This window comes from Peromyscus californicus, unplaced genomic scaffold (genome assembly GCF_007827085.1).
Source record: "Peromyscus californicus insignis strain IS unplaced genomic scaffold, ASM782708v3 Scaffold_8__1_contigs__length_139910024, whole genome shotgun sequence".
NCBI classification, from domain to species: domain Eukaryota; kingdom Metazoa; phylum Chordata; class Mammalia; order Rodentia; family Cricetidae; genus Peromyscus; species Peromyscus californicus.
Genome location: NW_026294606.1, coordinates 106,604,487 through 106,876,092, shown reverse-complemented (window position 1 = coordinate 106,876,092; position 271,606 = coordinate 106,604,487). Strand labels below are relative to the sequence as shown.

At 43.3% G+C, this 271,606-nt stretch overlaps 5 protein-coding genes and 4 pseudogenes across 14 annotated transcripts; 3 read left to right on the top strand and 6 right to left on the bottom strand.

The window, feature by feature from the left end:
• Nucleotides 1–17,812: 17,812 nt before the first annotated feature.
• Nucleotides 17,813–25,707, bottom strand: LOC128103648 (liver carboxylesterase-like). Of its 4 annotated transcripts, none has more exons than XM_052728222.1 (12): nucleotides 25,632–25,707; nucleotides 24,888–25,092; nucleotides 22,827–22,965; nucleotides 22,041–22,174; nucleotides 21,701–21,959; nucleotides 20,434–20,532; nucleotides 20,006–20,167; nucleotides 19,828–19,902; nucleotides 19,449–19,593; nucleotides 18,917–19,054; nucleotides 18,421–18,493; nucleotides 17,813–17,999 (listed from the first exon to the last, which is right to left on the bottom strand). In XM_052728222.1, the coding sequence occupies exons 1-12, from the start codon at nucleotides 25,705–25,707 to the stop codon at nucleotides 17,813–17,815; spliced, it is 1,692 nt and encodes a 563-aa protein (XP_052584182.1). The 4 variants fall into 4 exon arrangements, with proteins under 4 accessions (XP_052584182.1, XP_052584185.1, XP_052584184.1 ...); XM_052728225.1 differs by having other exon boundaries at nucleotides 19,828–19,881; XM_052728224.1 differs by having other exon boundaries at nucleotides 19,828–19,908; nucleotides 20,027–20,167.
• A 15,180-nt stretch (nucleotides 25,708–40,887) lies between these two features.
• LOC128104186 (acylcarnitine hydrolase-like) lies at nucleotides 40,888–185,911 on the top strand. Of its 3 annotated transcripts, none has more exons than XM_052728981.1 (12): nucleotides 40,888–40,963; nucleotides 179,549–179,759; nucleotides 180,869–181,010; nucleotides 181,685–181,818; nucleotides 181,899–182,157; nucleotides 183,309–183,407; nucleotides 183,630–183,770; nucleotides 183,881–183,961; nucleotides 184,198–184,342; nucleotides 184,702–184,839; nucleotides 185,221–185,293; nucleotides 185,725–185,911. In XM_052728981.1, exons 1-12 carry the CDS (start codon nucleotides 40,888–40,890, stop codon nucleotides 185,909–185,911), a joined length of 1,686 nt encoding a protein of 561 aa, XP_052584941.1. The 3 variants fall into 3 exon arrangements, with proteins under 3 accessions (XP_052584941.1, XP_052584940.1, XP_052584942.1); XM_052728980.1 differs by lacking the exon at nucleotides 40,888–40,963 and adding an exon at nucleotides 178,853–178,928; XM_052728982.1 differs by lacking the exons at nucleotides 40,888–40,963; nucleotides 181,685–181,818; nucleotides 181,899–182,157 and adding an exon at nucleotides 178,853–178,928.
• On the bottom strand, nucleotides 44,755–45,707 carry LOC128104190 (pre-mRNA-splicing factor 38A-like). Its single transcript, XM_052728986.1, has one exon. The coding sequence runs from the start codon at nucleotides 45,705–45,707 to the stop codon at nucleotides 44,769–44,771; it is 939 nt and encodes a 312-aa protein (XP_052584946.1). The 3' UTR covers nucleotides 44,755–44,768.
• LOC128104189 (liver carboxylesterase-like) lies at nucleotides 63,513–71,474 on the bottom strand (annotated as a pseudogene).
• Nucleotides 81,673–85,918, bottom strand: LOC128103669 (pyrethroid hydrolase Ces2e-like; annotated as a pseudogene).
• Nucleotides 111,915–119,450, bottom strand: LOC128104187 (acylcarnitine hydrolase-like). Of its 3 annotated transcripts, XM_052728983.1 has the most exons (12): nucleotides 119,378–119,450; nucleotides 118,241–118,451; nucleotides 116,979–117,120; nucleotides 116,189–116,322; nucleotides 115,850–116,108; nucleotides 114,444–114,542; nucleotides 114,063–114,203; nucleotides 113,872–113,952; nucleotides 113,492–113,636; nucleotides 112,995–113,132; nucleotides 112,543–112,615; nucleotides 111,915–112,101 (listed from the first exon to the last, which is right to left on the bottom strand). In XM_052728983.1, the coding sequence occupies exons 1-12, from the start codon at nucleotides 119,448–119,450 to the stop codon at nucleotides 111,915–111,917; spliced, it is 1,683 nt and encodes a 560-aa protein (XP_052584943.1). The 3 variants fall into 3 exon arrangements, with proteins under 3 accessions (XP_052584943.1, XP_052584944.1, XP_052584945.1); XM_052728984.1 differs by lacking the exon at nucleotides 114,444–114,542; XM_052728985.1 differs by lacking the exons at nucleotides 115,850–116,108; nucleotides 116,189–116,322.
• A 36,745-nt stretch (nucleotides 185,912–222,656) lies between the features above and the next one.
• LOC128103747 (acylcarnitine hydrolase-like) lies at nucleotides 222,657–229,300 on the top strand (annotated as a pseudogene).
• A 29,330-nt stretch (nucleotides 229,301–258,630) lies between these two features.
• Nucleotides 258,631–259,066, bottom strand: LOC128104570 (methionine-R-sulfoxide reductase B1-like; annotated as a pseudogene).
• Nucleotides 259,067–263,270: 4,204 nt separating this feature from the next.
• Nucleotides 263,271–270,285, top strand: LOC128103461 (acylcarnitine hydrolase-like). Of its 3 annotated transcripts, none has more exons than XM_052727876.1 (12): nucleotides 263,271–263,346; nucleotides 263,947–264,157; nucleotides 265,301–265,442; nucleotides 266,108–266,241; nucleotides 266,323–266,581; nucleotides 267,344–267,442; nucleotides 267,666–267,806; nucleotides 267,926–268,006; nucleotides 268,611–268,755; nucleotides 269,107–269,244; nucleotides 269,592–269,664; nucleotides 270,099–270,285. In XM_052727876.1, the coding sequence occupies exons 1-12, from the start codon at nucleotides 263,271–263,273 to the stop codon at nucleotides 270,283–270,285; spliced, it is 1,686 nt and encodes a 561-aa protein (XP_052583836.1). The 3 variants fall into 3 exon arrangements, with proteins under 3 accessions (XP_052583836.1, XP_052583837.1, XP_052583838.1); XM_052727877.1 differs by having other exon boundaries at nucleotides 266,323–266,585; nucleotides 267,348–267,442; XM_052727878.1 differs by lacking the exons at nucleotides 266,108–266,241; nucleotides 266,323–266,581.
• The last annotated feature ends 1,321 nt before the right edge of the window (nucleotides 270,286–271,606 follow it).

The window sequence follows — 271,606 nt, the reverse complement described above, 5'->3', positions numbered from 1 at the left end:
ACTTTCTATTCCTGCTGGGGCTGGCATGTGCTGGCTGGCTGTGGTGTGACTGGTGGACCCGGGAGGGGTCTAGCTCAGACATTGGAGCGCTGTGGAGCAGCTCCCCGAGTGCCTGGACTGGAAGCGGTGGAAAGCGCGGGGAATCCGCCAGCCCTGGCAATCTTCAGCATGGTGAGGGCGGCTCCAGGCCCGCTGGGCTTCTCCACAGACTCAGGGATTTCCGTGTTCCACACACATGCACCCAGAGCCTGTTCAGTGGCGGGCACTCCCTCCTTAGTTCTTTTGTGTTTTTCCTAGCATGACACAGCCATGCCTTTCCCAGCCTCCTCTAATAATTAAAACTTCCTACTGTTACGCTGTAGCAGCTCCAATGCATTCCTGCCCAGTCTGTTATCCCAGCCATTAATGGCAGCTGTTCTCCCTACTCTCAGTGGTTTCTCCATGTATCCTGGGCTTCCTGTTGCTTCTTCTTTTTTTTTTTTTTTTTTTTTTTTAATATTTTTTTTTAAAGATTTTTTTTTTTTTATTATGTATACAGTTTTCCATCTGCACATATCCCTGCAGGCCAGAAGAGGGCACCAGATCTCATTACAGATGGTTGTGAGCCACCATGTGGTTGCTGGGAATTGAACTCAGGACCTTTGGAAGAGCAAGCAGTGCTCTTAACCTCTGAGCCATCTCTCCAGCCCCGTTGTTGCTTCTTCTTGATATAAGACTTTTTTCACAGCTCAGCTGGTGTGCTGGTTAGAATGTGAATGACCCCTATAGACTCATATATTTGAGTGTTTGGTTCCTGGTTGGTGGACTGTTTAGGAGGCATGGTCTTTTTGGAGAAGGTATTTCAATGGGGATGGGGTTTAAGGTTTCAAAAACCCATGCCAGGCCCAGTCTAACTCTCTGGCTCCAGCTGGTGGATCAGGGTGCAATCTCTCAGCTGCAGCAAGAGGCCACAGCACCATGCCTGCCTGCTGCCATGCTGCTCACCAGGATCGTGGCACATGGACTCATCCTTTGAAAACTGTAAGGAAGCTTCCAATTAAATGATTTCTACTACAAGATGTCTTGGTCATGGTTTCTCTTCACAGCACTAGAATAATAACTAAGAGAGCTGGGGGAGGGGTGGAAACCATGTGCTTTGTTATTCACTGCACCTTCATTCAGAGACCCTCTGCTGGTAATTTCCAAGGCCATAGCAGATATGTGAAATAAAGATGCTGAGGTGCATTTCTATGGGATGAGGTATGGAGTGAACAGGAGCAAGTGGAAGCAGGGAACAGAGGCTCAATTTTCATTGAAACATCAGTGAGACGCTCCTTCACACCCATTCAATACAATCAGCCTTAGGAGCCATAATGCCAAGTGGTCGAAAAGATATGAAGACACTGGCACCCTCACATTTGTCTGGAGGAGATGCAAAATGACAGTCATAGAAGACAGTTTGGCATCTGCATTAAAAGTTAAACATGCATATGTTAAAAGATTCAGCAGTTCTTCGCTGATGTCTTTAGCCCATTGAAAAGAAAATACTGCTCTCAAAAACCTATGTTTGAGATGTTCACAAGGACTTGATAGAGAGTAGTTAAATTAGATCACTCAGGTGGTCCTGAACTGGGTAGTGGGTAAAATGTGTTGCCTGTATATAAGGAATGACACTGTAAAACAAGAGACAACAGGCTTGAATAGCTTGTACCTAGTAGTAGGATGAGATACAAATGATTCCCTTTCTGTGATAGGAGGACCAGGGCTCTGATGTTTTTAAATTCTGTGGAGTTTCCAAACTGTTCCATCAAAAAGTAGTCAAGTAGTTGTAGGGAGCAGAGACCAGAGACATAAAGGATCAAAAGCTGAATTTTCCAATGAAATAATTATTCTCATCCTTGAAGTGGCTTGTTGATTATCTCTTATCCTTATGCAAATTAACCAAGTTATGATGTTAAAAGAATATTTAACTGACAACAAATTTTCCAATGGTAAGGGCTACTAAGAGTATAAAACCTCCTTGGTGAAGTGTCCTGTTCATCCTCAGAAATGCATACCTCCACAGAAGTGTGTTTATAGCAGGAGCTCAGTAATGCCTTCAGGCTCCCCTGGAAGTAAGTGTCACATCTCATCTTTACTCCTAGGAAGGGCTCTTCTCTCTACCAAGCCAGAAAGCCTGGCTAAAAATCCTCATGTCTCTCCTGCCCCCTGGTGTTTGAAAAGGGCACTGCAGGAATCATCACTGATGATGGTTGATTGGTTTAAAACAGCAATGAAAGGACTGGGAGGGTCCTTGTTTTCCTGGGTCAGGGAGTAGTTGCACACCCTTTTAATCTCAGGCCTAGGTAGAAGGACTGGGTGATGTTTCAGGCCATGCTGGTTGTGAAGTGAACTTTAGGACAATCAGTATAATATAGTGCAACCTTTCTCAAATTAGATAAATAAATAAATAAATAAATAAATAAATAAATAAATAAATAAATAAATAATAACATAAAGCATGCTCTTCTGCCTGGATACTTGTTACTGTGCTCACATGGGGATGGGTACAGAAGGAGGGAGCACAGGCTGGTGTGGAAGGAGCTTGAGTTCTAATCCCACAGTAGGGTTTGAACTGCAACATCCAGACATGTTTAACAGCAACAGTACAAGAACTAGGCAGGGAGGCACTGGCTCATTCTTCCAGTAAGAGAACAGAAGATTTCAACATCCTCAATGAGTGTGTGCACCCTGAAAATCTTGTAGTGTTCACTGCGTGACCAGTATGAAACTGTTCCCACTTCCCCATGCTGAAAAGTGACAGCCAGAGGAGCCAACCCATCTCCTCACATGATTTTACAGGCAATGGGAACCATTAGGTACAATTTGTGGCCAAAGAGAACATTAACCTATGTGAGGCAGAGGTGTATGAATTGTGTCCATTGAGAACCTCAGTAGTTCCCAGGAACAAGGCACTTTCCCGTGCCTTCTTATCCTCACACTGCTGGAGTTCACAAGGTGAAGAGAATCAGCAGCTCAGGACAGGGTGAGAGGTCACTCACTGTGCAGACAGTTTCAGGGAAGATGGAGATGAGAATGGGCATCTGATGCTTCCCACACTCCCTTATGTCACAGTGGAAGAGTCTTCGAGACACAGGCGATGTGACATGTCAAGCACACTTGTGGCACAGGCAAATAATTCCATTTCTGTGATAGCATACACAGAGTTTTAAAATGTCTAAATTGTGGTCCTTTTCTTACCCCAGAACCAGAAAGCAGCTGGGTGGTTGCCAGGAAACATGGTTCAGGACAATAGCCAGTGTAAAGGGGTGAGAGGGAACTGTTTTGAGTGACAGAAACATCCTCACACTTCAATTGGACATGGTTACAATGTCTCATACATTTGCTCAAAACGACAAAGGTATTCATATAAATGGCTGGATTTGATCATCTATGGATCATTTTATAATGAAGCTCTTCAAAAATAATATGACTATTGAAATTCTAAAGTGTCCTGTGAGCCCCCTAAACACACACAGGGGTATTTGCAAAAGGAGCTCCATAATGCCTTCAGACTGCAGTGGAAGCATCAGGCAGCCATCCTCCTGCACTCAGAGGAATTGCTCTTCCCTCACCCAGCACCTCAGTCAGGCTGTGCTGTATCCTGTCTACCCCATGGAGTCCAGGGTAGAACATGCAAGAATCACCATTTTCGTCTAATGACCCTAATAAACCTAGGCTGTGCAAGTTCTGATTTGAGTGAGGGTGGATGATGGACTGAGGAATCTGCTAACTATTCTCTGTCTCAGACTGGGATTGCCTTGGATGCTATGCACTCTTTAGACAGCTGTGGTGGTATTGTATTCTCCAAAATATTGTGCACCCTAATAAATTTATCTAGGGTCAGAGAACAGACAGCCACTAGATACAGAGGCCAGAAAATAGTAGTACTCACCGCCTTTAATCCAAGCATTCCAGAGGGAGAAATCCATCTGGGATCTCTGTGAGTTCAAGGCCACATTGGAAACAGCCAGGCGTGGTAAGACACACCTTTAATCCCAAGAAGTGAGTCTTTAATCCCAGAGAGTGATGGCAAAAACAGAAAGATATGTAAGGCATGGAGACCAGAAACTAGAAGCATTTGACTGGTTAAGCATTTGGCTGGTTAAGCGTTCAGGCTTTCAAGAAGCACAGTTCAGCTGAGAGCCATTGGGATGAGGACACAGAGGCTAACAGTCTGAGGAGACAAGACCAGCTGAGGATCCTGCGAGGTGAGATAGCTGTGACTTGTTCTGTCTCTCTGATCTACCAGCATTGACCCCAATAACTGGCCTCGGGTTTGATTTTATTAATAAGAACTTTTAAGATTCATGCTACAGACAGCCTTGATTCTTTCCATGACCAAAGGTGCAGGGTAGTGTCCAGCTAAGGCCTTCTGGCTCTTCTGGGTTTGTCATGTCCACAAACTCCCATCTCCCTGGCACCTCACCTCACAAAGCATCCTGTTTGGACACTGTAGAATCTGACAGACCTAAGTTTCAAATCAGCATGGTGTTTCTGAGAGTTCTTCCCCCATCTGATCCACATGGGTAAGCACCTTTGTGACAACTGATGTGAAAAAGGCAAGAGCAGCGCCATATACATGCATCAGAGGATTTTGCCTACATCTTTCCAAGGTCAAAAGCTCAACCCTCTATCCTCAGTGAATTACTGCCTGCATGACACACCTTGACATATGGATTCTCAGAATATGAAGCTCACTGAATCCACCATTGATGTCTGGCACTGTTACAGCTTTAGATAAAACTTGAAGATATGGCCCTACTTGGGGCATGGCACAATCATGACAATTCATTCACAAAGAGCAGCTGTCTCTGAAATGATTTTAGTGGAATGGTGTCCTTTCAGTCTGAGGGTGGATAAGCCCAGCCCAAGAAGGGGTTAGATTGTGACCAATATGTGAAAACCAAAGATTTGTGCACACATTTATCCTCTTTTTGATTTTTTTAGTTTTTTTTTTGAAGCAGAGCTGGCAATCTTTTTCATTTCCTGGGTGACCAATGAGTTTATTGGGGTGTGGTGTGAGGGTAACAGATGTTGCTTACAGCAGCATGGAAATCCCAAAGTCAACCCAACCTGAGTAATGACTCAGAAGAGCTGAATCCCAAGAGATGTATGTGTGGTTTTCACACAGCTCAATAGATCCAAGAGTCTCCTCTTCCCAGCAGTCCACTTTCAGATTTGGCATTTGAAAGAACAGATGTTTGCAGCACAGTGTTAAAGAGAGGCACCCAAGGAGAGGACAAGACACACTCAAGCAAGGAGTCTTCCCTTTACAGTTGCCATGCATCTGGTTTTGGAGGCATCTGGAGTTACATGCTAAGAACCCCTTCTCTGTTGGTGAATGGGATCACGTGTGGTTGCTGATGTGCACTGGATAGAAGTCCACCAGGAATGTAAACAAGGTTCACTGTCTTCCTAGTGGGGTTCCTAGAGCCTTGTATTATTACACCTGGCAGAGGAATAAAGCTGAGTATGCTTAGGCCTGCAGCACAATGGAAGATCTTATAATACTCCCTTTTAAAAAAATCTCTCTACAACAATAATGTTGTCTTGATGTAGATAATCTGCAATGACATTATTGTGTTGGAATTCTTTTTTTCTCTAAGTTTTCTCTTAGTATATACTAATGATCCATAATAATGGGTTTCATTATGACATTTTCAAACATGTGAATGAGGTTTTAGTTCCTTTTCATTCCTCTACTACTCTTACTGTTCATCTTCTCCTTTTGGCTCTCAACTGGTCACTCTTCTACTTTATTGTCTTTTAAATAGTTGTTGATCATCCAATCAGTTTGATTAGAGTAACTAATTGGATGAGGGTTTATTTACAGGAGTATGGGTGGTTTGCCAGTAGCAACATCACTAAAGGAAATGTCTCTTTCCTCCCCAGTATCCATCACCCACCCAGAGATGCTGAGGAAGGGATGGACTTCCTGAGCCTATTGCCCCCGCAACACTTCATTGCCTGAATATCCTCAGGATTTTGTTGCATGAACAGATTCTTGCCGGATTGCCAGACTTCAGTTGGAGAGTCTCCTATTTCTTCTGCCTCAACATGAGTGCTGGATTATCAGACTTGTTCCACTACACCCTGCTCACACCTATCTTTTAAAGTAATCCTAGGGAGCATGTGTAAGAAAGACACTGTCACCTTGATGTCCCTGTGGATGAGCCAGATCTGGGTGTGATAGAAGAGGGTGTGATACAACTCTGTGTCTTCTTACAGTTGTCTGTGGTTCAGAGTCCAGGTACCTGAACCAAAACTGTTCAGAAGAGCAATCATGAATGAGTGCACTAGATCTTGTTGACTATAATGCCAAGTGACTCTTAGAACCCAGGAATCTACAGGTATGGGTCTCAGGCTGAGGCAAGTATGGCTTCCTTAGAGTGTCTCTGACTAGGCAGGGGATGTGGCAGGAATTTGTGAGTTCACAGTAGAATATCTAGGAAGAAGAGGCAAGAAGGTTTGCTCACACACTCTGCCCTGGTACTCTCTTGGCTCAGTTTCTGGAAGGGCCTGAAGACTATGCTACAGGCTCAGACCACATACTCTTTGCCTTAGAAGCCAAGTTGCATCTTTGCCCAAGGTCAGACACATTGACGGGCCTCTGGACCTCTCGTTTCAGCACTGTGCTGTGAGACTGGAGAGCTCTAGTTCTGTTTTGGGACAGGAAATTTTTCAGAATCCTTTTGAGGGCACCAGGGTAATTCTCTGACCAATGTGATAAGTCATAAGATCCTAATGATGTCTTAAAGGTGTTAATAATTTCATTGTTATCCAAGGGTTCTCAGCACCAACCACCACAGTCTAACCACAACCACACATAGAGAAGGGAAAAGTCCCATTGGTTCCTCTGTTCCTGACCATCTGCCTTGTCTATCTGACCTCCAGGCCCAGCATTCATCAGAGTCCCTCACACTGTTCTACTCCTCGATGCTGAGTGTCCTTGGGCATCACTGACCTGTGTGTGCTGCAGGACCACCTGTGGGCTTTAGTTGAGGTATTATCCCTCACAGCTGTCTGTCATTACTCATATGCTCCTCCCTCCCTGATTCATTGCCTCCTGCCCTCTCAGTCTCTGACTCTGCAAAGGTTTGCAGCTCTGACCCTGTTCCCATCTTCCCCTTTCAGAGTCTCACACTGAACACACAGGAGGAGAAGCAGAAACCCACAGGCTACGGCCTTCAGGAAGCCAGGAAGTTAATTCAGTGGCGTGATCAGTTAGCTCAGTGGTTCTCACCCTTCCTAATGCTGTGACCCTTTGAGGCAGTTGTGGTGACCCCCAACCACAAAATTATTGTGTTGCTGACAAGCAGAGAGCTTTCATGGGACTGACCTAGGCTCTCTACATATATGTTACAGTTGTGTGACTTGGTCTTCCTGTGGGACTCCTAGCAGTGAGAGCAAGGGGTGTTTGACTCTGTTGCCTGCATTGAAGACCCATTCCTCCTGCAGGAATGCTTTATCTAAGGTTGGGGGAGGAGGGGATTCCAGTCTCACTGCAGTATGATATACCAGGGCTGACTGAAATCCATGGGATGCCAGCTGGTGTTTGAAGAGAAAAGGTGGAGGAATGCATGGAGTGGAGGGTAGAGTAGGTGGGGAGGAACAGGGAAGAGGGGAGGGAGGGGAAGTTTTGGTTAGGATTTAAAAAACAAAAATTATTGTAGTGTGCTGTGGGATATTCTGTATGGCAAATGTGTTGCTCTGATTGGTCAATAAATAAAACACTGATTGGCCATTGGCTAGGCAGGAAGTGTAGGCGGGACAAGGAGGAGAATAAAGCTGGGAAGTGGAAGGCTGAGTCAGAGAGACACTGCCAGCCGCCACGATGAGAAACAGCATGTGAAGATGCCGGTAAGCCACGAGCCATGTGACAAGGTATAGATTAATGGAAATGGATTAATTTAAGCGGTAAGAACAGTTAGCAAGAAGCCTGCCATGGCCATACAGTTTGCAACTAATATAAGTCTCTGTGTTTACTTGGTCAGGTTTGAGCGGCTGTGGGACTGGCAGGTGAGAGAGATTTGTCCTGACTGTGGGCCAGGCAGGAAAACTCTAGATACAGTAGTGCTATTTTATAAATGTAATTTTTCTACTGATATGAGTTGTAATGTACATATCTGATGTGTGGGTTATGAGATATGGGACCCATGTGCAAGGATCACATGACCTTCCCCACCACAAAGGGTCAGTTTGAGAAAGGCTCAGCTAGCTCCTTAGCCAGATGTTTCCCAACAGGAAGCAGTTGTGAACCTCATCCAGGTAGGAATTTGTACACAAAAGGTGTAGATGGGAGCTCTATGGGGCCATGGAAGATAATGTCACAGGAGACCTGCAGTGACCAGAGAGAGGTGAGAAGAGCCTTTGCTTATCAGGCTGATAAAGCCACCTATCATTTTGCTTTTTTATTGCTCCCCCCCCACAAGGCACAGCATGGACTCTGAAGTCATTCTGAATATCAGTAACCCTCAGCCCAAGCCTCACCCCTTATCATGGTAACTCCCTTGTCACAGATCCAGCATGGGTGAAGGAGTGGGAAGCAGGAATCAAAGGGCTACACTGGAGATTCTGGATCTCTAAGCAGGTGTGTGCAGAGGATCCCACAGATGGAGAAAACACAGATGGAGAAGGGCATCGACATTTGAAATTTATACCCTGGGACTTAGGCCTGCAAATGCCCACCCCATGGCCTGTTATACCTCCCTTGGGATTTTGACTGATGTCTTTTGCTTTTCATTTGTTTCCTTTTCAATTTAATTTCATTCTTAAAATTTTTTATTTGGATCTGAGGATCGAACCCAGGGCTTTGTGCTTTCTAGGCAAGCACTCTACCACTGAGCTAAATCCCCAACCACTCATTCTTATAATTTTACCTGTCCTTTTTTACTTTTTCAATGACGCATTCATCATTAAAAAGTTTATTGTTCAATCTCCGTGAGACTGTGTGTATTCTATACTCTCTTTTGCTCTGGGTAGGAAATTTTATTCCATTGTAATAAAATAGGACAAATTATTTCAGTTTTCTATATTTGTCAAAATACGCTTCGTATCCTAATATATGACCTATTTTGTAGAAACTCCCAGGAGCTGCTGAAAAGAATGTGTATTCTGTAGTGTTTGGATGGAATTTTATGTAAGTCTCTGTTAAGTCCATTTGTTCTATGATATCATTTTCATCATATTTTTCTGTTTATTTTTGTGTTGTTTCCTTAAGTGCCCATTTCCTATTCATCCCTCTTTCATTCTGTACCCACACTAGTGGCAAGCTCCCACTGAGATCAAATTTGGAGACATTTAGAGACATGTATATCCACCTGACAAACATTTTCAGGCCCTGTTTTTTCCAACACTGGGACTCTCTGGGCTCTCAGAGCCGATGATAAAGCTGAGATACTGGCCCATGAATGGGAGTTTCAGAATCCTAGGGAACCCTACCTGAATACAGAAATAGTACAGGGCAAAGGTTCTGAAGCAGCTCACTATGAATTCCTGGATGAGGTAGTAAGCAACCTTAGACCTTAAGGACACCTGAGGACTAGCCAAACTTGGCTCCTTCTGTCTAGCCCTCAAGTCTAGTGCACACACAGCCCCAAACAGTAGACTTTTCTTTTTAGTGGTTTGCAGTGTTCCCACTGATATGGTACAGCAATGGTTTCACATGCTTCCTCCAATCAATAAAGAATTCTACAGATTCAGTGTCTCCAACCAGTACCCTCTCTGTTCCAGACAGTATTTTTATTTTTGTGTTTTTAGCCCCTTCTAGGAAAAGATGTACTCTCTTCTCTCTTCTCTCTCTCTCTCTCTCTCTCTCTCTCTCTCTCTCTCTCTCTCTCTCTCTCTCCCTCTTTCTCTTTCTCACCAAAGGAATTACTGGGCTGTGTATGATCCCTCAAGTTTAAAAATTATAGAAGCAGTATATTTATGTTACCTGGAAACCTTGGTGTGTCCTCTTAATCCTGGGAAGCTGTGTAGCATGACTTGAGGGAAGGTTCCCATGTGTTACCCAGTGAGGCATCACTCAGAAGCCTTTTGTGGATGATGATGGAGACCATAGTAAATATGAAGAATGAAAAAGAGTCTCAAATCTGTGTATATTGGACAGTTGTATGTACATATTCATAAGAGAGAGAGAGAGAGAGAGAGAGAGAGAGAGAGAGAGAGAGAGAGACAGACAGACAGACAGACAGACAGACAGACAGACTAAAAGTTCACAGATAAGGTCTAGACATCGAAGCAGGTAGTCTCACTGCAGAACCTCACCTCTCCCTCTTCTCCTGCAAATCCAGGCTCCTCAGCCTTATCCCCAGGTCTGCACTAGAACACCCGCTGCAGCCTCTCTTCCTCCCCCTGCACCCATCTCCAGGGGGTCCCACAGATCTTCCCTTCTTTATGTCCCTTCCTCCACCTATTGCTTTGTTTCTGGCCCCAAATGCAGCAGGCACTCTCTGGGAACCCACAGGCAACTTAGACCAGGGAAGTAAGTAAGGTTATTGCAGATCTTCACCCCTCCCTCAGTTCTTCCAAGTTCAGTCCCACAGTGTGATCCTCAGCACTGGAGTAGATCTGCTGTGGCCTCATCCCATTCACTGTCCCCATTCCTGGAGGACTAACTAAAAAACACTGCTTTCCTCACTCTTTGTAACCCTTCAGATGTTCCCCCACCTCGAGTCTATCTCAATTCCTAATTTTCAGCTCCCAAGGCATACAAACACATTTTACCTCAAACCCCAGTGGCCAAACCTATTGAGTCTCAAAAGAATTTCCTGTGGCAACACACAGCTAACACACTCTCCTATGAATCAGAGAAGGCAACAGAAACCAAGGAACAAAATGTCCACCCAACAGAGAAAAGACAAGATAACAATATTAAGAACTACAATTTTCCCAAACCCAGATGCCTAAATGCCAGTGTAAACACAGAATCAACAACAGGCAGGATAAGATGTCTCCACCAGAGCCTAGCAACCGTACCACAGCAGGCTTTGAATATTTCAACATAGCTGAAGTACATGAAAAATAGTCTGCAATTAATATGATAGATCCTTAAAGTAGAAATGAATAGATTCCTTAAAGAAATGTATGGAAACACAAATAAACAGTGGAAAGAAATGAATAAAAGATGTCAAGACATGAAAGTGGAAAGAAAATCAATAAAGAAACACAAACTGAGACAGACGTGGAAATGAAAAATTAGGAATTGAACATAATCCATAGTCAAACTTCACCAACAGAATACAAGAGATGGAAGAGGGAATCTCATGCATTGAAGACACAATAGAAGAAATGGATAGATGATTAAAGGAAAGATTAAATCTAAAGAACTCCTGGCACAGAACTTGTATGAAATCTGGGACACTATAGAAAGAAAAAATCTAAGTGTAATAGAATCAGAGGAAGAAGAAGATACCCAGGACAAAGGCACAGAAAATGTATTCACCAAAATCATAGAAAGAAATTTCCATAACCTAAAGAAGATGATGCCTATCAAGGTCCAAGAGGCATACAAACCAAAAAATAGACTGCATCAGAAAAGAACATCCCCTCAGAACATAGTAATAAAAAAAACAGAGCATATTAAAAGACAAAAAGGCAAAAGGCCAAGTAATATATCAGGGTAGACCTATTAGAAATAAACTTGACTTCTCAATGGAGGCTCTAAAAACCAGAAGGACCAGGGGAGATGTGCTGTAGTCTGAGACCACAGATGCCAACCATATTATTATACCTAGAAAAACTTTCTATCACCGTAGATGGAGAAAATGAGACATGCCATGATAAAACCAAATTTAAACAGTATCTATCTACAAAGTCAGAACTAAGGATGGTGCTAGAAGGAAAACTCCAACCTAAAGAGGATAACTACATTCAAGAAAATACAGGGATTAAGTAATCCAGGCAACAAATAGACCAGGAAAGTAAAAAAAAGAATCTCTCTCTCTCTCTCTCTCTCCCCTCTCTCCCTCCCTCCTTCCCTCCCTCCTTCCCTCCCTCCGTCTCTCTCTCTCTCTCTCTCTCTCTCTCTCTCTCTCTCTCTCTCTCTCTCTCTCTCTCTCTCTCTCTCACACACACACACACACACACACATCATTATCACCAACAGCACTACCACTGCCATCAACACCAACACCAACAGCAACATCAGCAAAATAACAGAAATCAAAAATCATTGGTCATTGCTGTCTCTCAACATCAGTAGTTTCGATTCCCCCCTAAAAAGAAACAGATGAACAGAATGAATGCGAAAACAAGATCCATTCTTCTGCAGCATGCAAAAAAATACACCCTAACCTCAAGGCTAGATATCACCTCCAGGTAAAATGTTGGAAAAAAGATTTTCCAAGCAAATAGATCTAAGAAGCAAGCTGGTGTGACCATTTTAATAACTGAAAAAACAGAGTTCAAATCAAAATGAATCAGAAGAAACAGGGAAGGAAACTACACACTCATCAAAGGAAAACTTCACCAGGAGAACATTTCAATTCTTAGCATCTATGCCAGAAATACCAGGACACACAAGGTCGAAAAAGAAACACTAATAGAGCTGAAATCGCATATTGACCCTCACACACTGATAGTGGGAGACTTCAAAACCCATTCTGGAAAATGGACAGACCATACAGACAAAACTAAACAGAGAAATGTGGAAGCTAAATGATGTTATAAACCAAATAGTCCTAACAGATATTTACAGAACATTTCCCCTAAACACAAAGAATATCCCTTCTTCTCAGCACCTCATGACTTTCTCCATAATTGACCACATACTTGGACACAAAGCAAGTCTCAACAAATAGAAAAAAAATTGAAATAATGCCCTGAATCCTATTTGACCACCATGGATTAAACCAGGATATTAATAACAACAGAAACATATGGAAACCAAACAATTCTCTACTGAATGAAAAAAGTGTCAAGACAGAATTCGGAAAGAAATTCTGAACTTATGGGACACAATGAAAGCAACTTCATGGCACTAAGTACCTACATACAATAACTGGAGCATCTCACACTAGTAACTCAGCAGAACACTTGAAAGTTCTAGAACAAAAAGAAGTCACATCATAAGGAGTAGATGGCAAGAAGTAATCTAACAATATAGGGATGAAATCAATAATATAGAAACACAATACAAAGAATCAATGAAACAAAGAATTAATTCTTGAGACAATCAACAAAATTGACATGCCAGGCGGTGGTGATGCACGCCTTTAATCCCAGCACTGGGGAGGCAGAGGCAGGCAGATCTCTGTGAGTTCGAGGCCAGCCTGGTCTCCAAAGCGAGTTCCCGGAAAGGCGCAAAGCTACACAGAAACCCTGTCTTGAAAAACAAACAAACAAAAAAAGATTGACAAACTTTTATCCAAAAAACCAAAAGGGGGCTAGACAAGATCCATATTGACAAAATTAGAAATAAGAGCAATAGTCAGGCGGTGGTGGTGCACGCCTTTAATTCCAGCACTCGGGAGGCAGAGCCAGGCAGATCTCTGTGAGTTCGAGGCCAGCCTGGGCTACCAAGTGAGTTCCAGGAAAGGCACAAAGTGCCACAGAGAAACCCTGTCTCAAAAAACCAAAAAAAAAAAAAAAAAGAAAAAAAGAAAGAAATAAAGAAAAGGGATATAACAACAGACACAAAAGAAATCTAGAGAATCATAAGAACATACTTTAAAAACCTACGCTTCACCAAACTGGAAATTCTAAAGGACATGGATAATTTTCTCCATACATACCACTTACAAAAGTTGTATCAAGATCAGATAAGCAATTTATATAGACCTATAACCCCTAGTGAAATAAAAGTAGTCATTGAAAGCCTCCCAATCAAAAGCAGCCCAGGGATAGATGGTTTGAGTGTAAAACACTACCAGACTTTCAAAGAATGGTTCATGTCAATACTCACCAAATTATTTCACAAAATAGAAACAAAAGGAACACTGTCAAATTCATTTTTAAAAGCTGCAATTACTCTGATACCCAAACTGCAATTTATTCTCAAAAACATAGATGCAAAAATACTCAATAAAATATTTACAAACTGAATCCAAGAACCCATCAAAAAGATCATCCACCATGATTAAGTAGGCTCCATCCCAGAGATGCAGGAATGGTTCAACATAGGTAAATTGATAAATATAGTCCACCATAAAAATGAACTGAAAGAAAAATCACATGATCATTTCATTAGATGCAGAAAAGGCCTTTAATATCCAATACTCCTTCATGTTAAAAGTCTTGAAGTGATTAGATACATACCTCAACATAATGAAGGCCATAGCCAACACCAACCTAAATGGAGAGAAATTCAAAGCAATTCCACTAAAATCAGGAGCAGGACAAGATTTTTCACTCTCTCCATATCTATTCAATATAGTATTGGAATTCTAAGCCAGAACAATAAGTTAAGTGAAAGAGATCAAAGGGATACAAATTGGAGAGGAAGAAGTCAAAGTATCTTTATTTGCAGATGATATGATAGTATGCATAAGTGACCCGAAAAATTCCACTAGGAAATTCCTCTAGTTGATAAACATTTTCATCAAAGTAGCTGGATACAAAATTAACTCACAAAAAACTATATTCAAAAGACAAATGGACTGAGAAAGAAATCAGAGAAATATCTTTCATAATAGCCTCAGATAATATAAAATCACTTGAGGTAACTCTAAGCAAGTGAAAGGTTTTTATGATAAAAAGTTCAAGTCATTGAAGAAAAAATTGAAGACCATATCAGAAGAGGAAAAAATCTCCCATGATCATGGATCAGTAAGATTAACATATTAAAAATGATCATCATCCAAATACGATTCTACAGATCGGTGCAAAATTCCAACATAATACTTCACAAGTTCTAGCTTCATATGGAAGCACCAAAAACCCAGGATAGCTAAGATAATCTTGAATAATACAAGAAAAGCTGAAGGTATCATCATTCCATATTTCAAGTAGTACTACAAAACTATAATAATAAAACAGCATGGTATTGGCACAAAAACAAACACATTGATCAATGGAATCAAATAGAAGACCTAGATATAAGTGTATACACCTATGGACACCTTTTTTCTGATAAAGAGGCCAGAAGTGCACACTGGGAAGAAGACAGCATCTTCAGCAAATGGTGCTGGTCAAGCTGGAGGGCTGCATGGAGAAGAATGTAAACAGATTCATACTGAACAAAACTCAACTCCAAGGGCATCAAAGATCTCAACCTAAAACCAGATACACTGTTTCTGATAGAAGTATAAGTGGGGGAATAGCCTTGAACTAATTAGCACAGGAAAAGACTTTCTGACAGAACACCTTTAGCTCAGGCACTAAGATCAACAAGTAATAAATGGGGCCTCATGAAACTGAGAAATCTCTGCACAGCAAAGGACACTGTCAGTCAGACAAAGAGGCAGTCAACAGAATGGGATCAAATTTTGCCACCTAAGAGGGTTATTATCCAAAATATATAAAGAACTCAAGAAACTAGATGTCAAGAAACAAATATCTTGGTTAAAAAATCGGGTACAGATCTAAACCGAATTCTCAATAGAGGAAACTCAAATGACTGAGAAACACTTAAAGAAATGTTTAACATCCTTAGCCATCAGGGAAAAGAAATTCAATACTACTTTGAGATTTCACCTTACACATGTCAGAATGACTAAGATCAAGAAGTGACAGCTCATGCTGGCAAGGATGTGAAGAAAGAGGAACACTCTTTCATTCCTGGTGGGAGTGTAAACTTGTACAACTGCTATGGAAATCAGCATGACAATTTCTGGGGAAGATGGGAATTGATCTCCCTCAAGATCCAGCTATGCCACTCCTGGGCATATACCCAAAGACTGACAACTGCTTTAAATGCTTACTACATATGTCATGACTTAGCAAATTTGTTCTAGATTGTAAATCCCAAATCTGAATACATGTGATCACATGAAATCATGTATGAGAATATCCGTAAAGCTTTATTTAAAAACCAAATCTAGAGCACCCCTTTAATCCCAGCACTCCAGATGCAAAGGCAGGTGGATCTCTGTGAGTTCGAAGCCAGCCTGGGCTACAGAGTGAGTTCCAGGAAAGGTGCAAAGCTACACAGAGAAACCCTGTCTAAAAAAAAAATACCACCTAGCATGGGAAAAACAAAAAACCAAACCTAGGATGGAAGGCCCATACCTATAATGCAACCTCTCAGGAAACAAAGGCAGTGAGGTCATGAGTTCAGGGCTAGCGTGGGCTACAAAGAGACCTTGTCCCCCAAAAGAAGAGTAAATAAACAAGTGAAATAGTTGTGCATAGATTGAGTAAGTGGATAGAACATGTGTTGTGCATGCTTGCTTGGCATTCCACAATAAAACAAAACAAAAACATTATGTAAAGTGACACAGCCAGTCACAGAACATTCTACTTATGTTGCATTGGAGACAAGCCCCAATATAGCAAGATAAAGTAATGTCTTACTGCTTTGATGCAGGGTCAAAGGTAGTGAATAATAGCAAAGGGGCCCAAGGAGAGCCTTTGGTGGGGGAGTGAGGTCTGTTCTATAACTGATGTGGTGGCAGTTGCATGCCTTGAAATTTTCTCAGACTTACTAAACCATACACCTAAAATAGATTAATTTAATTGCATTTAAACAATCCACAGTAGTCAGAGGGTATAGTTCACAGGTAGCCCACTTGCCTAACATGCACAAGCCTTAATTAAGATCAATCCCTAGCCCCATAAAAACAATCTACATTCAAGCTTCTAAAAATGAGATAATTATTAAGAGTTGAAAACACATTCTGACTTCCTGTTGGAAGCATAGTGTGTATGTACAGAACTGAAAAGCAGAGGCAAGCTAGCAATAGGAACATCAATAAATGCTCTACATATAGAATGGAAGCAACCGGCATGGTCAGTCTCACTAACAGGAAAATCTTCCCTGCCCCTAGTTCAGGTCAGCAAGGACCTAATGTTGTCCTTGGGATGCCATTGTTTACACATTCTAACAGGAAAGGGCACAAGATATAATCCTTGAGACCTCCAGCTAGACACCTGTTTCTTACCACACAGCAAATCTGCGGCTATCTGATCCCTGAAATTCTCAATCTACAAAATTATAATTTGTTACTGTTTGTAACTTACTGAGGTTATGTTTTTTGTTTTGTTTCTGAGATGTGGATCTTGTTATCTTGCCCTGGGCTTATGTAATCCTCCTGCCACAGTCTCCAAACAACTGAGGCCACAGACACTAAGATCCCAGTTGGTGGTTTATTATCTATTGGGAACAGCATTGTGACTTACGAAGGCAATGGGGCTTGGGGAAATCAGGTTTTCTATTGGCAACTGACAAATATGGAAAAACATGAACTTGAAAAGAAAGGACATGGGATTTCCTGTAGTCCACAGTGTCTGAAACTTCTGCTTCATTTGAAGAGTATCTGAGGCTTGGAAAAAAGGAGAGAGGATGGGGAGAGGATGATGGGAGGGAGGAAGCAAGGAAGGAGTAAAGGAAGAAAGAATGGAAGGAAGAAAGGAAGGAAGAGGCCTAATCACAGTGAAGTGTTAAATAAGATGAAGGAACTTTCAAGCTCACACATCCATATGGTTATGAATGTATTTATTGAGTCTAATAAAATGTGTCCAGAAGGATATGGAGAAAGACACAGAGGATTTGTCATACTTGACTGAAAGTGCAAATGCTGAGGTTAGAAATGCTTATGTTAGTGTTGAAGCAAATACAGATAAATCAATGGACTTTGTAACCTCAGGATGACCCCATCTTCATTCCAGACACCTTCATTCCTGTCACAGGACACTAAAGCTCTGCATGCTTGACCTGAGCCCCCCTTATCTCCTGGATCTTCTGGGGCAGAGTCTCGGTCCAGAACTGCAGCTTTCTGGCCTTCAGGGCTCGGCCCACAGCAGGCTGAATGTCCAGCTGCAGGTACTGCTCATCATGGGCCAACTCTGGCCAGTATGGTAGATCCACACTGTTTGGGTTGCTGTGGATAGGCCACCAATAGGGAAGGATAAGGTCACTCTCATCCAAGACTTTGTCCCTTGATTTGGGTCAGATCAGTGGATGAGTAGGCTAAGGGTCAGAGGGTAAAGAAAAACTGGCTACTGATAGAGAATACAAGTGTCACCCATTAGTGTATGATCCATGTGAAATAAGGTAAGCTGTCTAGTTTTGTCTCTCCCTCTCAGAGGGAAAATATAAAGAACAGTACCACAATACAATACCACTAGGTTTCTATGGGATGAGCAGTAACTAAAGCTAGAAGGTGTCTGTCTATGTGTGCCCCGGGCTGGAGAAGACTATGGTAGAATTAAGGACCTACACATGCTAATGATTCACACCCACATGGGAGCCCTGGATGGAGACCCAGACAAAGGGAGTTTGAGGGAAGGGTATGTTCTCACCCATGTCTTGCAAAGTTGGCCCAGTACTTCATCATCCTCCTGTTCAGCAGCTCCTCCTCCTCAGTGAGGTCAACTGCAGACAGAAGGAGACAAGGGTCCAAGTCCTAGCTACCTCATGCAGGTGCCAACTCATGCCCTGCTATAGCAACCATAGCCCGAATCTGAATACTAGGCCTGGTTTAAACTCTTCCCATGCCAGTCAGATTCTAGGATCCATCCAAGCCTCTACTTGAATTCTCTCAGGATCTCTCCAAACCACAGTGTGTTCTCATTGCTTCTTGCACAGGGTAGACTAGGAAGGTTCCTATTATAATCCTGGTAGAGTTTTTGGTTCTTTCTTTGTTTTTTGTCTTATGTTTTTCAGATCAGCAATGTTGAACACTTGATCCCTTTCTCTCCCACAGCCTCAGTTTCCTCAGCTAGACTGAGAGCTCTGTAATCTCTCAGGAACTCATCTGGGACTCCATTCAGCTCAAGGAAGATTAGGAAGACTCACCTTTCATGCCACAAAGCTGGGAGCCAAAGACAAAGGCTAGGTGATCACCATGGTCAGCCCTCACATGGGAAGGCCTGAAAAGCTTGATGAAACTTGGTTGGTGCTGGAATTCATAGAAGTAGACAGGAGCATGGGAACCTGGAAGTGAAGACACATGTTGCCATGATGATTTCTCACATGGAGTTTTTTGCCCAACTTTTGGTGATTAGAAACCTTCCTGTAAGGTTATCTGGGACCACAGATTAGTGGTGAGCTCCGGCTGGAGAACTGATTATGGGAAACCTTTTGCTAAAGAGTGACCCTGGCATTCTAGATGAGTAGTTGTGATAAGACACCAAGTGTAACTAACATGTTTCCTCCTCTGGACCTGGATAAGAAACCATTCATTTACTCTAGACATAAGGATTTACTGAGGTAAGTGTATTCAGGTGCCTGGTGTCAGAGACCTGGGGAAGACATGGGTCAGGCCTGACACTACAGAACCAACAGTTCTGAGCTCCCCCTGTCCTTGATCTTGTTAAAATGTACTCACGCTGAAAATGTGCTACTTGGAGTGCAGGTATCACAAACATGAAGTCCTCCATCAACTCCCTGAACTGTGCTTGGAGGGTCTGGGGGTCCTGAACGTCCCCCATGTACTCTTCCATTAGCAGGTTACTACATTCAGGAGGCAGCATCTGCACCATGAGGAATCAGGAAGAGTGATGTAGGGTGGGCCCCTGGATAGGTAGGCAGCAACCACCTTGTAAAGAATGTGACCAGGGACAAGACAGGGTATAGAGGGAAAGGTATGAGCTTTGGGTGAGCCCACACAGAAACACCCACATACACTAACATTTATTTCTGAGCTTGCCATCCTAGAAGAATATATGGGAACCCTCTCTGTTAGGACAGGATTCAACATTGCTCACCATCTGTGCTGCTGTGCTCTTCAGAATAGCTGGCAGGGTATCTCTGGTTATGTTCTTTATGACATGATCAAGGCCCTTCAACTAGGAGGTAGAGGAGAGTCTTAAGTATAGGGTGGGTTGGATCTAGATCAGAGTATCTCTGAGGTCCCACACCCGCCACTTGAGTTTAGGTTCCCACAGGCTTAGAACGAGGTCTTACCAAGGGGATTCCCCAGCCACACTCATCACTGTCGATACCAATGATGCTAGGGACAGGCTGAAAATCCACAGAGGCCAACAGCTCCCGAGGGTGCCTAGGTAGGAACATCCCATCCACCACTCCAGGAATCATATTGAAGACCTATGGAGCATTACAAGTCAGTGCTGAAGATCAACCACGTAAATATTCTGATGCCCACTGAATATCCACACTATTTCCCTATTTCCTATCTCATCGCAGGGTGCTATGGTCACTGCAGAAGAAATAGGACATAAAAATTAGTCTATCTTGTTCTTTTTGCACACAGTACTAAAGGACATCTAATCATAGAGACAAGTTAACTGGTTTGAGTAGTAAATATTGACAATCCCACATCCAGATCCTCCAAGCTACACAATTCTCCCAACCTGGTTGATAGCCAGAATCTCTGCTTCACTCATGTCTCGTAGGCAGTGTACCAGGGCCTCTGAGTCCTTGGTCTCACATCCAGACAGGTTGGCAACCATCTGAAAAAAGCACAGATAATGATTATCTCATCGGTCTCAGAATGGAGCAGAGTTGCCTTGATTCCAGTAGATGTCATTGCCCCAAATTCCACATCCTACTGTTTATCGTGTGTGAAGGACTTAAATGGAAATGTTCACATTTTCAATTGCCTAGAGGTGACAGCTGGAAAAGAGACCGTTCTACGTCCATATTTGTTTTGTTGTTGTTTTGTTTATTTTTGTGCATGGTGGTCATGTGTGACAATGGGTATGATGTGTCATGTTTTGCCTGTGGAGGACAGAGTACACCCTCAGGTGGCACTTGTCATCTTACCCCTTGTTTGCATTTGTCTACACTGACTAGCTGAACTATGAATTTCCATGGATTCTACTGTCTCTACTTCCCATCTGTCTATAGGAGCACTGGGTTTACTAACACATATTACTACCCCTAGACTTTTGTGGGCTTTGGGGATTTGAACTTAGGATCTCATACTTGCATAGCAAGTATTAATACCAGCTGACTATTTTCCTCAATCTATGTGTCCCGGTTAGATTTTTTTTTCAAGTTGACACAAGCCAGGGACAACTGGAAAAATGAACTTCAACTGCCAAAATGCCTCTATCAGATTGGTCCATAGGTGAATCCTGGCTTTTACCTTAAAAGTGACTGATACAGGAGGGCCCATACCATTGTGGACAGTGCCACTCATGGGCAGGTGTGCTGGGCTGTATAAGAAAGCAAACTGAGGAAGTCATGGGTAACAAGGCACTAAAGAGTGTTCCTCCCTGGCATCTGCTTGAGTTCTCACTTCCAGGTACTTTCGTGAAGGTCTACTCTTACTTCCATTCAAGTTGGACTATAAACTGTAAGCTGAAATAAATCTTTTTCTTACCACACAGCTATTGACCATGGTCTTTAAAATCACAGCAATAAAAAGCAAACTTGGAAACCATGCACATGTATTTTTGCCAATGATGGCAGCCACTGTGCATAGCTTTTCTGTTGTATATCACACTCAGCATGCATAAACCAGAGAGGGATGGATTGTAAATTTTATGCATTTTAGAAATTAATGGAATGAAGCTATTTCCCATGATCCTTGTTCCCCAATTAACAGAATACCAGAGTACTACAGGCAAGGGCTGAGGTAGCAAAGTAAGGGCTGGTAGTACAGAGTGCACTCACTGTGTAGACCACTTCAGATGTGTCAGAGATAAGGTCAGGCAGCAGGGCCACTCCACTCTGCATAATGGCTCCATGGAAGAGTCCTTTGGACATTGGGGACACAACAAGTGAAGACACACTTGTTCCCCCTGCTGACCCACCAAAAATAGTGACCCGGCCAGGGTTGCCTCCAAAGTAGGCGATATTCTGCTGGACCCAGCGTAGGGCAGCCACTTGGTCGAGGTAGCCCCAGTTGCCTCTGGCATGCTGGTCTCCAGTGCTGAGAAGTTGCAGGAACAGGAATCACAGGTCTGTCCTTATTCTACTCAGTCCCCATTGTCCAACCCAGTTCCAGAATTACCTGAAGAAGCCAAGGATACCCAAGCGATACTGGATAGCAACCATTACTATTTCTTCGGTAGCTGCCAGTTTGGATCCATCAGTCATGGAAGCCATGCCCACAACAAATGCACCCCCATGGATCCACACCATCACCTGGAGATAGCAACACAGATCTCAGGAGCACCACATCCAGCCCAGCTGCCTATTAGATTAGAAATGTCTTTGCATTTGTGCAGGTTGATTTACACACAGATCTCCTCAGGATTTCAGGACATGCTCCACAGATGATTACTCTAGGCCTATAAGCACATTTCCATTCCCACTTCCCCAAACAGAAAATCTCAGCGTGAATTAGTGGATCTAGATCACAAGTAATGTGATCATCACTCTTAGACCCATCAAAGTAGAGCAAACAGGAGTATCTTGAAGAGTGACTTTCTTGATTGCTATTCAGAAGAGTCGTCAGATCTCATTGACACAACAAATAACCTGTAGCTAGAAATTTCAGTGGTGTCAATATGCAGTCCTTGAGCACTTTCTAGAGTGGGTCTGCCAGGTTCAAGTTGGTAGAAAATTCCTGTTTTAATCAAAGACCTAGAGCATCTTATCTTCAGATTCCCAGTGCTCTATGTCACACACCCAGGTTTAAGCAGTTCACCATGGCTGGGGTGACCTTCTTGAACCCAATAAGATAAGACTATTAATCAGGGTCTAAATTATAGTGTTCAGAATTACTTTGTCCCTTCCAATCTTCCTGAGAAAGAAACTTCCTCTTCCCAAGCTAACCACAGTTCAAGACCCTCACAGGTAAGTTAGATCCTTCATGGGCATGAGCTGGTGTGTAGATGTTGAGATACAGGCAGTCCTCGGACATAGAAGTGGGAGGCATCTTCAGATTCAGCATCTTTTCGACCTCATTAGTCATCATATCAGTCTGCAGACACCTGGTGAAAATGGAAGACAGTTCAGGATATGTGATAATCAAACCTAAGTCTTAGTTTGGACATTCTCTCAGCCACCTTCAACTACTGCTTTCCATGATGCCCTGATAACATATGATTCCTCTCTAAAGTCCCTTCCCATCAATGTAGAGTCCACCAACTCTGTGGAAACGCTAATAGATCAGGACTTTCAGGGAGGCCTCTGGTCAGATAGTAATATCCTGAGGGCTAGTTGATGGAGACTGCTGTCAGTATCTATGAAATTGATTGCCTTCCTGTACTATCATTCATTACTTCTATACTATTTAAATCCTGGTGTGGCAATTAGTTTTGACTGTGGACTTGACACAATGTAGAATCTACTGGGAAAGTAATCTTAATGAGGGATTGTCTAGATCAGTGAATCACAACTTTACAAATTCTTTGACACTTTAACACAGTTCCTCATGTTGTGGAGACCTCCACTGAACTATTTTGTTGCTACTTCATAACTTTCATTTTGCCACTGTTATGAATAGTAATGTAAATATATGATATACAGAATGTCTGATATTTGACCTCTGTGGGATAGCACCCACAGGTTGAGTACCACTGGCTTAGATCCTGTTGGTCTCTAAGCATGTCTGTGGCCAATTATCTTGATTATGTAAATTGAGATAGAAACACTTGTCTATTGTAGGAGGTACTATTCCCTAGGAAGTGGCTTCTGAACTGTATAAGAATGGAGAGAGTAAGTGAAGCATTAGCAGGAATGCTTATGTCTTTAGTGATATGTAAGTAAAGCCTTTATGTCCAGCTTCAAGTGAAATGCACAGTAAAGCCTTTGTGTCTGAATTTGAGAGAACTGTTTCAGCAAAGCCATTGCTATGTTTGAGTTAATCAGTAGAGGCTCAGAAATTGTTTTGGGACTGTTTAAGCCTTGAAGAAATGTTGTTTCTCTGGAGAGTCTGTGCTTGGTGCTATTTGAGAACTTGGAGCTTGGAACTACACTGACCTTGGTCCTAAGACAATCCTTGCAGACCTGGCATTTTTACTTTTGATTACAGCTTGCAATAATCAGAAGGGACTGAGATGTGTGTGGGTTGTCCGCTCTCACGAGCAGCAAGAGGAAGATGACATTGGTAGTTGGAACCTTTCCCAGTCCCAATTAACATTTTTTATGCTTGAATAAAATAATTGGAGTTAGGTAAATGCGTGTCAGTCTTTTACAAAAACAATGTACCGCTCTGCTCCTTCAGAATATGAAGGCTTGGTATCTTAGTGAGTTTCTCTTGCTATTGCAGCACCTATGACCCAACATCAAACAATATGTTTCATTGAGGCTCTGTTTTCATTGGGGATGTGATGTGATCATCTCCCTTGAACTTCTGCCCCTGTGGTTTCCCACCTATGGTGATTATAACCTGGGATTGTGACCCAGAGTAAAATCTTTCTTCACCACATTGTTTTTGTCATGGTACTTTATCACAGCAACAGGAAAAAAACTAAGACACTCCAGTACTGGGATTCTGTGCCCACATGGGAACTACAGGGATGAGTGGGCAATACCATAGGGGAGTGAGACATTCTTCATCTTACTCCAGACTCTCAAGGTACCTCCTTCTTCCACATAGTCTCCAGTTGAAAGCATGTGTAACTTTTCCTTAGTCAACGACACCTGGGAAATGGATGGTCACAGTGACTGTGAAGAATGGCCTTAGTCTCTCTTCTCACTACAGTACCTGCAGCTAAATCCCTACAGGTGTTGAGCTCTGACCCAGGATCCTGGCACAGTTGTTCTTCTCTAATCCTTAGCTCATTCATCAGAAACAAGCCTGGGAGACAGCCCTCAGCACAGACGGAAAGCTGCTATAGAGCTGAGATGGAGAGGCACTGCAGTGTGGCCTAGAGCTCAGGCCGGAAGTTCCCTGAGCCCCAGAACTTACATGGCTGGATGGGAGGTTCCATCTCTCACACCACTCCATGGCTCAGGGGGCTCAGGAGGTGCAAAGCGCAGTGGTCCTACAGGTGACTTGGCAAAGGGAATTCCCAGGAAGCTATAGACACCAACTTCACTGTCTTTCACATGGACAAGGCTTCCTCTCACCTGTCCTGTGTGTGTGTTCCTGATGGGGCTGGATGAGTCCTGGCCTGTAAGTGGAGACATGCCATTAGCTGTGATTCTTGGGAATTCCTACATCATTGTCACTGTGGTACATGGGGAATATAAGCCAAGTCCTCCCAGTTCAGCTGTGGGATGTGCCGATTAGGTCTTCTGGATTACCTAGAACTTTTAACCTTGTCCATTGGCCCTCTTAAAAATTGACAGGGCACTTCCTTAGTCAACAAAATGACAGGCTCAGAGCATCTTTGAATTATTAAGGACATGTTGCCATTATCCAAAGTCAGAAGGAGCTCTAGCCACAACCACACATGGAGAGGGACATGTCCCTTCTGCTCTTCTGTCCCTACTGGCTTCTCAGTACATGGCTTACACAGCTCTGACCATACATGTACCACAGGGTCTATCATGTGGTCTTTGGTGGAGGCATTAGGGGGTGCACAAACTCACACTTTCATCGTCATCTCCACCAGCTCCTCCCTCCCTGCCTGCTGCTTCCCTCCCTCAGGATCAGCCTTTGACTGCAGAACTGGGACTGCTCTGACCCTGGTTCCCTCTGCTCACTCACCATGCACGTGGAGGAGGAGAAGCAGGAGCCCACAGGCCACAGCATACAGCCAGGCAGAAAGTCTATCGAGTGGCATGTTGAATCCTAGGCCTAAGTCTGTGCTGCTACAAGATGACACTCTAATAACAACAGAAAACAGAGCAGGTAGGCCTTGCCCAGGCAGGAATTTGTACCTTTCAGATGTAGGTGTGGAAATTTGGTTGGTGGGGCAAAGTTCTTATTGCAGGAGAACTGATTGATAAGGCAGAAGCCAAAGAGAGCCAATAGTAAGCAGGGAGAGCAAAGCCACCTCTACAGTTTCTGTCCCTTCCCTGGTCTCTGGGATAGACACAGCATGGCAGCTGAATGTCTTCTGGAATGCCAAGATCCCTGTCCTTGAACATGGAGTCACCATAGTGCAAGGGCAGGTGCTCTAAGTGTGATCATCCTCCTCAAGACTCCTCTGTGCTGTAAGGACTCATAGAGTACTGAATCTGCTCTCAGGAATCCTTGTTCCTTATGGTGATCTTAAGATCTGCAGGGCCCCTCCCTGTCAGGTCATGCTGGTTTCTCTGAAAGACACTGAAATTCTGGCTCCTCTGCCTGTGTGTGCAGCAGTTCAATAACACATTCAGGCCCTAGTACAGTGGTTCTCAACCTCCATAATGCTGTGACCCTTTAGTACAGTTTCGAATGTTGTGGTGACCCCCAAAGATAAATTTTTTTTACTACTTCATTACTGTACTTTTGCTACTGTTATGAATCATAATATAAATATCTGGTATTCAGGATATCTGATATGTGACCCCAAAAGTGGCCATGACCCACAAGGTTGAGAAGCTCACCCCTAGTGGGCATCAGCAAGAATCATGATTTTGGTGAAATCCTATGGTTGGCCTTCAAGACAATGAATGAAACCTGTAAAAGGTAGTATCCTGGGATGGCACAGGGGTGTTGATATGTAGGGGAACTGGGATCATCAGGATTTAGAAGATGGGGGATAGAGCCCTTTAATGACAGAGAGAAAATGCTTTAGAGAAACAGAGAGACATATTGAGCACCATTCGTCACCTTTGTATAATGGAATATATTATGAGAGAATATTTTTAACAGAGGGCCTAGAAAAACTTTAGGGACAACGATAAATTCAGAATAATTTAATAATCCAAGAGATGAAGGAGAGTGATTGTATCACAAGGACCCAAAGCGTTTATGGGGATCTGTGAGAGTTAGAAATAACCTTCCTTATTGGACAGGTACTCGGGAGACAGGGTTAGGATGCTCTTCTCCTGGACATTTCTGGACCTTCTGATGCCCCCATCCCACTTCCGGGACACACCTCACAGTCATATTCACAAACATGTTCACAGATGTCCAGAGGATGTGAACATGAACCTGATAGTGTGTAGAGGCTCTACAGGGAAGGTGGGGAGAAACTTCAACCAACTCCAACAACACACACACACACACACACACTCACACACACACACACACTCATACACAGACACACAGACAAATACACGCACAAAAGCACACAGAGGCACACGTGCGCACACACACACATACACACACACAGAGGCACACACACACAGAGGCACACACACAGAAACACACACAGGCACACACTCACACACAGACATACACACACACACACAGAGGCACACACACAGAGGCACACACACAGAAACACACACAGGCACACACTCACACACAGACATACACACACACACACACACGCACACACAGAGGCACACACACACAGAGGCACACACACACACACACACTCACACACTCACACACTCACACACACACACACACACACACACACACAGACACTCACAAACTCACACACACCATTGTCTTTGCCAGCACTGACGTGAGAGCTGCTGAGAGAAGCACAGATGTGACCTGCACACAAAATGGCGGCTGCTGTGGTGGGATCAGGAAACGAGGAGATGACACAAAGTCTCCCACTGACCTAGACAACCTCCGTGCTCTAAGTGTGGACATTGGGTGAAGATAAGGATTTGGACTCCATGGGTATGTTAACTCTTCTTTACCTCAGAAAATGTCCTGACTGGATGCTGTGCAGTCTTAAGCAGTCCTGATCCTCTCTGTCTGAGAGTGCAGGGAGGTGTCCAGTGAGACCCTCCTCCTGCTGTGTGTCATCTCTACCAGCTCCCACCTCCCGGCACCTCCCCTCCCACAGCACCACGTTCTCACACTGCAGAATTAGGCAGACATGATGAGTTACAACAAGAGAAGTTAAAAGCCCCAAATCAGCCTAGTGACTCTTCTGTTGCAGCCCTCCCCATCTGACCCACATGAATCAGCATCGTTGGCGCCACCTTTGTGGATGAGGACAGGAAATCAGCCACTCACAGCCACCCAAGAGCAACTTGTCAACATCTTTCTGAGTCAGGTGCTCACTCTGTCCCCTGTGACTTGCTGCCTACACACAATGGCTTACCAGACAGCATCTTTGTCCATGTGTCTCACTTACGGCTCCTGCCTGTGATGCCTGACAGTTATTCCAACAAACAAAACCTGTGGAAATGGTCCTGCTTAGAGCCTGCCTATACCCACAGTGCTTTATCTTCAAAGAAAACCTCACAAAGAAACCCTGTGTAATCGAGCAACATTTTCTTCTGGCTGGAAGTTAAAAAGCCATATTCCAGAGCAGGAGTCATTGGTGAAAACCACATTAGATGAACGTATGTTTTCTTTTTCTTCTTTTTATTTTTGTTTTGTTTTGTTTTGTTTTGTTTTAGACAGAGCACTGTATGTAGTCCAGACTGGCCTGCAATCTCAGCCTCTCAGGTTCTGGGTTTATAGGTGTGGCACAAAATATGCAGCTATTATATTCCTTCTAAATAATCCTGGGCATTCTCTCTAAGCCTCCACCACTCTGATGTTCCCTTGGATGACACAGGTCAAGATTAGACAGAATTAGTCAGAATACACTCCCTCCTTCTTACAGCTGTCACTGACTCTGAGCCCAATATCCATAGAAGGGATATTCCACACAGTAGCCACAAATGAGTCAGGCAGATCTTTATGCATGGAGATCCCTCCTGACCTCCCTGAGCCTGGTGCCCCAAATCAGGGGCCACGAGTGAGGTGAGTTCAGTGGATCTGACTAGGGAGGCTCAGGGAGAGGTCACAAAGTTGACACTGTCAAATGGCAGAGGCCCAGGAGGAGGTCAACAGAGAGTGTAAGTGCTGCACACACACCCTGGGCATGAAGCCACTCTGGCTCAACTTCTAATGAGGACCTGAGACTTGCTAATAGGCCCAGAGCACCCATGCCTTTTGCTCTAGAATCCAGCCTGCCCTTGACCCAGCGTAGGTGCATGATGAAGGGAAACCCAGGGACCACTAAAGTCTACTGAGGAATGTGGGACACCAGGAATTTCTGTATGTTCCAATAACTTTATACCTTTTGATGACTGCCCGTCCACTGTTCTGTCCTTGGGGCTGACACACTCACAGATCTCTGACAGCATGAATGTATTATATCATTATCGTCCACAAGTCCAATAGCAGTCACAGCTACAAAAGCACTGAGGGAAAAGATCCATCTGCTCCTTTATCCCCTGACCTGCTGGTCCAGCACAACTCAGATCCCCTACTACTGAGCTGGTTCCTCACTATGGGTGACCTCCTCTTGCATAGTGATGCTTTGCTTGGGAGAAGGCTACTCTGTGGGCTTTGGTCTGGGCATTTGGAGTCAGTTCTCTCCTTCCACAATGTGGGTTCTGGGGTTGAACTCTGGCCACCAGCTCAGAGGCAGGCACCTTTAGCTGCTGAGTCATTTCACAGGCCCTGGTAAGGGAATTTGAGGACACACATTTCCTACAATTTCTTCTGACAAGTCTATGAGTTACTCCCTCTCTGTAATCTCAGCCTCTTACTCTGCATTACTTACCAGTTTAATCTAAGGTTCCCTATGTCACCCGAAGAGCTCCCCTGAATGAGAAAAAGGCCCATAGGCCACAGCATTTATGCAGTTAGGAAGTTTGTCAAGTGACATGATGGACTCCTATGCCTGAGTCTATGCTACAGTGGAGTGCACTGTGTGTCATTAACAGGAAACAGAATATAGGGATTTTGCTCAGACAGGAATTTGGATCCAAAGTGGAGTAGGTGGAGAGTTCACTGGGGCAGCGCAAGGTCATTGAACTGAACTGACAAGGTAGAGGTTAAAAGAGCCAGTAGGCAGCAGATAGGGCCAAGCCACGTACTCAATTCCTGTTTCACCTTTAGTCTCTGTGGAAGGCACAGCAGAGCTCCCAAGGTCCTTCTAGGAAACCAACAACCCTCCCTTCAACCTGGAGTCACTGTGTTCACAGTCCTTTCAGTAGCAAGCCCACGGCAGGTGTTGGGGTGAAGAGAAGGCTGCAGAAAGTTGTAACTGGAAATATCAGGAGGGATTCTCCCTTAGATGCATGCTCAGGATGCCACCGGTGAGGAATGGGATGCAAATCTGAGAAAGGTGACATGGAAAAAAGAGACCTGCATTGCATGCCCACCACCCTGAAAACTGTTCCATACTTTCAGGACTTACAATTTCCTAAATCCACTTTCCGGGGCTCTGATGATGTTTTTTTTTTTTTTTTTTGCAGTCATGATTTTAAGTAAACACATCACCCTCCCTGCTCAAACATAGCTGTTTCCTTTAAACACACTGAAAAACTAGCACTTCTGAAGTACCTATCCCCTATCCACTCCATCTCCATACTTCCTTATTCTCATGGCCAGTTCCTACACAGTTCAAATCCACCTTTTAATGGGGACATTATGGTTCTGGTGTTTGGGACTAGCTAGGCTTTCAGAGCCTATAATACAGGTTAATGAGTAGGAGGAGCTTCAGAATCACAAAGAATCCTGGCAGGTACATCAAAGAGTACAGGATTAGGAGTCGCTCCCACCTAACCCAGCCTCACTTTCTGGAGGGTGTGGTGTGGGGAATCAGTTCAGACAGCCTAAAGTTCTGTCTTAGTTAGGGATTTTGTTGCCGTGAAGAGAGACCATGACCATGGCCACTCTTATAAACTAAAACATTTAATTGGGTTTGCTTATAATGTCAGGGTTTCAGTCCATTAACATCATGATAGAGAGCACGTCAGAATACAAACAGATGTGGTGTTGGCTACATCTTGACCAGAAGGCAGCAGGAAGTTGACTGACTCACTGGGCAGTATCCTTAGCATAGGAAACCTCAAAGCCTTCCCACACAGTGCCAAACCTCTTCCAACAAAGCTACACCTCCTAATAATGCCACTGCCTATGAGATTATGGGGGGCAATTACATTCAAAGTCCCACAAGTGCCAGCTGAGCACTGGTCTTGCCTCCATCTTTCCAGTCCCCAACAGTCTTGGGCATCCACAGCCTGGCACAGCAGAAATTCCTCCTTTCTCCTAGCAGGGCACAGCCATGGCTTCTCCTGCCTCCTCCAGTCAGCAAGGTTTGCTGTCAATTCACTGTAGACCCTCCAATGCCCTCTTATCCAGTTTGTGGTCCCAGACCTTCAAGACAGATGTTCTCTCTACTCTGAATTTTCTGATCCAGGGAATTGGTGGGTTGTGGGGCTGAGAGATACCCTGAGAGATGTTCCCATCTCTGGGTGAAGGCATCAGCTCCTTCAGAATCTTTCAAAGCTAGACTCTGGTGTCATGTTGAGGGGAAATGTCTTCTGCCTCTTACAGAACATCATTCAAAGGACATGCCTTGATGATTTTTTAAGATAAAATGCCCTTGGTGCATTTCTGTGTGTATGGAGTGGTTGTGGAAATTTCCACATCATAAATAATCAGTAGACAACAATACAAAATAGTTCTGCTACCCCAGCCCACCTCACCTCTTGAAAAGCTAATTGACATGCCCAGAATTGTTTCTCATTTTCAGACACTACTTTGAAACAGAAATAGATGAACTGATAAATTGTTTTGAATGTCAATCTTAGATAACATTTAATTTACAAATGTAGTGAATAGAGACATTTTCAGTTGTTGGCAACTTTGGTAGATGATATGAAAACTTTAGGTCCTTGTTCTGAAAACTTCTATGCCTCATATTTATATATTGAATCCCAGTGTCCAATGTGATGGTATTAAGAGTTTGGACCTTTAGTCAGTGGCCATGTCATGATCACAATTATCTCTTATGACTAGGGACCTCACATCAGCAACGTTTGAGCCAGAGAATTAGTCCTCACCACAGAGTAAATATGATGGCTTCATAACCAAGAACTACATGGTCATCAACCTTGGGGGCAAATTTCTGTTTATAGGTCACACAGCTTATGGTTCATACTCACATGTATATGTATTGTATTCATGTATATTTAGATACACCGTCCATATGGAATAAATTTACTCTTGAGTTCATGAAATCTCCCCCTGTCAGGCTCCCTAGTATTTGGGACTACATCCACCACAGCACTCAGATTGCAACTAATGATGACTTGGTTATGGTATTTGAATTTTACTAAGACACTGGGGCTATGGTTAATGAGTGGGTGTTCTGTAAGCCACTTATGGATATGAGAAAAAGGGGACTTGCTGAGAGATGGACAGAGGAGTATGACACACACACACACCTCTGGTATAGTCAATATTCAATAAAGCTTCTGATTCACGTGATGAGGCTGAGACTTGGAGAAAAGAAGAAAGAGAATGTGGAGGAGATGAGGTAAAGAAGTGAGGAAGAGATGCAGGTACATTGGGGTATGAAGAAATCTTGGCATCCGTTGATGCTCACACAAACATATTGTCATGAGAGGATTCATGGAAAAGAGATATGACCCTTGCAGTCTTGGTAACAAGTGCCACGTGTAAGTGTTGGCTGAACAGATAGACGAGGAATGGACATATGTATACATGAAAGATACACTTGGCCCTGTGTCTTCAAAGTCTGTGCAAATCAGGCTGAACCCATTTGCACTCGTGTTACTGGACAACAAATATTCTTTAACATGCTACAGGCTCATTCGTTTCTCCTCAGTTCAGTCACGCTCAGAGATCTTCTGAGACCACCTTCCTGAAGTGCAGCCTTCCAGCCTTCAGGACATTTCTCATGGCAAACTAGATGACCAACCGCAGGTAATGTTCATTCTAGTTCAACACTGAGAAATGTTCCTGGCTCTTCTTGAGATTCCTATGGGTGGGATTATCAAAGATTTTCCCTAACTCCCAGGAAGGAGGTCACTCTGAAGCCTGCTGTCCCCAGGCCTTTTCCCTGGTTTAGGACAATATGACAGGTGAAGAAGCCCAGGGTCATGGAGACAAATAGGACTGGTGTCCTGACCTGTGCAAGCAAACAGCTCCCACTAGTGTCTGCTCCTTATGGGGCAGCAATAGCTGCACTGTTTTTTCCTTCCTCCCCGTGGCAGGCTCACATACACAAAACCAGTGAGGGATTTTGCACTTTGGACACCCCACCCATGAGCACTAGAAGATGACTAGTGAATGATACCCCCAAAGAACCTCTGTCTGAATGTGATCTGCCTTGAAGAGTGTGCTATCATGTGACTAAGGATATATGTATATGAGGTATGTCTATGAGGCTACCACAGACCACCAAGCCAGGGGGAAGTTAAGGGAATCATGTCTGTTCTCTCATGTCATGCATAGCTGACCCAGTACTTCATCACCATCCTGTTCAGAAGTTGCTCTTGTTCAGTGAGGTTCAGAAACAAATAGATGTAAAACAAGGGTCCATGCTCTTCCCCTCTCATGCTCTACACTCACCATACAGAAGCTGTAACTGATTGTGGGGCCCAATTCTGGTTACAACTAATGCCATCGTCCAGGATCTAGGCTTTCCCCTTACCCATTCTACCTTTTCCCATCCCAGCCTGTAATTGAATCATTCCCCAGGCTTAGTTTTAACCCGGGGGCACCTTCTTCACCCCCTCTGACATAGTGAAGCCATTTAGGAAAATACAAAGCCTACGAACCGAGGCTCTCTGATCCTGGGCCTGACAGCACTGTCATGGTGGGGCAGGAAAGTGGAACACACTGTGGACGGCATCTTGAGAGGGTTTCTGGAACCTCTCTGATCCACTTCATAGTCTCACACGGGGCTAGAAAGTTGTAATCCACTGTTTCTGAGAATCACATTCTCTAGATACAAAGGGTAACACCCTTCAGTCCCCCTTTCACGTTCTCATTTAAGTTACAGGACAGTGGGCTTCCATACAGCTTCTTTGTGTTCCCTTCATCCAGCTAACCTCCTCCCTTCCCAAACTCTCATCTCCTCAATCCTCCCACCTCCCTCCCTGCTTTAGCCTTACCACCCATGACATCCCCCTCTTTCCTTTTACCTTTGTTGTTAGATCACTCCACCCTTAAGATACTCCTCCATGTCCACTCCGGGTTTTTCTGACTTCCAGATGTATTCCATGATAAATAATAGAATTAAGGAGTCAAAGAATTGACATATCAGAGAGAAATATGGTGTTTGTCTTTCTGAACCTTGGTTACCTCATTCATTATAATTCTTTTCTGCTTCAATATATCTACCTACAAATCTCATAATTGCAGTTATCTTTACAGCTGAATAAAATTCTATAGTGCAGGCCAGGTGGTGTTGGTGCATGGCTTTAATCTTTTTTATTATTACTAAGAGATTTTCCATTCATTTTACATACCAACCACAGATAACCCTGTCTTCCCTCCTCCTCCCCCCAGGCCTCCCCCACAACCCACCCCCCATTCCCACCTCCTCCAAGGCAAGGTCTCCCATGGGGATTTAGCAGAGCCTGGTACATTCAGTTGAGGCAGGTCCAGGCCCCTCCTCCCTGCACCAAAGCTGCACAAAGTGTCTCACCATGGGCACCAGGCTCCAAAAAGCCGGCTCATGCACTAGGGACGGGTTATGATCCCACTGCCTGGGGCCCCCCTAAACAGTTTAAGCTAAACAACTGGCTCGCTTGTCCAGAGGACATAGTCCATAGAATGGGGGCTCCTCAGCCATTCGTCTACAGTATATGCATTTCTACTAGTTTGGCTAGTTGTCTCTGTACTTTTTCCCATCAGGGTCTCAATGTCCCTTGCTCATAGAATCCCTCCTCTCTCTCATTGATTGGACTCCTGGAGCTCAGCTTAGCATCCAGCCGTAGACCTCTGCATCTGCTTCCATCAGTCACTGAATGAGGGCTCCATGATGACAGTTAGGGTACTCATCCATCTGAACATCAGAGTAGGCCAGATGAGACACCCTTTTGACTATTGCCAGTAGTCCATGGTAGGGTCTTCCTTGTGGATTCCTGGAAACTTCCCTAGCACTCTGTTTCTCCCTATTCCCCTGATGTCTTCATTTATCATGGTATCTCTTTCCTTGCTCTCACACTCTCTCCCTGTTCCAGCTCGAAACTCCCATTCCCCTATGTTCTCATTCCCCATCCCTTGCCTTCCATTACCCCTGAATCCCCAGTTTGCTAATATAGCTGTCATCTATTTCTCCTTCACTGGGTGATCCATGTGTCCTTCCTAGGGTCCTTCTTACTAGCTAGCCTCCCTGGAGCTGTGGGTTGCAGTCTGGTTATCCTTTGCTTTACATCCAATGTCCACTAATGGATGAGCACATACCATGTTTGTCCTGGGTCTGGGTTACCTTATTCAGTAAGATATTTTCTAGTTCCATCCATTTGCCTGCAAATTTCAGGATGTCATTGTTTTTCTCTGCTGAGTAGTACTCCATTGTATATATATACCACATTTTCTTTATCCATTCTTCAGTTGAGGGTCATATAGGTTGTTTCCAGGTTCTGGATATTATGAATAATGCTGCTATGAACATAATTAAGCATGTGTTCTTGTGGTATGATTGAGCATTCCTTGGGTATATGCCCAAGAGTGGTACAGCTGAGTCTTGAGGTAGATTGATTCCCAATTTTCTGAGAAACTGCCATACTGATTTCCAAAGTGGATGTACAAGTTTGCATTCCCACCAACAGTGTAGGAGTGTTCCCCTTGCTCCACATCCTCTCCAACATAAGCTGTCTTCAGTGTTTTTGATCTTAGCCATGCTGACAGGTGTAAGATGGTATCTCAGAGTTGTTTTGATTTGCATTTACCTGATGACTAAGGATGTTGAGCAATTGCTTAATGTCTTTCAGACATTTGAGAGTCTTCTTTTGGGAATTCTCTGTTTAGCTCTGTAGCCCATTTTTTAATTGGATTACTGGGTATTTTTTAATAATCTTTTTATTTTATAATTTAATTTAATTTTATATATCAGCCACAGATTCCCTTGTCCTCCTCCCTCCCACCCACCTCCAGCCTTCTCCCCAGCCCAGCCCCCATTCCCATCCCCTCCAGGGCAAAGACTCCCCTGGGGATTGAGTCCAATCTGGTAGATTCAGTCCAGGCAGGTCCAGTCCCCTCCTCCCAGGCTGAGTGAAGTGTCCCTGCATAAGCCCCAGGTTCCAAACAGCCAGCTCATGCACTGAGAACAGGTCCCAGTCCCACTGCCTGGATGCCTCCCAAACAGTTCAAGCTAATCAACTGTCTCACTTATCCAGAGGGCCTATTCCAGTTGGGGGCTCCTCAGCTATTGGTTCATAGTTCATGTGTTTCCATTCATTTGGCTATTTGTCCCTGTGCTTTTTCCAATCTTGGTCTCAACAATTCTTGCTCAAACAAACCCTCCTCATTCTCGCCAACTGGACTCCTGGAGCTCCACCTGGGGCCTGGCCATGGATCTCTGCATCTGGTTCCCTCAGTAATTGGATGAGATTTCCTGCACGACAATTAGGGCATTTGGCCATCCTATCTCCAGAGTAGGTCAGTTCAGGCTTTCTCTCAACCATTGCCAGTAGTCTACTGTGGAGGTATCTTTGTGGATTTCTGTGGACCTCTCTAGAACTTTGCTTCTTCCTATTCTCATATGGTCTTCATTTATCATGGTCTCTTATTTCTTGTTCTCCCTCTCTGTTCTTGATCTCCCTTAAGCTCTCTTTCCCTCGAAACTTGCCCTGCATTACCCCCACTCATGTCCAGGTTGTTCATATAGATCTCATCCATTTCTCTGTCATTGGGTGATCCTTGTGTCTTTCTTAGTCTTCTGTTTTCTAGGTAGCCTCCCTGGAGTTTCATTGAATTCCAAAACATCTTTAATTTCTTCCTTTATTTCCTCCTTGACCATTGGTGATTCATTCTGTCAGCCTGTGTCTTTTTATTGGCAAATTGAGACCATTGATATTAATGGATATTAATGAACAGTGATTGTTAATTCCTGTTATTTTTTGGTGGTAGTGTTGTGTGTTTCTCTTCTTTGGTATTTGTTGGTATGGGATTATCTATTGCCTGTGTTTTCATAGGTGCATCTAACTTCCTTAGGTTGGATTTTTTCTTCTACTGCTTTCTGTATGGCTGGATTTGTGGATAGGTATTATTTAAATCTGGTTTTATCATGGAATATTTTGTTTACTCCATCTATGGCAATTGAGAGTTTTGCTGGATATAATAGTCTGAGTTGGCATCCATGGTCTCTTAGTGTCTGCATAATGTCTATCCAGGATCTTCTGGCTTTCAGAGTCTCCACTGAGAAGCCAGGTGTTATTCTGATGGGTCTGCCTTTATATGTTACTTGGCCTTTTTCTTTTGCAGCTCTTAATATTCTTTCTTTGTTCTGTATGTTTAGTGGTTTGATTACTATGTGGCAATAATTTTGGATCCAGTCTATTTGGTGTTCTGTAAGCTTCTTTTACCTTCATAGGCATTTCCTTCTTTATGTTGGGAAAGTTTTCTTCTATGATTCTGTTGAATATATTTTCTGCTCCTTTGAGTTGGTATTCTTCTCCTTCTTCTATCCCTATTATTCTTAGGTTTGGTCTTTACATGGTGTCCCAAATTTCCTGGATGTTTTGTGTTATGACTTTTTTGGCTTTAGTGTTTTCTTTGATTGATAAATCTATTTCCTCTATTGTATCTTCAACACCAGAGATCCACTCTTCTATCTCTTGCATTCTGTTGGTTATGCTTGCATCTGTAGTTTCTGTTTGTTTACTCAGATTTTTCCACTTCCAGCATTCCCTCAGTTTGTGACTTCTTTATTGCCTCTATTTCAGTTTTCAAATCTTGAACTGTTACATTCACTGGTTTAATTGCTTTTTCTTGGCTTTCTTTAAGGGATTTATTGATTTCTTCTAATATTTATTTGTCTTTTTTTCAAATTCTTTAAGGGAAGATTTTATTTCCTCTTTAAAGGCCTCTATCAGCTTCTTAAAGTCATTTTTAGGGTCTATTTTTTCTGCTTCTTCTTCTTTGGGATGTTCAGGTCTTGCTGATGTAGCACCATTAGGTTCTGATGGTGCCATATTGGTCTTTATGATGTTGACTGTATTTTTGCACTGGCATCTACACATCTCTTCCTCCACTCCATGCAAGTGATATCTGTGTCTGAGGGAGCCTCTTTTGGTCTAATTGATATTCTTGGTCTAATGGGAGCTCTTGTTGTAATCTGGGCTCTTGGTCCAATCAGTGCAAGTGGATTCTGTATATCAGGGAACAGATCTTAGTCCAATGGGCATCAGTGAGCTCTGTCTCAGGGAAGAGCTATTCCTAATTGATGTAGCATGGGACCTGTTTTCTTGGGAAAAGAATGGGGGAAGAGGCAGCTGTCGGGTCCCTGGGCCTTCAAGGCTTTGGGGAAGAAGCACAGAATGTACTCCTGGGACTAGGGACTAGGGACCTAGTCTACCCAGTTCAGAGATGGGTCTTATCTGTTCCCAACTGGTGCAGTGTGGACTTATGACTCTGGTTTTCACTGGTGTCACAGGGGGCCGTTTTCTTGATGAGGGGGTGGGGGAAGGGGCAGTTGGCTGGTTCCTAGGGCTCCAATGGCTTGGATGAGGGGCACAAAATGTGCCCCTGTGGTTTAGGCCCTCTATTAAGAACTTTATCTCATACTTTACTCCATTATACAAAGGTGACAAACGGTACTCAGTTTGTTCCTGTGTTCCCCTAAAGCATTCTAACTCTGTTGTTAAAGTGCTCTGTCCCTGATCCTTTAGATCTTATTGCTGCCAAACCCCCTGAATATGACAAACCTGTGCCAACCTAGGATACTAGCTTTTACAGTTTCATTCATTGCCTCAGAGACCAACCATGGGAATTTAACAAAGTGATGATTTTGTAACGCCAATCTTCAGCACCAGGATGCAGAGAGAGTTGAGGATGGGCTTCAGCTGGACTCAGGAGCTGGACAGAGATGAAAAGCTCTTCCTTTAAGTGAAGGAGGGCTGATGCCTGGTGTTTCCACTAGGGCAATGGTTCTCAACCTATGGGTCATGACCACTTTTGGGGTCACATATCAGATATTCTCCATGACAGATATTTACATTATGATTCTTAACAGTATCAAAAGTATGGTTATGAAGTAGAAACAAAGTAATTTTATGTTTTGGAACTGTATTAAAGGGTCGCAGCATTTGGGAGGTTGAGAACCACTGCACTAAGGCCTGGAGATGTTATTGAACTCCTGTACACCCAAAAAGAGGAGCCAGAATTTCAATGTCTTCCAATGAAACTGCCATGACCTGACATGAAGGGCACCTGCAGGTCCTAAGATTACCATAAGGACAAGGGACTCTGAGGGTGGACTCATTGCTCTATGAGTCCTGACAGCATAGAGGAGTCTTGAGGATGAAGGTCACAGTCAAAGCTCCTGCCCTTGCACTATGGTGACTCCATGTTCAAAGACAGGGATCCTAGCATAACAGAAGGACTTCAGAAGCCATGCTATGTCTATCCCAGAGGCCAGGGAAGGAGCAGAACCTGCAGAGGTGGCTTTGCTCCGCCTGCTGACTCTTGGCTCCCTTTGGCTTCTGCCTTATCAGTTCTCCTGCAATAAGAACTTTGCCAAATTCAAATAAATTTCCACACCTACATCCCCAGAGGTACAAATTCCTGTCTGGTCAAGGCCCACCTGTTTCTGTTTCCTGTTATTAGAGTGTTGCTGGGAGCCATCCCTGGTGGTAGATGGGTCCTGCAGAGGGTGTAAGGTGTCAACGGGAGAAGGAAGTGAGCCAGGCCATGGTGGTCAGGAGAATCTTGCAGCAGTCAGAGTGTTTATTTACACAGATTTTAGTAAGCATGGATACATCCTTAATGTTCCAAAACAGAGATCATATCATTTTTTGTTTTGGATATGTGTTTCACTTCCTTTTGCTCATCTTTTAGTAATCATTAATAAATTATGACAGAACAGAGTTACAATTTCCAGTCATTTTCCTCCAAGTTTTGACATCATTAATAAATAGTTATCATTCTTACTCATTAACCCCATGACCCAATTTTTGAGAATCTAGAGGCATATGACAGTCTGTGCTCAGGCTGGTTGCTTTGGTTACTTCAAGGACACTATACCAAAACAAAATCTTGAACCACACTGGGCATTTTGCCATGTCTCAAGCAGTGTATTATTAAATCTTAATGGTCAGAGTACCCAGGAAAAATCCTCAGTCTAAAGCTGCTGCAGTTATTCAAATTCTGGCATAATACAATCAATGTTCACATTTACATCTTTATAGAATTTATCTATATGTCTAATCCTGGCATTCTGTTGTTCCTTGGTCATATGACATTATAGTGGCTCTACATTAGCTAACTTCTAAGAGAGGGAGGTCCTAACACCTCATACTTTTTATCATCTTTCCACTCCATACTTTGCTTATCAATATGTCTCTATGTAGGGCAGTAGGGCAGAGTTGTATGCCACGTAATTGTCTGAGTGCACAGTGGGAAGAGCCTTGTAATCTAAACTGTGGCCAACTCCTCTAGCCCACTGGATCTTATTGACCTTTTTGAATTTACTTTGTTTTGAAAATCTTGTTCCACTGTAAGTACAGAGACAGATGTTTCAAGAATGTCTCATAGCCTCATAAAGAGACCTCTGGTTTCTTTATGTGTCACAACCTCCAAGGCGTAAGGAAGACCTTCAAGTAGATAAGGATATCTCCCTAAAAGTGGGGGAGAATACAATGTTCAGGACTTTCTTCAGTAAGCTTAGAAGCAGCATTCCTGGAGAAGGCATAAATGATTCATAAGGAATTTTCCATCAATCCAATATCCTCAAATTGTACAAATATTAAAAGGGCCCCAAGTATGTAACAAGTGGAAATGAAAACCAAAGGTGACATGGCAGCCATCATGTGGTTCAGCTTTGCTGGATCTTTGTCAAACAGCTGTGCTGGCTTTATGACTTCTGCCATTCCATTCAGATATGGCTGTGCCAGAGAGTCATCTCGACTTAGGCCTGAGATTCGACATGCCACTTGGTAGACTTCCTGACTGGCTGTATGCTGTGACCTGTGACCTCCTGCTTCTCCTTCTCCATGTGCATGGTGACACTGTCTAAGTGAGCAGAAGGAACTAGGGTCAGAGTTACTCAGTTCTGCAGAGTCAGAGGCTGAGCTTGTGGGAGAGACACATCAGGGAGGAGCTGGTGGAGATGACGATGAAATTGGGGGAAATGTGAGTCTCCTGATGCACACACCAAACCCACAGGATGGGCCCTGTGGTATATGGAGGGTCAGAGATGTGTAAGGGTACTATGTACTGAGGAGACTGCAGGCACAGAAGAATAGGAGGGACATGACCCTCCTCTGTGTGTGGTTGTGGCTACAGCTCCTAGTGAATGTGGATAATGACAATAATTCCTACATAATGCCTAATGGTTCTGAGCCTGTCACCTTGTTGACTAGAGAAGTGTCCTGTCAATATTCAAGAGAGCCAATGGACAAGATTTAAAGCCCTAGGAAATCCAGAAGGCTTCATCTCCACATTCAAGATCTGAACTGAGAGAACCCAGGTTATATTTCCCATGTACCACAGTGACAATGAGGTAGGAATTCCCAAAGGTCAACTGATGGCATCTCTCCACCTATAGGCCAGGACACAGCCAGTCCCATAAGGATAACACACACACACACACACACACACACACACACACAGGGCAGATGGGAGGAAGCCCTGTCCGTGTGAAAGACAATGATGTTGGTGTCCATATATTCTTGGGAATTCTCTTTGCCAAGCCACCTGTAGGACTCCCTGAGCTCCCTGAACCATGGGGTGGTGTGAGAGATGGGACCTCCTATCCGACCATGTAAGTTTTGGGGCCCAGGGGACTTCAGGCCTGAACTCTAGGCCACAATGCAATGCTTTCTCTATCTCAGCTCTATAGCAGCATTCTTTCCATGCTGAGGGCAGCCCCCCAGGCATTTTTCTGATGAATGTGCTAAGTATTAGAGAAAAACAACTGTGCCAGTCTCCTGGGTCACAGCTTGACATCTGTGAGGATTTAGCTACAGGTACTTCAGTAAGGAGCAGAGACTAAGGCCATTCTTCACAGTCACTGTGACCATCCATTGTCCAGGTGTCATTGACTAAGGAACAAGTACACATGCTTTCATCTGGAGACTATGTGGAAGAAGGAGGTACCTTGAGAGTCTGGAGTGAGATGAAGAATGTCTCACTCCCCTGTGGTATTGTCCATTCATTACTGTAGCTCCTATGTGGGCACAGAACCCCAATACCCATAGTATCCATAGTTCCCTACAAAAGCAACGTAGTGAAGTAAGATTTTACTCTGGGTCACAATCCCAGGTTATAATCACCATAGGTGGGAAACCACAGGGGCCGAAGTTCAAGGGAGCTGATCACATCACATCCCCAATGAGGAACAGAGCCTAAAGGAAACATATTGTTTGATGTTGGGTCATAGGTGCTGCAGTAGCAAGAGAAACTCACTAAGATGCCAAGCCTTCATTTTCTGAAGAAGCAGAGGGGTACAGTGTTTTTGGAAAAGACTAACACTCCACTAGCTCATTCCAGTTGCTTTATTCAAACACATGCAAGGTTAATTATGGCTTGGTTAAATATGGCAAGGTTAATTATGGCAAGGTTAAATCTGGCCCAAATGGATCAGGTCTTGGATGAGAGTGACCCTTTTCTGTTGGTGACATATCCACAGGAACCCCAACAGCAAGGGTGTACCCTACTGGCCTGAGTTGGTCCATAAGGAGCAGCACCTGCAACTGAACATTCAGCTTGCTGTGGACTGAGCCCTGAAGGCCAGAAAGCTGCAGTTCTAGATGAATACTCTGTCCCAGAAAATCTAGGAGCTAAAGGGGACTCAGGTCAAGCACACAGAGGTTTTTTTTTTTTTTGATAAAAACTGCTTTTAATATTGCTTCAACAGTCCCTCACACAACAGCAAACAATAGAAATGTTTATTCTAGGACCAGATATTACTTCCTGAGAAGCTGGTTCCTATAAGGCAGCTGGTCTTTACAATTCTTCTTAGGATTAGAGTTACAAGAAGTCAATCATTTCTACCCCCTTAAAAGAGGAAAGGTAAGTACAGGCAAAAGGAACTGTTTTAGCTAAGTTTGTAATACTCTCTAGTGTCAGAGCCTATGGACCATAGTAAAGCTTTTACTTTGCTTTTATATCTTCAGACCCTTCGGTATCCTTGACTTACTGATTCTTCTACCTTTGTGAACGGCTCATTCCAGTATTTACTAGGTGACCTGTATTACTAGTCCCAAATGTGGGCATTGCCTGTGGTGCTTCTGTTTGACCTTAAATCTATTCATACTCCCTTGGGCCTCTAAACATCTTTGACAATTCTTAGTTCTGGCCTAGATCACTCTGCTGAGCCCCACTACTCCCTATTTCCATCCATGTAGAAATACCCTCGGATGTCTTCAACTTACTAAACTGAGTGTGTTGTTTTCATTACCACAGCCCTCTCACTCCCATCCCCTCTAAAGCAGTCTCTAATGTTATCTAGCAACTTAGGTCAAAACTACAAACTGTATTCTGCTTCAGCCTGTGTTGAGATTACAGGTGTGAACCACCATACCTGGCTTGTACAAAGGATGTTAAGTGCAATCATGTTGAATTGTTTAATGAAACTGAATTAAAAAGAAATTCAGAAAAACCTGTAGATGTAACCAACCATCTTATTAAATAAGAAACACAGAGCCGATTCAAAGAAAGCCAAGAGGTCAGAACTATGAGCCTTACCCTTCCTACTTCAGCCAAGAGAGCTCTCCGAAAGGGAACTACTTCCTGTGTGTTTGTCTTTATAAAGACTGTCGGTTCTGCCTTCTCATTGGTTGTAAACCCATGGCTCATCACTGCCTGTCTGTAAAGACTTCCAGGTCTTCTATAGTTGGGATTGAGATTAAAGGCATGTGTCTCCAATGCTGGCTGTATCTTTTTACACACAGAGATCTACCTAGCTCTGTCGACCAAGTGCTGGGATTAAAGGCTTGCACCACCACCGCCACGCTCTTGCTATGGCTCTAATAGCACTGACCCCGGGCAAATTTATTTATTAACATACAATTAAAATCACATTTCAGTACAGTAAAATACCACCATAAAAACCTTTACGTTTGAACGTATCTTGTTCTTACAAAACTGCTAACTGGTAACTTTGCATGTTTAATATACTACTGCTGTCTGTAGTTCATGAGAAGTTAGGAATTACTATGCTTTACTAACTGGGTCGCCGCAGTATCAACCACAGAACTCTCAGGTTTTCATAGAGAAAGCAGAAAATAAAGAAAAATGACAACTGTGTCCAGTTTAATTACAAATAAGAAAAGGATCACCACGTGGCTACATCTCTTCATTCTCATGAATCTCCCCAACTCCCAGATCCTCTTGACCCTTTTTAAGTATAAATAACCATAGTTGGTTAGGTCAAAACCTGACCTTGATTTGGTCAAAAACATCCTTCAAAGATGTTGATTATAATTCAAAGAGAAAAGCCGGGCGGTGGTGGCCCACGCCTTTAATCCCAGCACTCGGGAGGCAGAGCCAGGCGAATCTCTGTGAGTTCGAGGCCAGCCTGGGCTACCAAGTGAGTTCCAGGAAAGGCGCAAAGCTACACAGAGAAACCCTGTCTCGAAAAACCAAAAAAAATAATAATAATAATAATAATTCAAAGAGATACAAAACTTAGCACCACCTCTGTAATATTAAAATAAAAACAAAACAAAAACCAACCAAACGACTTGATTTTTTAAAAACTCAAAATACGCATAGCTGCCTGAGGAGGAGATCTTGATCCTTTCACTAAACATATTCTTCTCCTATCCACAGGAGGACATCTGAACAGAAGTCAAAATGAATCCATTACTCATTTCCTCTCCGGCTCTTCTTGTGTCTTTTCTTAGAACTTTCAGGAGACTTGGAGTGACTCCTATGTCTGTGACTGCGGTGGTGACCTGGGGATTTAGAGCGGGATCTGTGTCGTCTGTCTCGGGACCTGCTTCGATGGCGTCGTGGACTCTTGCTCCTATGCCTTTCTCGGCGTGGAGAAGGGCTTCTTCTTTTGGGGGATCTACTTCGCCTCCTGGGAGACCGACTCCGACTCCTCCTGTAGCACAGTGCAGGAGAACGTCGTAGCTCCTCCAGGACTCTGTAGCTTCTTCGTCGATGACCAGGTGATGGTACTCTTTCCAGCTTCTCATCTTCTTCTTCCTCCTCTTCACTGGAGTCCACATCATCCATGTCCTCTTCTAGAGCACTAACTCGGGCCTCCAGTTGTTCAGCTAACTCCAGCACATAGCGTTTCTGTAGCCGGGGCAAAATGATATCACACACTCTCTCACTGTGCAGAAGTTCATCAATGAACTCATCTACGTGCATCAGTTCAAACTCCCCATTCCGGTTCTGGCTCTTGATTTTTCGATAGTCATTGTACAAAGGCTCCAAGTACTTGTAGCAATCCATTGCAGTTCCTGTCAGCCTCATGTAAAGTGCCCCCAACATCCGGACATACTTGAAATCTTCATTTTTTATGAACTCAACAATGATATCCTTCTCAGGTTGAATCTGAAGCATCTTCAAGGTTAAACACAGAAAAGGAGTTGGCTTTATGTTTCCACCGTAGACACCACCCACAAACTTCAACTCCATGGCTTTGTCAACTACAAGTTCAGCCGTAAGTCCAAAGCACTCTTCTTTCCAGTACTTTGATTCATAGATCCGTGTGCGAATGATCTTCTCCACCAGATACTGAGGGTTGGTGCCATGGATGCTGTGGGCATCCTTGAGCGTACGGTTCGCCATCTTAAAACGCTTTCGATTCTATTTCCCTCGGCTTCTTCAATACAAATCGTCACATCCAGGTTTTAAAAAAAGACATCCACAGGCGGAGGAAACCCTTTTAAGACCTGAAGGCCACCAGCTTGGAAACGGAAATTGCCGCTCTGAACCCTTTCTGGGGACTACCCAAGACTGGTCTCAGAGATGGCTGAGCACGTCAGGAGCCCTCGGTGGGCGTGGCGAGGCAGTTGAGAAAGCCAATGGGAACCAAGCTGTGGGCGGGGTCACGGCTGGTGGTGGGAAAAGTTTTCTCTGACTTCTATTCCTGCTGGGGCCTGTGCATGTGCTGGCGGGCTGTGGTGTGGCTGGGGCACCCGGGAGGGGTCTAGCTCAGACACTGGAGCGCTGTGGAGCAGCTCCCCGGACTGGAAGCAGTGGGAAGCACGGGGAATCCTCCAGCACTGGCAATCTTCAGCATGGTGAGTGCGGCTCCAGGCCCGCTGGGCGTTCTCCACTGACTCAGGGATTTCCATGTTCCACACACATGCACCCAGAGCCTGTTCAGTGGCGGGCACTCCCTCCTTAGTTCTTTTGTGTTTTTCCTAGCATGACACAGCCATGCCTTTCCCAGCCTCCTCTAATAATTAAAACTTCCTACTGTTACGCTGTAGCAGCTCCAATGCATTCCTGCCCAGTCTGTTATCCCAGCCATTAATGGCAGCTGTTCTCCCTACTCTCAGTGGTTTCTCCATGTATCCTGGGCTTCCTGTTGCTTCTTCTTGATATAAGACTTTTTTCACAGCTCAGCTGGTGTGCTGGTTAGAATGTGAATGACCCCTATAGACTCATATATTTGAGTGTTTGGTTCCTGGTTGGTGGACTGTTTAGGAGGCATGGTCTTTTTGGAGAAGGTATTTCAATGGGGATGGGGTTTAAGGTTTCAAAAACCCATGCCAGGCCCAGTTTAACTCTCTGGCTCCTGCTGGTGGATCAGGGTGCAATCTCTCAGCTGCAGCAAGAGGCCACAGCACCATGCCTGCCTGCTGCCATGCTGCTCACCAGGATCGTGGCACATGGACTCATCCTTTGAAAACTGTAAGGAAGCTCCCAATTAAATGATTTCTACTACAAGATGTCTTGGTCATGGTTTCTCTTCACAGCACTAGAACAATAACTGAGAGAGCTGGGGGAGGGGTGGAAACCATGTGCTTTGTTATTCACTGCACCTTCATTCAGAGACCCTCTGCTGGTAATTTCCAAGGCCATAGCAGATATGTGAAATAAAGATGCTGAGGTGCATTTCTATGGAAGGAGGTATGGAGTGAACAGGAGCAAGTGGAAGCGGGGAACAGAGGCTCAATTTTCATTGAAACATCTGCAATGAGACGTTCCTTCACACCCATTAATACAATCAGCCTTAGGAGCCATAATGCCAAGTGGTCGAAAAGATATGAAGACACTGGCACCCTCACATTTGTCTGGAGAAGATGCAAAATGACAGTCATGGAAGACAGTTTGGCATCTGCATTAAAAGTTAAACATGCATATGTTAAAAGATCAGCAGTTCTTCGCTGACGTCTTTAGCCCATTGAAAAGAAAATACTGCTCTCAAATACCTGTGTTTGAGATGTTCACAAGGACTTGATAGAGAGTAGTAGTTAAATTAGATCACTCAGGTGGTCCTGAACTGGGTAGTGGGTAAAATGTGTTGCCTGCATATAAGGAATGACACTGTAAAACAAGAGACAACAAGCTTGAATAGCTTGTACCTAATAGTAAGATGAGATACAAATGATTCCTTTTCAATCAGTATAATATAGTGCATCCCACCTCCTCACATGATTTTACAGACAATGGGAACCATTAGGTACAATTTGTGGCCAAAGAGAACGTTAACCTATGTGAGGCAGAGGTGTATGAATTGTGTCCCTTGAGAACCTCTGCAGTTCCCAGGAAAAAGGCACTTTCCCATGCCTTCTTATCCTCACACTGCTGGAGTTCACAAGGTGAACAGAGAGTCAGCAGGTCAGGACAGGGTGAGAGGGCACTCACTGTGCAGACAGTTTCAGGGAAGATGGAGATGAAAATGGGCATCTGATGCTTCCCACACTACCTTATGTCACAGTGGAAGAGTCTTCGAGACACAGGCGACGTGACATGTCAAGCACACTTGTGGCACAGACAAATAATTCCATTTCTGTGATAGCATACACAGAGATTTAAAATGTCTAAATTGTGGTCCTTTTCTTACCCCAGAACTAGAAAGCAGCTAGGTTGTTGCCAGGAAACATGGTTCAGACAATAGCCAGTGTAAAGGGGTGAGAAGGAACTGTTTTGAGTGACAGAAACCTCCTCACACTTCAATTGGACATGGTTACAATGTCTCATACATTTGCTCAAAACGACAAAGGTATTCATATAAATGGCTGGATTTGATCATCTATGGATCATTTTATAATGAAGCTCTTCAAAAATAATATGGCTACTGAAATTCTAAAGTGTCCTATGAGCCCCCTAAGCTCACACAGGGGTATTTGCAAATGGAGCTCAATAATGCCTTCAGACTGCAGTGGAAGCATCAGGCAGCCATCCTCCTGCACTCAGAGGAATTGCTCTTCCCTCTCCCAGCACCAAAGTCAGGCTGTGCTGTATCCTGTCTACCCCATGGAGTCCAGGGTAGAATATGCAAGAATCACCATTTTCATCTAATGACCCTAATAAACCTAGGCTGTGCAAGTTCTGATTTGAGTGAGGGTGGATGATGGACTTGAGGAATCATGTAACTATTCTCTGTCTCAGACTGGGATTGCCTTGGATGCTATGCACTCTTTAGACAGCTGTGGTGGTATTGTATTCTCCAAAATATTGTGCACCCTAATAAAGTTATCTGGGGTCAGAGAACAGACAGCCACTAGATACAGAGGCCAGAAAATAGTAGCACTCACCGCCTTTAATCCAAGCATTCCAGAGGGAGAAATCCATCTGGGATCTCTGTGAGTTCAAGGCCACATTGGAAACAGCCAGGCGTGGTGACACACGCCTTTAATCCCAAGAAGTGAGTCTTTAATCCCAGGGAGTGATGGCAAAAACAGAAAGATATATAAGGGGTGGAGACCAGAAACTAGAAGCATTTGGCTGGTTAAGCATTTGGCTGTTTAAGCGTTCAGGCTTTTGAGAAGCACAGTTCAGCTGAGAGCCATTGGGATGAGGACACAGAGGCTTCCAGTCTGAGGAGACAAGACCAGCTGAGGATCCTGCGAGGTGATATAGCTGTGACTTGTTCTGTCTCTCTGATCTACCAGCACTGACCCCAATAACTGGCCTCGGTTTTGATTTTATTAATAAGACCTTTTAAGATTCATGCTACAGACAGCCCTGATTCTTTCCACGACCAAAGGTGCAGGGAAGTGTCCAGCTAAGCCCTTCTGGCTCTTCTGGGTTTGTCATGTCCACAAGCTCCCATCTCCCTGGCACCTCACCTCACAGAGCATCATGTTTGGACACTGTAGAATCTGACAGACCTAAGTTTCAAATCAGCCTGGTGTTTCTGAGAGTTCTTCCCCCATCTGATCCACGTGGGTAAGCACCTTTTGTGACAACTGATGTGAAAAAGACCAGAGCAGCGCCATATACATGCATCAGAGGATTTTGCCTACATCTTTCCAAGGTCAAAAACTCAACCCTCTATCCTCAGTGAATTACTGCCTACATGACACACCTTGACATATGGATTCTCAGAATATGAAGCTCACTGAATCCACCATTGATGTCTGGCACTGTTACAGCTTTAGATAAAACTTGAAGATATGGCCCTACTTGAGGCATGGCACAATCATGACAATTCATTCACAAAGAGCAGCTGTCTCTGAAATGATTTTAGTGGAATGGTGTCCTTTCAGTCTGAGGGTGGATAAGCCTAGCCCAAGAAGGGGTTAGATTGTGACCAATACGTGAAAACCAAAGATTTGTGCACACATTTATCCTCTTTTTGATTTTTTTAGTTTTTTTTGAAGCAGAGCTGGCAATCTTTTTCATTTCCTGGGTGACCAATGAGTTTATTGGGGTGTGGTGTGAGGGTAACAGATGTTGCTTACAGCAGCATGGAAATCCCAAAGTCAACCCCAACCTGAGTGATGACTCAGAAGAGCTGAATCCCAAGAGATGTATGTGTGGTTTTCACATAGCTCAATAGATCCAAGAGTCTCCTCTTCCCAACAGTCCATTTTCAGATTTGGTATTTGAAAGAACAGATGTTTGCAGCACAGTGTTAAAGAGAGGCCCCCAAGGAGAGGACAAGACACACTCAAGCAAAGAGTCTTCCCTTTACAGTTGCCATGCATCTGGTTTTGGAGGCATCTGGAGTTACAAGCTAAGAACCCCTTCTCTGTTGGTGAATGGGATCACGTGTGGTTGCTGATGTGCACTGGATAGAAGTCCACCAGGAATGTAAACAAGGTTCACTGTCTTCCTAGTGGGGTTCCTAGAGCCTTGTATTATTACACCTGGCAGAGGAATAAAGCTGAATATGCTTAGGCCTGCAGCACAATGGAAGATCTTATAATACTCCCTTTTAAAAACATCTCTCTACAACAATAATGTTGTCTTGATGTAGATAATCTGCAAAGACATTAGTGTGTTGGAATTCTTTTTTTCCTCTAAGTTTTCTCTTAGTATATACTAATGATCCATAATAATGGGTTTCATTATGACATTTTCAAACATGTGAATGAGGTTTTAGTTCCTTTTCATTCCTCTACTACTCTTACTGTTCATCTTCTCCTTTTGGCTGTCAGCTGGTCACTCTTCTACTTTATTGTCTTTTAAATAGTTGTTGATCATCCAATCAGTTTGATTAGAGTAACTAATTGGATGAGGGTTTATTTACAGGAGTATGGGTGGTTTGCCAGTAGCAACATCACTAAAGGAAATGTCTCTTTCCTCCACAGTATCCATCACCCACTCAGAGATGCTGAGGAAGGGATGGACTTCCTGAGCCTATTGCCCCAGCAACCCTTCATTGCCTGAACATCCTCAGGATATTGTTGTATGAATAGATTCTTGCCAGATTTCCAGACTTCAGTTGGAGAGTCTCCTATTTCTTCTGCCTCAACATGAGTGCTGGATTATCAGACTTGTTCCACTATACCCTGCTCACACCTATCTTTTAAAGTAATCCTAGGGAGCATGTGTAAGAAAGACACTGTCACCTTGATGTCCCTGTGGATGAGTCAGATCTGGGTGTGATAGAAGAGGATGTGATACAACTCTGTGTCTTCTTACAGTTGTCTGTGGTTCAGAGTCCAGGTACCTGAACCAAAACTGTTCAGAAGAGCAATCATGAATGAGTGCACTAGATCTTGTTGACTATAATGCCAAGTGACTATTAGAACCCAGGAATCTACAGGTAAGGGTCTCAGGCTGAGGGAAGTACGGCTTCCTTAGAGTGTCTCTGACTAGGCAGGGGATGTGGCAGGAATTTGTGAGTTCAGAGTAGAATATCTAGGAAGAAGAGGCATGAAGGTTTGCTCACACACTCTGCCCTGGTACTCTCTTGGCTCAGTTTCTGGAAGGGCCTGAAGACTATGCTACAGGCTCAGACCACATACTCTTTGCCTTAGAAGCCAAGTTGCATCTTTGCCCAAGGTCAGACACATTGACGGGACTCTGGGCCTCTCCTTTCAGCACTGTGCTGTGAGACTGGAGAGCTCTAGTTCTGTTTTGGGACAGGAAACTTTCAGAATCCTTTTGAGGGCACCCGGGTAATTCTCTGACCAATGTGATAAGTCATAAGATCCTAATGATGTCTTAAAGGTGTTAGTAATTTCATTGTTATCCAAGGGTTCTCAGCACCAACCACCACAGTCTAACCACAGCCACACATAGAGAAGGGAAATGCCCCATTGGTCCCTCTGTTCCTGACCATCTGCCTTGTCTATCTGACCTCCAGGCCCAGCATTCATCAGAGTCCCTCACACTGTTCTACTCCTCGATGCTGAGTGTCCTTGAGCATCACTGACCTGTGTGTGCTGCAGGACCACCTGTGGGCTTTAGTTGCGGTATTATCCCTCACAGCTGTCTGTCATTACTCATATGCTCCTCCCTCCCTGATCCATTGCCTCCTGCCCTCTCAGTCTCTGACTCTGCAAAGGTTTGCAGCTCTGACCCTGTTCCCATCTTCCCCTTTCAGAGTCTCACACTGAACACACAAGATGAGAAGCAGAAACCAACAGGCTACATCCTTCAAAAAGTCAGGAAGTTAATCCAGTGGCATGATCAGTTAGCTCAGTGGTTCTCACCCTTTCTAATGCTGTGACCCTTTGAGGCAGTTGTGGTGACCCCCAACCATAAAATTATTGTGTTGCTGACAAGCAGAGAGCTTTCATGGGACTGACCTAGGCTCTCTCCATATATGTTACAGTTGTGTGACTTGGTCTTCCTGTGGGACTCCTAGCAGTGAGAGCAGGGGGTGTCTGACTCTGTTGCCTGCATTGAAGACCCATTCCTCCTGCAGGAATGCTTCATCTAAGCTTGGTGGAGGAGGGGATTCCCGGTCTCACTGCAGTATGATATACCAGGGCTGACTGAAATCCATGGGATGCCAGCTGGTGTTTGAAGAGAAAAGGTGGAGGAATGCATGGAGTGGAGGGTAGAGTAGGTGGGGAGGAATAGGGAAGAGAGGAGGGAGGGGAAGTTTTGGTTAGGATTTAAAAAACAAAAATTATTGTAATGCTACTTTATAAATGTAATTTTTCTACTGACATGAGTTGTAATGTACATATCTGATGTGTGGGATATGAGATACGGGACCCATGTGCAAGGATCATTTGACCCCCCTCCCCACAGAGGGGTCAGATTGAGAATGGCTCAGCTAGCTCCCTAGCCTGAGTTTGTGCTGCTGTGGGATGCATTGTGTTTCCCAATGGGAAGCAGTTGTGGGCCTCATCCAGGTAGGAATTTGTACTCAAAAGGTGTAGCTGGTAGCTTTATGGGGCCGAGGAAGATATTGTCACAGGAGACCTGCTCTAACCAGGCAGAGGTGAGAGAGTCTGTGCTTATCAGGCTCATAAAGCCACCTATCATTTTGCTTTTTTATTGCTCTCCCCTCTGGAAGGCACAGCATGGACTCTGAAGTCATTCTGAATATCAGTCACCCTCACCCCAAACCTCACCCCAAATCATGGTAACTCCCTTGTCACAGATCCAGCATGGGTGAAGGAGTGGGAAGCAGGAAGCAGAGGGCTACACTGGAGATTCTGGATCTCTAAGCAGGTGTGTGCAGAGGATCCCACAGATAGAGAAAACACAGATGGAGAAGGGCTTGGACATTTGAAATTTATACCCTGGGACTTAGGCCTGCAGATGCCCACCCCATGGACTGCTAATCTCCCTTGGGATTTTGTCTGCTATCTTTTGCTTTTCATTTGTTTCCTTTTAAGTTTCATTTCATTCATATAATTTTAACTTTCCTTTTTTGTTTCTCCAATGACACAATCATCTTTCAAATGTTTATTATTCAATCTCAATGAGACTGTGTGTGTGTGTTCTATAGCTTCTTTTGCTCTGGGTAGGAAATTTTATTCCATTGCAATAAAATAGTACAAATTATTTCAATTTTCTATATTTTTCAAACCCTGCTTTGTATCCTAATATATGACCTATATTGTAGAAACTCCCAGGACCTGCTGAAAAGAATGTGTATTCTGTAGTGTTTGGATGGAATTTTATATAGGTGTCTGTTAAGTCCATTTGTTCTATAATATCATTTTCATCATATTTTTTCTATGAATTTTTGTGTAATTACCTTAAGTGCCCATCTCCTATTCATCCCTCTTCCATTCTGTACCCACACTAGTGGCAAGCTCCCACTGAGATCAAATTTGGAGACATTTCCACCTGACAAACATTTTCAGGCCCTGTTTTTTCCAACACTGGAACTCTCCGGGCTCTCAGAACCGATGATAAAGCTGAGATACTGGCCCATGAACAGGAGTTTCAGAATCCTAGGGGACCCTGCCTGGATACAGAAAGAGTACAGGGTAAAGATTCTGAAGCAGCTCACTATGAATTCCTGGATGAGGCAGTAAGCAACCTCAGACTTTAGGGACGCCTGAGGACTGGCTAATCTTGCCTCCTTCTGTCTAGCCCTGAAGTCTAGTGCACCCACAGCCCCAAACAGTAGACTTTTCTCTTTAGTGGTTTGCAGTGTTCCCATTGGCAAGGTACAGCAATGGTTTCACTTGCCTCCTCTAATCAGTAAAGAACTCTATATTCAGTGTCTCCATCTATTCTCTCTCTGTTCCAGACAGAATTTTTGTGTTTTTAGCCCCTACTAGGAAAAGATGTTCTCTCTCTCTCTCTCTCTCTCTCTCTCTCTCTCTCTCTCTCTCTCTCTCTCTCTCCCTCTCTTTGTCTCTCCAACCTAAGGAATAACTGGGCTATGTAAGATTCCCTCAAGTTTAAAATTACAGAAGCAGTTTATTTATGTTACCTGGAAAACCTGGTGTGTTCTCTTAATCCTGGGAAGCTGTGTAGCATGACTTGGGGGAAGGTCCCCATGTGCTCTGTTACCCAGTGAGGCATCACTCAGAAGCCTTTTGTGGATGATGATGGAGACCATAGTAAATATGAAGAATGAAAAAGAGTCTCAAATCTGTGTATATTGGACAGTTGTATGTACATATTCATACGAGAGAGAGAGAAAGAGAGAGAGAGAGAGAAAGAGAGAGAGAGAGAGAGAGAGAGAGAGAGAGAGAGAGAGAGAGAGAGAGAGAGAGAGAGAGAGAGAGAGAAACTAAAAGTTCACAGATATGGTCTAGACATAGAAGCAGGTAGTCTCTCTGCAGATCTTCACCTCTCCCTTTTCTCCTCCAAATCCTGTCTCCTCAGCCTCATCCCCAGGTCTGCACTGGAACACCCGCTGCAGCCTCCCTTCCTCCCCCTGCACCCATCTCCAGGGGGTCCCACAGATCTTCCCTTATTAATGTCCCTATGCCCACATATTGCTTTGTTTCTGGACCCAAATGCAGCAGGCACTCTCTGGGAACCCACTCACAACTTAGACCAGGGAAGTAAGTAAGGTTATTGCAGATCTTCACCCCTCCCTCCATTCCTCCAAGTCCAATCCCACAGTGTAATCCTCAGCACTGAAGGAGATCTGCTGTGGCCTCATCCCATTCACTGTCCCCATTCCTGGAGGACTAACTAAAAACACTGCTTTCCTCACTCTTTGAACCCCTTCAGATGTACCCCCACCTCGAGTTCATCTCAATTCCTAATTTTCAGCTCCCAATCCTCACAAATACATTTTGCCTCAAACTCCCAGTGGCCAAACCTATTGAGTCCCAAAAGAATTTCCTGTGGCAACACACAGCTAACACACTCTCCTATGAATCAGAGAAGGCAACAGAAACCAAGGAATAAAATGTCCACCCAACAGAGAAAAGACAAGATAACAATACTAAGAACTACAATTTTCCCAAACCCAGATGCCTAGATGCCAGTGTAAACACAGAATCAACAACAGGCAGGATAAGATGTCTCCACCAGAGCCTAGCAACACTACAACAGCAGGCTCTAAATATTTCAACATAGCTGAAGCACATGAAAAATAGTCTGCAATTAATATGATAGATCCTTAAAGTAGAAATGAATAGATTCCTTAAAGAAATGTTAGGAAACACAAATAAACAGTGGAAAGAAATGAATAAAAGATGTCAAAACATGAAAGTGGAAAGAAAATCAATAAAGAAACACAAACTGAGAAAGATGTGGAAATGAAAAATTAGGAACTGAACATAATCCACAATCAAGCTTCACCAACAGAATACAAGAGATGGAAGAGAGAATCTCACACATGAAGACACAATAGAAGAAATGGATACATGATTAAAGGAAAGATTACATCTAAAAATCTCCTGGAACAAAACTTGTAGGAAATCTGGGACACTGGAAAGACCAAATCTAAGAATAATAGGATTAGAAGAAGAAGATACCCAGGACAAAGGCACAGAGAATGTATTCAACAAAACCATAGAAGGAAATTTCCATAACCTAAAGAAGATGATGTCTATCAAGGTCCAAGAGGCATACAAACCACCAAATAGACTGGATCAGAAAAGAAGTTCCCCTCAGCACATAGTAATAAAAACACTGAATGTACAGATCAAAGATGGAATACTAAAAGCCAAACAGGCAAAAGACCAAGTAATATATCAAGGTAGACCTATTAGAAATACACTTGACTTCTTAATGGAGACTCTAAAATCCAGAAGGGCCTAGGCAGATGTGCTGTAGAGAGTCTGAGACCACAGAGGCCAACCCATATTATTATACCTAGAAAAAGTTTCTATCACCAGAGATGGAGAAAATGAGACATGCCATGATAAAACCAAATTTAAACAATATCTATCTACAAATCCAGCCGTAAGGACAGTGTTAGAAGCAAAACTCCAACCTAAAGAGGAAAAGTACATTCAAGAAAATACAGGGATTAAGTAATCCAGGCAACAAATAGAACAGGAAAGTCAAAAGAAGAGAAACACACACACACACACACACACACACACACACACACACACACACACACTCACATACAGCATTACCACCAACAGCACTACCACCAATACCAACACCACCAACAGCAACAGCAACAGCAACAAAATAACAGGAATCAACAATCGTTGATCATTGCTGTCTCTCAACCTTAGTAGTTTCAATTCCCCAACAAAAAGACACAGATGAACAGAATGAATGGGAAAACAGGATTCATTCTTCTGCTGCATCCAAAAAAATACACCCTAACATCAAGGCTAGATATCACCTCCAGGTAAAATGTTGGAAAAAAGATTTTCCAAGCAAATAGAGCTAAGAAGCAAGCTAGTGTGGCCATTTTAATTACCGACAAAGCAAAGTTCAAATCTGCACACCTATGAACATATAATTTTTGACAAAGAAGCCAAAACTGTACAATGGAAAAAAGAAAGCATCTTCAACAAATGGTGCTGGCATACCTGGATGTCAACATGTAGAAGGCTGCAAATAGATCCATATCTGTCACTGTGCACAAAACTTAAGTCCAAGTGGATCAAAGACCTCAACATAAATCCAGCTACTCTGAATCTGCTAGAAGAGAAAGTAGGAAGTAGTCTTGAATGCATTGGCATAGGAGATCAACTTCCTAAATATAACACCAGTAGCACAGACACTGAGAGAATCAATCAATGGGACCTCTTGAAACTGAGAAGCTTTTGTAGAGCAAAGGATACGGTCAACAAGACAAAGCAACAGCCTACAGAATGGGAAAAGATCTTCACCAACCCCACATCTGAGAGAGGGCTGATATCCAGAATATATAAAGAACTCAAGAAATTAGACATCAAAATGCCCAACAGTCCAATTAAGAAATGGGCTATAGAGCTAAACAGAGAATTCTCAACAGAGGAAGCTCAAATGGCTGAAAGATATTTAAGGAATTGCTCAACATCCCTAATCATCATGGAAATGCAAATCAAAATGACTCTGAGATATCACCTTACATCTGTCAGAATGGCTAAGATCAAAAACACTGAAGACAGCTTATGCTGGAGAGGATGTGGAGCAAGGAGAACTCTTCTCAACATGTTGGTGGGAATGCAAGCTTGTACAGCCACTTTGGAAATCAATATGGCACTTTCTTAGAAAATTGAGAATCAATCTCCCCCAAGACCCAGCTATACCACTCTTGGGCATATTCCCAAGGAATGCCCAATCATACCGCAAGGACACATGCTCAGCTATGTTCATAGCAGCATTATTTGAAATAGCCAGAACCTGGAAACAACCTAGATGACCTTCGACTGAAGAATGGATAAAGAAAATGTGGTAATATATACAATGGAGTACTACTCAGCAGAGAAAAACAATGACATCATGAGGTTTGCAGACAAATAGATGGATCTAGAAAAAATCATCCTGAGTGAAATAACCCAGACTCAGAAAGACAAACATGGTATGTACTCACTCATAGGAGGATACTAGATGTAAGACAAAGGATGACTAGACTGCTACTCACAACTCCAGGGAGGCTACCTACAAAACAGGACCCTAAGAAAGACACAGGGATCGCCCAATGACAGAGAAATGGATGAGATCTAAATGAGCAAACTGGACGTGAAGGCGGTGGTAATGAAGGGCAAGGGTCGAGGGAAAGAGAGCTTAGGGGAGCGGGAGATCCCAGCTGGATGAAGAACAGAGAGGGAAAACAAGGAAAAGGAGACCATGATAAATGAAGACCCCATGGGAATAGGAAGAAGCAAAGTGCTAGAGAGGTCCCCAGAAATCCACAAAGATACCTCTACAATAGACACTGGCAGTGGTTGAGAGAAAGCCCGAAGTGATCTACTATGGTGATCGGATGGCCAAACACCCTAACTGTCATTCTAGAACTCTCATCCAATGACTGATGGAAGCAGATGCAGAGATCCACGGCCATGCCCCAGGTGGAGCTCTGGGAGTCCAATCAGCAAGAAAGAGGAGGAATTGTATGAGCGAGAATTGTTGAGACCATGATTGGAAAAAGCACAGGAACAAATAGCCAAACCAGTGGAAACACATGAACTATGAATCGATAGCTGAGGAGCCCCCAACTGGAATAGGCCCTCTGGATAAGTGAGACAGTTGATTAGCTTGAACGGTTTGGGAGGCCCCCAGGCAATGGGACCAGGACCTGTCCTTAGTGCATGAGCTGGCTGTTTGGAACCTGAAGCCTATGCAGGGACACTTTGCTCAGCCTGGGTGAAGGGAGGAGGGGACTGGACCTGCGTCGATTGAATCTGCCAGACTCAGCTGAATCCCCAGGGGAGTTCTTGCCCTGGAAGAGATGAGATTGGGGGGGTTGGCATTGGAGGAGGGAGGACATGGGAATCTGTGGTTGATATGTAAAATTAAATTAAATTGTAAAATATTTTTTTAAAAAATGAATCAGAAGAAATAGGGAAGGAAACTTCACACTCATCAAAGGAAAAATTCACCAGGAGAGCATTTCAATTCTTAGCATCTATGCCACAAACACCAGGACACACAAGTTTGGAAAAGAAACACTAATATAGCTGAAATCACATATTGACCCTCACACACTGATAGTGGGAGACTTCAAAACCCATTCTGGAAAATGGACAGACCATACAGACAAAACTAAACAGAGAAATGTGGAAGCTAAACAAGTTATAAACCAAATAGACCTAACAGATATTTACAGAACATTTCCCCTAAACACAAAGAATATACCTTCTTCTCAGCATCTCTTGACTTTCTCCAAAGTTGACCACATTTGGACACAAAGCAAGTCACAACAAATAGAAAAAAAAAGAAAGAAAGAATGCCCTGAATCCTATCTGACCACCATGGATTAAAGCTGGATATTAACAACAACAGAAACATAAAGAAACCAAACAACTCTCTACTGAATGAAAAAAGGGTCAAGACAGAATTCGGAAAGAAAATCTGAACTTATGGGACACAGTGAAGACAACTTCATGGCACTAAGTACCTACACACAAAAACTGGAACATCTTACACTAGTAACTCAGCAGAACATTTTAAAGCTCTAAAACAAAAAGTAGTGACATCAAAAGGAGTAGATGGCAAGAAGTAATCTAACAATATAGGGATAAAATCAATAATATAGAAAAACAACACAAAGAATCATTGAAACAAAGAATTTATTCTTGAGACAATCAATAAGATTTATCAAAACTTTTATTCAAAAGTCTAAAAGGGGGCTATAGAAGATCCATATTAACAAAATTAGAAATAAAAAGAGGGATATCACAACAAACATCAAAGAAATACAGAGAATCATAAAAACATACTTTAAAAACATGCACTTCATCAAACTAGAAATTCTGAAGGAAATGGATAATTTTTTCCATACATGCCACTTACAAGAGTTATATCAAGATCAGATAAGCAATTTATATAGCTCTATAACCCCTATTGAAATAAAAGTAGTCATTAGATGCCTCCCAATCAAAAGAAGCCCAGGGCTAGATGGTTTTAGTGGAGAATACTACCAGACTTTCAAAGAATAGTTAATATCAATATTCACCAAATTATTTCACAAAATAGAAACAAAAGGAACATTGTTAAATTCATTTTTAAAAGCTGCAATTACCCTGATACCCAAACCACAATTTTTTCTTTCTTAAAAACATAGATGCAAAAATACTCAATTAAATATTTACAAACTGAATCCAAGATCCATCAAAAATATCATCCACCATGATTAAGTAGGCTTCATCCCAGAGATGCAGGAATGGTTCAACATAGGTAAATTGATAAATATAATCCACCATATAAATGAACTGAAAGAAAAAATGCGTGATCACCTCATTAGATGCAGAAAAGGCCTTCAATAAAATCCAATACTCCTTCATGTTAAAAGTCTTGAAGAGATTAGATACATACCTCAACATAATAAAGACAATTTACAGCAAATCCATAGCCAACTTAGAGAGAGAAATTAAAAGCAATTCCACTAAAATCAGGAACAGGACAAGGTTGTCCACTCTCTCCATATCTATTCAATATTGTATTGGAATTCTAAGCTAGCACAATAAGACAACTGAAAGAGGTCAAAGGGATACAAATTGGAAAGAAAGAAGTCAAAGTATCTTTATGTGCAGATAATATGACAGTATGCATAAGTGACCTAAAAATTCCACTAGGAAATTCCTATAGCTGATAAACATTTTTATCAAAGTAGCTGGATACAAAATTAACTCACAAAAATCAGTTGCCCTCCTATATATACAAAAGACAAATGGACTGAGAAATCAGGGAAATATCTTTCACAACCGCCTCAAATAATATAAAATCACTTGAGGAATCTCTAAGCAAGTGAAAGATTTTTATGATAAAAACTTGAAGTCATTGAAGAAAAAATTGAAGACCATATCAGAAGATGGGAAGATCTTCCATGATCGTGGGTCAGTAAAATTGACATAGTAAAAATGACCATCCTCCAAATAGAACTCTACAGATCAATGCAACTCCCTCTAAAATTCCAACATAATACTTCACAATTTCTAACTTCATATGGAAGCACAAAACACCCAGGATAGCTAAGACAATCTTGAATAATAAAAGAAATGCTAGCGTTATCACCCTTCCAGATTTCAAGTAGTTCTGCAAAACTGTAATAAAAATAGCATGGTATTGGCATGAAAACAAGACACATTGATCAATGGAACCAAATTGAAGAGCAAGACATAAGTCCACACATCTATGGACACCTGATTTCTGACAAAGAGGCCAGAAGTACGCACTGGGAAGAAGACAGCATCTTTAATAAATGGTGCTGGTCAAACTGGAGGGCTGCATACAGAAGAATGCAGACAGACCCATACTGACTTCCTGAAGTAAACCCAACTCCCAACACATCATAAACCTCAACCTAAAAGGAGATATACTGAACATGATAGAAAGGAAAGTGGGGAATGACCTTGAATGAATTGGCAGAGGAAAGGATTTTCTGAACAGAACACCTTTAGCACAGGCACTAAGATCAACAAGTAATAAATAGGACCTCATGAAACTAAGAAGCTTCTGCACAGCAAAAGACACTGTCAGTCAGACAAAGAGGCAGCCAACAGAATGGGATCAAATTTTGCCAACTATACATCTGGGAGAGGGTTAATATCCAAAATATATAAAGAACTCAAGAAACTAGATATCAAGAAACAAATATCTTGATTAAAAATCAGGTACAGATCTAAATAGAATTCTTAATAGAGGAAACTCAAATGACTGAGAAACACCTAAAGAAATATTTAAAATCCTTAGCCATCAGGGAAATGCAAATCAATACATTTCACCTTACACGTGTCAGAATGACTAAGATCAAGAAGTGACAGCTCATGCTGGCAAGGATGTGAAAAAAGAGGAACCCTCCTCTATTGCTGGTGGGAGAGTAAACTTGTAAAACCGCTATGGAAATCAGTGTTGCAATTTCTGGGAAAATGGGAATTGATCTTCCTCGAGATCCAGCTCTGCCACTCCTGGGCATATACCCAAAGACTGACAATTTCTTTAAATGTTTACTACATGTGTCATGACTTAGCACATTTGTTCTAAATTATAAATCCAAAATCTGAATACATGTGATCACATGAAATCATGTGTGAGAATAACGGTACAACTTTATTAAAACCAAACCTAGGATGGAAGGCCCATAACTATAATGCAACCTCTCAGGAAACAAAGGCAGTGAGGTCATGAGTTCAGGGCTAAATGGCTACATTGAGACCTTGTCCCCCAAAAGAAGATTAAATAAACAAGTGAAATGGTGGTGATTAGATTAAATGGATAGAACATGTTGTGTGCACACTTGGATGGCATTCCACAATAACACAAAACAAAAACATTATGTAAAGTGACATAGCCAGTCACAGAATATTCTAGCCACAATGTATCAAGATAAAGTAATGTCTTATTGCTTTGAAGCAGGGTCAAAAGTAGTGAATGATAGCAAAGGGGCCCAAGGAGAGCCTTTGGTGGGGGAGTGAGGTCTGTTCTATAACTGATGTGGTGGCAGTTGCATGCTTTGAAATTTTCTCAGACTTACTAAACCATACACCTAAAATAGATTAATTTAACTGCATTTAAACAATCCACAGTAGTCAGAGGGTATAGTTCACGGGTAGAGCACTTGCCTAACATGCACAAGCCTTAATTAAGATCAATCCCTAGCCCCACCCCATAAAAAAATCCACATTCAAGCTACTAAAAATAAGATAATTATTAAAACTCGAAAACACATTGTGACTCCCTGTTGGAAGTTTAGTGTGTATGTACAGAACTGAAATCAGAGGCAAGCTAGCAATAGGAACATCAATAATTGCTCTACATATAGAATGGAAAAAACCTGCATGGTCAGTCTCACTAACAGGAAAATCTTCCCTGCCCCCAGTTCAGGTCATCAGGGACCTAATGTTGTTCTTGGGATGCCATTGTTTACACATTCTACCAGGAGACAGCACAAGTTGTAATCCTTGTGATCTCCAGCCAGAGACCTGTTTCTTATCACACAGCAAATCTGTGGCTAGTTGGACCCTGAAATTATCAATCTACAAAACTATAATTTGTTACTGTTTGTAACTTACTGAGGTTATGCTTTTTGTTTTGTTTCTGAGATGTGGATCTTGTTATCTTGCCCTGGGCTTATGTAATCCTCCTGCCTCAGTCTCCAAACATCTGAGGCTGCAGTCACTAAGAGTCCAGTTGGTGGTTTATTATCTATTGGGAACAGCATTGTGACTTACAAAGGCAATGGGGCTTAGGGAAATCAGGTTTTCTATTGGCAACAGACAAATATGAAAAAACATGAACTTGTTGAGAGAGGACATAGGATTTCCCACAGTTAATAGTGCCTGAAGCTTCTGCCTAATTTGAAGAATGTCTGAGGCTTGGAAAAAAAGGAGAGAGGATGGGGGAAAGGATGATGGGAGGGAGAAAGCAAGGAAGAAAGCAAGGAAGCAGTAAAGGAAGAAAGAATGGAAGGAAGAAAGGAAGGAAGAAGCCTAATCACAGTGAAGTGTTAAATAAGATGGGGGAACTTTCAGACTCACACATCTATATGGTTACAAGAGTATTTATTGAGTCTAATAAAATGTGTCCAGAAGGATAAGGAGAAAGACACAGAGGATTTGCCATATGTGGCTGAAAGTGCAAATGCTGAGGTTAGAAATGCTTATGTTAGTGTTGAAACAAATACAGATAAATCAATGGACTTTGTAACCTCAGGATGACCCCATCTTCATTCCAGACACCTTTCCTATCACAGGACACTAAAGACTAAAGCTCTGCATGCTTGACCTGAGTCCCCTTTATCTCCTGGATCTTCTGGGGCAGAGTCTTGATCCAAAACTTCAGCTTTCTGGCCTTCAGGGCTCGGCCCACAGCAGGATGGATGTCCAGCTGCAGGTACTGCTCATCATGGGCCAACTCAGGCCAGTACGGTAGATCCACACTGTTTGGGTTGCTGTGGATAGGCCACCAATAGGGAAGGATAAGGTCACTCTTATCTAAGACTTTGTCCCTTGATTTGGGTCAGAGCAGTGGATAAGTAGGCTAAGGGTCAGAGGGTAAAGAAAAACTGGCTACTGATAGAGAATACAAGTGTCACCCATTAGTGTATGATCCATGTGAAATAAGGTAAGCTGTCTAGTTTTGTCTCTCCCTCTCAGAGGGAAAATATAAAGAACAGTACCACAATACAATGACTCACCCACTAGGTTTCTGTGGGATGAGCAGTAACTACAGCTAGAAGGTGTCTGCCTATGTGTGCCCCAGGCTGGAGAAGACTATTGTAGAATTAAGGACCTGCACATGCTAATGAGACACACCCACATGGGAGCCCTGGATGGAGACCCAGACAAAAGGAGTGTGAGGGAAGGGCATACTCTCACCCATGTCTTGCAAAGTTGGCCCAGTACTTCATCATCCTCCTGTTCAGCAGCTTCTCCTCCTCAGTGAGGTCAACTGCAGACAGAAGGAGACAAGGGTCCAAGTCCTAGCTACCTCATGCAGGTGCCAACTTATGCTCTACTATGGCAACCATACCCCGAACCTGAACACTAGGCCTGGTTTAAACTCTTCCATCAGTACTCAGAATCTAGGATCCATTCAAGCCTCTACTTGAATTCTCTCAGGATAACTCCAACCACAGTGTGCTCTCATTGCTTCTTGCACAAGGTAGACTAGGAAGGTCCCTATTCTAACCCTGGTAGAGTTTTTTTTTTCAGCTCAGAAATGTTGAAGACATGCTCCTATTCTCTCCCACAGCCTCAGTTTCCTCAGCTGGACTGAGAACTCAGAAATCCCTCAAGAACTCATCTGGGGCTCCATTCAGCTCAAGGAAAACAAGGAAGACTCACCTTTCGTGCCCCAGAAGTAGGAGCCAAAGACAAAGGCTAGGTGATCACCATGGTCAGCCCTCACGTGGGATGGCCTGACATGCTTGATGAAGTTGGGCTGATGCTGGAACTCATAAAAGTAGACAGGAGCATGGGAACCTGGGAGTGAGACACAGGTTGACATAATAATTTCTCACATGGAGCTTTTTGCCTGCCCAAACTTTGGTTATAAGTAACCTTCCTGTAAGGTTATCTGGAACCACAGATTAGTGGTGAGCTCCAGCTGGAGAACTGACTATGGGAAACCTTTTGTTAAAGAGTGACCCTGGCATTACCAAATGAGTAGTCGTGATAAGACACCAAGTGTAACTAACATGTTTCCTCCTCTGGATCTGGATAAGAGGCCATTCATTTACTCTAGTCATAAGAATTTACTGTGGTAAGTGTATTCAGGTGCCTGGAATCAGAGATCTGGTAAAGACATGGGTCAGACCTGACACTACAGAGCTCATCTAGGACCAACAGTTCTGAACTCCCCCTGCCCTTGGTCTTGTTAAAGATGTACTCACGCTGAAAATGTGCTACTTGGAGTGCAGGGATCACAAACATGAAGTCCTCCATCAATTCCGAGAACTGTGCTTGGAGGGTCTGGGGGTCCTGAACGTCCCCCATGTACTCTTCCATTAGCAGTTCAGTACATTCAGGAGGCAGCATCTACACCATGAAGAATCAGGAAGAATGATGCAGGGTGGGCCCCTGGATAGGTAGGCAGCAACCTCCTTGTAAAGAACGTGGTCAGAGATAAGACAAGGTATAGAGGGAAAGGTATGAGCTTTGGGTGAGCCCACACAGAAGCACACACATACAATATCACTTATTTCTGAGCCTGCCATCCTAGAAGAATATATGGGAATCCTCTCTGTTAGAACAGGATTCAACATTGCTCACCATTTGTGCTGCTGTGTTCTTCAGAATAGCTGGCAGGGTATCTCTGGTTATGTTCTTTATGACAGGATCAAGGCCCTTCAACTAGGAGGTAGAGGAGAGTCTTAAGTAAAGGATGGGTTGGATCTAGATCAAAGTATCTCTGAGGCCCCACCATCCACCATTTGAGTTTAGGTTCCCAGGAGATTAGAACTAGGGCTTACCAAGGGGATTCCCCAGCCACACTCATCACTGTCAACACCAATGATGCTGGGGACAGGGTGAAAATCCACAGAGGCCAACAGCTCCTGAGGGTGCCTAGGTAGGAACATCCATCCCATCTACCACACCAGGGATCATAACAAAGACCTATGGGGAATTAAGGGTCAGTGTTGAAGATCAACCACATAAATATTCTGATGCCCACTGAATATCCAACATATTTCCCTACTTTCTATCTCATCTCTGGGTGCTATGCTCACTGCAGAAGAAATAGGACATCAAAATTAGTCTATCTTGTTCTTTTTGCACACAGTACTAAAGGATATCTAACCATAGAACAAAGTTAACTGGTTGGAGTAGTAAATACTGGCAATCCCACATCCTGGTGACCAGGTCCTCCAAGCTACACAATTCTCCCAACCTGGTTGATAGCCAGAATTTCTGCTTCACTCTTGTCTCGTAGGCAGTGTACCAGGGCCTCTGAGTCCTTGGCCTCACATCCAGACAGGTTGGCCACCGTCTGTAAAAAGCACAGGTAACAGTTGTCTCATCCCTCTCAGAATGGGGCAGAGTTTCCTTGATTCCAGTAGATGTCATTTCCCCAAATACCACATCCTACGGTTTGTTGTGTATGAAAGACTTAAATGGAATTGTTCACATTTTCAATTGCCTAGAGGTGACAGCTGGGAAAGGGACCGTTCTACCTGCATATTGTTTTGTTGTTTTGTTTATTTTTGTGCATGATGTTCATGTGTGACAATAGGTATGGTGTGTCATGTTTTGCCTGTGAAGGACCGAGAACACCCTCAAGTGGCACTTGTCACCTTAACCCTTGTTTGCATTTGTCTATACTGACTTAGCTGCACTATGACCTTCCAGGGAGTCTACTGTCTCTACTTCCCATCTGTCCATAGGAGCACTGGGTTTACTGACACATATTACCACCTCTAGCCTTATGTGGGCTCTGGGGATTTGAACTTAGGACCTCATATTTGCACAGCAAGTATTAATACCAGCTGACTATTTCCCTCAATCCATGTGTCCCGGAAAGATTTATTTATTTATCTATCTATCTATCTATCTATCTATCTATCTATCTATCTATCTATTTATTTATTGTCAAGTTGACACAAACCAGGAACAACTGGAAAAAGGAACTTCAACTGCGAAAATGCCTCTATCAGATTGGTCCATAGGTGAGTCCAGGATTTTCCTTAAAAGTGACTGATGCAGGAGGGCCCATACCATTGTGGACAGTGCCACTCATAGGCAGGTGTCCTGGGCTATATAAGAAAGCAAACTGAGGAAATCATGGGTAACAAGGCAGTAAGCAGTTTTTCTCTCTGGCATCTGCTTGAGTTCTTGTCTCCAGGTACTGTCGTGAGGGCCTACTCTGACTTCCATTCAAGTTGGACTATAAACTGTAAGCTGAAATAAACCTTTTTCTTACCACACAGCTATTGACCATGGCCTTTACCACAGCAATAAAAAGCAAACTTGGAAACCATGCACATGTGTTTTTGCCAATGATGGCAGCCACTGTGCATAGCGTTTCTATTGTATATCACACTCAGCATACATAAACCAGAGAGGGATGGATTCTAAATCTTATGCATTTTAGAAATTAATGGAATGAAGCTATTTCCCATGATCCTTGTTCCCCAATTAACAGAATACCAGAGTACTACAGGCAAGGACTGAAGCAGCAAAGTAAGGGCTGGTAGTATAGAGTGCACTTACAGTGTAGACCACCTCAGATGTGTCAGAGATAAAGTCAGGCAGCAGGGCCACTCCACTCTGCATAATGGCTCCATGGAAAAGTCCTTTGGACATGGGGGACACAACATGTGAAGACACACTTATGCCACCTGCTGATGCACCAAATATAGTGACCCGGCCAGGGTTGCCTCCAAAGTAGGCGATATTCTGCTGGACCCAGTGTAGGGCAGCCACTTGGTCCAGGTAGCCCCAGTTGCCTCTGGCATGCTGGTCTCCAGTGCTGAGAAGTAGCAGGAACAGGAATCATAGATCTGTCCATGTTCCATTGAGACCCCATTATCCAGCTCAGTCCCCAAATTACCTGAAAAAACCAAGGATACCCAAACGATACTGGATAGCAACCATTACTATTTCTTCGGTAGCTGCCAGTTTGGATACATCATGCATGGAAGCCGTTCCCATAACAAGTGCACCACCATGGATCCATACCATCACCTGGAGATATCAACACAGATCTCAGAAGCACCACACCCAGCCCAGCTGCCTATTAGATTTTAAAAGTTTTTGCATTTGTTCAGGTTGACTTACACACAGATCTCCTCGGGATTTCAGGACATGCTCCACAGATGATTACTCTAGGCCTATAAGCACATTTCGATAACCACTTCCCCAAACAGAAATTCTTAGCATGAATTAGTGGATCTAGATCACAAATAATGCGATCATCACTCTTAGACCCATCAAAGTAGAGCAAATAGGAGTGTCTTGAAGAGTGTCTTTCTTGATTGCTATTCAGGAGAGTCATCGGATCCCATTGGCAAAACATATAACCTGCAGCTAGAATTTTTGGTGATGTCAATATGCAGCCCTTAAGTACTTTCTAGAGTGGTTCTGTCAAGTTCAAGTTGGCAGAAGAATTTCTGATTTAATCAAAGACCCAGAGCCTCTTACCTTTAGATTCCCAGTGCTCTGTGTCACACACCCAGGTTTAAGCAGTTCACCATGGCTGAGGTGACCTTCTTGAACCCAATAAGGTAAGACTATTAATCATGGTGTAAACTACAGTATTCAGAATTACTTTGTCCCTTCCAAGCATCCTGAGAAAGAAACATCCTCTTCCCAAGCTAACCACAGTCCAAGACACTCACAGGTAAGTTAGATCCTTCATGGGCATGAGCTGGTGTATAGATGTTGAGATACAGGCAGTCCTCGGACATAGAAGTGGGAGGCATGGTCAGACTCATCTTCTTTGCCATCTCAATATCCATTAAATCAGTCTGCAGACACCTGTTTTAAAATGGAAGACAGTTAGTTCAGGATATGTAATAATCAAACCTAAGTCTTTGTTTGCACATTCTCTCAGCCACCTTCAGCTACTGCTTTCCATGATGTCCTGATAACATATGATTCCTCTCTAAAGTCTCTTCCCACCAAGGTAGAGTCCTCAGGCTCTGTTGAAACACAAATAGAGCAGGACTTTCAGGGAGACCTCTGGTCAGATAGTAATATCCTGAGGGCTAGTTGTTGGAGACTGCTGGCAGTCTCTATGAAAATGATTGCCTTCCTGTACTATCATTCATCACTTCTATACTATTTAAATCCTGGTGTGGCAATCAGTTTTGACTGTTGACTTGACACAATGTAGAATCTACTGGGAAAGTAATCTTAGTGAGGGATTGTCTAGATCAGTGGATCACAACTTTACAAATTCTTTGACACTTTAACACAGTTCCTCATGTTGTGGAGACCTCCACTGAACTATTTTGTTGCTACTTTATAACTTTAACTTTGCCACTGTTATGAATAGTAATGTAAATATATGATATACAGGATATCTGATATTCGACCTCTGTGGGATAGCACCCCCAGGTTGAGTACCACTGACCTAGATCCTGTTGGGCTCTAAGCATGTCTGTGGCCAATTATCTTGATTATGTTCATTGAGATAGGAACACTTGTCTGTTGTAGGAGGTTCCATTCCCTAGGAAGTGGCTTCAAAATTGTGTAAGAATGGAGAGTAAGTGAAGCATTAGCAGGAATGCTTATGTCTGTAGTGATATGTAAGTAAAGCCTTTATGTCCAGCTTCAAGTGAAATGCCTTTGTGTCTGAATTTGAGAGAACTGTTTCAGTAAAGCCTTTGCTATGTTTGAGTTAATCAGTAGAGGCTCAGAAATTGTTTTGGGACTGTTTAAGCCTTGAAGAAATGTTTCTCTGGAGAGTCTGTGCTTGGTGCTACTTGAGAACTTGGAGCTACACTGACCTTGGTCCTAAGGCAATCCTGGCAGACCTGGCATTCTTACTTTTGATTACAGCTTGCTATAATCAAAAGGGACTGAGATGTGTGTGGGTTGTCTGCTCTTGTGAGCAGCAAGAGGAAGATGACTTTGGTAGTAGAACATTTCCCAGTCCCAATTATCATTTTGTATTGTTGTATAAAATAACTGGAGTGAGGTAAATGAGTGTCAGTCTTTTCCAAAAACACTGTATCCCTCTGCTCCTTCAGAAAATGAAGGCTTGGCATCTTAGTGAGCTTCTCCCCATACTGCAGCTCCTATGACCCAACATCAAACAATATGCTTTCTTTAGGTTTTCTTCCTCATTGGGGATGTGATGTGATCTTCTCCCTTGAATTTCTGTCCCTGTGGTTTCCCACCTATGGTTGATTATATCCTGGAATTGTGACCCATAGCAAAATCTTTCTTCACTACGTTGCTTTTGCCAGGGTATTCCATCACTGCAACAGAAACCAAACTAAGACACTTGGGTATTGGGATGTTGTGCCCACATAGGAACTACAGGAATGAATGGGCAATACCACAGGGTAGTGAGACATTCTCCATCTTACTTCCAGACTCTCAAGGTACCTCTTCCCTCTTTGACATAGTCTCCGGATGAAAAAGCATGTGTACTTGTTTCTTTTCAACGACACATGGACAATGGATGCTCACAGTGACGGTGAAGAATGAATGGCCTTAGTCTCTCTCCTCACTGCAGTACCTGCAGCTAAATTCCTGCAGATGTCAAGCTCTCACCCAGGAGCCTGGCACAGCTGTTCTTCTCTAATCCTTAGCTCATTCATCAGAAACAAGCCTGGGAGACTGCCCTCAGCACAGACGGAAAGCTGCTACAGAGCTGAGATGGAGGAGGCACTGCAGTGTGGCCTAGAGCTCAGGCCGGAAGTCCCCTGGGCCCCAGAACTTACATGGCTGGATGGGAGGTTCCATCTCTCACACCACTCCATGGCTCAGGGGCCTCAGGGGGAGCAAAGCGCAGTGGTCCTACAGGTGGCTTGGCAAAGGGAATTCCCAGGAAGCTATAGACACCAACTTCACTGTCTTTCACATGGACAAGGCTTCCTCTCACCTGCCCTGTGTGTGTGTTCCTGATGGGACTGGATGAGTCCTGGCCTGTAAGTGGAGACATGCCATCAGTTGGGACACTTAGGAATTCCTACCTCATTGTCCCGGTGGTACATGGGGAATATTAGCTCAGTCCTCAAGGTTAAGTTGTGAGATGTGGAGATGAGGTCATCTGGATTACCTAGAGCTTTAAACCTTGTCCATTGGCCCTCTTAAAAATTGACAGGGCACTTCCATAGTCAACAAAATGACAGGCTCAGAGCTACTTGGAATTTTGAAGGAAATATTGTCATTATCCAAGGTCAGAAGGCGCTCTAGCCACAACTACACACAGAGGTGGAACATATTCCCGATACTCTTCTGTCTCCATTGGCTCCTCAGTACATGGTAACCTTACAAAGCTCTGATCATGCACGTACCACAGGGTCTATCATGTGGTCTTTGGTGGAGGCATTAGGGGGTGCACAAACCCACACTTTCATCGTCATCTCCACCAGCTCCTCCCTCCTTGGTGCTTCCCTCCCACAAGCTCAGCCTCTGACTCTGCAGAACTGGGACCACTCTGACCCTGGTTCTCTCTGCTCACTTAGACAGACTCACCATGCACGTAGAGGAGGAGAACCAGGAGCCCACAGGCCACAGCATACAGCCAGTCAGGAAGTCTATCAAGTAGCATGTTTAATTCCAGTCCTAAGTCTGTGCTGCTACAAGATGACACTCTAATAACAACAGGAAACAGAGCAGGTAGGCCTTGCCCAGGCAGGAATTTGTACCTTTCAGGTGTAGGTGTGGAAATTATTTGAGTTGGACAAAGTTCTTATTGCAGGAGAACTGGTAAGGCAGAAACTAAAGGGAGTCAATTGTCAGCAGGCAGGGCAAAGCCACCTCTGCTGTTTCTGCTTCTTCCAAGGCCTCTGAGATAGATACAGCATGGCAGCTGAATGCCTTCTGGAATGTCAGGATCCCTGTCCTTGAACATGGAGTCACCATAGTGCAAGGACAGAAGCTCTAAGTGTGATCATCATCCTCAAGACTCTGTGCTGTCGGGACTTATAGAGTAGCAAATCTACCCTTAGGGTCCCTAGTCCTTATGGTGAGCTTAGGATCTGCTGGTCACCTCCCTGATAGGTCATGCTGGTTTCTTTGAAAGACACTGAAATTCCGGCTCCTCTTCCTGTGTGCGCAGCAGTTCAATAACCCCTTCAGGCCCTAGTACAGTGGTTCTCAAACTCTCTAATGCTGTGACTCTTTAGTACAGTTTTGCATGTTGTGGTGACAAGGATAAAGTCAGAATAATTTAATAATCCAAGAGATGAAGGAGAGTGATTATATCACAAGGATCTAAAGCATTTATGGGGCTCTGTGAGAGTTAGAAATAACCTTCCATACACGGACAGGTACTCGGGAGACAGGGTTAGGATACTCCACTCCTGGACATTTCTGGACCTTCTGATGCTCCCATCTCACTTCCAGGACATACCTCACAGTCAAACATATTCATAGATGTCAGGAAAATGTAGACATGAACCTCATAGTATCTCAAGGCTCTACAGGGGAGGTGGGAAGAAACTTCAACCAATTCCAACAGCACACACAGACACACACACACTCACACACAGAGGCACACACACACTCACACACAGACACACACACACTCACACACACACACACTCACACACACACACACACTCACACACACACACACAGACACACACACTCACACACACACACTCACACACACACACACTCACACACACACAGAAACACACAGGCACACACACACACACACTCACACACTCACACACTCACACACACACACACACAGACACTCACACACTCACACACACACAGAAACACACAGGCACACACACACACTCACACACTCACACACACACACACACAGACACACACACACTCACACACACACACTCACACACTCACACACTCACACACCATTGTCTGTGCCAGCACTGACGTGAGAGCTGCTGAGAGAAGCACAGATGTGACCTGCACACAAAATGGCGGCTGCTGTGGTGGGATCAGGAAATGAGGAGATGACACAAAGTCTCCCACTGACCTAGACAACCTCCGTGCTCTAAGTGTGGACATTGGGTGAAGATAAGTGTTTGGACACCATGGGGTTGTTAACTCTTCTTTACCTCAGAAAATGTCCTGACTGGATGCTGTGCAGTCTTAAGCAGTCCTGATCCTCTCTGCCTGAGAGTGCAGGGAGGTGTCCAGCGAGACCCTCCTTCTGCTGTGTGTCATCTCTACCAGCTCCCACCTCCCGGCACCTCCCCTCCCACAGCACCACGTTCTCACACTGCAGAATTAGGCAGACATGATGAGTTACAACAAGAGAAGTTAAAAGCCCCAAATCAGCCTAGTGACTCTTCTGTTGCAGCCCTCCCCATCTGACCCACATGAATCAGCATCTTTGGTGCCACCTTTGTGGATGAGGACAGGGCAGGAGCCACTCACAGCAACTTGTCAACATCTTTCTGAGTCAGGTGCTCACCCTGTCCCTGTGACTTGCTGCCTACACACAAGACTTACCACACAGCATCTTTGTCCATGTGTCTCACTGAAGGCACCTGTCTGTGATGCCTGACAGTTATTGCAACAGACAAAACCTACAGAAATTGTCCTGCTTAGAGCCTACCTACACCCACAATGCTTTATCTTCTGTCTGTGAAACCCTGTGTAATCGGGCAAAATGTCCTTCTGACTGGAAGCTAAAAGGCAATATTCCAGACCAGGAGTCATTGGTGAAAATCACATTAGGTGAACATATTTCTTCTTTTTCTGCCTTTTGTTTTTGTTTTTATTTTTGAGACACAGTATTGTATGGAGTCGAGATGGCCTGCTATCTCAGCTTCTCAGATTCTGGGTTTATATGTGTATCACAAAATACGCACCCAATACATTCCTTCTAAGTAATCCTTGGCTTTGTTTGTAAGCCTCTGCAATTCTGATGTTCCCATGGATGACACAGGCCATGATGAGACAGAAGAGAATAGGATCCACGCCATCCTTCTTGTCACTTGTCACTGACCCTGAGCCCAGAAATCCAAACAAAGAATAATTTACACAGTAGCCATGAGTGAGTCAGGCAGATCTTCATACATGGAGAAGCCTGGTGATCTCCCAGACCCTGGTGACCCACAGCAGGGTTCATGAGTTAGGTTTATTGGTCAACAAACATTTCACTATCAAATTGCAGAGGTCCTCAAGAAGATCAATGAGGTTTACACTAGGAGAGTGTAAGTGCTGCACATACACCCTAGTCCTTTTGGCTCAACTTCTGATAACGGCCTGAGAGTTGCTGATAGGCCCAGAGCACACATGCCCTTTGCTCTGGAATCCAACCTGCTCTTGCATGACTGTGCATAATGAAGGGAACCCAGGGAGATATGTGTGGTACCAGGAACTTCTGTATGCCTAATACCTCTGTACTTTTAAAGAATGCCAGGCCACTTTTCTGTCCTTGGGGCTGACACAGTCAGAGATCTCTGGCAGCATGAATTATTATATCATTATTTTCAAAAAGTCCAGGAGCAGCTACAGCTACAAAAGCACTGAAGGAAAAGATGCATCTGCTTGTTTATCTCCTGACCTGCAGGTGCAGCGCAACTCAGATCCCCTACTACTGGGCTGGCTTCTCAGTATGGGTGACCTCCTCCTGTATAGTGATGCTTTGCTTGGGAGAAGGTTACTCTGTGGGCTTTGGTCTGGGCATTTGGAGTCAGTTCTCTCCTTCCACAATATGGCCTCTGGGGCTGAACTCTGGCCACCAGCTCAGAGGCAGGCACCTTTACCTGCTGAGTCATTTCACAGGCCCTGGTAAGGGAATTTGAGGACACATATTTCCTACAATTTCTTCTGACATGTCTATAAGTTACTCCCTCTCTGTAGTCTCAGCCTCTGACTCTGCAGAACCTACCAGTTTAATCTAAGGTTCCCTATGTCCCCTTAAAAGTCTCCTCTGAATGAGAAGAAGGAGAAGCAAGAGTACATAAGACAGCATTTAACCAGTTAGGAAGTTAATCCAGTGGCATAATGGACTCCTAGGTCTGACTGTGTTACAGTGGAGTGCACTGTGTGTTGTTGACAGGAAACAGAATATAGGGACCTTGCTCAGACAGGAATTTGGATTCAAAGTAGAATAGGTGGAGAGTTTGTTGAGACAGGGTAAAGTCATTGAACTGAACTGGCAAGGCAGAGGTTACAAGAGCCAGTGGGCAGCAGATAGGGCCAAGCCAAGTCCACCATTCCTGCTTTGCCTTTGGTGTCTGTGGAAGGCACAGCAAGGCTCCCAAGGTCCTTCTAGAATGCCAGAAATTCTCTCTTTAACCTGGAGTCACCTTATTCACAGTCCTTTCAGTAACAAGCCCAAGGCAGGTATGGGGGTGGAGAGGAGGCTGCAGAAAGCTGTAGCTGGAAATATCAGGAGGCTTCTCTAGTAGATGCATGCTCAGGATGTCACAGGTGGAGAATGGGATGCAGCTCTGAGAAAGGTGACATGTATTGAAGAGAACTGCATGTGCATGCCCACCACCCTGAAAACTGCTCCCTGCTTCCAGAACTTACAGTTTCCTGAATTCACCTTCAGGTCCCTCATCCATTGCAGTTATGATTTTGAGTCTACACATCACTCTCTCTGTTCAATCACAGCTATTTCATTGAAACACACTGAAAACCTGGCACCTCTGAAGTACCTATCCCTTATCAACTCCATCTCCATACTGCCTTACTCTCATGCCAGCTCCTACACAGATCAAGTTCACAGTCCTTTATCTACTTAACAAATGTTTAATGGGGACATTCTGTTTCTAGTCCCTGGGATTAGCTAGGCTATCAGACCCTTTCATACAGTTCTCTAAATAGGAGCTTCAGAATCACGAAGAACCTTGGCAGGTTACATCAAAGAATACAGGATCAGGAGCAGCTCCAACCTAGCTGAGCCTGACTTCTGGAGGGTGTGATGTGGAGATCAGTTCAGACAACCTGAAGTTCTGTCTTAGGGTTTTTATTGCTGAGAGACACCATGACCATGGCAACTCTTATAAAGTAAAGCATTTAATTGTAGTGACTTGTTTACAGTTTCAGAGGTTCAGTCCTATCATCATGATAGAGAGTGTAGTGGATACAGACAGACGTGGTGCTGGCTACATCTAGAAAAAAAGGAGCTGGAAGTTGACTGATTCACTGGGTGGTATCAAAGCCCTCCCACACAATGAGAAAGTTCCTCCAGCAAAGCCATATCCACTCCAGCAAAGCCACACCTCCTAATAGTGTCACTCTCTATGAGATTATGGGAGCCAAATATATTCAAAGTACCACAAGTGCCAGCTGAGCATTGGTTTTTTCTCCATCTTTCCAGTCCCCAACAGTCTTGGGAACCTGCAGCCTGGCACAGCAGAACTTCCTCCTTTCTCCTAGCATAGCACAGCCATGGCTTCTCCTGCCTCCTCCAGTCAGCAAGGTTTGCTGTCATTCCACTGTAGCCCCTTCAATGTCCTCTTATCCAGTTTGTGGTCCCAGACCTTTAAGACAGATGTTCTCTTTATTCTGAATTTTCTGACCCAGGGAATTGGTGGGCTGTGGTGCTGAGAGATGCCCTGAGAGATGCTCCCATCTCTGGGTGAAGGCACCAGTTCCTCCATTTTCTGTGTATCCTGGTGCTTCATTCAAGGCTGGACTCCAACATCATGTCAAGGGGAAATGTCTTCTGCCTCTTACAGAACACCATTCAAAGGACATGCATTGATGCTTTTCCAAGATAAAATGCTTCTTGGTGCATTTCTATGTGTATGGAGTGGCTATGGAAATTTCCATATACATAAATACTCAGCAGACAACAACAACAAAAAAATAGTTCTTCTGTAGCTTCACCTCACCACTTGAAGTGCTAATGGACATGCCTAGACCTGTTTCTCATTTTAAGAAACCAACTTTGGAAGAGAAATAGATGACTTGATGAACTGTTTTGAATGCCAATTATAGATAATATTTAATTTACAGTTGTAGTGGGTGGAGACATTTTCAGTTGTTGGCTGCTTTGGTAGTTAGTATGGGACCTTTAGGTGCTTGTTCTAAAAACTTTTATGCCTCGTATTTATATATTGAAGCCTAATGTCCAGCATGATGATATTATTGATTGGGACCTTTAGTTAGTGGCCATGTCATGAGCACAATTGTCTCTTCTGATTAGGGACCAAATATCAGCAATGTTTGACCCAGAGAGTTAGCCCTCACCACACAGTAAATAGGCTGACATCATGACCATGAACTTCATGGTCACCAACCTTGGGGGTAAATTTCTGTTTATAGGCCACACAGCTCATGATTCATACTCTCATGTATATGTATTGCACTCATGTGTATTTAGATACACATCCTTATGGAACAGATTTACTCTTGAGCTCATGAAATCTTCTTCCCTCAGTCTCCCTTGTATATGGGATTATATCTACCACAGCACTCAGATTACAGCTAATCATGACTTGTTTATATTTGAAATTTAGTAAGATACTGGGGCTGTGGTTAATTAGGTAGGTGTTCCATAAGCTACTTATAGATGTAAGAAATGGAAGACTTGCTGAGAGATGGGCAGAGGAGTTTGACACCACCCCACCTCCATTGTAGTCAATATTCCATAAAGCTTCTGATTCACATGAGGAGATTTGGAACTTGGAGAAAAGGAGAAAGAGGATGAGGAGGAGCTGAGGTAAAGAAGGGAGTAAGAGATGCAGGTACAGTGGGGGATGAAGGAAGCTTGACATCCATTGCTGCTCACACAAATACATTGTCATGAGGGAATTCATTTCAGGTGCCCACATGGTCTTCCTTGTGAGACCGTACTCAAGGGCAGAGAATCTGAGCTTGCTTTACCCAGCAGGGCTGCATAAGGAGATGATTTGACCACAGGCGTGTTTACCAGGTGTTTGGAAGGGTCTACACTTGGCTGTGCACTGTGCTTTGATCTTGCAAGGAGAAAGTCTTTTGCCTCTCCCCTTAGCATATTATAAAAAGCCCATTTGAATAAAGGACTGGGCAAATGGGTATTGACCCAGGGCCCTCCCTTAGCTATCCTGTGTCTCTGTCTTTTCTCTCCATCTATATTTCTATCTTTCTACCTAATATTTCCTTATCCCTCTCTCCTCCACCTAAGAACCCATCAAAAGATGGGGAAAGGTGGGAGCTGGTCTCCCATGGGCTCCCATATGGCAACTGAATGTGAAGATTGGGTATGGAGGATAAAGAGAAGGAACACCACAGGATAAGTGCGCATGCTCGAATAATTATTGGGGTGCAGTGATTTTCTTTACTTTGGGAGTAAAATTGTAAATATAGAACAGGGTAATAATAGGTTGCAGCAAATATATATATATAGTTAGATGTAAAGTTATATATAAGTAAGTCATAAAAGTTTTTGTAAAGTTTGAGAAATATAGGCTTTAGGTAAAGGAATATTGTGAAGGTTTAATAGAACTTAGAGTAGAGTAGGTTTTGCCCAGCATGGGGCCTGAGATGCAGAAATCAGAGTCCAGGACCAAGCAGCTACTGCAGACTTGGCAGTCTGAGAGCGGCTTCAGGAGCCCCTACTGTAAGCAGCAGCAACAAGAGCAGCAGCTGACCTAGCATCAGTATTACTGAGACTCACGAGGCATCATCAAGTTACAAGCAGCAGATGCTGAGAGAGCCAGCACAACTAGTGAGGGTCTGTGTGCTTTCTGCCATGGAAGAGCCACAGTGAGGACAGCACGGTCAGCTAGGGTGTTTGTGAGGACTGACATGGCTGGAAGCTATGCTCTGCAACCTTGATGAGTCCAGCAGAAATGCCCTGGGAGAGCATGCATGGAGAGCCAAGTGGGCAGCTGGAGGGTGAGTGAGCAGGGCACCTTGGCCGCTGCATGAGAGACAAAGCTTCTTGGGAAAAATGTCCATGGGGAGCACACCAGGAGGACCGGGGAGCACACCAGGAGGACCAGGGAGCAGGTGCCTCCAAGTCTGAGTGTGTTCCGGGGACACCAGGGTCCCTGTGAAGATGAGTGTGAAACAGTGGTGGAGATAGTGCTGTGAACCCGAGGGGAACTGCTGGCTGACAGAACACCCAGATGAGATGTGCCCAGGCATGGAGAGTACAGTGGAGGTTTTGAAATCCTCCCTGCAATGGAGAGCAGAGGGTCTGAGTCCCTGGCAGCAGTGACTGCAGAGCAGGAACTGCTAAGTGAGGCAGAGCCATGCTCCACGCTGAACCTCTGAGAAGCACTGAAAGCCAGGCCAACCAGGAGCTCCCAGCGGTAGGGTGAGGCAGAGCCATGGAGCTGCCCTGAGGGCGCCATTGGGCTGTGCAAACAAGGCAGTACACAAAGGATGCAAGGCCACAGACAGGGCAAGTAACTGAACTGGGATGCAGCAGCCTCTACTGGACGAAGCAGGGATTCCTCTGGGACCCAGGGTACTGTTTGAGCCATAGCTCCTAGTAACAGGGAGGCACCTTGAGCCCCTGCAGTGCGGGGCTATTGAGAGTCCTTGAGCCTCAGGACACCTGGGTCTCTAGGCTGGCTGGCCCGAGACAGGAGGCACAGACAGATTAGGACTGTAAAAACACCAAATGGAGAAGGAGTCAGCAGTGAAAGTTTTGCAGCTTCTGTTTGCTGGTGGTGAACAAATGCATGGTTCCTTCCTGCTTCATGCTGGGTACATGGAGATGTCTTTCAAGAAGTCTGCAGCAGCTCAGGTGCAGAGTGATGCCATCTTTGCCCCAGAGCAAATTTCCTAGATGAAAGTTCCCAGTCTGAAAGTGCCACTATAGCTGAGAGTGAAGTTTCAGAGACGTGTTTGAACTGGGTTGTTGCATTCAAGGGAACTGCAACAAATTTTTGGTTGTGAGTTGCTTTATATTGGGAGTTTTTCACTTCACATTCATTATGACTTGGACAGCTATACAAAGACTTCAGGGCAGCTGAAGAGCCAGGTCCTGATCTTGAGCTTTCATTGGAATGTTAAGACTGGTATCAGAACTGGCTTATTGAACTTTTCAGACTTAAGAAATAGGATGAACAGGAGTGGTTCCATTGCAATGCAACTGTTTTGTGTATGCATATATGCTTTGTTAACTGTGGTGACTCATGAACTGGTTTGTGTAAGAAAGGAAATGTTTAGAAATGGAACTGTTTTGTGTAGAAATGGAGAAGTTTCAGTTTTTTTTCTATCCAGGCTCAAGATGAAGCTTCAAAAAATATATAATAAGGGGGAGTTTTTATACTCCACAGTCTCTTTAATTTAAAAAAAATGGAACTGATGAGTAGGGTTGGGATAAAGATTTTGCTGCTGGAATGGAGCAGCTCAAATGCAAAAAAAAACATTTTCTTGTTCTTTGTATGGATAATGTTAGCCTGTATTAATGTACCCCATGTTTTGTTAGCAAGAAATACAAAAGGTTCTATTAAGAAATTGCTTTCGGATGTTTGCTAAAGTTAATGAAGTGTAGATAGTTCTATTATGAGTTGGCTTTTGGATGTAAATTTGTGAGAATTTTAATTGTGTATAGTAATATTCATACTAGAATTATGATGTTAACCTGTTAATGTTAATGAACCATGGTATGGTGATGCTAAGGACTCCTTAGATTTGATGTGGTTGCATCAGAAGTTTATCAACTTAAAAAAGTGATGCAGCCAAAACTAAAAAGGCCATTCCATCTTGACCATCCTTTAATCCTTTATTAGGAGGTATTGCAGCAATGGGAGCATATGTCTTGCTATGATTATTTGTAACATGAGTCTTAATAGGTCTTATTAATAAAATCAAACCTGAAGCCAGGTATTGGGGTGAATGCTAGAACATCAGAGAAGCAGAACAAGCCACAGCTTCCTCACCTTGCCAATGCCTCAGCTGATCCTGTTTCCTCAGACTGGAAACTTCTGTGTCCTCATCCAAATGGATCTCAGCTGAACTGCTTCTAAAAGCCTAAAAGCTTAACCAGCTCTAGTTTCTGGTTTTCACGCCTTATATACCTTTCTGCTTCCTGCCATCACTTCCTGGGATTAAAGGCGTGTGTCACCATGCCTGGCTTTGAACTCACAGAGATCCAGATCATCTCTGCCTTCGGAATGCTAGGATTAAAGGGTGTGTGTGTGTGTGTGTGTGTGTGTGTGTGTGTGTGTGTGTGTGTGCCACCATTTTCTGGCCTCTGTATCTAGTGGCTGTTCTGTTCTCTGACCCCAGATAAGTTTATTAGGGTGCACAGTATTTTGGGGAACACAGTATCACCACAATTATTCAAGGCATTTTTTTATATTATTAAGAAGGGGGAATTTGTGGGGGCCCACAGAGGCTCCCTAGTAAGACCTTACTCAAGGACAGAGAATCTGAGCTCACTTTACCCAGCAGGGCTGCATAGTAGGATGATTTAATCACGGGCTTGATTATCAGGTGTTTTGAAGAGTCTACACTTGGCTGTACATTGTGCTTTAATCTTGAAAGGGGAAGATCTTTTGCCTCTCCACTTGGCAGTGTATAAAAAGCCTATTAGAATAAATCTCAAGGTGGCTGAGTATTGACCCAGGGCCCTCCCCAAAGCTATCCAATGTCTCTGTCTTTCTTGTTATCTCCACCCATATTTCTATCTAATACTGCTTCATTGCTCTCTCCTCCCGCCAAGAACCCTTTGACAGGTGGAAGCTGATCTCATGGACTCCCATGCTTGTGAACACAATGGGAGCTACTAAGTACAACTTTTTTGGGGCAGAGAAAATACTCAGCTAATGTGAGGCAGTGTTGTATGCATTCTGGTCCTTGAAGCCTTCAGCAAAAAAAGAGTAAAAAAGAAATTCCTAAGTATTTCTATGATGTTTATTGCATTCCTAGAGCAGACAAAACAGGAGCTCTGAGAGTGAGGGCTGGAGTAGAGGACCAGGATGGGGAGAATAGAGGAAACTCACTGCATAGACCACCACAGACTGGGAGAAGAGACTAGGCATCATGGCCACTACACTCTATATAATGGCACAATGGTAAAGTCCTTGGGACATAGGAGACCCAACAAGTGAAGACACCCTTGTGCCACCTGTAGACTCACCAAAAATAGTGACCCAGTCAGGGTTGCCTCCAAAGTGGGTGATGTTCTGCTAGACCCAGCATAGGGTGGCCACTTGGTCCAGGTAGCCCCAATTGACTCTAGCATGCTTATCTCTAGTGCTGAGAAGTGGCAGGGATAGAAATCATAGGGCTTTCCTGTTTCTGCTTAGCTCCCATTTCCCTGCCCAGCCCTGGGCTCACCTGAAGTAACCCAGGACACCCAGGCAGTACTGGATGGTGACCACTACAATGTCCTCAATGGCTGCTAGCTTTGATCCATCATACAGAGAAGCCATGCCCAGAACCAGTGCACCACCATTGATCCATACCATCACCTGGTAAAAATAAAATAAGAGATCACTCCTCTTACCCAGCCCAAGTGCCACCTATTGTCTAGAATATTCATTGCTGTCTCCAAAGAAGGCATTCATGGACATAGTATCAGGGTCTGTACTGAAGCAAAGCCCAGACTGATCTTAGCCTTTCTATATTCCTTCAGATGAAATATCCTTCCACCCCTAGTTGGCCATGGCCTGACACACACAGGCAGGTTGGAGCCCTCAGAGGCATGAGCAGGTGAGTAGATGCTGAGGTACAGGCAGTCTTCAGACATAGAAAGAAGAGGTGGGATGCTTTTGAACAGGGTCTCAGCTAATGCACTCATTTCAGTGATACTCTGTAGACACCTTTTGACAATAATAACCAATTAACTATTACAAGGACTGAGTATTAGTTAGAGCCAGAACCTGGGTAGATTTGCTCCTAGAAAACTCTCTGCTGGAAATATGAGGTTACTTTCTAAAGTCCCTCTTGTGGCTGGAGCGATAGCTCAGTGGTTAAGAGCACTGACTGCTCTTCCATTGGACCCAGATTAGATCCCCAGCACCCACATAACCACGTAACGGCTCACAACACTTGTAACTCAAGTCTCAGGGGATCTGAGGGCACTGAATGCACATGGAGCACAGGCATACATGCATTAAAACACCCAAATACACAAAATAAATAAATAAAGTCACTCCTCCACAGATAAAGTCCAGAGGCTCTGGAGAAGCTGGGATGGAGCCCAGAGCTCCAGCTAGATACTTCAGTGATCTTATATCCTACTTATTGGAAAGTTAGGAAGTTAAGGGCCCTGTGAGTCTCCATGGCAGCCTTTGACCATGGGTTTTAACATTTTTATCACTTTTCTCAGTCTCCATTAGGCTTGAACCAGGTGAGTTGCTCCTACAGTGCAATTGTATAAATAGGTATGAGTTAGTTTCCCACAAGGTAGTAAGACCTTATTCAACTAAAGTCTCCATTTTCAGGGTTCCTCATCTCTCCCACAGGCCTCCTCATTGTCAGCACATGCACTTGTTCTTATCAAATGACATCTGGTCATACGGGTTGGCACAGTGACTGTGGAGGGTACAGTCCTTTGGGGACCACTGCTTCACTATTTAGGATTCTTCTTCTCTGCTATAAAACTCAGGAGTTCTTCTGGTTAAGTGATGGAGTCTGATCTCCTCCCAGAGATATTTCCCCTAGTGTCAGAGACTTATGACATAACCTGACTCTCAAGAAAAAATGTGTCTGTGCTCCCATCTGCAGTACTCAAGACTAGCTCCTTGTGTGTGCCAAGCACTGAACCTTGAGCCTGGCACAGGTTGTTCCATTCAGAATCTCAGCAGGTCCTTGGGAAAATGCAAGTGGGAATCCCCTGCTCCATGAAGAAGGGGAACTGGATGTGGGATTGAGAAGTAGGAACCACTGCAGTCTGGGCCATGATCAGATCACTAGCCCACTCCCGGGCCTGAAGTCTACTGGATCCCAGAAGAGCTTACATGGCAGGATGGGAAGTTCCATCCTTCACACCATTCCATGGTCCAGGGGGCTCAGGAGGAGCAAACCGCAGAGGTCCTACAGGTTGCTTGGCAAAGGGAATTCCCAGGAAGGTGTGGACTCCCATGTTGATATCCTCCAAGTGGACAAGGCTACCTTGCACCTGTCCAGTGTATGTGCTCCTGTTGGGGCTGCATGACTCCTGGCCTGTAAATAAAGAGGTGACAAATGGATTAATCTGCCCAATCAGCCACTTTGGTTGCTCTGTTCTTTCTACCCTCTTCTCGGCCTCATCAAAAGACCCTGGTCTGAAAATATAGCCTTTGCATGTTTCCTGCCTTACACTCTTCACTGAGGTACCTCCAGGTCTAGTCCATTTAACAGACTCAACTAGGAACCATGGGACTCAAGGACATCATTCAGTCCTATGAGCTTCCTGCCCTGGGCCACATATGTGGCAATGACCCAGTCTCCTTTCCATCAACTCTATGTGAGCCAGTATAGGGACTATATGGTCACTCTGAATTTATCCCATGTAGGCTAGCTACATGTGCGATGTTTCATCCTCACAGAAAAGCTCTCTATAAAGTTCACGTGAAATCTGGTAAACTGATTTTTATGAGGCTTTAAGCTATAACCCAGAACAGGGACAGAGTTTATGACCAACAGGTAAAATCAAACACAGCTGAAGAAATTTCATTTTCTGCTTTCCATTGTTTGTTTGTTTGTCCTTTATTTTCTTGACAAAAGGTCTTGCTAGGTATCCCAGACTGGTCTTACAGTTGGAGATCCTCCTGTCTCAACCTCCTAGGTGCTAAATTTGTAGCTGTGTAGCTATACCCAGGTCACACTTCTCTTCTTGAGTAATCCTGGGCACTATAAATCAGACTCTGTCATTTGCTGTCCCTGTGGATGAGACAAGCCTGGGAGGTACAGAGGGGATGGGACATGAATCTTTTTCCTCTTATAATTGTCTATGATTCTGAATCCAGACATTCAAACAAACAACATTTAACATAACAGCCATGAGTGAATCTTGCAGAACTTCTTTCTAGAAAGTGCTGGTGACCTCCCAGACCTCTGGCAAAAACTGAGAAGAGTCTCAGGCTGAGGTGAGTGCAGTCTCTTTAGTGAGGATGCCTGTCTAGAGGTCACCAGAGTTCACACTAGGAGGATTTGTGGTAAGGGGCACCTAGGTTTGCACACACACACTGAGCACAGTGCCCTCCTGACTCAGCTCTGACAAGGACCTGAAAATTGTTGACACACCCAAAGGACATGCTAGTTGCCTCAGTAACTAATCCCCAGGTAAGGAACATGGAGAAGGGAACCCAGAGTTTCTAGGTACAACTGTAGGTTGTAGGACTGGGACCATCTGCATACCTTAGTGGCAGCCAGTACCTTGTGCAGGGCCTTTTGAAGAGTGTCATGGCACTTCTCCATTCTGAGAGTGACACATGAGGACTCCTCAGCAGCATGAAGTTATGCTGTTATTATCCAAGTCAGTAGTGGCTACAGTTTCAGTCACAGAGAGAAAATGTCCCCTCTGTTCCTCTGTCCCTTGACCTTTAGATCCAATGCAACTGAGAACCCATCTACTGGGATAGTTCCTCAGCATTGGAGGTCCTCTGCCTTCCAGACCCCTTGTTTGGTAGAGAGGCTAGACTGTGAGCTTTTGTAGGGCATTAGGGAACAAACATTTCCCACACTGCCATCTCCACCCACCGGCTCTTCCTCCCTGGTACTTTCACCACTGCAATCTCAGCCAACAACTCTTATCAAGTTTTGGCAGCTTGGACATGGGTCCCCCATTCCTCCCTAGGTAGTCTCACCCTGCACTGAGAAGAGAAGCAGAAGCCCACAGGTCAGAGAATTCAACCATCTAGGAAGTCTGTTTGAAGGCATGCTTAGAACCCAGACCTGAGTCTGTGCTGCTGTATAGGATCGACTTTGTGTTAATGTCACAAATATATGAACCTTGCCTAGGCAGGAACTTGGAACCAAAGGAGAGGAGGCAGAGTAGGAACAATGGAGTAGGACAGGCCAAGGACCTTGAACTTTCCCACAAGCCCAGCCTCTGACATGCAGCTCTGACTCTAGTCATTCCCCATTGCCAGCTTAGTGAGCCTCACCCTGCACATGGAGGAGGAGAAGCAGAAGCCTAAAGACCACGGCATTCAGCCAGCTATGAAGTTGTTTCAGTGGCATGACAGCTCTCAGACTGGAGTCTGTGTTTCTACATAGGATGTCCACGTTACACAAACAGGAAGCACAATCTGTGGGCCTTGTCTAAGCAAGATTAAATCCAAAGGATGTAGGTGGGAATTTGGTGTGGTGTGGCAAAGTCCTCATTGTAGGAGAACTGTTTAGTCAAAATGACAGAAGTAATGGCCAGGAGGCAAGGCAAGTCACCTATGCTATTTCTGTTCTCTCTTTGGCCTCCTGGAAAGGCACACCATGGATTCTGAGGCTCTTCTGGGATACTAGGAACCCTGTCCTCACTCCTGGGCAAAGAGCTGTAACAGGAGAAGTCAGAGGGCTTCGGTGAGTAAGTACTCACTCAAGACATCACAGGAGAGACAGGAAAATGCAGGAGCTCTGACTGTGACCTTTATCCTCAAGACTCCTCTGTGCTTTGAGACTCAGTTTACTGAGCCTGCTTCCAGACTCCCTAGTCCCTACAATTAACTTAGGACCTACTTGGACACCTCCCTGTTAAATCACAGTTGTTTGACCAAAACACACTACTATTCTGTTTCTTTTAAAGTCCATAGCTCCTATTCATCCCACCCTCATGATGTGTCTCCTCTAGTAGCCAGTTCCTACCAAGATCAACTTCATAGTCATTTATCCATTTAACAAATATTTTTAATTGTTTGTGTTTAGTTAGTTAGTTAGTTAGTTATTGTGCTCATATACATATATAAGTGTGGATTCTCCCAGACCATTGCTCACATATGGAAGTGAAGGGACAATTTGTGGAAGTCGATATTCTAATTCCACCATATGGAGCCCAAAGTGGAAGTTACATCATCAGGATTGGAGGAAAGTTCCCTTACCACCCCTTGATAAATATCATACATAACCATATGACAAGAACTTAAGGGGAATTACTGGCTCCAACACTGGAGTCAATCTGAAGTCTTAGAACCTATGAAAAATCTGAGATAAAAGTCTATAAACATGGCCAGGCGGTGGTGGCGCACGCCTTTAATCCCAGCACTCGGGAGGCAGAGCCAGGCGGATCTCTGTGAGTTCGAGGCCAGCCTGGTCTACAGAGCGAGATCCAGGAAAGGTGCAAAGCTACACAGAGAAACCCTGTCTCAAAAAAAAAAGTCTATAAACAGAAGTTTCAGAATCACAATAAAATGCTGACATGATGTATCAAAGGATGCGGGATCAGAAGTCCATATTCAGTCCAGACTGACTTCCTAGAGGAAGTGGTGTGGGGATCAGTGTCTGTCGCCTTTACTGCCAGCTGAGAATTGACCTTGACTCCAAATTATCTTCATTATAATCTAAATAATAGTCTATAGCCTAACAACATGGCACTGTAGGACCTTTTCTTTGGTGTCTCTCTGCATGTTTACCTGGCACAGCATAGCTCAGCTTTTCCTGTGTCCTCCAATCAACAGGGGTTCCTTTGATTCAGTGTCACCCCACCAATGCACTGTTGTCCTTTCTGTGGTCTTAGCCTTTCTTGGTAGGTGTTCTTTCTACTCCAAGGTTCCAACCAAAGGAAGAGCTGGGCCATGAGAGCTGAGAAGTTGCCAGTTCCTCCAATCTTGTGATGAAGTAACTAGATTCTCAATGGACCTTGGGAATCTCTGTGCTTCTTAATTCCAGACATGTTTGTAGCTCAGCTAGGAAAATCCCTGTGTGCTCTGCTACTCACTGCACCATCATTCAGGTCCCTATATTGAAGATGGCCATGGCCACAGAAAAAATGTGAATGAAGAATATACTTAGCTTCCATTCTGTGGAGGGAGGCAGGGAGTGAGTAGGGAGAGCATGATAGAAAAAGATATGAGATAGATAGATAGATAGATAGATAGATAGATAGATAGATAGGGAAAGAAGAATGTAAAGACTCAAGGCCATGAAAATTCCTTCAATGAGATACTACTATATTCCTCTTTAATATAACTAGATTTAAGACCTATAAAACCAAGTGTTGGCAAAGACATGGAGCTACTGGCACTATCATACATCACTGGAGGAGATATAAAATGATATGGTCATTATAGACATCAGTTAGACAGTTCTTTTAAAAGCTAAACACATTTATCCTGTGATTGAGTAGTTCTACTCCCAGGTCTTTAGTTCAAGGAATTGAAAACACCAATTACAGAAACTCATACTTCCAAAGTTCATAAGAGCTTCAATAAAAGTAGTCAAAATGAGGTCACTCAGGTGTGCATCAACTAGGGATTAGGTAAAATATGTTGTGTGAATATATGGAATGACACTGTTAACCAAATACAGCGCACTTGAATCTTCAAGACCTCTTACTCAGTAACAGGACTAGTCACATAGGAATCGCTTTCTGAGATAGGATAGCTAGGACGCTGATGCTTCTAAATTACATGCTGTTTCCAAACTGAACCATCAGAGAGTGGTTGCCCTGGAGCAGAGACCAGGCAATGACTGACAGAGAGGAGCTCAAGGGAACTTCTTCAGTGACAGTAGGGGACTCACACTTAGGTGAAAGTGATTGCTTAGATCATAGTTTTAGGCAAAATTTACCAGTCTATGCTAGAAAGTAATTGCATAGATATCATTTGATATCTAAGTTTTTTTAAAAAAATGACAAAGCTACTGAAATTCTAAAGACCATTTGTTGATGTGTCCTGTATTCAGCAGAAATGGAGACCTCACAGATGCATGGGTGCAGAAGGAGCTCAAGTCCCCAGTAAAAGTATCTGGCAACTGTCCTCCTAGACTCAAAGGAAGGGATCTTCTATGACCATTTACTGATCCAAGGCTAAAAGATAGACTTGTCTTTCATCTGCTCCCTGGTGTTTGCAATGTGGAATATAGAAATCATCCCATCCATAAATGCAATAGATTTAGTGTCTCCCCTCCACACTCTCTGTGCGTTCATGCCGTGTCTATGCAGATATTCTCTTTGTCCTCAACTCCCTTTCTGGTGAACATCTGGACTTTGGAAACTGAAAGGAACACTCCACCTGGTTATTCTAAGCCCAAAAGACATGGAAGTAGCTTCTTTATGTAACCAGAAAAGCCTGGTGTATCCTCTTAATCCTCAGCTATTGTGTAGCATGATGTGGGGTAACATCCCTATGTGCTCTGTCACCCAGTGCACCATCATTCAGAGGCTCTTCGTTGATGATGGTGGAGACCATAGTAAACATGTAGAATGAAGAAGACTCTCAAATACTGTGTGTGTGGTGGAAGGGGTGGTCTGGAACCTTTCATTTGTAGGCAGGAAGAAGGAGGTGGAGTAAAGTCTACAGAGTCCTCTTTATGGAGATACTACTAGATATGCACATACTCAGTGTAGTGGGTAGCCATTCCAGCTTTGATCTGGAAGTTCCAACCCCCATTGAGACTTCGGCAACTGTCACGCCTACAAGGCGGGGCCAAGGGAGGCGCGGGGGGGGACCCGAGATCTGGATCGGCGGGCGCTCTCTCTGTTGCGGGACCCTGGACTGGAGAGGTGGACTGAGCAGAGCTCCAGAGAACACCGCTGGACTGTGATACACCTTCCCCAGACTCCGCGACCTACCTATCCCTTAATTTGTAAGTTACGCCATTAAATAAATCTCCTTTTAACTACGTGGAGTGGCCTTAATAATTTCACCAATATCTGGCGCCCAACGTGGGGCAAGTTCCAAAGGCCTGGGTGGCTCCCGCCCTCAGCCTTCTCCCCGGCTGGCGGGTACCTAAACCCACCTGCAGAGTTCCATAGAACCAGGGAACGCCTACACGGTTCCATTCCCGAAAAAGGGAGCAGCTAGTCCGGTCTCAGCTCCCTAGCTTTGCAACGCAACGCACACGCAGTTTTATCCGGTAAAGCGAATGATTAGAGGTCTTGGGGCTAAGCTAGGGAGCTGAGACCGGACTAGCTGCTCCCTTTTTCGGGAATGGAACCGTGTAGGCGTTCCCTGGTTCTATGGAACTCTGCAGGCGGGTTTAGGTACCCGCCAGCCGGGGAGAAGGCTGAGGGCGGGAGCCACCCAGGCCTTTGGAACTTGCCCCACGTTGGGCGCCAGATATTGGTGAAATTATTAAGGCCACTCCACGTAGTTAAAAGGAGATTTATTTAATGGCGTAACTTACAAATTAAGGGATAGGTAGGTCGCGGAGTCTGGGGAAGGTGTATCACAGTCCAGCGGTGTTCTCTGGAGCTCTGCTCAGTCCACCTCTCCAGTCCAGGGTCCCGCAACAGAGAGAGCGCCCGCCGATCCAGATCTCGGGTCCCCCCCGCGCCTCCCTTGGCCCCGCCTTGTAGGCGTGACAGTTGCCGAAGTCTCAATGGGGGTTGGAACTTCCAGATCAAAGCTGGAATGGCTACCCACTACACTCAGTGGTGGCAAAGACAGGGAGCCACTGGCATGCTCACACCATGCATGCCCTGAGGAGACGCAAAATGGTATAGTCCTGTTGAAACAGGCTGACGTATTCTTCAAAGGTTACACACAGTTGTGCTGGGACTCAGCAAATCTACTCCTGTTGATATAGCCTACCTGAATTACTAGCATGCCTTTTCCATTCTCTATCTGACCTTGTCCTCTGCCTCTGTGGCATCTATTATCAGGTCAGCTCAAACATGAACTCTACAATGAGGATATTAAGAGTCTGGCCACGAGGAAGCTCCCATCATGGGCATCATTCTTTGTTCCATCAGCTCAGTGTAACCAAAAAGAACAATCTTTGGATGAGAAAACTAGCCCTCAATATATAGCATATCTGATGGTACCTTAATTTTGGAATTCATCGTCTTCAAAATTGTGAACAAATTCCCATAGGTTATAAGCCACATAGGTTATGATATATACAAACTCATGTATGTATGTTACATGTATCAATCTATGCATATAAGCAATTGTGATGCAATGTGTCTGTATGTTACAGGCTGACTTTAATTCTTGAGTTCATATATTCCACCTGCCTTGATCTTCCAAGTAGCCAGGCCATGTGTGTCTGCCATAGACCTGAGCTTGCAGCTTATCATGATTTTTGTTAAGGTCACATAAACTTTCTAAGACACTAAGGCTGTGGCAATTCAAATGTTTTACAAGCTACTTATATAGATGAGAATACTTAGAGCTTATTAACAGATGGACATGATATTTTGACATCCAATCACCTCTGATGTGTCAATTTTCCCAAACATCTGAAGTAGAGACAGGATATTGAATCCAGGGACTTATACGTATGAGACAAGTGCTCTGTTTCTCAACTATTTATCCAGGACATGTATTTTAATCTTTGATAATTTCATATACAGATCAACATATTTAAATCATGTTTACTCTGCTTTCTAGACAAATTCCTCACAAATTCCCATCCAATTCATGCTCGCTCTCTCTCTCTCTCTCTCTCTCTCTCTCTCTCTCTCTCTCTCTCTCTCTCTCACACACACACACACACACACACACACACACACACACACACACACACACACATATTAAAACACACCTAAACTCACTGCATCCAATTAGGTATTTAAAAAACATTTCATATCCCACATATACTAGCAGGCCCAGAATCCAGAGTCCTATGAGCATTAACAATCTTGCTTTTCACGAAAATAGATCAAGCAGAGCTCAAAGGCCATGTGGATTGGTTTCTGTATTTCTTTACGTTAAGACAATGTCTTGAAATATAGTCACTAACACTATAACACTTCTGGCTCAGCCTCTGAATGGTGAGATAAAACATGTACACACTAAACATTTTGAATGAAACTAAATTTTTAATTAAATGCTGATGCCTAACTACAAGCATAACTTTGTGTGACCACACGCTTCGGATACCTCTGAATGAAAGTGAAAGCAATGAACTGAGGAGTGTGTGACAAGCCTGTGATTGTTTAACTTAGAAAGACTGTGCTAACCTGTCTTCAAAAAACCAGCATAATTTCTTACCCCCTCTATCCTTGTGTGCAAGTGCTTCCCATCCTCACCTGTACTGGGACTTACCGATCTTCAGTATGGTTGCATTGGGTGGCCATCTGCTTGTGGAGGAAGATGGTAAGGATAACTTCAGCCTAGGCTACATAATGAGTCAAGAAGCATGACTTCTCCCCACCAAAGAAGAGTCTTAACATGGAAGTGACTCAGGCTGCAACTGCTGAGGGGTAAATGGAGCTGAGACTCTGCAATGACAGGAGGGAATCTCAAGGACATTACGCTGGATGGCAGCTAGTCTCCAGTGGTTCCTCTTACAGGACATGGCAGGAAGAGATACAGTGTTCCTAAACCATAGGCAGGTGCAAACTGTAGCAACAGAAAGCAGTGCAGGAGGGCCTGGAGGGATCTTGAGATGGGGGATGGTATCCATGAGCTCAGCTGCTGAGCCTCTGCTTAGCATTCCCCTCATCTGTGCCCTGGTGTCCAGGACAGACAACACAGGAGTCTCTACTTTCATGCATAGGTCATGGTGCCTTATGGCTGGTGTTCACTGAAGTGATTGAAAGTGGTGAACGAAGAGGAAAAGTCAGTCAGAGATAGAAGCAGCCTGAGACCCCAGGGTCTAAAGAACACAGTATGTGCCCTCTTTAATAACAGAGAAAATGATTTGGGGAAACAAAAGGCATATTGAAGACATTTTGGCCTCGTTGACAATGACAAACTAAAAGACAGGTTGAATTGGTGGGCATGAGAAGTTTAAGCACACACACTAACAAAGAGAAGTCCAAGATTTGAAATTAAATGAAAATTCATCACATGCAATGTAGAGAAGAGTTACTTTGTTCATGAGGAGTTGTGGAAAACAGGAAGATACTTCTATACCTGCAGAAGCCATCAGTCATGGTACCAGGGGCAAGGATGTCTTCTGCTAGACACACGTGTGCATTCCTCCCTCTCCCACCTCACATCCTTGACACACACCATAGCGAAAGATCTTTAGACTCCCTACAGGTACTGATCTCTGATGCAGGAGACTGGCAAAGTTGTTCTGTTAGAAGCTTTAACTGTTTATCAAAAATGTGTGGCAGACTACACATCACAGACAGACTTGTGAGGCCAGGCATGTATCAGGAGAGGCCATTTCATGAACTTGTGAAGTTGAAGCCTGGATTGCCTGGAGATTCCAATATGTTGGATGTGCCAGAGATAGAGGATACCTGCATAGAAAGCTGCTAACAGGGAATGGAACCAGCCCACGAGGAGGAAGTGTGTTGCAATCAACAAAACTGTGTGGAATTAGAGACCTGGAGAGCACCAGAAATCAGACATGGCGATACAGATTTTACAGTTTGCCCAGCTGGTTTTTCCATGTTGCTTTCTTCCAGTATTTTCTCAGTGTGCTCCCTTCCCTATGTTTTTGAATGGTAATACATATCCTGTTCCATTATATGTTGGAAGTTTGTGATTTTTTTATTTTATTTTATAGGGGATTACAATTAAAAGATTGAATGATTCTCAGAAGACACTTTGAATGTTGGACTTTAAAACATTGTTAAAACTGATAGACTGTGTGGACTTTTGAAGTTAGACTGAATACATTTTTGCATTATGATATGACCACAAGCCTTTGGGGGCCAAGGAGTGGAATGTGGTGGTTTGAACAAAATAGCCCTCAAAGGGAGTGGCAATATTAGGAGGTGTGACCTTATTGGAGTAGGTGTGACCCTGTTGAAGGAAGTGTGTCATTGTGGAGGCAGGCTATGAGGTCTCACGTAAACTCAAATCACACTCAGTGTTACAGTCTACTTCCTGTTCTACTTCTGATCAAGATGTAGCAATGATCAAGATGTAGCAATCACCATTTCTGTCTGTATACTGCTCTGCTCCCTGCTTTGATGATAATGGACTGAACTTCTGAACTGTACATGAGCTACCACAATTAAATGCTTTCCTTTATAAGAGTTGCCATGGTCATGGTGACTCTTCGCAGCAATAGAAACCCTAACTAAGATAGATGGCCAGGGCCCCCATGTTTTAAAAATCTACGGAGTTTCCAAACTGTTCCACCAGAAAGCAGTCAACAGTTTACAGGGAGCAGAGACCAGGCAATGGTTAACATAAAGAACCATGAGCTAAATTTTTCCAGTGAAAGAATTATTCTCATACTTCAAGTGCATGTTGTTGCTTATCTCATCTTATTCTGACAACTTACCAAGTTTTCTGGTAAAAGGCAAATTTGATTGAATAGAAATCATCTGACAATAAAGCTTTCCAATGTCCAGAGAGCTACTTAGCATCCAAAGCCCCTCAGAGATCCGTCCTGTGCATCAGCAGAAGTGCATACCTCACAGAGGTGTTTATACAGCAGGAGCTCAGTAATGCCTTCAGGCTCCTGTGGAACTTTCAGGCACAGCTCATCTGTACCAAAATTAAGAGCTCTTCTCTCTGACAAGCTGCAGAGTCCAGGCTAAAGGGTATTCTCCTTTCTCTCCTGCCCCCTCGTGTTCAGAGTGGGTACTGCAAAAATCGTCACTGGTGATGATGTTTTATTGGTTTAAAGCAGCAAATGAAAGGACTTGGTACCAGTTTTCCGGGTCAGAGAGTAGTTGCACACCCCTTTAATATCAGGCCCCTAGGCAGAAGGACTGTGTTTGGTTTCAGGTCATGCTGGTTTTGAAGTTCATTTTAGAACAGCCTGTCCAGCATAGTGAGACCCTGTCTCAAATTAATCAATCAATCAATCAGTTAATCAATATATGAATAAATAATAAACAGTAAATAGGTTGACAGAGAGATGAACAAAGAAGTAACATAAGACATAGCTCTCTGCACCTATGCCTGGTGCTGTGCTCACTTGGGGTGGGTAGAGGAGGGAGCACAGGCTGCGGTGGAAGGACTTGAACTCTAACCCCACAGTAGCTTGGAGCTGTAAAACAGTGCACACCTGATCCCGTCCTTCCTGATCCCGTCCTTCCTGATCCTGTCCTTCCTGATCCTGTCCTTCCTGGAGACTCTCTCCACACATGCACATATGCTTCTTGCAGGGCAGGGATCAGAAATGTGAATTCTTCCATGGTCTCTTAGAACTCTAGTTGGAGGGTCAGGGGTCTGCAGTGCCTCATGGCCTCCTCCATCAGCAGGTCACCAAACTCAGGGATGACCTTGAAGACCTGAGGCCATTCAAAGTCAGGGAATAAAATCAGGTCCCAGACCTAACTTTGGGTTTTCCTATATCTAAAAAGTTAATTTTCCCCCAATTTATTAATTCATCCCTTGATTCTCATATCCATCTCAAGAGATTTCACACTAGTGTAGCTCATTTTGATTCCAAATTTTGTTTTCAAGACTTTAATGTTAAAAGGTCATGGAGATGAGGTAAATGGTTCAGTAAGACCTCTTTACTCCATACCCATTGATCCCCTTTCCTGACAAAACCATTATTCAATAAAAGACAGAATCTCCTCTTCTCTCTTGCCTCCCAGGCAGTAACCAGAGAGTCTGAGTCCAGCTGCTCATATTGAGACTTGTTGGACAGCAACTGTACCGGAATCATGCAGGGAGGGACTGGATCATTCTTCCAGTAAATGAAAATAAATTTTCCAAATTCGTAACTGAGTGTGTGCTTCTAACAAATCACATAGTGTACACTATGAGTATTGTGACCGACCAGTATGAAATTGTTCCTACTACCCCACGATGAAAAGTGAAAGACAGAAGATCCATCCTACCTCCTCACATGATTCTAAACACAATGGGGACCATGAGATACAATTTTGTTGGCCAAAGAGAACACTCAACTTCTGTGAGGCAGAAGTATATTGGTGTGTCTCCTGAGACCCTCAGCAGTTCCCTGGAACATGGCACTTCCCCAGGCACCTCTGTGTTCCTTCTTATCCTCATACTGCAGGCAGAGCAGGAGCTCACAAGATGAACAAAGAGTCAGCAGGTCAGGACAGGGTGAGAGGGCACTCACTGTGCAGACAATCTCAGGGAAGGTGGAGATGAAAATGGGCATCAGAATCTCCCCACTCTACCTTATATCACAGTGGAAGAGTCCATGAAATAGGTCAACCACCCTTGTGCCTCAGACAAATAATTCCATTTCAATGATAGTATACACAGACCTTTACAATTTCTAAGTTATGGTCCTTTTACAAACCTCAGCACCAGAAAGCAGTTAGTTGGCTTCCAGAAAGTATGGCTCAGGATAATAGTCAATGTAAAGAGGTGAGATAGAAATGTTTTGAGTGACAGAAACATCTTCACACTTGAGATGGACATGGTTACAATGTCTCATGCATTTGCTCAAAATAACAAAAGTATGAAGATAAATGAATGGATTTGATTATATATGTGCCATTTAATAATGAAGCTCTTTAAAATAATATGGCTATTGAAATTCTAAAGTGTGCTGTAAGCCCCCTAAGCACACAGGGGTTATTTGCAGGAGGAGTTCAATAATGCCTTCAGACCTCAGTGGAAGCATCAGGCAGCCATCCTCCTGCACTCAGAGGAACTTCTCTTCCCTCTCCCAGCACCTCAGTCAGGCTGTGCTGTATCCTTGTCTACCCCATGGTGTCCAGGGTGGAACATGCAAGAATCACAATTTTCATCTAATGACCCTAATAAACCTAGGCTGTGCCTGTTCTGATTTGTATGAAGTTCATCATGGACATAGTCTCTGTCATAGACTGGAACATTACTTACATACTATGTATTCCTTAGGGAGCCCTGATTCTTTCTGTGCCCTAAGGTTCAGGGAGGTGTCCAGTAAAGACCTTCTTGCCCTTCTGGGTTTATCATCTTTTCAAGCTCCCACCTCCATGCCACTTCACCTCATAGAGCATCTTGTTTGGACACTGTATAATTAGGCAAGACCTAAGCTTCAAATCAGTGTGGTGTTTCTGAGATGTCTTCCCCTCTCTGATCCTCATGGCTGAACATCTTTTGTGTCAACTGATGTGGATTAGGCCAGAGCAGCAGTATATACAGGCATCAGAGGCTTTTGCCTATATCTTCCCAAGGTCAAAAGCTCACCCCCTGTCCTCAGTGACTTGCTGCCTACATGGGATGCCTTGCTGGTAGGCATTTCTGACCATGAAGCTCACTGAATCCACCGCTGATGCCTAACATTGTTACAGCAACAGACAAAACATGGTAAAGCGGTCCTACTTGGAGTCTGGCACAACCATGATGCTTGATCCTCCAAAAACAGCTTTCCCTGACATGGCATTTAGTGGAATGATGTCCTTTCAGTCTGAGGGTGGATGAGACCAGCTCATGAAGGGGTTAGATTGTGACCAATATGTGAAAACCAAATATATGTGCACACATTTAGCCTCTTTATGCTTTTGTTTATTTCTATGAAGCACAGTTGGCATTCTTTTTTATTTCTTGGGTGACCAGTGAGTTTATCATGGTGTGGTGTCTGGGTGAGAGGTTGTTTACAAGAGCATGAATAACCCAAAGGTCACCCCAGTCTGAATGATGACTCAGGAGAGCTGCATCCGTAGAGATCGATGTGTGATTTTCACACAGCTCAACAGATTCAAGAGTGTCTCCTCTCTTTAGCAGTTTACTTCCTTCAGAGTTGGCATTTGAAAGAACAGATGTTTGCATGTTTGCACCATACGGTTAAAGAGGGACACCCAAGAAGAGGACAAGACAAACTCAAGCAAGGGTGTTGTCTTCTCAAGAGAGCCTCCCCTTTCCAGAAGCCATACATCTGACTTTGGAGGCTTCTGGAGTTACATGCTTAGAAACCTCTTCTGTGTTGGTGAATGGGATCATGTATGGATGCAGATGTGCACTGGATAGAAGTTCACCAGGGATCTGGTACTGTAAACAAGGTTCACTGTCTCCTTTTGAGGTTCCTAGAGCCTTGTAGCTTGCAGAGGAATAAAGCTGAGATACTTAGGAATGCATCATGCTGAAATCTATTATACTACTCCTTTTTTAAAACATCTCTCTATAAAAGGAATGTTGCCTTGATGTAGATAATCTTCACAGCCAACATTATTGTGTTGGAGTTCTTTTTTCTCTTAAGTTTTCTCTCAGTGTGTTCTAATGACACATAATAATGGTTTTCATGATGACGTTTTCATACATGTGATGAGACTGAATGAGGCGTTTGCTCATGTCCATTCCTCTATTACTCTCACTTGTCCTCTTCTCCGTTCTCCTCTCAACTAGTCCCTCTTCTCCTTTATTATCTTTTTAATTGTTGTTGATCATCCAGTAAGTTTGGTTAGAGTAACTAATTGGTTGAGGGTTTATTTATAGGAGTATGGGTGGTTTACTGGTAGCTATATCACTAAAGGAAATGTCTCTTCCCTCTCCAGTATCCATTACTCATCTAGAGATGCTGAGAAAGGGATGGGCCCTCATGAGCCAACATGCTCTAGCAACACTTCATTGTCTGAACATCCTCAGGATTTTATTGTGTGATCAGGTTCTTGCCAGATTGCCAGACTTCAGTTGGAGAGCCTCCTATTTCCTTTACCTCAACAAGAGTGCTGGATTGTCAGACATGTTCCATCACACCCTGCTCACACCTAACTTTTTAAGTAATCCTGGGGATTATGTATAAGATACTGTCACCTTGATGTCCCTGATGATGAGCCAGCACTAGGTGCCATAGAAGAGGATGTGATAAAACTCTGTGCCTTCTTATATTTGTTTGTGGTTCAGAATCCAGGTACCTGAACCAAGACTGTTCAGAAGAGCAGCCATGCAGGAGCAGGTTAGAGCTTCTTGACTATAATGCTGAGTAACCATTAGAATTGCCAATTGCAGACCAGGGTCACATGCTGAGGTAAGTGTGGCCTCCTTAGAGTGACTCTAACTGGTGGTGTGGCAAAAATTCACCAGAGTTCACAGTAGAATATCTAGGAATAAGAGGCATCAAGGTCAGTATACCCATCCTGCCCTGGTACTCTCTTGGCTCAGCTTCTGATAAAGGCCTGAAGACTTTGTTGCAGGCCCAAACAACATTCTCTTTGCCCTAGAAGCCAAGTTGTACCTTGGTCCAAGGTCAGACACATTGGGAAGAGAACCTGGGCCTCTCATTTCAACCAAATAGACTGGAACAGAAAAGAAGTTCCCCTCAGCACATAATAATAAAAACACTGAATGTACAGATTAAAGAAAGAATACTTAAAACTGAAAGGGAAAAAGACCAAGTAACATATCAAGGTAGACCTATTAGAAATACACTTGACTTCTCAATGGAAGAGTCAGAAGGGCCTGGGAAGTTGTGCTGTAGAGTCTAAGAGACCATAGGTACCAGCTCATACTATTATACCTAGAAGAACTTTCAATCATCATAGGTGGAGGAAATGAGACATGCCACATAAGACCTGTGGTGGCATTTCTGCTGAGCTACTCCTGGCCTGGCTCCAGAGAGTAGCACCTAGCCCTAATCCATTCTTTTTTTTTAACTGACACTTTTTGTTTCTCTTATTGCCCTATGTGATTCTTGTCTGAGAGTCTCCCAAGGATCAAAGGCCTGTGCAAACTTGGTTCAGGAAACCCAGAAAACCATGGTACCCAAGAAATTGAGGAATTTGCACTTGGCATTGTATTTTTGGGAGCTCCTTTCAGATTGTTTTGAGCATATGGAAATCAACTGGCTAAACTGTAAATATAGAGAAAAATAAAAATGCCCTGGGTGAAGGGAAATTGCTTCAGTCCTCAAGACTGGACGCCCCCTGCAGCCAAAAAGGATAGATTCATTCTCAAGGTAACTCTGAATTTTCTTTCAACGGATCCATGTAAACGCACACATCTGTGCACCGACAATCTGTGACAAAAACCAATTTTAACAATGTTTATCTACAAATCCAACCCTAAAAAAGGTGCTAGAAGAAAAACACCAACCTAAATAGAACAAGTGTGTTCAAGAAAACACAAGTATTAAATAATCTTTGCAATAAATAGACCAGCGAATTCAAAAGAAGAGACACACAGACATACACACACACACACACACACACACACACACACACACACACACACACACACACTCATTCACCACCACCACTGCCACCAACAGCACCAACCACAACAAAATGATAAGAGTCAATAACCATTGGCCATTGCTATCTCTCAGCATCAGTAGTCTCAAATCCATTATAAAAAGACACAGACTAATGGAATGAATTGGAAAAGAGGATCCATTCTTCTCTTGCATCCTCCAAATACAGCCTAACATCAAGGCTAGGGATCATGTCTGGTAAAGGGTTGGAAAAAGATCTTCTAAGCAAATAGACCTAAGAAGGAAGCTGGAATAGCCATTTTTTTTTTTTTTTTTTTTTTGGTTTTTTGAGACAGGGTTTCTCTGTGTAGCTTTGCGCCTTTCCTGGGACTCACTTGGTAGCCCAGGCTGGCCTCGAACTCACAGAGATCCGCCTGGCTCTGCCTCCCGAGTGCTGGGATTAAAGGCGTGCGCCACCACCGCCTGGCTGGAATAGCCATTTTAATATCTGACAAAATAGACTTCAAATATAAAAGAATCAGAAGAAATAGGGAAGGACATTGCACACTCATCAAATGAAAAACTCCTTGTAAATTTTTTGTAATTGGGTTGTTTGGTATTTTGATGTCTAGTTTCTTGAGTTCTTTATATATTTTGGAAATCAAGCCTCTGTCAGATGTGGGGTTGGTGAAGATCTTTTCCCATTCTGTAGGCTGCTGTTTTGTCTTACTGACTATGTCCTTTGCCTTACAGAAGCTTCTCAGTTTCAGGAGGTCCCATTTACTAATTGTTGCTCTCAGTGTCTGTGCTACTGGTGTTATATTTAGGAAGTGGTCTCCTGTGCCAGTGTGTTCAAGGCTACTTCCCACTTTTTCTTCTTTCAGATTCAGCGTGACTGAATTTATGTTGAGGTCTTTGATCTTGGACTTGAATTTTGTGTATGGAGATAGATAAGGATCTATTTGCATTTTTCTACTTGTCAATATCCAGTTATGCCAGTAACACTTGCAGATGTTTCTTTCCATTGTACAATTTTGGCTTCTTTGTCAAAAATCAGGTGATCATAGGTGTGTAGATGAATGTCAGGGTCTTCAATTCAATTCCATTGGTCCACATGTTGATTTTTATGCCAATACCAAGCTGTTTTTATTACTATAGCTCTATAGTAGAGCTTGAAGGCAGGGATGATGACGCCTCTAGAGAGTCCTTTATTATACAAAATTGTTTTGGCTACCCTGGGTTTTTTGTTTTTCCATATGAAGTTGAGCATTGTTCTTTTGAGGTTTGTGAAGAATTGTATTGGGATTTTGATGCAGATTGCATTGAATCTGTAGATTGCTTTTGGTAAGATTGCCATTTTTACTATGTTGATCCTACCTACTATCCAAGAGATTGGGAGATCTTTCCATTTTCTGATATCTTCTTCAATTTCTGTCTTCAAACTTAAAGTTTTTGTTATATAGGTCTTTCATATGTTTGGTTAGAATTACTCCGAGATATATTATGTTACTTGTGGCTACTGTAAAGAGTGATGTTTCCTTGATTTCTTTCTCAGCTCTTATATCATTTGTATACAGGAGGGCTATTGGTTTTTGTTTTTGTTTTTTTAAGTTAATCTTGTATCCTGTCACATTACTGAAGGTGTTTATCAGCTGTAGGAGTTCCTTGGTCAAATTTTTGGGGTCACTTATGTATACTATCATATCATCTGCAAATAGCAAAAGTTTGACTTCTTCCTTTCCAATTTGTATCCACTTGATCTCCTTTTGTTGTCTTATTGCTCTAGCTAGAACTTCGAGTACTATACTGAAGAGTTACAGAGAGAGTGGACAGCCTTGTCTTATTCCTGATTTTAGTGGAATCACTTTGAGTTTCTCTCCATTTACTTTGATGTTGGCTGTTGGTTTGCTGTATATGGCCTTTATTATGTTTAGGTATGTTCCTTGTATTTCTGATCTCTCCAAGACCTTTATCATGAAGTGGTGTTGGATTTTTTCAAAGGCTTTTTCAGTGTTTAATGAAATGATCATGTGGGTTTTTTCTTTCAGTTTGTTTATATGGTGTATTATATTGACAAATTTTTGTATGTTAAACTATCCCTGCATCTCTGAGATCTACATGATCACAGTGGATGATTTTTTTTTTTGATGTGTTCTTGGATTTGGATTGTCAGAAATTTTTGAATATTTTTGCATCAATGTTGATGAGGATGATTGGTCTGTAATTCTCTTTCTTTGTTGTGTCTTTATGTGATTTGGGTATCAGTATGACTGTAGCCTCATAAAAAGTTTGGCAATGTTCTTTCTTCTTCTGTTGTGAGAACAATTTGCGGAGTATTGTTATTAATTCTTCTTTCAAATTCTGGTAGAATTCTGTACTGAAAACATCTGTCCCTGGGCTTTTTTTTGTTTGGGAGACTTAATGACTGCTTCTATTTCTTTATGGGTTGTAGGTCTATTTAAGTTTGTTTAGTCTGGTCTTGATTTATTTTTGGTAAGTTGTACTTATCTAGAAAATGGTCCATTTCTTTTAGATTTTCCAATTTTCTGGAGTACACGTTTTTGAAGTATGACCTAATGATTTTCTGGATTGCCTCAGTGTCTGTTGTTATGTCCCCCTTTTCATTTCTGAGTTTGTTAATTTGGATATTTTCTCTCTGCCCTTTGGTTGGTTTAGATAAGAGTTTGCCTATCTTGTTGATTTTCTCAAAGAACCAACTCTTTGTTTCATTGATTCATTGTATTGTTCTCTTTGTTTCTATTTTATTGATTTGAGCCCTTAGTTTGATTATTCCCTGTCATCTACTCTTCCTGGTTGAGTTTACTTGTTTTTGTTCTAGAGCTTTCAAGTGTGCTGTTAAATCACTAGTGTGTGGTTTCTCCAATTTCCTTATGAAGGTACTTAGTGCTATGAACTTTCCTTTTAGCACTACTTTCATAGTGTCCCATAAGTTTAGGCATGTTGTACATTCATTTTCAATGAATTCTGGGTAGTCTTTAATTTCTTTCTTTATTTCTTCCTTGACTCAGTGGTGATTCAGTTGAGCATTGTTCAGTTTCCATGAGATTGTAGGCTTTCTGTAATTTGTGTTGTTGTTGAATTCTAACTTTAAAACATGGTTATGCAATAAGATACAGGGGGTTATTTTAATTTTTTTGTATCTGTCATGATTTGCTCTGTGACCAACTATGTGGTCAATTTTAGAGGAGGTTCCATGAGGTGCTGAGAAGAAGGTATATTCTTTTGTGTTTCAGTTGAATGTTCTATAGATGTGTGTTAAGTCCATTTGAGTCATAACATTTGTCAGTTCCCTTATTTCCCTCTGAAGTTTCTGGCTGACACACCTGTCCATTGGTGAGAGTGGGGTGTTGAAGTCTCCCACTATTAGTGTGTGGGGTTTCTTACGTGATTCAAGTTTAAGTAATGTTTCTTTTACAAATGTGGTTGCCCTTGTATTTGAGGCATATATGTTCAGAATTGAGACTTCATCTTGCTGGATGAATATGAATTTTTCTTATCCATTTCTTTTGATTAATTTTCATTTGAAATCTATTTTCTTTTTTTTTTTTTTTTTTTTTTCCCTGCGATGAGTCTCTGGATAATTTTTTTTTTAATTTATTTTAATTTATTTTGCAATACAATTCAGTTCTACATATCGGTCACGGATTCCCTTGTTCTCCCCCCTCCCGTCCCCCTCACCTTCCCCCCAACGCCCCCCCCCCATTCCCATCTCCTCCAGGGCAAAGCCTTCCCCACAGACTGAGGTCAACCTGGTAGACTCAGTCCAGGTAGGTCTAGTCCCCTCCTCCCAGGCCAAGCCAAACAATCCTGCATAGGCCCCAGGTTTCAAACAGCCAACTCATGCAATGAGCACAAGATCTGGTCCCACTGCCTGGATGCCTCCCAAACAGATCAAGCCAATCAACTGTCTCACCCATTCAGAGGGCCTGATCCAGTGTGGACCCCTCAGCCATTGGTTCATAGTTCATGGGTTTCCATTCATTTGGCTATTTGTCCCTGTGCTTTATCCAACCTTGGTCTCAACAATTCTCGCTCATATAAACCCTCCTCATTCTCGTTAATTGGACTCCCAGAGATCCACCCAGGGCCTAGTCATGGATCTCTGCATCCTATTTTCTTGGATATTAGGATAGATACTAATATCTGACTTCCATTTGATTGGAAAAATCTTTTCCCAGCCCTTTACTCTGAGGTAATGTCTTTGAAGTTGGGGTATGTTTCTCATATGCAGCAGAAGGATAGATCCTGTTTTCATACCCATTCTGTTAGCCTGTGTCTTTGTTATGGGTGAATTAAGTCCATTGATATTTATAAATATTAATGACTAGTGATTATTAATTATTGTTATTTTTGGGTTTTGCTGGTGGTGGTATTGGTAGTGTGTGTGTGTGTTTCCCTTCTTTGGGATTTGCTGGTGTGAAATTATCTATTACCTGTGCTGTTGTGGGTACAGCTAACTTCCTTGAGTTGGAGTTTTCCTTCTAGTACTTTTTGTAGGGCTAGATTTTTGGAGAGGTATTGTTTAAATCTAGTTTTATCATGGAATATCTTGTTTTCTCTATCTATGATAATTGAACATTTTGATGGGTTTAGTAGTCTGGGCTAGCATCTGTGGTCTCTTTGTGTCTGCAAAATGTCTGTCCAAGACCTTCTGGCTTTCTGGGTCTCCACTGAGAATTCAGGTGTAATTCTGATACATCTGTCTTTGTATGTTACTTTATTTTGCCTTTTTCCTTTGTAGCTCTTTTTATTTATTTTTTTTATTAAGAGATTTTTTTTATATTCATTTTACATTTCAACCACTGATTCCCCTGTCCTCCCTTCTCCCATTCCCTAGTCGTACCCCCTCAACCCACTCCCCATTCCCACCTCCTCCTCCAAGGCAAGGTCTTCCCTGGGGAGTCAGCAGAGCCTCCTATATTCAGATGAGGCAGGTCCAAGCCCCTCCTCCCTACACCAAGGCTGAGCAAAGTGTCTCAGCGTAGGCACAGCATAGGTTCCAAAAACCAGCTCATGCACTCAGGACAGGATCTGGTCTCACTGCCTGGGGACCCCCTAAACAGTTCAAGCTAAACAACTGTCTCACTTATCCAGAGGGCCTAGCCCAGTACCATGGGGGATCCTCAGCTATTGGTTCACAGTTCATATGTTTCCACTAGTTTGGCTAGTTGTCTGTGTACTTTTTTCAATCAATCATGGTCTCGATATCTCTTGCTCATAGAATCCCTCCTCTCTCTCGTAGATTGGACTCCTGGAGCTCTGCCTGGGGCTTTGCCATGGATCTCTGCATCTGCTTCAATCAGTCACTGCATGAGGGTTCTATCATGACAGTTAGGGTGTTTGGCCATCATCAGAGTAGGTCAGCTCAGACACCCTCTTGACCATTGCCAGCAGTCTATAGTGGAGTCATCTTTATGGATTCCTGGGGACCTCCTTAGCACTCTGCTTCTTCCTATTCCCATGATGTCTTCATTTATCATGGTATCTCTTTCCTTGTTCTCCCACTCTGTTCCTAATCTAGCTGGGACCTTCCGCTCCCCTAAGCTCTCTTTCCCCCAACCCTTGCTCTCCATTAGCCCTCCTCACCCCCAGTTTGCTCATGTAGATCTCATCCATTTCTACATTGCTGTGCGATCCCTGTGTCTTTCATACAGCTCTTTATGTTGCTGAATGTATTCTTACACTGCCATTTACCCACCTGTGTTTGGGATAATTATAGGAACAGGTGTTGATTCTTGTGATGTCTTTGTTGCATGGGCCTTTTGTTCCTTCATTGTCTGTTTCCTTTATTGTCTTTTGTCCTGAATGGCCAAGGGTTCCTGTGATTGGCTGGTTGTCAAGTCATGTAGGGTTGTCTCACCTGAGGTTGTGGGGGGTTGAGTACCTAGATATAGTGTATTGTCCAGTTCTTCTGGCTGGTGGGGGCTTTATTCGTGCCTATGGGGTTTGTTCTTCCAACTGAGATAGGTTTTGCCTATGCTTGTTCTTTTAACTAGTGTGGGTGGTGCTTGTGCCTAAAGGATCTGCTGATTTTGCTGGAGAGGGCCGTTAATGGGGAGGCTGTTCTTCTTTTGATTAGTGCAAATGGTGCTTGTGCCTCTAGGGGATGCTGACTTTGAGAGGGATGGTTGGCCAGGGAGAGGATGACGGACTGGGTGGGCTTGGGTAGTGCAGTGGGTCTTTCAGGTTACAGGGTCGAATGGATGGCAGGAGTGGTGGTGGTGGTGGTGGTGGTGGTGGTGGTGGTGGTGGTGGTGGTGGTGGTGCTTCCTGCTTGCAGGACTCTTACCTGCTGGCTGGCTGGCTGCTGGGGCTGAGATGGGAGTGGGAAGGCCCAGGAACTGGGGCAGTTCAGGTGGGAGACCAGTTACTCACTTCTTCCTCCAAATAGTGCAGGTGGTGCATGTCAGTTGTTTAAACAGTTTCTGCATGCTTTACTAAACTCTATGGTACACAGAGAGACACAGGTGGCCTATATGCTTTCCTGCCTGAAGGCAGGAACTGAAAGGCACAGAAAATGCCCCCCAGGAACTGCAGGTTCAAATCTCAAAAATTATGACTGATACATGCCTCTCAAGGCAGTTAGACCATGCCAACTCCATGATTTCCTGAACTTATAGAAACCAGGTCCATCAGCCTAGGGATGATGCCACCTACAGTAGGCTGGGACCTCCCGTCTCAATTACTAATTTTAAAAATGCCCTACAGCTGGATCTTAAAAAGGGATTTTCTTAACTGAGATTCCCTTCTTTCATATAGCTATAGCTTGTGTCAAGTTGGCAAAACTAGCCAGCATACTCAGGATATTTTATTTTATTATTCATTTATATGGTTACTTTGAGACAGTCTCTTGCTATGCAGCCCAGGCTGGCCTGTAGGTAGAGTTTCTCCTATTTCTCTGCTTCATGCAGCATGCTGAGCACAGGCATGTTCTCACACTTACCTTCTCATGTAATCCTGGGCCTGTGTGTAAGCAGTTCCACTTTGGTGTCCCTTTTATCAGGGAGGGATAAAAGAAGATGAGACACAGCACTATGCTTTCATAGAGTTACAAGTGATTCTGAATCCAGGAATCTCAGCAAAGAATGTTCAGTAAGTAAGGCAGATATTCCTACCTCAAAGGCCTTGGTGACCTCCCAGAGCCTGAGAAACAACATGCAAGGGTCACAGGGTGAGGTAAGCAAAGTCCACTTAGGTTGGGTTATATTGGAAATCCTGGCGTGAGGTCAGCAGGGCTCACGCTTGGACACCTGGAGTGATGGGCATCAAGGGTTGCTCAAACACCTTGGATACTGTACCCTCCTGACTCAACTTCTCATTAGGACCCAGAGAACTTAACTTTTAGCCTAGAACTAACTCATTCCCTCTCCCAAGGTGGGATGCATAGGAAAGATAATCTATAGATTCTCAATTAGCAGGGGAATGTGGGTCTAAGACAGTGGTTCTCAACCTCTGGGTCACAACCCCTTTGGGGTTGGAACAACCCTTTCACTCATGTAGTCTGAGGTCCCAGAAAATGTAAATGTTTACATTACAATTCACAACAGTAGCAAAGTTACGGTTATGAAGTAGTAAAAATAATTTTATGGTTGCAGTGCAGGGTGGGGGTGTCAGTCACCACAACATGAGGAACTGTATTAAACAGTTGCAGCATTAGGAAGGTTGAGAACCACTGGTCTAGGAACTGTTTGCCCTAAGGCCAAGAAACTTGCTCATGGTCATTCTGGAGGGCACAAGGGTGCTCCTATGGCCAAGGAGATGATACTCAGAGCTTAATGGCACTATGAAGGCATTATTAATTTTATTATTCTCTGGGAGTCAGTAGCAGCTAGAGTCACAGGTACAGTCACAGCCCCCCAGAGGAGGGAAAAGTCACATCTATCCCTCTGTTTTGAACTTTCTGCCTGGCACCTGTGACCTATAGTTCTAGCTCCTCAAAGTCCCTCCACCTGACAAAATCCTTAGGTTGAGTATCTTCACTTATCATTGACCATCTGTGTGTCAAAGGGCCACCCCATGGGCTTTGGTGTGGGCATTGGGTGATGCAGTTTCCCTCACTGTCATCTGTCAGCTGTATTAGTTTAGTCCTTCCTTGTCCCTTGCCACCAACCTTCTCAGTCTCTGACTCTCTGATGCCAGTCTACATCCCTCCCCCCACCTTATGGAGTCTTAGCATGCCACAGAAGAGAATCAGGAATCCTTAGGCCACAGCATTCAGAAAATTGTTTCAGTGGCATGATTGGTCTGAGTCTGTGTTGCAATGGATGTGCTATGCTTCCCACAAAGAAGATATTTCAGGCCTTGCCCATGCAAGAATTTGTACTCACAGAGGTGATGGCAAACAGCTTGTTGGGGGAAGGGCAAAGTGGTAGCTGCAGGAGGGTGGTACTGACTAGACAGAGAGGAGCCAGTGTTGGAGAGCCAGTATTTAGCAGGTGGTGGAACCATATCTGCTGGATTTTCTCACCCTTTGGTTCCCTGGGAAGGCACAGAGTGGCCTCTGGAGCCATTCTAGATACCAACAACCATTACCCCCAACCTAGAGTCACCGTGTTTATGATGCTCTGGCTTCTCTAAGGAGGTGTGTGTTGAGGATCCCTCGGATGGAGAAGGGCTAGACATTTGAGTATTTAATGTAGTCATTAGAGCTTGGAACTGCCTTGAGTGTGTCCTTGAGGGTTTGGCATTGTTGTCTTTTCCTTTTGATTTGATTCTACACATTTTTACATTTCTGTCTTGATTTCTTCAATGATGCATTCATCATCCAGTAGCATGTTGTTTAATCTCCAGAAGATTGTATGTGTTCTACAGTTTCTCTGACTGTGGATTCAGACTTTTATTCTATTGTGATCAAGTAGATGTAATTATTTCAATATTCATGTATTTCTAAAACTTGTTTTGTGTCCTAATACACAATGTATTCCATTTTAGACAGGGTTTTTTGTATAGCCCTGGCTATCCCAGAACTAGATCTGTAGACCAGGCTAGCCTCCAACATATAGAGATTCACCTGCCTCTGACTCCTGATTGCTGGGATTAAAGGCAAGTCCCACCACCACCAGCTATGAAATCTGCTTTATAAAAGATTCTCATGGACTTTGAAGAAAAAAAATGTATATTTTGTAGTGTTTAAATGGAGTGTTCTGTAGGTGTCTATGAACACTACTAGACTGATGATGTCTTTAATTTGGATGTACCTCTGCTTTTGTGTGGCACTTCTTCAGCGCCCTTTTCCTGTTCATTTCTGATCTATACTGTGGCTAGCATGGTGGCGACTCCTACTGAGAACAAGTTCAGAGTCATTTATCCACCTGACAAACATTTTTGGGCCCTTTGGTTCCAACACATGAACTCTCTGGATGCTCAGAGCTTATGATAATGCTGAGACACTGAGCCATGAACAGGAGTTTGGAATTCCAGAGAATATGTCAAGATTCATAAAAGAGTACAGCTTCAAGAACTCCTACTTGGCTAAGGCAGACTTCATGGAGGAAATTGGATGGGTATCTACTTCAGACAACCAATAGTGCCACCTGAGAACCTGGTTCCATCTCTCTAGCTCTCAGAAATCTGGAGTACCCACAGCCTGGCTCAGCAGGCCTTCCTCCTCAATATTTTTCTGAATGTTTCCACTGGCATGGTACAACCATGCTGTACCCATCCCTCCCGCCCCGCCCCGGTCAGTAAAACAAGATGTCAATTAAGTATCTCCCCTTTAAATTATCTGTGCTCCCAGTCCTGGCCTAGGCAGATGTTCTCTCTTCCCTCAGCTTCCCCACTGAAGGAGCAGCAAGGCTTTAGGAGATGGACTGTCTCAGCTCTTCTAAGATCAAAGACATGGAACTAGAGTCTTTGTGTTACCTGAACATCCTGATACGTCTTAACCATTGGCATCAGGAGCCCAATAATGAGCTCAGGACATAGTTGGAGAATCTGGCAGCTGCCCTTCTGGAGGGTATCTTTCCCTGGCATGGTGTCCAGGATGGACAATCAATGATCTTCACTTTGACCACAGAGGTTATGCTGTCCTCGGATTAGTATTCCTTGGACTGGATTTTAAAAGAGGGAGTTTGCCAACCTTGGAAAACTTGGCTTGTTGGGCAAGCTGAGCAGACATAAGGCACTAGGACATATTGTGATTTCTAGCTTGAAGGATCTGGTCTCTTAATGAAAAATAGAAACTATTTTTGGAGAATTCAGGGAGCTTAAGCATAATTTCGCACTTTTATATAATGATATAAAGTAAAAGAGATGGTATTTATTAGAAAGGCCAAAAATGATTAATAACAGCAAAGAGGTAAGAATGAAAGTCCTGTATATGGATAATCAAGGGGAAGATGATTATCACGTAGAGCAGGAGGTTTGCAGGGGAACCATGGAAGTCAGAAGAACCCCTCCCCCCATACATGGACAAGTGCTCAGGGAGACTGGGGACAGCAATCTCTTTTGTACATGTATGGGCCTTCTATTACCACTCACTCCATAGTCAAACATCTTCACAGATGTGCTGTGATCATGCAAATATGGACATTGTCATGTCTACAGAATTCTTAAAACTCAAGACAACCCTCAGCAGACACAAAATAATCAACTTGTTACTTCTGGACACACACATGTAACCCACACATACATGCATGTAAACACACACATGCACACAATTGTATGCATGTTCACATACACACGTGTGTACTCAAACACACAGGCACAAAATCACATACACATATATGCACAAATATGTAAGGATGCATGCACGCACAGAAACATGCATATGCATTCACACACACATGTGCACACACACACACACACTGTCTCAGACTGGAGTAGATAATAGATATTTAAACCTACATCTAGAATAAAATAGTGTCAACCGACTACTTTGGGACAGAATAGATGAATGGGGTTGAATGATAAAAAGGGTAGAAAAAAGAAATCAATATCGATTAATGTACGTATTTTGTTAAAATGAAATAGTAGGTGACATTTAATCTACAAACACAATAGGATGTTTTCAAGACAAGTCACTGACCTGAGATCCTCTATGTAATTTGTTTTGAAAGTATCTGTGAGTCATATTTCTATATTGAAACTTAGGCTCCAATGTGATGTTATTAAGAGTGAGACATATTGGCGGTCTGTGTCATGAGAACTACTAATTATCCCATCTACTCAGTGAAAACACAAGTTATCATTTTTGAGTCAGAGAGCTAGTCATCACAATATAGTCAACAGGTTGGTATCTTAACCTTGAATTCATGGTCTCCAAAAGTGTGACCCTGATGAGAAAGAGCATGTGGTTTTGACATACCTTACCCATATGATATGGGTTTTTGAAGAACCCATACCAATGTCTTCAAACTTCTGCTTTATTTAAAGAGGATTTTGGTCTTAGAGAAGATGACAGTGAGAATGAAAAATGAAGGGAAGAAGGATGGAAGGGGCTTAGTACCAGTGGAATGTGGAAGGAGATGAGCAGGTTTTGGGTGGCTCACAAAATCTATGTTGTTATGGGAGCATTAATTGAATGGGTATTATGAAAAATGACCCAGCAGGATAAAGAGTCACATGCAGAGGATTTGTCATGAGTGTTGAAGAACATACAAGTGCAGAGGTTATGTGAATGTTAGAATCAACCCAGATTCCTCAATATGTTTTGGGAACCTCAGGCTGACCCCATTGAAAGGTATTTATACCTGGATAATTGGTTTCTCTACTGACACAAAAGCCAGATCAAACCAGACTAAAAGTAAAAGACCAGGTTTATTAGGCAAAGCACTCCTGGGTGACCTTTCCAGCACCCAGAGGTGAGGTAGGGAAGGGGGCAAGAGGAATTACATGGCTGCTCTGAGGAGGAGACCCAAATACTCTACAGGCATGGGACAGGGTGATGACATGTCCTCCACAAGCTGGGCCCATCATGGTAGGCTGGGCTCTAGGCAGCTAGCAGCTCCAGGCAGAAAAGCAGCTGCCATTGTGGAGAATTTGGGACTGGGCCCTTCTGGTGGTTCTCTGAGAGGGCAGGGACTGGAGAGAGGGAACTGGGGCCCACCCAGAGATTCCAGCCCAATATCCATCATCAGCCAAGCCCACAAACCATTCCTCACACAGGGCACTAGAGCTCTTTGTGCATGTTCCGAGATCTCTTTAGCTCCTGGATCTTCTGGGGCAGAGTCTTGATCCAGAACTGCAGTCTTCTGGCCTTCAATGCTCGGCCCACAGCAGGCTTTGAGTTCAGCTGCAGGTACTGCTCATCATGCTCAAACGTGGGCCAGTAGGGCAGACCCTCGCTGTTGGGGTTCCTATGGATATGCCAGCCAGTGGGGAAGGGTGAGGTCATTCTGATCCAAAGTCTGACCCTCTGATTTGGGTCATGGCAGTGGTATACTTAGGCAGGTGTTTAAAGGGGCTGATGGGATAAGTATCCTGATATAGGGATACAAGTGTCACCCATTAGTTTCTGCTTCATGTGGGGTAAGACTACTTGACCTGTTTTATGTCTACATCTAAGAGGCAAAATCTAAAGAACTGTACACTATGACTCATGAGCAAGGTCACTATAGATGACCAGTAACTGACAACTACAAAGTGTATATATAAATGTGCTATCCGTAGAGAAGAAATTATTATATGATGGAAGATCTGTGAATGCTAAAGAAACAACTACCCCAAAGGGAGACCTACAGGGACTCACATATCCCTATAACCCCTCAGGGAAGGTTGAGAGAGAGGTGTGTTCTCACCCATATCTTGCAAAGTTGGCCCAGTACTTCATCATCCTCCTGTTCAATAGATCCTCCTCCTCAGTGAGGTCAACTGGAGTCATGAGAAAAATAAATATTGAAGTCCATGACACCACACACAACTGCCAAACCATGCCTCACACTCACAATCCCAGGTGCTGTCAGAACTGTAACTATCAGCTTTGTTACCTCCCTTCTTCACTATACACTACCCAACATCCACGCATGCCTCTAATTGAATTCGTGCCCCATTGTGCTGTCATCTCCATCATAGGCTAGACTGGGACAGGTCCAGATTCTAATCTTGGTCTAATTTTTTAGGCTATGATATGGTACACATTTGATTCTATCATCTCCCAGACCTAATTTTCCTGAAATAGACTAAGAGCTCAGGAGTCCCTGAGGTGTCATCTGAGACCTCAGTCAAGTCAAGGAGATTAAGAAAGACTCACGTTTCATGCCAAAGACGAAGGACCCAAAAACAAAAGGAACCTCATCACCATGGTCAGCCTTCACGTGGGGTGGCCTGAGACTCTTGAGGAAGCTGAACTGATGTTGGAACTCATAGAAGTAGACAGGGTTGTGGGAACCTGGAGGTGGGGATGACGAGTGACTTAGTGGCCCCTCACCTGGAGTTTTTCTGATATGTATTTAGTGACAAGGTACCTTGATATAAAGTTACCTGGAATCATGAATGTTAAAGTGGAGAGGAATTTCCAAGCTGGAGCAGTAACTATGGAAAAGCCCATGGCAAAACAGTGCTCATGATCTTCCCAGCTGAATGGTTATATCAAGTCAATAGATTACCAGCAACTCATTTTTTCTCCTGTACGTACATGTCACTCACTTTATCTAGACATGAGTCCTGGATTTTACACCGCTCTACAGTGCTTACCAGGGACCTACATCTCTGAGCTGCTCCCTTCAGCTATGTTACAGAGGTACTCACGCTGAAAATGTGCTACTTGGAGTGCAGGGATCACAAACATGAAGTCTCCCATCATCTCTGTGAACTGTATTTGGAGGGCATGTGGATCATCTGTGTCCCCCATGTACTCTTCCATTAGCAGGTCACCACACTCAGGAGGTAGCATCTACACCAAGGAGATCAGGAAGAATGAGGTTAGGCATGTTGTTGGTTAGGTAGGCAACAGCCTTTGGCATGAGGAGAATGGGGCCTGTGATGACATAGCGCATAGGCAAAAAGATTCATGGTCTGAGGTTACCCCACACAGAATCACACATATAATGACCTTCATTAATAGGGATGCTGTCTGAGAAGGAGATATAAGAGACCTCTCTATTTGGATAGGACCAGAGGTATCTCACCATTTGTGCTGCTGTGTTCTTCAAAACATCCTGCAGGTTCTCTCTGGTTATTTCCTTTATTGTCTGAGCAGAGCCCAAGATCTGGGAGGTAGAAATGTGGGATCTGATGGACTTGGATTAGAGATGTATTGAGTTCCCAGTACTTAACATATGAGTCTCCAGTCTCCAAGGGGATTGGAATTGAGTCTCACCATGGGGACGATCCAACCATACTCATCATTGTTGACACCAATGATGCTGGGGACAGGGTGAAAATCCACAGATGCTAACAACTCCTTGGGATGCCTGGGTAGGAATACCCCATCCACCACAGCAGGGATGATCTTGAAGACCTGAGGGGCATTAAAAGTTAATGCTGAAGGTCAATAAAATACATATGCTAATCCAATGAGTTACCACCACCATTTTCTCATTTCTTAACCATTTTCTCATGTCTTACTAGCCTAAGGGTGCTCAGCTCACTCTGGAAGAGTATCTACACTTGTGTTAGCCTATCTTGGTGTTCATATTGTACACAGAACTAAAGGACGCAAAGTCTGACTAGATCCCCCAAGACACACAATTCTACCTACCTCATTAATGACCAGAATCTCTGCTTCACTTTTGCCTCTCAGGCAGTGTACTAGGGTCTCTGAGTCCTTGGCCTCACATCCAGACAGGTTGGCCACCATCTATAAAGGGAACAAGTGGGGAGAAGAGTTCTCTCGACTCCAACTTGATGCAATTGGCCTAACTACCATACTATAGTGTGCGTTGTGTTTGATTTGGTATAAATATAAATTGTTAACTTTGTTGTATTCCTCAAAGCAAGCAGTATCCTTTCAACCTGCATATTTGGATTTTTTTTTTGCTTAAGTTAGTTCTGTTTACTCCACTCATCTTTTTGTGTTTCATGTATGAGAGGACTAAGTGTGCCAATGTTTGTAGGTGAATGTTAGAGGACAAAGTCTCCTTTCTTCACAGATGCCCCCTTATTTGAGACAGGTGGTCTTCTTGTATTACTGCTTCTATGCTAGCTGAAATGCTCTGTGAACATCCAGGGATTCCCATGTTTCTGCCTCCCACCTGACCACAGGAACAATGGAATTACAGATACATGCTACTATCTCCAGCCTTCTGTGGGTTCTGGGGATTTGAACATAGGTCCTCAGGCTTGCACTCCAATCATGTTTAAAAATCCACAGAGTTTAATGGGGCAGTGGTGGTGCACGCCTTTTGTCCCAGCACTAGGGAGGCAGAGGCAGGCGGATCTTTGTGAGTTCAAGGCCAGCCTGGCCTACAGAGTGAGATCCAGGAAGGGTGCAAAGCTGCACAGAGAAACCCTGTCTCAAAAAACCAAAAAAAAAAAAATCCACAGAGCCACCTCCCAAAGCACACTCCTATTTATTTTCATCAGTAATGGAAGCTGCTAGGATCAGTTTGCTGTCACCCAATATGAAGTAGAGGTAATTAGAGGCTAACCCTTGATTTTCTCAAATATTACTAGAAAAAAATGTTTCCCATGATCATTGTTTTCCCCACTGAACAGAAGACCAGAGTACCAGACCATGAAGGCTGAGGGGACAGACTAGGGTGCTGGGGGATGTCTTTCTGTACATATCTGTGAATATGTGTAGCTCTGATTGGTTGATAAATAAAGCTCTTTGGCCAATGGCGAGTCAGAATAAGGTTAGGCGGTACAAAAAACTGAAGATGAAAGGAAGAAGGGTGGGGTCAGAAGAGATGCCGGCCCACAGCCTAAGGAGCAACAAGATGCCAGCAGACCAGTAATACCATGGCCATATGACAACATACAGATTAATAGGAATGCATTGAATTAAGTTGAAAGTGCTAGTTAATATAAGCTGACCAATAGGCCATACAGTTTGTAAGTAATATAAGCCTCTGTGTGTTTACTTGGGACCAAGCAGCTGCAGGACCAGGACAGACACAGAAAAACTTACAACTACTTAGGCCTGTGATGGATAAGGGCACTTACAGTGTAGACCATCTCATGGGTGTCAGAGATAATGCCAGGTATCAGGGCCACTCCACTCTCCATGATGGCTCTGTGGAAGAGTCCTTTGGACATGGGGGACACCACATGTGAAGACACACTTGTGCCACCTGCTGACTCGCCAAAGATGGTGACAAGATCAGGGTTGCCTCCAAAGTGGGCAATATTCTGCTGGACCCAGCGTAGGGCAGCCACTTGGTCCAGGAAGCCCCAGTTGCCTCTGGCATGCTGGTCTCCAGTGCTGTGAAGTAGAGGGGCATGGATCAAAGGGCTGTCTAGGTTCTTCTCAGCTGCATCTATTTAGCTCAGCCCTAGGCTCACCTGAAAAAGCCCAGAACACCTAGGCGATATTGGATATGGACCACCACCACATCCTCAATGGCTGCCAATATGGATCCATCAGTACTGGAAGCCATTCCTCCAACCAGAGCACCACCATGGATCCTCACCATCACCTGGAAAAGTCAATAGAGATGCCAGGAAGCTCCTAGCTAACCAAAGCTCTGCAGGACTGTTTACTAGAGTATCAATCAACTTCTATGCTTCTGTGCAGCTACACAAATACATAGAAATACTCAGCACTTTAGGGCTTTGATCAAGGCTAGGGGCCTCTAGTAGCCCCATCAGGTTGTTTCTAGCCCTCATCCCCACCATATATCTCAGTCTGAATTAATGATTCTATGTATACAGTAATGTAATCATTACTCAGGCTCTTCATAGTGAAACAAAGAGGGATGTCTCCATGGATATCTCTCCAGATTAAAAATGGAAAGAATCATCAACTCTCACTGGCACAACAGATATTCTAAAGGAAGGGTGACCTCAATGTGGAGCCTTGAGCACCTAAGCAGTTCTGCAGGGCTGAGGTTGTAGAATGAGTCCTGGTTTTCTCAAATAGCTAGAGCCTTTTATCACTCAGTGCTCCAGTGCTTTGTGTCCCTTGCCCAGGTTTCATCTGCATAGTGTGGCTGAGAAGGCCTATTTTTTACCCAAAGAGGGCAAGGCTTTTCAACAGAGTCCATGCTGCAATGGAGCTTTTGTTCCCCCCTTTTTATTGTCATCATGAAAAAAAAATACCCTGTCCCCAAGCTGACCATGGCCTGACACTCACAGGCAGGTTAGAGCCCTCATGGGCATGAGCTGGAGTGTAGATATTGAGATGCAGGCAGTCCTCAGACATAGAGATAGGAGGCAGGGTCACATTCATATCCTCCATGGCCTCAACATTCATCATTTCAAGGCTTTGCAGACACCTGATGGAAATAGCAGATAGATATTCCAAATCCAAATGTGTGTCTGGATCTTTTTTTCGCGGTCACCTTCAGTTGCTGCTCCTTGTGATGTCATGTTAACACATATTCACTCTCTAAAGTCCCTTCCAACCAAGGTAAAGGCCACAGGCTACATAAAAGCTGAATGGAGTCAGAATTCCAGAGAGTCCTTCAACTGGCTAGGGCCTGGATGTTATTCTTTCTGGGTTTGGGATTTAGAGACTTCCAGGTATCTCTATGGACTGACTGGCTGCATGTTGTCACATTCACTGAATTAGATAAGAACAAAAAAGTGAACTAAGCATTAGCAGGCATGAAAGCATTTTCTACTCTCTGTTCCAGGCTGTGGATGTGATGTGACCAGCTCCTGTAATTTTCCTTCACTGCGAATTCCCCCACATGATGAATTGTAATCTGGAGCATATAATAATACCTTTCTTCTCTAAGTTCCTTTTGCCAGTATTTTATTACATCAAAGACAACAAACTAAGATTGCAATATTGGAGTGTTGTATCCACAGGTACTAGAGGAATCAGCGGACACTACTGCTCAAAGGGTGGTGAAAAATCCTTCATCCCATGAACATAGACTCTCAGAGAACTTCTTTTTCCTACACTGTCTCCAGAGGGAATTAGTTACATATCCTTGTTCCTTGGTCAGTGGCATTTGGCCTTGTAGGTTGTTATAGTGACTGTGAGTGTGGGGTTAGCAAGTATCCATATTGCTGCACTCCTCAGGATCTAAAGTGTATTCTACTAGATTCAGGGGCACTTTCTGCTTAGTAGGTCACATAACACATGCCTAGAGATCACTGCCATTGTGGCAGAGAACACCGGGCACAATTCAAATCTGCAAAAAATTTTATCTTTGTTCCTGTCTATAGTACCTGCATCTAACTCCCGATGCCAAGCTCTGACCAAGGAGATTGGCAAGGTTTTTCTATTCAGTTTTACTACACACATCAGAAAAAATGTATGGGGTACTCCCCCACAATAGGAGAAAACTGCTACAGAGCAGAGATGGAGGAAAGACTTCAGTATGGTTCAGAACTCAGAGCATCTCTTTACCCCAGGGCCAGACATTCTCTGGGTCCAGAACTTACATGGCTGGATGTGAGGTCCCATCTCTCACACCACTCCATGGCACAGGGGCTTCAGGAGGTGCAAAGCGCAGTGGTCCTACAGGTGGCTTGGCAAAGGGAATTCCCAGGAAGGTATGGACACCAATTTTGGTGTCCTTCACATGGACAAGGCTGCCTCGGACCTGGCCTGTGTGTGTGTTTCTGATGGGGCTGGCCTCTGATGAGTCCTGACCTGTGGGTGGAGAGATGTCATCAGGGTCAGTTTTGTGCAATCAGCTGCCATAGCCTGTGAGAGTTTGTGGGAGCCCGTTCTCAGGTTCCTCGTGGCTTTACCCAGCAGGTCCACATAGAGGATGGTCTGCTCTTGGCTGTGCTGGGGGAGGAGGTTTTTTGCTCCACCCCTTGGCATCTCTATAAAAACCCTGGGGCAGAGACAGTCGGGGCCCGTTGGAATAGGTTCCAGGCCCTCTCAAGGCTATCCTTTATTTTCTATCTGTTTATCTTCACAAGATTCTCTGCAATAAATCCTTCTATCTAATATTTCCTGCTGCTCGCACTCAAGAAAATCTGGGGAACTGTGGGGGTGGTGGGTAAACGCCCCACAAGAGTTCCCACCTCATTGTTACCAAGGCACACTGGAAGGGCACCCAGGACCTCCTATTTCAGTTCTGGGGTGTGAGTGTGAGAGTTTCCCTACCCCTCATGGCCAGGAACCTTTCCTCCTCCCCTTTTGAAGGTTGTCAGAGAATTTCTCTGGCCAAAGAGCTCACACACTCCAAGCCATTTGGCTACATGAATTTATGATTATTGTCATTTTTATCCAAATGTCAGTACTAGCTATAGTCACAGCCAGACACTAAGAAAAAACATCTTCTGATCACTTTCCTTAGAATTGACTAGCACTCTCCAGTGTTCTTTATACTGAAATTTCTCCTCAGTCTGGAGTGATCTTAGACATCTCTGATGATCTGTGTGGACCCACAAAATCAGTGGTCTTTAATTAGAAGATTGGGAGGCACATGTTTCCCACACATTTATCTATCATTTCCATCACCTACCCATCCCCCACCTTTTCTCCCACAAGCCCAGCCTCTGATGCTGCAGAATTTGGCAGCTCTGACTCTAGTCATTCCCCATTGCCAGCTTAGTGAGCCTTACCCTGCACATGGAGGAGGAGAAGCAGGCCAAAGACCACAGCATTCAGCCAGGTATGAAGCTGATTCAGTGGCATGATCAGCTCTCAGATCTGAGTCTGTGCTTCTACATAGGACGTCCACGGTTACACAAACAGGAAGCAGAATCTGTGGGCCTTGTCTAGGCAAGTTTAAGTCCAAAGGATGTAGGAGGGAACTTGGTGTGGTGGGGCAAAGTCCTCATTGTAGGAAAACTGGTTAGTCAGAATGACAGCAGACAATGGCCAGGAGGCTGGGCAAGTCACCTCTGCTATTTCTGTTCTCTCTTTGGCCTCCTGGAAAGGCACACCATGGATTCTGAGGCTCTTCTGGGATACTAGGAACCCAGTACTCATTCCTGGAAAAAGAGTTGGAACATGAGATGACAGAGGGCTTCTGTAAGTAAGTACTCACTCAAGATGTCACAGGAGAGACAGGAAAATGCAGGAGCTCTGACTGTGACCTTCATCCTCAAGACTCCTCTGTGCTTTGAGGACTCAGTTTACTGAGCCTGCTTCCAGACTTCCTAGTCCCTACAATTAATCTGGGGTCTACTTGGACACCTTCCTGTTAAGTCACAGTTGTTAGACCAAAACACATTACTATTCTGGTTCTTTTCAAGTCCAAAGCTCCTATTTACTCCACCTTCATGTTGTGTATCCTCTAGTGGTCAGTTCCTGCCAAGATCAACTTCATAGTCATTTATCCATTTAACAAATATTTTTAATTGTTTGTGTGTGTTTATTTATTTGTTTATTTATTTATTTATTTATTGTGCTCATGTACATATATGTGTGTGGATGCTCCCAGACCATGGCTCACATATGGAAGTGAAGGGACAAATTGTGGAAGTCCATATTCTAATTCCACCATATGGAGCCCAAAGTAGAACTTATATCATCAGGATTGGAGGAAAGTTCCCTTTCCACCCCTTTATAAATACCATACATAACCATATGACACGAATTAAATGGAGACTTGGTGGCTCCAACACTGCAGTCAATCTGAAGTCTTAGAACCAATGATAAATCTGAGATAAAAGTCTATAAACAGAAGTTTCAGAATCACAATAAATTGCTGACATGATGTATCAAAGGATGCGGGATCAGAAGTCCATATTCAGTTCAGACTGACTTCCTAGAGGAAGTGGTGTGGGGATCAGTGTCAATCGCCTTTACTGCCAGCTGAGAATTTACCTTATTTCCAAAATATTTTCATTATAATCTAAATAATAGCCTATAGTCGAACAACATGGCACTGTAGGACTTTTTCTTTGGTGTCTCTTTGTATATTTACCTGGCACAGCACAGCTCAGCTTTTCCTGTGTCCTCCAACCAACGGGGGTTCCTTTGATTCAGTGTCACCCCACCAATGCACTCTTGTCCTTTCTGTGGTCTTAGCCTTTCTTGGTAGGTGTTCTCTCTACTCCAAGTTTTCAACCAAAGGAAGAGCTGGGCCATGAGAGCTGAGAAGCTGCCAGTTCCTCGAATCTTGTGATGAAGAAACTAGATTCTCAATGAACCCTTGGCATCCCTGTGCTTCTTAACCCCAGACATGTTTGTAGCTCAGCTAAGGAAATCCCTGTGTGCTCTGCTACTCACTGCACTATTGCTCAGATGCTCCATATTGACAACGGAAGTGACCACAGTAAAAATGTGAATGAAGAAGATACTAAGGCTCTGTTCTGTGGAGGGAGACAGGGAGTGAGTAGGGAGAGCAAGATAGGTAGAAAAAGAGATGAGATGAGATAGATAGATAGATAGATAGATAGATAGATAGATAGATAGAGAAAGAAGAATGTAAAGACTCAAGTATATGAAAATCCCATAATGAGATACTACTATATTCCTGTTTAATATAACTAGATTTACGACCCATAAAGCCAAGTGTTGGCAAAGACATGGAGCTACTGGTACTATCATATATCACTGAAGAGATTTAAAAAGATATGGTCATTATAGACATCAGTTAGACAGCTCTTTTAAAAGTTAAACAGATCTATCATGTGATTTAGTAGTTCTACTCCCAGGTCTTTAGTTCAAGGAATTGAAAAAACCAATCACAAAAACTCATACTTCCAAAGTTCATAAGAGCTTCAATAAAAGTGTTCAAAATGAGGTCACTCAGGTGTGCATCAACTAGGAATTGGGTAAAATATGTTGTGTACATATATGGAATGACACTGTTAACCAAATGCAGTGCACTTGAATCTTCAGGACCTCTTACTCAGTAACAGGACCAGTCACATAGGAATCGCTTTCTGAGATAGGATAGCTAGGACTCTGATGTTTCTAAATTATATGCAGTTTCCAAACTGAACCATCAGAGAGTGGTTGCCCTGGAGCAGAGACCAGGCAATGACTGACAGAGAGGAGCTCAAGGGAACTTCTTCCAGTGAAAGTAGGGGACTCATACTTAGGTGAAAATGATTGCTTAGATCATAGTTTTAGGCAAAATTTGCCAGTCTATGCTGGTAAATAGGCAAATTCGGTTGCATAGAAATCATTTAACATCAGAAATTTTTAAAAAATGACACAGCTACTGAAATTGTAAAGACCATTTGTTGATGTGTCCTGTATTCAACAGAAATGGAGACCTCACAGATGCATGGGTGCAGCAGGAGCTCAAGTTCCCAGTAAAACTATCTGGCAACTGTCCTCCTAGACTCAAAGGAAGGGATCTTCTCTGACCATCTACTGATCCAAGGCTAAAAGATAGTCTTGTCTTTCTTCTGCTCCCTAGTGTTTGTAATGTGATATATAAAAATCATCCCATCCAAAATGCTATAGATTTAGTGTCTCCCATTCATACTCTGTGTGTTCAGGCCCTATCTGTGCAGATGTTCTCTTTGTCCTCAACTCCCTTTCTGGTGAACATCTGGGCTTTGGGAACTGAAAGGAACACTCCACCTGATTCTTCCACGCTCAAAGACATGGAAGTAGCTTCTTTACGTTACCAGGAAAGGCTGCTGTGTCCTCTTAATCCTTTGCTGCTGTGTAGCATGACATAGGGTAACAGCCCTATGTGTTTTCTCACCCAGTGCACCATCATTCAGAGGTCCTTCATTGATGATGGTGGAGACCATAGTGAACATGTAGAATGAAGAAGACTCTAAATTCTGTGTGTGTGGTGGAGGGAGTGGTCTGGAACCTTTCATTTGTAGGCAGGAAGAAGGAGGTGGAATAAAGTCTACAGAATCCTCTTTATGGAGATACTACTGCATATGCGCATATTCAGTGGTGGCAAGGAGAGGGAGCCACTGGCATGTTCACACATGCATGCCCAGAGGAAATGCAAAATGGTGTAGTCATGTTGAAAGACAGGTTGGAATCTTCTTCAAAAGTTAAATACACTTGTGCAGGCACTCAGAAAATCTACTCCTGTTGATATAGCCTACTTCAATTACCAGCATGCCTTTTCCATTCTCTATCTGACCTTGTCCTCTGCCTCTGTGGCATCTATTATCAGGTCAGCTCAAACATGAACTCTACAATGAGGATATTAAGAGTCTGGCCACGAGGAAGCTCCCATCATGGGCATCATTCTTTGTTCCATCAGCTCTGTGTAACCAAAAAGAACAATCTTTGGATGAGAAAGCTAGCCCTCAATTTATAGCATACCTGATGATATCTTAATTTTGGAATTCATCGTCTTCAAAATTGTGAACAAATTCCTATTGGTTATAAGTCACATAGGTTATAATATATACAAACTCAATGTATGCATGTTACATGTATCAATCTATGCATATATGCAATTGCAATGCAGTGTGTCTGTATGTTACAGGCTGACCTTTAACTCTTGAGTTCATATATTCCACCTGCCTTAGTCTTCCAAGTAGCCAGGCCACATGTGTCTGCCATAGACCTGAGCTTGCAGCTTATCATGATTTTTTTATGGTCACCTAAACTTTATAAGATACCAGGGCTGTGGCAAATCAAATATTTTACAAACTACTTATACAGATGAGAATACTTAGCACTTATTAACAGATGGACATGATATTTTTGACATCCAATCACCTCTTATGTGTCAGTTTTCCCAAACATCTGAAGTGGAGACAGGATATTGAATCCAGGGCCTTATACTTGTGAGACAAGTGCTCTATCTCTCAACTATATATCCAGGATGTATATTTTAATCTTTGATAATTTCACACAGATATATAACATATTTAAATCATGTTTACTTCCCTCTCTAGACCCACCTAATTCATGCTTTCTGTCTCTCTCTGTCTCTCTCTCTGTGCTTCTCTTTCTGTCTCTCTCTGTGTCTCTCGGTCTCTCTGTCTCTCTCTATCTCTCTGTCTCTCTAGCTCTCTCAGTATAACCCACCTAAACTTACTGCATCCAATTAGGTGTTTAAAAAACATTTCATATCCCACATCTACTAGCTGGTCCAGAATCCAGAGTCCTGTGAGCATTAACAATCTTGCTTCTCATCAAAATAGATCAAGTTGAGCTCAAAGGCCAAGTGGGTTGGTTTCTGTATTTCTTTTTTTTTTAAATTTATTTTAATTTATTTTGCAATACAATTCAGTTCTACATATCAGCCACAGATTCCCTTGTTCTCCCCCCTCCCGTCCCCCTCACCTTCCCCCCAACCCTCCCCCCCCATTCCCATCTCCTCCAGGGCAAAGCCTTCCCCACAGACTGAGGTCAACCTGGTAGACTCAGTCCAGGTAGGTCTAGTCCCCTCCTCCCAGGCCGAGCCAAACAATCCTGCATAGGCCCCAGGTTTCAAACAGCCAACTCATGCAATGAGCACAAGATCTGGTCCCACTGCCTGGATGCCTCCCAAACAGATCAAGCCAATCAACTGTCTCACCCATTCGGAGGGCCTGATCCAGTGGGGACTCCTCAGCCATTGGTTCATAGTTCATGTGTTTCCATTCATTTGGCTATTTGTCCCTGTGCTTTATCCAATCTTGGTCTCAACAATTCTCGCTCATATAAACCCTCCTCATTCTCGCTAATTGGACTCCCAGAGATCCACCCGGGGCCTAGTCATGGATCTCTGCATCCAGATCCCTCAGTAGTTGGATGAGGTTTCTAGCACAACAATTAGGGTATTTGGCCATCCCATCACCAGAGTAGGTCAGTTCGGGCTGTCTCTCGACCATTGCCAGCAGTCTGTTGTGTGGGTATCTTTGTGGATTTCTGTGGGCCTCTCTAGCACTTTGCTTCTTCCTATTCTCATGTGGTCTTCATTTACCATGGTCTCCTATTCCTTGTTCTCCCTCTCTGTTGTTGATCCAGCTGGGATCTCCCGCTCCCCCAAGCTCTCTTTCCCTCAACCCTCGCCTTTCATTACCCCCACTCATGTCCAGGCTGTTCATGTAGATCTCATTCCATTTCTCTGTCATTGGGCGATCCCTGTGTCTTTCTTGGGGTCCTGTTTTCCAGGTAGCCTCCCTGGTGATGTGAGTAGCAGACAAGTCATCCTTGTTTCATGTCTAGTATCCTGCTATGAGTGAGTACATACCATGTTTGTCTTTCTGAGTCTGGGTTACCTCACTCAGGATGATTTTTTCTAGATCCATCCATTTGTCTGCAAACCTCATGATGCCATTGTTTTTCTCTGCTGAGTAGTATTCCATTGTGTATATGTACCACATTTTGTTTATCCATTCTTCAGTTGAAGGGCATCTGGGTTGTTTCCATGTTCTGGCTATTACAAACAATGCTGATATGAACATAGCTGAACAAGTGCTCTTATGGTGTGGTTGAGCATTTCTTGGGTATATGCCCAAGAGTGGTATAGCTGGATCTTGGGGGAGATGGATTCCCAATTTTCTAAGAAAGCGCCATATTGATTTCCAAAGTGGTTGTACAAGCTTGCATTCCCACCAGCAGTGGAGGAGAGTTCCCCTAGCTCCACATCCTCTCCAGCATAAGGTGTCTTCAGTGTTTTTGATCTTAGCCATTCTGACAGGCATAAGGTGGTATCTCAGAGTTGTTTTGATTTGCATTTCCCTGATGATTAGGGATGTTGAGCAATTCCTTAAATGTCTTTCGGCCATTTGAGTTTCCTCTGTTGAGAATTCTCTGTTTAGTTCTATAGCCCATTTCTTAATTGGACTGTTGGGCATTTTGATGTCTAATTTCTTGAATTCCTTATATATTCTGGATATCAGTCCTCTGTCAGATGTGGGGTTGGTGAAGATCTTTTCCCATTCTGTAGGCTGTCGCTTTGCCTTGTTGACCATATCCTTTGCTCTACAAAAGCTTCTCAGTTTCAAGAGGTCCCATTGATTGATTGTTTGTCTCAGAGTCTGTGCTACTGGTGTTCTATTTAGGAAGTAGTCTCCTATGCCAATGCGTTCAAGACTACTTCCTACTTTCTCTTCTAGCAGGTTCAGAGTAGCTGGATTTATGTTGAAGTCCTTGATCCACTTGGACTTAAGTTTTGTGCACGGTGATAGATATGGATCTATTTGCAGCCAGTTTTGTTGATATCCAGTTTTGCCAGCACCATTTGTTGAAGATGCTTTCTTTTTTCCATTGTGCACTTTTGGCTTCTTTGTCAAAAATTATATGTTCATAGGTGTGCAGATTAATGTCAGGGTCTTCAATTCGATTCCATTGGTCCACATGTCGGTTTTTATGCCAGTACCAAGCTGTTTTTATTACTGTAGCTCTATAGTGGAGCTTGAAGTCAGGGATCGTGATGCCTCCAGAAGTTGTGTTATTGTACAGGATTCCTTTGGCTATCCTGGGTTTTTTGTTTTTCCATATGAAGTTGAGTATTATTCTTTCCAGGTCTGTGAAGAATTGTGTTGGTATTTTGATGGGGATTGCATTGAAACTGTAGATTGCTTTTGGTAAGATTGCCATTTGTACTATGTTAGTCCTGCCTATCCATGAGCATGGGAGATCTTTCCATTTTCTGACATCTTCTTCAATTTCTTTTTTCAGGGACTTAAAGTTCTTGTCATATAGGTCCTTCACTTGCTTGGTTAGTGTTACCCCAAGGTATTTTATGTCATTTGTGGCTATAGTAAAGGGTGATGTATCTCTGATTTCCTTCTCCGCTTCTTTGTCCATTGTATATAGGAGGGCTACTGATTTTTTTGAGTTGATCTTGTATCCTGCTATGTTGCTGAAGGTGTTTATAAGCTGTATCAGTTCCTTGGTGGAATCTTTGGGGTCGCTCAAGTATACTATCATGTCATCTGCAAATAGGGAAAGCTTGACTTCTTCCTTTCCAATTTGTATCCCCTTAATCTCCTTATGTTGTCTTATTGCTCTGGCTAGAACTTCAAGTACTATATTGAATAAGTATGGGGAGAGTGGACAGCCTTGCCTCGTTCCTGATTTTAGTGGAATTGCTTTGAGTTTCTCTCCATTTAATTTGATGTTGGCTGTTGGCTTGCTGTAAATTGCCTTTATTATGTTTAGGTATGTTCCCTGTATTCCAGATCGCTCCAATACCTTTATCATGAAGGGGTGTTGGATTTTGTCAAATGCCTTTTCTTCATCCAGTGAGATGATCATATGGTTTTTTTCTTTGAGTTTGTTTATATGGTGTATTACATTGACGGACTTTCGTATGTTGAACCACCCTTGCATCCCTGGAATGAATCCTACTTGATCATGGTGGATAATTGTTTTGATGTGTTCTTGGAGTCTGTTTGCCAGTATTTTATTGAGTATTTTTGCATCAATGTTCATGAGGGAGATCGGTCTGTAGTTCTCTTTCTTTGTTGTATCCTTGTTTGGTTTAGGAATTAGGGTAATTGTAGCCTCGTAGAAGGAGTTTGGTAATGTTCCTTCTGTTTCTATTGTGTGGAACAATTTAGAGAGTATTGGTATTAGCTCTTCTTTGAAGATCTGGTAGAATTCTGCGCTGAAACCATCTGGTCCTGGGCTTTTTTTGCTTGGGAGACTTTTAATGACTGTTTCTATTTCGTTAGGGGTTATTGGACTATTTAAACAGTTTATCTGGTCTTGATTTAACCTAGGTATGTGGTACCTATCCAGAAAGTTATCCATTTCTTTTAGGTTTTCCAGTTTTGTCGAATAGAGGTTTTTGAAGTATGACCTGATGATTCTCTGGATTTCCTCAATGTCTGTTGTTATGTCCCCCTTTTCATTTCTGATTTTGTTGATTTGGATGCTCTCTCTGTCTTTTGGTTAGTTTGGATAAGGGCTTGTCTATCTTGTTGATTTTCTCAAAGAACCAACTCTTTGTTTCATTAATTTTTTGTATTGTTCTCTTTGTTTCTATTTTATTGATTTCAGCTCTCACTTTGATAATTTCCTGGCGTCTATTTTTCCTGGGAGACTGTGCTTCTTCTTGTTCTAGAGCTTTCAGGTGTGCTGTTAAGTCACTAGTGTGAGGTTTCTCCAACTTATTTATGTGGGCATTTAGTGCTATGAATTTCCCTCTTAGTACTGCTTTCATAGTGTCCCATAAATTTGGATATGTGGTGTCTTCATTTTCATTGATCTCTAGGAAGTCTTTAATTTCTTTCTTTATTTCTTCCTTAACCCATTGGTGATTCAGTTGGGTATTATTCAGTTTCCATGAGATTGTAGGGTTTTCTGTAGTTTTTGTTGTTGTTGAAATCCAACATTAGACCATGGTGGTCTGATAGAACACAGGAGGTTATTCCAATTGTTTTGTTTCTGTTTAGATTTGTTTTGTGGTCAAGTATGTGGTCGATTTTAGAGAAGGTTCCATGAGGTGCTGAGAAGAAGGTATATTCTTTTTTGTTAGGATGGAATGTTCTGTAGATATCGATTAAGTCCATTTGAGTCATGACATCCTTTATTTCTCTGTTAAGTTTCAATTTGGGAGATCTGTCCAGTGGTGAAAGTGGGGTGTTGAGGTCTCTCACTATTAATGTGTGGGGTTTTATATGTGATTTAAGCTTTAGTAATGTTTCTTTTACATATGTGGGTGCCCTTGTGTTTGGGGCATAAATATTCAGAATTGAGACTTCATCTTGGTGGATCTTTCCTGTGATGAGTATGTAATGCCCTTCTTGATCTCTTTTGATTGATTTTAGTTTGAAGTCTATTTTGCTGGATATCAGGATGGCTACACCCGCTTGTTTCTTAAGACCGTTTGATTGGAAAGTCTTTTCCCAGCCTTTTATTTTTAGGTAGTGTCTATCTTTGAATTTGAGATGTGTTTCTTGTATGCAGCAGAAAGATGGGTCCTGCTTTCGTATCCATTCTGTAAGCCTATGTCTTTTTATAGGTGAATTAATCCATTGATATTGAGGGAAATTAATGACCAGTGATTGTTCATTCCTGTTATTTTTTGGTGGTGATGTGTGTATACTTCTATACGTTGGGGTTTACTGCTGTGGCTTTATCTGTTGCCTGTGTTTTCGAGAGTGTATCTGACTTCCTTAGGTTGGAATTTTCCTTCTAGTGCTTTCTGTAGGGCTGGGTTTGTGGATAAGTATTGTTTAAATCTGGCTTTGTCATGGAATGTCTTGTTCACTCCATCTATGGTGATTGAAAGTTTTGCTGGGTATATTAGTCTAGGCTGACATCCATGGTCTCTTAGTGTCTGCATTACATCTGTCCAGGTTCTTCTGGCTTTCAAAGTCTCCATTGAGAAATTGGGTGTTATTCTGATGGGTTTGCCTTTATATGTCACTTGGCCTTTGTCCTTTGCTGCTCTTAATATTCTTTCTTTATTCTGTATATTTAGTTGTTTAACTATTATGTGGCGAGGGGACTTTTTTGGGGGGTCTAGTCTGTTTGGTGTTCTATAAGCTTCTTGTATCTTCATAGGCATTTCCTTCTTTAAGTTGGGAAAGTTTTCTTCTATGATCTTGTTGAATATATTTTCTGTGCCCTTGAGTTGGTATTCTTCTCCTTCTTCGACCCCTATTATTCTTAGGTTTGGTCTTTTCATGGTGTCCCAAATTTCTTGGACATTTTGGTTCATGACTTTGTTGGATTTAGTGTTTTCTTTGACTGATGAATGTATTTCTTCTACTGTATCTTCAACGCTAGAGATCCTCTCTTCCATCTCTTGCATTCTGTTGATTATACTTGCATCTGAAGTTCCCAATCGTTTACTCAGATTTTCTATTTCCAGCATTCCCTCTGTTTGTGTCTTCTTCATTTTTTCTATTTCCCTTTTCAGGTCTTGGACTGTTTCCTTCATTTGTTTCATTGATTTTTCTTGATTTTCTCTCAGTACTTTATTTTTTTCTTCCAGGACTTTATTGATTTCTTCTAATTTGTTTGCCCTTTCCTCTAGTTGTTTACAGCGTTCTTCACATTTTTTTGTCTTTTCCTCTACACAAGCCTCTAGCTTCTTCATGATGTCATTCATAAGGCTGTTTTCTTCTGCTTCTTCCAATTTCTGATGTTCAGGTCTAGGTGTTGGAGGAGGGCTAGGGCCTGGTGATGCTGTATTGCTATTCATTTTGTTGTATATGTTTCTGCCTTGACATCTGCCCATCTCCTTGTGGTTTGTTCTTGGCCTTATCCGCACACTTGGTTCAGACAGACCAGTGTTCCAAAAGGGAAGTCTGGAGCAAGATGGGAGCTGGGGGCCGGCCTCTAAGTCTCAGGAAGAGGCTTGGGGCTCAGGCGGATGGGCGTGGGGGCAGGGCGTGGAGACTGCAGGGTCTGCCAGGGGTCTTGGAGAAGGGGATCCTTCCCGGTGGGGCTAGCAGGGAACCTGCCCGGTGGCCAGAACCTGGGGCCAAGTTGGGCAGGTCTTCCCTGGAGTGGCTGGTGCCCAGGGATGGGGTCCGGGGCAAGGAAGGGCACTCCGGTTTCTGTATTTCTTAACGTTAAGACAATGTCTTGAAATGTAGTCACTAACACTCTAACACTCCTGGCTCATCCTCTGAATGCTGGGATGAAAGATGTTCATACTAAACGTTTTGAATGAAACAAAATTTTTAATGAAACTCTAATGGCTATCTTCAAGCATAACTTTGTGTGCCCACACGCTTCAGATACCTCTGAATGAAAGTGAAAGTAGTGAACTGAGGAGTTTGTGACAAGCCTGTGATTGTTTAACTTAGAAAGACTGTGCTAACCTGTCTTCAAAAACAATGCCCTAATTTCTTACCCCCTCTATCCTTGTGTGCAAGTGCTTCCCATCCTCACCTGTACTGGGACTTACCGATCTTCAGTATGGTTGCATTGGGTGGCCATCTGCTTAGGGAGGAAGAGGATGAGTGTGACCTCAGCCTGGGCTACTTAGTAAGTCAAGAAACATGACTTCTTCTCACCAAAGAAGTGGCTTAACATGGAAGTGACTCAGGCTGCAGCTGCTGAGGGGTAAATGGAGCTGAGACTCTGCAATGACAGGAGGGAATCTCAAGGACATTACGCTGGATGGCAGCTAGTCTCCAGTGGTTCCTCTTACAGGACATGGCAGGAAGAGCTACAGTGTTCCTAAACCATAGGCAGGTGCAAAGTATGGTAACAGAAAGCAGTGCAGGAGGGCCTGGAGGGATCTTGAGATGGGGGATGGTATCCATGAGCTCAGCTGCTGAGCCTCTGCTTAGCATTCCCCTCATCTGTGCCCTGGTGTCCAGGACAGACAACACAGGAGTCTCTACTTTCATGCATAGGTCATGGTGCCTTATGGCTGGTGTTCAGCAGTGATTGTAACAAGGGGACCTTGCCTTTGTACTGTGGTAAACAAAGAGGACAAGTTGGTCAGAGGTAGAAGTAGCATGAGGCCCCAGGATTGAAAGGACACAGGATGTGCCCTCTTTAATAACAGAGAAAATGCTTTGGGGAAACAAAAGGTATATTGAAGACATTTTGGCCTCATTGAGAATGACAAAATCTAAGACAGGTGGAATTGGTGGGCATGAGAAGTTTAAGCACACACGCACGCTAACAAAGAGATTTCCAAGAGTTTTAATTCAATGAAAATTCATCATATGCAACATAGAGAAGAGTTACTGTTGTTCAGGAGGAGTTGTGGAAAACAGGAAGATACTTCTATACCTGCAGAAGCCATCAGTCATGGTACCAGGGGCAAGGATGTCTTCTGCTAGACACATGTGTGCATTCCTCCCTCTCCCACCTCACATCCTTGACACACACCATAGCGAAAGATCTTTAGACTCCCTACAGGTACTGATCTCTGATGCAGGATACTGGCAAAGTTGTTCTGTTAGAAGCTTTAACTGTTTATCAAAAATGTGTGGCAGACTACACATCACAGACAGACTTGTGAGGCCAGGCATGTATCAGGAGAGGCCATTTCATGAACTTGTGAAGTTGAAGCCTGGATTGCCTGGAGATTCCAATATGTTGGATGTGAGAGAGACACAGGATACCTGCATAGAAAGCTGCTAACAGGGAATGGAACCAGCCCACGAGGAGGAAGTGTGTTGTGGTCAACAAAACTGTATGGAGTTGAAGATCTGGAGAGCATTCTGAAATCAGACATGTAGATGCAGAGTTTGGAATTTGCCCAGCTGGTTTTTCCGTGTTGCTTTCTTCCAGTATTTCCTCAGTATGCTCCCTTTCCTATGTTTTTGAATGGTAATATATATCCTTTGCCATTGTATGTTAGAAGTATGTGATTTTTTTTATTTTACTTATAGGGGATTACAATTAAAAGATTGCATGATTCTCAGAAGAGACTTTGAACTTTGGACTTGAAAACCTTGTTTAGACTGAAAGACTATGTGGACTTTTGAAGTTGGACCTAATGCATTTTTGCATTATGATATGGCCACAAGCCTTTGGGGGCCAAGGAGTAGAAAGTGGTGGTTTGAACAAAATAGCCCACAAAGGGAGTGGCAATATTAGGAGGTGTGACCTTATTGGAGTAGGTGTGCCTTGTTGAAGGAAGTGTGCCATTGTGGAGGCAGGGGTTGAGGTCTCACGTATGGTCAAATCACACTCAGTGTTACAGTCTACTTCCTGTTGTCTTCTGATCAAGATGTAGCAATCACCATTTCTGTCTATATGCTGCTCTGCTCTCTGCTTTGATGATAATGGACTGAACTTCTGAACTGTACATGAGCTACCACAATTAAATGCTTTCCTTTATAAGAGTTGCCAAGGTCATAGTGGCCATTCACAGCAATAAAAACCCTAACTAATATAGATGGCCAGGGCCCCAATGGTTTTAAAATCTATGGAGTTTCCAAACTGTTCCACCAGAAAACAGTTAACAGTTTACAGGGAGCAGAGACCAGGCAATGGTTAACATAAAGAACCATGAGCTGGGCTGGAGAGGTGACTCAGCAGTTAAGAGCACTGACTGCTCTTCCAGAGGTCCTGAGTTCAATTCCCAGCAACCACATGGTAGCTCACAACCATCTATAATGAGATCTGGTGCCCTCTTCTGGCCTATAAGTATATGTGCAGATAGAACACTGTATACATAATAAATAAATCTTTAAAAAAAAACATGAGCTAAATTTTTCTAGTGAAAGAATTATTCTCATACTTCAAGTGCATATTGTTGCTTATCTCATCTTATTCTGACAACTTACCAAGTTATTCTGGTAAAAGGAAAATTTGATTGAATAGAAATCATTTGACAATAAAGCTTTCCAACGTGCAGAGAGCTACTTAGCATCCAAAGCCCTTCAGAGAACCGTCCTGTCCATCAGCCGAAGTGCATACCTCACAGAGGTGTTTATGCAACAGGAGCTCAGTAATGCCTTCAGGCTCCTGTGGAACTTTCAGGCACAGCTCATCTGTACCAAAATTAAGGGCTCTTCTCTCTGACAAGAAGAGATGTAGATGTAACCAACTGTCTTATTAAATAAGAAACACAGAGCCGATTCAGAGAAGAAAGCCAAGAGGTCAGAGCTAAGAGCCTCACCCTTCCTGATTCAGCGATCCTCTTCAGCCAAGAGAGCTCTCCGAAAAGGGCCTACTTCCTGTGTGTATGTCTTTATATACTCTAGCTGTTCTTCCTTCTCATTGGTTGTAAACCCAAACATGTGACTGCCTTGTCACTGCCTGAATGTACGGCCCTCCAGGTCCTTAAAGGCGTGCGCCACTGCTGCCATGCACTTGCTATGGCTCTAATAGCTCTGACCCCCAGACAACTTTATTTAATAACATACAATTAAAATCACATTTCAGTACAAGTAAAATACCACCACATTTCCCCTTTTCTATTTTAATAAAAAGAAAAAAAAGAAAAAGGTTATAACTAACAAAAGAAAAACTATATACAAAAGTACAATGACTATATACAATATATACAAGTAATAAATGTCTAAACAATGTCTAGTCCATTTGTATTTGACAAATTCAGAGAAAATAATTTCATTATCTATCCTATTTTGTTAAGTCCAAAATGTATCTAATTCACTTTCTATCCTAATTAATCTTCAACTATAACTAACTAACCTTCAACTATAACTAACTAATCTTCAACTATAACTAACTAATCTTCAACTCCCTCAGAGACCCAAGAAGGAAATAATATTAGCTAACAAAAATAAAAACAGGAAGTGCATACAAGCAACTTCCAAAAAATTTGTGAGTTGACAGAAACAGCCAGCTGCCTGGATAGTCACCTGAGGTTTCTCCGCAATGCTGGGGCATCATCTTCAGCCTATAGGCTTAGCATATCTGACAGACTCATTTGTGAAGTAGGATGTACACAAGGTCAACAGTTCAACCTCACATTGGGTGAGAGCAGTCCATGTACCAGAAACACGGGAATTCCACTAGTGTCATGTCATGATTCAGGATTTTAAAATCTGGAAATTGTTGATGGTTTTTTAATTCAGCTTTCCATTCTTCTTGGCTGTGTATATATGGCTTCATCTCAGCATCCCATTCTTCTCCACATCCCTCTATCAAATGCCAGTCTACTATTGAGGTGCGTGAGCTTAGTTACTCTTCAAGAATAACTGTTTCAGCTGCTGTTCCATTGCACATCAGAAGCCATCGGCCCACTGCCTGTTCAGCTGCCTTCGAAGGAAAGGGCACTGTACCTTTTCCGAATTGCGAAGGCCACTTCAGGGATGGTGCCATATGGTCCTGGCCTCAGAAGATGCCTTTTGATAAAGCCATAACCACACTTGTTTTGGCAAGAATCAGTAGTCCTTTGTTTCATGTCCTGTCTGTCCATTTTGTCAGCAGTTGATTTGAGGATACTTTGTCGTCCAGTGGCTAACTTTTGCCACAATGAAAGTTAACTCCATATGCAGTTTCTTCAATGCCCATATTTTCTCTGAAGTAGATCGGTACTGCCAGGAGTCAACATGTCTCATAATCATAACAAAAAAGAAAAATTTTCTAAGTTATTAAAACATTTTAAATGTCATATTCTGTAGATCTCTGAAGGGTTTGAAGATGACCTGTCTAAAATATATCTGCTCAATTTTTAAAGCATATCTAATATGACTACAAGTTCTATTGTAATGTCTAACTACTAACTTTCATTTCTTTATATCCTAATAGTTGGTAATAATAACATTCAAGGATCAGAAAATTGCATTGTTAAATGAACGATATAAGTACAATTAGAAATATACATATAGCATTTTCTAACAATATCAATTTCAATATATATATAATTTGTATACAATATAAAACAATCCAATCCAATGTAAAATATTTAAAACTAGTAATTGCATTTTTCTTCTTCTTTCTTTCTTTCTCTCTCTTTTTTTTAAACAAGAACCTTAAATCTAGTCTCCTTTGCTTAGCCTTTTTCCTAACCCTTGACAACAACTTGTAACCAACCTCCCTAAACAATGAAAATTATCCCAGACCCAAAAACCCATTAAAAAGACCAAAAAACCACCCGCCCCACACCACCTCTTTGGGAATGTGGGCATTGTATTCTTAAAATTGCTTCCTGCTGGGTATGGGAGAAGTTATTTTATCCTGAAAGAAAAATTTTAGGTTAATTGTCAAATTCTAGGAAAGATAACTATGTCCTTCATTATCCAGTCTGTGTATAATGCCAAAGTTCAGGGTTTATCTCAAGGCCTTATTCAAGTAGTCTTTGAGACTGGATCATCTCAGCTAGTCATCTCAAAATTGCTCTGAGCACCTTGTAGTTCAAAGCTGATCTGTAGATGATGTTTGTCAGCTTAGTGATGTTATATTGTCCATGTGGAATTGTTGTTGTTGTGGGGCCCCAACTTCTTCCTAGAGACTTCAGTTGATGTTAGGCCTGGCCATGATTTCCTGCAGAAAACTGATAAGAGACTCAAACACAAAGACATATATATGCAGCTAATTGAAGCCTTTTTTTCTAGAATTAGTTAGTACTCTATATGACCATTCATATCTTAACAAAGTTTAAAATGTATATATATGTATATATCTATATATATTAATCTTGTAAATTTTGATATGAAATTTATACTTTAAGAAAAGTTTTAAAGAATCAGAATAGAATCAAAGAGTTGAGATTAGTAATAGAATAGTCCCTTAGTTAATTTGGCTTTTCTCCTGTCCCATAGCAGAAGATGGCTCTTTTATTCTGGCATGATACAGGGAGTTTGCACTTTCCTTTTAACAACATGGTTGAGTTTAAAGAAGGAGAGAGTCATTCTCCAACTCCAAAGTCAGCTTTAAATTTTAATTGAACTGGGACTATTAGAAGACCAATAGAGTTAAATTTTTAGAGAAAAGCAGAAACAAACATTTAGGAAGACATAAAATTTTTTAGATAATATATACCCATACGCCGTTTCACTCTGTTTCCTGGGATAGATGATTTGTCCACTTTCTTCAGTTGTCTCATTTGTCCAGTGTTCTTCAGATTCCTTAACCTTCATTCTCCTAAAAGACAAAAACAAAAACCTTTCCCCAAGACTAATTTTGGGGATGTTCCTTTTTGGCAAGTTATTATCTGATTAAATGAAAAGGCATGTGTTACTGGTATAAGTTAGTTTAAATTGGATGTTCATGCTGGTTGATGAACTATCACCTCCTCTAATTAAGAGGTTTCTCTTGTTCAAATCGAACCTTTATCAATTTTGATGGTACCCACAACTTATCTTCTCCTGTAGAAACAAAAGCAAAACCTCGATCCTAACGTAACACATACCCTGGTTTCCATTCAGAGGTCAGCACATCCTTAAAGTATATAGGCTGATTTAATTCTGTAGTTTTTTCTATTATCCAATGTCTCTCTGCAGCTGTTGTTCCTTTCTCATTGGCATTAAGAAAATTCAAAGTTAATAGAGCATTATTCAGTCTGTTTCTGGGGGTTTTGTTACCCCTGTTTATTTAGCATATCCTTTAGAGTTCTGTTTGATCTTTCTATAACTGCTTGACCTGTAGGATTATGTGGTATGCCTGTAATATGCTTTATATTGTAATAAGCAAAAAACTGTTTCATTTTAACAGAGACATATGATGGAGCATTATCAGTTTTGGTTTGTGCAGGTATACCCATGATGGCCATAACTTCTAGGAAATGAGTGATTACAGAATCAGCTTTTTCAGAACTCAAAGCAGTTGCCCACTGAAATCCTGAATAAGTATCGATAGTGTGGTGTACATATTTCAGTTTTCCAAATTCTGCAAAGTGAAACACGTCCATCTGCCAGATTTCATTCCTTTGAGTACCCTTTGGGTTACATCCTGCTGGTAATGGCGTTTGATTGTAGAAGGAACAAGTAGGACATTTCTTTACTATTTCTTTGGCTTGTTGCCAGGTTATGGAAAAATCCTTTTTTAAACCTTTACTATTGACATGATGCTTTTTATGAAATTCTGAGGCCTCCAGCACATTTCCTATCAATAATTTATCAATCTCATCATTGCCTTGTGCTAGAGGGCCTGGCAGACCAGTATGGGATTGAATATGAGTTATATATAAAGGATGACTCCTTTTCCTGATTGTATCTTGTAATTGAATAAATAGTGAAGTTAATTCTGAAGCATCAGGGATAAATTATGCAGTCTCAATATGTAATACTACTCTTTCAGCATACTGAGAGTTAGTTACTATGTTGAGAGGTTCTGAAAAATCCATTAATACCAACAGAATAGCATACAATTCTGATTTTTGAACTGAATTATAAGGACTTTGAACCACTTTACTTAAATTTTCTGATTTGTAACCTGCCTTTCCTTGTTTGTTGGCATCTGTATAAAATGTATGAACTTGCCGGGCGGTGGTGGCGCACGCCTTTAATCCCAGCACTCGGGAGGCAGAGCCAGGTGGATCTCTGTGAGTTCGAGGCCAGCCTGGGCTACCAAGTGAGTTCCAGGAAAGGCGCAAAGCTACACAGAGAAACCCTGTCTCGAAAAACCAAAAAAAAAAAAAAATGTATGAACTCCAGATATGGGTTTTTCCCATACAATTTGAGGCAAGATCCAATCAGCTCTCTTATAAGATCAATTCTATCACTTTTGGGATATTTGCTGTTAATTTCTCCAAAAAAATTACTGCAAGCTCTTTGCCAAGGTTCACTTTCTGTCCATAATTTTTCAATGTCCTCCTTAGTTAAAGGTACGACAATTTCTGCTGGGTCTATTCCTGCTAATTGACGAAGTCCCAATTTTCCTTTCCAAATCAAGTCAGAGATTTTTTCCACATAAGTTTTTAATTTTTTATTTGGTTTATTTGGTAAAAATATCCATTCCAATATAATATCTTCCCTCTGCATTAATATTCCTGTAGGAGAATGCCTAGAAGGTAAAATAACCAAAATGCAATCCAGCTTTGGATCAATACGATCCACGTGCCCTTCATGTACTTTCTTTTCTACCAAGGCTAATTCTTTCTCAGCTTCAGGTGATAATTCTCTTGGACTATTTAAGTCCTTGTTACCTTCTAAGGTTTTGAATAAATTATGCAGTTCATCATTTTTTACCCCAACAATAGTTCATAGATGAGAAATATCTCCAAATAATCTTTGAAAGTCATTAAGAGTCTGTAGTCTATCTCTCCTAATTTGCACCTTTTGGGGTCTAATTTTTTGTAGCTCTATTTTATGTCCTAAATAATTAATAGAGTCTCCTCTTTGTATCTTTTCAGGAGCAGTTTGTAATCCCCAGCAAAGCAAAATTTTCTTTACTTCTTTAAACATTCTTTCTGAAGTATCTACATTTGAGTCAGCTAGTAAAATATCATCCATATAATGATAAATTATAGATTTAGGAAATTTTTTACGTATCACTTCCAATGGCTGTTGTACAAAATATTGGCACAGGGTTGGGCTATTCAACATTCCCTGTGGGGGGACCCTCCATTGAAATCTTTTAACCAGTTGAGAATTATTATAAGTAGGCACTGTGAAAGCAAATCTTTCTCTGTCTTTTTCTTGTAAGGGTATCGAAAAGAAACAGTCTTTTAAATCAATAACTATGAGAGGACATCCTTTTGGTAACAGAGTAGGCAAAGGAATTCCAGATTGTAGAGAGCCCATTGGCTGAATTACTTTGTTAATTGCTCTAAGGTCTGTTACCATTCTCCATTTACCAGATTTCTTTTTAATAACAAATACAGGAGAATTCCAAGGGTTGGTTGATTCTTCAATATGCTGAGCATTTAACTGTTCTTCTACCAGCTCTTCTAAAGCCTGGAGTTTCTCTGTTGTTAAAGGCCATTGCTGGACCCATGCAGGCTTGTCTGTTAACCATTTTAAAGGTAGAGCTGTTGATGTCTTTGGAAGATCATCAGTTGTTGTGCCCTGTTCTTGTATAATATGGATGGCTGGTGACCACTCAGAATAATGCCTTCTAATATTTCTCTCAGAAACATGTGCTAGTTTATGATTTGTTTCTGAGATTGGAGGGATGTTAATCTGAGTATTCCATTGTTGCAACAAGTCTCGACCCCACAGATTCATAGCTATGTTAGCTACATATGGTTTCAATTTTCCTCTCTGTCCTTCTGGACCTATACATTTGAGCCATCTTGCACTCAGTTTCACCTGAGATAATGTCCCAATTCCTAACAGTTGAATGTTTACCTCCTGAGGAGGCCAAGTTGGATGCCAAAATTCTGGTGCAATTATGGTAACGTCTGCACCTGTGTCTACCAGACCAGACAACAAAACACCATTTATTTTTATCGATAATTTTGGTCTTTGTTCATTAATAGAAGTTTGCCAAAAAATTTTCTTTATGTTTTCTCCTGAATTTTCTATTCTCTCTGTTTCATCATCCTGACCAACATGACTGATTCCAATAGGCATTTGGTTATTTAATTGCTCTGAGTAGGGGTTTCCTCTACGACTGCAGGAAAGGTTTGAACTGAATTTGCTATTGGGGCCTGCATGAGGCCCCTCTGGGAGTTTCCCAAAGACTGAAGCAAAGGATTACCCTGTCTGTCCCTTGTTGATCTACACTCGTTGGTCCAGTGTTTTCCCTTACCACACCTACATACTCCAGAATGAAGGGGCATTCTGTTGCCATTGTTCCTTGAAGAAACATTGTTTCTAGGAATGACCTGTATACAGTCCCTTTTCAAATGTCCTTGCTTTCCACATCCAAAACATCTAACATTCCTCAAACCTTTTGAAATTGCTTCTCCTACCCATGTATCATCATGCTCATGAGCTCAACATTAACCGTGTCTCTAATCCAATCTTCCAAAGGTGCAGATCTTGCCTTTAATGGCCTGATTATTGTTTTGCATGCTGCATTCACATTCTCAAAGGCCAAAGATTCAGTTAGTATCTTACTAGCTTCTGAATCTGGGACCATTCTCTTTACTGCTGAAGCCAGTCTTTGTAAAAAATCTGTGAAAGATTCTTTTGGGCCTTGTACAACCTTTGTAGATTGTAGCTGGAGTTTTCCTGCCTGGCCCACGGTCAGGACAAATCTCTCTCACCTGCCAGTCCCACAGCCGCTCAGACCCGACCAAGTAAACACAGAGACTTATATTGCTTACAAACTGTATGGCTGTGGCAGGCTTCTTGCAAAATGTTCTTACAGCTTAAATTAATCCATTTCTATTAATCTATACCTTGCCACGTGACTTCTGGCTTACCGGCATCTTCACATGCTGTTTCTCATCATGGCGGCTGGCAGTGTCTCTCTCACTCAGCCTTCCACTTCCCAGCTTTATTCTCCTCCTTGTCCCGCCTACACTTCCTGCCTAGCCACTGGCCAATCAGTGTTTTATTTATTGACTAATTAGCAACACACTTGACAAACAGACCATCCCACAGCACTTCCCCCCCTTTTTTTTCAAAAAGGAAGGTTTTAACCTTAACAAAGTAAAATTACATATAATTTGGGAATTTGGGTGTAGCTTCTCTTACTACTTCCTGCTGGAGTGGGACGCTGTATCTTATGGGGACACAAAGAAAATTTTAGGATTATGGAATAGTCCATGAGGCTGTATTGTCTGAGCCAGTTGTCTTCAAACCATTCTGGATGTTGGATCATCTGGGCCATGGTGTCATCGGAGACCTTTCAGGGCGTCTTGGCTGGTCAAACCTGATGTATCTTAATCTGGAACAAATCCATAGCCTTTGGCTTTCTGTGGGAACAAAAGAGACTCTTTTCCAAAGCAACATATCCTTATATCCAAATTTTGAAGTCAAGCTATCTTTAAAATATACATATTGGTTTAACTCAGCTTCCTTTACAATCAAATATCTCTCTGCAGTTAAGAATCCCAAAGACAACACAATCCAGATTCTCTGTGTAATATTCATCTTTACATGGCTTATTTTCTATATTAATTTTACTGTCTCTTTAAAGACTTTATTTTTTAAACTATGTATTTGTTTATATAACTATATATATCACCTTTTTGTCTCTTTCAAGCCTACGTATATTTTACACACATTGTAAACTATTACATCTGAATCTGTCTTATTGTGAACCTATTGCTTTAAACTGCAGCAGCTGTGGCTGCTGGCTCCGCCCACCTCAGCTTCCCAACATGGCCTTGGTACTTTACCACCAGCTCTGGGAGCTATTGTGGGTCTATGCTTTTATCCAGGCAGCGTGTAGCCCAGTTTTTGTTTTGTACTAGTAAAGGCTAAATCTACCACGCAGCTTAATGTGCCACTTGCAGAGGCCTCATTCCTGCCATACTGCAGGTCGAGCGCGCACACCAGGAACCCGCCAGTAGCTCAAACCAGCAGCTGCCACTCATTTGAGAGAGACAATTAGGAAGCTGTTTTTAGCTCCGTTTTAGAATCTTTTTTTCTCAGTTTTTAGGTGGAAACTCTTGCCACCACGTTGGATGTCATTTGTAGCTGGAGTTTTCCTGCCTGGCCCACGGTCAGGACAAATCTCTCTCACCTTCCAGTCCCACAGCCGCTCAGACCCGACCAAGTAAACACAGAGACTTATATTGGTTACAAACTGTATGGCCGTGGCAGGCTTCTTGCTAACTGTTCTTACAGCTTAAATTAATCCATTTCTATTAATCTATACCTTGCCACATGATTTGTGGCTTACCGGCATCTTCACATGCTGTTTCTCATCATGGCGGCTGGCAGAGTCTCTCTCACTCAGCCTTCCACTTCCCAGCTTTATTCTCCTCCTTGTCCCGCCTACACTTCCTGCCTAGCCACTGGCCAATCAGTGTTTTATTTATTGACTAATTAGCAACACACTTGACAAACAGACCATCCCACAGCAAAATAAATCTTTAAAAAAAAAAAAACCATGAGCTAAATTTTTCCCGTGAAAGAATTATTCTCATACTTCAAGTGCATGTTGTTGCTTATCTCATCTTATTCTGACAACTTACCAAGTTATTCTGGTAAAAGGAAAATTTGATTGCATAGAAATCATTTGACAATAAAGCTTTCCAATGTGAAGAGAGCTACTTAGCATCCAAAGCCCCTCAGAGATCCGTCCTGTCCATCAGCAGAAGTGCATACCTCACAGAGGTGTTTATACAGCAGGAGCTCAGTAATGCCTTCAGGCTCCTGTGGAACTTTCAGGCACAGCTCATCTGTACCAAAATTAAGAGCTCTTCTCTCTGACAAGCTGCAGAGTCCAGGCTAAAGGGTATTCTCATTTCTCTCCTACTCACTCGTGTTCAGAGTGGGTACTGCAAGAATCATCACTGATGATGATGTTTTATTGGTTTAAAGCAGCAAATGAAAGGACTTGGTACCAGTTTTCCGGGTCAGAGAGTAGTTGCACACCCCTTTAATATCAGGCCCCTAGGCAGAAGGACTGTGTTTGGTTTCAGGTCATGCTGGTTTTGAAGTTCATTTTAGGACAGCCTGTCCAGCATAGTGAGACCCTGTCTCAAATCAATCAATCAATATATGAATAAATAATAAACAGTAAATAGGTTGACAGAGAGATGAACAAAGAAGTAACATAAGACATAGCTCTCTGCACCTATGCCTGGTGCTGTGCTCACTTGGGGTGAGTACAGGAGGGAGCACAGACTGCAGTGGAAGGACTTGAACTCTAACCCCACAGTAGCTTGGAGCTGTAAAACAGTGCACACCTGATCCCGTCCTTCCTGATCCTGTCCTTCTTGGAGACTCCTCCACACCTGGAAACATGCTTCTTGCAGGGCAGGGATCAGAAATGTGAATTCTGCCATGGTCTCTTAGAACTCTAGTTGGAGGGTCAGGGGTCTGCCGTGCCCCATGGCCTCCTCCATCAGCAGGTCACCAAACTCAGGGATGACCTTGAAGACCTGAGGCCATTCAAAGTGAGGGAATAAAATCAGGTCCCAGACCTAACTTTGGGTTTTCCTATATCTAAAAGGTTAATTTTCCCCCACATTTATTAATTCATCCCTTGATTCTCATATCCATCTCAAGAGATTTCACACTAGTGTAACTCATTTTGATTCCAAATTTTGTTTTCAAGACTTTAATGTCAAAGGGTCATGGAGATGAGGTAATTGGTTCAGAATAGTAAGGCCTCTTTACTCCATATGCATCAGTCCCCTTTCCTCACAAAACCATTATTCAATAAAGACAGAATCCTCTCTTCTCTCTTGCCTCCAAGGCAGTAACCAGAGAATCTAAGTCCATCTGCTCATATCCAGACAGCAACTGTACAGGTATTACACAGGGGGGGACTGGCTCATTCTTCCAGTAAGGGAGAATAAATTTTCCAACATTTCCAACAATTGTTGTGTGTGTGCTCCTAACAAATCACATAGTGTACACTGAGTATTGTGGCCAGTATGAAACTGTTCCTAATACCCCACGCTGAAAAGCGAGAGACAGAAGAACCATCCCACCTCCTCACATCATTCTAAACACAATGAGGACCATGAGGTTCAATTTGTCAGCCAAAGAGAACACTCAACCTGTTTGAGGCAGATGTGTAATGATGTGTCCAATAAAATCCTCAGCAGTTCCCTGGAACATGTCACTTCCCCAGGCACCTCTATGGTCCTTCTTATCCTCACACTGCAGGCAGAGCCAGGAGCTCACAAGATGAACAGAGAGTCAGCAGGTCAGGACAGGGTGAGAGGGCACTCACTGTGCAGACAATCTCAGGGAAGATGGAGATGAGAATGGGCATCAGAATCTCCACACTCTACCTTATACCACAGTGGAAAAGTCCGTGAGATAGGTCAACCACCCTTGTGCCTCAGATAAATATTTCCATTTCCATGATAGTATACACAGACCTTTACAATTTCTAAGTTATGGTCCTTTTACAAACCTCAGCACCAGAAAGCAGTTAGTTGGCTGACAGGAAATATGGCCTAGTATAATAGTCAATGTAAAGGGATAAGGTAGAACTGTTTTGAGTGACAGAAACATCCTCACACTTGAGATGGACATAGTTACAATGTCTCATGCATTTGCTCAAAATAACAAAAGTATGAAGATAAAAGAATGAATTTGATTATATATGCTCCATTTAATAATGAAGCTCTTTAAAAATAATACATTTATTGAAATTCTAAAGTGTCCTGTGAGCCCCCTAAGCACATAGGGGGTGTTTGCAGGAGGAGCTCAATAATGCCTTCAGATTGCAGTGGAAGCATCAGGCAGCCATCCTCCTGCACTCAGAGGAACTTCTCTTCCCTCTCCCAGCACCAAAGTCAGGCTGTGCTGTATCCTGTTTACCCCATGGTAGAATCACCATTTTCGTCTAATGACCCTAATAAACCTAGGCTGTGCAAGTTCGGATTTGAGTGAAGTTGATGGTGGACATATTCTCTGTCACAGACTGGAACGTGCCTTGGATACTATGTACTCCTTAGGTAGCCCTTGAGTCCTTCCGTGCCTGAAGGTTCAGGGAGGTGTCCAGTAAGGACCTTCTTGCCCTTCTGGGTTTATCATCTTTTCAAGCTCCCACCTCCATGGCGTCTCACCTCACAGAGCATCTTGTTTGGACACTGTAGAATCAGGCAGACCTAAGCTTCAAATCAGTGTGGTGTTTCTGGGACGTCTTCCCCTCTCTGGTCCTCATGGCTGAACATCTTTTGTGTCAACTGATGTGGATGAGGCCAGAGCAGCAGCATATACAGGCATCAGAGGCTTTTGCCTATATCTTCCCAAGGTCAAAAGCTCACCCCCTGTCCTCAGTGACTTGCTGCCTACATGGGATGCCTTGCTGGTAGGCATTTCTGACCATGAAGCTCACTGAATCCACCGCTGATGCCTAACATTGTTACAGCAACAGACAAAACATGGTAAAGCGGTCCTACTTGGAGTCTGGCACAACCATGATGTTTGATCCTCCAAAAATAGCTTTCCCTGACATGGCATTTAGTGGAATGCATTGCCGCTCACTGCTGTCTGTCACTACTCATAAGCTCCTCCCTCCGGGATGCATTGCCTCCTGCCCTCACAGTCTCTGACTCTGCAGAGGTTTGCAGCACTGACCCTGTTTCCTTCTTCCCCTCCCAGAGTCTCACACTGAACACACAGGAAGAGAAGCAGAAGCCCATAGGTTATGGCCTTCTGGAAGCCAGAAAGTTAATTCAGTGGCATGATCAGCTAGCTCAGTGGTTCTCACTCTTCCTAATGCTGTGACCTTTTAAGACAGTTCCTCGTGTTGTAGTGACCCTCAATCATGAAATTATTGTGTTGCTGCTTCATAACTACACTTTCACTAATGTTAAGAATCATATTGTAAATATCTGATATGTGGGATACTGGTCATGCAACCCACGTGAAAGGGTCATTTGATGTCCCCCTCCCCCAAAGTGGTTACTACTGACAGGTTGAGAACAGCGGAGCTAGCTCCTGGGCCTGAGTTTGTGCTGCTATTGGATGTATTGAGTTTCCCAACAGGAAGCAGTTGTGAGCCTTGCCCATAGAAATTTGTATACCAAAAGGTATAGGTGGGAGCTGTATGGGCCAGTCAAGATAGTGTCACAGGAGATCTGCACTGACCAGGCAGAGGTGAGGAGAGCCTGTGCTTACCAGGCTGGCAAAGCCACCTCATCTGTCTTGCCTTTTTATTGCACCCTCCTCTGGAAGGCATAGCATGGACTCTGAAGTCATTCTGAATATCAGTAACCCTCACCCCAAACTTCACCCCAAATCGTAGTGACTTGCTTGTCACAGACACAGCATGGGTGAAGGAGTGGGGAGCAGGAACAGAAGGCTGCACTGGAGATTCTGGATCTCTAAGCAGGTGTGTGCAGAGGAATCCACAGATGGGGAAAGCACGGATGGAGAAACCACAGATGGAGAAGGGCATGGATATTTGAAATTTATACTCTGGGACTTAAGCGTACAGATGCCCACCCCATGAGCTGCATGACTTCCTCAGGATTTTGTCTGCTGTCTTTTGTTTTCATTTGTTTCATTTTCAGTTTCATTTTTTCTTGTAATTTTAACTTTCCATTTTTACTTCTTCAATGACACATTTGTCATAAGACTGTGTGTGTTCTATACTTTCTTTTGCTCTGGGTAGGAAATTTTATTTCACTGTAATAAAATAGGGAAAATTATTTAAATTTTTCTATATTTGTCAAAATGTGCTTTGTATCATAACATATGACCTATTTTATAGACAGTCCCAGAGTCAGCTGAAAAGAATGTGTATTCTGTAGTGTTTGGATGGAATTTTATGTAGGTAGTTGTTAAGTTCATTTGTTCTATGATATTATTTAAATCATATTTATTTGTTTATTTTTATGTGGTTTTCTTAATTACCCATCTCCTATTCATCCCTCTTCCATTCTGTACCCACACTAGTGCAAGCTCCCACTGAGATCAAACTCAGAGACATTTATATCCACTTGACAAACAAACACTTTCAGACCCTGTTGTTTCCAACACTGGGACTCTCTTGGCTCTCACAGCCTATGATAAAGCTGAGATACTGGCTCATGAACAGGAGTTTCTCAATCCCAGGAAACCCTGCCAGGATACACAAAGAACATATGGTAAAGATTCTGAAACAGCTCAGTATGAACTCCTGGATGATGTGGTAAGCAACCTCAGGCTTTAGGGACACCTGAGGACTGGCTAACCTTGGCTCCTTCTGTCCGACCCCTAAGTCTAGTGCATCCACACCCCAGTACCAGTAGGCTTTTCTCTTTAGTGGTTTGCAGTGTTCTCACTGGCTTGGTGCAGCCATGGATTCACTGTTTCCTCCAATCAGTAAAGAATTCTACAGATTCAGCAACTCCATCCAATATTCTGTGTTCCCAGCCCCTACCAGAGAAAGATGTGGTCTCTCTGGCTGGCTGTCTGTCTGTCTATCTGCCTGTCTCTGCTTCACTCTGTGTCTCTGTCTCTGTCTCTGTCTCTCTGTCTCTGTCTCTCTCTGTCTCTCTGTCTCTCTGTCTCTCTGTCTCTCTGTCTCTCTCTCTCTCTCTCTCTCTCTCTCTCTCTCTCTCTCTCTCTCCAACCTAAGGAATGGCTGGTCTATGGAAGATCCCCCAAGCTCAAAACTATGGAAGTAGTTTCTTTATGTTACCTGGGCAGCCTGGTGTGTCCTCTAAATCCAACTGCTATGTAGCATGACTTGGGGTAATGTCCCCATGTGCTCTGTCACCATCACTCAGAGGCCTTCCATTAATGATTGTGCAGACCATAGTGAACATGTAGAATGAAAAAGACTTAAATCTGTGTGTAGAGGGAAATTGTGTAAACATTCAAATGTAAGGGAGGGAGGGAGGGAGAGAGAGAGAGAGAGAGAGAGAGAGAGAGAGAGAGAGAGAGAGAGAGTTTGCAGACACAGTTTAGCCAGGGAAGCATGTAGGCTGAACACAGATCTTCACTTTGCTCTACTCCTCAAAATTCAATCCCCTTAGCCTCATCCCCACGTCTGCAGCAGAACACCTGACACAGTCTACCTTCTTCATCCTGCACCCATCTTTAGGGGATCCCACAGGTCTCCCCTTCTTAATGTCCCTACCCCCACCCATTGCTTTGTCCCAGCCTCCAACTGCAGCACAAATTCCCTGGGAATCCACAGTTAACTTGGTCCAGCAAAGTAAGTAGGCTAACTGTAGATCTTCAACTCTCCTTCCATTCCTCCCTGTCCAATCCCCCAGTGCAGTCCGTAGCACAGTACCAGATCTACAGCTGTGGTCACTCACTGATCCCATTCCTGGAGCACAACTAAACAGATCCTGCTTTTCTTACCCTGTGAACCCCTTCAGATGTCCCACCAACCCAGCTCAGCTCTAAGATTCAGTTCCCAATATTCAGAAACATATTTTACCTGGAACCCCCAGTGACCACAACTATCAGGACCCCAGAAGAATTTCCTGTGGCAACACACAGTCACTGCATTCTCCAGAGAACCAGAGAGGGTAGCAGAAATCAAGAAATAAAACACCCACCCGACAAAGTCAAGACCAGATACCCACATATAGAATTTATTACAATCTTCCCAGTCCCAGACACCTAGATGGCAGTATGAAAGCACAATCAATAATAGCAGGACAAGACGTCTTCACTAGAGGTCAAAAACCCTACCACAGCAGACATTTAATATTCCAACATATCTGAAGCATAAGAAAAAAAAGAACTTTTATGAATATGATAGAGGTCTTTAAAGCAGAAATGGAAAATCCCTTAATTAAAGAAATCCATGGAATTGAGAACAAATAGGAAATGAATAAAAGATTTTAAGACCTGAAAATGGAAATCGAATCAATAAAGAAACCAAAACTGAGAAAAATCTGAAAATGAAAAATTTAGGAACTCTAACAGGATCCACAGTCAAGCTTCACCAGCACAATACAAGAGATGGAAGAGAGAATCTTAAGCATTGAAGAAACCATAGAAGAAATGGATTCATCATTAAACAAAAGGTTAAATCTAAATAAACTCCTGACACAAAACATTTAGGAAATCTAAGACACCATGAAAAGACCAAATCTATGAATAATAGGAATAGAAGAAGGAGAAGATACCCAGGTGAAAGGCACAGAAAATATTTTCAACAAAATCATAAAAGAAAATTTCCCTAACCTAAAGAAGATGCTGCCTATTAAGGTACAAGAGGCATACATACCACCAAATAGACAGGAACAGAAAAGAAGTTCCCCTCAGCACATAATAATAAAAACACTGAATGTACAGATTAAGGAAAGAATACTAAAAAATGAAAAGGAAAAAGACCAAGTAACACATCAAAGTAGACCCATTAGAAATACACTTGACTTCTCAATGGAAGAGCTGGAAGGATGTGAGAAGATGTGCTATAGAGTCTAAGAGACCATAGATACTAGCTCATACTATTATACCTAAAAGAACTTTCAGTCATCACAGATGGAGAAAATGAGACATGCCACAATAAGACCTGTGGCAGCATTTATGCTGAGCTACTCCTGGCCTGGCTCCAGAGAGTAGCACCTAGCCCTAATCCATCCTTTATTTAACTGATACCTTTTGTTTCTCTTATTGCCCTATGTGAATCCTGGCTGAGAGTCTCCCAAGGATCAAAGGCCTGTGCAAAACTTGTTTCAGGAAACTCAAAAAACCATGGTACCTGAGAAATTGAGTGTTGCGTCCGCCTCGACCAGCAAGGAAGATGCAACACCAGGCTCTTCTCCAAGAAGTTTATTCAGGAACCTTGAAACAATCTTCTGACCCCAGGGAAAGCCATCTTCTCCACTCCTCCTCCGATCTCTCTCTCGGGGAAAGCCAGCCCAAGCCCTTTATAGCCACTGGGCAATCAACCCCATAGTGCCACATGGACAATGCCAACAGGGTCAGACATATGCAGGCAAGCCAGATTAGGTCCAGGTGTGCGGAAGCAAGTCAGATCCTAGCCTTAGCCAAATAAGGAGCACCTGCCATCGGGAAGGCAGAAGCTGGATGCTGGTGCCATCTTTGCAGCACGGCCGTACACGGCTCTCTACAGTTCCCCCTTTATTGTTTTAAGCAGCAGGCAAGAGCAGAGGTCTAATCTCTGCCAAAAAACAACTTGGACATTGTACTGGTGTTAGTCCAGGTGTCATCCACCCAGAGAACACTTGACCCGTCCAATACCCTTTTTTGCAGAGGTGGGAATTAGGGCATCAACCCACATGCAATTAGACTTGCTCTTCTTGGGTTTTGCAATACAGCTAGACCCAAGTGCAGTGCACTAGCCTCTCATCCTGCACGATCAAGCTTTTAATGCGGCCAGCCAGGCCTGGGGAGACTGTCCAGCCTCTATGGCTGCAAAGGCTTGGATAATCATGGCTGCATTGCGCTGCTGAGAAACCCTTAAACGAACAATGCACCACAGGCACATCAGGGAGACAAGTACCAGTAGGCCTGCCAGGGCACCTAATCCCGCCCACTCCTTTAAAAAGGTGATAGGCCAGGTGCACACGGGTGGAGTTGACCACAATGATCTCATTGCGCAGGATCTGGGTTCTGCTCCTGCAGCAAGTCAACTCAAAATTAAAGCAATACACTAGAATGTGATGTTATGGGTAAAGGATATGGCCAGGCTTTTATAAGAGCCCAGAGTAGTCGATCCTCAGCTGCTCCCGCTGGCATGCTTGTCAGAATCAGGGCTATCAGGATCAGGCACATCAGCTTCTGGGGTGTCATCACATCTCTCTGTCTGAGGGGCCCGTCGCACCAATCGTTCAGGTACCCAGATAGGGTCTAGCCGGTCCTGTGGGAAAACACAAACAGAACCTCCCGCCCATGTTAGCACGGGGTCGGGGCCATGCCAGCTACCCGTGAGGATATCTTTCCACTTCACCATGCCCTTCATAGGGCTGTATGGATTAAGACCTCTTATGGTGGTGGAGGATCTTCCTATCAATAAACCCACTGTGCCCGGCTTCAAAGGGCCTTTAAAATCAGACTCCACTAATTGTACTCCCATCTGCGGAGTCAGTAATTTTAAACTGCACTGTTTTCGCTGTTAGCTGAGGTTTTTCTGTGTTGCATTGATTTTCCACAGATCTCAGCTGCGGATGCCTTGTTGTGCTGGTTCTGGCGTCCACCATTCTTAGCTTAGCAGCTTCTGCTTTTGAAAACCGCTCAGACTGCCTGCTTTGCAGTCTGCTAGGACACTAACCTTCTGTGTCTCAGGTTCTTTCACCACATACATTAAGCTTAGATTCACAATCAACATTTACACCTTTTCACAAACTCACATATAACATGTGCTTAGGCCTAAACTCACACTCAACATTTACACATTTTTACAAACTCACATATAACATATTAACATCTATTTATTTATACTCTTTAATGAAACTATAGAAGTTACCTTCTCCTTGAGGGCAGCTACGTTTGAGATGGCCCATTTTTCCACACCAAAAACATGCCCCAGTGTTCTCTCCTTTCTTGTTACTAAGTTGTATAACTGCAGCCGCAAGGCCTACGTTAGTTAGAGGTCCCCCTAATTCTCTGCACACTTTTATCCATACTTATAGACCTTTGTTCTTATAAGGGGTAATCGCAGCCTTGCATTCTTTGGTACATTGTTCATAAACTAGCTGCTTTATAAGCGGCATCGCAGCATCTGGGTCCCCAAAGATTCTGCCTGCAGCCTCGACCATGCGGGCCACAAAATCTGAAAAAGATTCCATAGGTCCCTGAAGGATCTTAGTAAGGTTACCGCTCACTTCCCCTTTATTAGGTAGGGACTTCCATGCCCTTGTTGCTAGTTGAGTTATCTGGTCATGGTATCTCTGTTGAGTCTGGGCATTGAGAAACACTGGGCAAGCTAGCTGCATTTCAGTTCTAACCTTTCTCCAAACCTCCGGGTTACTCTTCTTAATCTCTAATTTCTTTGAAAGGAGCAGCTCGTTAAGAGCCAGAAAAATTGGGTGTGAAGAAATTGTGCCCATGATGCTAGCAGCACTTTTGCTTTCACCTGCTTTCACTTTCTTTAATTTTCCTGTCCACTTTTGTCACGGCTCCACTTAAACTTCCTGTCCGCTTTTGTCACGGCTCCACTTAATTTTCCTGTCCGCTTTGGTCGTGGCTCCACTTAATTTTCCTGTCCGCTTTGGTCGCGGCTCCACTTAATTTTCCTGTCCGTTTTGGTCACGGCTCTACTTAATTTTCCTGTCCGTTTTGGTCACGGCTCTACGTTTCCTTTTAATTTTCCTGTCCGCTTTTGTCACAGATCCCCACCTTACCTGGGGACTTACCAGTGCACTGCCCTGACTGCGAAGAGTTCTGAGCCTTAAAGGGTCCCTGTACGGGCCACCACTTGTCGCGTCCGCCTCAACCAGCAAAGAAGACACAACACCAGGCTCTTCTCCAAGCAGTTTATTCAGGAACCTTGAAACAATCTTCTGACCCCGGGGAAAGCCATCTTCTCCACTCCTCCTCCGATCTCTCTCTCGGGGAAAGCCAGCCCAAGCCCTTTATAGCCACTGGGCAATCAACCCCATAGTGTCACGTGGACAATGCTGATAGGGTCAGACATATGCAAGCAAGCCAGATTAGGTCCAGGTGTGCGGAAGCAAGTCAGATCCTAGCCTTAGCCAAATAAGGAGCACCTGCCATCGGGAAGGCAGAAGCTGGATGCCGGCGCCATCTTTGCAGCGTGGCTGTACATGACTCTCTACAATTGAGGAATTTGCACTTGGCCTTGTATTTTTGGGAGCTCCTTTCAGGTTGTTTTGAGCATATTAAAATCAACTAGCTAACTGTAAATATAGAAATATAAAAATAGAAAAATAAAAATGCCCTGGGCAAAGCGAAAGTGCTTCAGTCCTTCGAGGCTGGACCCACCTGCAGCCAAGAAAAGCTAGATTCATTCTCAAGGTGTCTCTGAATCTTCTTTCCACAGATCCACATGAACCCACACATGTGCCCCGACAATCTGTGACAAAAACTAAATTTAAACAATAGTTATCTAAAAATCCAGCCCTAAAGAAGGTGCTAGAAGAAAAATGCCAACCTAAATAGAACAAGTGTATTCAAGAAAACACAAGTATTAAATAATCTTTGCAATAAATAGACCAGCAAATTCAAAAGAAGAGAAGAACAGGCATACACACACACACACACACACACACACACACACACACACACACACACACACACTCATTCACCACCACCACTGTCACCACAAGCACCAACCACAACAAAATGACAAGAATCAATAACCATTGGCCATTGCTATCTCTCAGCATCAGTAGTCTCAAATCCACTATAAAAAGACACAGACAAATGGAATGAATTGGAAAAGAGGATCCATTCTTCTTTTGCATCCCCCAAATACACCCCAGCATCAATGCTAGGGATCATGTCTGGTAAAGGGTTGGGAAAAGATCTTCCAAGCAAATAGACCTAAGAAGGAAGCTGTAATAGTCATTTTAATATCTGACAAAATAGACTTCAAATATAAAAGAATCAGAAGAAATAGGGAAGGACATTGCACACTCATCAAATGAAAAATTCACAAGGAAAACATCTCAGTTCTTAACATCTATACCCAAAACACAAGGGTACACAAGTTGGTAAAAGAAATACCACTATTGCTGAAATTACATAAAGACCCTCCCACACTGGAAAATCTAAAAGAAATAATTTTCTCTGTACATACTACTTACCAAAGTTAAATCAAGATCAGATAAGCAATTTAAACTGACCTACAACCCCTAGTGAAAGGCATGCAGGCATTAAAAGCCTACCAATCAAAAGAAGCTCAGGGCCACATGGTTTTAATGCAGAATTCTACCAGACTTTCAAAGAAGAATTAACGCCAATACTCAGAAAATTATTCCATAAGATAGAAACAGAAGGAACTTTATCCAATTAATTTAACAAAGTCACAGTTACTGTACTACCCAAACCACAATTTTTGTCATAAACATGGATGTAAAAATACTCAAAAAATATTTGCAAACTGAATCCAAGAACACATCAAGAAGATCATCTACCATGATCAAGTAGGCTTCAAAACCAGTTGCCCTCCTATAAGCAAAGGACAAATGGCTGAGAAAGAAGTAAGGGAAATGTCTTTCACAATAGCCTCAAATAATATAAAATCACTTGTGGTAACTCTAAGAAAATAAAAGGTTTTTATGATACAACCTTCAAGTCATTGAAGAACATATCAGAATATGGAAAAGCCATGGAAGAGGATTAACATAGTAAAAAATGTTCATCCTACCAAAAGGAATCTATAGATTGAATGCAACCCCCACCAAAATTCCAATACAATTCTTCACAATTTCCAGCTTTATATGGAAACACAAAAACCCAGGATAGCTAAAACAATCCTAAATAGTAAAAGAATTCCTGGAAGTATCACCATTCCTGATTACAAGTTGTACTACAAAGCTATAATAATAAATCAGCATGATAGTAGCACAAAAACAGACATGTTGATCAATGGAATCCCAGACATAAATCCATACAACTATGGGAACCTGATTTCTGACAAAGAAGTGAGAAGTACATATGGAAAATAGACAGCATCTTCAACAAATGATGCTGGTCAAGCTGGAGGCTGCATGTAGAAGAATGCAAATCAATCCATACTTAATAAAACTCAACGCCAAGTGCATCAAAGACCTCACCCTAAAACCAGATACACTGAAACTGATAGAAGGGAAAGTGGGGAATAGCCTTGAACTAATTGCCACAGGAAAAGACTTTCTGAACAGAACACCTTTAGCACAGGCACTAAGATCACAAGCAATAAATGGGAGCTCATGAAACTGAGAAGCTTCTGCACAGCAAAGGACAGTCATTCAGGCAATGAGGCAGCTAGCAGAATGGGATCAAATTTTATCAACTACACATCTTGGAGAAGGTTAATATCCAAAATCTATGAGGGACTCAAGAAACTAGATGTCAAGAAAACAAATGACCCAATTAAAAATGGAATACAGATCTAAGCAGAGAATTCTCAGTAGAGGAAACTTAAATGGCTGAGTGTTGTGGAATATAATTTGAAGATGTGTTACATTTGTTTATGCTGTGGAACATTTGTTTAATGATGCAAACATGTGTTGCATTCTTTTTTGTTGCATTTGTTTAACTCTGTGAAGCTGTGTTACTTTGCTTGTCTAAAACACCTGATTGGGCTAATAGAGTTGAACAGCCAATAACAAGGCAGGAGAAAGGATAGGCAGAGCCAACAGGCAGAGAGAACAAATAGGAGGAGCAATCTGGGAAGAGAAATCAGGGAGCAAGAGAAGAAGGAGGAGGACATTAGGGGGCAGCCAACCAGCCACACAGCCAAAGAATAAGAAGAAATGAAAAGACATACAGAAATAGAAAATGGATAAAGCCCAAAGGAAAAATATAGATGGGATAATTTAAGTTAATAGAAGCTGGCAAGAAACAAGCTAAGCTAAGGCCAGGCATTCATAAGAAAGAATAAGACTCCGTGTGGTTTATTTGGGAGATGGGTGGCCAGGCCCCTAAAGAGCAAAGAGTAAAAAATAACCAACTACAGTTAAGAAAAATAAGAAAAGTTCAACATTCTTAGACATCAGGGAAATGCAAATCAAAATGACTTTGAGATTCCATCTTGCACCTGTCAAAATGGCTAAGATAAAAACTCAAGTGATAGCTCACACTGGAGAGTATGTGGAGTAAGGGGAACACTACTCCTTTGCTGATGGTAACTCATATAGCCATTATGGTAACCTGAGTGGCAGTTCTTCAGAAAGATGGGAGTTGATCTACCTCAAGATCCAGTTATATCACTCTTGGGCATATACATAAAGGACACTTTAATCCTAACACAGAGGCACGTGATCAACCATGTTTATTTGTTGCTGTGTTCATTATAGCCAGAAATTAGAAACCTCCTAGATATCCCTCAACAAATGAATGGATAAAGAAAATGTAATACATTTACACAATAGAGTGTTACTCAGCCATTCCATGTTCCAGTAAGTATATGGCAACACTAACTGCATTTGTTTTTCATCACCATCATCGCTGTTCTCCTCCTCCTGGTAGATGACTTCTTCTTCTTCTTCTTCTTCTTCTTCTTCTTCTTCTTCTTCTTCTTCTTCTTCTTCTTCTTCTTCTTCTTCTTCTTCTTCTCCTTCTCCTTCTCCTTCTCCTTCTCCTCCTCCTCCTCCTCCTCCTCCTCCTCCTCCTCCTCCTTCTCCTCATCCTCCTCCTTCTTCCTCCTCCTCCTGCTCCTCTTCCTCCTCCTTCTCTTTCATTTCATCTTCCTCCCTCCTTTAATAACCCACTCACTGAAACTAGATTATTTTTATCATTTTTTACTTCTTATGTGGAGAGAAACCATAACTAAATTTTCCAGCCTTACCTGAAGCTTGCTCTGTAGCTCAGGTAGGTTTTTACTTGTGATCCCTGTCTCAGACCTCTGAGTAGAAAGGTTGCAAGCCTATGCCATCTGATCTGCATTTAGTTTATTTTCTATGATCCTGTGCATCAAACCCAGTTCATTGTACATACAGGGCAAGATCTCTACCACTGAGCTACATCCCTAACTTTACAACTTCTTTAAGTGTTTAACACATGTGCCTCATGGCTAGGCAATCCTGTTCTAAGCTTGTAAATCCAAAAGGGGAATACATGTGATCACATGAAATCATGTATGAGAATATTCACACAGCTTTTGTAAAACCCAAACCTGGGATTGAAGGCTTATGACTATAATTTAACCACTCAGGAAGCCAAGGCAGTGATATCATTACTTCAGGGTGCACTTGGGCTACATAGAGACTTTGTCCAAAAAGGAAAAGCAAATAAGCAAGTGAAACAATAAGCAAGTGAAATAAGTCGTTTTCCATAGTTAGAGTAAGTGGATAGAACGTGTCATGTGCACAGCTGGATAGCCTTCCACAATAAAAGGAAACAAAAACATTATGTAAAGTGACATAGTCAGTCACAAAACATTCTACTTCTATTGCATTGGAGACAAGCCCCAATATAGCAAGATGAAGCAATGTCTTGGTTACATTGAAACAGGATCAAAGGTAGTAAAGTACAGCAAAGATGCCTGAGGAAAGCCATTGGTGGGGGACCAAGGCTATTCTGAATCTGATGTGGTGGCAGTTGTATGCCTTGAGAATTTTCTCAGACTTACTAAACCATACACCTAAAAGAGATTGATTGCATTTAAACAATCCACAGTAGTCTGAGGGTATAGTTCACAGGCAGAGCACTTGTCTAACATGCACAAGCCCTAAGATCAATCCCTAGCCCCATAAAAACAATCCACACTCAAGCTACTAAAAAGGAGATTTTATTAAAAGTCTGAAACATTCTGACTTCCTGTTGGAAGTTTAGTGTGTATGTACAGAACTGAAAAGCAGAGGCAAGCTAGCAGTAGGAACATCAATAAATATTCTACATATAGAATGGAAACAATCTGCATGGTCATCTCACTAACTGGAGAGAACTGCCCCTAGTTCAAGTCAGCAGGGACCTAATGTGTCCTTGCAATGCCATTATACATTCTACCAGGAGAGGGCACAAGATATAGTCCTTGAGACCTCTAGCTAAAGACCTGTTTCTCACCACATAGCAAATCTGTGGGCATCTGGACCCTGGATTTCTCAATCTACAAAGCAGTGTGTTTGTTACTGTTTGTAAGTTAAGTTACTTTGATTATGATTTTTGTTTTGTTTTGGATCTTGTTATCTTGCCCTGGGCTTATGTAATCCTCCTGTCTCAGCCTCCAAACATCTGAGGCCACAGACACTAAGAGCGCAGTTTATAGTTTATTGTTTATTGGGAACAGTATTATGAACTTGTGAAGGCAATAGGGCTTTGGGAAATCAGGTTTTCTATTGGCAACTGACAAATATGAAAAAACATGAACTTGTTTAGAGACGATATGGGATTTCCTCATGGGGTGGGCATCTGCACAAGTAAGTCCTTAGGTATAAATTTCAAATGTCCATGCCCTTCTCCGTCTGTGGTTTCTCCATCTGTGGGATCCTCTGCACACACCTGCTTAGAGATCCAGAATCTCCAGTGCAACCCTCTGTCCCCTGTTCCCCACTCCTTCACCCATGCTGTGTCTGTGACAAGCAAGTCACAATGATTTGGGGTCAGGTTTGGGGTGAAGGTTACTGATATTCAGAATGACTTCAGAGTCCATGCTGTGCCTTCCAGAGGAGGGTGCAATAAAAAGGCAAAACAGATGAGGTGGCTTTGCCAGCCTGGTAAGCACAGGCTCTCCTCACCTCTGCCTGGTCAGTGCAGGTCTCCCATGACACTATCTTGACTGCCCATATGGCTCCCACCTATACCTTTTGGGTACAAATTCCTACGGGCGAGGCTCACAACTGATTCCTGTTGGGAAACTCAGTACATCCAAAAGCAGCACAAACTCAGGCCCAGGAGCTAGCTCCACTGTTCTCAACCTGTCAGTAGTAACCACTTTGGGGGAGGAGGACATCAAATGACCCTTCACATGGGTTGCATGATCAGTATCCCACATATCAGATATTTACAATATGATTCATAACACTAGTAAAAGTATATTTATGAAGCAGCTACACAAGAATTTTATGATTGGGGGTCACTACAACATGAGGATCTGTCTTAAAAGGTCACAGCATTAGGAAGAGTGAGAACCACCTGATCATGCCACTGGATCAACTTCCTGGCTTCCTGAAGACTGTGGTCTGTGGGCTTCAGCTTCTCCTCCTGTGTGTTCAGTGTGAGACTCTGGGAGGGGAAGATGGGAACAGGGTCAGAGCTGCCAACCTCTGCAGGGTCAGAGACTGAGAGGGCAGGAGGCAACAGATCAGAGAGGGAGGAGCTTATGGAGATGACAGAGAGCAGTGAGGGACAATGCATCCACTAAAGCCCACAGGGTGGCCCTGTAGAACACACAGGGTCAGTGATGCCCAAGGACACTCAGCACTGAGGAGCTGAACAGTGTGAGGGTCTCTGACAAGTGCTGAGCCTGGAGGTCAGAAGAACCAGACAGATGGTCAGGAACAGAGGGACAGATGGGACATTTCCTTTCTCTGTGTGTGGCTGTGGTCAGACTGTGGCTGCTGCTGATGACGACCCCTGGATAACAATGAAACTATTAACACCTTTATGACATATTGGGATCTTCTGACTCACCACTTAGGTCAGAGAATTACCCAGGTACCCCAAAAAGACTATGGAAAGTAACCCAGCCCAAAACTGCACTGTAACTCTCCAGCTTCACACCACACTGCTGAAATGAGAGGCCCAAGTTCTCTTCTCAATGTGTCTGACCTTGGACAAAGGTACAACTTGGCTTCAAGGGCAAAGAGAATGTGGTCTGGGCCTGCAACAATGTCTTCAGGCCCTTATCAGAAGCTGAACCAAGAGAGTACCAAGGCAGGATGTATATACAAACCTTGATGCCTCTTATCCCTAGATATTCTACTGTGAACTCTGGTGAATTTTTGCCATGCCACCAGTTAGAGTCACTCTAAGGAAGCCACACTTATTCAGCATGTGACCCTGGTCTGCAATTTGTTGTTCTAATGGTTACTCAGCATCATAGTCAAGAAGCTCTAACCTGCTCCTGCATGGCTGCTCTTCTGAACAGTCTTGGTTCAGGTACCTGGATTCTAAACCACAAACAAATATAAGAAGGCACAGAGTTTTATCGCATCCTCTTCTATGGCACCTAGTGCTGGCTCATCATCAGGGACATCAAGGTGACAGTGTCTAATACACAATCCCAAGGACTACTTAAAAGGATAGGTGTGAGCAGGGTGTGATGGAACATGTCTGACAATCCAGCACTCTTGTTGAGGTAAAGGAAATAGGAGGCTCTCCAACTGAAGTCTGGCAATCTGGCGAGAATCTTATCACACAATAAAATCCTGAGGATGTTCAGACAATGAAGGGTTATTAGAGCATGTAGGCTCATGAGGCCCCATCCCTTCCTCAGCATCTCTAGGTGAGTGATGAATACAGGAGAGTAAAGAGACATTTCCTTTAGTGATATAGCTACCAGTAAACCACCCATCCTCCTGTAAATAAACCCTCAACCAATTAGTTACTCTAACCAAACTTACTGGATCATCAATAACAATTAAAAAGACAATAAAGTACAAGAGGGACTAGTTGACAAAGAAAGGAGAAGAGGAAAGTGAGAGTAATAGGGAAATAAACATGAGCAAATGCCTTATTCAGTCTCATTCACATGTATGAAAACATTATCATGAAAACCAGTATTATGTATTATTAGTATATACTGAGAGAAACCTTAAGAGAAAAAAGAACTCCAACACAATAATGTTGGCTGTGAAGATTATCTACATTGAGGCAACATTATTTTAGTAGAATGATGTTTTTAAAAAGGAGTATTATAAGATCTTTCATTGTGCTGCAGGCCTAAACTTGCTCAGCTTTATTCCTCTGCCAGTTACAAGGCTCTAGGAACCTTGTAACTGTAGTGAACCTTGTTTACAGCACCACATTCCTGGTGGACTTCTACCCAATGCACATCTGTAACCATACTTGATCCCATTCACCAACACAGAAGAGGTTTCTTAGCATGTAACTCCGGAAGGCTCCAAAATCAGATGTATGGCTACTGTAAAGGGGAGGCTCTCTTGAGAAGACAACACCCTTGCTTGAGTTTGTCTTGTCCTCTTCTTGGGTGTCGCTCTTTAACCCTGTGGTGCAAACATGCAAACATCTGTTCTTTCAAATGCCAACTCTGAAGGAAGTAGACTGCTAAAGAGAGGAGACTCTTAAATTTGTTGAGCTGTATAAAAAATCACACATAGATCTCTAGGGATGCAGCTCTCCTGAGTCATCACTCAGACTGGGGTGACCTTTGGGTTATTCATGCTCCTGTGAACAACCTCTCACCCAGAGACCACACCATGATAAACTCACTGGTCACCCAAGAAACAGAAAAGAATGCCAGCTGTGCTCCATAGAAATAAACAAAAGCATAAAGAGGATAAATGTGTGCACATATATTTGGTTTTCACATATTGGTTATAATCTAACCCCTTCATGGGCTGGGCTCATCCACCCTCAGACTGAAAGAACATTATTCCACTAAATGCCATTTCAGGAAAAGTTGTTTTTGGAGGATCAAACATCATGGTAGTGCCAGACTCCAAGTAGGACCACTTTACCATGTTTTGTCTGTTGCTGTAACAATGTTAGGCATCAGCGGTGGATTCAGTGAGCTTCATGGTCAGAAATGCCTACCAGCAAGGCATCCCATGTAGGCAGCAAGTCACTGAGGACAGGGGGTGAGCTTTTGACCTTGGGAAGATATAGGCAAAAGCCTCTGATGCCTGTATATGGTGCTGCTCTGGCCTCATCCACATCAGTTGACACAAAAGATGTTCAGCCATGAGGACCAGAGAGGGGAAGACGTCCCAGAAACACCACACTGATTTGAGGCTTAGGTCTGCCTGATTCTACAGTGTCCAAACAAGATGCTCTGTGAGGTGAGACGCCATGGAGGTGGGAGCTTGAAAAGATGATAAACCCAGAAGGGTAAGAAGGTCCTTACTGGACACCTCCCTGAACCTTCAGGCACGGAAGGACACAAGGGCTACCTAAGGAGTACATAGTATCCAAGGCACGTTCCAGTCTGTGACAGAGAATATGTCCACCATCAACTTCACTCAAATCAGAACTTGCACAGCCTAGGTTTATTAGGGTCATTAGACGAAAATGGTGATTCTTGCATGTTCTACCCTGGACACCATGGGGTAGACAGGATATAGCACAGCCTGACTGAGGTGCTGGGAGAGGGAAGAGCAATTCCTCTGAGTGCAGGAGGATGGCTGCCTGATGCTTCCACTGCAGTCTGAAGGCATTATTGAGCTCCTCCTGCAAACAGCCCTGTGTGTGCTTACGGGGCTCATAGGACACTTTAGAATTTCAATAAGTGTATTATTTTTAAAGAGCTTCATTATTAAATGGAGCATATATAATCAAATCCATTCATTTATCTTTTTATTTTACTTTTGTTATTTTGAGCAAAGGCATGAGACATTGCAGCCATGTCCATTTCAAGTGAGAGGGTGTTTCTGTCACTCAAAACAGTTCCATCTCACCCCTTTACATTGACTATAGTCCTGAGCCATATTTCCTGTCAGCCAACTAACTGCTTTCTGGTGCTGAGGTTTGTAAAAGGACCATAACTTAGAAATTGTAAAGGTCTGTGTATACTATCATGGAAATGGAAATATTTGCCTGAGGTACAAGGGTGGTTGACCTATCTCATGGACTCTTCCACTGTGATATAAGGTAGAGTGGGGAGATTCTGATGCCTATTTTCTTTTTTTTTCTCAGAAATATGACACCTCAATGTCAGATTTATTTGTTTATATTTTGTTCATTTGTTTAATGATTCTGCAAAATGTCCTGCCTCATGAAAAAAATGAAACACACTGAAACTCAGAAAAAAACCCACAGAAGATATGCTCTTTCAGCACAAATAGTTGATATAACATCTAGGAGAGAACAAAACTAATGTCCCCACTGGCATTGTGCACCATCCAGTAAATAAAATCCACCTTGGCTGGAGGTAGAGTCTCCCTTGAGTGATCACAGTTGAAAGAGGCATCTTTGGGTAGCCCACGTGGCATGTGGAGTGGGAGGATTAGAAGACAGAACCTGGTTTGAGCTTTTATTTTTCAGGTGACCCTTACTGTGTTCTTGAATCCTCCAAGCTACTCTTGTTTATTTCTTTTTTTTTTTATAATTTTTTTAAATTTTATTTTTCTTTACTAAGAAATTCTCCACTCACTCCCCACACCATCCACAGACCCCCCCTCCTCCCTCCTCCCACCCCCAGCCCTCCCTGCCAAGCCACCCCGCATCCCCACATCCCCCAAATCGAGGTCTCCCATGGGGAGTCAGCAGAGCCCAGCCCACTGAGCCCAGGCAGGTCCAATCCCCCTCCCATTGCACCAAGGCTGTGCAAGGTGTCACACCACAGGCACCGGATTCCCAGAAGCCTGCCCATGCACCAGGGACAGATCCTGATGCCCCTGCTTGGGTGCCCCCCAAACATTTCAAGCCAAACAACCGTCTTCCGTGTCCAGAGGGCCTAGTCCAGTCCCATGAGGGCTCCACAGCCGCCAGTCCACAGTTCATGGGTTTCCACCAGTGTGGTCCATCTCTGATGCCCATTTTCATCTCCATCTTCCCTGAGATTGTCTGCACAGTGAGTGCCCTCTCACCCTGTTCTGACCCAATGACTCTCTGTTCATCTTGTGAGCTCCTGGCTCTGCCTGTGGTGTGAGGATAAGAAGGACCATAGAGGTGCCTGAAGAAGTGCAATGTTCTAGGGAACTGAGGAGGATCTCAGGGGACTCATCCATACACATCTGCCTCACAGAGGTTGAATGTTCTCTTTGGCCAACAAAATTGTACCTCATGGTCCACATTGTGTTTAGAATCATGTGAGGAGGTGGGATGGCTCCTCTCTCTCTCTCTCTCTCTCTCTCTCTCTCTCTCTCTCTCTCTCTCTCTCTCTCTCTCTCTCATTTTTCAGCGTGGGTTATTAGGAACAGTTTCATACTGGTCACAATATTCATAGTGTACACTATGAGATTTGGTGGGAGCACACACTCACTGGGAATGTTGGAAAATTTATTCTCCCTTACTGGAATAATGAGCCAGTCCCTCCCTGCATAATTCCTGTACAGTTGCTGTCCAACATGTCTCGATATGAGCAGATGGACTCAGACTCTCTGGTTACTGCCTTGGAGGCAAGAGAGAAGAGAGGATTCTGTCTTTTGTTGAATAATGGTTTTGTGAGGAAAGGGGACCGATGCATATGGAGTAAAGAGGCCTTACTATTCTGAACCAATTACCTCATCTCCATGACCTTTTGACATTAAAGTCTTGAAAACAAAATTTGGAATCAAAATGAGCTACACTAAGTGTGAAATCTCTTGAGATGGATATGAGAATCAAGGGATGAATTAATAAATGTGGGGGAAAATTAACTTTTTAGATCTAGGAAAACTCAAAGTTAGGTCTGGAATCTGATTTTATTCCCTCACCTTGAATGGCCTCAGGTCTTCAAGGTCATCCCTGAGTTTGGTGACCTGCTGATGGAGGAGGCCATGGGCCACGGCAGACCCCTGACCCTCCAACTAGAGTTCTAAGAGACCATGGCAGAATTCACATTTCTGATCCCTGCCCTGCAAGAAGCATATGTGCAGGTGTGGAGAGAGTCTCGAGGAAGGACGGGATCAGGAAGGACGGGATCAGGAAGGACAGGATCAGGAAGGACGGGATCAGGTGTGCACTGTTTTACAGCTCCAAGCTACTGTGGGGTTAGAGTTCAAGTCCTTCCACCGCAGCCTGTGCTCCCTCCTGTACTCACCCCAAGTGAGCACAGCACCAGGCATAGGTGCAGAGAGCTATGCCTTATGTTACTTCTTTGTTCATCTCTCTGTCAACCTATTTACTGTTTATTATTTATTCATATATTGATTGATTGATTTGAGACAGGGTCTCACTATGCTGGACAGACTGTCCTAAAATTAACTTCAAAACCAGCATGACCTGAAACCAAACACAGTCCTTCTGCCTAGGGGCCTGATATTAAAGGGGTGTGCAACTACTCTCTGACCCGGAAAACTGGTACCAAGTCCTTTCATTTGCTGCTTTAAACCAATAAAACATCATCATCAGTGATGATTCTTGCAGTACCCACTCTGAACACGAGTGAGTAGGAGAGAAATGAGAATAATCTTTAGCCTGGACTCTGCAGCTTGTCAGAGAGAAGAGCTCTTAATTTTGGTACAGATGAGCTGTGCCTGAAACTTCCACAGGAGCCTGAAGGCATTACTGAGCTCCTGCTGTATAAACACCTCTGTGATGTATGCACTTCTGCTGATGCACACGACGGATCTCTGAGGGGCTTTGGATGCTAAGTAGCTCTCTGCACATTGGAAAGCTTTATTGTCAGATGATTTCTATGCAATCAAATTTGCCTTTTACCAGCATATCTTGGTAAGTTGTCAGAATAAGATGAGATAAGCAACAACATGCACTTGAAGTATGAGAATAATTCTTTCACTGGAAAAATTTAGCTCATAGTCCTTTATGTTAACCATTGCCTGGTCTCTGCTCCCTGTAAACTGTTGACTGTTTTCTGGTGGAACAGTTTGGAAACTCCATAGATTTTTAAAACATCGGGGCCCTGGCCATCTATCTTAGTTAGGGTTTCTATTGCTGTGAATGGTCACTATGACCTTGGCAACTCTTATAAAGGAAAGCATTTAATTGTGGTAGCTCATGTACAGTTCAGAAGTTCAGTCCATTATCATCAAAGCAGAGAGCAGAGCAGCATATAGACAGAAATGGTGCTGGCTACATCTTGATCAGAAGACACTAGGAAGCAGACTGTAACACTGAGTGTGATTTGAGCTTATGTGAGACCTCAAAGCCTGCCTCCACAATGACACACCTCTTCTAACAAGGCCACACCTCCTAATAGTGCCACTTCTTTCTGGTGGCCTGGTTCCATTCCCTGTTAACAGCTTTCTCTGCAGGTATCCTGTGTCTCTGGCACATCCAACATATTGGAATCTCCAGGCAGTCCAGGCTTCAACTTCACAACTTCATGAAATGGCCTCTCTGGGCCTCCCTTTAGGGATACCCCTGATACATGCCTGGCCTCACAAGCTTTCCTTAGACACAGAGACAAATTCCATAGTGTAGATGTAACCATCTTATTAAATAAAAAACACAGAGCCGATTCAGAGAAGAAAGTCAAGAGGTCAGAGCTAAGAGCCTCCCCCTTCCTGCTTCAGGGATCCTCTTCAGCCAAGAGAGCTCTCCGAAAGGGGAGCTACTTCCTGTGTGTTTGTCTTTATAGTCTTTCTGTTCTGCCTTCTCATTGGTTGTAAACTCAAACACATGACTGCCTTGTCACTGCCTGTCTGTAGAGACTTCCAGGTCTTCTATGGTTGGGATTGAGATTAAAGGCGTGTGTCTCCAATGCTGGCTGTATCCTTTTACACACAGAGATCTACCTAGCTCTGTCTACCAAGTGCTGGGATTAAAGGCGTGCACCACCACCGCCACACTCTTGCTATGGCTCTAATAGCTCTGACCCCCGGGCAACTTTATTTATTAACATACAATTAAAATCACATTTCAGTACAAGTAAAATACCACCATACCACAGTCCCTTCTATCCTTAACTCCAGAACCATGGGGTTGACACTGCCAAGTTCTGCTGCTTGCTGGGGCTGGAATATGACTCCCTCCTTTAGTTACACCTTCACCAACTTTCTGTTTCCCTTCAGTGCCTAAGCTTGGCTCTTCTTGAACTTTCTCTGTAGACCAGGCTGGCCTCAAACTCACAGATCTGACAGCCTCTGCCTCCCAAGCTGGGATTAAAAGTGTGGATCACCACACCTGACTCTAAGCTCTTTGGAAATTGATTAGCTGGGTGGGATCTTGCCCTGAGGTCACCACTACCTTTATTCCATTTCTTAATCTGTTTATATCCTTGAACACGGGATTTAGCTTTATTCCATTTCTGGGTGCCCCATTTCTCAGTTTGTACATTTTGTATTTTTATTTGCTCAGCTTGCTCCATTTCATTACGGATCTTCATCAGAGTTAACACTAATAACAACACAACAGAATCTATACTAGGCTGTTTTGAGATTTCTCTGCCAATAGAATTAATCCAAAACTCTTCACTTTACTCTAAGGCAGACTCTTCGGACAAGGGTGAGAAGCAGTCGCTTTCCTCACCAAAATACCACAAGACCAGTTTCTGGGCCACATGTTAACATTCTTCTCTGAAACCTCCTGAGCAGTGTTCCCACAGTTCATCAAATCACATTCAGCACCACTGTCTTCCACGCTTCTACTGGTATGGTCCATTAAGCAGTGCTTAAAGCATTCTACTGCTCTCCTAACCCAAAGTACCAAAGTCCAAATTCCTTCAAATGAAAACATGGTCAGACTGATCACAATGTACCCCAGACCCTGGTACTAGCTTCTGTTTAAGTTAGGTTTTCTATTGCTGTGAATAGAAACCATGACCACGGCAACTCTTATAAAGGAAAATATTTAATTGTGGTGGCTCACTTATAGTCCAGAGATTCAGTCCGTTATCATCATGGGATGGAGCATGGCATCATGCAGACAGACATGGTCCTGGCTACATCTTGATCAGAAAGCAACAAAAAGTGGACTAGAACACTGAGTGTGGCTTGAGCATATATATGAGACCTCAAAACCCGCCTCCACGAAGACACACTTCCTCCACAAGGCAACACCTACTCTAATAAGGCCACATCCCCTAATAGTGCCACTTCCTTTGGGGGCCATTTTCTTTCAAACCACCACATCATCTTATCATGGAAAAAGGAATCATTTGTGGCTGTTCCTGATACTAGGTACAAGTTATTCAAGTGTGTTGCTCTTGGTTAACAGTGTCATTCCACATATGCACACAATACATTTTACCTACTCACATTCTATCTGATGCATACCTGAGTGACCAGATTTTGACTACTTTCAATCAAGCTTCTTTTTTCTTATTTTTTTATTTAAGAAATTTTTTCATTCATTTTTACATACCAACCACAGATCCCCTGACCCTTCTCCCCACAACCAGCCCTCATCCCCTCCTCCAAAAGGGTAAGAGCTGCCATGGGAAGTCAGCAAAGCCTAGTACATTCAGTTGAGGCAGGACCAAGCCCCTCCCCCCTACATCAAGGCTGAGCAAGTCATCTCACCATAGGTAATGGGCTCCAGAACGCCAGCTCATGCACCAGGGATAGATCCTGATCCTACTGCTTGGGGAACCCTAAAGCAGATCAAGCTACACAACTATCTCCCAAATGCAGAGGGTCTAGTCCAGTCCCATGCAGGTTCCACAGCTGTCAGTCTAAAGTTCATGATTTCATATGAGCTTGGTTCAGTTGTCCCTGTAGATTTCCCCATCATGATCTTGACCCATCCCCTTGCTCATATAATACTTCTTCCCTCTCTTCGACTATACTCCCAGAGCTCGGCCTGGCGCTTGGCTGTGGATCTCTGCATCTTCTTCCATCAGTTACTGGATGAAGGCTCTATGATGACAGTTAGGGTATTCACCAATCTGATTACTGAGGTAGGCCAGTTCATGTACCCTCTCCACTATTGCTAGTAGTCTAATCTGGGGTCATTCTTGTGGATTCCTGAGAATTTCCCTAGCCCCTGGTTTCTCCCTAACCACCATAATGTCTCCCTCTATCAAGATATCTCTTTCATTGCTCTCCCACTCTGTCCCTCCCACAGTTCAACGATAGTAAGAAAAAAGGGGCTGGCTAAAGAAACCCACCCTGACCCTGGAGCCCAGAACCAGAGAAAGAAACACACCCTGGATCTGGATCCTGAACCAGAGAAAGAAACACTTAACCCCCAAACCCAGAACAAAAGAAACATGTCCTGACTCTGAAACCAGTACCAAAGAAACACACTTTGTCCCTAGAATCAGAGCCAGTGAAAGAAATATACCCTGGCCTTAGAATTAGAGTAAAAAAGCTAAGAAAGGCCAGTAAAAGAAACACAGTTTGGCTCTGAAATCAGAGTCATCTCTGCCCCTAACCCACAAAACTAACCAATCTCTGAGCTGAAAAAAACTGACCAAGTCCAGGACAGAAAATCTCCCTGGAGAAACTCCACCCCAAGAGATCCTATATAAACCACCCTGCCTGTTCAGTTGTTGGCTGTTCTTTCCCTCCCTGGTAGAGGCAGCCACTCCCCTAGAGGCCTTCTTCCCAAATAAATCTCTTTCTCAAAAGAGTTGTGGGTGCAAAGGTCTTCATTTGCTGGTGCAGAGAAGATGAACCTTGCTAAGTTGTCACTTAGTGGACTGAGCAGAAGAAAAAAAAACCTTGCAGAGACATTCCCCTACGTGGGCTGAGCAAGGCAGAGCTGAAGAGAAGAACTTTGCTGAGCTGTCCTTTAGGGTACTGAGCAAGGTTGAGCAGAAAAAGTAACAACTTTTCACAGGGGCCAGAGGAGATTGCTACATTTCTGCAGGGGTTTCCCCTTTAGCATAGTGAAGCAAAAGAAGCAATATCTTGGGTGAGAGAAGAAGCAGAACTCTGCTGGGAAGCCCCCTTAAGTGGGGGCTGAGCAAAGCTCAGCTGTAATGGCTCTCCAGAAGAGGAGCTGGATTGCAATATCCTTTGGGGAGACCATCCCCCACCACACCAGGTATTGCCTGACTCCAAAAGGTCAGGATAACTTTTCCTCCAGAGCTGAGCTGTCCTAGCAGCTCCAGGTATAGCCTGACTCTCCTGAGCAGTCAGGATACCTTACCCTCCAGGACTGAGCTGTCCCATTGCAGCTCCAGCTATCAGAGTTGTCCTAGCAGCTCCAGGTATCCAGGATACCTTTCCCTCCAGAGTAGAGCTCCAGTTGCTAGAGCTGTCCTAGAAGTGCAAGGTGTCAGCTGACTCCCAAACAGTCAGGATATCTTTCCCCTAGAATTGCAACACACTTGCTTACAACCATCCCATTCCCTCATGTTATCAGCCCTCACCTCCTCCCCTCTATTGCCCCCCTCACCCCAAGTTTACCCATGGAGATCTCATCTATTTCCCCTTCCCAAGGCAATCCATGCATCCCTCTTAGATTCCTCCTTGTTACCTAGCTTTTCTGGATCTGTGGATTGTAGTCTGGTTACCCTGTGCTTTGCATCTAGTATCCACTTATGAGTGAGTACATACTGTGTTTGTCTTTCTGTTAATCCAGCTTTTATGAACATCTCAAACATAGGTTTTTTAAGAACAATATTTTCTTTTCATTTGGGCTAAGATCTGAGAGCAGAATTGCTGAATCATGTAACACATGTATGTTTAAATTTTAATGAAGGTGCCAAATTGTCTTCTTTGACTATACCATTTTGCATCTCCTCTAGACATGTCTGAGGGTGCCAGTGATCCCATATCTTTGTGACCACTTGGACTTAAAGCTCCTAATTCTGATTGTATTGGATGGGTGTGAAGGAGTGTCTCATTGCAGGTGTTTTAATGGAATTTGAGCCTCTGCTTCCCTCCTCCCACTTGCACTCATTCTCTGCTTCCTTCCATAGACATGCACCTGAGCATCATCATTCCACATATCTGTTATGGCCTTGGCAATTACCAGCAGAGGGTCTGTGAGTGAAGGTGCAGTGAATAACAAAGCACATGGATTCCACCCCCCCCCCCAGCTGTCATAGTCACAGTTCTGTTGCTCTGAAGAGACACGATGACCAACACGACTTATAATAGAAAGCGTTTAATTGGGGATTCCTTATCGTTTCAGAGGATGAGTCCATGACCATGATCCTGATGGGCAGCTTTGCAGCAGGCAGGCAGGCACAGTGCTGGAGCAGTAGCTGAAAGTTTACAACCTGATCTACTAGCAAGAGGCAGAGAGATAAACTGGGCCTTGTATGAGCTTTTGAAACCTCAATCCCCTCACCCCCAGGGACACACCTTCTCCAAACACACACCTCCTAAACAGCCCACCAACCAGGTACCAAACATTCAAATATATGAGTCTATAGAGGCCATTCTCATTCAAACCCCCACACCAGCTGAACTGAGAAAAAGTCTTATAACATGGAGAAGTAACACGAACCCATGATGTAAAAAGAAGCTTTACCTTGGTTCTTTCACCTCTCATCCCCAAAACCCATCAGTTCCTTTAGTCAAGGAATTGAGGGTAGGGAGAGCAGCTACCAGTAATGGCTGGGACCTCAGACTGGACAGCAATACATTGGAACCGCTAAGCACAACAACAGAAAGTTTTGATAGGGAAATGCATGGCTGTGTTATGCTAGGAAAAACAGAAAAGCACCAAGTTCTACAAGGAAGTTCTACAGTAATAGGTCATGGTCCATAGTGGCAGGGGAAGAAGGATCTCCCTGACTTGAGGTCAATCTGCTCTACAGAGCAAGTCCCAGAACAGCCAAGGCTATACAGAGAAACTCTGCCTGGAAAAACTAAACAAAGGAAGGAAGGAAAGAATCCTATCCCCACATCCCACAGCTGAACTCTGACACCCTGGATTCCCTTTCCCACCTACCTTAGTGAAAATGAAGTGAGAAACAACAGTGTGGTGACAGCTGCCTGGACAGAACTAACACACATGGCATCTCTCCACCTGCAAGACAGGACAAAGCCAGACCCATCAGGAACACATACACAGGGCAGGTGAGGTGAAGCATCCTCCATGAGAGGGGCAGGACAGTTGGTGTCTACACATCCTGGGAATTCCCTTTGCCAAGGCACCTGTAGGTCCGCTTTGCTTTGCACCCACTGAGGCCCCTGACCCATGCACTGGTGTGATAGATGGGACCTCCTATCTTGCTGTTTTATTTAGGGTTTCTATTGCTGTGAAGAGACACAATGACCAAGGCAACTGTTATAAAGAAGACATTTAATTGTGATAGCTCCATTACAGTTCAGAGGTTTAGTCTATTGTTATCAAGACTGTGAGCATGTTGGCTGGGAGTATGGGAGCATGCAGGCAGACATGGTGCTGGAGAATCATACATCTTGATCCAAGGGCAACAGGAAGGGAACAGTCTCACTGGGCATGGCTTGAGAATATATCAAATCTCAAAGCCTGCCTCCACAATGAAACAGTTCCTCAAGCAAGACTACACCTACTCCAATAAGACCACATCTACTCCAACAAGGCCACACCTACTCCAACAAGGCCACACCTACTCCAACAAGGCCACACCTACTCCAACAAGACCACACCTACTCCAACAAGGCCACACCTACTCCAACAAGACCACACCTACTCCAACAAGGCCACACCTACTCCAACAAGACCACACCTACTCCAACAAGACCATACCTACTCCAACAAGACCACACCTACTCCAACAAGGCCACACCTACTCCAACAAGAACACACTTACTCCAACAAGGCCACACCTTCCATAGTGCCACTCCCTTTGAAGCCCATTTTCTTTCAAATCATCTAAGTTCTAGGACCCAGGGGTGAGAATGCGCTCTGAGCTCTGGGCCAGAATGAGGTGCTTCCTCCACCCCAACTCCGTAGAAGTTCTTTGTCTGTGATGTGTAGTCTGCCATGCATTTTTTGATAAACAGTTAAAGCTTCTAACAGAACAATTTTGCCAGTCTCCTGGGTCAGAGATCAGTACCTGTAGGGAGTCTAAAGATCTTTCGCTATGGTGTGTGTCAAGGATGTGAGGTGGGAGAGGGAGGAATGCACACGTGTGTCTAGCAGAAGACATCCTTTTCCCTGGCATCATGACTGATGGCTTCTCCATGTATAGAAGTATCTTCCTGTTTTCCACAACTCCTCCTGAACAACAGTAACTCTTCTCTATGTTCCATGTGATGAATTTTCATTTAGTTTCAACTCTTGGACCTCTCTTTGTTTGTGTGTGTTCTTAAACGCCCACCAATTCAACCTGTCTTATATTTTGTCATTCTCAATAAGGCCAAAATGTCTTCAATATGCCCTTTGTTTCCCCAAAGCATTTTCTCTGTTATTAAAGAGGGTGCATCTTGTGTCATTTAGACCCTGGGGCCTCATGCCACTTCTATCTCTGACCAACTTGTCCTCTTCATTCACCAATTTACACAGGCGAAGTCCCCTTGTTCCAATCACTGCACTGAATACCAGTCATAAGGCACCATGACCTATGCATGAAGGTAGAGATTCCTGTGTTGTCTGTCCTGGACACCAGGGCACAGATGAGGGGAATGCTAAGCAGAGGCTCAGCAGCTGAGCTCATGGATACCATCCTCCATCTAAAGAATCACTCCATGCGCTTATGCACTGCTTTCTGTTGTTATAGCTTATAAATCTGCCTATGGTTTAGGAACACTGTAGCTCTTCCTGTCATGTTCAATAAGAGGAACCACTGGAGACTAGCTGCCATCCTGTGTAATGTCCTTGAGATTCCCTCCTGTCATTGCAGAGTCTCAGCTCCATTACCCCTCAGCAGCTGCAGCCTGAGTCACTTCCATGTTAAGAATCTTCTTTGGTGGGGAGAAATCATATTTCTTGACTCATTATGTAGCCCAGGCTGCAGTTATCCTTACCATCTTCCTCCATAAGCAGATGGCCACCCAATGCAACCATACTGAAGATCGGCAAAGTCCCAGCACAGGTGAGGATGGGAAGCACTTGCACACAAGGGTAGAGGAGGTAAGAAATTATGCCATTGTTTTGGAAGACAGATTAGCACAGTCTTTCTAAGTTAAACAATCACAGGCTTGTCACAAACTCTTCAGTTCATTGTTTTCACTTTCATTCAGAGGTATCCGAAGCATGTGGTCACACAAAGTTATGCTTCAAGTTAGCCATAAGGGTTTCATTAAAAAGTTTATTACATTCAAAACGTTTAGTGTGCACATCTTTCATCTCATCATTCAGAGGATGAGCCAGGAGTGTTAGAGTGTTAGTGACTACATTTCAAGACATTGTCTTAATGTAAATAAATACAGAAACCAATCCACTTGGTCTTTGAGCTCAACTTGATCTATTTTCATGAGAGGCAAGATTGTTAATGCTCATAGGACTCTGGATTCTGGACCAGCTAGTAGATGTGGGATATGAAATGCTTTTTAAATACCTAATTGGATGCAGTGAGTTTATGTGGGTTATAATGAGAGAGGAGGGGGCATGAACTGGATGGGAATTTGGGAGGAATTGTTCTAGAAAGGGGAGTAAACATGATTTAAATATGTTAACCTGTTTATGGAATTATCAAAGATGAAAATATACTTCCTGGCTCTATAGTTGAGACAGAGCACTTGTCTCACATGTATAAGACACTGGATTCAATATCATGTCTCCACTTCAGATGTTTGGGAAAATTGACACATCAGAGGTGATTGGATGTCTAAATCTCATGTCCATCTGTTAATAAGCCCTAAGTATTCACATCTATATAAGTAGCTTGTAAAACATTTGATTTGCCACAGCCCTGGTATCTTAGAAAGTTTGTGACCATAACAATTATTATCATAAGAAAACCATACCATAACAAAAATTACCATAAGAAACAAGCTCAGGTCTATGGCAGACACATGTGGCCTGACTACTTGGAAGACTAAGGCAGGTGGAATATATGAACTCAAGAGTTAAAGGTCAGCCTGTAACATGCACACACACTGCATCACAATTGCGTATATGCATAGATTGATACATGTAACATACATACATGAGTTTGTATATATCATAACCTATATGGCTATAACCAATAGGAATTTGTTCACAATTTTGAAGACTATGAATTCCAAAATTAAGGTTCCATCAGATATGCTATATATTGAGGGCTAGCTTTCTCATCCAATGATTGTTCTTTTTCATTACACTGAGCTGATGGAACAAATAATGATGCTCATGATATGAGCTTCCTAGTAGCCAGACTCTTAATATCCTCATTGTAGAATGCAGATTTGAGCTGACCTGATAATAGATGCCATAGAAACAGAGGACAAGGTCAGATACAGAATGGAAAAGGCATGCTGGTAATTGAAGTAGGCTACATCAACAATAGTAGATTTGCTGAGTCCCAGCACAAGTGTGTTTAACTTTGGAAGAAGAGGTCAGCCTGTCTTTCAACAGGACTACACCATCTTGCATCTCCTCAGGGCATGCATGTGTGAACATGCCAATGGTTCCCTGTCTTTGCCACCACTGGGTATGTGCATATGCAGTAGTATCTCCATGAAGAGAGTTCTGTAGACTTTATTCCACCTCCCTCTTCCTGCCTACAAATAAAAGGTTCCAGACCACCCCCTCCACCACACACACAGAATTTGAGAGTCTTCTTCATTATACATGTTCACTATGGTCTCCACCATCATCAATGAAGGGCCTCTGAATGATGGTGCACTGGGTGAAAGAGCACATAGGGATGTTACCTCACGTCATGCTACACAGCAGCCGAGGATTAAGAGGACACACCAGGCTTTCCTGTTAACATAAAGAAGCTACTCCCATGTCTTTGAGCTTGGAGAAATCAGGTGGAGTGGTTTCAGGTCCCAAAGCCCAGATGTTCACCAGAAAGGGAGTTGAGGACAGAGAGAACATCTACCTAAGCAGGGCCTGAACACACAGAGTATGGAGGGGAGACATTAAATCTTATTCATGGAAGGAATGATTTTTATATTCCACATTTCAAACACCAAGGAGCAAAAGAAAGACAATGCTATAATTAAGCCTTGGCTCAGTAGATGGTCAGAGAAGATTCTTTCTTTTGAGTCTAGGAAGACTGCTGCCTGATACTTTTACAGGGGACTTTATTGAGCTCCTGCTGCACACATGCATCTGTGAGGTCTCCATTTCTGCTGACATACAGGACACTTCACCAAATGGTCTTTAGACATTAAGTAGCAGTGTCATTTATTTTTATTAAGGATTTTTTTATTCAATTTACTTACCAACCACAGATCCCCATCTCTTCCCTCCTCCCATTCCTCTAGCCTTCCCCCTACCAGCCCATCCAACATTCCCTCCTCCAAAAAGATAAGGCCTCCCATAGGGAGTCAGCAGAACCCTGTACATTTAGCTGAGGCAAGTTGTAGCCCCTCCCCCCACATTAAGGCTGTGCAAGGTGTCCCACCATAGGTAGTGGGCTCCAAAAAGCCAGCTCATGCACCAGGGATGGATCCCAATCTCATTGCCAGGGGCCCATCAAGCAGATCAAGCAATACAACTGTCTCGATTATGCACAGGGTCTAGTCCAGTCCCATGGAGGCTCCACAGCTGTTGGTCTAATGTTCATGAGTTCCCACTAGTTTGGTTTGGTTGTCTCTGTAGGTTTCCCCATTATGATCTTGATGCCTCTTGCTTATAGATTCCCTCTTCTCTATCTTTGACTCCTGGAGCTCGGCCTGGTGTTTGGCTGTGGATCTCTGCATCTGCTTCCATCAATTACTGAATGAAGGCTCAGTGATGACAATTAGGGTATTCAGCAATCTGATTACTAGGGTAAGCCAGTTCAGGCACCCTATCTACTATTGCTAATAGTTTAAGCTGTGCTCATCCTTGTGGATTCCTGGGAACTTCCCTAGCACCCAGTTTCTCCTTATCCCCATGATGTCTCCCTCTATTATGCTATCTCTTTCATTACTCTCCCACTCCAACCCTGTTCCAGCTCTATCATTCCATTCCCTTATGTTCTCTTGCACCATCTTGTACCCTCTATTGCCCCCCCCATCCCCAGTGTCACTTTTTAGAATCTCTTATGTCAATGATTTCTATGCAACCAAATTTGCCTACTTTCTAGCATAGATGGGTAAATTTTGCATAAAACTATGATCTAAGAAATCACTTTCACCTAAGTATGAGTCCCCTACTTTCACTGAAGAAGTTCCCTTGAGCTCCTCTCTGTCAGTCATAGCCTGGTCTCTGCTCCAGGGCAACCACTCTCTGATGGTTCTGTTTGGAAACTTCATATAATTTAGAAACATCAGAGTCCTAGCTATCCTATCTCAGAAAAGGATTCCTATGTGACTGGTCCTGTTACTGAGTAAGAGGTCTTGAAGATTCAAGTGTGCTGTATTTGGTTAACAGTGTCATTCCATATATGCACACAACATATTTTACCCAATCCTTAGTTGATCCACACCTGAGTGAACTGATTTTGAACACTTTTATTGAGGATCTTATGAACTTTAGAGTTATAAGTTTCTGTAATTGGTGTTTTCAATTCCTTGAACTAAAGACCTAGGAGTAGAACTACTCAATCACAGGATAAATGTGTTTAGCTTTTAAAAGAACTGTCTAACTGACATCTAAAATGACCGTATCATTTTGTAATGCTCCAGTGATGTATGACAGTGCCAGTAGCTCCATGTTTTTGACAACACTTGGCTTTATGGGTCTTAAATCGAGTTATATTAAACAGGAATATAGTAGTATCTCACTGAAGGAACTTTCATGGACTTGAGCTCCTACATTCTACTCTCCCTATCTATCTATCTATCTATCTATCTATCTATCTATCTATCTATCTATCTCATCTCTTTTTTCATTCTCTCGTACTCTCCATACTCGCTCCCTGCCTCCCTCCACAGAACAGAGCATGAGTATCTTCCTCATTTCACATTTTTACTGTGGTCATGACCATCATCAACACGGGGCCTCTGAGTGATGATGCAGTGAGTAGCAGAGCACACCAGGATTTCCCTAGCTGAGCTATAAAAATGTCTGGGATTAAGAAGCACAGCAATGTCCATGATACATTGGGAATCTAGTTCCTTCATCCTGAGATTCAAGGAACTGGCTACTTCTCAGCTTGCATGGCCAGATCTTCCTTTGATTGGGAACTTGGAGTAGAAAAGACATCTTCCAAGAAAGGCTAGGACCACAGAGAGGACAAGAGTACTTTGAAAAGGTGATGTGGAATATAGGGAGCCCCTGTTGATTAGAGGAGGCAAGAAAATCTGAGCTGTGCTGTGCCAGGTAAACAGCCAGACAGACACCAAAGAGGAAGTCCCAAAGTGCAATGCTGTGAGGCTATAGACTATTATCTAGATAATAATGAAGATAATTTGGAGCCAAGGTCAATTCTCAGGTGGCAGTAAAGGCAACTGACACTGATCCCCACACCACTTCTTCTAGGAAATCAGTCTGGATGGAATATGGACTTCTGATCCTGCATCCTTTGATATATCATGTCAGCATTTTATTGTGATTCTGAAACTTCTATTTATAGACTTTTATCTCAGGTTTATCATAGGTTCTGAGACATCAGATTGACCCCAGTGTTGGAGCTAGCAAAGCCCATTAAGTGTTTGTCATATGGTTACATGTAATATTGATCAAGGGGTGGTAAGAGAACTTTCCTCCAACCCTGATGACCTAAGTTCCACTTTGGGTTCCATACGGTGGAATTAGAGGAAGGAACTTACACAGAGGATCATCCCATCACCTTCATTTGTGAGCCACGGCCTGGGAGCATTCACACACATATGTACATGAACACAGTAAGAGGGTGCCTGAACTGGCTTACCCCAATAATCAGATCGGTGAATACACTAACTGTCATCATAGAGCCTTCAGTCAGTATTTGGTGGTAGCAGATGCAGAGATCCACAGCCAAATACCAGGGAGAGCTCTGGGAGTCCAGTCAAAGAGAGAGAAGAAGGAATCTATTAGCAAGGGGCATCAAGATCTTAATGGGGAAACCTAGAGAGACAACCAAACCAAACAAGTGGGAACTCATGAACATTAAACCAACAGCTGTGGAGCCTCCGTGGGACTAGACTAGGCCCTCTGCTTAAGTGAGACAGTTGTATTGCTTGATCTGCTTGATGGGCCCCTGGCAGTGAGATTGGGATCCATCCCTGGTGTAGGAGCTGGCTTTTTGGAGCCCACTGCCTATGGTGGGACACTTACACAGCCTTGATGCAGGGGGAGGGGCTTGGCCTGATTCAACTGAATGTACCAGGTTCTGTACCTGCCCATGGGAAACCTCATCCTCTTGGAGGAGGGAATAGGGGGTGGGTGGGGCAGGGGGAAGCCTGGAGGTGCAGGAGGAAGGAAGAGAGTGAGATCTGTGGTTGGTATGTCAAATAAATAAAAAATTCCTTCATAAAAAAAGAAAATAAATTTTTCATGCAATAAAAATAAATAAATAAATAAATAGAAAGAAAGAAAAAATATGAACACAGTAAAGAAATAAACTCAAACAATTAAAAATTTGTTAAATGGATAAATGACTGTGAAGTGTATCTTGACAGAAGCTTGCCACTAAGGGAGACACCTCATGAGGATGGAGTAAACAGAGGCTATGGACTTTAAAAGAACAGAATTGCAATGTGTTTTGATCAAACGACTGTGACCTAACATGGAGGTGTCTAAGTCTAAGATCATTGTAGGGACCAGGGACCCTGGAAGCAGGTTCAGTAAACTGAGTCTCCAATTCAGAGGAGTCTTGAGGATGAAGGTTACACTCAGAGCTCCTTTACTTGCCTGTCTCTCCTGTGACATCTTGAGTAGGTACCTACTCACAGAAGCCCTCTGGCTTCTCCTGTTACAGCTTTCTGCCCAGGAGTGAGGACAGGGTTCCTAGTATCCCAGAAGAACTTCAGAATCCATGCTGTGCCTTTCCAGGGGTCAAAGAGGAAAAGGAAATAGCAGAGGTGACTTTGCACTAGCTCCCTGACACTGGCTCCTGTCACTTCTAACTAATCAGTTTTGCAACAAAGAGAACTTTGCCCCACCACACCCAGTTCCCACCTACATCCTTTTGATTTAAATTCCTGCCTGGGCAAGGCCCACATATTCTGCTTCCTGTTGGTGAAACGTGATTGTCCTATGTAGCAGCACAGACTCGGGATGAGAGCTGTCATGCCACTGAATCAACATCATAGCTGGCTGAATACTGTGATCTTTGGGCTCCTGCTTCTCCTCCTCCATGTGCAGGGTGAGGCTCACTAAACTGGCAATGGGGAATGACTAGAGTCAGAGCTGTCAAAATCTGCATGTCAGAGCCTGAGCTTGTGGGAGGAATGGCCCAGGGAACATGGGTGAGGGTGGGGTGATGGATGTGTGGGTAACAGGTGCCTCCCAATCTCCTAACCAAAGCCCACTGATTTTTGTGGGCCCACACAGATCATCAGAGATGTCTAAGATCACTCCATACTGAGGAGAGAGTTCAGTGTAAGGAGCTCTGGAGAGTGCTAGACAATTCTAAGGAAGGTGATCAGAAGATATTTTTCCTCCTTAGTATATGGCTATAACTGTAACTTCTACTGACCCTTGGATAAGAATGACAATAATCATAAATTCATGTGGCCAAATGGCTCAGAGCATGTGATCTCTTTGGCGAGAGAAATGCTCTCACACCCTTCAAAAAGGGGTAATAGGAAAGGTTCCTGGTCCCAAGGGATAGGGGAGCTCCTATACTCAATCAAACCTCACAGCTGAACTGGGAAGTCCTGGGTTTCCTTGCTGTGTTCCCTGGTAACAGTGAGATAGGAACTCTCACAATCTGTGGTAACTGATTGCACAAAACTAACCCTGATGGCATCTCTCAACCCACAGGTCAGGACTCATCAGAGGCCAGCCCCATCAGAAACACACACACAGGCCAGGTCCGAGGCAGCCTTGTCCATGTGAAGGACACCAAAATTGGTGTCTATACCTTCCTGGGAATTCCCTTTGCCAAGCCACCTGTAGGACCACTGCGCTTTGCACCTCCTGAAGCCCCTGTACCATGGAGTGGTGTAAGAGATGGAACCTCACATCCAGCCATGTAAGTTCTGGACCCAGAAGATGTCTGGCCCTGGAGTGAACAGTTGCTCTGAGCTATGAGTCATTCTGAAGTCTTTCCTCCATCTCAGCTCTGTAACAGTTTTCTCCCATTGTGGGGAGTCCCTCATGCATTTTTCTGATACATGAACTAAAATTGAGTAGAACAACCTTGCCAATCACTTTGGTCAGAGCTTGGCATAGGGAGTTGGATGCAGGTACTATAGACAAGAACAGATAAAACTGTTCACAGATTCAAATTGAGCCCAGTGTTCTCTGCCACAATGGGAGGGATCTCTAGGCATGTGTTATGTGACCTATTAAGGAAAAAGTGCCTGAATCTAGTAGAATACACCTTAGATCCTAAGAAGTGCAGCATTATGGATACTTGCTAACCCCACACTCACAGTCACTATAACAACCTAAACGCCAAATGCCACTGACCAAGGAACAAGGACATGTAACTAATTCCCTCTGGAGACAGTGTAGGAAAAAGAAGTTCTCTGAGAGTCTATGTTCATGGGATGAAGGATTTTTCACCACACTTTAAGCAGTAGTTTCCACTGATTCCTCTAGTACCTGTGGATACAACACTCCAATATTGCAATCTTAGTTTGTTGTCTTTGATGTAATAAAATATTGGCAAAAGGAACTTAGGGGAGAAAGCTACTATTATAGGCTCCAGATTACAATTCATCATGTGGGGGGATTCATAGTAAAGAAAAATTACAGGAGCTGGTCACATCTCATCCACAGCCTGGAACAGAGAGTATAAAATGCTTTCATGCCTGCTAATGCTTAGTTCACTTTTCTGTTCTATACAATTCAGTGTATATCAACAGATACAGGATGTCATTCCACAGAGACACCTGGAAGTCTCTATATCCCAGACTCAGAAAGGATAACATCCAGGGCTTTGCCAACTGGAGAACTCTCTGGAATTCTGCCTCCAGTCAGCTTTTATGGAGCCTGTGGCCTTTACCTTGGTTGGAATGGATCTTATAAAGGGAATATGTGTTAACAGGGCATCATGAAGAGCAGCAGCTGAAAGTGATTGAGAAAAGATCCAGACTCACATTTGGTTTTGGAATATCTGTCTGCTATTTCCATCAGGTGTCTGCAAAGCCTTGATATGATGAATGTGGAGGGCCTGAAGGATATGAAACTGACCCTACCTCCCATTTCTATGTCTGAGGACTGCCTGCATCTCAACATCTACACTCCAGCTCATGCCCATGAGGGCTCTAACCTTCCTGTGAGTGTCAAGTCATGGTCAGCTTGGGGACAGGGTATTTTTTTCCTGATGATAATAAAAAAAAAATTTTAAAGGGGGAGCAAAAGCTCCTTTGCAGTATGGACTCTGTTGAAAAGCCTTGCCCTATTTGGGTAAAAAAACAAAAGGCCTTCTCAGCCACACTATGCAGATGAAACCTGGGTAAGGGACACAAAGCACTGGAGCACAGAGTGATAAAAGGCTCTAGCTATTAGAGAAAACCAGGATTTATTCTACAACCTGAGCCCCAGAGAACTGCTTAGGTGCTCAAGGTTCCACATTGAGGTCACCCATTTCTTCCTTTAGAATATCTGTTGTGCCAATGAGAGTTGATGATTCTTTCTATTTTTAATCTGGAGAGATATCCATGGAGACATTCCTCTTTGTTTCACTATGAAGAGCCTGAGTAATGATAACATTACTATATACATAGGACCATTAATTCAAACTGAGATATATGGTGGGGATGGGGGCTAGAAACAACCTGATGGGGCTACTAGAGGCCCCTAGCCATGACCAAAGCCCTGAAGTGCTGAGTATTTCTACATATTTGTGTAGCTTCACAGAAGCACAGAAGTTGATTGATACTCTAGTAAACAGTCCTGCAGAGCTTTGGCTAGCTAGGAGCTTCCTGGCATCTCTATTGACTTCTCCAGGTGATGGTGTGGATCCATGGTGGTGCTCTGGTTGGAGGAATGGCTTCCATTACTGATGGATCCATATTGGCAGCCTCAGAAGATGTGGTGGTGGTCCATATCCAATATCGCCTAGGTGTTCTGGGCTTTTTCAGGTGAGCCTAGGGCTGAGCTAAACAGAAGCATCTGAGAAGAACCTAGATAGCCCTTTGATCCATGCCCCTCTACTTCACAGCACTGGAGACCAGCATGCCAGAGGCAACTGGGGCTTCCTGGACCAAGTGGCTGCCCTACACTGGGTGCAGCAGAACATCGCCCACTTTGGAGGCAACCCTGACCAGGTCACTATTTTCGGCGAGTCAGCAGGTGGCACAAGTGTGTCTTCACATGTTGTGTCCCCCATGTCCAAAGGACTCTTCCACAGAGCCATCATGGAGAGTGGAGTGGTCCTGCTACCTGGCATTGTCTCTGACACCCATGAGATGGTCTACACTGTAAGTGCCCTTATCCATCACAGGCCTAAGTAGTTGGAAGTTTTTCTGTGTCCTTCCCAGTCCTACAGCTGCTTGGTCCCAAGTACACAGAGGCTTATATTACTTACAAACTGTATGGCCTATTGGTCAGCTTACATTAGCTAGCTCTTTCAACTTAATTCAACCTATTCTTAATAATTTGTATGTTGTCCCATGGCCATGGCATTACTGGACTGCTGGCATCTTGTTGATCCTCAGGCAGTCAGCTGGCATCTCTTCTGACTCCACACTTCTTTTTTCCATCTTCAGTTTTATGTATTACCTGACCTTATTTTGCCTTGCCATTGGCCAAACAGTTTTATTTATCAACCAATAGGAGCAACACATATTCACAGTGTACAGTAAGACATCCCCCAGCACCCTAGTCTACCCCCTCAGCCTTCATGGTCTGGTACTCTGGTCTTCTGTTCTGTGGGGAAAACAATGATCATGGGAAACAATTTTTTTCCAGTAATATTTGAGAAACTCAGGGATTAGCCTCTACTCACCTCTACTTCATACTGAGTGACAATGATATCTTAACATCAAACTACTCCTAGCAACTTCCAATACTGACAAAAATAAATAGGCATGTGCTTTGGGAGGTGGCTCTGTGGGTTTTTAAATGTGCTTGGAGTGCAAGCCTGAGGACCTAAGTTCAAATCCCCAGAACCTTCAAAAGCCTGGAGATAGATGCATGTATCTGTAATTTCAATGTTCCTGTGGTCAGGTGGGAGGCAGACACATGGGAATCCTTGGATGTTCACAGAGCATTTCAGCTAGCATAGAAGCAGTAATTAAAGAAGACCGCCTGTCTCAAATAAGGGGACATCTGTGAAAAAAAGGAGACTTTGTCATCTAACATTCACATACAAACATTGGCACACTTAGTCCTTCTCTCATACACGAAACAAAGAAAGATGGGTGGAGTAAATAGAACTAACCTAGGCCAAAAAAAAAAAACCCTCCAATATGCAGGTTGAAAGGATACTGCTTGCATTGAGGAATATGACAAAGGTAACAATTTATATTTATACCAAACCACACACAACACATACTATAGTGTGGTAGTTAGTTCAATAACATCAAGTTGGAGTCAAGAGAACTCTTCTCCCCACTTGTTCCCTTTACAGACGGTGGCCAACCTGTCTGGATGTGAGGCCAAGGACTCAGAGGCCCTGGTACACTGCCTGAGAGGCAAAAGTGAAGCAGAGATTCTGGTCATTAATGAGGTAGGTAGAACTGTGTGTCTTGGAAGATCTAGTCAGACTTTGTATCCTTTAGTTCTGTGTGCAATATGAACACCAAGATAGGCTAGCCAAGTGTAGATTATCTTCCAGAATGAGCTGAAAACCCTGAGGCTAGTAAGACATGAGAAAACAGTAGTGGCAGCATATTAGATCAGTATATGTGTTTTATTGACTTTCAGCATTAACCTTTAATGCCCCCCCTAGGTCTTCAAGATGATTCCTGCCGTGGTGGATGGGGTATTCTTACCCAGGCATCCCAAGGAATTGTTGGCATCTGTGGATTTTCACCCGGTCCCCAGCATCATTGGTGTCAACAATGATGAGTATAGTTGGATCCTCCCCATGGTGAGACTCAATTCCAACCCTCTGGGAGACTGGAGACTCATACGTTAAGTACTGGGAACTCAATGCATCTCTAATCCAAGTCCATCAGATTCCACACTTCTGCCCCCCAGGTCTTGGGCTCTGCTCAGACAATAAAGGAAATAACCAGAGAGAACCTGCAGGATGTTTTGAAGAACACAGCAGCACAAATGGTAAGATACATCTGTTCCTACCCAAATAGAGAGTTCCCTTACATCTCCTTCTCAGACAGCAACCCTATTAATGAAGGTCAGTATATATGTGTGATTCTGTGTGGGGTAACCTCAGACCATGAATCTTTTACCTATACCCTATGTGATCACAGGCCCCATTCTCCTCATACCAAAGGCTGTTGCCTACCTAACCAACAACATGCCTATCCTCATTCTTCCTGATCTCCTTGGTGTAGATGCTGCCTCCTGAGTGTGGTGACCTGCTAATGGAAGAGTACATGGGGGAAACTGAGGATCCCCAAGCCCTCCAAATACAGTTTACAGAGATGATGGGAGACTTCATGTTTGTGATCCCTGCACTCCAAGTAGCACATTTTCAGGGTAAGTACCTCTGTAACAAGGCTTAAGGGAGCAGCTCAGAGATGTAGGTCCCTGGTAAGCACTGTGGAGCATTGTAAAACCCAGGTCTCATGTCTAGTTAAAGAGAGTGACATCTAGGTACAGAAGAGAAAATGAGTTCCTGATAATCTATTGACTTGACATAACCATTCAGCTGGGAAGGCCATGAGCACTGTTTTGCCATGGGTTTTTCCACAGCTAGTACTCCAGCTTGGAACGTCCTCTCCTCTTTAACATTTATGATTCCAAGTAACTTTATATCAAGGTACCTTGTCATCAAATATGTATCAGAAAAACTTCAGGTGAGGGGTCAATAAGTCACTTGTTGTCCCCACCTCCAGGTTCCCACAACCCTGTCTACTTCTATGAATTCCAACATCAATCCAGCTTCCTCAAGAGTATCAGGCCACCCCATGTGAAGGCTGACCATGCTGATGAGGTTCCTTTTGTTTTTGGGTCCTTCTTCTTTGGCATGAAACGTGAGTCTTCCTTATTCTCCTTGAGCTGATGGAGGTCTTAGATGACACCTCAGGGACTATTGAGCTCTTAGTCTATTTGAGGAAAACTAGGTTCTGGGAGATGATAAAAATCAAATGTGTACCATATCATAGCCTAAAAACTTAGATGAAGATTAGAATTGGGACCTGTCCCAGTCTAGCCTGTGATGGAGACGACAGCACATTGGGGCACAAATTCAATTAGAGGCATGCGTGGATGTTGGGTATTGTATAGTGAAGAAGGGAGGTATCAAAGCTGATAGTTACAGTTCTGACAACAGCTGGGATTGTGAGTGTGAGGCATGATTTGGCAGTTGTGTGAGGTGTCATGGACTTCAATATTTATTTTTCCCATGGCTCCAGTTGTCCTCACTGAAGAGGAGGATCTATTGAACAGGAGGATGATGAAGTACTGGGCCAACTTTGCAAGACATGGGTGAGAACACAACTCTCTCTAAATCTTCTCTATGCATTATTGGGAAATGTGAGTCCCTATAGGTCTCCCTTTAGGGTGGTTGTCTCTTTAGCATTCACGGATCTTCCATCATATAATAGTTTGTTCTCTACTAGATAACATATACTTTGTAGGTATCAGTTACTGGTCATCTCACAGTGACCTGGCTCATGAGTCTTAGTGTATAGTTCTTTAGATTTTGCCTCTTAGTTGTAGACATAAAACAGGTCAAGTAGTCTTCCCCCACATAAATCAGAAACTAGTAAGCGACACTTGTATCCCTATATCAGGATATTTATCCCATCAGCCCCATTAAACATCAGCCTAATTGCTCCACTGCCATGACCCAAATCAGGGGTCAGCCTTTGGATTAGAGTGACCTCACCCTTTCCTGCTGGGTGGCATATCCACAGGAACCCCAACAGTGAGGGTCTACCCTACTGGCCCATGTTGGACCATGATGAGGAGTACCTGCAGTTGAACATCAAGCCTGCTGTGGGCCGAGGCCTGAAGGCCAGAAGACTGCAGTTCTGGACCAAGACTCTGCCCCAGAAGATCCAGGAGCTAAAGCGATCTCAGAACATGCACAAAGAGCTCTAGTGCCCTGTGTGAGGAATGGTGTGTGGACTTGGCTGCTGATGGATATTAGGCTGGAATCTCTCGCTGCATCCCAGTTCTCTCTCCAGTCCCTGCCATCTCAGACAACCACCAGAGGAGCCCAGTTCCAAATTCTCCACAATGGCAGCTGCTCCCCCCATCCCCGGAGCTACTAGCTGCTCAGAACCCAGCCTACCATAATGGGCCTAGCTTGTGGAGGACATGACATCTCCCTGCCCCATGCCTGCAGAGTATTTGGGACCCCTCCTCAGAGCAACCATGAGATTTCTCTTGCTCTCTTCCCCTGCCTCACCTCAGGGGACTGGAAAGGTCACCCAGGAGTGCTTTGCCTAATAAACCTGGTCTTTTACTTTTAATTCAGTTTGATCTGACTTTTGTGTCGGTAGAGAAACCTATTTTCCAGGTATAAATACCTTTCAATGGGGTCAGCTTGAGGTTCCCAAAACATATTGAGGAATCTGGGTTGATTCTAACATTCACATAACCTCTGCACTTGTATGTTCTTCAACATTTATGACAAATCCTCTGCATGTGACTCTTTATCCTGCTGGGTCATTTTTCATAATACCCATTCAATTAATGCTCCCATAACAATGTGGATTGTGAGCCACCCCAAACCTGCTCATCTCCTTCCACACTCCACTGGTACTAAGCCCCTTCCATCCTTCTTCCCTGCATTTTTCATTCTCACTGTCATCTTCTCTAAGACCAAAACCCTCTTTAAATAAAGCAGAAGTTTGAAGACATTGATATCGGTTCTTCAAAAACCCGTATCATATGGGTAAGTTGTGTCAAAATCACATGCCCTCTTTCATCAGGTTCACACTTTTGGAGACCATGAATTCAAGGTTAAAATACCAACCTGTTTACTATATTGTGATGGCTAGCTCTCTGACCCAAAAATGATAACTTGTGTTTTCATTGAGTAGATGGGATAATCAGTAGTTCTCAGGATCCAGACCTCCAATATGTCTCACTCTTAATAACATCACATTGGAGCCTAAGTTTCAATATAGAAATATGACTCATAGATACTTTCAAAACACATCACATAGAGGTTCCCAAGTCAGTGACTGGACTTGAAAACATCCCATTGTATTTGTAGATTAAATGTCACCTACAACTTCATTTTAACAAATATGTACATTAATCGATATTGATTTCTTTTTCCTATCCTGTTCATCATTCAACTCCATTCATCTATTCTGTCCCAAAGTAGTTGGTTGACACTATTTTATTCTAGATGTAAGTTTAATTATCTACTCCAGTCTGAGACAGTATGTGTGTGTGTGTGTGTGTGTGTGTGTGTGTGTGTGTGTGCACATGTGTCTGTGCATGCACATGGATGTTTCTGTGCATGCATGCATCCATACATATTTGTGCATAGGTGTATATGTAATATTGTGTCTGTGTGTTTGTGTACACACACATGTGTGTGAGCATGCATACAATTGTGTGCATGTGTGTGTTTGTATGCATGGATATGTGGGTTACATGTGTGTGTTCAGAAGTGACAAGTTGATTACTTTTGCCTGCTGAGTACTTTGTCTTATCTTTGTCTTAACTTCTAAGAATTCTGTAGACATGACAATGTCCATATTTGCATGATCACAGCACATCTGTGAAGATGTTTGACTATGGGGTGAGTGGTAATAGAAGGCCCATATGTGTACAAAAGAGATTGCTGTCCCCAGTCTCCCTGAGCACTTGTCTATGTATGGAGGAGGGGTGTTCTCCTGACTTCCATGGTTCCCTTGCAAATTCCTGCTCTGTGTTATAACCCTGATCCCCTTGATTATCCATACACAGGACTTTCATTCTTACCTCTTTGCTATTATTAAGCATGTTTGGCCTTTCTAATGAATGCACTCATTTTTACTTTATGTCATTATACAAAAGTGCGAAATTATGCCTAAGCTGCCTGAATTCACCAAAAACATTTTCTATTTTTCATTCAGATACCAGATCCTTTGTGCTAGAAACCCTTATATAGCCTAGCCCCTTATGTCGGCTCAGCTTGCCCAACAAGCCAAGTTTTCCAAGGTTGGCAAACTCCCTCTTTTAAAATCCATTCCAAGGAATACTAATCCCAGGACAGCATAACCTCTAGGGTCAAAGTGAAGGTTATTGATTGTCCATCCTGGACACCATGCCAGAGAAAGATACCCTCCAGGAGGGCTGCTGCCAGATTCTCCAACTATGTCCTGAGCTCATTATTGAGCTCCTGATGCCAATGGTTAAGACACATCAAGATGTTCAGGTAACACAAAGACTCTAGTTCCATGTCTTTGATCTTAGAAGAGCTAAAACAGTCCATCTCCTAAAGTCCAGCTGTTCCTTCAGTGGAGAAGTTGAGGGAAGAGAGAACATCTGCCTAGGCCAGGACTGGGAGCACAGATAATTTAAAGGGGAGACACTGAACTGACATCATACCTTGCTGACTGGGGGTGGGAGATGCGTAGCTGGAGAGCTTCTCTCCAGGTCCCACCAAGCCCCCGCAGTCCCACAACCCACATATAAAATAATCACTCAGATGCTTATATTACTTATAAACTGTATGACCATGGCAGGCTTCTTGTTACCTACTTCTTCTATCTTAAATTAACCCATTTCTATTAATCTATAAGTTGCCACATGGCTCGTAGCTTACCAGTACCTTACATCTTGCTTGTCATGGCGGCAGCTGGCAGGTCTCTCTGCCTCAGCGTTCCACTTCCCACAATTCTCTTCTCTTTGTCCCACCTATACTTCCTGCCTGACTACTGGCCAATCAGTGTTTTATTTATTACCCAACAAGCGACACAATCAAGCAACACACATAACATACAGAACATCCAACAGCAGGGATGGGCACAGCCATGGTTGTACCATGCCAGTGGAAACAAGCAGAAAAGCATTGAGGAGGAGAGCCTGCTGAGCCAGGCTGTGAGTACTTTAGATTTCTGAGAGCTAGAGAGATGGAATCAGGTTCTCAGATGCCAATGATGGTTGTCTGAAGTAGATACCCATTCAGTTCCCTCCATGATGTCTGCCTTAACCAAATAGAAGCTCTTGAACCTGTACTCTTTCATGAATCCTGACAAATTCTCTGGGATTAGAAACTCCTGTTCATGGTTCAGTATCTCAGCATTATCATAAGCTCTGAGCATCCATATAGTCCATGTGTTGGAACCAAAGGGCCTAAAAATGTTTGTCAGGTGGATAAATGACTCTGAACTTGTTCTCAGTAGGAGTCGCCACCATGCTAGCCACAGTATAGAGCAGAAATGAGCAGGGAAAGGGTGCTGAAGAAGTGCCACACAAAAACAGAGAAACATCCAAATTAAAGACATCATCGATCTAGTAGAGTTCATAGACACCTACAGAACACTCCATTTAAACACTACAAAATATATATTTTTCTTCAAAGTCCGTGAGAATCTTTTATAAAACAGATTTCAAAGCTGGTGGTGGTGGGACACACCTTTAATCCCAGCAATCAGGACTCAGAGGCAGGTGAATATGTGTTGAAGGCTAGCCTGGTCTACAGATCAAGTTCTGGGGTAGCCAGGGCTATACAGTGAAACAATGTCTAAAACGAATACATTGTGTATTAGAACACAAAACAAGTTTTAAGAGATACATGAATATTGAAATAATTACATCTATTTGATCACAATAGAATAAAACTCTAAATCCACAGTCAGAGAAACTGTAGAACACATACAATCTTCTGGAGATTAAACAGCATGCTACTGGATGATGAATGCATCACTGAAGAAATCATGACGGAAATGTAAAAATGTGTAGAATCAAATCAAAAGGAAAACACAACAATGCCAAACCCTCGAGGACACACTCAAGGCAGTTCCAAGCTTTAATGACTACATTAAATACTCAAATGTCTAGCCCTTCTCCATCCGAGGGATCCTCAACACACACCTCCTTAGAGAAGCCATCATAAACACGGTGACCCTAGGTTGGGGGTAATGGTTGCTGGTATCTAGAATGGCTCCAGAGGCCACGCTGTGCCTTCCCAGGGAACCAAAGGGTGAGAAAATCCAGCAGATATGGTTCCACCACCTGCTAAATACTGGCTCTCCAACACTGGCTCCTCTCTGTCTAGTCAGTACCACCCTCCTGCAGCTACCACTTTGCCCTTCCCCCAACAAGCTGTTTGCCATCACCTCTGTGAGTACAAATTCTTGCATGGGCAAGGCCTGAAATATCTTCTTTGTGGGAAGCATAGCACATCCATTGCAACACAGACTCAGACCAATCATGCCACTGAAACAATTTTCTGAATGCTGTGGCCTAAGGATTCCTGATTCTCTTCTGTGGCATGCTAAGACTCCATAAGGTGGGGGGAGGGATGTAGACTGGCATCAGAGAGTCAGAGACTGAGAAGGTTGGTGGCAAGGGACAAGGAAGGACTAAACTAATACAGCTGACAGATGACAGTGAGGGAAACTGCATCACCCAATGCCCACACCAAAGCCCATGGGGTGGCCCTTTGACACACAGATGGTCAATGATAAGTGAAGATACTCAACCTAAGGATCCTGTCAGGTGGAGAGACTTTCAGGAGCCCGAACTATAGGTCACAGGTGCCAGGCAGAAAGTTCAAAACAGAGGGATAGATGTGACTTTTCCCTCCTCTGGGGGGTTGTGACTGTACCTATGACTCTAGCTGCTACTGACTCCCAGAGAATAATAAAATTAATAATGCCTTCATAGTGCCATTAAGCTCTGAGTATCATCTCCTTGGCCATAGGAGCACCCTTGTGCCCTCCAGAATGACCATGAGCAAGTTTCTTGGCCTTAGGGCAAACAGTTCCTAGACCAGTGGTTCTCAACCTTCCTAATGCTGCAACTGTTTAATACAGTTCCTCATGTTGTGGTGACTGACACCCCCACCCTGCACTGCAACCATAAAATTATTTTTACTACTTCATAACTGTAACTTTGCTACTGTTGTGAATTGTAATGTAAACATTTACATTTTCTGGGACCTCAGACTACATGAGTGAAAGGGTTGTTCCAACCCCAAAGGGGTTGTGACCCAGAGGTTGAGAACCACTGTCTTAGACCCACATTCCCCTGCTAATTGAGAATCTATAGATTATCTTTCCTATGCATCCCACCTTGGGAGAGGGAATGAGTTAGTTCTAGGCTAAAAGTCAAGTTCTCTGGGTCCTAATGAGAAGTTGAGTCAGGAGGGTACAGTATCCAAGGTGTCTGAGCAACCCTTGATGCCCATCACTCCAGGTGTCCAAGTGTGAGCCCTGCTGACCTCACGCCAGGATTTCCAATATAACCCAACCTAAGTGGACTTTGCTTACCTCACCCTGTGACCCTTGCATGTTGTTTCTCAGGCTCTGGGAGGTCACCAAGGCCTTCGAGGTAGGAATATCTGCCTTACTCACTGAACATTCTTTGCTGAGATTCCTGGATTCAGAATCACTTGTAACTCTATGAAAGCATAGTGCTGTGTCTCATCTTCTTTTATCCCTCCCTGATAAAAGGGACACCAAAGTGGAACTGCTTACACACAGGCCCAGGATTACATAAGAAAGTAAGTGTGAGAACATGCCTGTGCTCAGCATGCTGCATGAAGCAGAGAAATAGGAGAAACTCTACCTACAGGCCAGCCTGGGCTGCATAGCAAGAGACTGTCTCAAAGTAACCATATAAATGAATAATAAAATAAAATATCCTGAGTATGCTGGCTAGTTTTGCCAACTTGACACAAGCTATAGCTATATGAAAGAAGGGAATCTCAGTTAAGAAAATCCCTTTGTAAGATCCAGCTGTAGGGCATTTTTTAAATTAGTAATTGAGATGGGAGGTCCCAGCCTACTGTGGGTGGCATCATCCCTAGGCTGATGGACCTGGTTTCTATAAGTTCAGAAAATCATGGAGTTGGCATGGTCTAACTGCCTTGAGAGGCATGTATCAGTCATAATTTTTGAGATTTGAACCTGCAGTTCCTGGGGGGCATTTTCTGTGCCTTTCAGTTCCTGCCTTCAGGCAGGAAAGCATATAGGCCACCTGTGTCTCTCTGTGTACCATAGAATTTAGTAAAGCATGCAGAAACTGTTTAAACAACTGACATGCACCACCTGCACTATTTGGAGGAAGAAGTGAGTAACTGGTCTCCCACCTGAATTGCCCCAGTTCCTGGGCCTTCCCACTCCCATCTCAGTCCCAGCAGCCAGCCAGCCAGCAGGTAAGAGTCCTGCAAGCAGGAAGCACCACCACCACCACCACCACCACCACCACCACCACTACCACCCCTGCCACCCATTTGGCCCTGTAACCTGAAAGACCAACTGCACCACCAAAGCCCACCCAGCCCATCATCCTCTCCTTGGCCAATCATCCCCCTCAAAGTCGGCATCCCCTAGAGGCACAAGCACCACTTGCACCAATCAAAAGAAGAACAGCCTCCCCATGATCAGCAAATCAGCGAAATCAGCAGATCCTATAGGCACAAGCACCACCCACACTAGTTGGAAGAACAACCATAGACAAAACCCATCCCAGTTGGAAGAACAGACCCCATAGGCACAAGTAAAGCCCATTCCAGCCAGAAGAACTGGACGTTACACTAGATCTAGGCACCCAACCCCCTACAAACCTCAGGTGAGACAACCCTACATGACTTGACAACCAGCCAATAGCCAGAACCCTTGTTATTCAGGACAAAAGACAGTAAAGGAAACAGACAATGAAGGAACAAAAGACCCATCCAATAAAGACATCACAAGAATCAACACCTGTTCCTATAATTATCCCAAACACAGATGGGTAAATGGCAGTGTAAGAATTCATTCAACAATATAAAGAGCCATATGGCACCACCAGAACCTAGTGATTCTACAAAATCAAGACCTGAACATCCCAACCCAGATGAAGCAGAAGAAAAAAAAAAACCTTAAAAATAACTTTATGAAAATGATAGAGGCCCTTAGAGAGGAAATGAAAAATTCCCTTAAAGAAATCTAGGGAAAGACAAGCAGAACATTGGAAGAAATCAATAAACCTCTTAAAGAAAGCTGAGAAAACATTATCAAACAGGTGAAGGACAGAGTTCAAGACTTGAAAATTGAAATAGAGGTAATAAAGAAAACACAAACTGAGGGAATTCTGGAAATGGAAAACCTAGGTAAATGAACAGGAACTACAGATGCAAGTATAATCAACAGAATACAAGAGATGAAAGAAAGAATCTCAGGCATTAAAGATACAATAGAGGAAGTAGATTCATTGGTCAAATAAAATGTTAAATCCAACAAATTCTTAACACAAAATGTCAGGAAATCTGGGACACCATGAAAATACCAAACCTAAGAATAATAGGGATAGAAGAAGGAGATTTCCAGCTCAAAGGTACAAAAAAAATATATTCAACAAAACTGTAAAAGAAAACTTTCCCAACCTAAAGAAGGACATGCCTACGAAAGTACAAGAAGCTTACAGATCACCAAATAGACTGGACCCCCCCCCAAAAAAAAAAAGAAAAGAAAAAGAAAAAAGAAGTTCCCTTACCACATAAAAATCAAAACACTAAACATACAGAATGAAGAAAGAATATTAAGAGCAGCAAAGGAAAAAGGCAAAAATGAAGTAACATACAAAGACAGATCTGTCAGAATTATACCCAAATTCTCAGTGGAGACAGAAAGGCAAAAGGTCCTGGACAGACATCTTGCAGACTCTAAGAGACCACAGATGCCAGCCCAGACTACTATACCCAGAAAAATGTTCAATCACCATAGAACGAGTAAACAAGATACTCCATGAAAAAACTAGATTTAAACAATACCTCTCCACAAATCCATCCTACAGAAAGAACTAGAAGGAAAACTCCAACCCAAGGAATTTAGCTGCACTCACAACAGCACAGGTAATAGATAATTTCACACCAGCAAATCCCAAAGAAGGGAAACACATACACACTAACAACAAAAAAAAATTAACAATCACTAGTCATTAATATTTATAAATATCAGTGGATTCAGTTCACCTATAAAAAGACACAGGCTAACAGAATGGGTACAAAAACAGGATCCATCCTTCTCCTGCATACAAGAAACATACCCCAACTTCAAAGACATTACCACAGAGTGAAAGATTGGAAAAAGATTTTCCAATCAAATGGAGGTAATAAACAAGCTGGTGTAGCTATCCTAATATCAAAACAAAATAGACTTCAAATGAAAATTAATCAAAAGAAATGGAGAATAAAAATTCATACTCATCATAGGAAAAATCGATCAAGATAAAGTCTCAATTCTGAACATATATGCCCCAAATATAAGGGTAATCACATTTGTAAAAGAAATGTTACTTAAACTTGAATCGCACAACAAACCCCACACACTAATAGTGGGAGACTTCAATACCCCACTCTCACCAATAGATAGGTCTGTCAGATAGAAACTTCACAGAGAAATAAGGGAACTGACAAATGTTATGACTCAAATGGACTTAACACACATCTATAGAACATTCCACTGAAATATAAAAGAATATACCTTCTTCTGAGCACCTCATGGAACCTTCTCTAAAACTGACAACATACTAGGTCACAAAGCAAATCACCACAGATACAAAAAGATTGGAATAACCCCCTATGTCTTATTGCATAACCATGTTTTAAAGTTAGAATTCAACAGCACCACAAATTACAGAAAGCCTACAATCTCATGGAAACTGAACAATGCTCAACTGAATCACCACTGGGTCACGGAAGAAATAAAGAAAGAAATTAAAGACTTCCTAGAATTCATTGAAAATGAATGTACAATATACCTAAACTGATGGAACACTATGAAAGCAGTGCTAAGAGGAAAATTCATAGCACTAAGTACCTTCATAAGGAAATTGGAGAAACCACACACTAGTGATTTAACACACCTGAAAACTCTAGAAAAAAAAAGAAGTAAATTTACCCAGGAGGAATAGATAACAGGAAATAATCAAACTAAGGGCTCAAGTCAATAAAATAGAAACAACTAAAACAATACAAAGAATCAATGAAACAGAGTTGATTCTTTAAGAAAATTAACAAGATAGGCAAACCCTAATCCAAACTAACCAAAAGGCAGAGAGAAAATATCCAAATTAACAAACTCAGAAATGAAAAGGGGGACATAACAACAGACACTGAGGAAATCCAGAGAATCATTAGGTCATACTTCAAAAACCTCTAAAGAAATGGACAATTTTATGGATAAGTACAGCTTATCAAAATTGAGTCAAGACCAGATTTAAAAAAAAAATTAAATAGACCTATAACCCACAAAGAAATAGAAGCAGTCTATTTCTAAAAGTCTCCCAACCAAAAAAAAAAAAAAGCCCAGGGCCAGATGGTTTCAGTGTTGAGTTCTACTAGAATTTGAAAGAATTAATGCCAATACTTAATTTGTTCTACACAATAGAAGAAGAAAGAACTTGCCAAATTCTTTTTATGAGGCTACAGTCATACTGATACCCAAACCACATCAAGACACAACCAAGAAAAAGAAATACAGACCAATCTCCCTCATCAACATTGATACAAATATGTTCAATAAAATGCTGACAAACCAAATCCAAGAACACATAAAAAAATCATCCACCATGATCAAGTAGACGCCAGAGATGCAGGGATGGTTTAATATACAAAAATTTGTCAATATAATACATCATATAAACAAACTGAAAGAAAAAAACACATGATCATCTCATTAGACACTGAAAAAGCCTCTAACAAAATCCAACACCTCTTCCTGATAAAGGTCTTGGAGAGATCAGGAATACAAGGAACATACCTAAACATAATAAAGGCAATACACAGCTAGCCAACAGCCAACATCAAACTAAATGGAGAGAAACTCAAAGTGATTCCACTAAAATCAGGAACGAGACAAGGCTGTCCACTCTCTCTATATCTATGCAGTATAGTACTTGTAGTTAGCTAGAGCAATAAAACACAAAAGGAGATCAAGGGGGTACAAGTTAGAAAGAAAAAAGTCAAATCAGTATACAAATGATAAACAGGCTGAGAAAGAAATCAAAGAAACATCACTCTTTACAATAGCCACAAATAACATAAAATATCTTGGAGTAACTCTAACCAAACAAGTGAAAGACCTGTATAACAAGAACTTTAAGTTTGAAGAAAGAAATTGAAGAAGATATCAGAAAATGGAAAGATATCTCAAGCTCTTGAATATGTAGGATCAACATAGTAAAAATGGCAATCTTACCAAAAGCAATCTACCCATTCAATAAAATCCTCATCAAAATCCCAATACAATTCTTCACAGACCTTGAAAGAACAATACTCAACTTCATATGGAAAAAACAAAAAACCCAGTATAGCCAAAACAATCCTGTACAATAATGGAATCTCTAGAGTCATCACCATCCCTGCCTTCAAGCTCTACTATAGATGTATAGTAATAAAAACAGCTTGGTATTGACATAAAAGCCAACATGTGGACCAATAGAATCGAATTGAAGACCCTGACATTCATCCACACACCTATGAACATCTGATTTTTGACAAAGAAGCCAAAATTGTACAATGGAAAAAAAGAAACAATTTCAACAAATGTTGCTGGCATAACTGGATGTCAACATGTAGAAAAACACAAATAGATCCTTATCTATCTCCATACACAAAACTTAAGTCCAACTGGATCAAAGATCTAAACATAAATTTAGTCATGCTGAATCTGAAAGAAGAGAAAGTGGGAAGTAGCCTTGAACACATTGGCACAGGAGACCACTTCCTAAATATAACAACAGTAGCACAGACACTGAGATCAACAATTAATAAATGGGACCTCCTGAAACTGAGAAGCTTCTGTAAGGTAAAGGACATGGTCAATAAGACAAAACAGCAGCCTACAGAATGGGAAAATGATCTTCACCAACCTCACATCTGATAGAGGGCTTATTTCCAAAAAATATAAAGAACTCAAGAAACTAGACATCAAAATACCAAGCAACCCAATTACAAAATGAACTACAGATCTAAACAGAGAATTATCAACAGAAGAATCTTAAATGGCTGAAAGACATTTAAGGAATTGTTCAACATCCTTAGCCATCAGGATGTAAAGTAAAATAACTCTGAGATATCATCTTATACCTCTCAGAATGGCTAAGATCAAAAACACTCATGACAGCTCATGTTGGAGAGTATGTAGAGTAAGGGGAACATTCCTGCACTGCTGGTGGGAATGCAAACTTGTACAACCACTTTGGAAGTCAGTATGGCAGTTCCTGAGAAAATTAAGAATCAATCTATCTCAAGACCCAGCTACACCACTCTTGGGCATACACCCAAAGGATGCTCAATCATGCCACAATGACTTTTGCTCAACTATGCTCATAGCAGCATTATTCATAGTATCTAGGACCTGGAAACAACATAGATGCTCCTCAACTAAAGAATGGAAAAAGAAAGTTTGGTACATTTATATAATGGAGTGTTACTCATCTGTAAAAAAAAATGACATTGTGAAATCTGCAGGCAAATGGATGGAAATAGAAAAAAATCATTCTGACTGAAGTAACCCAGACACAGAAAGACAAACATGGTATGTACTCACTCATAAATGGGCAGTAGATATAAAGCAAAGGGTAACCAGGCTACAATCTACAGCCCTAGAAAAACTAGGTAAAAAGGAGGATCCTAAGAGGGATGTATGGTTCACCCTGCAAAGATGAAATAGATTAACTCTCCTGGGTAAACTGTGGGAAGGAGGAGGAGGTAGAAGGGATAGGATGTGGGATGGGAACCTGAGGGATCCAGATGGTTGAGTTGGGGCGGGGATGGAGAGGGAGAGCAATGAAATAAATATCTTGATAGAGGGGGTTATTATGGGGTAACAGAGAAATCTGGTGTCAGGGAAACTCCCAAGAATCCCCAAGGATAACCCTAGCTAAGACTACTAGCAATAGTGAAGAGGGTGCCTGAACTGGCTTACCCCACTATTCAGATTGGTGAATACCCTAACTGTCATCATAGAGCCTTTCTCCAGTAACTAATGGAAGCAGGTGGAGAGATCCACAGCAAAACAGCAGGCTGAGCTCCAGGAGTCCAGTTGAAGAGAGAGAAGAGGGATTCTATGAGCAAGGGGCATCAAGATCATGATGGGGAAACCTACAGAGACAACCAAACCAAACTAGTGGGAACTCATGAAATTTAGACCAGCACCTGTGGAGCTTCCACAGGACTGGACTAAGCACGCTGTATAATTGAGACAGTTGTGTAGCTTGATCTGCTTTAGGGTTCCCCAAGCAGTAGGATCAGGATCCATCCCTGGTGCATGAGCTGGCTTTTTGGAGCCCACTACCTATGGTGGGACACCTTGCACAGCCTTGAGGCAGGGAGAGGGGGTTGGACCTGCCTCTACTGAATGTACCAGGCTCTGCTGACTCCCCATGGGAGGCCTTACCTTCTTGTAGGAGGTATTGGGGGTTGAGTTGGTGGGGGGAGACTGGAGGGTGGGAGAAGGGAAGAGAGGGATTTGTGATTGGTATGTAAAATGAATTTTAAAAATTCTTTAAAAAACAGCTGGAAATTTTGTTAAATACTTCTATTGGCTTAGCTCTGGCTTTTGCTGTATATCTTTTTCAAAGTAATAATCTTTTTTCTTCTAGCAAGTTTATTGATTTGTGGTCAAATCATACTATTTTGTTTCCTAAAAGTACCAGATTTCAGCTAATACCTTCTACACAAGTAGTATTTGTAGATGCCAGGAAAAAATGGAAAGGGTGCCCTGATTTGTAGAGATGCTTAGCTAATATTTACTCAAGCAGAAGCTTCTGTACAATACATAGAATTATGCAGGATTTTCATTGCCTTACAACATTACCCCAAACCTCTAATTTATATTGGGATACACAATACACATTGCTTATGGTGCAGTGTCTAGAAACAGCATGGGTCACCCCATCAGACTCCTTTATTCATAATTTACTACAACTAATTCAACAGAAATCAGGGGCAAAAGAGAATTCAGTTTATTTTGACCGTATTAGGTCACATTCTAATCTTCCAGGACCTTTATCTGAAGGTAATGTAAAGGCAGATTCCCTTTCAACACTGTCACTTTTACTAGGAACTAAACACCTAAAGGAAGCATAAGACGCTCATGTCAGGAGCCATTATCAAGAGCTATTTATTACAGGCCACACGATTATGCAGTAATTACTCAGCCTTCATTTGATAAGGTCAACCCATTAGAATTAAGGATTCTACTGTAGGAAACCATCACACAAGGCATTTTGGAATTCCTGCCTTTTGAATGAATTGGCTGTTTTCTTCCTGTAGCCTTTCCCCATGTGTTACAAATTTGGGATTCATTTCCCAAAGTTTAGCAGTGTTCTGGTCATTTATTGGGTACAATTTCCCCTATGCATTTGAGGTATATTGATAGCATCCCCTGGCTATGTGTGAAAATAGTCACATAGTCCAAACCTGTTTCCCACAACCAGGTCTTTGTTCCTTTCTCCAATGTAAATGTAGAGATCTGCCTTCCTGCAATTATCTTCATTGGCAGGCATTTGGTCAGTGTTAAGTGTCCAGGCAAAAGTACCCCATTTGAGACATTCTCCAACACCCAAGGACATAAAATTACAACATGTCTGAATTTGTTGATTCACAGCCTTTAGATAGATAGGGAACAAGTGTGCCCTGGTTTCACCCCACTAGTAGATAGGAAAGTGCTGCCCCAAGCTAACCTTGCACTAATAAATTCTTACCACTTTGTACTTACTTTCACTTTATTAATCAGCTTATTATCTAACCACACTTAGGAATGAGTATTACATACAGATTCCCCTTTTTCCCTTCTTAGACTTCCCTATTGATTTAAGGTCTCTCTCTCCCTCTCATTTGACCCCATTCCCTTTAAGAGTTCATTGAGGCTCTTACAAGTCACTCCCACCTTGAGTCATAAAGAAAGCCTGACAGTTACCACCTTGTGCAGTAACTGTTCTTATCTGCTTTTATGACCTTGAAAGAATTCAAGCTTTATGACCTTGCTTTGGCCAGAGAATTGCTGATTGTATGTGCACAAAAAAAAACTAGAAACTTTGGAGACTCAGGGTAGAACAAAGAAAGAACAGCAGAGAGAGAAGCTTTCTTAGAACAATGAAGAAATGGACTGAAGGAGCACAGTGTGCATAGATTCATTCCTTACCCCTCAGATTAGATCCTCAGCTGGGTGTGGAGTCTTCTTTGACCACTGGGAGAAAGTCTTTGAGGCTGGCTTCTTAAAGGCTTTTGTTATTCTTATGCACACTTTCATCAAAATGTGTCATCATTGAAAGAAAGATTTTGCACTAACTAAAGAGCAAGCTTGCTTGATAGCTAAGTAAAGCCCTTCATGTGTAAAAATTAATATCATGCCTCTTCCTTCTTATGCTGTGACTCCCTGAGAATTAATGGCAAGTCTTATTTGGCAAATGGATGTTACTTGTGGCCCTAGTTTGGGGAGGCTGAAATATGTACATGTCATTGTGGACACCCATTCACTGCTCATTTTCACTATGCTCTTGTTAGGAGAAGCAGTTAAGGATGGGATCATCTATTTACTCAGAGCGTTTTTTAGGCACCTGTAAAATATTAAACTCTGACCGCACTCCTATGTATACTGCCAAGCCTTTTCAGCAGTTTTTGACAACAGTATGATATGACTCACACTACAGGCATTCCAAAAACCCTCGAGGTCAGTCTTTTGTGGAAAGAGCTAAAGGACAATGTAAAAGTTATTTAAAAATAGAAGAAGGGGAGAAGGGTAGTATGGCTACTCCTCACAATATTTTATCTTCTATTTTATATCCTTTAGTTTTTTTTATATTTGTACAAGGATAGCCTTACTGCAGAAGAATGTTTTGGGGGCCCCTCCCAAACAAATCAAGGTCACAGTTCTTTGGAGATTATGTCTCGTCAGTGGAATAGCCTAGATCCAATGATTTACTGGAATCAAGGTTGTATTTGTGTTTTTCTTCGGGGTGCTGAGAAGCTGCTGGGGGTGCCTGAAAGACTGACTCGACCTATGGAAGATGGATGAAGAGGTTCAAATATGTCTGCAGAGGTTTTACCTGAGGAAAAGAAAGTGAAAAAAGATAACAAAGCCAAGAAGAATAGAGTCTCTCTACCAACAATGACTCAGATGAAGAAAGGTAGATATAGATATAGAGATAGAGATAGAGATAGAGATAGAGATAGATATAGATATATAATAAAGCTGTATAGAGAGGTATCTGTATAGTTGTCAGGCTTTGGGTATATGCCCAGGAGTGGTATAACTGAATCCTGAGGAAGACCAATTCCCATCTTCCCCAGAAACTGCCACACTGATTTCCATAGTGGCTGTACAAGCCTGCACTCCCACCAGCAGTAGAGGAGAATTCCTCTTAATCCACATCCTTGCCAGCATGAGCTATCACTTGTTTTATTGATCATAGCCATTCTGACAGGTGTAAGGTGAAATCTCAAAGTAGTTTTGATTTGCATTTCCCTGATGGCTAAGGATGTTAAACTTTTCTTTAAGTGTTTCTCAGCCATTTGAGATTCTTCTATTGGGAATTCTCTGTTTAGATCTGTGCCCCATTTTAATTGGGTTATTAGTTTTTTTTGATATCTAGTTTCTTGAGTTCTGTCTATATTTTGGATATTAACCCTCTACCAGATGTATAGTTGGTAAGATTTGATCCCATTCTGCTGGATGCCTCTTTGTCTGAATGACAGTGTCCTGTGCTGTGCAGAAGTTTCTCAGTTTCATGAGGCCTCGTTTATTACTTGTTGATCTTAGTGCCTGTGCTAAAGGTATACTGTTCAGAAGTCTTTTCCTGTGCCAATTAGTTCAACACTATTTCCCACTTTCCCTTCTATCAGGTTCATTGTATCTGGTTTAGGTTGAGGTCTCTGATACACTGGGAGTTGAGTTTTTTTCAGTATGACTCTGTTTGCATTCTTCTACATGCAGCCCTCCAATTTGAACAGCACCATTTGTTGAAGATGCTGTCTTCTCTCCAGTGTGTGCTTTTGTCCTCTTTGTCAGAAATCAGGTGTCCATAGGTGTGTGGATTTATGTCTCGGTCTTCAATTTAATTCCATTGATCAATATGTCTGTTTTGTGCTAATACCATGCTCTTTTTATTATTATAGCTTTTTGTAGTATAACTTGAAATCGGGAATGATGATATCTCCATCAATTCTTATATTATTCAAGATTGTTTTATCTATCCTTGGTTTTATTGTGATTCCATATGTATATGGAAATTGTGAAGCATTGTGTTGAAAGTTTGGAGGTGGTTGCACTGATCTGCATTGATTGGGGGATGGTCATTTTTGCTATGACCATCTATTATACTACTTTTTTTGTAGCTTTGGTTGTTGTTTTTTCATTTTCTTCTAATTAAGAAATTTTTTTTTTCCATTTTACACACCAATCAGAGATCCCCCTCTTCCCTCCTCTTGCCCACCCAGGCTTCCCCCCACTAACTCCCTATTACCCCCACACACAAGAAGCAAGACCTCCCAGGGGGAGGCACATCTAGTAGAGGCAAGTTCCAGCCCATCCCCTGTGGGATGACTCATCCCTAATGGGCTTGAGAGCCAGACAGCCCAAACAAGTAAAAAAGATACTTTCTGAGAGCCAGCCTGGGTCTGCCTGATGGTCTTAGCAACAGCAGCTGAAACATGATCTAGAGATGACCTGGACCAATGAGAGGAAGCCATGTCACACCAGCTGATGCATATTCATCAGACCTCCCCCCAGGGTGGGGTGGAGGGTATATAAGGCTTGCCTCTTCCTGAATAAACTGAGCTTGTTGTTTCAACATTCTCCCAGAGTCTGTGTGGTTTGACTCGGCGCCTACTTGGCCCCCACCTCCAAAGGGAACAACAGCAAGGACCCTGCTACAATCCCCCTGCCTCAAGGCTGCACAAGGTGTCCCATTATAGGTAGTGGGCTCCAAAAAGACCCCTCATGCACCAGGGATGGATTCTGACTCTACTGCCAAGGGTCCCCCCATCCCAAGCAAATCAGGCTACTCAATGTCTCGCCTTGCAGAGAGCCTACTCCAGTCCCATGCAGGTTCCACAGCCATTGATCCAACTTTCATGAGTTCCCACTAGTTTGGTTTGGTCATCTCTGCAGGTTTCCCCCTCATGATCCTGATGCACTTGCTAATAGAATCCATCTTCTGTCTCTAACAGGACTCCTTTAGCTCTGCCTGGTGTTTGGCTGTGGATCTCTGCATGTGCCTCCATCAGTCGTTGGAGAAAAGCTCTGTGCTGACAGGATATTCACCGACCTGATTGATCACTGGGGCAAGCCAGTTCAGTTCACACACCCTTTCCACTATTTCTAGTAGTCTAAGCTGGAATCATCCTTGGTGATTCCTGACAACTTCCCTAGCACTGAGTTTCTCCCTATCCCCAGGATATCTCCCTCCATCAAGATATCTTTCTCATTGCTTTCCCACTCCATCCCTGTTCCAGCTCGACCATCCCATTCCCTTATGTTCTCATTCTCCATGCCCTACCCTCCATTGACCACCCCTCACCCCCATTTTGCTCATGGAGATCTCATCTATTTCCCCTTCCCAGTGTGATCCATGGATCCCTCTTTCGGTCTTCCAGGTTAGTTAGCTTCTCTGGAGTTGTGGGTTGTTGTCTCGTTATCCTTTGCTTTACTTCTAGTATCCACTTATGAGTGGGTAAATACTAGACAGCTTATGTTGGAGAGGATGTGGAGCAAGGGGAACACTCCTACACTGTTGGTGGGAGTGCAAATTTGTACAGCCACTTTGGAAATCAGTGTGGCGTTTTTGTTTTTGTTTTTTTGTTTTTTTTTTTCAGAAAATTGGGAATCAATCTTCCTCAAGATCCAGCTATAACACTCTTGGGCATATATCCATGGAATGCTCAATCATACCACAGGGACACATGCTCTACTATGTTCATAGCAGCATTATTCATAATAGCCAGAACCTGGGAACAACCTTGATACCCCTCAACTGAAGAATGGATTAAGAAAATGTGGTACATATACACAATGAAGTACTACTCAGCAAAGAAAAATAATGACACCATGAAATTTGCAGGCAAATGGATGGAACTGTTATACTATTATTATACATGTTACGCTATTTTTACTATAACAATTTTACTGTGTGAATCTTACTGATCCATGATCATGGGAGATCCTTCCAGCTTCTAATATGGTCTTCAATTTTTCCTCAATGACTTGAAATTTTTATCATACAAACCTTTCACTTGCTTAGAGTTACATCAAGAGATTTTATTTTATTTGAGACAATTGTGAAAGATATTTCCCCTGATTTCTTTCTCAGGCCATTTGTCCTTTGTGTAGAGGAGGACACTGATTTTCATGAGTTAATTTTGTATCTAGCTACTTTGCTGAAAATGTTTATCAGCTAGACGAATTTCCTAGTAGAATGCTTCAGGTAACTTATACATACTATCATCTGCAAATAAAGATACCTTGATTTCTTTCTTTCCAATTATATCCCTTTGATTTCTTTCAGTTGTCTTATTGCACTATCTTAGAATTCAAATACTACATTGAATAGATATGGAGAAAGTGGACAGCTTTGTCTTATTCCTGATTTAAGTGGAATTGCTTTGAATTTCTCAATGTTTAGGTTGGTATTGGCTATGACCTTGCAGTAAATTGTCTTTATTATGCTGAGGTATGTCTCTAATCTCTTCAAGATTTTTATCATGAAGGAGTATTGGATTTTGTTAAAGACCTTTTCTGCATCTAATGAGATAATCATGTGTTTTTGTCTTTGTCATTTCATTTATGTGGTGGATTACATTTATCAATTTGCCTATGTTGACCCATGCCTGCATCTCTAGAATAAAACATACTTGATCATGGTGGATAATCTTTTTGCTGTGTTCTTGGTTTCAGTTTGTAAGTATTTTTGCATCCATGTTTATGACAAAAATTGTGGTTTGGGTATCAGAGTAGCTGTGGCTTTGTTAAATGAATTGGACAATGTTTCTTTTGTGTCTATTTTGTGGAATAATTTGAGGATTATTGGCATTAACTCTCCTTTGAAAGTGTGGTAGTATTCTACATTAAAACCATCTGACCCTGGGCTTCTTTTGGTTGGGAGACTTTTAATGAATGCTTCTAATTCACTAGGGTTTTTTTTTTTTTTGGTTTTTCGAGACAGGGTTTCTCTGTGTAGCTTTGTGCCTTTCCTGGGACTCACTTGGTAGCCCAGGCTGGCCTCAAACTCACAGAGATCCGCCTGGCTCTGCCTCCTGAGTGCTGGGATTAAAGGCGTGCGCCACCACCGCCCGGCGGATTATATTTTTTAAATTGCTTATCTCATATTGATTTAACTTTGGTAAGCGGTATATCAAAAATCAAAAAAATTATCCATTTATTTTAATTTTTCCAGTTTGGTGTAATGCAGGTTTTCAAAGTATGCTCTTATGATTCTCTGGATTTCCTCAGTGTCTGTTGTTATGTCTCCCTTTTCATTTCTAATTTTGTTAATGTGGATCTCTCTAATATGGATCTTCTCAGATAGTTACCAAACATTTCACCCAAACACAAAGAATATACCTTCTTCTCAGCACCCTATGACTTTCTCTAAAATTGACCAAAATTACTGAGACACAAAACAAGTCTCAAATAATATTTTAAAAAATTGAAATAACACCCTGAATCTTATCTGACTGCCATGACTTTAAGCTGGATTTCAGCAACAAACTCATATCCAGTATCATCCACAAAAGGCCTCTGTATGAAGGTTCACCGGGTAACCTTCCCCCAAGTTCTGCTACATAGCAGCCCAGGATTAAGAGGACACACCAGGTGGTCAAGGTAATATAAATAAACTGCTTCCATCATTTTAAACTTGGGTATCTTCCATAGTCCAGTCATTTCTTAGGTGTGGGACAGAGAGGGGTTGGCACATCTTTCCCTAGTAGGGGCTGAAAACACAATACTCTCTGAAATACAGAGAGTGTTGGATGGAGATGCTGAATCTATAGAATTCTTTACTGATTGGAGGAAACAGGTGAAACCATGTACCATGCCAGTAGGAACATTGCAAACCACTGAAGTTAAAAGTCTACTGTACTGGTCTTGGATGTACTAGACTTAGTACTAAGGTAGGCCAGTCCTCAGGTGTCCCTAAAGCCTGAGGTTGCTTACCACCTCACCCAGGAATTCATACTGAGCTGTTTCAGAATCTTTACCCTGTACTCTTTGTATATCCTGGCAGGGTTTCCTGGGATTGAGAAACTCCTGTTCATGAGCCAGTATCTCAGCTTTATCATAGGCTGTGAGAGCCCAGAGAGTCCCAGTGTTGGAAATAACAGGGCCTGAAAATGTTTGTCAGGAGGATATAAATGTTTCTAAGTTTGATCTCAGTGGGAGCTTACAATAGTGTGGGTACAGAATGGAAGAGGGATAAATAGGAGATGGGCAATTAATGAAACCACACAAAAATAGAAAAATATGATTTAAATGATGTCATAGAACAAATGGACTTAACAGCTACCTATGTAAAATTCCATCCAAACACTACAGAATACACATTCTTTTCAGCAGCCCCTGGGACTTTCTATAAAATAGGTCATATATTAGAATACAAAACACATTTTGACAAATATGGAAACATTGATAATTTCTCCTCTTTTATTACAATGGAATAAAACTACCCACCCACAGCATGAGAAACTATAGAGCACGCACAGTCTCATAGAGATTAAACAACACACTTTTGAATGATGAATGTTTCATTGAAGTAATCAAAGAGGGAAATTAAAATTCCAAGAATCAAATGAAAAGGAAAAGACAACATACAAAATCCAGAGGGAGATATAGCAGCCCATGGGGTAGGCATTTGCAGGCCAAAGTCCCTAGGTATAAGTTTCAAATGTCCATGCCCTTCTTTATCTGTGCTTTCTCCATTCATGGTTTCTCCATCTGTGGTTTCTCCATCTGTGGATTCCTCTGCACACATCTGATTAGAGATCCAGAATCTCCAGTGCAACCTTCTGGTTCCTGCTCCACACTCCTTCACCCATGATGGATCTGTGACAAGGGAGTTACCATGATTTGGGGTGAGGTTTGGGGTGAGGGTGACTGATATTCAGAATGACTTCAGAGTCCACACTGTGCCTTCTAGAGGGGAGAGCAATAAAAAAAAGCAAATGATAGGTGGCTTTATCAGCCTGATAAGCACAGGCTCTCCTCACCTCTGTCTGGTCAGTGCAGGTCTCCTGTGACATTATCTTCCACTGCCTCATAGAGTTCCCACCTACACATTTTGGGTACAAATTCCTACCTGGGCGAAGCCCACAACTGCTTCCTGTTGAGAAACAAAGTACACCCCATAGCAGCACAAACTCAGGCCCAGGAGCTAGCTCAGCTGTTCTCAACCTGTTAGTAGCAACCACTTTGGGGTGGGGTGGGGGGTCAAATGATCCTTTCACATGGGTTGCATATCCCATATTCCACATATCAGATATTTACATTACACTTCATAAAAATAGCAAAATTACATTCATGAAGTAGCAACACAATGATTTTTTGTTTTTTTTTAAATTTTCTTTGTTTTACATCCTAACCAAAGCTTCCCCTCCCTCCCATCTTCCCAGTCATCCCCCACCTTCTCCACCTCCCACCCCATCCACTCCTTCACCATTTCTGTTCCTCTTCCACCAAGCTTGGATGAAGCAATCCAGCAGAAGGAATGGGTCTCAACAGCAGGCAACAGAGACATCCTCTGCTCTCACTGGTAGGAGTCCCACATAAAGACCAAGTGAGACAACTATAACATATATGCAGAGGGCCTAAGCCAGTTCCGGGAAAGCTCTCTGGTTGTCAGAAACACAATAATTTTATTGTTCGGGGTCACCACAACTGTCTTAATAGGTCACAGCATCAGGAAGGGTGAGAACCACTGAGCTAGCTGATCATGCCACTGAATTAACTTCCTGACTTCCTGAAGGCCTTAGCCTGTGGGCTTCTGCTTCTCCCTTTGTGTGTTCAGTGTGAGACTCTGAAAGGGGAAGATGGGAACAGGGTCAGAGCTGTCAACTCCTGCAGAGTCAGAGACTGGGAGGGCAGGAGTCAATGGATCAGGGAGAGAAGAGCTTATGGGAATGACAGACAGCAGTGAGGGGCATGCCTCAACTAGAGCTCACAGGGTGGTCCTGTAGCACACACAGGTTCAGTGTTGCCTGAGGTCACTTAGCACTTAGGAGAAGAATATTATAATGGGCTCTGCTGAGTGCTGGGCCTGGAGGTCAGAAGACCAGACAGATGGCCAGAAACAGAGGGACAGATGGGACATTTCCTTTCTGTATGTGTGGCTGCAGTTAGACTGTGGCTGCTGATGTTGAGGACTCTTGGATAACAATGAAACTATCAACATCTTCAGGACATCATTGGGCTACTATGACTCACCACTTAGGTCAGAGAATTACCAGGGGCCCCCAAAAAGACTTTGGAGGGTTTCCTAGTCCAAAACTGAACTATAACTCTCTAACTTCACACCACAGTGCTGAAATGAGAGACCCAGGTTCCCTTCCCAATGTGTCTGACCCTGGACAAAGGTACAACTTGTCTTCTAGGGCAAACAGCATGTGGTCTGGGCCTATAACATTGTGTTCTGGCCCTTATCAGAAGCTGAGCCAAGAGAGTATCAGGGCAGGGTGTGTATGCAAACGTTGATGCCTCTTGTTTCCAGACAGTCCACTGTGAACTCTGACAAATTCCCGCCATGCCCCAGTCAGAGCCCTTCTAAGGAAGCCACACTTCCCTCAGTCTGTGACCTTTGTCTGCAGTTTCCTGGGCTCTACTGATCACCCAGCCATACAGGCAAGATGCTCTAACATGCTCACATATGGATGTTCTTCTGAACAGTCTTGGTTCAGAATTCTGAACCACAGACAACTATAAGAAGGCACAGAGTTATATCCCATCCTCTTCTATGGCACCCGGAGCTGCCTCATCCTCAGGGACATCAAGGTGACAGTATCTAACACACACTCCCCAGGATTACCTAAGAAGGTAGGGGTGAGCAGGTTGTGGTGAAACATGCCCTATAATCCAGCACTGTTGAGGCAAAGGAAATACGAGGCTCTCCAACTGAAGTCTGGCAATTTGGCAAGAATCTGTTCATACAAGAAAATCTTTATGATGTTCAGGCAATGAAGGGTTGCTCAGACACATAAGCTCAGAAGGCTCCATCTGTTCTTCAGAGTCTGTAGGTGGGTGATGGATACTGGGGAGGAAAGAGACATTTCCTTTAGTTATATTGCTATCGATTAACTACCCATACTCCTGTAAATAAACCGTCACCCAATTAGTTAATATAACCAAACTTATTGAATGATCAACAACAATTAAAAAGACAACAAAGTAGAAGACTGATTAGTTAAAAGCAGAAAAAAATAGGGGACAATTGAGAGTAATAGGGGAATTAACATGAGCAAATTCCTCATCCACATGTATAAAAATGTCATAATGAAACCCATTATTATGTGTCATTAGCATACGCTGAGAGAAAACACAAGAACACCAACACAAAGTTGTCCATGCAGATTATCTACATCAAGGCAACATTCCTTTTGTAAACAGATGTTTTAAAGGGGGTATTAAAAGAGCTTTCATCGTGCTGCAGGCCTAAGCATGCTCAGCTTTACTCCTCTGCCAGATGTAATGCTACAAGGCTCTGGGAACCTCACAAGGAAGACAGTGAACCTGTTTACAGTACCACATCCCTGATTGACTTCTATCCAAGGCACATCAACAACCACACACGATCCCATTCAGTAACAAAGAAGAGGTTTCTTAGCATGTAACTCCAGAAGGCTTTAAAATCAGATATATGGCTACTGTAAAGGGAAGGCTCTCTTGAGAAGACAACACCCATGAGTTTAGTGTGTCTTGTCCTCTCCGTGGGTGTCCATCTTTAACCCTGTGGTGCAAACATGCAAACATCTGTTCTTTCAAATGCCAACTCTGAAATTAATAGACTGCTAAAGAGAGGAGACTCTTGGATCTATTGAACTATGTGAAAATCACACATAGATCTCTAGGGAGCAGCTCTCCTGAGTTATCACTCAGGCTGGGCTGGCCTTTGAGTTATCCATGCTCCTGTAAGAAACCTCTCACCCAGACACCACACCCTGATAAACTCATTGGTCACCCAGGAAATGAAAAAGAATATCATCTGTGCTTCATAGAAATAAACAAAAACAAAAAGAGGATAAATGTGTGCATATATATTTGGTTTTCACTTATTGGTCACAATCTGATCTCTTTACTTTGGGCATTTCCACCTTCAGAATGAAAGAAACCATCTCACTAAATGCCAATTCAGGGAAAGCTTCTCTTGGAGGATGAAACATCATGGTTGTGCCAGGGTCAAAACAGGACCACTTCATCAAGTTGTGTCTGTGTCTGTAACAGTGTCAGTCATCAGTTGTGGACACAGTGAGCTTCATAGACAGAGAATCCATGTGGTAAGGCATCCCATGTAAGCAACAGGTCACTGAGGAAAGAGGCTGAGCTTTTGACGTTGGAAAGTTGTAGGCAAACCCCTCTGATGCCTGTACATGCTGCTGCTCTGGGCTCACTCAAATCAGTTTTGCACAAAAAAATGTTCAGCCGTGTGGATGAGATAGGAGAGAGCATCTCAGAAACACCATGCTGATTTGAAGCTTAGGTCTGTCAAATTCTACAGTGTCCAAATATGATGCTCTGTGAGGCAAGGTGCCAAGGAAGTGGAAGCCTGCAGAGATGACAAACCCAGAAGGGCAAGAAGGGCTTCACTGGACACCTCCCTGTACTTCTGGGCATGAAAAGAACCGAGACTACATAAGGCATGCATAGCATCCAAGGCAATCCCAGTCCGAGATGGAGAAGAGTTAGCATATTCCTCATTTCCATCATCAACTTCACTCAAATCAGAACTTTCACAGCCTAGGTTTGTTAGGGTCATTAGATGAAAATGGTGATTCTTGCATGTTCCACCCTGGACACCATGGGGTAGACAGGATACAGCACAGCCTGGCTGAGGTGCTGGAGAGGGAAGAGCACTTGCTCTGAGTGCAGGAGGATGGCTGCCTGATGCTTCCACTGCAGTCTGAAGGCATTATTGAGCTCCTCCTGCAATCACCTCTCTGTGGCTTAGGGGGCTCATATGAGATAAGCGAAAACCCGCACTTCAAGTATGTGAATGCTTATTCACTGAAAAAAATTAGCTAGTGATCCTTTATGTTAATCATTGCCTGGTCTCTGCTCCCAACAACTCCGGGCTCTTTCTCTCTCAATATAATCCACATAAACGCACCACATTCATTTAGGCTCTTAGGAACATCTTAAACAGATTTTTTAGATCATTGTTTTCTGTAGCTAGAGTTTTCCTGCCTGGCCCACAGTCAGGACAAATCTCTGTCACCAGCCAGTCCCACAGCCGCTCAGACCCAACCAAGTAAACACAGAGACTTATATTACTTACAAACTGTATGGCCGTGCCAGGCTTCTTGCTAACTGTTCTTATATCTTAAATTAATCCATTTCTATAAATTTATACCTTGCCACATGGCTCGTGGCTTACCGGCATCTTCACATGCTGCTTGTCATGGCGGTGGCTGGCAGTGTCTCCTTCTGCCTTCCTGTTCTCTCAATTCTCCTCTCTGTTAGTCCTGCCTATACTTCCTGCCTGGCCACTGGCCAATCAGTGTTTTATTTATTGACCAGTCAGAGCAACAGATTTGACATATAGACCATCCCACAGCAGTTTTCTTTTCTTTAGGCTAAACATCTGAGGTTAGAATTGCTGAATCATATAACACATGTGTGTTTAATTTTAACAGAAAGTGCCAAACTGTCTTCTATGACTGTATCATTTTGCATTTTCCCAGACACGTATGAGGGTGTCAGTGACTTTATATCTTTGTGACCACTTGGCCTTATGGCTCATAAGTCTGAGTGTATTGAATGGGTGTGAAGGAGTGTCTCATTGCACATCTTTTAATGGAATCTGAGCCTCTGTTACTCTCTCTCGCTTGTTCCTGTACTCATTCCCTGATTCATCCCATAGAAATGCACCTGAGCATCTTCATTCCACACATCTGCTATGGCCTTGGCAGTTACCAGGAGAGGGTCTCTGAATGAAGGTGCAGTGAATAACAAAGCACATGGATTCCACCCCTCCCCACAACTGTCTCAGTTACTGTTCTGTTGCTGTGAAGAGACACTATGGCAAAGACAACTAGTAAAAGAAAGCATTTAACTGGGGGCTTCCTTATAGTTTCAGAGGATGAGTCCATGACCACCTTCCTGATGGGCAGCATGGCAGCAGGCAGGCAGGCATGGTGTAGCACAGTAGCTGAATGCTTACATCCTGATCCACCAGCAGAATTAGCCTCTGCCTGACATGGGCTTTTGAAACCTCAAACCCCACCCCCAGTGACACACTTCTCCAACAAGACCACACCTCCTAATCCCTCCAAACAGTCCTCCAGCTGGGAAGCAAACATTCTAATATATGAGTCCATAGGGGCCACTCACATCTAACTATCACACCAGCTGAGGTGGGGGAAAGTTTTGTATCAAGAAGAAGCAGGAAGTCCAGAACACATGAAGAAGCTGATTTCTTGACCCTGAATAAAGAGGAGCTGGATAACAATGAAAATAATGCATTCCTGCTGCCAAGTAGCTCTGAGCATGTCTCCTTGTTGACCAGAGATGTGTATAGGCACCACTCAAAGGGGCATGGACAATCTTTCTGGACATGGTGGGGATAAAGAAACTCCTACCTTAGCCAGGCAGTGAATGAACACACCCTTAATCCCAGCTCTCAGGAGGCAGAGACAAGATGATCTCCCTGACTTGAGGCCAACCTAGCCTATAGATTGAGTTCCAGGATAGTAAAGGATATACAGAGAAACTCTTCCTGTATAAACAAGGAAGGAAGGAAGGAAGGAAGGAAGGAAGGAAGGAAGGAAGGAAGGAAGGAAGGAAGGAAGGAAGGAAGGAAGGAAAAAAGAGAAGGAAGTCCTACAACCACATCCCACAGCTGAACCCAGACACCCTGAATCCCTTCCTCATGTACCCTAGTGAAAATGAGGTGGGAAACAACAGGGAAGTGGCAGCTGCTTGAACAGAACAAGCCCTGATGGCATCTCTCCACTCACAGGCCAGGACTCAGCCAGTCCCATCAGGAACACACACAGGCAGGTTAGAGGAAACCTCGTCCATGTGAAGGGCACCACAGCTGGTGTCCATACTTCCTGGGAATTCCTTTTGCCAAGACACTTGTAGGTCCACTGTGCTTTGTACCCTCTGAGGCCCCTGAACCATGGAGTGGTGTGAGAGATGGGACCTCCTAGCCAGCCATGTAAGTTCTGGGACCCAGAGGACTTCAGCCCTGAGGTGAGAATGTGCTCTGAGCTCTGGTCCAGAATGAGGTGCTTCCTTCATCCCAACCCCATAGAAGTTTTCTGTCTGTGATGTGTAGTCTGCCATGTATTTTCAGATACATGACTAAGGCTTCTAGTAGATCAACTTTGCCAGTGTCCTGGGTCAGAGTTCAGGACCTGTAAGGAGTGTGAAGATCTTTTGCTATGGTGTGTGTCATGGGTATGAGGTAGGAGAAGCTTGTCTAACAGAAGACATCCTTGTCCCTGGCACCCTAACTGATGGCTTCTCCATGTGTGGAGTGTCTTCCTCTTTTCTACAAATCCCCCTGAACCACAGGGACTTTTCTCGAAGTTCCATGTGATTAATTTTCATATAATTTCAACTCTTAGACCTCTCTTTGTTAGTATTGTACTCACTCTTCTCACACCCACCAATTCAATGTGTTTTGTATTTTATGTCATTTGCAATGATACCAAATTGTCTTCAATGTGCCCTTTGTTTCCCCAAAACATTTTCTTTAGACCCTGGGATCTGCACAACCCGCTACCCTTGACCAACTTGTCCTCTTTGTTCTCCACTTTACCCAGGCAAAGACTCCTTTTCCAGTCACTGCACTGAATACCAGTCATCAGGCACCATGACCTATGCATGAAGGTAGAGACTCCTGTGTTGTCTGTCCTGGACACCAGAGCACAGATGTGGGGAATGCTAAGCAGAGGCTCAGCAGCTGAGCTCATGGATACCATCTCCCATCTCAAGATCCCTCCAGACCCTCCTGCACTGCTTTCTGTTACCATAGTTTGTACCTGCTTATGGATTAGGAAGACTGTAGCTCTTCCTGCCATGTCCTGTAAGAGGAACCACTGGAGACTAGCTGCCATCCAGCATAATGTCCTTGATATTCCCTTCTGTCATTGCAGAGTCTCAGCTCCATTACCCCTCAGCAGCTGCAGCCTGAGTCACTTCCATGTTAAGACTCTTCTTTGGTGGGGAGAGGTCATGTTTCTTGACCTGCTACGTAGCCCAGGCTGGAGTCACACTCATCCTCTTCCTCCATAAGCAGATGGCCACCCAATACAAACATACTGAAGATCGGCAAAGTCCCAGTACAGGTGACGGAATGAATTGTGTGGGAATTTGCGAGGAGTTGGTCCAGGTAGGGGAGTAAACATGATTTAAATACATTGTATCTGTGTATGAAATTATCAAAGATTAAAATATACGTTCTGGATATATAGTTGGGAGACAGAGCACTTGTCTCATCTGTATAAGAGCCTGGATTCAGTATTCTGTCTCCACTTCAGATGTTTGGGGAAATTGACACACCAGAGGTCATTGGATGTGACAATCTCATGTTCATCTGTTAGCAAGCCCTAAGTATTCTTATCTATATAAGTAGCTTATAAAACCTTTGATTTTCCACAGCCCTGATACCTTAGAAAGCTTATGTGACCATAACAAAAATCATCATAAGCTGCAAGCTCAGGTCTATGGCAGACACACGTGGCCTGGCTCCTAGAAAGACAGAGGCAGGTGGATTTTATGAGCTCAAGAGTTAAAGGTCAGCCTGTAACATTTACACACACTGCATCACAATTACATATATGCGTAGATTGATACCTGGAACTGCAACATGAGTCTTAAAAGATCTTATTAAATAAAAAACACCGGAAATTTGGGTTAAAGCCTTAAAGAGGTCAAGGAAATATGAAAAGCCAAGAGTTAACCTCACCTCACCAACTTAGCAGCTTCCAAAGCAAACGAATTCCTGTCTACCCAGGCTTATATGCCTTGCTTTTCTGCCCTCCTATTGACTCTTAGCCCAGCTACCTCACTTCCTCTTCCTACACAGCTCTGTCACTGTCTGTCTGTCTGTGCAGACCTTCAGGTCTCTGTGGTTGGTACTGGGATTAAAGGCCTGTGTCACCATGCTTGGCTCTGTTCCCTAGTGTGGCCTTGAACACACAGAGATCTTGCCTGCTAAGGGTTTAAAGGCATGTGCTGCCTGACTTCTTCTTTACTTAAAATGGCTGGCCTTTTCCCCCTGATCTCCAGACAAGCTTTATTTATTAACGCACTAATAAAATATCACCACATTTCAGCACAAATAAAATACCACCACATGTAACATACATACATCAGTTTATATATATCATAACCTATGTGGCTTAAAACCAATAGGAATTTGTTCACAATTTTGGAAACCATGAATTCCAAAATTAAGGTACCATCAGGTATGCTATATATTGAAGGCTAGCTTTCTCATCCAAAGATTGTTCTTTTTGGTTACACTGAGCTGATGGAACAAAGAATGATGTCCATGATGTGAGCATCCTAGTAGCCAAACTCTTAATATCCTCATTGTAGAGTTCAGGTTTGAGCTGACCTGATAATAGATGCCATAGAGGCAGAGGACAAGATCAGATACAGAATGGAAAAGGCATGCTGATAATTCAGGTTGGCTATATCAACAGGAGTAGATTTGTTGAGTCCCAGCACAAGTGTATTTAACTTTTGAAGAAGAGGTCAGCCTGTCTTTCAACATGACTACACCATTTTGCGTCTCCTCAGGGCATGCATGTGTGAGCATGCCAGTGACTCCCTGTCCTTGCCACCACTGAGTATGTGCATATGCAGTAGTATCTCCATGAAGAGGACTCTGTAGACTTCAGTCCACCTCCCTCTTCCTGCCTACAAATTAAAGGTTCCAGACCATCCCCTCCACTACACACACAGAATTTGAGAGTCTTCTTCATTCTACATGTTCACTATGGTCTCCACCATCATCAATGAAGGGCCTCTGAATGATGGTGCACTGGGTGACAGAGCACATAGGGATTACCTATTACCCCATGTCATGCTACACAGCAGCTGAGGATTAAGAGGACACACCAAGCTTTCCTGGTAACATAAAGAAGCTATTTCCACATCTTTGAGCTTGGAAGAATCAGGTGGAGTTGTCGTTTCAGTTTTCAAAGGCCAGATGTTCACCAGAAAGGGAGTTGAGGACAGAGAGAACATCTGCCTAAGAAGGGCCTGAATGCACACAGAGTATGGAGGGGAGATATTAAATCTTATTCATGGATGGGATGATTTTTATATTCCACATTGAAAACACCAAGGAGCAGAAGAAAGACAAGACTAAATAAGCCTTGAATCAGTAGATGATCAGCAAAGATTCTTTCCTTTGAGACCAGGAGGACAGTTGCCAGATACTTTTACTGGGGACTTTATTAAGCTCCTGCCGCACCCATGCATCTGTGAGGTCTCCATTTCTACTGACATACAGGACACTTCACCAAATGGTCTTTAGACTTTCAGTGGCTGTGTCATTTTTTTTTAATTAAGGAATTTTTTGTTCATTTTACATACCAACCAAAGATCCCCCTCTCTTCCCTCCTCCTGCCCATCTAGCCTTCCCCCCAAAGCCCATCCCACACTCTCTTCTCCAACAAGATAAGGCCTCTCATGGGGAGTCAGCAAAGCCTGATACATACAGCTGAGGCACACCCTAGCCCCTCCCCCCACATCAAGGCTGTGCAAGGTGTCACACCATAAGTAATGGGCTCCAAAGAGCCAGCTCATGCACCAGGGATGGATCCCAATCTCACTGCCAGGGGTCCCTCAAACAGATCAACCTACACAACTGTCTCGATTATGCAGAGGGCCTAGTCCATTCCCATGCAGGCTCCACAGCTGTTGGTCTAATGTTCATGAGTTCCCACTCCTTTGGTTTTATTGTCTCTATAGGTTTTCCCAACAAGATCTTGATGCCCCTTGCTCATAGAATCCCTTTCCTCTCTCTTTGACTCCCGGAGCTCTGCCTGGTATTTGGCTGTGGATCTCTGCATCTGCTTCCATCAATTACTGGCTGAAGGCTCAATGATGACAATTAGGGTATTCACCAATCTGATTACTAGGATAAGCCAGTTTAGGCACCCTCTCCACTATTGCTAGTAGTTTAAGCTGAGGTCATCCTTGTGAATTCCTGGGAACTTCCCTAGCACCCAGTTGTAGGTTAAGTTTTCCTGCCTGGCCCACAGTCAGGATAAATCTCTCTCACCTGCCAGTCCCACAGCCGCTCAAACCCGACCAAGTAAACACAGAGACTTATACTGGTTACAAACTGTATGGCCGTGGCAGGCTTTTTGCTAACTGTTCTTACAGCTTAAATTAATCCATTTCCATTAGTCTATACCTTGCCACATGGCTCGTGGTTTACCGGCATCTTCACATGCTGTTTGTCATTGTGGCGGCTGGCAGTGTCTCTCTGACTCAGCCTTCCACTTCCCAGATTTATTCTCCTCCTTGTCCCGCCTACACTTCCTGCCTAGCCAATGGCCAATCAGTGTTTTATTTATTGACTAATCAGCAACACATTTGCCATACAGAACATCCCACAGCACTTCCCCCCCCCTTTTTTTTCAAAAAGGAGGTTTTAACCTTTACAAAGTAAAATTACATATAATTTGGGAATTTGGGCGTAGCTTCTCTTACTACTTCCTGCTGGAGGGGGGCGCTGTATCTTATGGGGACACAAAATTTTAGGATTATGGAATAGTCCATGAGGGTGTATCGTCTGAGCCAGTTGCCTTCAAACCATTCTGGATGTTGGATCATTGGGGCCATGGTGTCATCGGAGACCTTTCAGGGGGTCTTGGCTGGTCAAACCTGATATATCTTAATCTGGAACAAATCCATAGCCTTTGGCTTTCTGTGGGAACAAAAGCAGAGTCTCCTTTCCAAAGCAACATATCCTTATATCCAAATTTTGCAGTCAAGGTACCTTTAAAATATACATTTTGGCATAACTCAACAGTTTTTACAATCAAATGTTTTTCTGCAGTTAAAAATCCCAAAGACAACACAATCCAGATTCTCTGTTTAATATTCATCTTCACGTGGCTTATTTTTTATACTACCTTTACTGTCTCTTTAAAGACTTTATTTTAAAAAACTATTTATTTCTTTATATAACTCTATATATCATCTTTTTTGTCTCTTTCAAGCCTACGTATCTTTTACACACATTGTAAACTATTACATCTGAATCTGTCTTATTGTGAATCTATTGCCTTAAACTGCAGCAGCTGTGGCTGCTGGCTCCACCCACCTCAGCTTCCCAACATGGCATGGTACTTTACCACCAGCTCTGGGAGCTATCATGGGTCTATGCTTTTATTCAAGCAGCGTGTCGCCCAGAAACCTCTTTTTTTTTTGTTTTGTACTAGCAAAGGCTAAATCCACCATGCAGCTTAATGTGCCACTTGCAGAGGCCTCATTCCCGCCACACTGCAGGTCGAGCACGCACACCAGAAACCCACAAGTAGCTCAAACCAACAGCTGCCGCTCATTTGAGAGAGACAATTAGGAAGCTGTTTTTAGCTCCATTTTAGAATCTTTTCTCAGGTTTTAGTTGGAAACTCTTGCCACCATGTTGGACGCCATTTGTAGATGTAACCAACGGTCTTATTAAATAAGAAACACAGAGCCAATTCAGAGAAGAAAGCCAAGAGGTCAGAGCTAAGAGTCTCACCCTTCCTGATTCAGGGATACTCTTCAGCCAAGAGAGCTCTCCGAAAGGGACCTACTTCCTGTGTGTATGTCTTTATATACTCTAGCTGTTCTGCCTTCTCATTGGTTGTAAACCCAAACATGTGACTGCCTCGTCACTGCCTGAATGTACCGCCCTCCAGGTCCTTAAAGGCGTGCGCCACCGCCGCCACGCACTTGCTATGGCTCTAATAGCTCTGACCCCCAGGCAACTTTATTTATTAACACCCAGTTTCTCCTTGTCCCCATGATGTCTCCCTCTATCATGCTATTTCTTTCATTGCTCTCCCGCTCCAACCCTGTTCCAGCTCTACCATTCCCTTATGTTCTCACCCCCATCCCCTACCCTCATACCCAGTGTCACTTTCTAAAATCTCTGATGTCAATGATTTCTATGCAACCAAATTTGCCTACTTTCTAGCATAGATGGGTAAATTTTGCCTAAAACTATGATCTAAGCAATCACTTTCACCTAAGTGTGAGTCCCCTACTTTCTAGCATAGACAGGTAAATTTTGCCTAAAACTATGATCTAAGCAATCACTTTCACCTAAGTGTGAGTCCCTACTGTCACTGGAAGAAGTTCCCTTGAGCTCCTCTCTGTCAGTCATTGCCTGGTCTCTGCTCCAGGGCAACCACTCTCTGATGGTTCAGTTTGGAAACAGCATATAATTTAGAAACATCAGCGTCCTAGCTATCCTATCTCAGAAAGTGATTCCTATGTGACTGGTCCTGTTACTGAGTAAGAGGTCTTTTTCAAGTGTGCTGTATTTGGTTAACAGTGTCATTCCATATATGCACACAACATATTTTACCCAATCCCTAGTTGATGTACACCTTAGTGACCTGATTTTGACTACTTTTATTGAAGCTCTTATGAATTTTGGAATTATGAGTTTCTGTAATTGGTGTTTTCAATTCCTTGAACTAAAGACCTGGGAGTAGAACTATGCAATCACAGGATAAATGTGTTTAGCTTTTAAAAGAACTGTCTAACTGATGTCTATAATGACCATATCATTTTATATCTCCTCCAGTGATGTATGATAGTACCAGTAGCTCCATGTCTTTGCCAACACTTGGCTTTATGGGTCTTAAATCTAGTTATATTAAACAGGAATATAGTAGTATCTCATTGAAGGAACTTTCATGGACTTGAGCTCCTACATTCTACTCTCCCTATCTATCTATCTATCTATCATCTATCTATCTATCTATCTATCTATCTATCTATCTATCTATCATCTATCTATCTATCTATCTATCTATCTATCTATCTCATCTCATCTCTTTTTTCATTCTCTTGTGCTCTCCATACTCGCTCCCTGCCTCCCTCCACAGAACAGAGCATGAGTATCTTCCTCATTTCACATTTTTACTGTGGTCATGATCATCATCAACATGGGGGCTCTGAGTGATGGTGCAGTGAGTAGCAGAGCACACTGGGATTTCCCTAGCTAAGCTACAAAAATGTCTGGGATTAAGAAGCACAGCAATGTCCATGATACATTGGGAATCTAGTTCCTTCATCCTGAGATTCAAGGAACTGGCTACTTCTCAGCTTTCATTGTCCAGATCTTCCTTTGATTGGGAACTTGGAGTAGAGAAAATAACTTCCAAGAAAAGCTAGGACCACAGAGAGGACAGGAGTGCATTGAAAAGGTGACATGGAATATAGGGAGCCCCTGTTGATTAGAGGAGGCAGGAAAAGCTGAGCTGTGCTGTGCAAGGTAAACAGCCACCAGACACCAAAGAGGAAGTCCCACAGTGCCATGCTGTTAGGCTATAAACCATTATTTATATAATAATGAAGATAATTTGGAGTCAAGGTCAATTCTCAGGTGGCAGTAAAGGCAACTGACACTGATCCCCACACCACTTCTTCTAGGAAATCAGTCTGGACTGAATATGGACTTCTGATCCTGCATCCTTTGATACATCATGTCAGCATTTTATTGTGCTTCTGAAACTTCTATTTATAGACTTTTATCTCTGGTTTATCATAGGTTCTGAGACATCAAGTTCATCCCAGTGTTGGAGCTAGCAAAGCCCATTAAGTGCTTGTCATGGGGTTACGTGTAATATTGATCAAGGGGTGGTAAGAGAACTTTCCTCCAACCCTGATGAACTAAGTTCCACTTTGGGTTCCATATGGTGGAATTAGAGGAAGGAACTTACACAGAGGAAGGAACTACACAAATCATCCATCACCTCCATTTGTCAGCCATGGCCTGGGAGCATTCACACACATATGTACATGAACACAGTAAGAGGGTGCCTGAATTGGCTTACCCCAATAATCAGATTGGTGAATACCCTAATTGTCATCATAGAGCCTTCAGCCAGTAATTGATGGAAGCAGATGCAGAAATTCACAGCCAAATACCATGCAGAGCTCTGGGAGTCCAGTTAAAGAGAGAGAAGAGGGATTCTATGAGCAAAGGGCATCAAGATCTTGATGGGGAAACCTACAGAGACAATCAAACCAAACTAGTGGGAACTCATGAACATTAGACCAACAGCTATGGAGCCTCCATGGGACTGGACTAGACCCTGTGCATAAGTGAGACAGTTGTGTAGCTTGATCTGCTTGATGGGCCCCTGGCAGTGAGATTGGGATCCATCCCTGGTGCATGAGCTGGTTTTTTGGAGCCCACTACCTATGGTGGGACATCTTGCACAGCCTTGATGTGGGGGGAGGGGCTACAACTTGCCTCTACTGAATATATCAGACTCTGCTGATATATTGGAGGAAGGAAGTGTGAGTGGGCTGGGCAGGGGGAAAGCTGGAGGGGTGGGCAGAGGGAAGAGTGGGATCTGTGTTTGGTATGTAAAATGAATAAAAAATTCATTAATTAGCCGGGCGGTGGTGGCGCACGCCTTTAATCCCAGCACTCGGGAGGCAGAGCCAGGTGGATCTCTGTGAGTTCGAGGCCAGCCTGGTCTCCAAAGCGAGTACCAGGAAAGGCGCAAAGCTACACAGAGAAACCCTGTCTCGAAAAACCAAAAAAAAAAAAAAAAAATTCATTAATTAAAAAAAGAATAGAAATTTTTCATGCAATAAAAAGAAGGAAGGAAGGAAGAAAGAAAAAGAAAAATCATGAACATAGTAAATAAATAAACTCAAACAATTAAACATTTGTTAAGTGGATAAATGACTGTGAAAATTGATATTGGCAGGAGTTGCCCACTACAGGAGACATATCATGAGGATGGAGTAAACAGGGGCTGTGGACTTTAAAAGAACAGAATTGCACTGTGTTTTGATCAAACAACTGTGACCTAACATGGAGGTGTCTAAGTAGACCCTAAGATCATTGTAGGAACCAGGGATCCTGGAAGCAGTCTCAGTAAACTGAGTCTTCAAAGCACAGAGGAATCTTGAGGATGAAGGTCACACTCAAAGCTCCTTTATTTGCCTGTCTCTTCTGTGACATCTTGAGTAAGTACCTACTCACAAAAGCCTTCTATCTTCTCCTGTTATAGCTTTCTGGCCAGGAGTGGGGACAGGGTTCCTAGTATCCCGTAAGAGCTTCAGAATCCATGCTGTCCCTTTCCCAGAGGTCAAAGAGGAAAAAGAAATAGCAGAGGTGACTCTGCACTAACTTTCTGCCACTGGCTCCTGTCACTTCTGACTAATCAGTTTTGCAACAATGAGGACTTTGCCCCACCACACCAACATATTCTGCTTCCTGTTTGTGAAACGTGGGACTCCTATGTAGCAGCACACACTCGGGATGAGAGCTGATCATGCCACTGAATCAACATCATAGCTGGCTGAATGCCCTGGTCTTTGGGCTCCTGCTTCTCCTCCTCCACGTGCAGGGTGAGGCTGACTAAGCTGGCATTGGGAAATGACTAGAGTCAGAGCTGCCAAATTCTGCATGTCAGAGGCTGGGCTTGTGGGAGAAAAAGTGGGGGAAGGGTGGGTGATGGAAATGATAGATAAATGTGGGGGAAACATGTGCCTCCCAGTCTTCTAACCAAAGCCCACTGATTTTTGTGGGCCCACACAGATCATCAGAGATGTCTAAGATCACTCCATACTGAAGAGACAGTTCAGTGTAAGGAGCTCTGGAGAATGCTAGACCATTCTAAGGAAAGTGATCAGAAGATGTTTTTCCTCCTTAGTTTATGGTTATGACTGTAACTTCTACTGACCTTTTGGATAAGAATGACAATAATCATAAATTCATGTGGCCAAATGGCTCAGAGTGTGTGAGCTCTTTGGCCAGAGAAACGCTCTGACACCCTTGAAAAGGGGTAATAGAAAAGGTTCCTGGCCCTAAGGGATAGAGGACCTCCTATACTCAAACCTCACAGCTGAACTGTGAGGTCCCAGGTCTCCTTTCTGTGTGCCCTGGTAACAGTGAGATAGGAACTCAAACAATCTGTGGTAACTGATTGCACAAAACTGACCCTGATGACATCTCTCCACCCACAGGTCAGGACTCATCAGAGGCCAGCCCCATAAGAAACACACACACAGGCCAGGTCCGAGGCAGCCTTGTCCATGTGAAAGACACCAAAATTGGTGTCCATACCTTCCTGGGAATTCCCTTTGCCAAGCCACCCATAGGACCACTGCGCTTTGCACCTCCTGAAGCCCCTGAGCCATGGAGTGGTGTGAGAGATGGAACCTCACATCCAGCCATGTAAGTTATGTACCCAGAGGATATCTGGCTCTGGGGTAAAGAGTTTCTCTAAGCTCTGAGCCATGATGAAGTCCTTCCTCCATCTCAGCTCTGTAGCAGTTTTCTTCCACTGTGGGGAGTTTCACATGTATTTTCTAACACATGTACTAAGGTTGAGTAGAATGACCTTACCAGTCTCCTGGGTCAGAGATTGGTACCCATAGGGAGTTAGATGCAGATACTATAGAGAGAAACAAAGATAAAATTGTTCACAGATTCAAATTAATCCCAATGTTCTCTGCCACAATGGGAGTGATCTCTAGGCATGAGTTATGTGGCCTATTAAGCAAAGAGTGCCCCTGAATTCAGTAGAATATACTTCAGATCCTGAAGAGTGCAGCATGATGGATATTTGCTAACCCCAATATCACACTCACTGTGACAACCTATAGGGCCAGGCACCATTGACCAAGGAGCAAGGATATGTAACTAATTCCCCTTGGAGACAGTTCAGGAAAAAGAAGTTCCCTGAGAGTCTGTGTTATTAGGGCAGTAGTATCCACCGATTCCTCCACTACCTGTGGATACAGCACTCTAATATTGCAATCTTTGTTTGTTTTTTGTTGCTGTAACAAAATACTGACAAAAGCCACTTAGGGGAGAAAGCTACTATTTTAGGCGGTAGATTGCAATCCATCATGTGGAGGATTTCACAGTGAAAGAGAATTAGAAGAGCTGGTCACATCGAATCTACAGCCAGGAACAGAGAGTAGAAAAAGATTATATTCCTGCTATGCTTACTTCAGTTTTCTATTCTTATAAAATTCAATGAATATCACCACATACAGCCAATAATTTGCATAGAGACACCTAGAACTCTCTGTATCCCAGGCTCAGAAAAAAACAACATCTAGGCCCTAGCCAACTGGAGTCTTCCCTAGAAATCTGGCTCTACCCCAACTTTCATGGAGCCTGTGGCCTTTACCTTGGTGGAAAGGGACTTTAGAGACGGAATATGTGTTAACAGGGCATCATGAAGAACAGCATTTAAAGGTAGCTTAGAAAAATCCAGACTCACATTTGATTTTGGCCACTACACATCTCTTGGAGTTATCTGTCTGCTATTTCTATCAGGTGTCTGCAAAACCCTGAAATACTGAATGCAGAGGGCCTGAAGGATATGAAACTGACCCTGCCTCCCATCTCTATGTCTGAGGATTGTCTGCATCTCAACATCTACACACCAGCTCATGCCCATGAGGGCTCTAAACTGCCTGTGAGTATGTGACAATGATCAGCTTGGGGACAGGGTATGGTTTTCAAGATAATTAGAAGGGGCAAAAGCAACCTGAGCTCCATTGCAGTGTGGACTTTGTTGAAAACTCTTCTCTTGCTTGTGTCAAAAAAGGCCTTCTCAACCACTCTATGCAGCTGAAACATGGATATGGGACACAGAGCATTAGAGTACTGAGTGACTAAAGGCTCCAGTTCTTTGATAAAACCAGGACTCATTCTACATCCTGAGCCATGCAGAACCACTTAGTTGCTCAAGCCTCAACATTGAGGTTATTAGTTTCTACTTTTGGATTATCTGTTGTGCTCATGAGAGTTGGTGATCCTTTCCTTTTTTAATCTGGAGAGGAATCCATGGAGACAGCCCCTCCTTCTTCCACTATAAAGAGTCTGAATAATTATAACATTACTCTATACATAGAGCCATTAATTCAAACTGAGATACATGGAGGGAATGGGGACTAGAAACATTTTGATGGGGCTACTAGAAGTTCCTAGCCATGACCAAGGCCCTGAAGTGCTGAGGATTTCTATGTATTTGTGGAGCTGCCCAGAGGCACATCAGTTGTCTGATACTCTAGTAAGCAGTCTTGCAGAGCTTGGGCTAGCTAGGAGCTTCTTGGCATCTCTCTTGACCTCTCCAGGTGATGGTATGGATCCATGGTGGTGGGCTGGTTGCAGGCATGGCATCCATGTAAGATGGATCCACTCTGGCAGCCACTGAAGATGTGGTGATGGTCAATATCCAGTATCGCCTGGGTGTCCTGGGCTTTTTCAGGTGAGCCTAGGACTGAGCTGAGCAGAATCAACTAAGAACCTAGATAGCCCTTTGATCCATGTCCCTTTCACTTCACAGCACCGGAGACCAGCACGCCAGAGGCAACTGGGGCTACCTGGACCAAGTGGTCGCCCTACGATGGGTCCAGCAGAATATCGCCCACTTTGGAGGAAACCCTGACCTTGTCACCATCTTTGGCGAGTCAGCAGGTGGCACAAGTGTGTCTTCACATGTTGTGTCCCCCATGTCCAAAGGACTCTTCCACGGAGCCATCATGGAGAGTGGAGTGGCCCTGCTTCCCGAACTTATCTCTGTCACCCATGAGATGGTCTACTCTGTGAGTGCCCTCAACCATTATAGCCCTAGCCTTCTCCCTCAGCCTTCATAGTCTGGTACTCTGGTCTTCTGTTCAGTGGGGAAAACAATAATCAGGAAAACAGTTTCTTTCCATTAATTTTGAGAAACACAGGGGTTAGCCTCTACTTGCCTCTACTTCATATTGGATGGCTAGGCTATCTCACCAGCAAATTGCTCCAAACAGCTTCCATCACTGACCAAAAAAAAAGCAAACAAAAAAAAAAACATGTATGTGCTTTGGGGGATGGTTCTGTGGGTTTTTTAACGTGCTTGGAGTGCAAGCCAGAGGACTTAAGTTTAATCCCCAGAACCCACAAAAGGCCAGGGATAGTAGCATGTATCTATAATTCCAATGTTCCTGTAGTCAGGTGGGAGGCAGAAACATGGAAATCCCTGGATATTCACAGAGCAGCTTAGCTAGTGTAGGAGCATCAAAACAAGAAGACTGCCTGTCTCAAATAAGGAGACTTCTGTGAAGAAAGGAGATTTTGTTCTCTATCATTCACATACAAACACTGGCACAACAACAAAAACAAATATGCAAATAGAAAAGATATTTCTTGCTGGCTGTCATCATTGAGAAATAGGACAAAGGGAAAAATTTATATTTATTCCAATCCACACACAACACACACTATAGTGTGGTGTTTACCTCAAGTTGGATTTGAAAAAAATTCTTCTCTGCACTTGTTCCCTTTACAGATGGTGGCCAACCTGTCTGGATGTGAGGCCATGGACAAAGAGGCTCTTGTGCACTGTCTGAGAGGCAAGAGTGAAGCAGAGATTCTGATCATTAATAAGGTAGGTAGAATTGTGTGTCTTGAAAGATCTAGTCAAACGTTGTGTCCTTTAACTCTGTGTATACTATGAACACCAAGATAGGCTAACCCAAGTGTAGATTCTCTTCCAGAGTGAGCTTAGCACCCTGAGGCTGGTAAAAAAAAAATGAGAAAATGGTTAAGAAATGAGAAAGTGGTGGTGATAACTCATTGGATCAGCATATGTATTTTATTGACCTTCAGCATTAACTTTTAATGCCCCTCAGGTCTTCAAGATTATCCCTGCTGTGGTGGATGGGGTATTCCTACCCAGGCATCCCAAAGAGTTGTTGACATCTGTGGATTTTCCCCCTGTCCCCAGCATCATTGGTGTCAACAATGATGAGTATGGTTGGACCATCCCCAAGGTGAGACTCAGTTCCAATCCTCTGGGACATGCAGACTCATATGTTAAGCAGTAGGAACTCAATTCATCTCTAATCCAAGTCCATCAGATCCCACACTTCTGCCTCTCAGGTCATGGGCACTGCTCAGACAATAAAGGAAATAACGAGAGAGAACCTGCAGGATGTTCTGAAGAATACAGCAGCACAAATGGTGAGATACCTCTGGTCCTATACAAATACAGAGTTCCTTTATATCTCCTTCTCAGACAACATCCCTATTAATGAAGGTCATTATATGTGTGATTCTGTGTGGGGTGACCTCAGACCATGAATCTTTTTGCCTATACCCTATCTGATCACAGGCCCCATTCTCCTCATACCAAAGGCTGTTGCCTACCTAACCAACAACATGATTAATCTCATTCTTCCTGATCTCCTTGGTGTAGATGCTACCTCCTGAGTGTAGTGACCTGCTAATGGAAGAGTACATGGGGGACACTGAGGATCCCCAAGCCCTCCAAATACAGTTTACAGAGATGATGGAAGACTTCGGGTTTGTGATCCCTGCACTCCAAGTAGCTCATTTTCAGCATGAGTATGTCTGTAACAAGGCTTAGGGGAGCAACTCAGAGATATAGGTCACTGGTAAGCACTATAGAGCAGTGTGGTATCCAGGTCTAGTGTCTAGTTAAAGAGAATATCATCTTAGTATAGAGGAGAAAATGGGTTGCTGATAATCTATTAACTTGACATAACCATTCAGCTGGGAAGGCCATGAGCACTGTTTTGCCATGGGTTTTTCCACAGCTAGTGCTCCAGCTTAGAACTTCCTTTCCTCTTTAACATTTATGATTCCAGGTAACTTTAGATCAAGGTACCTTGTCACCAAATATGTATCAGAAAAACTTTAGGTAAGGGGTCAATAAGTCACTTGTTGTCCCCACCAGCAGGTTCCCACAACCCTGTCTACTTCTATGAGTTCCAACATCAGCCCAGCTTTCTCAAGAGTCTCAGGCCACCCCACGTGAAGGCTGACCATGCTGATGAGGTTCCTTTTGTTTTTGGGTCCTTCTTCTTTGGCATGAAACGTGAGTTTTTCTTATTCTCCTTGAGCTGACTGAGGTCTCAGATGACACCTCAGGGACTCCTGAGCTCTTAGTCTATTTGAGGAAAACTAGGTTCTGGGAGATGATAGAATCAAATGTGTACCATATTATATCCTAAAAATCAGATGACAATTAGAATCTGGACCTGTCCCAGTCTAGCCTGTGATGGAGATGACAGTACATTGGGGCATGAAATCAATTAGAGACATGCATGGATGTTGGGTATTGTATAGTGAAGAAGGGAGGGAACAAAGCTGATAGTTACAGTTCTGACAGCAGTTGGGATTGTGAGTGTGAAGCATGATTTGGCAGTTGTGTGAGGTATCATGGACTTCAATATTTATTTTTCCCATGGCTCCAGTTGTCCTCACTGAGGAGGAGCTACTGAACAGGAGGATGATGAAGTACTGGGCCAACTTTGCAAGACATGGGTGAGAACACACCTCTCTCTCAACCTTCTCTATATGGGTTATAGGGATATGTGAGTCCCTGTAGGTCTCCCTTTGGGGTGTTTGTCTCTTTAGTATTCATGGATCTTCCATCATATTATAGTTTCTTCTCTACTGGATAGCACATTTATACATACACTTTGTAGGTATCAGTTACTGGTTATCTATAGTGACCTTGCCCATGATCCATAGTGTACAGTTCTTTAGATTTTGCCTCTTAGATGTAGACATAAAACAGGTCAAGTAGTCTTCCCCCACATGAAGCAGAAACTAGTGGGTGACACTTGTATCCCTATATCAGTACACTTATTCCATCAGCCCCTTTAAACGCCAGCCTAATTGTTCCACTGCCATGACCCAAATCAGGGGGTCAGACTTTGGATCAGAGTGACCTCACCCTTCCCCACTGGCTGGCATATCCACAGGAACCCCAACAGTGAGGGTCTACCCTACTGGCCCATGTTGGACCATGATGAGCAGTACCTGCAGTTGAACATCAAGCCTGCTGTGGGCCGAGCCCTGAAGGCCAGAAGACTGCAGTTCTGGACCAAGACTCTGCCCCAGAAGATCCAGGAGCTAAAGCGATCTCAGAACATGCACAAAGAGCTCTAGTGCCCTGTGTGAGGAATGTTGTGTGGGCTTGGCTGCTGAAGAGTGTTTGGCTGTAATCTCAGGCTCAGCTCCAGTTCTCTCTCCAGACCTCGCTCTCGCAGAGAGCCGCCAGAGGACCCAGTTCCGCATTTTCTGTGATGGCCACTGCTTCTCCCCTAAGGCTGCAAGCTGCTCAGGACCCTGCCTACGATGGTGGGACGTGGGCCCAGCTTGTGTAGGATTCATAATCACCCCACCCGGTGCCCGCAGGGTATTTGGGCCCCCTCCTTCAGTGTGGCCATGTCATTTCTCCAGCTCCCTTCCCCTGCCTCACCTCTGGGGCCTGGAAAGGTCACCAGGGAGTTCTTTGCCCAATAAACTTGGTCTTTTATTATGAATTCGGCTTGATCTAGCTTACTGCATCGGCAGAGAAACCTTTTTTTTTTTTTTTTTTTTTTTTTGGTTTTTCGAGACAGGGTTTCTCTGTGTAGCTTTGCGCCTTTCCTGGAACTCACTTGGTAGCCTTTTAACAGGGTACAAATAATTCCATCTTGGTGCTTTGGGCAAGAAAACTAGTGCTCTCCCCGCCGGTTCTCCTGCCACCCAGGAAGCCACTCTTCTTTTTATCTCCCCTCTACCAGACTGGAACAACTCTTGGACTTTGGTAAACCATCCATTTCACAGCCAAAGGCCTCTTCGGAGTCAAGACCTCTTCTGGGTTAAAGACGTGGCCATGCTGGGCAACCGGGACCCGTTTCAGGACCATGGAACAGAGACCATCTCTGTTAAGTGGGGTCCTTTGTGCAGGAGTCGTTCTCACAGTATAGAATGTAACAATAGTTCCTATGAAATGAGCACCAGTTCTTAACATCATTACACTGAGACAGTCCACCCACTCAGCTATTTATTTCACAAGTAGTGAGTGATATATTTTTAAGGAGATCTGGACCTGTCCATTAGGTCCTCTAGCCTGAGACAGTGTGTGTGTGTGTGTGTGTGTGTGTGTGTGTGTGTGTGTGTGTGTGTGTGTGTGTGGTGTTAGAGTCTGTTGAAGTTTCTCCCCCACCCCAGGGCCTGGAGATACTATGAGGTTCATGTCTACATTTTCCTGACATCTATGAATATGTTTGACTGTGAGGTGTGTCCTGGAAGTGGGATGGGGGCATCAGAAGGTCCAGAAATGTCCAGGAGAAGAGCATCCTATCCCTGTCTCCCGAGTACCTGTCCATGTAAGAAAGGTTATTTCTAACTCTCACAGATCCCCATAAACGCTTTGGGTCCTTGTGATACAATCACTCTCCTTCATCTCTTGGATTATTAAATTATTCTGACTTTATCATTGTCCCTAAAGTTTTTCTGTGTCCTCTATCAAAAACTCTTACTTACACTTTATGCCATCATACAAAGGTGAAAAAAGATGTGCTCAATCTGTCTCTGTGTTCCCTTAAAGCATTTCTCTCTGTCATTAAAGGGTTCTGTCCCTGTTCCACCACTGGAAGCATTGTCTGGTTACAGAAAATGACCAGTTGAGGCTCCATATCCTCCATTACCAGGAGTCTTCACTGGGGTCACACTCATAGATTACGGGGAGTTTCCACTACAATAGGTTCCCACATTGCCTCCCAATGCCCCCAAATTCCAGGCATCTCTCCCAGTACCCTCTCCTTCTGTCCCTCCCAGCCATGTCTGATCCTTTCTGTTTTCAACCCCACACACTCCCAGCCCACCCACAAAAACTTTCCTATTTCCCCTTCCCAAGGAGATCCATGCATCCCCCTTGAGCCCTCCTTGTTACTTAGTTACTCTGGGTCTGTGGATTGTAGCATGGTTATCCTTTACTTAACAGCTAATATCCACTTATCAGTGAGTGCATACCATGTTTGTCTTTCTCCTTCTGGATTACCTCACTCAGGATATTTTTTTCTAGTTCCATCCATTTGCTGGCAAATTTCAAGATGTCATTTTTTTTCTAACAGTTGAGTCATACTGCATTGTTAAATGTACCACATTTTCTTTATCCATTCTTCAGTTGAAGGACATCTAGGCTGTTTCCAGTATCTGAATATTATGAATAAAGCCGCTATGATCATAGTTGATCAAGAGTCCTTCTGGTAGTGTAGAGGGTCCTTTGGATATATGTCCAAGAGTGGAATAGCTAGGTCTTAAGGTATATTGATTCCCAATTTTCTAAGGGACCATCATATGGACCTACAACTTTTTTTTTTAATTTTGCAATACAATTCAGTTCTACATATCAGCCACGGATTCCCTTGTTCTCCCCTCTCCAGCCCCCCTCACCTTCCCCCCAGCCCACCCCCCATTCCCACCTCCTCCAGGGTAAAGCCTTCCCCGCGGACTGAGAACAACCTGGTACACTGAGTCCAGGTAGGTCCAGTCCCCTCCTCCCAGGCCGAGCCAAGGGACCCTGCATAGGCCCCAGGTTTCAAACACCCGACTCATGCAATGAGCACAGGACCCAGTCCCACTGCCTGGATGCCTCCCAATTGATCAAGCCAATCAACTGTCTCACCCATTCAGAGGGCCCGATCCATTGGTTCATAGTTCATGTGTTTCCATTTGTTTGGCTATTTGTCCCTGTGCTTTATCCAACCTTGGTCTCAACAATTCTCGCTCATATAAACCCTCCTCATTCTCGCCAATTGGACTCCCAGAGATCCACCCGGGGCCTAGCCATGGATCTCTGCATCCAGATCCCTCAGTAGTTGGCTGAGGTTTCTAGCACGACAATCAGGGTGTTTGGCCATCCCATCACCAGAGTAGGTCAGTTCGGGCTGTATCTCGACCATTGCCAGCAGTCTGTTGTGGGGGTATCTTTGTGGATTTCTGTGGGCCTCTCTAGCACTTTGCTTCCTCCTATTCTCATGTGGTCTTCATCTACCATGGTCTCCTATTCCTTCTTCTCCCTCTCTGTTGTTGATCCAGCTGGGATCTCCCACTCCTCCAAGCTCTCTTTCCCTCGACCCTCGCCCTTCATTACCCCCACTCATGTCCAGGCTGTTCATGTAGATCTCATTCCATTTCTCTGTCATTGGGCGATCCCCGTGTCCTTCCTGGGGTCCTATTTTCCAGGTAGCCTCCCTGGTGATGTGAGTAGCAGTCCAGTCATCCTTGTTCCACATCTAGTATCCTGCTATGAGTGAGTACATACCATGTTTGTCTTTCTGAGTCTGGGTTACCTCACTCAGGATGATTTTCTCTAGGTCCATCCATTTGTCTGCAAACCTCATGATGTCATTGTTTTTCTCTGCTGAGTAGTACTCCATTGTGTATATGTACCACATTTTGTTTATCCATTCTTCAGTTGAAGGGCATCTAGGTTGTTTCCATGTTCTGGCTATTACAAACAATGCTGATATGAACATAGCTGAACAAGTGCTCCTGTGGTGTGGTTGAGCATTTCTTGGGTATATGCCCAAGAGTGGTATAGCTGGATCTTGGGGGAGATGGATTCCCAATTTTCTAAGAAAGCGCCATATTGATTTCCAAAGTGGTTGTACAAGCTTGCATTCCCACCAGCAGTAGAGGAGAGTTCCCCTAGCTCCACATCCTCTCCAGCATAAGGTGTCTTCAGTGTTTTTGATCTTAGCCATTCTGACAGGCGTAAGGTGGTATCTCAGAGTTGTTTTGATTTGCATTTCCCTGATGATTAGGGATGTTGAGCAATTCCTTAAATGTCTTTCAGCCATTTGAGTTTCCTCTGTTGAGAATTCTCTGTTTAGTTCTATAGCCCATTTCTTAATTGGACTGTTGGGCATTTTGATGTCTAATTTCTTGAGTTCCTTATATATTCTGGATATCAGTCCTCTGTCAGATGTGGGGTTGGTGAAGATCTTTTCCCATTCTGTAGGCTGTCGCTTTGCCTTGTTGACCGTATCCTTTGCTCTACAAAAGCTTCTCAGTTTCAAGAGGTCCCATTGATTGATTGTTTCTCTCAGAGTCTGTGCTACTAGTGTTCTATTTAGGAAGTGGTCTCCTATGCCAATGCATTCAAGACTACTTCCTACTTTCTCTTCTAGCAGGTTCAGAGTAGCTGGATTTATGTTGAAGTCCTTGATCCACTTGGACTTAAGTTTTGTGCACGGTGATAGATATGGATCTATTTGCAGCCTTCTACATGTTGATATCCAGTTTTGCCAGCACCATTTGTTGAAGATGCTTTCTTTTTTCCATTGTGCACTTTTGGCTTCTTTGTCAAAAATTATATGTTCATAGGTGTGCGGATTAATGTCAGGGTCTTCAATTCGATTCCATTGGTCCACATGTCGGTTTTTATGCCAGTACCAAGCTGTTTTTATTACTGTAGCTCTATAGTAGAGCTTGAAGATGGACCTACAACTTGATCTTCATGTAACATGTGCTGGGGAAATGGTGGTCCATAACATGTGCAAGTGGCCAAGCAATAACTGATCCAACTTGAGGCCCATGCCAAGCATGACACTGCCTGGATACAATGGGAGGTTGGATAGCCCAGAGACCTAGAATACAAGCAAACACAACTGGCAAAAAAAGTTAATTAAATAATTCCTAATGATATTCAGTCATACTCATAGATCAGTGCCTAACCCAATCATCATCAGAGCAGTTTCATCCACAAGCTGATGGGAACAGTTGCAGAGTCTCACAGCCAAACATTAGGCAGAGCTTGGGAATTCCTGCCTAAGAAGGGAGGAGGGATTGTAGGAGCCAGAGGGGTAAAGAACACCACAAGAACATGGGCCACGGAACCAAATAAGCAGGGCTCATAGGGGCTCAGAGACAGAGCCTGCATGGGTCTGAGCTAGGTCTTCTGCATATAAATTATGGTTTTGTAACTTGGTTTTCTTGTGGGACTCCTAATAGTGAAAGCGAGGAGGATCTCGGATCCTCTGGCCTGTTCTTGGGACCCTTCCCTCCCACGGGGTTGTCTCACCCATCCTTGATCTGAGGGTTTGTGCCTAGTCTTATTGCAACTTGTTATGCCTTGTTAAGTTGATATCCCTGCAAGGCCCTGCTCTTTTCTGAAGGGAAATGGAGGAGGAGTAGATGTGTGGCACAGGGAGAATGGGGTCTACTGAGAGGAGTAGAGGCAGGGGAAACTGAGGTCAGGATGTAATACATGAGAGAAGAATTAAAAGAGGGGCTATGTCCCTCCTTCTTTAAATCCTGATCCTCCCTGTGTCATCCTGGGGACTAGCACTTACAGGTTTCATCCACTAACTTGAAGGCCAGTCATAGGGCATCACCAAAATGATGATTCTTGCAATACCAATCTTCAACACCAAGAAACAGAGAAAGATGAGGATGAGCTTCAGCTGGGCTCAGGAGCTGGGCAGAGAGAAAAGCCCTTCCTTTGAGTGCAGGAGGGCTGATGCCTGGGATTTCCAGGGGGCCTGAAGGCATTATTGAGCTTCTGCTGCACACACATCGTATTTCTGCAAGTGCGCTGGACACTGACAAAGAGGTTTTTAGACTTTGAGCAACAGTCTTGTTGTTGAAAAGATGTATTGTTGAATGGTTTGTGTGCATAGCTTAGTTAATTCACATAAAATATGAACTATTTTGAAGTCAACCACCCTGACTTCAAGTATGAGAGAGTTTCTTTCACTAGAAAGAGGTCCTCTGGATTATTTTGTTAGTCATTTTCTGATCACTGATCATGGCAAACATTGATTGCTTTCTGATGGAATAGTTTGGAAATGGCATATGATTTATAATCATAAGGCCCTGGCTATTCTATAATGGAAAAAGAATCATTGGTGACTCTTTCCATTCCTTATATAATGTCTTTGAGATTCGTGTGGCACTGTCCTTTGACTGACAGTGTCATTCTGTGTATGAACATGTTTTACTCACTCCCTGGCTAATGTGCTTCTCAGGGATTTCCACGTTTTGTTGTTGGTTTTGCTGCTGTTAGTGAAGTTCTCATCAATTTTTGGAACATTTTTTTTTGCTTGTTTGTTTTTTGTGATCAGTGCTTTCATTTCCTTTGCTAAAGCCTGAAAGCAGAACTGCTCAATCAAGTGTGTGTTTAACTTTTGAAGAAAATGCAAAACTGTCTTTCAAAATGACTGCACCCCTAGGTATATCCTCTGGTCATGTACAAGGGTATCAATTGTTCCATGTCTTTGCTAACAATGAATATATGAAATGGGTTTGGAATGGTGTCTCATTGAAAGTGTTTCCATAAGCTTGGAGCCTCTGCTTTTAGATCTCTGTTTCGATGTCTGTCTGTCTGTCTGTCTGTCTGTCTGATGGTGAAACTGTCTCCCTGCCTCCCTCTACAGAAAAGAAATTGCATGGCTGTCCTGTCTTGGATGCCTGCTCTTATCTGAAGAGGTAAATGAGGGGGAGTTGATCTAGCAGGGAGGGGAAATGGGAGGGATCTAGGAGGAGTGGAGGGAGGAGAAACCGTGGTCAGGTTCTATTATGAGAGAAGAATCTATTTTAAATTTTATAACAAAAAGAGAGAGAGAGAAAGAGAGAGAACTTGAGCGTCTTCTCCAGCCCACATTTTTACCATGTCTTTGGCCTCTGAATGATGATATACATGTGGGGCCTTTCTTCCAGCTGAACTGTAAAGCAGTCTGGAATTAGGAAGGAGCACCAGAATGTCCAAGAAACATAAAGAAATTGTTCCTTGACCCAGAGATTGGAGGAGTTGGGAACCTTTCAACCCCCACAGCTTAGCAGTTCCTTAGGTCAGAATACTAAAAGTGGAATATCTACCAGGAAGGACTGGGACCACAGACTGGACAAGTGTGGATTGGAGGCATGACACTGTATCAAGGGGGAGGCAGGAGAAGCCATAGCTGTGAAGGAATCCTCAGTGCTGGGCTGTGGGTCCCTGAACTATCCGGGGCTGGAAACATAGAGTCAAGGCCAATCTCAGTTAGCACTAAAGGCTATCCAATGTTGATTCCCACTGATTCCCAGGAAGTCAGTTGTGACTAAGTGTGAACTCCGGGCAGTATATTCTTTGATGTAGCTTACCAGGGTTTTTGTGATTCCGAAACTCCTACTTCTGGACTTGTATGCTTGAGAGTCCCATCGTATGTCAGGTGGGGGCTGGCAAGTGGCTTAGCCAGTTAGGGAGTCTGCTGCCAACCTTGACAATCTAAGTTTTGTCCCTGAGAGCCATATGTTGGAAATAGAGAACTGACTACTGAAAGGATGATAAACAGCACTGGTGGTGGCACTGGTTACCACATGGAAAGGTCACAGTCACGACAGAACCCAGTGTTAGTTTTCAGAGCTTTATTAGGAGGGGAAGGGGGAGGGAGGCCAGGCCTGGAGAGAGAGAAAGATGGTGGGAGGGAGGGAGCAGAGCCAGAGCAGAGCAGAGACAGAGCAGAGAGCAGAGACAGAGGGTGGAGTCTGCGTCCGGCTTTTAAGGCGCATCCATAGTTGCCAGCACACACTGATGATGTAAGATGCAAGACCCTGAATTGCGCATGTGCAGGAGTGAGGGCAGAATCCTAACATTCCAAACTTTTTGTTTATTATAAAAAAGCAAGTGAATAGGAATAGGGGCATCATTTCTCCTGGAAAAACTGCTTCCATTTGACTTGGTGGGTGTTGGTTGGCTCTTGGCGGGGATAGGGAAGGGAGCTTCTGAAGTAGACAGATGTCCTGGGATGGTGGGCTGTCCTGATGCCCTGGAGCCATCCATCCCTCTTGGCTTGGCACTCTGGCCACTTTTGTGTCTGACAGGATGCTGGTGAGACAGGAAACGCCTGAAGTAGATCCAACCCGTCCAGATGGATTTAAGCTGGTTTCTGGAGCTTGGGAAACATTTTGAACATGTTAAGAAACAGCCATGAGAAAATTAGTGACCATTGTAGTGTTTAGTACTCTGCTTATATTGGTTAGTGTTAATGAGAGAGACAGAAAGATTGGAACATGTTTTTAATTTTTATAGACAGATTATTTTTTTTAATTTATTTTAATTTATTTTGCAATACAATTCAGTTCTACATATCAGCCACGGATTCCCTTGTTCTCCCCCCTCCCGTCCCCCTCACCTTCCCCCAAACCCCCCCCCATCCCCATCTCCTCCAGGGAAAAGCCTTCCCTACAGACTGAGGTCAACCTGGTAGACTCAGTCCAGGTAGGTCTAGTCCCCTCCTCCCAGGCCGAGCCAAACAATCCTGCATAGGCCCCAGGTTTCAAACAGCCAACTCATGCAATGAGCACAAGATCTGGTCCCACTGCCTGGATGCCTCCCAAACAGATCAAGCCAATCAACTGTCTCACCCATTCGGAGGGCCTGATCCAGTGGGGACCCCTCAGCCATTGGTTCATAGTTCATGTGTTTCCATTCATTTGGCTATTTGTCCCTGTGCTTTATCCAACCTTGGTCTCAACAATTCTCGCTCATATAAACCCGCCTCATTCTCGCTAATTGGACTCCCAGAGATCCACCCGGGGCCTAGTCATGGATCTCTGCATCCAGATCCCTCAGTAGTTGGATGAGGTTTCTAGCACAACAATTAGGGTGTTTGGCCATCCCATCACCAGAGTAGGTCAGTTCGGGCTGTCTCTCGACCATTGCCAGCAGTCTGTTGTGTGGGTATCTTTGTGGATTTCTGTGGGCCTCTCTGGCACTTTGCTTCTTCCTATTCTCATGTGGACTTCATTTACCATGGTCTCCTATTCCTTGTTCTCCCTCTCTGTTGTTGATCCAGCTGGGATCTCCCGCTCCCCCAAGCTCTCTTTCCCTCAACCCTCGCCTTTCATTACCCCCACTCATGTCCAGGCTGTTCATGTAGATCTCATTCCATTTCTCTGTCATTGGGCGATCCCTGTGTCTTTCTTGGGGTCCTGTTTTCCAGGTAGCCTCCTGGTGATGTGAGTAGCAGACAAGTCATCCTTGTTTCATGTCTAGTATCCTGCTATGAGTGAGTACATACCATGTTTGTCTTTCTGAGTCTGGGTTACCTCACTCAGGATGATTTTTTCTAGATCCATCCATTTGTCTGCAAACCTCATGATGCCATTGTTTTTCTCTGCTGAGTAGTATTCCATTGTGTATATGTACCACATTTTGTTTATCCATTCTTCAGTTGAAGGGCATCTGGGTTGTTTCCATGTTCTGGCTATTACAAACAATGCTGATATGAACATAGCTGAACAAGTGCTCTTATGGTGTGGTTGAGCATTTCTTGGGTATATGCCCAAGAGTGGTATAGCTGGATCTTGGGGGAGATGGATTCCCAATTTTCTAAGAAAGCGCCATATTGATTTCCAAAGTGGTTGTACAAGCTTGCATTCCCACCAGCAGTAGAGGAGAGTTCCCCTAGCTCCACATCCTCTCCAGCATAAGGTGTCTTCAGTGTTTTTGGTCTTAGCCATTCTGACAGGCGTAAGGTGGTATCTCAGAGTTGTTTTGATTTGCATTTCCCTGATGATTAGGGATGTTGAGCAATTCCTTAAATGTCTTTCGGCCATTTGAGTTTCCTCTGTTGAGAATACTCTGTTTAGTTCTATAGCCCATTTCTTAATTGGACTGTTGGGCATTTTGATGTCTAATTTCTTGAATTCCTTATATATTCTGGATATCAGTCCTCTGTCAGATGTGGGGTTGGTGAAGATCTTTTCCCATTCTGTAGGCTGTCGCTTTGCCTTGTTGACCGTATCCTTTGCTCTACAAAAGCTTCTCAGTTTCAAGAGGTCCCATTGATTGATTGTTTCTCTCAGAGTCTGTGCTACTGGTGTTCTATTTAGGAAGTGGTCTCCTATGCCAATGCGTTCAAGACTACTTCCTACTTTCTCTTCTAGCAGGTTCAGAGTAGCTGGATTTATGTTGAAGTCCTTGATCCACTTGGACTTAAGTTTTGTGCACGGTGATAGATATGGATCTATTTGCAGCCAGTTTTGTTGATATCCAGTTTTGCCAGCACCATTTGTTGAAGATGCTTTCTTTTTTCCATTGTGCACTTTTGGCTTCTTTGTCAAAAATTATATGTTCATAGGTGTGCGGATTAATGTCAGGGTCTTCAATTCGATTCCATTGGTCCACATGTCGGTTTTTATGCCAGTACCAAGCTGTTTTTATTACTGTAGCTCTATAGTAGAGCTTGAAGTCAGGGATCATGATGCCTCCAGAAGTTGTGTTATTGTACAGGATTCCTTTGGCTATCCTGGGTTTTTTGTTTTTCCATATGAAGTTGAGTATTATTCTTTCCAGGTCTGTGAAGAATTGTGTTGGTATTTTGATGGGGATTGCATTGAATCTGTAGATTGCTTTTGGTAAGATTGCCATTTTTACTATGTTAGTACTGCCTATCCATGAGCATGGGAGATCTTTCCATTTTCTGACATCTTCTTCAATTTCTTTTTTCAGGACTTAAAGTTCTTGTCATATAGGTCCTTCACTTGCTTGGTTAGTGTTACCCCAAGGTATTATATGTCATTTGTGGCTATAGAAAAGGGTGATGTATCTCTGATTTCCTTCTCCGCTTCTTTGTCCATTGTATATAGGAGGGCTACTGATTTTTTTGAATTGATCTTGTATCCTGCTATGTTGCTGAAGGTGTTTATAAGCTGTATCAGTTCCTTGGTGAAATCTTTGGGGTCGCTCAAAGTATACTGTCATGTCATCTGCAAATAGGGAAAGCTTGACTTCTTACTTTCCAATTTGTATCCCCTTAATCTCCTTATGTTGTCTTATTGCTCTGGCTAGAACTTCAAGTACTATATTGAATAAGTATGGGGAGAGCGAACAGCCTTGCCTCGTTCCTGATTTTAGTGGAATTGCTTTGAGTTTCTCTCCATTTAATTTGATGTTGGCTGTTGGCTTGCTGTAAATTGCCTTTATTATGTTTAGGTATGTTCCCTGTATTCCTGATCGCTCCAATACCTTTATCATGAAGGGGTATTGGATTTTGTCAAATGCCTTTTCTGCATCCAGTGAGATGATCATATGGTTTTTTTCTTTGAGTTTGTTTATATGCTGTATTACATTGACGGACTTTCGTATGTTGAACCACCCTTTCATCCCTGGAATGAATCCTACTTGATCATGGTGGATAATTGTTTTGATGTATTCTTGGAGTCTGTTTGCCAGTATTTTATTGAGTATTTTTGCATCAATGTTCATGAGGGAGATCGGTCTGTAGTTCTCTTTCTTTGTTGTATCCTTGTTTGGTTTAGGAATTAGGGTAATTGTAGCCTCGTAGAAGGAGTTTGGTAATGTTCCTTCTGTTTCTATTGTGTGGAACAATTTAGAGAGTATTGGTATTAACTCTTCTTTGAAGATCTGGTAGAATTCTGCGCTGAAACCATCTAGTCCTGGGCTTTTTTTGGTTGGGAGACTTTTAATGACTGTTTCTATTTCGTTAGGGGTTATTGGACTATTTAAATAGTTTATCTGGTCTTGATTTAACTTAGGTATGTGGTACCTATCCAGAAAGTTATCCATGTCTTTTAGGTTTTCCAGTTTTGTCGAATAGAGGTTTTTGAAGTATGACCTGATGATTCTCTGGATTTCCTCAATGTCTGTTGTTATGTCCCCCTTTTCATTTCTGATTTTGTTGATTTGGATGCTCTCTCTCTGTCTTTTGGTTAGTTTGGATAAGGGCTTGTCTATCTTGTTGATTTTCTCAAAGAACCAACTCTTTGTTTCATTAATTTTTTGTATTGTTCTCTTTGTTTCTATTTTATTGATTTCAGCTCTCACTTTGATAATTTCCTGGCATCTATTTTTCCTGGGAGACTGTGCTTCTTCTTGTTCTAGAGCTTTCAGGTATGCTGTTAAGTCTCTAGTGTGAGATTTCTCCAACTTATTTATGTGGGCATTTAGTGCTATGAATTTCCCTCTTAGTACTGCTTTCATAGTGTCCCATAAATTTGGATATGTGGTGTCTTCATTTTCATTGATCTCTAGGAAGTCTTTAATTTCTTTCTTTATTTCTTCCTTAACCCATTGGTGATTCAGTTGGGTATTATTCAGTTTCCATGAGATTGCAGGTTTTCTGTAGTTTTTGTTGTTGTTGAAATCCAACTTTAGACCATGGTGGTCTGATAGAACACAGGAGGTTATTCCAATTGTTTTGTATCTGTTTAGATTTGTTTTGTGGCCAAGTATGTGGTCGATTTTAGAGAAGGTTCCATGGGGTGCTGAGAAGAAGGTATATTCTTTTTTGTTAGGATGGAATGTTCTGTAGATATCGATTAAGTCCATTTGAGTCATGACATCAGTTAAGTCCTTTATTTCTCTGTTAAGTTTCAATTTGGGAGATCTGTCCAGTGGTGAAAGTGGGGTGTTGAGGTCTCCCACTATTAATGTGTGGGGTTTTATATGTGATTTAAGCTTTAGTAATGTTTCTTTTACATATGTGGGTGCCCTTGTGTTTGGGGCATAAATATTCAGAATTGAGACTTCATCTTGGTGGATCTTTCCTGTGATGAGTATGTAATGCCCTTCTTGATCTCTTTTGATTGATTTTAGTTTGAAGTCTATTTTGCTGGATATCAGGATGGCTACACCCGCTTGTTTCTTAAGATCGTTTGATTGGAAAGTCTTTTCCCAGCCTTTTATTTTTAGGTAGTGTCTATCTTTGAATTTGAGATGTGTTTCTTGTATGCAGCAGAAAGATGGGTCCTGCTTTCGTATCCATTCTGTAAGCCTATGTCTTTTTATAGGTGAATTAAGTCCATTGATATTGAGGGAAATTAATGACCAGTGATTGTTCATTCCTGTTATTTTTTTGGTGGTGATGTGTGGGTACTTCTATACGTTGGGGTTTACTGCTGTGGCTTTATCTGTTGCCTGTGTTTTCGAGGGTGTATCTGACTTCCTTAGGTTGGAATTTTCCTTCTAGTGCTTTCTTTAGGGCTGGGTTTGTGGATAAGTATTGTTTAAATCTGGCTTTGTCATGGAATGTCTTGTTCACTCCATCTATGGTGATTGAAAGTTTTGCTAGGTATATTAGTCTAGGCTGACATCCATGGTCTCTTAGTGTCTGCATTACATCTGTCCAGGTTCTTCTGGCTTTCAAAGTCTCCATTGAGAAATCGGGTGTTATTCTGATGGGTTTGCCTTTATATGTCACTTGGCCTTTTTCCTTTGCTGCTCTTAATATTCTTTCTTTATTCTGTACGTTTAGTTGTTTAACTATTATGTGGCGAGGGGACTTTTTTGGGGGGTCTAGTCTGTTTGGTGTTCTATAAGCTTCTTGTATCTTCATAGGCATTTCCTTCTTTAAGTTGGGAAAGTTTTCTTCTATGATCTTGTTGAATATATTTTCTGTGCCCTTGAGTTGGTATTCTTCTCCTTCTTCGACCCCTATTATTCTTAGGTTTGGTCTTTTCATGGTGTCCCAAATTTCTTGGACATTTTGGTTCATGACTTTGTTGGCTTTAGTGTTTTCTTTGACTGATGAATGTATTTCTTCTACTGTATCTTCAACGCTAGAGATCCTCTCTTCCATCTCTTGCATTCTGTTGATTATACTTGCATCTGAAGTTCCCAATCGTTTTCTCAGATTTTCTATTTCCAGCATTCCCTCTGTTTGTGTCTTCTTCATTTTTTCTATTTCCCTTTTCAGGTCTTGGACTGTTTCCTTCATTTGTTTCACTGATTTTTCTTGATTTTTCTCTCAGTATTTTATTGTTTTCTTCCAGAACTTTATTGATTTCTTCTAATTTGTTTGCCCTTTCCTCTAGTTGTTTACAGCGTTCTTCACATTTTTTTGTCTTTTCCTCTACACAAGCCTCTAGCTTCTTCATGATGTCATTCATAAGGCTGTTTTCTTCTGCTTCTTCCAATTTCTGATGTTCAGGTCTAGGTGTTGGAGGAGGGCTAGGGCCTGGTGATGCTGTATTGCTATTCATTTTGTTGTATATGTTTCTGCCTTGACGTCTGCCCATCTCCTTGTGGTTCGTTCTTGGCCTTATCCGCACACTTGGTTCAGACAGACCAGTGTTCCAAAAGGGAAGTCTGGAGCAAGATGGGAGCAGTGTTCCAAAAGGGAAGTCCGGAGCAAGATGGGAGCTGGTGGCCTGCCTCTAAGTCTCAGGAAGAGGCTTGGGGCTCAGGCGGATGGGCGTGGGGGCAGGGCGTGGAGACTGCAGGGTCTGCCAGGGATCTTGGAGAAGGGGATCCTTCCTGGTGGGGCTAGCAGGAAACCTGCCCGGTGGCCAGAACCTGGGGCCAAGTTGGGCAGGTCTTCCCTGGAGTGGCTGGTGCCCAGGGATGGGATCTGGGACAAGGAAGGGCACTCACCTGTGTTCCAAAAGGAAAGTCTTGGGCAAGATGGGAGCTGGGGGCCGGCCTTTAAGTCTCAGGAAGAGGCTTGGGGCTCAGGCGGATGGGCGTGGGGGCAGGGCGTGGAGACTGCAGGGTCTGTCAGGGGTCTTGGAGAAGGGGATCCTTCCCGGTGGGGCTAGCAGGGAACCTGCCAGGTGGCCAGAACCTGGGGCCAAGTTGGGCAGGTCTTCCCTGGAGTGGCTGGTGCCCAGGGATGGGGTCTGGGGCAAGGAAGGGCACTCACCAGTGTTCCAAAAGGGAAGTCCGGAGCAAGATGGGAGCTGGGGGCCAGCCTCTAAGTCTCAGGAAGAGGCTTGGGGCTCAGGCGGATGGGCGTGGGGGCAGGGCGTGGAGACTGCAGGGTCTGCCAGGGGTCTTGGAGACGGGGATCCTTCCCGGTGGGGCTAGCAGGGAACCTGCCCGGTGGCCAGAACCTGGGGCCAAGTTGCGCAGGTCTTCCCTGGAGTGGCTGGTGCCCAGGGATGGGGTCTGGGGCAAGGAAGGGCACTCACCAGTGTTGCAAAATGGAAGTCTGGAACAAGATGGGCCAGATCACTATTTTTGTCGGGTCAGAAGGAGGAACAAGTGAGTCTTCACTTGTTGTGCCCCCAGTGTCCAAAGGACTCTGCCACATTATACAGAGTGGAGTGGTCCTGCTGCCTGACCTTATCTCTGAGTAGTCCAAGGTGATCTACACCGTGAGTGTCCTCAACAGCACCAGTCCTTACCTGCTACCTCAGTCTTTGCCTCTGGTACTCTATTAATCTGCTAAGTGAAGAAAACAAGGATCATGGGAACTTGCTTCTTTCCAGTAATTTCTGAGAGGTATAAAATTTAGAATCCATCTCCCTCTGCTTTATGTATGCTGAGTATGTTATATGACAGCAAAGCTGTGCCCAGGGGCTTCCACCATTGGCAAAACCACGTGTGCATGGTTTCCTAGTTTCCTTCTTATTTCTGTGATAAAGAACTGAGCTCTCAGGACAGTTGAGGAAACTGAGGCTGTGGGAGAGAACAGGATCAAGTGATAACCATTTCTTAGCTAAAAAGAAATAAACAAAAAACCGACAACTTTACTAGGGTTAGAATAGGAACCTTCCTAGTCTAGCTTGTGCTAGAAGGAATGAGAGCACACTGTGGTAGGAGTGATCCCGAGAGAATTCAAGCAGAGGCTTGGATGGATCCTGGATTCTGAGTGCTGAGGAAAGAGAGTATAATCCAGGCCTAGGGTTCAGAGGTCAGGCTATGGTTGCTCTAGTAGAATATGAGTTGGCACATGCATGAGGTGGCTAGGACTTGTATCCTTGTCTCCTTCTGTCTGCAGTTGATCTAGCTGAGGAGAAGTATCTGTTGATTAGGAGGAGGATGAAGTACTGGGCCAACTTTGCAAGACAAGGGTGAGAACATACCCTCCCTCAATCTCCTTATGTCTGGGTTTCCACCCTGGGCTCCTATGTGGATGTGCCTCATTAGCATGCATTGGTTCTTAATTATACCATAGTCTTCTCCAAAACTGTGCACACTTGGGCAGATACCTTCTAGTTTTAGTTACTGCTCATCCCACAGAGTGGGTGAGTCACAGTATTGTGGTACTGTTCTTTAGATTTTTCCCTCTGGGAGGGAGTCACAACACTAGACAACTTCCCTTGCTTCATGTGGAGCAGACACTGGTGGGTGTCACTTGTATTCTATATCAGTACACCAGTCCATCTGTCCTCTCAAGTCCTTGGCCTGCTCACCCACCACTCTGACACAAATTAAGGGATAAGACTTTGGATGAGAGTGGCCTTACCATTCCCTGCTGGGTGGTATACCAAGAAGAACCCCAACAGTGAGGGTCTATTCTACTGGTCCACATGATGAGCAGAACCTGACATCCCCCCTGCTGTGGGCTGAGCTCTGAAGGCCAGAAAGCTGCAGTTCTGGATGAAGACTCTGCCCCCAGAAGATTCAGGAACTAAACTAACTAAAAGGGACTCAGGATAAGCACACAGAGCATTAGTGCCCTGTGACAGGAAAGATGTGAGGGGTTAAGGGCAGATGGGGTCATCTTGAAGTTACAAAAGTTATTTATCTTTAATTGTTCCAACACTCACCTAAGCATTCTATTCCTAGCATTTGCCCTTTCAGTTGTGTATGACAAACCATCTCTATGTTGCTCCTTATTGCTCTGGACACATTTTATTAGATTCAATAAATATTCTCATAATCATATAGATATATAAGTTCCCCCATCTTCTTTAACACTTTATTAGGATTAGACTCCTGCCTGTCTGCCTGCCTTCTTCCTTCCTTCCTTCCATCCTTCCTTTCTCCTTTCCTTCCTTCCTCCCTTCCCTCCTCCCTTCCCTCCTTCCTTCCTTCCTTCCTTCCTTCCTTCCTCCCACCATCTCCTTCCCATCCTCTCTCTCCTCTTTTCCAAGCCTTCAGACCCTCTTCAAATGAAACAGAAGCTTCAGGCACTGTTGATTATGCTGTTCGCAATGCTGTTCCCAATGCTGTTCCCAATAGATAATAAACTACAAACTGGGCTCTTAGTGTCTGTGGCCTCAGATGTTTGGAGGTTGAGACAGGAGGAATACATAAGCCCAGGGAAAGATAACAAGATCCACATCTCAGAAACAAAGCAGAAACCATAACCTTAGTAAGTTACAAGCAGTAACAAATTACAATTTTGTAGATTGAGAAATCTAGGGTCCAGATGCCCACAGATTTGCTGCGGTGAGAAACAGGTTTCTGGCTGAAGATCTCAATGATTACATCTTGTGCCCTCTCCTGGTAGAAAGTGTAAACAGTGGCATTCCAAGGACAACATTAGGTCTCTGCTGACTTGAACTGGAGCAGGGAAGATCTTCCTGTTAGTGAGATTGACCATGCAGGTTGTTTCCACTCTATCTGTAGAGCATTTATTGATGTTCCTACTGTTACCTTGCCTCTACTTTTCAATTCTGTACATATAAACTAAACTTCCAACAAGGAGCCAGAATATATTTTAGACTTTTAATAATTACCTCATTTTTAGTAGCTTGAGTGTGGATTGTTTTTATGGGGCTAGAGATTGATCTTAGGGCTTGTGCATGTTAGGCAAGTGCTCTGCCTGTAAACTATACCCTCAATCTACTGTGGATTGCTTAAATGCAATCAATCTCTTTTAGGTGTATTGTTTAGTAAGTCTGAGAAAATTCTCAAGACATGCAAATGCCACCACATCAGATTCAGAACAGCCCTCAGTCCCCCACCAAAGGCTTTTCATCAGGTCCCTTTGCTGTCATTCACTACCTTTGACCCCATTTCAAAGCAACCAAGACATTACTTTATCTTGCTATATTGGGGCTTGTCTCCAATGCAACATAAGTAGAATGTTCTGTGACTGACTATGTCACTTTACATAATGTTTTTGTCTCCTTTTGTAGTAGAATGTCATGTCATCCAAGTGTGCACACAACACATTCTACCCCTTACCCAATCTATGCACAACTATTTCACTTGCTTATTTACTCTTATTTTGGGAGACAAGTTCTCTAGGTAACCCAGGTGGGCCCTGAACTCATGATCTCACTGCCTTTGCTTCCTGAATGGTTGGATTATAGATAATGGCCTCCCATCGCAGATTTGGGTTTTAATAAAGTTGTATGGATATTCACACATGATTTCATATGATCACATGTATCCAAATTTTGGATTTATAAGCTAGAGAAGAATTGCTAAGTTATGAGACACATGTTAAACATTTAAAGAAGTTGTCAGGCTTTGGTACATACCCAGGAGTGGTATAACTGAATCTTGAGGGAGATCAATTCCCATCATCCCCAGGAACTGCCACACTGATTTCCATAGTGACTGAACAAGTTTGCACTCCCACCAGCAATGGAGGAGTGTTCCTCTTCCTCCACATTCTTGCCAGCATGAGCTGTCACTGCTTTGTTAATCTTAGCTATTGTGACAGGTGTAAGGTGAAATCTCAAAGAAGTTTTGATTTGCATTTCCCTGATGGCTAAGGATGTTAAACATTTCTTTAAGTGTTTCTCAGCCATTTGAGTTTCCTCTATTGAGAATTCTGTTTAGATCTGTACACCATTTTTAATTGGATTTTTTTTTGATACCTAGTTTCTTGGGTTCTTTATATATTTTGGACATTAACCCTCTACCAGATGTATAGTTGGTAAAATTTGATCCCATTCTGTTGGCTGCATCTTTGTCTGAATGACAGTGTCTTTTGCTGTGCAGAAGTTTCTCAGTTTCATGAGATCCTGTTTATTACTTGTTGATCTTAGTGCCTGGCCTAACAGCGTTCTGTTCACAAAGTCTTTTTTCCTATGCCCATTAGTTCAAGGCTATACCCCACTTTCCCTTCTATCAGGTTCAGTGTATCTTGTTTTAGGTTGAGGTCTTTGAAGCATTGGGAGTTGAGTTTTATTCAGTATGGATCCATTTGCATTATTCTACATGAAGCCCTCCAGCTTGACCATACCATTTGTTGAAGATGTTGTCTTCTTCCCAGTGTGCACTTCTGGCCGCTTTGTCAGAAATCAGATGTCCACAGGTGTGTGTACTTATGTCTGGGTCTTTGATTTGATTCCATTGATCAATATGTCTGTTTTTGTGCTAATACCATGCTCTTTTTATTATTATAGCTTTTTGTAGTATAACTTGAAATTGAGAATAATGATAACCTCTAGCAATTCTTTTATTATTCAAGATTGTTTTAATTATCCTGGGTTTTTTGTGTTTACATATGTATAAAGAAATTGTGAAGTATTGTGTTAGAATTTTGGAGGTGGTTGCATTGACCTGTAGAATCCTATTTGGAGGATGGTCATTTTTACTATGACCATCTATTATACTATTATTATACATCTGTTATACCATTTTTACTATAACATTTTTACTGTGTTAGTCTTACTGATCCATGATCATGGGAGATCCTTCCATTTTCTTATATGTTCTTCAATTTTTTTCTTCAGTGACTTGAAGTTTATCATACAAACCTTTCACTTGCTTAGAATTACCTCAAGTAATTTTATACTATTTGTGATGTATTGTGAAAGATATTTCCAACTTCTTATCAGTCCATTTGTCCTTTGTACATAGGAGGGCAACTAAGTTTTGTAAGTTAATTTTGTATCCAGCTACTTTGCTGAAAATGTTTATCAACTATAGGAGTTTCCTAGTGGAATTTTTTGGGTCACTTATGCATACTATCATATCATCTGCACATAAAGATACTTTGACTTCTTCCTTTCCAATTTGTATCCCTTTGATTTCTTTCAGTCGTCTTATTGCTCTAGCTTAGAATTCCAATATTATGTTGAAGAGGTATGGATAGAGTGGACAGCTTTGTCTTATTTCTGATTTTAGTGGAATTGGTTTGAATTTCTCTTTATTTAGGTTGGTGTGGGCTATGGCTTTGCCATAAATTGCCTTTATTATGTTGATGTATGTCTCTAATCTCTTTAAGACTTCTATCATGAAGGAGTATTAGATTTTGTTAAAGGCATTTTCTGCATCTAATGAGATGATCATGTGGTTTTTGTCTTCCATTTGGTATTTATGGTAGATTATATTTGTCAATTTACCTATGTTGAACCATCCCTGCATCTCTAGGATGAAGCATACTTGATCATGGTGGATGATCTTTTTGGTGTGTTCTTGAATTCAGTTTGCAAGTATTTTATTGAGTATTTTTGCATCCATGTTTGTGACAAAAATTGTATTTGGGTATCAAAGTAATTGTGACATTGTAAAATGAATTGGACAATGTTTCTTCTGTTTCTATTTTGTGGAATAATTTGAGGAGTATTAGCATTAACTCTTCTTTGAAAGTGTGGTAATATTCTACACTAAAACCATCTGGCCCTGGGCTTCTTTTGGTTGGGAGACTTTTTTTTTTTTTTTTTTTTTTGGTTTTTCGAGACAGGGTTTCTCTGTGTAGCTTTGCGCCTTTCCTGGGACTCACTTGGTAGCCCAGGCTGGCCTCGAACTCACAGAGATCCGCCTGGCTCTGCCTCCCGAGTGCTGGGATTAAAGGCGTGCGCCACCACCGCCCGGCTGGTTGGGAGACTTTTAATGAATACTTCTAATTCACTAGGGGTTATAGGTCTGCTTAAATTGTGTATCTGATCTTGATTTAACTTTGGTAAGTGGTATGTATCGAAAAAATTATCCATTTCTTTTAGTTCTTCCAGTTTGGTGTAGTGCATGTTTTTAAAGTACGTTCTTATGATTCTATGAATTTCCTCAGTGTCTATCATTATATCCCTCTTTTCATTTCTAATTTTGTTAATGTGGATTCTCTCTAATGTGGGTCTTCTCAGATATTTACCAAACTTCTCACTCAAAGATGAAGGATATACTTTCTTCTCAGCACCTCGTGACTTTCTCCAAAATTGACCAAATACTTAGAAACAAAGCATGTCTCAAATAATATTTTTAAAAATTGAAATAACACCCTGAATCCTATCTGACTGCCATGGCTTAAAGCTGGATTTCAACAACAAACTCTTATCTACCATCATCTAAAAAAGGTCTCTGAATGATGGTGCATTGGGTGACAGAGCACATGGGGACCTTCCCCCAAGTCATGCTACACAGTAGCTCAGGATTAACAGGGCACATCAGATCATCTATGTAACATAAATAAACTGCTTCCATAATTTTAAACTTGGGAATCTTCCATAGACCAGTTATTCCTTAGGTTGGAGAGACAGACAGAGACAGAGACAGAGACAGAGAGCACATTATTCCCTAGTAAGGGCTGAAAACACAATACTCTCTGGGTTACAGAGAGTGTTGGATAGAGATGCTCAATCTGTAGAATTATTTCTTGATTGGGGGAAGCAGGAGAAACCATTGCTGCACCATGCCAGTGAGAACACTGCAAACCACTAAAGAGAAAAGCCTACTGGTACTGGGGTGTGGATGCACTAGACTTAGAGGCTGGACAGAAGGAGCCAAGGTTAGTCAGTCCTCAGGTGTCCCTAAAGCCTAAGGTTTCTTAACACCTCATTCAGGAATTCATACTGAGCTGTTTCAGAATCTTTACCCTGTACTCTTTCTGTTTCCTGGCAGGGTTTTCTGGAATTCTGAAATTCCTGTTCATGGGCCAGTATCTCAGCTTTATCATCAGCTCTGAGAACCCAGAGAGTCCCAGTGTTGGAGACAACAGGGCCTGAAAATGTTTGTCAGGTGGATAGACATGTCTCTGAGTTTGATCTCAGTGGAAGCTTGCACTAGTGTGCGTATAGAATGGAAGAGGGGTGAACAGGAGATGTGCAATGAAGGAAACCACATAAAATTAAACAGAGAAGTATGATTTAAATGATATCATAGAATAAACGGACTAACAGCTACCTACATAAAATTCCATCCAAACACTACAGAATACACATTCTTTTCAGCAGCCCCTGGGACTGTCTATAAAATAGGTCATATATTAGGATATGAAACACATTTTGACATAGAAGCATTAATAATTTCTCTTATTTTATTACAATGGAATAAAACTACCCACCCACAGCAAGAGAAACTATAGAGCACGCACAATCTCATGGAGATTAAACAACACACTTTTGAATGATGAATATGTCATTGAAGAAATCAAAAAGGAAAGTTGAAATTTTAAGAATGAAATGAAACTAAAAAGGAAACAAATGAAAACAAAAGACAGCAGACAAAATCCCAAGGGAGATATAGCAGATGGGGTGGGCATCTGCAGGCCTAAGTCCCAGGGTATAAATTTCAAATGTCCAAGCCCTTCTCCATCTGTGTTTTCTCCATCTTTGGGATCCTCTGCACACACCTTCTCCAAGATCCAGAATCTCCAGTGCAACCTTCTGCTTCCTGCTTCCCACTCTGTCACCCACACTGGATCTGTGACAAGGGAGTTACCATGATTTGGGGTGAGATTTGGGGTGAGGGTGACTGATATTCAGAATGACTTCAGAGTTCATGCTGTGCCTTCCAGAGGGGAAAGCAATAAAAAAGCAAAATGATAGGTGGCTTTATCAGCCTGATAAGCACAGGCTCTTCTCACCTCTCTCTGGTCAGTGCAGGTCTCCTGTGACATTATCTTGTACTGTCTCATAGAGCTCCCACCTACACCTTTTGGGTACAAATTCCTACCTGGGTGAGGCCCATGACTGCTTCCTGTTGAGAAACAAAGTACAACCCATAGCAGCACAAACTCAGGCCCAGGAGCTAGCTGAGTGGTTGTCAATCTATCAGTAGTGACTACTTTGGGGAGGAGGGGGGTTAAACGACCCTTTCACATGGGTTGCATATGCTATATCCCAAATATCAGAAGTTTACATTACAATTCACAACAGCAAAATTACATTCGTGAAGGAGCAGTACAATATTTTTTTGTTTTCTTGTTTTTACATCCTAACCAAAGCTTCCACTCCCTCCCATCTTCCCAGTGCCCCACACATACACCGCCCCAACCCCATCCACTCCTTCTCCACCGTTTCTGTTTCTCCTCCACCAAGCTTTGATGAAGCAATCTGGCAGGAGGAATGGGTCTCAAAAGCAGGAAAGAGAGTCAGAGACATCCCCTGCTCTCACTGCTAGGAGTCCCACAGGAAAATCACTCACATAACTGTAACATATATGCAGAGAGCCTAGTTCAGTTCCATGAAAGCTCTCTGGTTGTCAGAAACACAATAATTTTATTGTTTGGGGTCACCACAACTGTCTTAAAGGGTCGCAGCATTAGGAAGAGTGAGAACCACTGAACTAACTGATCATGCCATTGCAGTAACTTCCTGACTTTCTGAAGGATGTAGCCTGTGGGCTTCTGCTTCTCCTCCTGTGTGTTCAGTATGAGACTCTGAAAGGGTAAGATGGAAACAGGGTCAGAGCTGCAAACCTTTGCAGAGTCAGAAACTGAGAGGGCAAGAGGCAATGGATCAGGGAGGGAGGAGCTTATGGGAATGACAGACAGCAGTGCAGGACAATGCCTCAACTAGAGCTCACAGGGTGGTCCTGTAGCACACACAGGGTCAGTGATGCCTGAGGTCAGCGAGCACTGAGGAGAATAGTGTGATGGGCTCTGCTGAGTGCTGGACCTGGAGGTCAGACAGACCAGGCATATATAGTCATGAGCAGGGGGACCGATGGGAATTTTCCTGTTGTTCGAATCTTAGATGGTCTTTTAATAAAAAACCCAGAGACAGATATTGGAGTTAAAGCTGAAAGATCAGAGAAGCAGAACAAGCAACAGCCAACCTCACTTCGCCAACTCCTCGGCCGATCCTGTTTCCATGAATCCTCAGACTGAAAGCCTCTGAGTCCTCACCCAAAAGAGTCTCAGCTGAACTGCTTTAGTTCCTGTTTCCTCACAACTTGTACACCTTTCTCCGCCCTATTGTCATTTCCTAGGATTAAAATCATGTGTGCTTCCCAGTACTGGGATTAGAGGTGTGTACCACCACTGCCTGACTCTGTTTCCAGTGTGGCCTCGAACTCACAGAGATCCACAGATGGATCTTTGCCTCTCAAGTGATAGGATTAAGGGTGTGTGGCACCACTGTCTGGCCTCTATGTCTAATCTAGAGTCTGTCCTCTGATACTCAGGCAAGCTTTATTAGGGTACACAATATATCACCACAGCCTTTCTCTATGTGTGGCTGTGGTGAGACTGTGGCTACTGATGCTGAAGTCTCTTTGATACCAATGAAATGATTAACACCTTCATGACATCATTGGGCTCTTACGACTCACCACTTTGGTCAGAGAATTACCCAGGTGCCCCCAAAAAGACTCTGGAAAGTATCTTGACCCAAAACTGAACTAGAACTCTCCAGCCTCACACCGCACTGCTGAAATGAGAGGCCCAGCTTCCCTTCCCAATGTACAACTTGTCTTCTAGGGCAAAGAGCATGTGGTCTGGGCCTGCAACATAGTCTTCAGGCCCTTATCAGAAGCTGAACCAAGAGAGTACCAGGACAGGGCGAGTATGCAAACCTTGATGCCTCTTATCCTCCAACATTCTACTGTGAACTCTGGCAAATCTCTGACATATCCCCCCAGCTGGAGCTACTTTAAGGAAGCCACATTTCCTACAGCCTGAGTCCCTTGTCTATAGATTCCTGGACTCTAATGGTCACTCAACATTATAGGCAAGAAGCTCTAACATGCTCATTCATGGTTGCTCTTCTGAACAGTCTTGGTTCAGGTACCTGGATTCTGAATCACAGACAAAAATAAGGCACAGAGTTGTATCACATCCTCTTCTATGGCACCTAGTGCTGGCTCATCCTCAGGAACATCAGGTCAGTGTTTTACACACACTCCCCAGGATGACTTAAGAAGATAGGTGTGATCAGGTTGTGATGAAACATACCAGATAATCCAGTACTCTTGTTGAGGTAAAGGAAATAGGAAGCTCTCCAACTGAAGTCTGGCAATCTGGCAAGAATCTGATCATACAATGAAATTCTGAAGATGTTCAGCCACTGAAGAGTTGCTAGGGCACATAGGCCCAGGAGGCCCCATCCCTTCCTCAGCATCTCTTAGAAATAATGTAGCTATTGAAATTCTAAAGTGTCCTGGAGCCCCAGATGGGTGTTTACAGGAGGAGCTCCATAATGCCTTCAGACTGCAGTGGAAGCATCAGACAGCCATCCTCCTGCACTCAGAGGAATTGCTCTTCCCTCTCTCAGAACCTAAGTCAGGCTGTGCTGTATCCTTGTCTATCCCATGGTGTCCAGGGCAGAGCATGCAAGAATCACCATTTTCATCTAATGATCCTAATAAACCTAGGCTGTGCAAGTTCTGATTTGAGTGAAGTTGATGATGGACATCACATGGATGCTAACTCTTCTCTGTCTCTGAGTGGGAGCCTTGGATGCTATGCACTCCTTAGGCAGCCATTTTCCTTCCATGCCCAGAACTGCTGGGGGGTGTCCAGTAAAACCCTTCTTGCCCTTCTGGATTTGTCATCTCTGTAAGCTTCCACTTCCTTGGCACCTCACCTCACAGAGCATCTTGTTTGGACACTGTAGAATTTGACAGACCTAAGCTTCAAATCAGCCCGGTGTTTCTGAGTTACCCTCCCCCATCTGATCCTCATGGGTCAATGTCTTTTGTGCCAACTGATGTGAGTGAGACCAGAGCAGCAGCATGTACAGGCATCAGAGGGTTTTGCCTACAACTTCCCAAGGTCAAAAGCTCAGCCCCTGTCCTCATTGCCTGGATGCCTACATGGGACGCCTTGCTGCGTGGCATATCTGTCTATAAAGCTCACTGTGTCCACAACTGATGGCTGACACTGTTACAGACACAGACACCAGCTGATGAAGTGGTCCTGCTTCAACCCTGGCACAACCATGATGTTTCATCCTTCAAGAGCAGCTTTCCCTGAATTGTCATTTATTGGAATGGTGTGTCTTTCAGTCTGAGGGTAGAAACACCAAAGCAAGAAGAGGTCAGATTGTAATCACTATGTGAAAATCAAATATATGTGCACACATTTATCTTTTTTGCTTTTGTTTATTTTTATGAAGCAGAGCTGGCATTCTTTTTTATTTCTTGGGTGACCAATGAGTTTATTGGGGTGTGGTGTCTGGGGGAAAGGTTGGTTACAGGAGCATGGATAACTCAAAGGCCAGCCCAGCCTGAGTGATGACTCAGGAGAGCTGCTCCCTAGAGATCTATGTGTGGTTTTCCCACAGCTCAACAGATCCTTAGCAGTCTACTTCTTTCAAAGGTGGCATTTAAAAGAACAGATGTTTGCAAGTTTGCAGCACAGGATTAACGGGAGGCATCCAAGGAGAGGACAAGACACACTCAAGCATGGGTGTTGTGTTTTCAAGAGAACCTCCCCTTTGCAGTAGCCATACATCTGACTTTGGAGCCTTCTGGAGTTACATGCTAAAAAACCTCTTCTTTGTTAGTGAATGGGATTGTGTGTGGTTGCTGATGTGTACTAGATAGAAGTCCACCAGGGATGTGGTACTGTAAACAGGTTCACTGTCTTCTTTGTGAGGTTCCCAGAGTGTTGTAGCATTATATCTGGCAGAGGAGTAAAGCTGAGCATGCTTAGGCCTGCAGCATTGTGAAAGCTCTTTAAATACTCCCTCTACCTTTTTTTGGTTTTCTGAGACAGGGTTTCTCTGTGTAGTTTTGGTGCCTGTCCTGAAACTTGCTCTATAGACCAAGCTGTCCTCAAACTCACAGAGATCCGCCTGGCTCTGCTTAAAGGCGTGTGCCACCACCACGTGGTTTAATACTCCCCTTTTAAAACATCTCTCTACAAAAGGAATGTTGTCTCGATGTAGATAATCTTCACAGCCAACATTATTGTGCTGGAGTTCTTTTGTGTTTTCTCTTAGTGTATACTAATGACACACAATAGTCATTTTCATCATGACATTTTCATACATGTGAATGAGGCATTTGCTCATGTTCATTCCCTTATTGCTCTCATTTTTCCCCTTCTCCTTTCTGCTGTCAGCTAGTTCCTCTTCTCCTTTATTGCCTTTTTAATTGTTGTTGATCATCCAATACGTTTGGTTAGAGCAACTAATTGGGTGATGGTTTATTTACAGGAGTATGGGTGGTTTACTGGTAACTACACCACTGTAGGAAATGTCTCTTTCCTCCCCAGTATCCATCACTCACCTAGAGATGCTGAGGAAGGCATGGGACCTCCTGGGCCTATGTGCCCTAGCAACTCTTCAGTGGCTGAACATCTTCAGAATTTCATTGTATGATCAGATTCTTGCCAGATTGCCAGACTTCAGTTGGAGAGCTTCCTATTTCCTTTACCTCAACAAGAGTACTGGATTATCTGGTATGTTTCATCACAACCTGATCACACCTATCTTCTTAAGTCATCCTGGGGAGTGTGTGTAAAACACTGACCTGATGTCCCTGAGGATGAGCCAGCACTAGTTGCCTTAGAAGAGGATGTGACACTGTGCCTTATTTTTGTCTGTGATTCAGAATCCAGGTACCTGAACCAAGACTGTTCAGAAGAGCAACCATGAATGAGCATGTTAGAGCTTCTTGCCTATAATGTTGAGTGACCATTAGAGTCCAGGAATCTTTAGACAAGGGACTCAGGCTTGAAATGAGTAGCTTCCTTAAAGTAGCTCCAGCTGGGGGGGGGGGATATGTCAGGAATTTTTAAAGAGATTCATTATTAAATGATCTGTATGGAATAAATCTATCCATTTATCTGCATACCTTGGTCATTTTGAGCACATGCATGAGACATTGTAACCATGTCCATTTCAAGTGTGAGGATGTTTCTGTCTCTCAAAACAGTTTCATCTCACACCTTCATATTAACTATAGTCCTAAGCCATGTTTCCTGGCAACCAACTCACTGCTTTCTGGTGCTGAAGTTTGGAAGAGAACCATAATTAAGAAATTTAAACCCCTTGTATACTATCATGGGAATGGAATTATTTGCCTGAGGCACAAGGATGCTTGACAAGTCTCACAGACTCTTCCACTGTGACAAACAGGTGATATTTTTATTCCCATTTTCATCTCCATCTTCCCTGAGATTGTCTGCACAGTGAGTGCCCTCTCACCCTGTCCTGACCTGCTGACTCTCTGTTCATCTTGTGAGCTCCTGGCTCTGCCTGCAGCATGAGAATAAGAAGGACCATAGAGATGCCTGGGGAAGTGCCATGTTCCAGGGAACTGAGGAGAGTCTCAATGGACATAACCCATACCCCTGTGCCTCACACAGGTTGAGCATTCTCCTTAGCCAGCAAATTGTACCTAATGGTTCCCATTGTCTTTAGAATCATGTGAGGAGGTGGGATGGCTCCTATGCCTGTTACTTTTCAGCATGGGGAAGTGAGAGCAGTTTCATCCTGGCCACAATGCACACAGTGTACACTGTGATATTTGCAGACCATACACAGTTGAGAATGTTGAAAAATTTCTTCTCTCATATTGAAGAATGAGCCAGTACATCCTTGCATAATTCTTGTACAGTTGCTATCCATCTTGTCTGGGTGTGAACAGATGGACTCAGACACTCTGGTTACTGCCTGAGAGGCAAAAGAGAAGAGGGGATTCTATCTTTTATTGAATAACGGTTTTGTGAGGAAAGGGAACCGATGGGTATGGAGTAAAGAGACCTTACTATTCTGAAACAATCACCCCATCTCCATAACCTTTTGACCTTAAAATCTTCAAAGCAAATTAGGAAACAGAATCAGCTACACTAAGTGTGAAATCTCTTGAAATGGATATGAGAATCATGGGATAAATTAATAAGTGTAGGAGAAGAATTCACTTTTTAGATACAAGAAAACCCAAAGTTAGGTCTGGGACCTGATTTTATTCCCTCATTTTGAATGGCTTCAGGTATTCAAGGTCATCCCTGAGTTTGGTAACCTGCTGATGGAGGAAGCCATGGGGCACTGCAGACCCCCTGACCCTCCAACTACAGTTTTAAGAGACCATGGCAGAATTCACCTTTCTGATCCCTGCCCTACAAGAAGCATATGTCCATGTGTGGGAAGAGTCTCGAGGAAGGACGGGATCAGGTATGCACTGTTTTACAGCTCCAAGCTACTGTGGGGTTAGAGTTCAAGTCCCTCCACCACAGCCTATGCTCCCTCTTGTACTCACCCCAAGTGAGCACAGTACCAGGCATAGGTGCAGAGAGCTATGCCTTATATTATTTATCCCTCTGTCTATCATCTATCTATCCATCAATCATCTGTTTGTTTATTTATTTATTTATTTATTCATGCATTTATTTTCCTCCAGGCTTTATGTTTATTGATTTCCATTTGATCACTCTAGAAAGGAATCAAGATAGCATGGGTCTCAGCATCACCACCTCTCCCAATGTCAAGAGCTTCTAAGCATGTACAGTAAAGTACAGTGTCTTTATCTTCTGAGAGAGCACCACTGCAGGTATGAACTGGAGGGAGTGGTGAGAACAAAGCCTCTGCTGCACTGGCCAGGTAATGGGGCAATGGTCACTTTCCCAGCCCAGAGTGAGGCAAGACGAATAAGAGAGTTTTGTTTTCTCTGCCAGAAGACAAGGTTCCAAGTCAAGAGTTCATGGCATCAGCCAACTCCCCTCCCTGAAGGTCACAGATCATCACCACCCTGGCTGGCATAGAAGAAATTAACCAGAGCAGATCATGCAGTGACCAAGACTGGAGCAGCTGGCCAGGGCAGCCCCAATGGTATTCCATCTCCTGCACAGTCTTGTGCCTAGGGAGGTAGGCACTTCTCTGCCTTTAGGAATGAACTTCAATAAGCTGCTAAATATTCAGAATCAGGATTGTCCCCACTTAGAGCCATCATTCAGGAACTCATGGCCAGCCCAATTCCACGTTTGCCACAGGATACCTTTAAAACTTCAGGTTGGTTTTTCTCAGGGTGTTTGGTCACACTATCTGCAAGATGGTTTCAGTGAATGCTGTCCATGGGAATGAGCATGCATACTTTGAGCAACTGGAGAACAACTCATAGCCACACTTGGCGCACACATAGACACCTGGCTCAAAGTGATTCTGAAAAACTTTGCCTCTGAAGAAGCTGCAGAACGGCAGGACCATGACGAGATAGACTTCATGTATTAATTTACTGATTTTTTTAAGAAAGTGTCTCACTATGTTGGACTGATTGTTCTAAAATTCACTTCACAACCAGCATGCCCTGAAACCCAACACAGTCCTTCTGCCTATGGGCCTGAGATTATAGGAATGTGCAACTATTTCCTGGTCTGGGAAAACCGGTACCCAGTCCTTCTTTAATCTACTGCTTTAAACCAATAGAACATCCCTAACATAGTAATGATTCTTGCAATGCCCTCTCCATGGGGCAGGAGAGAAATGAGAATACTCTTTAGCCTGGACTCTACAGCTTGGCAGAGACAGAGCTCTTCCTTTATGTACAGATGAGCTGTGCCTGATATTTCCACCGGAACCTGAAGGCATTGCTAAGCCCCTGCTGTAAATTATAGATATGGGTTGAATAGGGAATGTGGCTAAGGGGTCCATGTACATCTTAAGATCACTTTAATGGTCACATTTTAAGTCTCTCTGTCTGTGACAGCCCTTACTAAAACAGCTACTGCAGTATAAAGAGGTCTGAGCAACTGACCTGCAGATTAGTGGAAAGAAAGCAAAGGGACAGTTCCTTCCTCTGTATGTGAGTGTAGCTACTACAGAACTCTGGATAACAATGAAAATAACGCATTCCTGCTGCCAAGTGGCTCTGAGGATATCTCCTTGTTGACCAGAGATGTGTATAGGCACCACTGAAAGGGGCATGAGCAATCTTTCTGGCCATGGTGGGGATAAAGAAACTCCTACCTTAGCCAGGTGGTGAATGAACACACCCTAATTCCAGCTCTCAGGAGGCAGAGGCAAGAGGATCTCCCTGACTTGAGGCCAGCCTGGTCTACAGAGCAGTCCCAGGACTGCCAATGCTATACAGAGAATCTCTGCCTAGAAAAACAAAACAAACAAAGGAAGGAAGGAAAGAAAGAGAGATAGAGAATGAGAGAGAGAGGGAGGGAGGGAGGGAGGGAGGGACGGAGGGAGGGAGGAAGGAAGGAAGGAAGGAAGGAAGGAAGGAAGGAAGGAAGGAAGGAAGGAAAAAAGAGAAGGAAGGAAGTCCTACACCCACATCCCACAGCTGAACCCAGACACCCTGAATCCCTTCCCCATGTACCCTAGTGAAAATGAGGTGGGAAACAACAGGGTGGTGGCAGCTGCCTGAACAGAACTAACCCTGATGGCGTCTCTCCACTCACAGGCCAGGACTCAGCCAGTCCCATCAGGAACACACACAAGGCAGGTTAGAGGAAGCCTCATTCATGTGAAGGGCTCCACGATTGGTGTCCATGCTTTCTGGGAATTCCCTTTGCCAAGCCACCTGTAGGTCCACTGTGCTTTGTACCCTCTGAGGCCCCTGAGTCATGGAGTGGTGTGAGAGATGGGACCTTCTACCCAGCCATGTAAGTTCTGGGACCCAGAGAACTTCCAGCCCTGAGGTGAGAATGTGCTCTGAGCTCTGGGTCAGAATGAGGTGCTTCCTTCATCCCAACCCCACAGAAGTTCTCTGTCTGTGATGTGTAGTCTGCCATGCATATTCAGATACATGACTAAGGTTTCTAATAGAATGACATTGCCAGTCTCCTGGGTCAGGAATCAGTACCTGTAAGGAGTGTAAAGATCTTTGGTGTGTCATGGGTGTGAGGTAGGAGAGGCTTGTCTGGCAGAAGATATCCCTATCCTTGGCACCTTAACGAATGACTTCTCAATGTGTGGAGTATCTTCCTGTTTTCCATAAATCCTCCTGAACTATGTCTCTTCTGTGTGTTCCATGTGATGAATTTTCATTTAATTTCAACTCTTAGAGCCCTCTTTGTTAGTATTGTGCTTAAACTGCTCACGTCTACCAATTCAACGTGTCTTGTATTTTGACATTTGCAATGATACCAAATTGTCTTCAATATGCCTTTTGTTTCCCCAAAACATTTTCTTTAGACCCAGGGACTTGTACAACCCTTTACCTTTAACCAAGACTCTTTTTTCAGTCACTGCACTGAATACCAGCCATCAGGCACCATGACCTATGCATAAAGGTAGAGACTCCTGTGTTGTCTGTCCTGGACACCAGGGCACAGATGTGGGGAATGCTAAGCAGAGGCTCAGCAGCTGAGCTCATGGATACCATCTCCCATCTAAAGATCCCTCCAGGCCCTCATGCACTGCTTTCTGTTACCATAGTTTGTACCTGCTTATGGTTTAGGAACACTGTATCTCTTCCTGCCATGTCCTGTAAGAGGAACCACTGGAGACTAGCTGCCGTCCAGCGTAATGTCCTTGATATTCCCTCCTGTCATTGCAGAGTCTCAGCTATATTACTCCTCAGCAGTTGCAGCCTGAGTCACTTCCATGTTAAGACTCTTCTTTGGTGGGGAGAGGTCATGTTTCTTATCTCACATGTAGTCCAGGCTGGGGTCACATTTACCACCTTCCTACATAAGCAGAGGGCCAACTAATCCATGTTCTCTCTCTCTCTCTCTCTCTCTCTCTCTCTCTCTCTCTCTCTCTCTCACCTCTTTTTCTATCTCTCATGCTCTCCCTACTCACTCCCTGCCTCCCTCCACAGAATAGAACCTACATGTCTTCTTCATTTCACATTTTTACTATGGCCATGGCCATCATCAACACAGGCCTCTGAGTGATGGTGCAGTGAGTAGCAGGGCACACAGGGATTTCCCTAGCTGAACTACAAACATGTCTGGGGTTGAGAAGCACAGGGATGTCCAAGATCCATTGGGAATTTGGTTCTTTCTTTCTGAGATTATAGAACAGGAAACTTCTCAACTCTCATGGTCCAGCAGTTCCTTTAGTTGGAAACTGGAGTGGAGAAAACACCTGCAAAGAAAGGCTAAGACAGGACAAGAGTGCATTGGAGAGGTGACATGGAATTAAAGGAGTCCTTGCTGATCAGAGGAGGCAGGAAAATCTGAGCTGTGCTGTGCCAGGGAAACAGCCAGAGATACACTAAGGAAGAAGTACCACAGTGCCATGATGTGGGGCTCTAGACTATTATTTAGATAATAATGAAGATAATTTGAAGCCAAGGTCAATTCTCAGGTGGCACTAAAGGCTGTCTGACACTGATACCTATACCACTTAATCTAGGAAGTCAGTCTGGACTGAGTATGGACTCCTGATCTTGCATTCTTTAATATATCCTGTCAGCATTTTATTGTGATTCCGAAACTTCTATTTATAGACCTATATTTCAAGTTTATCATAGTTCCTGAGACATCAGATTGACCCCAGTGTTGGAGCCAGCAAGCCCCATTAAGTGTTTGTCATATGGTTACATGTAATATTAATCAAGAGGTTGTAAGAGAACTTTCCTCCAACCCTGATGACCTAAGTTCCACTTTGGGCTTCATATGGTGGAGTTAAAATATGGGCTTACTTAAATCATCCTTTTTCCTCCATATGTGAGCCACGGCCTGGGAGCATACACACACACACACACACACACACACACACACACACACACACACACACACACACACATATGTAGATGAGCACAATAAATAAATAAATGCAAACATTTAAAAATATTTGTTAAATGCATAAATGACTATGAAGTTTATCTTGGCAGGAACTGGACACTAGAGGAGACATATCATGAGAGTGGTGTGAACAGGGGCTGTGGACTTTAAAAGCACCAGAATTGCACTGTGTTTTGATCAAACAACTATGACCTAATAGGGAGGTGTCCAAGTAGGCCCGAAGGGCATTGTAGGGACCAGGGACCCTGGAAGCAGGCTCAGTAAACTGAGTCTTCAAAGCACAGAGGAGTCTTGAGGATAAAGGTCACACTCAGAGCTCCTGCATTTTCCTGTCTCTCCTGTGATGTCTTGAGTGAGTACTTATTCACAGAAGCCCTCTGACTTCTCCTGTTACAGCTCTTTGCCCAGGAATGAGGACAGGGTTCCTAGGATCCTAGAAGAGCTTCAGAATCCATGGTGTGCCTTTCCAGGAGGCCAAAGAGAGAACAGAAATAGCAGAAGTGAATTGCCCTGCCTCCTGGCCATTGGCTCCTATCACTTCTGATTAATCAGTTCTCCTACAATGAGGACTTAGGCCCACCACACCAAGTTCCCGCCTACATCCTTTGGATTTAAACTGTTGCCTGGACAAGGCCCACAGATTCTGCTTCCTGTTTGTGAAACGTGGGCGTCCTATGTAGCAGCAGACTCGGGTCTGAGAGCTGATCATGCCACTGAATCAACGTCATAGCTGGCTGAATGCTGTGGTCTTTGGACTCCTGCTTCTCCTCCTCCATGTGCAGGGTGAGGCTCACTAAGCTGGCAATGGGGAATGACTAGAGTCAGAGCTGCAAAATTCTGCAGAGTCAGAGGCTGAGTTTGTGGAAGGGAAAGCCCAGGGATGGGGGCTGAGGGAAATGCTAGAATCTAGCAGATTGATAAAAGTGTGGGAAACATGTGCCTCCCAATTCCCTGGCCAAAGCCCACAGATTTTGTGGGCCTGCTAGCACTCGGAGGTTCAGAGATGTCAAAGGTCACTTCATAGTGAGGAGACAGTTCAATGTAAAGAGCTCTGGAGAGTGCTAGACAATTCAAGGAAAAATGAGCTGAAGAAATTTTTCCCTCAGTATATGGCTATGATTGCAGCTACTACTGACCTTTGGGTAAGAATGATAATAATCACAAATTCATGTAGCCAAATGACTGAGTGTGTGAGCTCTTTGGCCAGAGAAATGTTCTGACAACCTTCAAAGGGATAATAGAAATGGTTCCTGGTCATGAGGTATAGGCAAGCTCCAACACTCACACCCACACACAGTTCTTCTGCTGTGTGTCCTGATAACACACACAATCTGCTGGCAGCTGATTGCATAAGACTAACCCTGAGGGCATCTCTCCACCCAGGTCAGGACTCATCAGAGGCCAGCCCCATCAGAAACACACACACAGGCCAGGTCCGTGGCAGCCTCATCCAAGTGAATGACACCAAAGTTGGTGTTCATAGCTTCCTGGGAATTCCCTTTGCCAAGCCACCCATAGGACCACTGCGCTTTGCACCACCTGAAGACCCTGAACCATGGAGTGGTGTGAGAGATGGAACCTCATATCCAGCCATGTAAGTTTTGGACCCAGAGGATGTCTGGCACTGGGGTGAACAGTTGCTCTAAGCTGTGAGCTATGCTGAAATCTTTTCTCCATCTCAGGCCCATAGTAGATTTCCCTCATAGTGCAGGAGTGCCCCAAGTGTTTTTCTGGTGCATGGGATAAAGTTGAGTAGAACAACTGTACCACCTTTTTGTCAGTGCTGGACACCCACATGGAGTCAGATGCAGGTATTGTAGGACAGAGCAAATGTAAAATTTTTCACAGATTCAAATTGAGCCCAGTGTTCTCTGCCACAATGGGAGGAATCTCTAGGCATGAGTTATGTGACCTATTAAGCAGAGAGTGCCCCTGAATCCAGTAGAATAGACTTCAGGTTCTGAGGAGTGCAGCATTATGGATACTCACTAACCCCACCCTCACAGTCACTGTGATAACCTATAGGGCCAAGTGTCACTGACAAAGGAACAACGATATGTAACTAATTTCCTCTGGAGACAGTGTAGGAAAAAGAAGTTCCCTAAGAGTCTGTACATGGGATGAAGGATTTCTCACTGCCCTTTGGACAGCAATGTCCACCAATTCCTCTAGTACCTGTGGATACAACACTCCAATATTGCAATCTTAGTTTGTTTTCTGTTGCTGTAATAAAATACTGACAAAAGCAGCTTAGGGGAGAAAGCTACTATTATAGGCTCCAGATTACAATCCATCATGTGAGGGGGGGAGATTCACAGTGAAGGAAAATTGCAGGAGCTGGTCACATCACATCAGCATTCAGGAACAGAGAGTAGGAAAAGATTATATGCCTTCTAATGCTTAGGTCACTTTTCTATTATTACGTAATTCTGTGAATGCCTCCACATACAGCCAATCATTCCCATAGAGACACCTAGAACACTCTATATCTGAGACTTAGGGAAAAACAACACCCAAGCCCTAGCCAAATGGATGACTCCTTAGAAATCTGGCTCCACCCCAGCTTTCATGGAGCCTGTGGCCTTTACCTTGGTGAGAAGGGACTTTAGAGAGAGAATAGGTGTTAACAGGGCATCACAAGGAGCAGGAGCCGAAGGTGATTGAGAAACGGTCCAGACTCACATTTGGTTTTAACCACCATAAAACCCTTGGAATATCTGTCTGCTATTTCCATCAGGTGTCTGCAAATTTTTGATATGATGAATATAGAGGGTAGGGTGGATATGAAACAGATCCTGCCTCCCATCTCTATGTCTGAGGACTGCCTGCATCTCAACATCTACACACCAGCTCATGCCCATGAGGGCTCTAACCTGCCTGTGAGTGTTGGGCCATGATCAGTTTGGGGACAGGGTATGTTTTTCAAGATGATTAGAAGAGGAAAAGCAACCTAAGCTCCATTGCTGTGTGAACTCTGTTGAAAAGCCTCACCCTGTTTGTGTCAAAAAAGAAAAAAAGGCCTTCTCAGCCACACTGTGCAGCTAATCCTGTATAAGGTACACATAGCACTAGAGCATTGCATGATCAAAGGCTCTGGCTCTTTGATAAAACCAAGACTCATTCTACAAACTGAGCCATGCAGAACCACTTGCCTGCTCAAGACCAAAGCATTGATGTCACTAATTTGTAGTTTGGGATTATCTGTTGTGCTAATGAGATTTAACGATCCTTTTCTTTTTTAATCTGAGAAGATGTCCATGGAGACAGCCCCTCTTTCTTCTACTATGAAGAGCCTGAGTAATGATGACATTACTCTATACATAGAGCTTTGAATTCAAATTGAGATACATGGTGGAGACAGGGACTAGATATACACTGATGGGGCTACTAGAGGCCACCTTGCCATGACCAAGGATCTAAAGTCCTGAGGATTTTTATGTATTTGTGTAGCTGCAAAGAGGCACAGCAGTTGATATTCTAGTAAGCAGTCCTGCAGAGGTTGGGCTGGCTAGCAGTTTCATGGCATCTCTCTTGACTTCTCCAGGTGATGGTGTGGATTCATGGTGGTGGACTGGTTGTAGGCATGGCTTCCATGTATGATGGATCCACTCTGGCAGCTATTGAGGATGTGGTGGTTGTCAATATCCAGTACCGTCTGGGTGTCCTGGGCTTCTTCAGGTGATTCCAGGGCTGGGCAGTGCAATGGCAGCTAAGTAGAACCTAGACAGCCCTGTGATCCATGTCCCTTCCTCTTCTCAGCACTGGAGACCAACATGCCAGAGGCAACTGGGGCTACCTGGACCAAGTGGTTGCCCTACGATGGGTTCAGCAGAATATCGCCCACTTTGGAGGAAACCCTGACCAGGTCACTATTTTTGGCGAGTCTGCAGGTGGCACAAGTGTGTCTTCACTTGTTTTGTCCCCATTGTCCAAAGGACTCTTCCACAGAGCCATTATGCAGAGTGGAGTGGCCCTGCTGCCTGACCTTATCTCTGACACCCATGAAATGGTCTACACTGTAAGTGCCCTCAACCATCAAAACCCTAGTCTGCCCCCTCAGCCTTCACCTTCTGGTATTTTGGCGTTCTGTTCATTGGGGAAATAAGGACAGGGGAAAATAGTTTTCTTCCCAGTTATTTCTCAGAAATTTAGGAGTAGCTTCCACTCACATCTATTTCATACTGTGCGAGTATGTTATTTGACCAGAAAACTACTCCTAGAAACTCCCATCATTGGCAAAAAAAAAATACATACAATTAAGAGATGATTCAGTGTTTTTTTTTTAAAGTCCTTGGAATGCAAGCCTGAGGACCTAAGTTCAAATGTCCTGAATTCACAAAAGTCTGGAGATAGTAACATGTATCTATAATGTCACTATTCCTGTGGTCAGGTGGCAAACAGAAACAAGGGAATCCCTGGATATTCACAGAGCAGTTCAGCTATTGTAGGGACAGCAAGAGAATATACCCTGTCTCAAATAAAGGGTGTGGGGGGTCCTTGAAGAAAGGAAACTTTATCCTCTGACATTCACACACAAACATTGTCACACTTATTCTTCTCTCATACACAAAACACAGAAAGAGAGGTGGAAAAAGTAAAACTACCCTAAACAAAAAGAACAAGCATGCCTACAGAATAGCTCTCACCTATGAGCACTAGGGCAAAGGGAATGACTTCATACTTATTCCAAGCTACACAGAACACACAATAAGTGTGAGAATTAGGTGCAATCGCATCTAGTTGGAAGTAAGAAAACTTTCCCTGCTTGTTTCCTTTACAGACAGTGGCCAACATGTCTGGATGTGAGACCACAGACTCAGAGAACCTGGTGCGCTGTCTGAGAGGCAAGAGTGAAGCAGAGATTCTGGCCATTAGCAAGGTTCGTATAATTGTCTGTGTGGAAGAGCCTCATCACTCTTTGTGTTCTTTTAGTTCTGTGTTCAATATGAACACCAAGATAGACTGTTCCAAGTGTAGATTCCCTTCCAGAGTGAGCAGAGCACTCTGAAACTAGTGAGAAATGGGAAAATGGTAGCAGCAACTCAGTGGATATTGGCATATGTATTTATTGACCTTCAGCATTGAATTTTAATGCCTCTCAGGTTTTCAAGACCATTCCTGCTACGGTGGATGGAGTGTTTTTTCCCAGGCATCCCCAAGAGTTGTTGGCTTCTGTGGATTTTCGCCCTGTCCCCAGCATCATAGGTTTCAACAATGATGAGTATGGTTTCATTGTCCCCATGGTGAGTCTCTGTTCCAATCCTCTGGGAGTCTGGACACTCATGAAAAGCAGTAGAAACTCAATACATGTTTAATCCAAGTCCATCAGATCCCATACTTAACAGTGTCCTCTGCTTCCCAGGCCATGGGCTACTCTCAGACAATAAAGGAAATAACGAGAGAGAACCTGCAGGCTGTTCTGAAGAATACAGCAGCACAAATGGTGAGACACCTCTAATCCTGTCCAAATAGAGAGGTCCCTCATATCTCCTTCTCAGAAAGATTCCTATTAATAAAGGTCAGTATGTGTCTCAGTTAGGGTTTCTATTGCTGTGAGGAGACACCATGGCCACAGAAACTCTTATAAAGGAAAACATTTTATTGGGGGGGGTTACAATTTCTGGGGTCTAGTCCATTATCCTCATGGTGTGAGATGGTGCTGTGCAGGCAGAGGTGGTGCTATAGAAGGAACTCAGATTCCTACATCTTGACTCTCAGGCAACAGGAAGTGGTCTGAACCACTGGGTATGGCTGGAACACATATCAGACCTCAAAGCCCAGGTCCACAGTGACACAGTTCCTCCAGATGGTCATACCTGCTTCAACAAAGTCATACCTCCTAATAGTGCCACCACTCTCTTTAGGGGCTAGTTTCTTTCAAACCACCACAGTATATATGGGTGATTCTGTGTGGGGTGACCTCAGAGCATAAACCTTTTTACCTATACCCTACCTCATCCCAGGCCCTATTCTCCCTATACCAAATGTTATTGCCTACCTAACCAACAACATGTCTAACCTCATTCTTCCTGCTCTCCTTGGTGTAGATGCTGCCTCCTGAGTGTAGTGACCTGTTAATGAAAGAGTACATGGGAAATACTGAGGATCCCCAAGCCCTCCAAATACAGTTCACAGAGATGATGGGAGACTTCATGTTTGGGATCCCTGCACTCCAAGTAGCACATTTTCAGCGTGAGTACATCTGTAACAAGGTTTAGAGGATCAGCTCACAGGTGTGGGTCACGGGTGAGCACTGTGGAGCAATGTAGTATTCAGGTTTTTTCATGTCTAGTTAAAGAGAGTGACATACAGAAGAGAAAATGGGTGACTGATACTCTGTTGACTCTTGAAACAACTCAACTGGAAGGCTATGAGCATCCCTTAACCAAGGGTTTTTCCATAGCTAGTGCTCCAGCCTGGAGCTCCTCCCATTTAACTTTGATAATTCCAGGTAGCTTCATATCAAGGTATCTTGTTACCAAATATGTTTCAGAAGAACTTCAGGTGAGGGGCTACTAAATCACTATTTGTACCCACCTCCAGGTTCCTATGCCCCTGTCTACTTCTATGAGTTCCAACATCAACCCAATTTCCTCAAGAGTCTCAGGCCACCCCATGTGAAGGCTGACCATGGTGATGAAGTTCCCTTTGTCTTTGGGCCTTTCTTCTTTGGCATGAAAAGTGAGTCAGAGATAACTGCCTGAAGTGTCCTGAGTTCTCAGTCCATTTGAGGAAACTTAGGCTCTGGGAAAGAATAAAATCAAATATATACCATAACACAGCCTAAAAAATTAACTGGGATTAGAATCTGAACACATTCCACTCTAGCCTGTGATAGAGATGACAGCACATTGGGACATGAATTCAATTAGAGGCATGCGTAGATCATGGGTTCTGTATAGTGAAGACAGGAGATAACAAAGCCGATAGGTTTGGGTCTGACAACAGCTGGAATTGAATGTGAAGCATGAGGTGGCAGTTGTGTGAGGTGACAGGGACTTCAACATTTGCCTTCCTCATGACTCCAGTTGACTTCACTGAGGAGGAGAAGCTACTGAGCAGGAGGATGATGAAGTACTGGGCCAACTTTGCAAGACATGGGTGAGAACACACCTCTCTTTCAACCCTCCAAGTGTGAATCCCTACCTAGGGCTCCCTTTTATGTGGTAATCTCTTTAGCATGCATGGATCTTCCATCACATGATAGAGTTTTCTCGACCCGATAGCACCTTTACACAGATACTTTCTAGCTATCAGATACTGCTCATCTCACAGTGACTTGGCTGGTGGGCCATAGTGATATGGTACTGCTCTTTAGATTTTGTTTCTTAGAGAGAGACATAAAATAGTTCAGGTTCCCTTCCCTCATATGGGCAGAAACTAGTGGGTGACACTTCTATCCCTTTACCAGGAAACATGCCACAACAGTCCTCTTAACCTTTGGCCTAATTGTTCTATTGTCATGACCCAAATCAGGGGGTCAGTCTTTGTATCAGAGTGACCTCACCCTTCCCCACTGGCTGGCATATCCACAGGAATCCCAACAGTGAGGGTCTACCCTATTGGCCCATGTTGGACCATGATGAGCAGTACCTGCAGCTGGACATCAAGCCTACTGTGGGCCGAACTCTGAAGGCCAGAAGGCTGCAGTTCTGGACCAAGACTCTACCCCAGAAGATCCAGGAGATACAGGGGACTCAGGACAATCACACAGAGCTTTAGCATCCTGTGTGAGGAATGGTATGTGGGGTTTCCTGCTGATGGGGTCAGTTTGAGGTTCCCAATAATATTGAGAAACCTGGGTTGATTCTAACACTCACATAGCCTCTGCATTTGTCCGTTTTTCTACATTTATCACAAATCCTGTGCATATGACGCTTTATCCTGCTGGGTCATCTTCTGTTAGACCCACTCAATAAATGCTCCAATAACAGTGTGGATTTGTAAGTTCCAAAGTACCCATCTCCTTTCACACTCTACTGGTACGAGGCCCCTTCTAGCCTTCCTTCCTTAAGCTCTCATTCATGTGGTCTTCTTCTCTAAGACCAAAACCCTCTTTTTTTTAATTTTATAATTAATTTAATTTTACATATCAGCCACAGATTCTCCTGTCCTAACTCCTCCTGCCCCCCTCCTTACTCTTCCTCCAATCCACCCCCCCATTCCCATCTCCTCCAGGGCAAGGACTCCCCTGGGGATTCAGCTCAGCCTGGTAGATTCAGTTGAGGCAGATCCAGTACCCTTCTCCCTTCACCCAGGCTGAGCAAAGTGTCCCAGTATAGGCCCCAGGCTCCAAAAAGCCAGCTCATGCACTAAGGACAGGTTCTGGTCCCACTGCCTGGGGACCTCCCAAACAGTTCAAGCTAATTGACTGTCTCACTTATCCAGAGGGCCTGATCCAGTTCCATGGGGGCTCCTCAGCTATTGGTTCATAGTTCATGTGTTTCCACCTGTTTGGCTATTTGTCCATGTGTTTTTTCCAATCATGGTCTCAGCATCTCTTGCTCATACAATCCCTTCTCTCTCTCACTGATTGGACTCCCAGGGCTCCACCTGGGGCCTGGCCGTGAATCTCTGCATCCACTTCCATCAGCAATTCGAGAGACCATGATAAATGAAGACCCCATGGGAATAGGAAGAAGTAAAGTGCTAGAGAGGTCCCCAGAAATCCACAAAGATACCTCCACAATAGACTACTGGCAATGGTTGAGAGAAAGCCCGAACTGACCTCCTCCGGTGATCGGATGGCCAAATACCCTAACTATCATGACCAAAACCCTCTCAAAGTAAAGCAGAAGCTTTGGAAAATGTTGATGTAGGTTCTTAGAAGAACTCATATCATATGGGTGAGTTGTGTCAAAATCACATGCCCTCTCTCATCAGCTTTATACTTTTGGAGACCATAAAGTACAAAGATAACAACAGGATTATGTATTACCCAAAGATGATACCTTGTGTTTTCACTGATAGATGGGATAATTAGTAGTTCTCCTGACCCAGGTCTCCAATAGGCCTCACTCTTAATAACATCACATTGGAGTCT

Coding starts and splice junctions, on each gene's coding strand:
- LOC128104187 (XM_052728983.1), bottom strand. CDS start 119,450: ATGCCACTGAATCAGCTTCATACCTGGCTGAATGCTGTGGTCTTTGGC. Junction 117,121..118,240: donor GGGACCTCACATCCAGCCAT/GTAAGTTCTGGA, acceptor TATTTCCATCAG/GTGTCTGCAAAGCCTTGAAA. Junction 114,543..115,849: donor CCCATGAGATGGTCTACACT/GTAAGTGCCCTT, acceptor TTCCCTTTATAG/ATGGTGGCCAACCTGTCTGG.
- LOC128104190 (XM_052728986.1), bottom strand. CDS start 45,707: ATGGCGAACCGTACGCTCAAGGATGCCCACAGCATCCATGGCACCAAC.
- LOC128103461 (XM_052727876.1), top strand. CDS start 263,271: ATGCCACTGAATCAACGTCATAGCTGGCTGAATGCTGTGGTCTTTGGA. Junction 266,582..267,343: donor CCCATGAAATGGTCTACACT/GTAAGTGCCCTC, acceptor TTTCCTTTACAG/ACAGTGGCCAACATGTCTGG. Junction 268,756..269,106: donor CCAAGTAGCACATTTTCAGC/GTGAGTACATCT, acceptor ACCCACCTCCAG/GTTCCTATGCCCCTGTCTAC.
- LOC128104186 (XM_052728981.1), top strand. CDS start 40,888: ATGCCACTTGGTAGACTTCCTGACTGGCTGTATGCTGTGACCTGTGAC. Junction 181,819..181,898: donor GGTGTTCTGGGCTTTTTCAG/GTGAGCCTAGGG, acceptor TCTACTTCACAG/CACTGGAGACCAGCATGCCA. Junction 184,840..185,220: donor CTTCTTCTTTGGCATGAAAC/GTGAGTCTTCCT, acceptor CCATGGCTCCAG/TTGTCCTCACTGAAGAGGAG.
- LOC128103648 (XM_052728222.1), bottom strand. CDS start 25,707: ATGCCACTCGATAGACTTTCTGCCTGGCTGTATGCTGTGGCCTGTGGG. Junction 20,168..20,433: donor AGATTCTGGCTATCAACCAG/GTTGGGAGAATT, acceptor AATGCTCCATAG/GTCTTCAATATGATTCCTGG. Junction 19,594..19,827: donor AGAGCACAGCAGCACAGATG/GTGAGCAATGTT, acceptor CTCATGGTGCAG/ATGCTGCCTCCTGAATGTAG.